The sequence below is a fragment of the Rhinoraja longicauda genome, chromosome 32 (genome assembly GCF_053455715.1).
Source record: "Rhinoraja longicauda isolate Sanriku21f chromosome 32, sRhiLon1.1, whole genome shotgun sequence".
In the NCBI taxonomy this organism is placed as follows: Eukaryota; Metazoa; Chordata; class Chondrichthyes; order Rajiformes; family Arhynchobatidae; genus Rhinoraja; species Rhinoraja longicauda.
The window spans coordinates 5,307,656-5,596,013 of NC_135984.1; the positions used below are offsets into that span (position 1 = coordinate 5,307,656).

The 288,358-nt window shown below is 40.6% G+C and overlaps 3 protein-coding genes across 9 annotated transcripts; all 3 read right to left on the reverse strand.

Moving 5' to 3' along the window:
* Positions 1-3,954: 3,954 nt before the first annotated feature.
* LOC144608707 (uncharacterized) lies at positions 3,955-9,207 on the reverse strand. 3 transcript variants are annotated; one of them, XM_078426724.1, is made up of 4 exons: positions 9,134-9,207; positions 7,518-7,592; positions 6,811-6,964; positions 3,955-4,456 (listed from the first exon to the last, which is right to left on the reverse strand). In XM_078426724.1, the coding sequence occupies exons 2-4, from the start codon at positions 7,558-7,560 to the stop codon at positions 4,156-4,158; spliced, it is 498 nt and encodes a 165-aa protein (XP_078282850.1). In that variant the 5' UTR covers positions 7,561-7,592; positions 9,134-9,207; the 3' UTR covers positions 3,955-4,155. The 3 variants fall into 3 exon arrangements, with proteins under 3 accessions (XP_078282850.1, XP_078282851.1, XP_078282852.1); XM_078426725.1 differs by having other exon boundaries at positions 9,127-9,156; XM_078426726.1 differs by lacking the exon at positions 9,134-9,207 and adding an exon at positions 8,137-8,160.
* Positions 9,208-21,202: 11,995 nt separating this feature from the next.
* LOC144608743 (uncharacterized) lies at positions 21,203-26,561 on the reverse strand. Of its 2 annotated transcripts, none has more exons than XM_078426783.1 (4): positions 26,492-26,561; positions 24,906-24,980; positions 24,235-24,373; positions 21,203-21,895 (listed from the first exon to the last, which is right to left on the reverse strand). In XM_078426783.1, the coding sequence occupies exons 2-4, from the start codon at positions 24,946-24,948 to the stop codon at positions 21,595-21,597; spliced, it is 483 nt and encodes a 160-aa protein (XP_078282909.1). In that variant the 5' UTR covers positions 24,949-24,980; positions 26,492-26,561; the 3' UTR covers positions 21,203-21,594. The 2 variants fall into 2 exon arrangements, with proteins under 2 accessions (XP_078282909.1, XP_078282910.1); XM_078426784.1 differs by having other exon boundaries at positions 26,485-26,517.
* A 13,895-nt stretch (positions 26,562-40,456) lies between these two features.
* On the reverse strand, positions 40,457-238,511 carry sik3 (SIK family kinase 3). Of its 4 annotated transcripts, none has more exons than XM_078426578.1 (25): positions 238,276-238,511; positions 144,880-144,996; positions 140,421-140,484; positions 122,493-122,654; positions 101,032-101,156; positions 100,127-100,250; positions 88,871-88,989; positions 86,563-86,673; positions 86,147-86,290; positions 82,075-82,152; positions 79,505-79,614; positions 78,239-78,395; positions 73,866-74,021; positions 72,064-72,137; positions 70,268-70,411; positions 63,428-63,590; positions 57,285-57,410; positions 56,790-56,890; positions 55,743-55,858; positions 55,047-55,410; positions 52,055-52,956; positions 46,360-46,505; positions 45,312-45,438; positions 43,468-43,666; positions 40,457-41,996 (listed from the first exon to the last, which is right to left on the reverse strand). In XM_078426578.1, exons 1-24 carry the CDS (start codon positions 238,504-238,506, stop codon positions 43,479-43,481), a joined length of 4,149 nt encoding a protein of 1,382 aa, XP_078282704.1. In that variant the 5' UTR covers positions 238,507-238,511; the 3' UTR covers positions 40,457-41,996; positions 43,468-43,478. The 4 variants fall into 4 exon arrangements, 3 of the variants coding, with proteins under 3 accessions (XP_078282704.1, XP_078282705.1, XP_078282706.1); XR_013549225.1 differs by lacking the exon at positions 40,457-41,996 and adding an exon at positions 44,479-44,617 and having other exon boundaries at positions 43,531-43,666; XM_078426579.1 differs by lacking the exon at positions 70,268-70,411.
* Positions 238,512-288,358: the final 49,847 nt, after the last annotated feature.

Consider the following 288,358-nt stretch of genomic DNA (forward strand, 5'->3'; position numbering starts at 1 on the left):
TACCCCCTGACTCCTCTATCCTTAAGAGCTCTATCTAGCTCTCTCTTGAATGCATTCAGAGAACTGGCCTCCACTGCCTTCTGAGGCAGAGAATTCCACAGATGTCCCAGGTAGGACCTGACTGCGGGCGCTGTCTGTACGGAGTTTGTACGTTCTCCCCGTGACCTGCTTGGGTATTCTCCAAGATCTTCGGATTTCTCCCACACTCCAAAGACGTACAGGTTTGGCGCTGTATCTCTAAACTAAAACACTAAACTAAACCAAGTGCTTGTTGAAGAATTAAAGGCAGATTTGGCGAATGCTCAAAGAGGCAAGTGCAAGTTTAAGTTTATTATCATGTTCACGTGTCAAATTGGCAAGACCCTCGATCCCCAGTGTTATTTAAATGGTGATGGATTGGTTTGCTGATGCAGGCAGGATTCTGGTTGCCCTTGAACACGAGTTACTAAAAGCAAACAGCAGTGACAACAAACAGCTGAGAAGACAAGTTGAATGTTGAGCTTTGTGGAGTGTAGTGAGTGTGAGTGAGGGCATTCACTACATTGATACAGCATCTTGATGCAGTCACACCTGTGTCTGTCACCTGCCCGGAGTTTCTTACCCAAGAGAAGTTTTAATTGTCATGAAGAGAATGCACACATTCCTTCTCTCTAGAGATGCTGCCTGACCCGCTGAGTTACTCCAGCACCCTGTGAAATGTCACCTATCCATGTTCTCCAGAGATGCTGCCTGACCCGCTGAGTTACTCCAGCACTCTGTGAAACGTCACCTATCCATGTTCTCCACAGATGCTGCCTGACCCGCTGAGTTACTCCAGCATTTTGTGTCTATCTTCGCAACAAAGGTTCACCAGACTGTTGGCAGGAGGGATGGGTCTGTTGTACAAAGAGAGGCTGGATAGTTTAGTGTAGTTTAGAGATACAGTGCGGAAACAGGCTCTTCGCCCCACCGAGTCCGCGCCGACCAGCGATCCCCGCACACTAACACTATCCTACACACTAGGGACAATTTACAATTTTTACTGATGCCAATTTAACATCTTTGGAGTGTGGGAAGAACCCAGATAAAATCCAGGCGGTCACGGGTGGGAACGTACAAACTCCGTACACACAGCACCGGTAGTCAGGATTGAACCCAGGTCTCTGGTGCTGTGAGACAGCAACTCTACCGCTGCATCATCGTGCCGCCCAAATCGACTGCATTCATTAGATATGGAGGAACGAGAGGGAATCTCACCGGGGTTGGCAGGTTAAGTGGGGGGAGATTGTTCCCCTAGGTGGGGATTCAGGTGTCACTGTGCCAGGGGAGCAGGCCAGCCATTTCACACTGACTGAGGTTTCATCATTCTGAGGCTCATGGATTCTCCACCACAGAAGGCAGTGGAAGCCAAGATACTGAGGCATAGAGTCACACAGTGTGGAAACAGCCAGGCCCTTCAGTCCAACGTTCTCACACCGACCAACATGCCCCGTCTACACTAGTCCCACCTGCCTGCATTTTCCCCATATCCCTCCAAACCTGTCCTATCCATGTACATAGACTAATGTTTCTTATATGTTGCGATAGTACCTGCTTCAACTACCTCCTCTGTTGGATATTTTCTTTGTTTTGTGACTGGTCCAAAGCTTCTTGAAAAAAGGCACAAAGTGCTGGAGTAACTCTGCGGGTCAGGCAGCTTCTCCGGAGAACATGGATGGGTGACATTTCGGGTCGGTTCAGATCAATCTGAAGAAGGGTCCCAAACCGAATCGTCACCTAGCCACTGCCTGACCCGCTGAGTTACTCCAGCACTTTGTGTCTTTCCTTGGTAAACCAGCATCTGCGGTTCTTAAATTCATAAGTGATAGGAACAGAATTAGGCCATTTGGCCCCTCCTGTCTACTCCGCCATTCAATCATAACTGATCTATCTTTCCAATTCTTAAACCCATTCTCCTGCCTTCTCCCCGTACCCCCTGGCAACTGTACAAACCACGAATCTATCTGCATTTCCTTGTTTCTACTAAGGTTTGTTTGGCTTGGTCTCTCAGGGTCCACACAACGTATTGGTATGGAATTTAAAAAATCATTAGAGTCACGGAGAGGGCAGAGACTCGTCGGGCCAGGCAGCATCTGTGGAGGGAAATTGACAGACAACGTTTCAGGTTGGGATATTTCTTCAGAATGAAAATCTTTTCCAGCTGCAGTCCCCACATCCTTGTTTATCCGCACAGGGCAGCAAAATGGAGATGTGCAGTAATGAACTGCAGTCTGAAGAAGGGTCTCGACCCGGAATGTTTTTAGTTTTTTCGTTTAGAGATACAGCGCTGAAATAGGCCCTGCAACCCAGAGACCACGCCGACCGGCGACCACCACACACACACACACACACACACACACACACACACACACACACATATACACACACACACACACACATACACACACACACACACACACACACACATACACACACTAACACTATCCCACACACACAAGGGACAATTTACAATTTCATCAAAGCCAATCAGCCTACAAACCTGAACTTTTTTGGAGTGTGGGATGAAACCAGAGCACCCGGAGAAAACCCTCGCGGTCACAGGGAAAATGTACAAACTCCGTACCGACAGTGCGCATGGTGGCACTGGGGCAGAGTTGCTGCCTTACAGCGCTTGCAGCGGCAGAGACCCGGGTTCGATCCTGACTAAGGGCGCTGTCTGTACAGAGTTTGTACGTTCTCCCTGGGACCTGCCTGGGTATTCTCCGAGATCTTCGGTTGCTTCCCAAAGTCCAAAGACGTGTAGATTTGTAGGTAAATTGTCCCTAGTGTGTGTAGCATAGTGTTCATGTGCGAGGATCGGTGGTCGGCACGTACCCGGTGGGCCGAAGGGCCTGTTTCCGCGCTGTATCTCTAAAACGACAACAAAAGCACCCGTAGTCAGGATCGAACCGGGTCTCGGCCAGCAACTCTAATGCTGTGCCACTGTGACATCACCTATTCCTTTTCTCCAGAGATGCTACCTGACCCGATGAGTTACTCCAGCTTTTTGTGTCGAGCTTGATCAATGGGAAAATATTTAATGTTTTTATTGAGCTTGAAGTCATTGGGTTAACACCAGCGACATTTTCTTTTGACGCCGTTCCCTGTTATTAGGCACGCTGCCTTGAGGATCCCAGCCACACAGCTCCAGCATACATGTACCTCTGTGGAGGCCTAGTGTCCAACTTCACCTCCATTACACAGCTCAGCAGCAGTCTGTATAGATTCGTTTAGTTTAGATTAGAGATACAGCGTGGAAACACACCGCTAAGACCAACGATCCCCGCACATTAACACCATCCTATACACACTAGAGCCAATTTACACTTCTTCCAAGCCAATTAACCTACAAATACCTGTACTTTGGAGTGGGGGAGGAAACCGAAGATCTCAGAGAAAACCCATGCGGTCACGGGGCGAACATGCAAACCCCGTACAGACAGCTCGGGATGGAACCCGGTCTCCGGTGCTGCCAATGCTGTAAGGCTGCAACTCTACCGCTACACCACCGTGCCGCCCAAACTAGCTAGGGAGGTCTGAAACCAAATCTGACCAACTAGGAAGCCTGAAACCAAATCCACCTTGAAAAACATTTTATCAGGCGCGAACTAAATTGGGAATTGCTCCTAGATCGCAGTAGAAGCTGAACCATCATTATTTAAAAAAATTATGAAAATTAATTTTAAATTGATGAAATATGGAAAAGACATTACCGACAGATTTAGATCGAAGACGCATTATACAGGATGAGTGAGATTGTTTAGTAGTAATTTTCAATTTTTAAAAGTTCTACAAGGAATAATGTCTGAAGAAGGGTCGCATCCATGCTCTCCAGAGCTGTTGCCTGACCCGCTGAGTTACTCCAGCTTTTTGTGTCTGTCTTCAGTGTAAACCTGCATCTGCAGTTCCTTCCAGCACATAAGAATTTCAATGCCCTTTATACCAAATATACACTTTATAAAAATTGAAATCCCATTAAATCAGCAATTCATTTTGCTACTTTAAACACAGCAGCAAACCCTGGGGAGAAACAGTTCCTCAATGACAGCAACTCGTGTATTTCTCATGGGGTCTCTGTAGAGAGCATCTCCCATCGGCCATTCTTCAATTTTCTCGGTGTTGTCCTCGTTTGTATGGTTAAAGAAGGTGGTGCTGGGTATCATTGCTCCTGTGGTGCTGGGACTCATTGATGCGGCGGAGCTGTTTAATACATTCGTGGGTTGACACCAGCGTCTCATGTATTTTGGTGAAGGCTTCACTGCCAAGTTCTTCATACAGTTCTTCACCAACAAAATTCAACATTACTTTGAGTGTATCAAGCCTGTCTCTAATGTATTGAGCATAGAAGAACTTTTGCGATGTCAGTTTATTTGCCCAAATACCTATACCAAATGCCGAGGTTATGGCCAAATCTTTCCAATAGTTGTCAATATTTGTTCTGAGGGTTAAAAGACAATCAGGTAAGCATTAGGAAATAACACACAAGCACGCCATAGTCTAGTTTAGTTATACAGCCTGGAAACAGGCCCTTCGGCCCACCGTGCCAACCAGCAATCCCCGTACACTAACACTATCCCACACGAATTGGGGCCGATTTACAATTAAACCTGTACATCTTTGGAGAAGTCCAAGTGCCCAAAGACCAGTACGTTTTTGGAATGTGGGATGAAGCCAGCGCACCCAGAGAAAACCCATGCAGGTCAAGGGGAGCACGTACAAAGTACATACAGGATCCATAGTCAGGATCGAACCTGGGTCTCTGGCGCTGCAAAGCAGCAACTCTACTGCTGCGCTCATTCAAACCAGTGTTTAGGCTCGAGACAGAGAAACCCTTCTTGATTCTCAACCAGTCCGAATTCCTCTCTAACAGTTTTATCCTGAAAGTTCACTTCTTATCCATTAAGAAATGTATATCATTATCATCTTGCACAATCGTAGGATATCCCAAGGAACTTGAAAATCAATAAACAGAATATTCTTGAAGTGCATTCTTTGTTTAAAAAGCGATCACATTTTGCAAGATGATAATGATATACATTTCTTAATAGTCGTGCCAGAGCCAGCGGTTCCCCAGTTCAGTACAGTTTAGTTTATTGTCACTTGCACTGAGGTACAGTGAAGAGCTTTTGTTGCGTGCTATCTAGTCGACGGAAAGACAATACATGATTACAATCGAGCCATTTAAAGTGCATAGATACATGATAAGAGAGTAAGGTAAAGCCAACAAGGATAGTCCGTGGGTCACCAAAGAGGTAGATAGTTCACCACTGCTCTCTGTTGTGGTGGAATGGTTCAGTTCATATGCCTTCATGTGGTGTGGAATATAGGAAATATTACTCCTCTATTCCAAAGGGAGGAAGCCAGAGAGAAGGAAACTACAGCCTAATTATCTTAGCACCAGTCAGTGGGAAACATTAGAAGGTGTAATCAAAGGACTAACCAGCGGCATGCTTTGTTGAACCCAAGGTAACCTGGAGAAACAACCTGGCTTTGTTATGAGCATCGCATTCGACCAATTTATTTATTTATTTAAAGTAACATATGCAATGGTTGAAGGGGAACATAGAACAATACCCTGCAGGAACAGGCCCTTCGGCCTAAAATGTGTGCTTTGAACAAGATGCCAAGTTCAACTAATCTCCTCTGGCTGCATGTGATCCATATCCCTGCAGTTCCTGCACGTTCATGTGCTCATCTAAAAGCCTCTTAAACATCGTTATCATATCAATAATAATAATAATATCTCCCACAATCACCCTCGTCAGTGCATTCCAGACACCCACCACGATGTAAAAACCTTGCCACGTGCATCTCCTTTAATCTTTGCCCCTCTTGCCTCAAGGCTACTGTCCGTCCTCTAGTCTTTGACATTTCCACCCTGGGAGAAACGTTTTGACTTATCCATGCCTCACATAATAATTTCACATAATTCTATCAGCTCCCCTCAACCTCCGTAGCTCCAGAGAAAACAATCCATGTTTGTCCAAGCTCTCCTCATTAGATGACTCTCTAATCCATACAGCCTTCTGGTAAACCTCTTCTGCACCTTCTCAATTGCCTTCACAGCCTCCTAGATAACTTTTCACAACTTTTGTGCAGGAATTGTTACCTTAAAAATACTCAATAACTCTAAATATCCATCATCCTTTGCACAAGTGTGATTCAGGACACTCAGAGAAGATATCGCTCCTCCTGGAGTGACACAGTGTGGAAACAGGCCCTTCAGCCCAATTTGCCCACACCGGCCAACAATGTCCCAGCTACAATAGTTCCACTTGCCTGCACTTGGTCCATATCCCTCCAAACCTGTCCTATCCATGTACCCATCTAACTATCTTTTAAACGATGGGATAGTCCCAGCCTCTACCAGCTCCTCTGGCAGCTTGTTCCATACACCCACCACCTTTTGTGTGAGAAAGTTACCCCTCGGATTCCTATTAAATCTTTTCCCCTTCACCTTGAACCTATGTCCTCTGGTCCTCGATTCCCCTACTCTGGGCAAGAGACTGAGTGCATCTACCCAATCTATTCCTCTCATCATTTTGTGCACTCACATTTCATTCCTCTCTCTGGCTTCTACGGCCAACCCCTTATTTTTGAACTGTCACCCTCGACCTTAGATTCTCCACATCCAACCTCACAAAAACCTTTAATAAAATTACTAGCTTATCACAATAAAATATATAACAATGCTATTAAACAACATTTTTGGTCAGGTCATATTGTGACATTAGACCAGATGGCAACAAGGTCGGTCAAAGCAACAGGTTCTGGATCACTTTGAATACTTACACAGCTATTTTGTACAAAGTGGGAAGGTACAGCTTTTTAATGGCAATGTCGTAAATTTCGAACACGATTTTGGACAAATCCCAAAAAGGTCTCCGCCATTCCGTGGAAAATTTTTTCAGACTGTTATCTTCAGGGATGGCTGCACCTTGCAATCCTAGGGAGAAACGTAGGAAAATGAGACAGGCACGAGAATCCAGGCTGATGCTAGTCTTTTGGAAGAGAAGAAAAACCTAGTGTCTTCAGGTGGATACGGAAGGTCCCTTGCTCCTGTTCTGAAGAAGAACAGGGAAGTTCTTAAGAAGACCAAGGAGGTTCTGAAGAAGAACAAGGCAGTTCTTCCTGCTGCTCAGCCAATACATGAGCTCTCTCTCTCTCTCTCTCAGCATCAGATGAGCCGTTACCAGCTCCCCCTCACCTTGATGTGCCACCAATTGTCAATTGGCTTGGTATGAATGTAAAATTGTCCCTGGGGTGTGTAGGATAGTATTAATGTGCGGGGATCGCTGGTCAGTGTGGACTCGGTGGGCCGAAGGCCCTGTTTCCGCGTTGTATCCCGAAACTAAGCTAAACTGCTCCCTTCATCAACAGATGCTACAAATTGAAAGTCAACTTGGGCAATCAGTAATGGTGATTTTGTACGTTCACATTTTTCCATGTGCTTTTTCATGGTTGTGTTTAGGTTAGTTTGAAGAGTTTGTCTCCTGTACCTGTAACCAGCAAGAGTACCAAAGCAACAGTGAATGTCTTCATGATGGTGTCAGCTCCTCAACTCTCTGTAAAGGCTGCAGAAATGAACAGATGGAAACATCACCGTTAATTGAGTTAATAATTCATCACCAGAAAGGTTGATATTTAAATCTTGAAGTTCATTTCTGGAGTCAAGCACGAGTAATTAGCGATGCTCTAAGACATGGACAACCAATAAACCATTTTTTCCTCTTTCCTTGGGTTCATTTCCTCATATTATAATTTTTAAACTTCTCTTTACCATTCACCTTTTACCTCATCCAATATTTATTTCTCAACACATTGCTTTGACAACCTTTCTCTTCAATCTTCCTACTGCCCGTCTTTAAAAACTCAGCCTTTGTCCTTCATCATGAGGGGAATAAATAGCGTAAATGCATAGTCTTTAATCCAGCGTTGGGGAATAAAGAACCAGGGGATATAGGTTTAAAGTAGATTTTAGATTTAGAGATACAGTGCAGAAACAGGCCCTTCGGCCCACCGGGTCCATGCCGCCCAGCGATCCCCACACATTAACATTATCCTACACCCACTAGGGACAATTTTTTTTACATTTGCCCAGCCAATTGACCTACATACCTGTACGTCTTTGGAGTGTGGGAGGAAACCAAAGATCTCGGAGAAAACCCACGCAGATCACTGGGAGAACGTACAAACTCCGTAGTCAGGATCAAACCTGAGTCTCCGGCGCTGCATTCCCTGTAAGGCAGCAACTCTACCGCTGCGCCACCGTGGTAAGAGGGGAGCATTTAGTAGAAAGCAGAAGGGCACCTTTTCTTACATTAAAAGATGGAGGTATATGGAATGAACTGCCAGAGGAGGTAGATGAGGCAGGTACTTTAACAACATTTAGACATGTACACGGAGAGGAAAGGTTTAGAGGAATATGGGTCAAAGGCAGGTAGGTGGGACTAGTGTAGCTGGACATCTTAGTTGGCTTGTGCAAAACCGACCCTTCTTCCCACCGAGTCTGTGCTGACCAACAATCACCCAAACACTAGTTCTATCCTCCACACTAGGGACAATTTAGCGAAGCCAATTAACCTGCAATCTCGTGCGTCTTTGGAACGTGGGAGGAAACCGGAGCACCTGGAAAAAACCCACATGGTCAAAGGGAGAACGTACAAACTCCGTACAGACAGCACCCATTGTCATCTGAACCAGGGTGACGGGCGCTGTAAGGGAGCAACACCAATGCTGTTCCACTGTGCCTCACCAGGATCTTCAACATTAGCTTCAGGGTCTGCATACTTATCACATTCAGACCTTGGGATCTTTACAACAGCCAGGAATGGAAAACCTCTGTGTGCTCTCTATCTTTCTCAGAGGTGTTGACGATATTAGAAGAGTCCTTATCATTGCACCCACTCGGACTATCTGACTCAACCTCATCAGGGACTGGTCCCAGTGTGTCCCAGTCAATGTGACATGGTGACACCCAGCACACTCAGTTTGATATATATTCTGGTAATCAAGACATTTGGGGTGCAGAATATCAGAAATATCACTGAACAAAAAGTTCCTACTTTACCAGTTTTCTTCTGGTGCAGCGTGAAGTACAAAACATACCTCTTACCTGCTTGCTGTTGACTCTCTGCAGGTCTGGTGTCCGGGGCTCAGATCCCAGCTGGTTAATAACTGGACGTTATCTCCCACATCTGATAAGAAATAGCCAACCAGTGCCAATTCCATCTTTCCTAACGTATGTCAGGCTAGAGTCAAGGATAAACATCTCTCAGTGTTTGTGCCCAGCAAATATTAGCAACAAATAGACACAAAAAGATGGAGTAACACAGCGGCTCAGGCAGTGTCTCTGGAAAAAAGGAATAGGTGACGTTTCGGGTCGAGACCCTTCTTCAATCAGAAGAAAGGTCTCGATCCGAAACGTCACCCATTCCTTCTCTCCAGAGATGCTGCCTTGTCCCGCTGAGTTACGCAAGCATTTTGTGTCAAAGTTCAAAGCATGTTTGTAACAGTGAGATGGATGGTCATTCTGGTTGCAATTGTATCTTGAACGTTCAATAACTCAGATACACGCAAGATCTATTCCGAGACTTGAGTACAACTGTTGCCACACCTCCAGTCTCCATACTCTAGTTCACAACTGATGGCATTATTCTCTCTCACGAGACATTCTTCTTGAAAGACCCCCAAAGAGTCCAAGGTCTCACCTGCATGGTGAGAAATGAGCGTTAGTGAGATGGGTGCTAGAGCACAACAGTGGATATCCCAATTTTATTTCTCCATCAATGAATCTGACTGGGTCACATCAGTGCTTGTGGATCTCACACTCATTTGCCAGCCAACACTTCCCAATGACTCAAAAATCAACCCAACCAGGGCTTGTTCCTCCACGACTGGCCTTTTCTAGACCCATCTATACTTACTCTTACTAGCGGCCATCAAGAGTTGCCAAGATGGGGATTCTCTCCCTCTCTCTCTCTCTGTTGCCTTCGGGCTGTGTTTTGCCAACTAATGAAAGAGACACAATTCCAGGGATCATTGGATATTGAATGGAGTCTGGCCCCAAACCAGGGTCCTGGATTCACTGGACGTGACAGAGGAGACATCATCTTGCTTCACTGAAGGGCTAGTGATTAAACTCTATCATCACCAATAAGTTAAATTAAAGATGCAGTATTGTGTGGAACTGAACTGACATAAAGACCCATCTTCCACATCACCCCAGGAGTCATCTTCAGGGAACCTGTGGGAAACCAATGGTTGGTCCCATTCGATAGAATCACCATTATTAGTGAAAGCAACACACTGAGTACTGCAGATTGCTGCTTAGGCAAATATCAATAGAAAACTATCCACCAAGAACTTTCATATGAAGAAAGACTGGATAGACTCGGCTTGCACTCGCTGGAATTTAGAAGATTAAGGGGGGATCTTATAGAAACTTACAAAATTCTTAAGGGGTTGGACAGGCTAGATGCAGGAAGATTGTTCCCGATGTTGGGGAAGTCCAGAACAAGGGGTCACAGTTTAAGGATAAGAGGGAAGTCTTTTAGGACCGAGATGAGAAAACATTTCTTCACACAGAGAGTGGTGAGTCTGTGGAATTCTCTGCCACAGAAGGTAGTTGAGGCCAGTTCATTGGCTATATTTAAGAGGGAGTTAGATGTGGCCCTTGTGGCTAAAGGGATCAGGGGGTATGGAGAGAAGGCAGGTACGGGATACTGAGTTGGATGATCAGCCATGATCATATTGAATGGCGGTGCAGGCTCGAAGGGCCGAATGGCCTACTCCTGCACCTAGTTTCTATGTTTCTATGTTTCTAAAGTCTCTTGTGTGCTTTGAAATAACACCTCCCAAATCCAGATTGGTCTGTGGTTCCGAATACATTGTAACAGAGACTTTCACAATCGTTGTAATGAGATCTTTGTTCAAAGATAGTTAGTACAGACTTTGGTATCATGCCTCATGAATAAGTAAAATGCACCACATTGTCAACATGTTTGTTTTGATGGAAACAATGAAACAGCGATGGATTAAACCTGGGCACACGCTGTTATTCTTTTTATGCCTTTAAGGAAGGATCTACTTTATATCAATAACAATTTAAATTTATGCCGAGCCAAATGTAGCTAAACAGACGCGTTATCAAACAAAGGTTTGACACTAAACCCCGAAAGGAAATATCAAGGCAAATGGCCAAAAGCTGGATCAACTACTGTAAGTTACTGCACGCTGATCTGCGAAGGAAGAAATAGAGGTGTAGAAGTTATCAGAGAGAAACAACAGAGAAACTGTCGCACCGAACACCACAGCCCCACCCGGCTCGGACACGCCCCGCAAAGAGTGGCTCGCCCTGGACCGGCTCCGCACAGGGGTCAGCCGGTTCAACGCCAACATGCATCGTTGGTGGTTGCATCCATCAGCAGCCTGCGTGTGTGGAGTAGACCAACAGCATGTCCGACTGCACTGTCATCTTGAAATCAAATTTCAATTCATTTTTCAAAGCACATTTCAAGTCAAATTTGAAAGCAAATTGCAATTCAAAATTTCAAATCAAATTTCACGTCTCTCTCAGTTCCGAGTACCGGACAGAATCAAAAGGGGGATTAAATCAAAAAAGTATTTCTGCCAAAGCTTACAAACTCTTAAAGAGTCCCGTTATCATCCACCCTTCTTTCAAGAAAAATGTTGTAGTCCGGGTGCCAGACCATTTGCTTTATTATAGACCATTCATTGGTTAAGATGCAAGATTCTATTAGGAAAACAGGGGTTAAAGGTATTACATTTTGTAGTTGGAATGTCAAGGGTGTTAATGAACCAATTAAAAGAGGTAAAGTACTTTCACATTTAAAATCTATTGATGCAGACATAATGTTCCTTCAGGAAACTCATCTAAAAAATGTAGCACATAATAGACTGAAAGGCAAATGGATTGATAAAGTATTTCACTCATCGTTTCCCTTTAAATCAAGAGGTGTTGCTATTTTAATTCGTAAGGGTATACCATTTATAAATACTTCCTCTATAGTCGACACTGAAGGTAGATATGTTATATTAGTGGGAGAACTATATTCTACAAAATTGATATTGGTGAATGTCTACGCACCAAATTTTGATAATCCGTTATTTTTTTAAAAAATATTTAATACCATTCCAGAATTTGGACAATATAATTTGATAATTGGAGGAGATTTAAATTGTACATTAGATCCTTATTTGGATAGATCTTCAACTCAAAGGAAAACAAAATCCAAGTCGTGTGAATTATTAAACTCTTATATAAATAATGCAAATATAAAAGATGTTTGGAGGATTGATAATCCTTCAGGCCGAGAGTATTCATTTTATTCACCAGTGCATAAAACTTATTCAAGAATTGATTATTTCTTGGTGGACTCCAAACTTATTCCTTATACGTATAATTCAAAATATCATAATATTATTATATCCGATCATGCCCCTTTAACATTTAGGGTAAAACTCCAAGGAGCAACGGGGAAACAGACTAATTGGAGATTTAACCCGCAAATCTTAAATGAAAAAGCATGTTATGACTATCTTAAATCGCAATTTGAGATTTTTTTTAACGCAAATGACCTTCCTGAAACACCTGCGTCCCTGCTTTGGGAAACATTTAAAGCGTTTGTGAGAGGATGTATTATTGCTTTTCAAGCGTCTCAAAACAAGAAGAACCGAGCTGAACAGAATGACCTGGAAAGTCAGATAAGACAGTTAGACATAACAAATGCCATCGCTCCCTCTATTGAAATACATAATAAAATTGCAGTTCTCAAATATAAGTTAAATTATATCCTTTCAGCTCATATTTTAAGGCTTTTTCAATATACTAAACAAAAACATTTTGAATTTGGAGATAAACCACAGAAATTGCTAGCACGTCAACTCCGTAAATTAGAAGATGATTCTACAATTCATAAAATTAGATCAGAAAACGGAGATTTGCTTAAACTACCTAAGGATATTAATCAGAGATTTTTGCAATTTTATCAGTCATTATATTCATCAAAAATAACAGATACTTCTGCGCAGATGCAAAAGTTTTTGCAGGAATGTAACCTTCCTGGTTTGAATGTGAGTGATAGAAATTTACTGGGCGCAGAAATAACTATGAAAGATGTTGAAGAGACTATTAAATCCATGAAAAATGGGAAGACTCCTGGCCCTGATGGCTTAAATAATGAGTTTTATAAAAAATTCAGTGGTTTGATCTCTCCATGTTTGCAAACTGTATATAGTCACGCCTTTAAACAACAGAGATTGCCACAAACTCTGACTGAATCAACAATAATCCTCATTCCTAAAAAAGATAAGGATTCTGAAGACCCTGGTTCGTATAGGGCGATAGCTCTTTTAAATACTGATCAGAAGATATTAGCGAAAATCTTAGCTCAGAGATTAAGTCTAGTTATAGACAAATTGATACACCCCGATCAATCAGGCTTTATAGCCAAACGATATTCATTTTTCAATTTGAGACGCTTGTTTAATATAATTTATTCAAATAGACTATTAAATGAAGATTTAGCAATCATCTCGCTAGATGCTGAAAAAGCATTTGATCAAGTAGAATGGCCTTATCTTTTCTCAGTGATGGAAAAATTTCAACTAGGTGAAAATTTTTGTGCATGGGTGAAACTTTTATATACATCCCCAACAGCTAGAATATTAACTAATCAAATGCTGTCATCTAAATTTCATTTAGCTAGGGGTTGTAGACAAGGATGTCCACTATCACCACTTTTATTTGCCCTAATTATAGAACCACTTGCTGAGAGTATTAGATCAAATTCACATATTTATGGCTACAACACTAAACATACAACCAATAAAATTTCTTTATATGCGGATGATGTATTAATATATATTACAAAGCCAGAAATTAGCATTCCGAATTTATTAAATCTCATAACTCAATTTGGTTCATTTTCAGGTTATAGAATTAACTGGTATAAAAGTGAAATTATGCCAATAATGGAGCATAATCCGGCCATACTTCAACAATTTCCTTTCAAAATTGCCTATGAAAAGTTTAAATATCTTGGAATTTACGTGACTAGGAAATATACTTCTTTATTTAAATCAAATTTTCCTCCTTTACTTGTTAAATTACACAGAAATATCCAATTTTGGAAAACACTTCCTATATCATTAGTTGGTCGTAGTAATGCTATAAAGATGATCTTTCTGCCACAGCTACTATACTTATTTCAAGCAATTCCGATCTACCTTCCAAAAAAGTTTTTTTTAAAAATTGATTCAATTGTTACTAATTTTATTTGGGACTACAAGACTCATAGAATAAATAAAAGACACTTATGTAAGTCTAAAATTAATGGAGGAATTGCTTTACCTAACTTTTTATTTTATTATTGGGCGGTTAATATTAAAAATATAACCTGCTGGTTGGATGATTCTGATCAACAACCGGATTGGTTAAAGATGGAGAAAGAGGATTGTTTACCATTCGATATTGGTGCGATCCTCTTAGCTCCAATAAATTTAAATAAAAAAACATATGGAGGTAATTCCATTATACATAGTGTTATCCGTACCTGGAAACAATTAAAGCTTACGTTAAAATTGAGTAAATTATCTGTTTTCCTTCCTATTGCGAATAATCCTTCTTTTAAACCGTCTGTCTTAGATAGAGGCTTTGCTCAATGGAAAAGTTATGGAATCAAAAGGGTGGGAGATCTTTATCATAAGGGAACTTTTCTTTCGTTTCAGGAGTTACAGCAGAAGTACGGATTACATGTTAATAATTATTTTAGATATTTACAACTTAGAGATTATGTAAAATCACACATGCAAGAATATAAGTTTAGAGGTCCAGAAATACTTGATGTATGCCTGAATCGACATTATAACTCAAATAAATTAATATCTTTTATTTACAATATTCTCCTTGACATTGACATTCCGTCATCAGAATCTTATAGACGAGCATGGGAGGACGAATTGAATCAAGTTATAATGCAAGATATATGGGATGAAAGTTTACAACATATACATCAATGTTCATTGAATACTAGACATTCCCTAATACAATTTAAAATAATACATAGATTACATTATTCGAAGACGAAATTAAATAGGATTTTTCCTAGTATCTCTCCTATGTGTGATAAATGTCAATTTCAAGAAGCTAATTTAACTCATATTTTCGTAACTTGTATAAAAATGCAAAACTTCTGGTTGGAGATTTTTAAAATAGTTTCTAAAGTTATTAATAAAAAATTAGATATGGACCCAAAATTAATTATATTAGGATTATCAGAACATACTACAAATTTTACAGTAAGTCAGGTACATTTTCTTGATTACAGTCTAATAACGGCGAAAAAACTAATACTTAAATTTTGGAAAAAACCAATAACCCCCACAATTAAAATGTGGACTATGGAAATGACAGAGACCCTGCATTTGGAAAAAATAAGGTTTGCCTTAATCGACAAACCTGAGTTATTTTTAAAAATATGGTCTCCATTTATTGAATTTTTAGAAAAGTAAATGGGCTTGGCACAGGACTAAAATAAAAAAAAAAAATTTAAATAAAAAGTTGAAACTTGAGTTGGGGGTTGGATGTACAGCTGTGGTTTTTGTCTCCCGGATCTACTCCCGTTAATTTTTATTGTTAGATCCTTTTTTCTTTTTTTTTTTAACCCTCTTACTCTCTTTCTCCCCAAGTTTATAGTTTTATATTTTTATTTTTACTTTCTCTCTTCAAAAATTTAAAAATTGAAGCTATGTAAGAACTTTGTAACAAATGTGTTTTTTCTTATTTCGATTTGTACATATGCTTTTCAAAAAAAAAAAAAAAAAAAAAAAAAAAAAAAAAAAAAGAGTCCCGTTATACAAAATATGCCCCAAAATGTCTTCTGGTGGAGGGGTAGAACTTGACAACAGCACATTGCACTGGCTACAGCGCCTGGAGGGCATTACAAAACCTCTGCTGCCTCAAACGCAAGAAGAAGAAGATTGGGGAAACAGGCCCTTCGGCCCAACTTGCCCACACTGGCCCACACTCCAAAGACGTACAGGTTTGTAGTTTAATTGGCTTGGTATAAGTGCAAGTTGTCCCTCGTGTGTGTGTGTGTGTGTGTGTGTGTGTGTGTGTGTGTGTGTGTGTGTGTGTGTGTGTGTGTGTGTGTGTGTGTCTGTGTGTGTGTGTGTGTGTGTGTGTGTGTGTGTGTGTGTGTGTGTGTGCGCAGGATAGCGTTTGTGTGCGGGGATCACTAATCGGTGCAGACTCAGTGGGCTGAAGGGACACTTTCCGCGCTGTATCTCTAAAATAAAAAACTAAACTAAACTAAACCAAGTGCTTGTTGAAGAGTTAAAGGCAGATTTGGCGAATGCTGATGCAGGCAGGATTCTGGTTGCCCTTGAACACGAGTTACTAAAAGCAAACAGCAGTGACAACAAACAGCTGAGAAGACAAGTTGAATGTTGAGCTTTGTGGAGTGTAGTGAGTGTGAGTGAGGGCATTCACTACATTGATACAGCATCTTGATGCAGTCACACCTGTGTCTGTCACCTGCCCGGAGTTTCTTACCCAAGAGAAGATTTATTTGTCATGAAGAGAATGCACACATTCCTTCTCTCTAGAGATGCTGCCTGACCCGCTGAGTTACTCCAGCACCCTGTGAAACGTCACCTATCCATGTTCTCCAGAGATGCTGCCTGACCCGCTGAGTTACTCCAGCACTCTGTGAAACGTCACCTATCCATGTTCTCCACAGATGCTGCCTGACCCGCTGAGTTACTCCAGCATTTTGTGTCTATCTTCGCAACAAAGGTTCACCAGACTGTTGGCAGGAGGGATGGGTCTGTTGTACAAAGAGAGGCTGGATAGTTTAGTGTAGTTTAGAGATACAGTGCGGAAACAGGCTCTTCGCCCCACCGAGTCCGCGCCGACCAGCGATCCCCGCACACTAACACTATCCTACACACTAGGGACAATTTACAATTTTTACTGATGCCAATTTAACATCTTTGGAGTGCGGGAAGAACCCGGATAAAACCCAGGCGGTCACGGGTGGGAACGTACAAACTCCGTACAGACAACAACGGTAGTCAGGATTGAACCCGAGTCTCTGGTGCTGTGAGACAGCAACTCTACCGCTGCATCATCGTGCCGCCCAAATCGACTGCATTCATTGGATATGGAGGAACGAGAGGGAATCTCACCGGGGTTGGCAGGTTAAGTGGGGGGAGATTGTTCCCCTAGGTGGGGGTTCAGGTGTCACTGTGCCAGGGGAGCAGGCCAGCCATTTCACACTGACTGAGGTTTCATCATTCTGAGGCTCGTGGATTCTCCACCACAGAAGGCAGTGGAAGCCAAGATACTGAGGCATAGAGTCACACAGTGTGGAAACAGCCAGGCCCTTCAGTCCAACGTTCTCACACCGACCAACATGCCCCGTCTACACTAGTCCCACCTGCCTGCATTTTCCCCATATCCCTCCAAACCTATCCTATCCATGTACATAGACTAATGTTTCTTATATGTTGCGATAGTACCTGCTTCAACTACCTCCTCTGTTGGATATTTTCTTTATTTTGTGACTGGTCTAAAGCTTCTTGAAAAAAGGCACAAAGTGCTGGAGTAACTCTGCGGGTCAGGCAGCTTCTCCGGAGAACATGGATGGGTGACATTTCGGGTCGGTTCTGATCATTCAGAAGAAGGGTCCCAACCGAAATCATCACCTGTCCACTGCCTGACCCGCTGAGTTACTCCAGCACTTTGTGTCTTTCCTTGGTAAACCAGCATCTGCGGTTCTTAAATTCATAAGTGATAGGAACAGAATTAGGCCATTTGGCCCCTCCTGTCTACTCCGCCATTCAATCATAACTGATCTATCTTTCCAATTCTTAAACCCATTCTCCTGCCTTCTCCCCGTACCCCCTGGCAACTGTACAAACCACGAATTTATCTGCATTTCCTTGTTTCTACTAAGGTTTGTTTGACTTGGTCTCTCAGGGTCCACACAACGTATTGGTATGGAATAAAAAAATCATTAGGCACGGAGAGGGCAGAGACTCGTCGGGCCAGGCAGCATCTGTGGAGGGAAATTGACAGACAACGTTTCAGGTTGGGATATTTCTTCAGAATGAAAATCTTTTCCAGCTGCAGTCCCCACCTCCTTGTTTATCCGCACAGGGCAGCAAAATGGAGATGTGCAGTAATGAACTGCAGATGCTGGTTTAAACCGAAGATAGACACAAATAGCTGGAGTAACTCAGTGGGACAGGCAGCATCTCTGGAGAGAAAGAACGGACGATGTTTCGGGTCGAGATCATTCTTCAGTCTGAAGAAGGGTCTCAAATGAAACGTCACCCATTCCTTTGAAAAGTGGGGTTACATTAGCTACCCTCTAATCCTCAGGAACTACTCCAGAATCTAAAGAGTTTTGAAAAATTATCACTAATGCATCCACTATTTCTGGGGCTACCTCCTTAAGCACTCTGGGATGCAGCCTATCTGGCCCTGGGGATTTATCGGCCTTTAATCCATTCAATTTACCTAACACCACTTCCCGACTAACCTGGATTTCACTCAGTTCCTCAATCTCATTTGACCCCCGGTCCCCTGCTATTTCCGGCAGATTATTTATGTCTTCCTTAGTGAAGACAGAACCAAAGTAGTTATTCAATTGGTCTGCCATGTCCTTGTTCCCCATGATCAATTCACCTGTTTCTGACTGCAAGGGACCTACATTTGTTTTAACTAATCTTTGTCTCTTCACATATCTATAAAAGCTTTTGCAGTCAGTTTTTATGTTCCCTGCCAGTTTTCTTTCATAATCTATTTTCCTTTTCCTAATTAAGCCCTTTGTCCTCCTCTGCTGGACTCTGAATTTCTCCCAGTCCTCTGGTAGGCTGCTTTTTCTTGCTAATTTGTATGCTTCATCTTTTGCTTCTGCTTATCCTCTCATAACCCCCTAATTTTTATCATCAACATAGCAAGAGAATTAAAGAGTTGCTTGTACATGACATTTTGTACATAAAAAGCTTTTCACTGTAACCTTACCTTAGTACACGTGACAATAAGAAACTAAAATAACATTTCAATTTTGAGAGCAGGAAAGGTTGCCTTTCGTATTTTTCATCAACATGGCGGGTTTTTTCAGTCTGAAGAAGGGCCTCGACCCGAAATGTTTTTAGTTTTTTCGTTTCGAGATACAGCGCTGAAATAGGCCCTGCAGCCGAGACCACACCAACCAGCGACCACCACACACACACACACACACACACACACACACACACACACACACACACACACACACACACACTAACACTATCCCACACACACAAGGGACAATTTACAATTTCATCAAAGCCAATCAGCCTACAAACCTGAACTTTTTTGGAGTGTGGGATGAAACCAGAGCACCCGGAGAAAACCCTCGCGGTCACAGGGAAAATGTACAAACTCCGTACCGACAGTGCGCACGGTGGTACTGGGGCAGAGATGCTGCCTCACAACGCTTGCAGCGGCAGAGACCCGGGTTCGATCCTGACTACGGGCGCTGTCTGTACAGAGTTTGTACATTCTCCATGTGACCTGCCTGGGTTTTCTCCGAGATCTTCGGTTGCTTCCCACACTCCAAAGACGTGTAGATTTGTAGGTAAATTGTCCCTAGTGTGTGTAGCATAGTGTTCATGTGCGGGGATCGGTGGTCAGCACGTACCAGGTGGGCCGAAGGGCCTGTTTCCAAGCTATATCTCTAAAACGACAACAAAAGCACCCGTAGTCAGGATCGAACCGGGTCTCGGTCAGCAACTCTAATGCTGTGCCACTGTGACATCACCTTTTCCTTTTCTCCAGAGATGCTACCTGACCCGATGAGTTACTCCAGCTTTTTGTGTCGAGCTTGATCAATGGGAAAATATTTAATGTTTTTATTGAGCTTGAAGTCATTGGGTTAACACCAGCGACATTTTCTTTTGACGCCGTTCCCTGTTATTAGGCACGCTGCCTTGAGGATCCCAGCCACACAGCTCCAGCATACATGTACCTCTGTGGAGGCCTAGTGTCCAACATCACCTCCATTACACAGCTCAGCAGCAGTCTGAATAGATTCGTTTAGTTTAGATTAGAGATACAGCGTGGAAACACACCGCTAAGACCAGCGATCTCCGCACATTAACACCTTCCTATACACACTAGAGCCAATTTACACTTCTTCCAAGCCAATTAACCTACAAATACCTGTACTTTGGAGTGGGGGAGGAAACCGAAGATCTCAGAGAAAACCCATGCGGTCACGGTGCGAACATGCAAACCCTGTACAGACAGCTCGGGATGGAACCCGGTCTCCGGTGCTGCCAATGCTGTAAGGCTGCAACTCTACCGCTACACCACCGTGCCACCCAAACTAGCTAGGGAGGTCTGGAAACCAAATCTGACCAACTAGGAAGCCTGAAACCAAATACACCTTGAAAAACATTTTATCAGGCGCAAACTAAATTGGGAATTGCTCCTAGATTGCAGTTGAAGCTGAACCATCATTATTTAAAAAAATTATGAAAATTAATTTTAAATTGATGAAATATGGAAAAGACATTACCGACAGATTTAGATCAAAGACGCATTATACAGAGGAATACAGAATACAGGAATACAGAGCTTTATTTGTCATTCGGTACCGAGGTACACACAAAAAAAAAAGAACACAAGACACATGACCCCAACACAAACATCCATCACAGTGACTCCAAACACCCCCTCACTGTGATGGAGGCAACAAAACTTCCACTCTCTTCCCCACGCCCACGGACAGACAGCTCGTCCCCGACCGACCCGCACAGTCCCCGCGGCCGAGCCGCACCGGGTGCTGAAAGGTCCCGCGGCCGAGCCGGGCGATGGAAGGCCCTGCGGCCGTACCGTGCGCTGCTAAGTCCCGCGGCCCAGCCGCACCGGGCGATGTAAAGCCCTGCGGCCGAGCCGCACCTGGCGCTGAACCGTCCCGCGGCCGCACCAGTGATGTAAAGTCCCGCGGCCGAGCCGCACCGTGAGGAAGAGACCTAAAAAGGAAAGGTTTCCCCCACCACCCCCCACCCCACCCCCCCACACATACACAGCCAAAAAACAAAAACAAAAACCATCCCAACACCGACACACAACAAAAAAAAGGAAAAAAGACGAATAGACTGCAAGGATGAGTGAGATTGTTTAATAGTAATTTTCAATTTTTAAAAGTTCTACAAGGCATAATGTCTGAAGAAGGGTCGCATCCATGCTCTCCAGAGCTGTTGCCTGACCCACTGAGTTACTCCAGCTTTTTGTGTCTGTCTTCAGTGTAAACCAGCATCTGCAGTTCCTTCCAGCACATAAGAATTTCAATGCCCTTTATACCAAATATACACTTTATAAAAATTGAAATCCAATTAAATTAGCAATTCATTTTGCTACTTTAAACACAGCAGCAAACCCTGGGGAGAAACAGTTCCTCAATGACAGCAACTCGTGTATTTCTCGTGGAGTCTCTGTAGAGAGCATCTCCCATCGGCCATTCTTCAATTTTCTCGGTGTTGTCCTCGTTTGTATGGTTAAAGAAGGTGGTGCTGGGTATCATTGCTCCTGTGGTGCTGGGACTCATTGATGCGGCGGAGCTGTTTAATACATTGGTGGGTTGACACCAGCGTCTCATGTATTTTGGTGAAGGCTTCACTGCCAAGTTCTTCATACACTTCTTCACCAACAGAATCCAACATTACTTCGAGTGTATCAACCCTGTCACTAATGTATTGAGTAAAGAAGAACTCTTGCGATATCAGATTTTCTGCCGAAATATATATACCATCTACCGACATCATGGCCACATCTGTCCAATAGTTGCCAATATTTGTTCTGAGGGTTAAAAGACAATCAGGTAAGCATTAGGAAATAACACACAAGCACGCCATAGTCTAGTTTAGTTATACAGCCCACCGAGCCAACCAGCAATCCCCGTACACTAACACTATCCCACACGAATTGGGGCCGATTTACAATTAATCCTGTACATCTTTGGAGAAGTCCAAGTGCCCAAAGACCAGTACGTTTTTGGAATGTGGGATGAAGCCAGCGCACCCAGAGAAAACCCATGCAGGTCAAGGGGAGCACGTACAAAGTACATACAGGATCCATAGTCAGGATCGAACCTGGGTCTCTGGCGCTGCAAAGCAGCAACTCTACTGCTGCGCTCATTCAAACCAGTGTTTAGGCTCGAGACAGAGAAACCCTTCTTGATTCTCAACCAGTCCGAATTCCTCTCTAACAGTTTTATCCTGAAAGTTCACTTCTTATCCATTAAGAAATGTATATCATTATCAACTTGCACAATCGTAGGATATCCCAAGGAACTTGAAAATCAATAAAAAGAATATTTCTGAAGTGCATTCTTTGTTTAAAAAGCGATCACATTTTGCAAGTTGATAATGATATACATTTCTTAATAGTCGTGCCAGAGCCAGCGGTTCCCCAGTTCAGTACAGTTTAGTTTATTGTCACTTGCACTGAGGTACAGTGAAGAGCTTTTGTTGCGTGCTATCTAGTCGACGGAAAGACAATACATGATTACAATCGAGCCATTTAAAGTGCATAGATACATGATAAGAGAGTAAGGTAAAGCCAACAAGGATAGTCCGTGGGTCACCAAAGAGGTAGATAGTTCACCACTGCTCTCTGTTGTGGTGGAATGGTTCAGTTCATATGCCTTCACGTGGTGTGGAATATAGGAAATATTACTCCTCTATTCCAAAGGGAGGAAGCCAGAGAGAAGGAAACTACAGCCTAATTATCTTAGCACCAGTCAGTGGGAAACATTAGAAGGTGTAATCAAAGGACTAACCAGCGGCATGCTTTGTTGAACCCACGGTAACCTGGAGAAACAACCTGGCTTTGTTATGAGCATCGCATTCGACCAATTTATTTATTTATTTAAAGTAACATATGCAATGGTTGAAGGGGAACATAGAACAATACCCTGCAGGAACAGGCCCTTCGGCCTAAAATGTGTGCTTTGAACAAGATGCCAAGTTCAACTAATCTCCTCTGGCTGCATGTGATCCATATCCCTGCAGTTCCTGCACGTTCATGTGCTCATCTAAAAGCCTCTTAAACATCGTTATCATATCAATAATAATAATACTATCTCCCACAATCACCCTCGTCAGTGCATTCCAGACACCCACCACGATGTAAAAACCTTGCCACGTGCATCTCCTTTAATCTTTGCCCCTCTTGCCTCAAGGCTACTGTCCGTCCTCTAGTCTTTGACATTTCCACCCTGGGAGAAACGTTTTGACTTATCCATGCCTCACATAATAATTTTATATAATTCTATCAGCTCCCCTCAACCTCCGTAGCTCCAGAGAAAACAATCCATGTTTGTCCAAGCTCTCCTCATTAGATGACTCTCTAATCCAGACAGCTTCTGGTAAACCTCTTCTGCACCTTCTCCAATGCCTTCACAGCCTCCTAGATAACTTTTCACAACTTTTGTGCAGGAATTGTTACCTTAAAAATACTCAATAACTAAATATCCATCATCCTTTGCACAAGTGTGATTCAGGACACTCAGAGAAGATATCGCTCCTCCTGGATTCATAGAGTGACACAGTGTGGAAACAGGCCCCTCAGCCCAACTTGCCCACACCGGCCAACAATGTCCCAGCTACACTAGTTCCACTTGCCTGCACTTTGTCCATATCCCTCCAAACCTGTCCTATCCATGTACCCGTCTAACTATCTTTTAAACGATGGGATAGTCCCAGCCTCTACCAGCTCCTCTGGCAGCTTGTTCCATACACCCACCACCCTTCGTGTGAGAAAGTTACCCCTCAGATTCCTATTAAATCTTTCCCCTTCACCTTCAACCTATGTCCTCTGGTCCTCGATTCCCCTACTCTGGGCAAGAGACTGAGTGCATCTACCCAATCTATTCCTCTCATCATTTTGTACACTCACATTTCATTCCTCTCTCTGGCTTCTACGGCCAACCCCTTATTTTTGAACTGGCCACCCTCGGCCTTAGATTCTCCACATCCAACCTCACAAAAACCTTTAATAAAATTACTAGCTTATCACAATAAAATATATAACAATGCCATTAAACAACATTTTGGGTCAGGTCATATTGTGACATTAGACCAGATGGCAACAAGGTCGGTCAAAGCAACAGGTTCTGGATCACTTTGAATACTTACACAGCTATTTCGTACACCTTTTCACGGGCAATTTCGTAAATTTCGATCCCGATATCGCCCAAATCCCAAAAAGGTCTCCGCCACTCCCTGGAATTTTCCTCCAGACTGTTATCTTCAGGGATGGCTGCACCTTGCAATCCTAGGGAGAAACGTAGGAAAACGAGACAGGCACGAGAATCCAGGCTGATGCTAGTCTTTTGGAAGAGAAGAAAAACCTAGTGTCTTCAGGTGGATACAGAAGGTCACTTGCTCCTGTTCTGAAGAAGAACAAGGAGGTTCTGAAGAAGAAGAAGGCAGTTCTTCCTGCTGCTCAGCCAATACATGAGCTCTCTCTCTCTCTCTCTCAACATCAGATGAGCCGTTACCTGCTCCCCCTCACCTTGATGTGCCACCAATTGTCAATTGGCTTGGTATGAATGTAAAATTGTCCCTGGGGTGTGTAGGATAGTATTAATGTGCGGGGATCGCTGGTCAGTGTGGACTCGGTGGGCCGAAGGCCCTGTTTCCGCGTTGTATCCCGAAACTAAGCTAAACTGCTCCCTTCATCAACAGATGCTACAAATTGAAAGTCAACGAGGGCAATCAGTAATGGTAATTTTGTACGTTCACATTTTTCCATGTGCTTTTTCATGGTTGTGTTTAGGTTAGTTTGAAGAGTTTGTCTCCTGTACCTGTAACCAGCAAGAGTACCAAAGCAACAGTGAATGTCTTCATGATGGTGTCAGCTCCTCAACTCTCTGTAAAGGCTGCAGAAATGAACAGATGGAAACATCACCATTAATTGAGTCAATAATTCATCACCAGAAAGGTTGATATTTAAATCTTGAAGTTCATTTCTGGAGTCAAGCACGAGTAATTAGCAATGCTCTAAGACATGGACAACCAATAAACCATTTTTTCCTCTTTCCTTGGGTTCATTTCCTCATATTATAATTTTTAAACTTCTCTTTACCATTTACTTTTACCTCATCCAATATTTATTTCTCAACACATTGCTTTGACAACCTTTCTCTTCAAACTTCCTACTGCCCGTCTTTAAAAACTCAGCCTTTGTCCTTCATCATGAGGGGAATAAATAGCGTAAATGCATAGTCTTTAATCCAGCGTTGGGGAATAAAGAACCAGGGGATATAGGTTTAAAGTAGATTTTAGATTTAGAGATACAGCGCAGAAACAGGCCCTTCGGCCCACCGGGTCCGTGCCGCCCAGCGATCCCCACACATTAACACTATCCTACACCCACTAGGGACAATTTTTTTAACATTTGCCCAGCCAATTGACCTACATACCTGTACGTCTTTGGAGTGTGGGAGGAAACCAAAGATCTCGGAGAAAACCCACGCAGATCACTGGGAGAACGTACAAACTCCGTAGTCAGGATCAAACCTGAGTCTCCGGCGCTGCATTCCCTGTAAGGCAGCAACTCTACCGCTGCGCCACAGTGGTAAGAGGGGAGCATTTAGTAGAAAGCAGAAGGGCACCTTTTCTTACATTAAAAGAATGAACTGCCAGAGGAGGTAGATGAGGCAGGTACTTTAACAACATTTAGACATGTACACGGAGAGGAAAGGTTTAGAGGAATATGGGTCAAAGGCAGGTAGGTGGGACTAGTGTAGATGGGACATCTTAGTCGGCTTGTGCAAAACCGAGTCTGTGCTGACCAACAATCACCCAAACACTAGTTCTATCCTCCACACTAGGGACAATTTAGCGAAGCCAATTAACCTACAATCTCGTGCGTCTTTGGAATGTGGGAGGAAACCGGAGCACCTGGAAAAAACCCACATGGTCAAAGGGAGAACGTACAAACTCCGTACAGACAGCACCCATTGTCATCTGAACCAGGGTGACGGGCGCTGTAAGGGAGCAACACCAATGCTGTTCCACTGTGCCTCACCAGGATCTTCAACATTAGCTTCAGGGTCTGCATACTTATCACATTCAGACCTTGGGATCTTTACAACAGCCAGGAATGGAAAACCTCTGTGTGCTCTCTATCTTTCTCAGAGGTGTTGACGATATTAGAAGAGTCCTTATCATTGCACCCACTCGGACTATCTGACTCAACCTCATCAGGGACTGGTCCCAGTGTGTCCCAGTCAATGTGACTTGGTGACACCCAGCACACTCAGTTTGATATATATTCTGGTAATCAGGACATTTGGGGTGCAGAATATCAGAAATATCACTGAACAAAAAGTTCCTACTTTACCAGTTTTCTTCTGGTGCAGCGTGAAGTACAAAACATACCTCTTACCTGCTTGCTGTTGACTCTCTGCAGGTCTGGTGTCCGGGGCTCAGATCCCAGCTGGTTAATAACTGGACGTTATCTCCCACATCTGATAAGAAATAGCCAACCAGTGCCAATTCCATCTTTCCTAACGTATGTCAGGCTAGAGTCAAGGATAAACATCTCTCAGTGTTTGTGCCCAGCAAATATTAGCAACAAATAGACACAAAAAGATGGAGTAACACAGCGGCTCAGGCAGTGTCTCTGGAAAAAAGGAATAGGTGACGTTTCGGGTCGAGACCCTTTTCAATCTGAAGAACGGTCTCGACCCGAAACGTCACCCATTCCTTCTCTCCAGAGATGCTGCCTTGTCCCGCTGAGTTACGCCAGCATTTTGTGTCAAAGTTCAAAGCATGTTTGTGACAGTGAGATGGATGGTCATTCTGGTTGCAATTGTATCTTGAACGTTCAATAACTCAGATACACACAAGATCCATTCCGAGACTTGAGTACAACTGTTGCCACACCTCCAGTCTCCATACTCTAGTTCACAACTGATGGCATTATTCTCTCTCACGAGACATTCCCCTTGAAAGACCCCCAAAGAGTCTAAGGTCTCACCTGCATGGTGAGAAATGAGCGTTAGTGAGATGGGTGCTAGAGTACAACAGTGGATATCCCAATTTTATTTCTCCATCAATGAATCTGACTGGGTCACATCAGTGCTTGTGGATCTCACACTCATTTGCCAGCCAACACTTCCCAATGACTCAAAAATCAACCCAACCAGGGATTGTTCCTCCACGACTGGCCTTTTCTAGACCCATCTATACTTACTCTTACTGGCGGCCATCAAGAGTTGCCAAGATGGGGATTCTCCCTCTCTCTCTCTCTGTTGCCTTCGGGCTGTGTTTGGCCCACTAATGAAAGAGACACAATTCCAGGGATGATTGGATATTGAATGGAGTCTGGCCCCAAACCAAGGTCCTGGATTCACTGGACGTGACAGAGGAGACATCATCTTGCTTCACTGAAGGGCTAGTGATTAAACTCTATCATCACCAATAAGCTAAATTAAAGATGCAGTATTGTGTGGAACTGAACTGACATAAAGACCCATCTTCCACATCACCCCAGAAGTCATCTTCAGGGAACATGTGGGAAACCAATGGTTGGTCCCATTCGATAGAATCACCATTATTAGTGAAAGCAACACACCGAGGGCTGCAGATTGCTGCTTAGGCAAATATCAATAGAAACCTGTCCACCAAGAATCATTTGTTGTTTCTAAATACTGGACTATAACATAAACCCGTCCCCTTTCTCTCTGCCTCCTGCTCAAATGCTAACTTTCATTCACCAACATCCTTTTTCCCTGTGCCTGTGACTGACAAAGAGGTTTGACAGGGTTTTCAGCCAAACCCTGGTACCTCCTTGATTCTGAGGTTTCTGGGTTTTGCATTGTTTTCCTGCCTCCAATTGCGTTGCAATTGATTTGTCCCCACCTTACACCTTTCACCTTACACTCACCAAAATGCCTCCAGCCACGTGTCCCTGATCATCAACCCTTCAAACCCCATGATCGAGGGAATGCATCCAATACAAACTCTTACAACATTGGCAAAATAAAATGCAATTACACTAAAATAAATATTGACAACCATTTTGCAAATGATTAAAAAAAATCCATGCCCTTGTGTTCAGGAAGAAGGAATACGAAGAAAAACAGATTTCTGTCCATGTTTAGAATTCACATTCATTTGTAAAAATAAAGCCAAGGTTATGAAGATACCTCTTTTAAACCATTTAGCTACATTTTAAAATCAATGAATAGAAACAAAGCGTACCAAATGGCGGCACAGCGGTAGATTGCTGCCTTACAGTGCCAGAGACCCGGGTTTGATCCTGACTACGGGTGCAGTCTGTGCGGAGTTTGTATGTTGTCCCTGTGACCATGCAGGTTTTCTCTGGGTGCTCCAGTTTCCTCGCACATTCCAAAGACGTGCAGGTTGTAGGTTAGGTCACAAGTCTGGTAGGATCTCATTGAACAGTAGAATAACCTCTGTGTAGAAAGGAACTGCAGATGTTGGATTATACAGAAGATAGCCACAAAGTGCTGGAGTAACACAGCGGGTCAGGCAGCATCTGATGGGTGACATTTTGGGTTGGGACTCTTCTTCTGGTCCCGACCTGAAACATCACCCATTCCTTTTTTCTCCAGCGATGCTGCCTGACCCGCTGAGTTACTACAGCTCTTTGCGTCTATCTTCAGTAGAATAACCTCTACTTTTTATCTTCCTTAATGCTGTTACAAAGTAACCAAATGTTTTGATGGAATTAGTACTTACTTAAGCTACTTGCAGATCTTAGAGTTATTTATCTGTTCAATGGTACCTCTAGCTGCGTCACTTATTTGGTTGAGGTAGTTATGCAGAGAACCTCTATCTTTACCCCAATTAATTTGCAGGTTATCTTTCCTTTAGACTGCACTACGAGCTTCTGTACAAAAGCAAATGACACAAAAGGGTGCACTGGTAAATCCTAAACAAGGTCACAGTAACATTTTATTTTTATTTATATTTAATGCATATTTATATATTTAAATTAGATTTTGATTTAATATTTTTATTTTTTCAAATATATTCTTTTACACTTCTATTTTAGTTTCACCAGACGTCTGATGTTTTGTGCATTTATAAAATATATTTGGGAGAACATCCAAAAATTGGCACCATCCATGTGTTCCAAAGAGCTTTACAGATCATAATGTTTCAAGTGAGCAGCCGTTGTAACGCAGGGAACAAGGGAATCGATTTACACATTCCACAAACTGCAAGGGCAATGCGGTTGATGGAATGGTAAATATTATATAGGATAGGATCTTTTCCCTTCCCTTTCATCATAGATTTTCAATTGGATTTTTTAATTGAATTGATTGAAAGACACAGCATGGAAACAGGCCCTTCGGCCCACTGAGTCCAAGCCGACCATTAATCACCTGTTCACCTAGTTCTCAGTCTGTTGGTGAACGCTTTCAAGATTCTGCAATTTGAATTGAATTATTTTTTAATCAAATTAATCGCTCGATGTCAAAACATATTTTTAATAACAAAGTGAAAGCCACATAAAAGGTGAATAAAACAATAACCCTCCCCTCCCCCCACTCACCATCAAAACCACCACAGTCACATTTGTGGAGTCATCTAAGTTCCTTGGAACCATCATCTCCAGGGACCTTAAATGGGGGGCCACCATCGACTCCACAGTCAAAAAGGCCCAACAGAGGATATACTTCCTGCAGCAACTATGAAAACACAATCTGCCGCAGGCAATGATGGTCCAATTCTACACTGCTATCATTGAATCCGTCCTCACCTTCTCCATCATGGTCTGGTTTGGCTCAGCCACCAAGCACGACATCCGGAGGCTACAACGGATCGTTCGATCAGCTGAGAAAGTTGTTGGCTGCAACCTTCCCCCCCGTTGACGAACCGTACACTGCAAGGGCCAGGAAGCGAGCGGGCAAGATCATCTCTGACCCCTCTCACCCTGTCCACAGAATCTTTGAAGCACTTCCCTCTGGAAGGCGACTCGGACTGTCAAAGCAGCCACAGCCAGACATAAAAACAGCTTTTCTCCACGGGTTGTAGTTCTACTCAATAACCAAAGTCTGCAGTCTCTTTTTTGCTCTGTTTTATTTTCACCCGCATGTTTAGACCATAATGTTGTATCCTTATTGTTTTGATGTGTTTATGCTTTATTCTTAATTGTTAACTGTATGTTTGTGTTGTCATTTGTGAGCGGAGCACCAAGGCACATTCCTTGTATATGTACATCCTTGGCCAATAAACATTCATTCATTCAATATGAACTATTACCTTATTCTGGCATTGGCCACCAAATAATTTTATGGTATTAGATGAGGTTTGAGCATTATTACTTGAATATGTTATTTTAGTTGTGCAGATACGTGCAAGTTGTGCAGATACGTGCGGTAGATATTTCTGATGTCTGCACAATTCTTCAATTTTCTTCAATTATGTTATTTGTTATAGATTTCTCAAGCACAGCATTATGGATATCCAAATTATACGATATATAGCTTAACTTGTTAGTCATTACTTAGTAAGTCATTAAATAAAATAATATAATGTAATGTAATGAAGCCATTAAACTTTTCAGCATCAAATGTTTATTTTTAAATCAAAATCTGTAATCTGGATATCTTTATTTGTCATCCAAAAAACAAGTCTTTTGGACGAGATTTCGTCACCCACAGTCCAACAATAAGAGCAATAAAATAAGCAAATTACACAACCCCAACCAACACAAAACACACAAAAAAAGAAACATCCATCACAGTGAGTCTCCTCCAGCCCCCTCCTCACTGTGATGGAAGGCCATAATGTCTTTTCTCTTCCCCTGTACACAGTTCTGCATTATTTCAATCATTTAAGTCACATACCTGTGGTTATAAAGAGTAACAAGGTCAGAACAACTGCCTTCATGATGGCTGCTGGCTTAGACACTGTAAAGAAATAAAATCATTTAGAATTTCTGAATGGAACATTTTTGTCATATCAACAAGATTACACACTCAGTCTCTGCAGGCTTATGAAGGACAAAAGGATTGAATTACTTGGTCTTTAACTCCATGCTAGCTCAGTTATCAAATGTGTTGCCTGGTGTTCGAAAGAAGTTTCAGGTTTCATTGTGGTGAGTCCAATACAATTTCATTCAGCATCTCTTGCTAGGCTGGGGGAAAATTAAGATTTGTCACTACCCATCTTAACTGTTCACTATTATTTATTTATTCAAAATGATAATGCTGGAAATATCCCCAGCGAGCCTTGAAGTATTTGCAGAGAAATAGAGCTAACATTTCAAGTGACCGTCCATCACCTGTGTTGAGAGGCCACTGACCTAAAACATTATTTCTTTCTATATATTCTTCCATGACTCATTGTGCATTTCCAGCATTTAAAAAAAAAATAGATTTACAACATCTGCAGAATTTTGCTTTTGTAGGTATTGGTTTGGGATAGGGAAATTCAGACCGAAGTAAAGCAGCCAAATTGCAGCATAGTGATGCAGTGGTGAAGTCACTGCCTCACAGCGCCAGAGACCTGGGATCCCAATTACGGGTGCTGTCTGTATGGAGTTCGTATGTTCTCTCTGTGACCGCGTGGATTTTCTATGGGTGCTCCGGTTTCCTCCCACACTTCAAAGACGTACAGGTTTGTAGGTTAATTGGCTTTTGTAAATTGTGAATTATCCCCAGTGTTAGGATAATGCGAGTTTTATAGGGTGATCACTGGTCGGCACAAACTCAATGGGCTTAATGGCTTGTTTCCACACTGTATCTCTGAAGTTTACAGTAAAGTCTAAATATCCTTCCAACAAACAACATCCAGACTCTGAGATAACATTCCATGAGATATGAGAGATTATTAATGTTAATACGTCAAAGAAAGGCGGGCAAGAGGAGGAAGATAAAATAAATAGTCGATTTTTCATTGATAGTAAACTGAACCTTGATCGTATCATTAAGTGAAAAACAACTTTAAACTTGGTCAGGATTTTAATAGCTAGTTTCCAGCGTGTTTAATTCAACACATTTCACTAAAAAACGACCTCACCTAGAAGTTGGATTTTTTTTTAATCATCTTTTGGGGTCTCACATATTATATGAAAGTGAATCTTGATCATAACTAGGATTTTTCTCTGAATTAATTTTATTCAATAATTAGCCTAAAACACGTTTTCCCAGTATCTTGCACTGCTCGTTCGCAAAAAAAAATCCTTTTAAAAAGCAAGACTAAGTCTCAACATTGAGGTGGAGTATTATCAAAACTCGGAGGAATGTCTAAAAATGTTTTTTGTAAAGTTAATCACTTTGAACATGTTGTACATGCAAACACGACTGCAAGCTCTCTTAAACTGTATGGACATGAATGATCAAAGCAGTCTATGCTTGAGTTAATTCTAAAGGTGCCACAAGATCATATGCCTCACTTGAGTCGTAGAGCATGGAAACAGGCCCTTCAACCCAACTTGCCCACACTGACCAACATGCCCCATCTACATGTTCCATCTGCCTGTGTTTGGCCCACATACGATACGATAGAACTTTATTCATCCCAGGAGGGAAATTGATCTGCCAACAGTCATAAAAACCTCAAATACATGGAACATGGAATTAAAGTGACAAGTGGAAAGGATTGGGGATGTGCAAAGATGGGGGGGGGGGGGGGGAATCAGTCTCAATCTCAGAAGGAGTTGTTGTACAGTTTGATAGCCACAGGGAAGAAGGATCTCCTGTGGCGTTCTGTCCTGCATCCCTCCAAGCCTATCCTATCCATGTACCTCTCCGAATGTTTCTTAAACATTCCGATAGTACCTGCAAGCTAGAATACCAGATTACTAATTTACTACTATTACTAACAACTACTCGGACAAGAAGACTTTGGTTTAATAATTGAAGGCCAACACCTCTGAATGAAATTGCAGCATTTCCTCAAGAAAAAGCCCTGGAGTGTTAACTTGGATTACAGGTTTACCTTCTAAGAGTGCATCAAATGAATCAAGTGAAATATAAAATCCTTAAACCAAGCAAAATGTACTGTATGAGTTCACTAGTCCAATCTCCTTATTGCTGAAAAAAACAGGAGATTCATAAAATAATTAGACCAGTAGGACATGGCCATTAATCTTATGCCACATAATCTGAAAATATTAGACAAAAATAACCTCCCTCCCCAAAGTCCTTTAGATTAACGAAATTCAAATCATAAAAATAGTTTTAAAACGAAGATTTTCACATCTCGCGGTGCAGGTCATGAACAATTGTAGCTGAAATTTAATTTTCAGTAGACATTTTTTCAAATTAAAGTACTTTAACAACATACCTAAAGAATAGTTAAAATATAAACAACATTTCTATAATAGGACACTTAACTACATTGTAAATATTATTCTCAAGCATACTATCTTAAAATTTCTGACATTTAAAATGTCAAAGTATTGTGACTCGTGAAATCAACTATCTCTCGCCTATATCCATTGAAGTTGCTGTACTTTTCCTCTGCCTAGATTCCAAGAATCCTGTGTATATCATTCAGTAGTTATCTCATCTGATAAAGAAAGGAACTATAAACCTTTACTTATGTGGAAGTACAGGAATCAATGGCCAACGTTCCCAACGTCCAACAAACACGAGTAGGGCAATGATCAACTGACCACATGAAGGGTCATTTCAAGAGATGGTGCATAATGATCTTCCTCCTATCAAAATAACATTGGGTTCATTTAACTGTATTTTTCTGCATTATCTGCTATTTCACTCGTTCCAGCCATGCTAACATTTCCAGCAATTATTTCTTCCCACAATTACATCAGAATGGATTGTGTGAATCCTTGTGCTTCTTCATTAGAGCCCCTGTATACAAAGGTATATTTAACCTGCAAGCCATCACAGCTAATCTTTCAGCAAATTCACCAATAGTTATCAATAGTAATTAGAGAGAGGAACCCAGAAAATTTTGTTTTCCTTGTTGCTCTCATCAAAATCTATTAATTTGCCCGTGTCCTATTTGGAAAGATAATGTTTAATCCATAATGTCAATGCAAAATGTGGTTGTACATTGACCAGCTCCCTCAAATTCATGAAGACAAATGACCCTGGAAAAAGAGACCCGACGAGGAAAGCAAGCTCATCCACTCATGCCTTACAGCACTGAGCCTACTAGAATGCAAGATCAATTGGAAGATAACCTATTAGCATGAAAAAGGGAGGAACGAGTTATTGTAAGTACATCACTGCTGCAAAAAAATGACACCTGGTGTTCTCCAAATCTTCCTTTCTTTGCTGACTCAGAATGAGTGCCAATCCCCCAAAACTCTCATATTTGTACTTGAAGGGTTCAGTGAAGGCCACTCATGGAATGGATCCTAAAGGTCCACCTTCGGTCATAGACCACAACTCATTTAGCACACTGGATTCGCTGATTCTGACTCCAAGGAGATCCACTCCATATTCCTGCTATTAACTCCAACACCTTGTGGTAATTTACCTTCCAAGTACCACGCAACAAAATTATATTTCAAGCCTAACAGAACACTCCTGCAAGGAGTCCTCATCCATTCAGTAAGGTTTCGACTGGCCTCCTGTTGATTTGCAGCATCATTGCAGTAGAAGACCCAAGGAAATTCAGGGACTGAATCATTAACCTTAAATAAAGGCAAACAAATGATCACATTCTTAAGCTCGAAGGTATTTATTCACAAAATGCTGGAGTAACTCAGCAGGTCAGGCAGCATCTCAGGAGAGAAGGAATGGGCGACGTTTCGGGTCGAGACCCTTCTTCGGACTGACGTCAGGGGGGCGGGACAAAGGAAGGATATAGGTGGAGACAGGAAGATAGAGGGAGATCTGGGAAGGGGGAGGAGAGGGACAGAGGAACTATCTAAAGTTTATTTAAACTTCAGGAAACGGGGCTTCCCCTCTTCCATTATAGATGAGGCTCTCACTAGGGTCTCTTCTACACCCCGCAGCTCCGCTCTTGCTCCCCCTCCCCCCACTCGTAACAAGGACAGAATCCCCCTCGTTCTCACCTTCCACCCCACCAGCCAGCGTATCCAACAAATCATCCGCCAACATTTCCGTCACCTACAACGGGACCCCACCACTGGCCATATCTTCCCATCCCCTCCCCTTTCTACGTTCCGCAGAGACCGTTCCCTCCGTAACTCCCTGGTCCACTCGTCCCTTCCTACCCAAACCACCCCATCCCCGGGCACTTTCCCCTGCAACCGCACGAGATGCAACACCTGTCCCTTTACCTCCCCCCTCAACTCCATCCAAGGACCCAAACAGTCTTTCCAGGTGAGACAGAGGTTCACCTGTACCTCCTCCAACCTCGTCTATTGTATCCGATGCTCCAGGTGTCAACTTATTTACATCGGCGAAACCAAACGCAGGCTCGGCGATCGCTTCGCTCAACACCTGCGCTCGGTCTGCGTTAACCAATCTGATCTTCCAGTGGCTGAGCACTTCAACTCCCCCTCCCATTCCCAGTCTGACCTTTCTGTCATGGGCCTCCTCCAGTGCCATAGTGAGGCCCACCGGAAATTGGAGGAACAGCACCTCATATTTCGCCTGGGCAGCTTGCAGCCCAGTGGTATGAACATCGACTTCTCCAACTTTAGATAGTTCCTCTGTACCTTTCCTCCCCTCCCCCTTCCCAGATCTCCCTCTATCTTCCTGTCTCCACCTATATCCTTCCTTTGTCCCTCCCCCCTGACATCAGTCTGAAGAAGGGCCTCGACCCGAAATGTCGCCCATTCCTTCTCTCCTGAGATGCTGCCTGACCCGCTGAGTTACACCAGCATTTTGTGAATAAATACCTTTGATTTGTACCAGCATCTGCAGTTATTTTCTTATACATTCTTAAGCTCCAACACCCTTCCATGAATGATCAAATAATTATTCCAAGGCAATTGCCAATGATAGACATTTAAACAAATGCAAAAAATCTCCGGACATTAAGATTGGACTGTATACAGTCTACAGCAGCGGATACAGCCACCCATTTCTGAAACACTGATAGCAGTGTATTGTGTTACTGCTGGCCTTATGCATCACCTTGTTTCACTCTACCTTATTATCCACTTTGCATGAGCATCAGGTTTTATGTTGCAAAATCAGTATCGAAATTTGCTGCAGAGCGCAATTAGCTTCCGGAGCTGAGGAATGAGAACAGTGCACCAAGTTCACTGGGTTCTTATTACTGACTTTTATTTTACTGGCACATAGTTAGCATTATTATAACAATGCAATCAGTCTGCTACTTGTCTCAGTTGTTAACCAACATGTCAAATCAGCAGTTTAAGAACAATTATCAATCTGTACAGGACAAGATTAGATGCCGCAGTAATTTTCAACCTTGTCAATTGTATAGAACTACTTTTAAAAGATCTAATAAAGTCTGGACATCTTTGAACATTTGAAACACAGTTTTCTATAAATTACCTTCAGTCTTTTTGTTCCAGTTTATTTAAATAAATCAGCATTTTTGTTATTGAAAGCCAGCTTTTATTTTCAAATACCTAGGATTCGGACATACAGCCAGCTGATATCTACCAAGCATGACTTGACATTGGGCATTTTGTTTTCGGTGCGCCTTCTCCACATTCAAGTCTTTAGCCACAAACTTTCATCAACAGCATACTTTGTGGGGAGCAACCATTTTCTATCCTTAACAGCCCTGCCTCATTCAAAGTTTTCCTATTTGAAGAAATCCTAAAACTACAACATGCACAGCATATATCTATAGTACAAGTAGCTGCAGAGAGGATTATGAACATGATTCTTGCAAGCCCTGACAATTGACATATCAAATTAAAAATCACTTACACACCATTATCTAATCCATATCAAAATGCATGAAAAACATTCAAGATTGTGTACAAAGACTTTTACATAATCTGTTACAAGACCACAAATACACTGCAGTGCAGTCCTATTTTAGCTTTAGGAAACATCTATGTTGAGTGGCAATACCTATAGTGTCATTTTCCAAATAGATCTGACCACACTTCCATTTCAGGAATGTTCTCAGTCAAAAAGACACAAGAGATGGCAGATGCTGGAATCTTGTCGCAAAAAATACAAAGTGCTGGAGGAACTAATCTGGTTAGGCAGCATCCATGGAGGGAATGGGCAGACCATGTTAAAAGTCTAAAAACTTAGGTTCATAGAGTCATATTTCCCTCAGAGTACACAGTTGTAGACTAATTGGAGTAGGGAGAGAAAGCTGGAGAAAGAGGGGAGAAAGTAGACAATAGACAATAGACAATAGATGCTGGAGGAGGCCATTCGGCCCTTCGAGCCAGCACCGCCATTCAATGTGATCATGGCTGATCATTCTCAATCAGTACCCCGTTCCTGCCTTCTCCCCATACCCCCTGACACCGCTATCCTTCAGAGCTCTATCTAGCTCTCTCTTGAATGCATTCAGAGAATTGGCCTCCACTGCCTTCTGAGGCAGAGAATTCCACAGATTTACAACTCTTTGACTGAAAACGTTTTTCCTTATCTCCGTTCCAAATGGCCGACCCCTTATTCTTAAACTGTGGCCCCTTGTTCTGGACTCCCCCAACATTGGGAATATGTTTCCTGCCTCTAACGTGTCCAACCCCTTAATAATCTTACAAGTTTCGATAAGATCCCCTCTCATCCTTCTAAATTCCAGTTTAGTTAGAGATACAGCGCGGAAACACTGGGTCCGTGCCGACCAGCGATCCCCGCACACGAACACTATCCTACACACACTAGGGACAATTTACACTTATACCAAACCAATTAACCTACAATCCTGCACATCTTTGGAGTGTGGGAGGAAACCGGAGCACCCGGAGAAAACCCACGCAGGTCACGGGGAGAACATACAAACTCCGTACAGACAGCACCCGTAGTCGGGATGGAACCCGGGTCTCTGTGGCGCTGTGAGGCAGCAGCTCTACCCGCTGCACCAGCGTGCCGACCCATGGCGACAGTGGAAGAGAGTATACAATATTCCAGTAGGGGAGAGAAGTTCCAGTATTCTGATCACCTGAAACTCTGCTTGTCCACTCCTTCCTGCCTGTTCCTCCAGCACTTTGTTGTTTTCATAATCTCAGTCGTTAATAATGAGTAAAAAATTGATCAGAGAGGTCAAATTTTATATGGGTAAACAAGAATAATAATCTCATGGGAATGAGACCAGTAGAACCCAGAGCAAAGATTCTGCAGCTGGGTTTGCAACAGAAAGGCAGTTGGGTGGAGGGAATATCAGAAGGCATGAGATATAAAAATACACAGGACTATTTGAACTATAGCCAAGTATTAACAAGGGTATGCCTCCAATATGGAACTCACAACCCAAACATTTTTGCAAGATCAATTTCACCATTACACATTTTATGAATGGATCCAATATGTCTCTGAGCTGGAACCTTATAAGCTGACTAACTCACCAGCATCTTGAAGTAATGTGATCACTACTTGTTCAGACCTTTGTCATTTGCTCATTCTAAAACTTTCAATTTCTTAAGTGATTTAGGAACTATAGTGAGCACTCATTCAGGATAGCAAATCACCTGAACTTTTCAAGAGTAAAGAAAGGTCATTAAATGTGGTTTCGCAGATTATTCAAAACCCAATTTTAAAAGTAGGCAGCTTGTTGTTACGCTTTCTACTTTCATTTCTATCGCCATTAAAATAATTATAATTTATTCCAAAGAAAAATGAGAAAGATTTGCCTTCACACAATACCTCCATATGTTTCTTAAAATTTAAATATACTTTATGCATTTTTAATTTTATGGCACACGTCAAAGTATTTTTCAAGAATTCAAATCAATGCTAACTTTACCAAAGATATCAATGGAATTTGGTGGATGAATTTGGAAGAGAGTACTATAAGTGAAAAATGTTTCTCTGATCAAAGCATTTATGGACATTATGAAGCAAGTACAATGCAAGACTGGACTCACCCATAACTATATTTCTGTTTCTCCATAATAGACCATAAAATATAGGGCAGATGAGAAGAGGCTGCCAGAAATGCATCAGAATAGTCAAGGTTACAGTGCAATGGTGGAAGGTTTCAACTGCAGATGACCTAAGGTAATGTTAGAGCTAAGGGATTTCACAGAGTCCAACATGGGTCATCTCAGTAACTGACACTTTGGTTGAAGCTTAAGGCTAGAAATAAAAGTAAGGGAGCAGTGTTTCTGGAAAGATCGTAAACAATGGTTTTGGTCTTCTCACCATTTCTGTCCATACAGTGCTAAATGCTGGACAAATAATCTAATAATATGGAAGTGGGCACTGCTAAACATGACCAATTATATTTAAGCCTTAAACATGGAAAACAATTGCATGTCTCACAATTGATATAATTCATTCTAATAACTGTACAAATTCAATTCAACATTATTATACATCCACACAAAATTCGGGTTCATGGTTGAAGTTTTTAAAAAAAGTCTTGGAAGTTTACTGCATGGAAACAAGCCATTCTGCCACAAAGTCTTTGCTGACCATCAAGAACCCATTTATACTTACTCCAATTGTTCTCCCCACATTCTCATCAACGTTCCTCCTAAATTCACCCATGATTTGTAGTGACCAATTAACCCACAAATCTACATGAGATGTGGGAGGAAACTGGAACACCTGAAGGAAACCATGCAGTCACACAGAGAATACAGAAACCCCAACATAGACACAAAAAAAAATAGCAGGGTTAATAACTTGAAACTCATAACAGAGTTCTGGATATTTAAAGCAATATGGATGACTATATTTGTTACATTTACTGGACACTTCTTTGTGTGCAGATACTTGCACCTAATAATTGTATTTTAAACCTGCACAGTCTAATCTGACAATGGCATAATAAATTAGACCATCTTGAAACTTCACAGAATAATGAAGGAGCTAAAATGGAGGAGAAAGGAAACAAGTTACAAGAGATTATGTAAGTGTTCAGTGTTCTAAGGTATTCTATGATTCAAGTTGTTCCTTGGTCCAGGAACTTTTAAATACATCCTGATTTAAAAAAATGTCACGGCAACAAAACACTCAAACTATCACAAGCATTTGTGGTTTGGATACGTTTCAAATTCTTAATCTAATATTGTGGATTAATATAAATGGACATTAACATATTACAAATTAGACCACTAGCATCTCAGACACAGCGTCAAATGCTTTAATGTGTGGACAGACTTTTATCATTAACTATCAAATGTGTATCCCATTGCCAAAACACAATTAAACAGGCTAAGAACAAGTAACGTATTTTGGCCCAGTGTACTTGTACTAGAAATATCATAAATGTATTATGATGTGTAATGTGATTATAAACTCAAAAAACAATGTTGATGATAATCTAACGAAATAATAACAATTGTCAAGTCAAATTACATATGTTTTATTTGTCATGATCCCACTTTCCAACTAAATTACTAGTTGCAAGTGACCCACACAATGTACTAGATCACTGAACCTTTTGTCCAACATAAACAAGAAAAAAGTACTTTCAACATTTCCGAAACAGAAATAGCAAAGTATATTAATATACATTCAACATATACTGCGTATTGATTACTACAATACAAAGCAACATTAAAAATGTGTTACAGATGAGAGATGGCACTGCATTTCTGTTCTTAGTTTTTTCCTTGAATTGGCAGTTCACTCTCCCATAAGTACAGTGTCATGTAAACAAAGAAAAGATACATACATTAAAAGCTTTCAGTGTTTTCTTGGTACCTTCCCGTTAAACAGCTGAATATCAAGTTTTTGACATTTTTTCATCAAATAAATGTAACAAAAAAATTTACAAATGACAAAAGTTGGACAGATATGTAGTTTAGAAGCAGATAAATGGTTGATATTTTAATTTTCAATTAGGTCTAAAAATTTTCTGTCCCAAGCTACATTTTTTGTTTTAAAAAAAAACCATGATTACTAAAATCACAGTTCAACACTGCTTGACTGGGTTAGCTGTAGTCTCTATATCCATTCGTGCAAATTCCTTTCAAAGTCCTGCTTCTTATGCTTTTGGAAGCAGATAGATCTTTCAATCTAAATTTATTTTTTCTGATAAATTTTTAGAGTTCAGAAAGTGGCCCAAAACCTGGTCTTTTTTTTGGCAGGCTCTAGGTGTCTTATATATATAAAAAAGACATAGAAACATAATACGCACTGTGAGATTTCAAAGGGTTAACATTAACAAGTTTCACCTGGCACAAGGAAACAAGTCACAATTACAATGCCATAAAAAGGGAAAAATACTTTAACAAAGGTGCAAGTTACAATTCAAATATAACAAAATCATCTATTTTGACAATTTCCTTTTAACACAGTTCATTTAATTCATATCTTAAAGTAACATAACAGGTTCTACATGACTGGGAAATAAAAACCATAAAATCTAACTTGCTTTAAAAGAAATGGCCGTACACTTTTTTTTGGTAAATGACGCAGATATTAACAAGAGAAAGAAAGCACAGTGATCAACACAGGTAAAGAAACATGAAAACAAAGCATATTGCACCACTGTTAGGCAAAAATAATTGAAAATGGAGGAGTACCAGAGGGACAGCAAGCAGTCTTATTGCTCAACAGAGTAAGTTAGGTGTCAGGGCGCATACTGAACTACTCAGTTACTCTCCCTGCATAAAGTGACATCACAGGGCTTGGGTTCTTTGTTTCGCAGGCTAAGGTCAGGAGAGGGCTTGACATATCAGACTGCCTGGGAGCCACGGCTGTTTGCACTTTCGCTTCTGTAATCTTGAAAACTTCAGTCTTCTCTTCTCCACATGACTGGTACTGACAGGTGTGGCAAGTAGCGCAACCACTCAACTGACAGCGGACGAGTCACGATATTGTGCTGGAAAGAAATACAATGAAGTTTGGGCGCGATGCTGATAGATACTGTTGGCAAAATGGATCTTTCACCTCAAAGTTGAACATATTTGTCTGCAGAAGAACAAAAGTACATATGATTAGCTTGATGTGATGAATGAATGAAAACGTGTTTTAACTTTATAACTAGTTTGTATTCTAACTAGTTTGTGAGCTGAACCCAATACAGCTGCAAAGAACTAATTTTAATTCCCATCAGTGTAAAGTTGCCAATAGTCTTAATTTAAGCAGCACTGGGTTAGTATTAGGAAAATAATAAACAGAAAAGAACTTCAGTGGAGCAGTGCCTAGCAGTGGACATGGCAAGATTAAAATTGACTTTGACTGAAGATTGTCTACAAACATATGCAGATAAACACTACACGTATATATCTTCAACACAGGTGCCCCACGAGGGTGTGTTCTCAGCCCCCTTCTATAGGGCTACTCATGATTGTGCAGCCAATTACCAATCCAACTCAACAGTACAGGATGGAGATTGAGATCTGTAATGATGCCAAAACAACATCTCCCTCAATGTCAGCAAGACAAAGGAGATTGTGATTGACTTCAAAAAGTGAAGCAGTACACATACCCCAGTATCCAGTCTAACTTCAAATAGCCTTTGCTTTCCTTCTCTCTCCATCCCCTCCCCTTCCCAGTTCTCCCACTGTCTCCAACTACATTCTATCTTTGTCCCGCCCACTCCCCCAACATCAGTCTGAAGGAGGGTCTCGACCCGAAACGTCGCCCATTCCTTCTCTCCAGAGATGCTGCCTGTCCCACTGTGTTACTCCAGCACTTTGTGTCTATTGATTTAAACCAGCATCTGCAGTTCTTTCCTACACCCCAGTATCCATTGATATACCAAAGCAGAGATGGCCGAAAGCTTCAAGTTCTTATGAGTATATATCACCAGCAATTTGCCCTGGACCAGCCACATCAAAGCAATGGCAAAGAAAGAACTCCAATGCCTCTACTTTCTTAAAAGGCTTAGGATGTTTGACATGTTTCTAACAACCCTCACTAACTTCTACAGATGTGCTTATGGCTTGGGAACAGCTGCATCCAAGTCTGCAAGAAATTGCAGAGGGCCGCGGATGTAGCCCAGACCATGATGCAGTCCAACCTCTCTTCCATGGACTCCATCTACACTTCATGCTGCCTTGGCAAGGCCACCAGCATAATCAGGGGCCAATCTCACCCCCAGTCACTCGTGCTACTCCCCACTCCAATCAGGCAAGAGGTACAGAAAGTTGCAAATGCATACCTCTAGATTCAGGGACAGTTTCTTCCCAGCTGTTATCAGGCAACTAAGATGCCAATATTTAAAAAAACACTTTTTATTACTTCAACAAAGATAAAATTTCAAAATATGGCACTGTTGATGAAAGGTCTTGAAGTATTAACTCTTCTCTGGTGAGGCCTGGCTTGCTGAGTATTTCTACCATTTCTGCTTTTTAAAAATTAATGACATAATGCCCCCCCCCACCCCACCCCCCACTCCTCACACACACAAAATCCTCAGAACAACATTGCAGCTCACCACTCTATCCGCTACACTCCTGCTTGCTCCATTCCAAAGCCCAAATCAGGATGTTTGTAGGGACGCAGTTTGTTGTCAAATGGTGGATTCAGTTCTTTGAGGATGTCAGTGATGCATTTGGCAGGGTAGCAGGAACTGCTTGAATGAGAGCCCTCCCCTGGATTTAGATCAGCAGAACTCTGCGAACTCCCATCGTGCGCTACCAAAAGCAAATAAGCATCAAAGAGATTGTTATTTTAATTCAAACCTTCATGGGTGTACAAAGTTCATAGTACATAGCTGGCTGCCCTGCTGTAGGAAGGATGACTTTAAACTGGAAAGAGTGCAAAAACGTTTACACGGATGTTACTGGGTCTTGAGTTATAATGAAAGGTTGGATAGAGTGGGTCTTTTTCCCTGATGCATAGGAGGCTGAGGGATGACGTTATGAAGGTTTATAAAATCATAAAGGGCATAAATAAGGCAAAGAGCTGAAGTCTCGTCCCCAGGGTAGGAGAATCTAAACTACATAACATGAGTTTAAGATGAGAGGGGAATGACCTGCTTCTTTTGACTTTCAACTGCCATTTTGGGATAGAGGGAGGCTTATTACTTTGTTTCATGTCAGTGTTTAGTTTAGTTTAGTTTAGAGATACAGCATGGAAACAAGCCCCTTGGACCAATGAGTCCACACTGACCATGGTTCAGCTGTTCACCCTAGTTCTATGTTACCCCACTTTCCCATCCACTCCCTGCATTTTACAGCCACCAATTAACCTACAAACCTGCACGTCTTTAGGATGTGGGAGGAAACAGGAGTATCCAATGGAAACCCATGCGGTCACGGGGGGGGGGGATGCAAACTCCACACAGACAGCACCCGAAGTCCGGATCTGACCCAGGTCTCTAGGGCTGTGAAGCAGCAACTGTACAGCTGTGCCACTGTTGCAGACAGCTATCAAGCAGAGAATGTCGATCACCAGCCAATAACAGTGATGAAGTAACTGCCACAAGGCAAGTAGTATGGCTCACCCACACCTTGCCTTCTGGTTATATCTCTTTTCGTACAGAGAGGCATCTCCTCGCAATATTTCGGACAAGATCTAAAATTCTTGGCCATTGCACTCACTTTGTCTTCATTCTAGATAGGACTCTTCACATGTGAACACCACTAAAGGGGAAGAAATATTCTATTCATAAAAGTCCCACACAACTGCTTTGATAACTGAGCATGGTACTAATGTGATTTAATTTCAGGATACTCTGCATTTCAAAAATCACTTTAAAAAATAGAATTGAAAATTCACTGTGATTATATCCAGTTTTAAGCTAAATTATTTTATTAATATAAATCATAATCACCCTGCTAATAAATTAAATAACACCATGGACTGAATTGCCACCAAATCCTTTTTGTAGTTGGAGCAAAGGATTAATTGTAAGAATGGAGTTTGTCACCGAAAATCAGTCTCTCAAACACACTGATGAACAGTGAATATAGATTAACACAAAATGCTGGGGTAACTCAGTGGGTCAGGCAGCTGAGTTACTCCAGCATTTTGCGTCTATCTTCAGTATAAACCAGCATCTGTAGTTCCTTTCCATGCAGTGAATATAGATTGTACACTACATGGTATACAACTCAAGCCACTGCAACAAAAACTTCTGTCTTTAGTAAAATCAGAGTGCAGAGAACTGCATCTTCCTTATTCCATTAGATTAAAAATATTTCAAGTAATTATTAACACACATATACAATTTCAAAGTTAAAAAAAACAGGTTGATCCGGCTTAAATGCAGATGTGCATTTTAAAACATAACTTGTATTTAAAAATCACTGTTTAGCACATTGCAGCAGTTCTCACCTTCGCTCTCTCTGTTCTGCAGCTGTTGACTCCCTGTGAGTGATGACTGGCTAAGAACATCTGACATACGAGCAGAGCTAAGCACCTTTCCAGCTAATAAACTCATCCCCGACAGTTCTGCCTGGTCCTTCAAGATGAATGATAAGCAAAATTAACTCTGGCAATAGATATAGAATGGAACTGTAAAATTAATGAATAAATAGTATAATCAGTAATTTAGTTTAGTTTAGAGATACAGCATGGAAACATGCCCTTCGACCCACTGAGTCCATGCTGACCATCAATCACCTGTTCACAATAGCTTTGTGTTATCCCACTTTCTCATCCACTCCCTACACACTAGGAGCAATTTAAAGAGGCCAATTAACCCACTAACCCGCACATCTTTAGGATGCGGGGGGGGGGGGGGGGGGGGGAAGGAACCCAAGTTACCAGAGAAATCCCACGCATTCATAGCGAGAACATAGACAGTACCTGAGGCCCGGATCAAACCCGGCACACTGGCACTGTGATCCAGCAGCTCTATCAGCTGCACCACTGTGCTGCCCACTATACTTTACAAATTATAAATTTCACATTTTTTTAAAACTGCGAATGTTGGTGACGCCACATGAATTACCCGGCCTGGAAATCTTCAATGTTTCAAATGAAAGTAGTTACTTCTCTAGCAGTTTTGAACCACTGCTATTTAAACAACATCCCAATGGAACGCATGCCAGAGTGCACAGGTTTAAGGGTTTTAGATGAAGATTTTGTTAATGTTTTGAGGACCACAGTGAAAACTTAAGTATATTTAATTCTTTGGTGATTCCTTTTCATATAAGTCAATAAGTCATATAAGTTGTTTGCTGGGTCAAAATTTAAAAAGCACCATTGTTTCTGATTAATATGTTTAAAAATATTTTATGTGAAATGCATTAAACTAAAGAATTTAATATTGAAGCACGTACATCATTTTGTTCAGAACTTCTCTGTTACATTATAAATCTGGTGAATAATTGTCCATTTAATAGTTAACAATGGAAGAGAATTAAATATCTACACATACATAAGCATCTTCACTGTTCTGAATGGTGTGATGCCTTTGGAGGGTTCTTGTTGACTGTCTTGTCGTGTAACCAACTCCATTGTGATCATTTACTTCCATCGGCTGCATAGGAGCCCTTCCATCCATTCGATCCCCTGTCATGGACTCTGGAATAAGCAAGAGTTTTTTTAGTTTCAGTGCTAGCACATCATCCGTTATACTTTACAGGGTCTCCTCGAGTTACAATTAGGTTCCCTTCCTGAGCACTGTTTTGTAACTGAACAGTTCTAAGTTGGAAATACAGGCACAAACTGCGTTCCCACACAGCAGAAGATGCCTGCAGAGGTAGTTTGTCCCATAGGAATAGATAATATGGAGAAGGATTTTAAATCGCATTTTGCCATTCTTAATACTAAAACTAATACAAACAAGCCTATCTTGGGCAAATAATGTTCTTTTGAAGATTTTACTGCAGACTAAGTTTTAAATGCTGTCAAATGCTGGTTTTTAAAGGCATTGTGGCTGGCCAGGATAGCGAGTCTCCAGATAGAATTCACAAAATGGACATCAGGGCATTAACTAGAATGTATACCTCCTGAGTTCAATGTGGCAAAGTTGCAGTTGGTATCAAGAATAGATGTCCGCAATCGCACAGCAGCAAGCAAATACATCCTCTCAAACTCTCGATCGTAGGTACAGGCCGCACTTAAGTTGGGTGTTTATAAACTGTAGACGACTTGAATCAAACTGCAATTATTTTTATTTATCATGGTACTGTTCAGGATTTTGTAGCACTTTCTCGATCCACCATCTCTTCTCCATTAGTGTCTTTTGTCACATAACAACATCCAATGGCTGACCACGCATTGTTTCCTGGTACTCCTCATAGCTGATTTGATCGCACTTTGAATAATATAAACCAAAACGAGAACAAAAGAAAGACCTCAAGGAACAAAAGCCAGTCTTGCCATTTAATGAGACCATGGCTGACCCACCCAGGGCTCAACTCCTCCTTGGCACCCGACAGCCCCATAATCCTCATTCACAGAGAATTCCAGAGATTCACCACCCTCTGCGATAAGAAACTTCTGCATCAATTTTAAATGACCAGCCCCTTATCTTGAAACAGCCTCTAGTTCGAGATTCCCCACGAATGAGAACATCCAAACATCTAACCTGTTATACCTCCAGAAGAGTCTGAAGGGTCTCGACCCGAAACGTCATCTATCCCTTTTCTCCAGAGATGCTGCCTGACCCGCTGAGTTACTCCAGCACTGTGTGTCTATCTTCTCATGCCTTCTTAAAATCTTATTTGTTTCATTAAGATCATCCCTATTTTAAAAAAATTTAAGAATTCAAACCCAACCTCTTTAACCTCTCTTAATAGGACAATACTCTCATTCCAGAAATTAGCCTGGTAAATCTCCTTTAGATTAATTTCAATGCGACTGCATCCTTTCTTAGGTAAGGGGGACCAAAACTGTGTGCTGTACTTTAGGTGTGGCATCACCAATGCCCTATAAAATTGTAACAAAGCTTTTCTGTTTCTAAACTCCAACACCTTTGAAATGATGGCCAATATACTATTTAACTTTTTAACTTTCATAGAAACATAGAAACATAGAAAATAGGTGCAGGAGTAGGCCATTCGGCCCTTCGAGCCTGCACCGCCATTCAATATGATCATGGCTGATCATCCAGCTCAGTAGCCTGTACCTGCCTTCTCTCCATACCCCCTGATCCCTTTAGCAAACTCCCTCTTAAATATAGCCAATGAACTGGCCTCAACTACCTTCTGTGGCAGAGAATTCCACAGACTCACCACTCTCTGTGTGAAGAAATGTTTTCTCATCTCGGTCCTAAAAGACTTCCCCCTTATCCTTAAGCTGTGACCCCTGGTTCTGGACTCCCCCAACATCGGGAACAATCTTCCCGCATCTAGCCTCTCCAACCCCTTAAGAATTTTATATGTTTCTATAAGATCCCCTCTCAGTCTTCTAAATTCCAGCGAGTACAAGCCCAATCTATCCAGTCTTTCCTCATATGCAAGTCCCGCCATCCCAGGGATTAATCTGATGAACCTTCTCTGTACTCCCTCTAAGGCAAGAACGTCTTTCCTCAGGTTAGGAGACCAAAACTGCACACAATACTCCAGGTGCGGTCTCACCAAGGCCCTATACAACTGCAGCAGAACCTCCCTGCTCCTAAACTCAAATCCTCTTGCTATGAATGCCAACATACCATTCGCTTTCTTCACTGCCTGCTGCACCTGCATGCTTGCTTTCAATGACTGGTGCACCATGACACCCAGATCACGTTGCATCTCCCCTTCTCCCAATCGGTCACCATTCAGGTAATACTCTGCTTTCCTGTTCTTGCCGCCAAAGTGGATAACCTCACATTTATCCACATTATATTGCATCTGCCATGCATTTGCCCACTCGCCTAATCTATCCAAGTCACTCTGCAGCCTCCTAGCATCCTCCTCGCAGCTAACACTGCCACCCAGCTTCGTGTCATCCGCAAACTTAGAGATGTTGCATTCAATTCCCTCGTCCAAATCATTAATATACACTGTAAATAACTGGGGTCCCAGCACTGAGCCTTGCGGTACCCCACTAGTCACTGCCTGCCATTCCGAAAAGGACCCGTTTATTCCTACTCTTTGCTTCCTGTCCGCCAACCAATTTTCTATCCACCTCAAAACTGAACCCTCAATACCGTGTGCTTTAAGTTTGTACACCAATCTCCTATGTGGGACCTTGTCGAAGGCCTTCTGAAAGTCCAGATATAACACATCGACTGGTTCTCCGTTATCCACTCTACTAGTTACATCCTCGAAAACTACTAGTTACATCCTCGAAAAGTTTCATGATAACTTTCTGTGATTCATGCAGAAGTACTAGTCTCTCTGAAATAATTTTCCATTTAGATAATAATCTGCCTTTTGATTCCACTTACTGAAGAACATGACCTCACACTTTCCCACATTAACCTCCATTTGCCAGATTATCACCCAGTCAATCTATCTATTTCCCACTGCCAAGTCACAATATCTTCATCACAACTTGCCCTTCCACCCATTTTCATGTTGTCAGCAAATATACTGATTTTAATACTGTAATTAGCAGCAATGCCTTCATTTTTGTGGAATTTACGTTTTTATGGGAGAGGCCCACACTTAATATCAGTGACTAAATAGGACAAATTTTAAAGAGCAATCACTTGTCACAACTTATTGAATCAAAACCATGTAATAGCAATTATCAGCTGTTTAAATGCTAGACCGTTTTCACCGTGGCAAAGTTAGACCTAAAGGTTGGGATATTCACCAATTGTCAATGCATAGAATGCAAAATAAGTGAGAAACTACGTTCAGATTGGAAAGGGAATGAAATTCTTCATTAAGGAGCAAACAGAAAAAAAATCATCCTATATCTATAACATGTTTGTTAAAGATGAAAAAAGGCACACCAGTCTCTCTGACACACCTGTGGTTGACATTATCGGGATAGTATTTTTAGAATCAATGGCAATCGTTGCTTCAACAGTGGTTTTGAATAAAATAAAATTGAATTGCTTTCTGTAAAATAATTTCTGTACAATTAGGATGACTTTAATACCTGAATGCCATTTGTAGTGCATAGATCACTAACAATTCTAAGATGATCGTCATCTGAGATTCTTATTGATCCAATGGTGCAGTTTTGATCTTTAACGCTTCATTGGAAAGAAGTTATTTGATTTTTCACACGTCATAAGGATACTGCAAGATTGGGGGTGGGTGAAGAAGAAGATTGTGAAGCTGCCAAAGTTGAAATGGGAGAGGAAAATTGAGTAGTTGGGAGTGCGAGAATCACGGTGAGCATGACAGATAAAGGGACTAGGATTAGTCCAGATTAAAGGGTCTAGACTAAGCCCAGGATTAGCAGGGTAGGGAAGAGATTGGAAGTGGATCACTGTCTTAGATTTAGACAGTCATGGGATGAGTGGAAGAATGCGAAGGGTTAAGGGTTGTGACTTGGGCATCCATGGAGTTAGACAGGTGGAGTTGAGATTGAGGAATGTGGAGTTGCCCGCAAGGACAAGGACCACTAAAGAGTGAGGCAGGTGACCTAGTATAGCACCTTGTTCTTCGAAGACCAGAGTATCCCAGCAGAGCCCAATCCAAAAACAGCTTGGTCCACGTTTCGCTGTAATGGTCCAGAAGGAACAATGAATAAGCTGGAGATTTTGCGCACATCCTCAACCTCCCGTGGTTCCTACCCACCTTAAAATGGTATTGATAATGCCGGTGTGCAAGAAAGTGTAAGGTGACATGCTTTGATGGCTAAACCGGTGGTACGAATGTCCATGGTGATTAAGTGATTTAAGAGATTGGTTATGGCGCATATCAACTTCTACCTCAGAAGGAACCTGGACTCACTAGAATTTGCCTATTGGCACAATAGATCAACAGGAGATGCAACCGCACAGGGATCCCAAATTAGGCAAAGAGCTGTTTATCTATTTCAGCTCTACTCTGATACAGTTCTTGACAAAATATTCTACTAACTTCCCTATTTATTTCAGCTTTCTTAAATTTTGAAGCTTTTGCTCTCACCACCCTACCCTCTCAGTCTTTGTCAACAGGGACGTCTACATCACACATCCACAACACTGGTGTGGCTGCCCCAAACACACCCACACACCACTACATCACACATCCACAACACTGGTGTGGCTGCCCCACATACCACTACTTCACACATCCACAACACTGGTGTGGCTGCCCCACACACCCACACACCACTACATCACACATCCACAACACTGGTGTGGCTGCCCCAAACACACCCACACACCACTACATCACACATCCACAACACTGGTGTGGCTGCCCCAAACACACCCACACACCACTACATCACACATCTACAACACTGGTGTGGCTGCCCCACATACCCCTACATCACACATCCACAACACCGGTGTGGCTGCCCCTTTAACGTGGCTTTTCAGGCCACAACCTGGCTTTGGAATTCAGGGAATTCTGAAACATCTCCCATTCCTTCGCTCCAGAGATGTTGCATGTCCCGCATGTGGAGTTACTCCAGCTTTTTGTGCCTATCTTCAGGGATTTTGAAGTTTTTTTAATATTACAAATTTGCTATCATTCCACATCTCATTTAATCTGTTCTATGATCCTTTGGAACTTTACACCAAACGTCTCCACACCATTTAGTATAACTGTAAACTTAATGTATTGTCATATCTTATCCAAACAACTGCTGCTTGTTAATGTAATATTCAGTACAAACAGCATGCAACATGTCAAGCACCAGTCAGTCCCACTCCCCAATGAAATCATTCCAGTATTGGATTTTGGAATTCAGAAATAAAAAATAATTTGCTTAATGTAAAATCACAAAGTCTCATGGGACTGTAGATGTTAGAATTTTAAGTTAAAAAGTCAAACTTTTTTCACTAATGTAAAATCATGTCAGGCTTCATCAATAAATCACAAAACTAGTAAATGCCATGCAAATGTTACAGTTTTAAATAGTTAAATGAGTGATTGTTATTCTGGACCACAATTGTTTATGCCAGACCAGTATGTACAACATCATTTAAGATGCTGAACCATGAAAGTTTTCCTTCGGTAAAAATCAAGTTTTAAGGCTGTTCTGTGGAAATTCACCCCAACTAGTGATAAATGTTATTTCTCAAAGCTTACCTCTACTTGGCACTTTGCTTCCCGCAAAGCCAGGGACTGCCTGATGACTGTAAGGCTGTGAAACACCCATTTTGTGCACATGATTCACGTTTGCTCGTAGTGTCTCTGCAGCGCCACACCTAATGGCATTGAGCAGCACTGTATTCTCTTGGCAGCATTTGGTGGACGTGTCAGTTGAGTCTGTATTGTCCTGATACCCCTCCCTGTTCCCCTCACTCACACAATCCTCCTCCATGCTCTCTGAATGCATCAGTGGGGGATGATGTACAAAACTGTGGCCTTGGGATGGGGGTTGCGGAAGATGCTCTTGGCCTCTGACCTGTAGTAGGCAATGCTGATGATACGTTTCTGTATTCTGATAAGGCATATTTAATGTTTGTCGCTCTGATAAAGTCTGCTGCTGCCCACATAAGTTGGCAGTCATATTTCCAGCATCCCCCACCGCTTGGTTCATGTGCCTCAGCAAATCATCATATTCTTGCTGTTGATGCTGCCGCTGGTGACGTTTTAAAAAATGTGCCATTTCAGCAGGAGGTAAGCGCGGGTCCTGTTGGCCTGTCAAAGAGTGCCTGGGTGATAGCAGTCCCTGAATCATATGGCCATACTGCTGTGAAACGTGCTGGTGTCTTGTGTAGTCAGATGGCGTTGGAGAAAGCAATGCCTGATGTAGTGATGAAGCTGTGAAATCCTGTTGCTGATGTTCATGCTGCATGATGGCCTTGCCAGCTATGTTTTGGTTATAGTTTGAAAGCAAGTCCATCTGTGCAATTTTCATGCCTTGGGAAAACATTGCTGTTGCAGGGTTGAAGTTGTTAGTTAAAAATTGGAACTGCTCCGGGAAATGATGAGGGTGCAAATGCGTCTGATCGTAGCTCAAAGGAGAAAATCGACTAATAGGTCGACTGTAAACAAACAGAAATCAGTGTTAAAAATGTTGACCATAATGAATCAAATAAACAGTCACATTTTAAGCCAATCCAGGGAGGACATTTATTGAGCATTGGGTTTTTAATCTCAATCTGGACCCAAAACATATCATACTTATAGAATTCAACTCCAGATCTGGCCAGGTGGAATTTGAAACCATGTGCTGTGTTCTCGCTCTGAATATAATCAGTGAACTTTCATACTTGTCAGAGATTTGAAAAGACTCAAAGACAGATGAATAACGTACATTAATGATGTGATCACACCTGTTAATCCCAACAGTGTCATGCTGTTTGGTAAGTAGGGGAAACAAGATTGTTTTGCTTGGGAAATTCAGAAGTCCAGTTTCCCTGAATTTCATGCAATTTTAACCTTAAATGGACAAATTTGACCTTTGACAGGATCATTTCTATGGAAGTCAACCTGATTAGTAGGCTTGGTGACCAATTTGTTGGGCAGCACTCCAGGAAAAGAACTGGCAGCTGTTACAATAAAAGTTGCATGTTGGTGGTAGGGTATATTTGGGGAGCAGTTATCAAAGGAGGGAGGGAAGCAGTTCATCGCCAACACGATAGGAGCGAGGGAATCCGTTCGCCAATTAAGATTCTGACCCAATATTAGGAGATAGCTTGGGAGGATATGAGGAAGTACTGACACTTTTCCAGGTGTAGTGGTATAGTAAAGCAAGTTACATTATTTCCAAAGTTCCTCCCTTTAGCTGCTAGGAAGCCATGGAAATGAAAGGCGTGACACTCAATTTCACCAAAACATTTAAAAGGCCATGCCACCTCTTGGGATAAAATAATTGTGTGCTTTTTCCTGTTGTATCAGAAAGTAGAGTTTTAAACAGTTTGGGGTTGGGTTTAAGAATTTTAGCAACCTACTAAACTAAACCAACCTTCCAAAGCCTTACCTCTCACTATCTTTTTATAGCAATTCCCGCTACATTTCTGGCCCCTTAATATTAATCACTCTGGCTCTCATGTCCATTCCTTCAGCTATCAAGGCCCAAAATAGCTGAAATAGCCCAACCCAACACTACCTTTCTCCTGTTAAGTAATTCTTAAAACCGATCTCTATGATTACCCGTCTTGAAATTTATTTTATGAGTCGGTTAAATTTATATGAAGCTTGTACAAGCTTGTTCAGACACTTGTATGAAGCACCTTGGGATGTTACACCATTTTACTGGTAATGTATGAATATGTTGCTTTTCAAGCAGTTTCTTCTCTGAAGTTTTTAAGGTTAAAAGTTTATTTTGTTATCATTTACAAATCATAAGCAAGTTAAACCACAGGGCACAAAATTGTTGACAGATTTTCTTCTGCCGTGCCCTTGTTTTCAAATACCCAGAAGCATTATGTCATCCATTATTTATCTTAATTTCACGCTCAATATAATTTGATTTATAAATCTCAGTGGGGAATTAATAATTAAAACAATTTTTAAATATCAAGCTTCACATGTCATATGGTGATTTCCATTCGAGGACAATTATTAACCATATTAAAATGTGAATTAAGAATGAAATCAAAAAGTGAAAATAAAAGGTTAATTAAAAATATTAAACTGATCATATTCAATTTGTGATACAGAGATAGTTCTAACTGATACTGATCGTGCGCAGCGGTAGAGTTGCTGCCTTACAGCGAATGCAGCGCCGGAGACTCAGGTTCGATCCTGACTACGGGCGCCGTCTGTACCGAGTTTGTACGTTCTCCCCGTGACCTGCGTGGGTTTTCTCCGAGATCTTCGGTTTCCTCCCACACTCCAAAGACGTACAGGTTTGTAGGTTAATTGGCTGGGCAAATGTAAAAAAACGGTCCCTAGCGTGTGTAGTGTAGTGTTGGTGTGCGGGGATCGCTGGGCGGCGCGGACCCGGTGGGCCGAAGGGCCTGTTTCCGCGCTGTATCTCTAAATCTAAAAAAAATCTAAATCTGACAGGACACCGCTGCCAGCAGAATCTGCCTGTAAAACTATGGAGGTTCATACATTCCTTACTAATTTTAAATTCAAACCAGCTAGAGGATTTAAACTTGGCAAACAGATTCAAATGTATTCTTACCTGTTTACCTCTGCACTGTCCGCACTCAATTGCTTTGCCAAGGCCCTGTGTTGTCCAAGCCCAAGAGATGGCATGTGCATCCCTCTCTGCTGAAGGGGCATCTGATTTCCTGAACTGATAATTCCGCGGGGATGCGTGGTGTGCATATTCTGCCCAGCGCCTTGTAGCAAGTTGTTACTGTGTATTTCAGATGGTTCCTGGACTTGAATTGTAACTGGCTGTGGCTGCGGCTGTTGTGGCAATCCAGGCTGTAAATTCATTCGAGGAAGATTAAGGTTTGGGGGAGGGGGGCTATTACTGGGCTGTTGATACAGAGCATGTTGGGATGATATGCCTTGAAACTGGGATGGAGAGGCAGCACAACCTAAGAAATTGAAAGTGTAAAAACAAACATTTCAGACAGTGAACTCTTACACTGTACAAGCGATGGTCTAATCAGTACCTCATCCAGGGTATGATCTTGGTTCGCCAATGACAGATTTATCTCCCATTAATCAATTAATGGTGTCCCGAAGTATAGAGGTCTGAGTATACTATTAAGAATGAACAGTTCCAAAAATCATTCATCTTGGAGTCTCCTTTATTTCACTGAAATAGTTGAGGGCAAAAAATCTATCAATTAAAATAAAAATACAGTGCAGAAGGATATTTATTCTGACAACCCAGTGTCTAAAATTGACATTGGCTCATACTTACTGCTGGACTGCATGATGGCTGTGGTGCCCGGTGGAGGACTGTTATTAGACTTGCTAAAGAGATGGTTGTTGGGGTGGTTCGGAGGGGGGCTTGACTGTTCATGCTGAATTCGTAACCTGCAAAGAGTAATTAAAAAATATATAGCTCGGAGACAGACACAGGTAATTTCAGTTCATGAACCTTTCTCATATAATTCTTAAATGCTGCTTTACCTGAACTGTCGAGATGCCCAATTAACCTAATTAATAAAAACATATAGCATCCAATCTAAACAGGATTTAATGAACCCAAGCAATATGTTTAGCATGGCTCATTCATGCTTCATATAATAGATTTTAGATCTGGTTTTGTCAAATAGTGTTAGGTGTTGTTGGAAGTAAGCTTATAAACATACTTTCACAAACCCTTCAGATGTTACATTTCTGAGAGCATTGGCTATATTCCAATTAATAGAGTTTAAAATGTACTTAAAAAGTATATTTATTAAGAGGACAATTAATTCAACTTGGCACATCTTTAAAATCTGTTTTAGAATGTTAAAGCATATTCTAAATTTGGTACTTTCAACTAATTCCATGATTAATAATAGAGGTGCCATTTTTTCTTGAGTAAAATAACAAAACCCATAGTGCTTTATTGATGCTTGTTCCGTAAGTCAGTTTATTCTTCATCAAAATATTTGAAATCATTCACACACCAAAATATTATGAAAAATCATTATCCCTCTGTGAAAAATGATTTGTTAACTTATTATTTCCAAAGAAATGTCCTGGATACTGGGAGAACTGCATGACCTTCTTTGCACATTGAACCTTTAATGTTCACTTGAACAAACTGAGGACCATAGCCTAATATATAGTCTATCAACAACATGCTGAGAACTCAGAAGCTGTTATAAGAGTTAAATTAATCAAAAGAATCACAGGTGACAGTCAATTAGATACACAATATTAATAAAGTTATTAACATACAGTAGATACAAGATTAAAAAAGAGGACAGTATTATTTATGTGATCGAACCACACTATAAATGCTTGGAGTGCTCACCTTTGGAGCTGGTGAGTGATTAATGCTGGCTGGTTTTCCACATGTTGTACCAACGATGCTGTTGACAATGGAGGTGAAGGCTGAGCGGGCCGAATACATTCCTGTCGGGGAAAATAAATTAACAGTAATAGAAAATTAAACAGGAGTCCAATGTAGCAATGGAACTACAATGGTTACAATTTAATTTTCATTTAAATATTTTCGTTGAAATATAATTATGGTCTATAATTTTCCATAACCCAAATATCCTGCCTTTGACATGCCTGGAAGACTAAAAAACAGGCTTTCGAAGAGGCTGGTACATATTTTCCTACACTGAATCCTACAAAAAATCCATGCAGCACAAATCTTCCTATTCTTACAAACTGTTGCTCTTGTTCAACAGGTCGTTAAACGTTTCCAGGTGTAGTCTCTTTAACGCCTGATATTCTGAATTGAAAATCATCCTGTTCAATAGTACTCACAGTACAAGGAACATTTTAAATCACCATCTACCTGAATCTGTTGGTGTCGGATTTGTTGTTGCTGTTCTTGTTGGTAAAGTATGTGCTGTTGTTGTGTCTTCTCAAATATATTTTCATCCATTGCATTCCCATAGATCTTTCGCAAGTGTTCACATTCCTAAACATGAAAAGAGCTTAGTATTGGTCACTTGGAGACAAGATTTTGAACTCTGCAGTAATCAAATCAAGATCAATTAAAATAATTATCCTATCGATCAAAATACAGAAATCATTAGATTTGTATGGCAAGGCTAACCTGTTCAGTGCCACCACTGAGTATACTTGGGTCGTGGCCAATAGTGAAAACAAAAACTTGGCAGTGAACAGGTTAATGTTGTACATTCTGATTTTCAGTCATCATCATCTAACACCTGCATCACATAACATTTATGGCAAATGTTTACTTCTAATGCAATGTACACATTTTTTGCTTAGTGACCAAGGGTAAACTATACTAAAGACCTTCAGTATTCAGAATTTTTTGTAATTTCCTAATTGTAGTTTGGGTCTTGCTTATAATTTTGCTATTAGTGGATAGTCATGTCGTGGTTCAGGAAGCCAGCTGTGCATCAATTTCTCAAAGGTAAATAAATGATGGGCAATAAATGCTGCTCTCACCTGTAATGCCCAGATCATGGATTATGAAAGCAAAATTAGCCACGATTGCTGGTTTAAATAGTATATTTTCAGTTTTAAATTCATCACATAACATTTCACAATTGTTAAGAGACAATAGATTGGGTCTGTACTTGATATCCATCATATCCACAGGATATTTAAATCATGTTTCCTTACAAAGATTCAATTACAGTAATGATGAAGAATCAAGCTAACAGCAACATTCTTCACCTTTAAACCTAAGGAATCATTCCCACCATAGCTAGAAAGGCCGAGGTGGTGGGATTGCCGTAATTCACCGACAGGACTTCAAGATCAGCCTCATCTCCATCTCATCTGCTCCGTCATTTGAACACCTGGCTTTCAAACTCTCTGGCCACACACAATTAGTCATGGCAGTTGTCTACCGCCCTCCCAAACCACACCCATCATTCCTTTCTGACTTCTCTGACTTTCTGACCCAGTTCTGTTCTCTCTCCCCCTCAATCCTCCTCCTCGGTGATTTCAACATCCATATGGACTCCACTGACTCCACAATAACCGCTGACTTCACTGAAATACTCAACTGCTTTAACCTCACTCAACATGTCAATTTTCCCACCCATAACCGTGGGCACATTCTGGACCTTGTCTGCTCCACTGGACTAAATCTACATCACCTCTCTGGCTCCGACCCCACCCTCTCTGATCACTTAGCCATCACCATGTCTGTCAACATTCCCACCCCAGCTCCAAGGCAAAAACGCAAAATCAGCTTCCGTAAGCTGAACTCTGTTTCACCTACCTCGCTCTCATCCTCCCTCTCTGAAATAATGTCCGCCTCTCCCTTCGTTGACCTCCACAGCCCCTCTGACCTCACTGACTACTACAACCACACTCTTTCCTCCTGCCTCGACCAGCTTGCACCTATAAAAACCAAAAGAGTTTCCTTCACCCACTCTGCTCCCTGGTTTACCCCTGAACTCCGCATGATGAAAACTCATGCCCGCCAACTTGAAAGACTCCGCAACAAAACAGGTCTCACAATTCACTCCCAAGCCTACAAAGACCACCTGCAGCACTACAAAGATGCCCTCTCCCGTGCCCACTCCACCTACTACTCTCAAATAATTCACTCTGGCTCCGGAAACCCCAAAACACTCTTCTCTACAATAAACAAACTCCTCAGCCCCCTGGACACCATCTCCCAATCATTCACAGTTGACAAATGCACCACTTTCCTTTCATTCTTCCAAAGCAAAATAGACAACATCTACAGCACCTTAACCACCAATGCACCTGCTCCCCCTGAAACCACCTGCCCCCCCTTATCCTGTCAACCCCTGCCTCAGTTCTCCCCAGTCTCCACCACCGACCTCTCTGACCTCTTCACAGGAATAAAAACTGCCACCTGCTCTCTGGACCCCATCCCCTCCAGCTTTGTCAAGGCCTGCCTTCCTGCTCTCTCTCCACTTATCACTGCAACAATAATAGGTAGCGCAGCGGTAGAGTTGCTGCTTTACAGCGAATGCAGCGCCGGAGACTCAGGTTCGATCCTGACTACGGGTGCTGCACTGTAAGGAGTTTGTACGTTCTCCCCGTGACCTGCGTGGGTTTTCTCCGAGATCTTCGGTTTCCTCCCACACTCCAAAGACGTACAGGGTATGTAGGTTAATTGGCTGGGTAAATGTAAAAAAAAAAAATTGTCCCTAGTAGGTGTAGGATAGTGTTAATGCACGGGGATCGCTGGGCGGCACGGACTTGGAGGGCCGAAAAGGCCTGTTTCCGGCTGTATATATATGATATGATATGATAAACTCCTCCCTGTCCACTGGCATCGTCCCGCCATCCCTCAAAATCGCTGCTGTCACCCCCATTCTGAAAAAACCTGGTCTCAACCCTGACACCCCAAACAACTTCAGACCAATCTCCAACCTACCCTTTCTGTCCAAAGTTTTGGAACGTGCTGTAGCTTCCCAACTCAAATACCACCTCTCTACCAATAACCTGTATGAAACTTTCCAATCCGGATTCCGCTCCAACCACTGTACTGAAACTGCGCTCCTCAAAATCACAAACGACCTTTTCCTCTCCTCCGACGCTGGCAACCTCAACATCCTCATCCTACTTGACCTCAGCGCCGCCTTTGACACCATAAATCACTCCATTCTCCTCACCGGACTTGAAACCTCCTTTAACATCACCGGCACAGCCCTATCCTGGTTCAAATCTTACCTCTCTGACAGGCAACAGTTCATCTCCATTAACAACTGTAAATCCCCCACCGCTCCCCTCCCCCAAGGTGTCCCCCAAGGCTCAGTCCTTGGCCCCCTCCTCTTCATCCTCTACCTGTTCCCCCTTGGTCAATTAATCCGCCGTCATGGTCTCAACTTCCACTGCTTCGCCGATGATATCCAGCTCCTCATCTCCACCAAGTCAATCTCCACCACCACACACTCTACACAATCTTGGCTTCAATCAAATTTCCTCAAACTCAACTGCAACAAATCTGAAATCATCATCATTGGTCCAAAAACGCTTACCAAATCCACCCAAAACTTCATCCTCAATATTGATGGTCTCCCAGTATCCACCTCCCCTCACATCCGGAATCTTGGAATCATCTTTGATCAAACCCTCTCCTTCGACAAACACATCAAACACATCACAAAGACAGCCTTCTTCCACCTCAAAAACATTGCCCGTCTCCGTCCATGCCTCTCCTCCACAGCTGCAGAAACCCTCATCCACGCCTTCATCACCTCCCGTCTGGACTACTGCAACAGCCTCCTCTATGGCGCACCCTCAAAAATCATCAGTAAACTTCAATACATTCAAAACTCCGCTGCCCGTCTACTCACCCACACCCCGATCCGTGACCATATCACCCCCGTCCTTTACAAACTCCACTGGTTCCCCATCCCCCAGAGAATCCAGTACAAAATCCTCCTCATGACCTACAAAGCCCTCCATAACCTGGCCCCATCCTACCTGACCGACCTCCTCCAGAGGCACACTCCCACCTGCACCCTCCGCTCTGCTGCTGCCAATCTCCTATCCCCCCACATCCGGACCAAACTCAGATCCTGGGGGGACAGGGCTTTCTCCATCGCTGCTCCCACCCTATGGAACTCACTACCCCAAACCGTCAGAGACTCCTCCACACTCACCACATTCAAAACATCACTGAAGTCTCACCTGTTCAGTACTGCCTTCAACCACTGAAGGTCACTTCACCTTCTGTCTCCTTTCTCTGTTCGTTTACTTATTTATCTATTTATTCACTTCCCTATGTTCTCTAAATCCCTGTAAAGCGTCTTTGAGTATATGAAAAGCGCTATATAACTGTAATGCATTATTATTATTATTATTATAGCTACCCCAAGAAGATTAATCCCATTTTGAGTATTTTCTTTGTGAAACTGATAGAGGGTTTATTAGATGATGAAATTCTTCTCCTTTATTGAGTTTATCTATGAGTAATAAATTCCTCAGTCTGGATAGCATGGTGGATAAAACAGTTGGGTGCCCATCTGTTAGGTGGACAATATTCATCATAAATACTTGACAGCGCCCCTCTGAGGACGTTCCTTCTCTGGGGCATTCATGTGCATCATGAGGAAGGTGAGTAACTGCTGGAGTAACATTTTAATTGGGATTTCATTGGGATTTTGGATTGCAGATGGCATGAAAATTGGTGGTGTTGTGGATTGTGAGCAAGGTTATCTAAGGCTACACTGCAAGATATAGATCAGGTGGAAAGTCAGATGAAATGTTGGCAGATGGAACTTAATCCCGACAAGTGCATGGTGCAGTGGGAAGTCAAACAGGGGTAGGATAAATACTGTAAATGGTAGGGAAGTAAGGGACCTTGAGGTTCAAGCCCACAGTTCTCTGAAAGTAGCAACAATGCTGGATGGCGAAATGGTGAAGAAAGCATCTGGCATGCTTGTATTCGTAGGCCGGGACACAGAATACAAGACTGAGGATATAATGTTGTAACTTTTTAAAAATCCAGTTTGACTGCAATTGCAGTATTATGTGCAGAGAAAATTTATCAGGTGCAAAAATCAAAATCAAACTGTTGGAGGAACTCTGTTTGTCAATCATTGTTTTCTGATTTTCACGGTATCATTCTCCTTGCGATTCCCTTGTTCCCCAATCCCTCCGCACCCACTCCTCTTCATCTCTTGGCACTTTCCCCTGCAACCACAGGAGGAGCAACACTTATCCTTGCACCTCCTCCATGACCACCAACCAACCACAGCACTTCCAGGTGAGGCAGAGAATCACATGCACCTCTTCCAACCTTTTCCAGTTTGTGCTTGCAATGTGTCCTTCAGCGAGCCCAAACACAGACGAGTTGATTGCCTTGCTGAGCATCTGCATGCCATTTCAACTCTCCATTCTAACACCAACAGTCTGACCTCGGTTTTCTCCAAGACAAACTAGACGAACAGTACCTCATCTTCATACTGGCTAGTCTACAACTTGATGGAATGAACATTGAACTTTTCAATTGTTGCTAACCCGCACAATCCATGTTGATTTCTTTCTCTTTCTGACCAACCCAAGTTTTCTTCTTTCCGAACAACACACCCCAGCCTCCATTATTCAATGTCTTTCCCCTCCCTCACTGGTTCCATGCCCATCATCACTCCCTTATCTGGTTCTATTTATTAGCTTCCTTTCTTATCAGATTCCAGAATCTGTGGGCTGTTTTGTCTCCATCCATCACCTTCCATCCTCCCCTTCCCGGCCTCATCATCTCCCTCCACATCTAGTTCCAACTATCACCTCACATTTCCATTCTAGCCATCTCCCTTTACACTCCCAGTACTGATCCAGGATCTTGCCCCAAAACACCAACTGTTTCTTCTCCACAGATGCTGCCTGGCCTGCTGAGTTCCTCCAGCAGTTATTTTTTGCTCCAGATTCTAGCATCTACAGTCTCTTTATCTCAAGATTCTGTAGGATGCTGCTTGAATTGGAGAACTTTAGGTATGGGGAAAGATTGGATAGGCTGGCCCTGTTTTCCTTCGAGCAAAGGAGGCTGAGGGGTGACCTGAGACAACTACATACAATTATGAGAGGAATAAATAGGGTAGGTTTTCAAAACCATTTCCCATTCTCGGGGTTTCAAAAACAAAATGGATAGGTTTAATGTGAGAGGAAGGAATTTTAAAGGGGATATGAGGGGAAAGTTGATTTACACATATTAGGAATGTGTTGCTAGAAGAGTTGGTTAAATCAGATACAATTACTATGTTTAAGAGGCATTTAGACAGGCATTTAAATAAGCAAGGCAAACAAGGACCGAATCCAGGCAAATGAGATTAGTGTTGAAGACAAAAAGGACGGCGTGGATGTGTTGGACCAAAGGGCCCGTTTCTGTGCTATACGACTCTATGATACTCGGTGATTCCATGCCATCACTGGTAATAAGGAGATCAATCAAATTACTTCCCAGCCTTGAGTAAGCTTTAAGCTACCCATGCCTCCTTGTCTTTTTCTAATCAGTGCTGTTGAATTGCCTACCTGCTGCAGCTGCTTTATACTACTATTTGTATTTGTGCTTTTCTCCATTTTCTCCAGATGAGCCTTGAATGCCTGTATGGTAGCAGCGCCATCTGAGAAACGGCGAACTGGAGAGAATCTTTCTGTTGGAAGGTGCAGGGTGTTGGGGTCTTTGTAACAAATACTGCAAAACAGACAAAATATAGAAAATATATCAATGTAGGTAAATTTACCAATCCATACCCTTATGGTCCTATAATAAATATTTCTACTTCCCAGCATCACTGCAAGAGCAAATTGGTGAATTTACCCACAACGCACTAAAAATGTTCTATTGATTTTCTACTGCAAGAAATTTCTCTGATTGCTTGTTTTATGTAAATATCAATTTAGTCATCATACCCCCATTAGATCTGCCAAAAGAGCAATTTCGGTAAAAATTGAACTCCAGCTGCATCTGTACCAACAGCACCTTAGTATTTGATGTTAGGCATGGCACCACCCCAAAGAGCAATTATTTCATAATTCTATACTTGCATCAGCTGCCATCAGAATTAAAAATAATACAAATTCTAGTTTACACACTCAATAATTGAAGATAATGTCCATAGCCTAAACATTCTCTCACTCTACTTTTAAGAAGGGAAATAGGCATAATCCAATAAATTATAGGACAGTGAATTTCACATCATTGCAGGGGAAGCTATTAGAAAAGACTGAGGGACAAGATTTCCTAGTGTATGGAAGAGAATGGACTAATTAGGGACAGTGGGTATAGTTAGGTACAGGTTAGGTCACTTGATTTTTCAGAAGTGACAAAGGTGATTGATGAGGGTAGGGCAATCAATGTGGTCTGCATGGACCTTATTAAGGTATTTTACTAGGTCCCTCATGGTATGTTGATGCAGAAGATTAAGATGTATGGAATTCCCGTGACTTGGTGGTTTAGATTCCGAACTGGCTTACACCATAGAAGACATAGTGTAGTGTTGGAAGTGTCTGTCTGGATGTCCTTGACCAGTAGTGCTCTGCAGGGGTTAGTGCTGTGGTGTATATAAGGGACTTGGACAAAAATGTTGGTAAGTTGGTTAAAACTTTGTAAAATGACAAGAGGCACAGATAGGGTTGACAGTCAGAATCTTTTTCCCAGGATGGAAATGTCAAATGCCAGAGGGCGCAGGTTTAAGGTTAGAAAGGAGATGTTTAAAAAAATGTGCAGGGCAAGTTTTTTTTTACACAGAGATTGACAGGTGCCTGGAACCCACTACTGTGGGTGGTGCTGGAAACAGAAATGATAGTGGCATTCAAGAGTCTTTTAGAAAGGCACATGAATATGAAGGGAACGGAGGGATGTGGAGCAAGTGCAGACAAAAGGGATTAGTTTAATTTGGCATCATGTTCAACACAAAGTACCCTTGCTATACTATTCAATGTCTTCCTCTCTCAGATGGCTGCAAAATATTTCATTATTATAGGAGTTGCCTTGATGTGACACTACTTTTGAAATTAAGGGATTCAGGGCTCTGACTTAATTGTACAAAATAAACAGTAGATTATTAAGTATTCTTCTATGCTCTGTGCTCCATTGTAATATTTTTAATAAGTTGGGAGAGTATTTAACAAAAATTGCTAATGAGTTAGTGTTATGAAAAATGCTGATATTAAATAATAATTTAATAAGTTTTAGTTCCTGTACATTTGTTTTAGATATATTGCTCTCAAATCACATCTAAAAGTAACATTAGCAAATTTGCAGATGACACAAAGCTGGGTGGCAGTGTGATCTGTGAGGAGGATGCCATGAGGATGAAGGGTGACTTGGACAGGTTGTGTGAGTGGGCAGATGCATGGCAGATGCAGTTTAATATGGATAAATGTGAGGTTATCCACTTTGGTGGTAAGAACAGGAAGGCAGATTATTATCTGAATGGTGTCAAGTTAGGAAAAGGGGAAGTACAAAGAGATCTGGGTGTCCTTGTTCATCAGTCACTGAAAGTAAGCATGCAGGTACAGCAGGCAGTGAAGAAAGCTAATGGCATGTTGGCCTTCATGACAAGAGGAGTTGAGTATAGAAGCAAAGAGGTCCTTCTGCAGTTGTACAGGGCCCTAGTGAGACCACACCTGGAGTACTGTGTGCAGTTTTGGTCTCCAAATTTGAGGAAGGACATTCTTGCTATTGAGGGAGTGCAGAGTAGGTTCACTAGGTTAATTCCCAGAATGGCGGGACTGCCATGTGTTGAAAGACTGGAGCGACTGGGCTTGTATACACTGGAATTTAGAAGGATGAGAGGGAATCTTATTGAAACATATAAGATTATTAAGGGATTGGACACGCTAGAGGCAGAAAACATGTTCCCGATGTTGGGGGAGTCCAGAACCAGGGGCCACAGTTTAAGGATAAGGGGGAAGGCCATTTAGAACGGAGATGAGGAAAAACGTTTTCAATCAGAGAGTTGAAAATCTGTTGAAGTTTCTGCCTCAAAAGGCAGTGGAGACCAATTCTCTGGATGCTTTCAAGAGAGAGTTAGATAGAGCTCTTAATGATAGCAGAGTCAGGGGGTATGGGGAGAGGGCAGGAACGGAGTACTGATTGTGAATGATCAGCCATGATCACATTGAATGGCGGTGCTGGCTCGCAGGGCCGAATAGCCTACTCCTGCACCTATTGTCTATTAAATTAGGTCTTTAGCATTATTTAAAGGGAAACTGAACAAAACTACTTGGTAATTAAATATTATGATGTTATCATGAATAATGAAACATGACAATAGTACAGGTTATAAATAAACAACTAAAAAGTGACAAATTCTAGCCTTATTAAAAAACAAACAAACTCATGTAATCTACATTACAAGTTCAAGACTTTCGAACAAATGAAGATTACTGAGCTTTAATATCATGGTTCAAAAGTTAAGTACTTGATTGCTCTGACATTTCTGTTAAATCAATGAGAAGAACCGCAGGGCCTTGGCATAGCCACTGAATTCCAAAGTAATAGCAATTTGCTGCTATTAGCAACTTCCATACCCTCATCAATTATCGCCATTACAGAGAATTGCAACGTAGCAGCAAACATGCAGTACATGTGAATATCAATTGTAAAATACATGAAATGCATGTTTTCAGATTTTAGTTCTGTTATTCTGTTGGATTATATCTGATGGAATAACAAATTAAGTTATGAGGACTCACACCAAATACAAAATAACATTCCAAGATTTAGATTAAAATATTTCACGCCCAATTTAGTTTGCTACATTTGTATTAAAAAAATTGTGCATGATATTGTATAAACATGTAGAGGCATTTATGTAAAGTCTTTTGCATATTATTCTCCTCAGATAGAGGTACAACACTAGGACTTCTTGTGAACATGGGGTTTAGACACCTGTGCACCACTTAGCCTGTAGAAAACATCATTATCAATGTTAATGATTATTATGTGTAAGAAGGAACTGCATATGCTGGTTTACAGCAAAGATCTGACTGAAGAAGGGTCTCGACCTGAAACGTCACCTATTCCTCTTCTCCAGAGTTGCTGCCTGACCCGCTGAGTTACTCCAGCATTTTGTGTCTATCTTCTTTAATGATTATTATCTTTGTGCACAATTTCTGTAATAGACGAACAACCAAGATCATTCCAGGTATCCAATTCCAGTATCTTGTGGATTTCTCACTTTGGTCGCTCCGTGTCCGACAGACAAACTTTTCACTGCCAAAGCCCTTAAAGTCTGGAAGTTTTCTCTTTGAATCATTCCACCTTTGCATGCCTCTCCTCCTTTAGAAACCTACTATTTTGACCAATGTTCATGTCATTTTAAGCAATATCTGTACTTGTCAAATTTGATATTTCCCCTTGACCTTTTAATAATGTCAACAGTACTAAATGACTGCAAATTTTTGTTGTATTGGAATATTAATAACCAATATTAGGTTAAAAGATTAAGAAAACATTGATTATTCTCTGATAAAAATTGTCAAAACCATATACATTAAAATATTAGGATATTGGAAAACTAAATTAAAAGCTAAGTGTTGAAAAGAGTCAGCGGATCAGTCCACAACTATTAAAAGGGAAACAATTAATACATCAGATTGATGAACTTTCATCGCAAACTCAAAAATGTTTGTGATGAAGCAAGATGGAGAGAAATTAAGAAATGAAAGCGAAAGTCTGACAGAGTGAAAAGTACAAATAACAAAAGCGGTGCATGTGAAAGACCGACAGGGGAGGTTAGAGAATAAGTAAAAACACAAAGATGAATCCAGAGATGTATTACATGGAAGTAGCAGAATCATTAGAAGCAGCTGTCTGACAGCATCGATTCAGGTAAGCTCTAACACAGTAATCAAAAGATGAGGTGGTTTGCCTCACACTTATGTTAAATATTATTGGATCAGCCTAAAAGCCAAGGATAGAGAGGTCAGTGTGAGTGAGGTGGAGGAAGTAAAGAGAACTAAATAAGGTCAGTATATAAATATAGCAGCTGTGATTTTCAGGTGTTTCAAAACAGCCCCACACAGAATGGCATTGGCGCAGGTGGTCGAGCTGTTGTCTCACAGCGCTGGAGACCCGGGTTCAATCCTGACCTCGGGTGCTGTCCGTGTGGAATTTGCATGTTCTCCCTGTGACTGCGTGGGTTTTTCCAGTTGCTCCAGTTTCCTCAGCAAGGCCAGCAGCATAATCAAGGACGAGTTGCACCCTGGCCACTCCCTCTTCTCCCCTCTCCCATCAGGCAAAGGAGAGAGAAGTATGAAAACGCATACCTCCAGATTCAGGGACAGTTTCCTCCCAGCTATTATCAGGCAACCGAATCATCCGAACATAACCAGAGCTGCGCTGAACTAATATCTACCTCTTTGGTGACCCTCGGATATCCTTGATGGGACTTTGCAGGCTTTATCTTGCACTAAACGTTATTCCTTTATCATGTATTAAAACACTGTAAATGGCTCGATTGTAATCATGTATTGTCTTTCTGCTGACTGGATAGCACTCAACAAAAGCTTTTTACTATACGTTTCATGGTACACTTGACAATAAACTAAACTAAACTCTCGCATTCCAAAGACTTGTGGGTTTGTAACTTAATTGGCCTCTGTAAGTTTTACCTGATGTGTAGGGAGTGGATTCGAAAGTGAGATAACATGGAACTAGTGTGAATATGTGACTGATGATCGGTGTGAACTCTAAACACTGCATGTCACTAAACTCTCCGAGTTGGGCAACGAAAAATATCAGAGAGAAGAATTTAATAACTTACACTGGAAGTAATAGTTTATTGCCCCATTTCCCTTTATAACACTTTTTGGAAGCACTATCCATTGCTCATCATTGTTGGGATGGGATGGGGAAATAGGTGGACAACCGGTAAAAAAAATCACTATCCTATTCCCCTCCTAATATTCTCTCCTATCCTTCCCCCCACCAAACTGGGCATTGATGTGTGCATCCGTAGATCTGTGTACAGCATTGCCAGTGTTCAAGACTAATTCAAGTGCCCTGGCTCTCTGTGTACAAAGACAAGGAAGATCAATTAGTGCCGTCATGTACAAAGAGAAATTCCGAATAACATAAGTAACTGAGGCTATAAATACAGTAACATTTACCCATTATATAATGGGTTAAAATCATAGATCTGGTACTGGGATCTGAGTTATTATATAAACAAATTGTTTCATAAATGTCCTCCAGGGAAGTAAATTATTTCCCTTACCAAGCCTGATTGTTACATACCCAAACTCCCAACAAATTAGTTGATTCTTAAACCTCTGAGATAACAGTTCAGGAGCAAGAAAGAATGGATATTAAAAGCTGTTCGTGTTAGCGGAGCTCACATCTTGTGAATAAATAAAAAACACAAAAATAAAATACAAAATTGCCATTCATCTAATCAGGTTTTTACAGAATGTGGAAATTAACACCAATGATGCTCTTAGGTATGATCCTTATCATTATCATATGGTGAATTATGTTTTCAAATGTAATTAATTGCCATGTAGATTTGGAAATATTTCCTCTATCCTTCAATCCCACCCTGCTCTTAAAGATGGATTTTTTTCACTAACATTTCATTTAGTGATTTTCATTAGAATCTCAGCACAAAACGAGGCCATTTGAAGCAATGTGTCAATGCTTTCTCAACAATTAAGTGATCTTACCTCATTCATTTTCTGTACTCTTCTTATACCGCTTAATTTTCTTTTTAATATTTCCTCTTAAATGTTTGGACATAATCATCTACCAACTGTCTTTCAAGATTATATACATTATAAATATTTGTAAGATAACAAATATGTATATTGTATAATCTTACAAACCCTTTGTTTTTTTCTGATCTCCCCTTTCTGCTACCAGTCTGAACAATGTGTAAGAAACAAGAAATAAATGTACACATTGTTCACTGCATAAATTATGCAACTGGTAATGATACAATAACCAGTTTCTTAAATCTGCTAACTACTTGTATTCTCCTACATTTTCCCAGCTTTTACACTATTCTCTGCCGCAAAGGACAAGCAATTGAGAGATTCTCAATGATTGCTGCTCCATAACTGATTGCTTGGTGATGGTCGAGGATATTCTAGCTCCTTTGCTAATTGATGTACTACCTCTGCCTCTCCAAAGGATTCAGTTGGATTGGAAACATGTATTGTTCATAAACTACTCTCTAGTAGTTTCAGACTACTCTCTAAACTAAGATAGGCATATGGACAATTATATATATTTTTCAAGTTTGAATGGGGCACATGCGATCTCTCAAATAATCTAATCTGCTTCGTCTGGAATGCTGAAACCAGCAGTAGTTCCATGTTAATATCTGAGGGAGAGACTGAGATTTCTGTGCAAAAGCCACTCACCGGCTGTGCTGCTCAGGGTGAGGAACCCAAGCCCGTGAACGGATTGCCTGCTGCTGTCCCAGCTGCCTCTGCAAATCTAGGGGAACCTCAGCTGTAGGATTGGTCATTGCGAGAGTGTGACGTTTAGATCTGTTAGCCAGATACCTGCAACACAAGTGTATATTGATGTTGAAAAATATCTACATAAGGTAGATACTGTAATACTACAGTCCAGTAGATAGAACGTTATAGATAAATTTAGTTTTAAAAATGTCACCAACTACAATTAGTTTAACTTTATTTTTAGAAGTGACATTTACTCTTTAAGATAGAGTTTTGTGTCTATTAAGGTTCATATGGATTATTTCTTTGCATTTAGTGGCAGCATCTAGCATGCCCAGGGAAGTGTTAGTTAATGGTGAGAATAATATATTTTATCATTGTTATCTGTCAATTTAATTTATTTTTATGGTTTAGCTTGATTTATGATTATATATTATCAAATAGCCTTTGTTTCTCTGTGGACTGATTTGCCCTTAAGAGCCGCATTTGCAAGGCAGTATTTCTGGAGCAAGCAAAGACTAAACTATTTTTAGTTATCAAAACGTGGAAATGATTATTTAAATAAAAGGCATTTATTGGAAGAACAGAGCCCAAAAGCCACCTAACAGGATATAGCCCGCAGCAATCCTCAAAGTGGAATGATGCTATCAATAAAACTGATCTCTTCTTCATACTATTACCTAACATTATCTGATCTCCTTTGACATTGCTCAGGGTCATAAGCTATAATAGATATGCTGTTTCATTTCAACAGCGATGTTTCATTATGTAACGTGCAATATATTATTGTAGAACACAAAACATAATTTGATTTTATATGCTCAGCACAGGTTCTAGATTGGAAATAATAAATATTTGACAATGTGATTGTTGTGCAAAGGTTGCTGGTTCATCTGGTGGTGATAACTTTCTACCTGTGCATAACGATCTGAACAATTGAAAACGTTTACCTGAGCAGAGACTATTAGAGCAGATCATAATTAGGTTGCTATTTTAATTTTAAATGCAAGACTTAGCTATGTACAGATTTAAGTATGAGCACTTCTCCCTTGGAGGTAGGATATTCTCTAATTAACCTATTCCATTTAATCTTGTTTTAATATTTGAACGAGGGTTCCTTTCAGCACTTAAATATATTCATCCATCAAGATTAATGATTCTGCTCCTTTCCAAACAGCTGTGTCTGAAATATCAACGGCAACTTGTACAGCATCCAAACCATAGAGGGACATTGCAAGATGCTTTAGAGAGGCATAAACGGGATTCCAAGCTAAAGAAGAGTTTGAGAACATGACCAAAAGATTACTTAGAAAGGTGGATTTTAAGGAAGGACGAGGAAATAAAAATGGTGTCGAGTCTGAGGGTTTTAAAGTGAAGCAGAGTCAAAATTTAGACTATCAGCTGTAAGTAAATTGAGGAAGAATTGGTAAAAGTCAGAGACACAGAGTGTGTAAAGTAGTAAAGAGATTTACAACACATGGTGAGATGGATTTTGTACATCCAATTGTAGCAATGAACATAGGATGAATTGAAGCTGATGGAAGATTGAGGTCAACCTCGAGAACTTTTGCAGTCGTTTCCAAGGAATAATGAAGCCATGTTTGATATTTTTTTAGCAGATGACAGACTGGGACAAAGCTACGGCATGACTGCGAAGTCGAAGTAAATCCTGAGAATGTCCAACGCACATCTCCTTCTGAGGGAAACTTGAAAGTTGAAAGTGAGTAAATGAACTCACCAGTCCTGTTACATACCTTTGCACAGCTTCCTGATCTGGCTCACCATCTGAGCCCTCCTCATCCACTGGTGTAACGACTGGCACAGCATGCTGCGAGAAAAAGTACACACTGATGTATAAGGCATAGAGGAGCTACAAGGAAAATGAATTAACAGCTCCATAATGATATTCTAGACTACATTCACAGAAACATACAATTGTACAGCACAGAAGCAAGTACTTTAGGGTCCATTACATCCATGCCAACTGTGATGCCTAACCACACTAATCCTATTTGCCCACATTAGGACCATATCCGCTACTCCCTTCCGATCCTTGTCCAAATGCCTTTTAAACGTTATAATTACATCTGCTTCCATCACTTCCTCTAGCAGCTTGTTTCAAATATTCATCACCTTGTGCGGAAAACATACCACTCAGATCTTCTTTAAATTTCTCCCCTCTCACCTTAAACGTGTGCCCTCCTCTGTCCCGCGAAAAAGATTGTAATTATTTATCCTATGTCTCTCATATTTTGTAAACCTCTGTACGGCCACCACTCAGCCTCCTACATTCCAAATGAGATTAAACTTAGCCCATCCAATCTCTCTTTATAACTTGAATCCTCCAGTCCAGGCAACAACCTAGTGAATCTCTTCAGCACTCCCACAATTTCTACCACATCTCTCCTGAAGTGCGACCACAAAAACATTCCAAATGTAGTCAAACCAATGTTTTGTACAACTGCAATATGACATCCCAACTCTTACTTTGGTTTATTGACACGTGCACCGAAGTACAGTGAAAAAGTTTTCTTGTGTAGATAGACAATACATGATTACAATAGAGCTATCCACAGTGTACAGATACATGATAAAGGGAATAACGTTTAGTGCAGGGAGAAGTCCAGTAAAGTCCAATAACGATAGTCCGAGGGACTGCAATGAGGTAGACCCTTGGACTATCTTTAATTAAGACTTCACCTTGCACTAAAAGTTATTCTCTTTATCATGTATTGGATAGCTCAATCGTAATCATGTATTGTCTTTCTGCTGACTGGTTGGCACGCATCAAAAGCTTTTCACTGTACATGTGACAATAAACTAAACTAAACTCATATTCTCAATTAAAGGAAAACAAATGTTTAACACTGCAAGACATTTTTAAAGACTAACATTATCCTAAAAGAAAGTGCACTGTAATCTTAGCCAGTGCAGAATTGTGGCTAACAGTTCTAGGAAGCACGTTGAAGAAAAGGAAAGATCTTGAATAAATTACTGCAATAATAGACTCTAACTTACAAGATGTTAAATGTCAATGAAGTAACTTCTTCAGATTTGTGAATCAATAACAACTGCCCTGTATATTGCCTACTGGCAAGGGAAGAAGATCTCTTGAAGAATCTTGAGTGCCTCTAAGCTATTTAGATAATACAGTAAAGGTTGAAGCTATTATATTTTCTAGATCAATATATTGAAAAGCACATTAATGATTCTAAATATGGTGATACATGGCGGTAATAAAACATGTTATATTCTCTTGCACTATTTGATCGTGGCAAATATACATCATCAGTGAAATATTGGAAATTAAGCTTTTAGAAGCAAATGAAAAGTGCCACCACCCGGCTTACTAATTCATCCAATTGCCAGCTCAGTGCTAGTACTCCCTTGGCAAGTACTGCATGGTTCAGAGGTACAAAAATAATAAGATGTTTTAAGTTCAACCACTCTCCTGTCTATGAAGATTGAATGTTTCATACCAAATGATAATACCAATTCTTAATTTCCTCTTGTTGATGTTAGTTCGCTAACTGGATGCAATTGGTTTACCACTTACCGGGTTCATGGTGACCAAAGGAGAAGGGCCTCTTGGACGCTTTAGTAACTGTTGGGCGTGCAGCTGTATGTTGGCCCCACCATCGGAAGCACGTCGGCCAAGGGGTCCCATACCATTTAGCAACTGTAGCGTTGGAGGTTGAAGTAAGGATTGTTCCTAAGGAATTAAAAAAAGAGATGCAGGATCATATGTACATAAAATTAAAATTCTGTTTACTGAATGATGGTAACTACCTGACTCCAAACCACGAGGGACAGCCAATAAACAATAGCACCTTTCCCTTAGTTATCTTATATTCTTAAAATTATTTTATCATTATTTGATCTGAATGAGTGAATTGTACAATGGGAAGTCAATTTATGATCAGAATGGAAGGTACAAAAAGGAAAACACTGTGGGAAGCAAAAGAAACAAAGAAATTCAAGGTTAAAAAAGTAACACAGAACTTAAGAATTAAATGTATTAAGAATTAAATGTATAAAATTCATGAAAATCATTGTGCTTAGTTACATAGAGGGAATTTTTGCTACTTACTCTAAACATTTGCAAACAGTTACAGTGCCATTTCTGGGAGAAACAAAACGAGCAGGTTTGCTCGTACTATATCACAGATGCCTCTGTCCAGGCAGAATATTCGGCAAATAAGAATCAATCATGTTGGTGGTTCAAGATCTATATTTAGGATGGGAGATTTCCTTCCTGAAGGCCCTTAATGAATGTATGTATTTTACAACAGTAAATCATTGTCATTCAATACTGATACCAGCATTTTATTACAAATGCAGGAAGATGTTGCCAGGACTCAATGCCTGCGCTTTAGGGAGAGGTTAAGGAAGCTAGGATTTTATTCCTCAGAGCCTAGAAGGCTGAGGGGTGATCTTATAGAGGTGTATAAAATCATGAGTGGAATAGATAGGGTGAATGCACAGAGTCTTTTACCCAGAATAGGGAAATCAAAAACCAGAGGATATAGGTTTAAGGTGAGAGGGGAAAGATTTAATAGGAACCTGAAGGGCAACCTTTTCCACATACAGGGTAGTGGGTACGTGGAACGAGTTGCCAGAGGAATTAGTTGAGGCAGGTACTATCGCAACATTTAAGAAACATTTAGACAGGTGCATGGACAAGTTTAGAGGGATACGGCCAAACGCAGGCAGGTGTAGATGGGACATGTCGGTTGGAGTGGGCAAGTTGGACTGAAGGTCTGTTTCCGCACAGTACGAGTCTATACTCCATCTTAACATTGTTGATGTTCCAGCAGGCAACAATGTTCAGTGAAGTTAAAGAAGTTGAAGAAAATGTTATGACCAATTTTAACCCACTGAGGTCTATCGGTCATTAAGTCCAGAAAATGGTGGCCCCACGGCCAAGGACCAGAAGTTTAGGTCTAAACTTATTCTGTATTATGGTGATGAAGGCTGAGCAATGAATAGTCAATAAATAGCATCCTGGCATATTTGTTCTTATTGTCAAGGTGATCCAAAGCTGAACGTAGTGCAAGAGAGATGATGTCCTCCGTACATTTATTACAGTGAAAGCTTTTCACTATATCTCATTACATGTGACATCAACCAATACAAACTATACCTGTACATAAATTGCAAGGGGTCAAGATTATCTGGAAGACTGGTATATGTGTGAGCCATTACCAATCTTTCAAAACATTTTGTTATGGTCGATAGGGCGGCACAGTGAACAGCGGTAGTTGATGCCTTACAGCGCTGGGGACTCGGTTCGATCCTGACTACCGGTACCAGTACAGAGTTTGCAAGTTCTCCCTGTGACCACGTGCTCCAGTTTCCTCCCACACGCCAGAGCCATATAGGTTTGTAAGTAAATTGGCTTTGGTAAAATTGTAGTGTAGTAATTCTTCAGATCCATTTCCAATCCCTCAGGTAATAAAGCAGAAGATGTTCACATGCAGTGAGGCATAGAGTGCATTCAGCTTGAGTTGGGAAACGACAAGTAATGCTCGTGCACAAATATGTCAAGCAACGGCATGTCCAATAAGAAAGTCTAACCGTTTCCTCATGATGGTTATTAACACTGCTATCACTAAATTACACCAACAGCCTGAGGTCACCTAAACAAACCTAAATAAACCAGTTGCATAAGTAGCTAGAAGAATAATGTTGGAGAACTCTCTCAATTTTCATGAACAGGTAAATGATTTTCTTCTGCACTGTTTAGTTCTCTGATTCAGTCATAATATTCCTTCACTGTGTCAAAACTGTAGAACCACCTTCCTACCTACTTCTTAACATTGTAGTTGTGGCAGTCAGAGAAAATGCCTCATTTCATCTCACTAGAGATGGATAAAGAATGTTGGACTTGTACCAACACCAACATCTCTTTTATAAATGATAAACGGTATAAGTAATTCAAAAAGATTGAGGCCAGGTTTTACAATTGCACATTCCTGCAATGTGGCTTCACCTTCTGAAAGAATACCGCAGAATATTACCCAAGGAAGCCACAAACATCTTGTCTATTTATTTTAATATCTAAATAATCATCAGCTACACCAGCTGGCATTCTACCTAGAAACATTTGGCAGGCAAGCTCCATAAGATACTGCAGGCTCATTACATAATGGGATCAGCATTGTTAGGTGTGCAGCTGGAGACCCGGAATTAGGTTTAAAGTAGGTTTAAAAGATTTAGGCAGTAACTGAAGACGATCTTTTCTCATCCAGAGGCTGGCTGGAATCTGGAATGTACTGCCTGAGTAAGTTATTAGGCAAATACTCTCAACATTTAAGAAGTATCTAACCGAGCATATTAATTGCCCAGACATAGACTGCTAGCAGATGAAATGGTGTTAAATGCGATGAGTAGTTGATAGTCAGCATGGACATAGTGGGCTGAAAGGCCTGTTTCTGTGCTGTATGACTCTACAATGCAGTTGAGTATACAAACAGAGCCAGGTATCGACAGCCGGGTTTGAGAGTTTGAAATTGCACTAGGAAAGGAGTGAGAAGGCAGAGATGGCACCTGGAGTATTGAGACCGCACCTAGAGTATTGTGTGCAATTTTGGTCTCCTAATTTGAGGAAGGACATTATTGCTATTGAGGGAGTGCAGCGAAGGTTCACCAGGTTAATTCCTGGGATGGCGGGACTGACATATGATGAAAGAATGGAACGACTGGGCTAGTATTTGCTGGAATTTAGAAGGATGAGAGGGGATTTATAGAAACATATAAAATTCTTAGAGGATTGGACTGGGTAGATGCAGGAAAAATGTTCCCAATGTTGTGGAAGTCCAGAACCAGGACAGTTTAAGAATAAGGGGTAGGCCACTTAGGACTGAGATGAGGAAAAACTTTTTCACCCAGAGAGTTGTGAATCTGTGGAATTCTCTGCCACAGAAGGCAGTGGAGGCCAATTCACTGGATGTTTTCAAGAAAGAGTTGGATTTAGCTCTCAGGGCCAAGGGAATCAAGGAATATGGGGACAAAGCCGGAACGGGGTATTGATTTTGGATGATCAGCCATGATCATATTGAATGGCAGTGCTGGCTCCAAGGGCCGAATGGCCTACACCTGCATCTATTTTCTATGCTTCCATGCAAGAGGAGGGAATGGACAAGGATTTATGTGCCTGAGTTGGCAAGTGTGTGGGTAAAGATTATCACGTGGTCAGAGGAAAAGATTCAAGGATGTGCTTAAAGCTTCCTTCAAGAAATGCAACATAACCATTGACTCTGGGAATTGCTGGCTCATGACCACTCAAAGGGAAGAAGGAACAGTCAAGGCAATGAAAACAAACATCTCAAGTCAAATAAAACAAACCCCCTCACAGCAAAGAAAGCAGAACTTCCACACAAAAAATCAGATTCCCTCACAAGACCCATCAGTCGCCACTTGCTCCTCCTAAGGAAGAGGCTATGATTCCCATTCTGAGTTATCTCAGAACCCACAAAACAGAGGTGGAAGTAAGTCACAGTCAATCCCAAGAAACTGTCAAAGAGGAAGTCATGTTTATTTCTCTAATGTACACATACTTAGATACAATTTCCACAATTCAACTACTTTCATCTTATAATAATTTGAGAAATGGAGATTTTAAATTGCACTATTTATATTTTGCAGTACGACTGAAATCCTCGTAATGTTCACGTAATCCTCGAAAAAGCGATGTTGACGTATGGATCTGTGCAGAAGGACCGTGACAGATTTGCATTAATTAAATTTATAATTTAATGGAAATCTTATGACTGAGAATTCTGGTTACAGATGTCCACACCAACAGTGACAATTGGTTTGCATGTTCAATTCCGGTATAGTAGTGATATTTAGCTTGGGAACTACAGGGTGTTTCAGTTACATCTTATTCATTATCTATTAATAAACTTTAAGCAAAGGCATCCATACCTTATACTCCAGCTGTGTGGCTGGCTGTAAATTCTGCATGGGAAGCATGTTCTGCATTAAATTAACATTTGGAACAACTTGCAGGAAAGGAGCCTGAGGCACAGTGCGTGGAAAACCAGGCAGGTGGCATTTCTGCAGATCTTCTGGAACTTCAGTTCTACATTAGGAAAAAAATCAGAACTTTAGTTTTATTATTCTTTATATGCTTCACCACTTTTTTCCCAAAGCAGGGAATTTAGTATTTTAATTTTGTTCATACACAATGGTGGTAGTTTCATCGGATATTCTAGATGCTAGAGTCAAAGGGTGAGTATCTGCAACTTGTCTGTCCACTGTTTTGAGGAGAGGGTGAGCGTACATGGAATCATAGCTGTGCTTGATCATGTTCTTATAATGCTCTCATGTAGAAATTTGCTTGAAAGGATCACTTAATTGCAATTAAAGACAGGAAGCATTCACACTCTTCCTTCTGCATAGCACCAGATCACTGACCTCAGGTACAAACTCCCCATCATTCTGGCAGAGCATATGGATCTGATCCTGTAACTGGAACCTTCTTGCATAAGTACTCCATGCTACACCATGTCATGCTTTCTGCACTAGACCACGGGGGGGCACTGTAACGCTATTTTTTAAAAGATGAAGGCTGTATGTTTTCTAGCAAAACTACATTTAGCTTTGATTTATAAAATTGCAGTTCAAAAAGTAGTTCTTTCTCCTCTGTTCAAACTTCACAAATCCTAAGAATTTTCAAGGATAACCAACTCCTTCCACTGTTCTTACCCCACTTCTGCATGGCTCTGTTAATTCAATGAAGCTTTTTCATATCTGTGTTTGGACAAATCCAGTTTGCCTAAATGTCCTGTAAAGTACATTTCCCAACTTATTTTCCCTTTCTTCTTCTTACCTCTCCCAGTCTTGGCTGCAGTATGATTTTCACATCTGCATGGGAATTACACGTTTTTTATTGAAAATGCACCTCCTAAAATATCATATAAATCTAAAACTAAATTAAAGTCTAGTGCGGATTGCATTAAACCTCCTCGTATTAGCTACATCTGATCCAAAAACAATGAGGAATGAAATCACCTTTCCTGTCTCATTCAATTATTGAATATGTTTGGGTCTTAACACATTTCACAAAAGCAAAAGCCACCAACCCTATATGTAGGGATGAGTACATTCGGTTTGGATTAAATTCAAATGTATCCGTTTTTTGTTTAGTATTGGTTGCATGCGAGAAGTTTCTGAAATGCTAGTACCAACCTGGGATCAGCAACACCAACAGTATGTCTCCTCATTGATAGATATCGTGCCAACGCTTCTGGCGACGGTTCTTCACCTTCATCGCTGTCTAGATTCATGTTGCCATCAGTCTGAGAAAGAACGCACACACATAAATGGTGAAAGTAGCAGAAATAACCCAATCCCTCAGTTTGATCTCATTCATCACAATACAATCTAAACTGGTATTTAAATTCCAAACTATATCTTAACTTGGAAAAAAATCTCAATCTTAGTGATTCCCCAAATCTATATTTTTTATAAACAAGAGAATTTAAGACTAATATTTTGGAGACACTTTCGAAAGTCTGTTCAAATTAAAAATTATACATTTAGCACTGGTAATTTACGATTGAAAGGAAAAGGCTCTGGAAATGAAAACAAAATTATAAAATATGACTCATGCCAATGACTAGCCTGGAAAATACCACAGCGATAGTAGTCTAATCTGAATTAGAATTGTAGGAAATAATAATAATCAAGAAGATTATGATCCCCCAAGGTTTGCTGGATCTCCCGGTTGCTAACCATTTTCCCTTCCCATTCCCATACTGGTCTTTCTGTCCTGGGCTTCCTTCATTGCCAGAGTGAGGCTACTTGCAAACTGGAGGAATAGCACCTCATATTTCATTTGAGTAGCTAACAACCAACAGTGTGAACATTGACTTTTTCCAATTCCAGGTATCCAAGCACTCCCTTCTCCCCCCCCCCCTTTTTTTTCCTTGTGCCCAAGCAGGATGCACATGCATTTCTTCCTTTCCATTTCCCCTTGTCCCTTTCCACCAGAGAATTCCTTTCTCTGGCTTCATATTTCCCACATTTTCAATCCTTATCTCTTTCTCATACATTTTGTTTTTTTCATCTCTGGCGTTAGTTCAAGCATCTACCAATCAAAAATTTCCCTCACCCATGTTCCTCTATCACTTGCCAAGCTTTGTCCCGCCACCATCTCACTTCCAGCTTTCTCCTCCCCTCCTACAATCAGTCTGAAGAAGGGTCCCGAACCAAAGTGTCGCCTATCCATGTTCTCTGGAGATGCTACCTGACCTATAGAGTTATTCCAGCACTTTGGGTCTTTTTAAGATTATGGTTAACTTGTTTTTTTAAATGCAAAATGTAAACACAACCTGCGACTGTATGTAATAGAGTCTTTGGTTAATAGAAATATAATTTACAATGTGCCTTATTAATTGCACTGAGATAATAAGTAGTGATTATCCATTTTCATATACAGGCAAATATCTCTGCTCCATTTCTTAAATAGTAAGTACCCAATGTAAAAACTTTGTATTATAGAACACCCTTTACATTTTGCAATACCATTTAGTTAACACATATTCACATTACATTATCAAAAGCATCTTCTCATCAGAAAAGGAGATTCTTTTTATTTCAAAGCTTGATGGCATTAATGCCAAGACCAGCAATTTTGGCATATCTAATAGCCCTCGAGAGAGAGTGGTGGTCATCACCAGGCCAGTCCATGTGGCAATGTCACTCCCACATTGCTGTTAGGTACTAGATTCCTGGATTATGAACCAGAGACGATAAAATAAAGGCAATATATTTCCAAATCGGATTATGTTAAACACAGAGGGATCCGCTGCTGGAGGCTACCTTGCTATGTCATTGTTGCTCTTGACTCTTGGGGGGGATGTTGTCATAGAAGCCATGTCAAACTGATAAGGGAATCTTGGAAAAGGTAAATGCAGAGGCAACAATGCATTCTTGGTGGATGGTGTGAATATATAAGGTGGTTAGGAGATCAATCAAGCACATGCATTGTTCTGAGTGGTGTCAAGTTTCCTGAGAGTTATTAGAACAGCATTCTTTCTAAAAATTAAAGAGTATTCTATCATATTCCCTTTTTGTAGGTTATAAATGGAGAAACAGTTTTGGGGAGCCAGACAAATCACTCGCTACAGAGTACCCTGCCAGCTCTTGTAGCCGAGGCATTCATATGGGTGGTCTGGTTATGTTTTTGAGATGGCATTCGGCACTGGTAATGCTGGGGATGTTTTGTGAGAGGAATTCAATTCTCTCCTGGTGGAGATAATTATTGCCTGAGTTTTGAGAAACTAATCGAGTGAGCTTGTTGAATTGTTGAACTGGTCTTTTCTCTTCTGTCATTTTTACTTTTGTTTTGTTGCATGGAGGTCAGATGACAAAGTACAAATGTTTAGGCTCTGATGCTCTCTACAGGCCATCAATATGAAGCTAACTCATGTAGTCGGTTTTTGCCACAAATATAAAGATCTTTCAGAATGATAATCCATTGCATAAAACAATTTTAAATAAACTCCAAAAAGAAACAGTTTTATTATCAACTGTGAAGCTTTGTGACTTTAACATCATTTTATATACATGAAAGAAAGAAACGGAAGTATTTCATCAAGATAACAGCAAAATCAATTAGGTATTTTCAATTTTATGCACGCATGGTCAACATCACAACAAATGTACAATGACTCAATAGCATTTAAATGAATCATATTGGAATAGTAGGCATTTACCATAAAACCACAATGACGTAAAAGAGTTTCATAACCAACCTGTACTATCTGGTTGTCTGGATTAATGAGCTGCACCTGTGGCACATTTAGACTCAATGTATTACCCGTCTGCTCAGCCTGGTTTATTGATCATAGGGAAAAAAATAGAAAATAAGCCATCAGTTCCTCTGTGCTTCCAACCTCAACATGAAAATTAAACAACCTAACATCTAAAGATTTCCATTCAGATATCTGTGAAAATATTAACTTCAGTAATACTACAGACAAAATAACAGATATTTACTAATATATTTTCACCAGAATTCATTGGACAATTATTCCAATTTGCTGTTCACTTTGTTAATATCCCTAATGCTCCAGAAAATCGTCTGATCACCATATCCAAGACGGAGGCTTGCTACAATTTAAGGCCAATGAGATCTTCGGACAAATTATTGTAAAAAATTCCGAAGTACAGGGAGTCTGGGGAAGAAAATTATATGAGCAATTGATGGATGTGAGATTCTCATTTGGCTGGAAATGAGCTGACATTATTTACACGCTGCAGCAATATCCAACATCAATAGTGGAATAGTGAGGGAATCTATTCTACGGAATAAGCTAAAGAAGTACTTGTACAGCAGGAATCCCTAACTATATTCAATTCCACTTATCTAATTATTAATCTAAAATACCGTTAAACATTTTGAAGATAAAACCAATAAAAAGAATGTATGTCTGTCAAAGTTAACTTAATAATGCTCTTGCAAAACCACAGTTAGTATGGTGTAATTTATGATACTATGCCACGAAAAGCTATTCATAAATTAAAAAGGGCGTGAAGGTAGATCAAAGCCTCACATGCTAAAAAGAATCTCTAAGATATGCAGGAAAATGGGGTTGAGAGGGAAAGATAGATCAGCTGTGATTGAGTGACGAAGTTGACTCAATGGACTGAATGGCCTAATTCTCCTCCTATAATGTGAATTTATATTGATTATATAAGTGTGAAGTAAACCAATACTATTGTTTCAAAGTAACAGAGAAGAAAGGCAAGATTAATGGAACCAAGTAGAAATTAAAATTTAAGCTGAAATTTAAAACTAATAAAAATTTCTTATAGACTACTGTCAGTTTTAAAAAGTCTGCCAAGCATAAAAATGAGGCAAAAATACTGTTGGTGAACTACAGAAGATGTAGTTTGTTGCTGGATAAGATACTAATTGGCATAGCTTCAATTATTTAAATAGCCTTTTTTGCCTCTAAAGTTGTTATGTTCATGTAACAAAGCACCCCATACATAACCTAGCTCAGGCAATGACCATCTGCTATTTTGTAAAAAGTATGTTTCATGGACAAAAAATTTAATTGTTTTGTCAAGGTCCCTCACTACAAAGGGAAACGATGGCTGGCATTGAGCCACACCAATACTTAATAACTGGTGTATGAAATTCTAGGAAATCATGCAAGACTAACATGTGACAGTTCACTTACAAAGTTAAATATTACTTGAATTAAGAATGGAACAACATCTCAAATGTCATTGCTGAGAATTGTACCTCTCTATTAGAGAATTGTTACAAAAAGCAAAAAAAACCTGCAGATGCTGGAAATTTTGTATACAGACAACAAATACTGAACTTAGCAGGTCAGGTCAGGCAATGTCTGTGGAGAGGAAGAAAATGGGGTTAAAGTTTCAGGTTGATGATCTCTCATCAGTTCCGATTCTGATAAGAGGTCATTGATCTGAAATGTTAATTCTGTTTCTGCTTCAGCAGATGCTGCCTTACCTGCTGAGTATTTCCAGCATTTTCTGTTTTTATTATCAAACTATTTAATGTCTTCTTCACTGACATTTCGTACAATGATTGTTATACTGTTATTTTTCTTGTCATAAAAAGCCGGAACGGTATATGGTTTTGACATCTTGACATATTAAGACATACTAAGCTGATTAGTTAGATCCTAATTTGTTTTTTTTAATGCTATTTATGTGTGTTTATTTCTCACTGATATCACTACTTTTCATTAAGAATATGTACTATGTACCTAATGTTCTGATTTTAATGAGATATATACATATTTAATATGACATACAAATAGGGAAAAATCATCAGTGATCAAGTGCACTAACTGTGAAGACACAGCCAATTGTTATCCTCACCTCTCTACGTTTGGTTTCAATGAATCCAGTGAAACTGAATGTGTGGAGATGAATACAATTGGTGGTTGATAGTCTCATATAATTTTTGTTGAGGAAGAAAACATTTATGTGAAGGAAAGTAAATTCAAATAATTGAATAAAAATTTGAAAATACCGAAGAAACAGTCTCATTACCCCCTAACCGTGACTCTACTGGACTGCCATAAAATGCTATCATTACCCCTAACCGTGACTCTACTGGACTGCCATAAAATGCTATCATTACCCCTAACCGTGACTACTGGACTGCCATAAAATGCTATCATTACCCCTAACCGTGACTCTACTGGACTGCCATAAAATGCTATCATTACCCCTAACCGTGACTCTACTGGACTGCCATAAAATGCTATCATTACCCCTAACCGTGACTCTACTGGACTGCCATAAAATGCTATCATTACCCCTAACCGTGACTACTGGACTGCCATAAAATGCTATCATTACCCCTAACCGTGACTACTGGACTGCCATAAAATGCTATCATTACCCCTAACCGTGACTCTACTGGACTGCCATAAAATGCTATCATTACCCCTAACCGTGACTCTACTGGACTGCCATAAAATGCTATCATTACCCCTAACCGTGACTCTACTGGACTGCCATAAAATGCCATCATTACCCCTAACCATGACTCCAGTGGACTGCCATAAAATGCTATCTGGTTCACTGATGTCCTTCAGGAAAGCAAATCTGCTCTCCTTTGCTGATCTGGGTGCAGATACTTCTGCAGGATCCTTCAGTGCTTCTACTCTGGGGCTGTAGAAAGCATCTTGTCCGGAAACATCACAATCTGGTTTGGAAATAGCCTCTGCCCAGGACAGGAAGGCTCTGCGGAGAGCACTGTGTTTGGCTGAATGCACTATGGGAACTACACGCGCCACCCCCCTGCAGGACCTATACATCAGGAGGTGCAGATCCAGAGCCAGCAACATTATGGGGGACCCCTACCACCCCAGCAACAGACTGTTCCAGCTGCTACGGTCAGGCAAACGCCTCCGCTGTCACGCTGTGAAAACAGAGAGGATGAGACGGAGTTTCTTCCCACAGGCCATCAGGACTGTTAACTCTCATATCACCAGGGACTAATTTAATTTATGTATTAATTTATTTTTCGTGTCAAAAAAAAATTCTATTCTGTTTTGTAGTTTTAGCACAATCCGCAGGCGTTGCCACTTTCATTTCACTGCACATCTTGTATATGTATGTGACAAATAAAGTTGACTTGACTTGACTTGATATACGCTAGTGGCATTTACAGGATAGGCATAGGGATATGAGGGAATGGAGGGAAATGGGTTATGTGCAGGTAGATAAATGATAGTCTTCACATCATGTTCAGCAGAGTCTCCTCAGCATTGTGGACTGAGGACCTGTTCTTGTGCTGTACTGTTCTATGTTCTATGTAAGAGCCACAGTGGTGTTGACAGGGTGGATCTAGAGGGAATCTTTTGGGAGAATCTCAAACTAGGTGTCACTCTTTAAAAATAATGTTCCCATATATGATGGTATATTTTTTTCCTTAGAATGTTATGAATCTTTGATACTTCCTGCCACGAAGGGTTATGAAAATAGAATCGTTATATCTCTGTGGCAGAGTTTGATAGATTTCAGAGAGTAAACCAGCCATCCCTGGAACAATTCCATGTGAATCTTTGCTACCTTTTCTGAATGAAGCTTCCGGTTAATTTGAAGATAGACACAAAAAGCTGGAGTAACTCAGCGGGACAGGCAGCATCTCTTGAGAGAAGGGATGGGTGATGTTTCGGGCCAAGGCCCTTCTTCTGAATTACTCCAGCTTTTTGTGTCTATCTTCGGTTTAAACCAGCATCTGCAGTCCCATCTTACACGTTTCTTCAGGTTAATTTGTTTGAAGATAATTATGCAATAATAGCCAAGGATTCATGAAATTGGCGGGTATTTTACCTGGACGTTTGCAGGTGACTGGAAAGGCATAGAGCGAGGAACACTTGGAGGTGCAGATATGCGCAACGTCTTGTGCCGCTTTAACTTGTCGCACAGCAGACTGTAAATTGCACTGAAGTGATCATAGGCATCTGTCTTCAATGACTGGAAGTAAAATTAAAACCCATGTCAATCTGACCTGCATGGAAACTGATTGGAAATATATCGATTTATTCTTATTCAGAGCCAGATCAAATTGTTAATGCATACAGCATTTAACAAGACAATTCAACAACAAACAAAATCAATGCTGACATAGATTAAGGTATCAAAACATGTATCAAAAATAATTAAATGTAAGAGTTCAAATGTTAAAATGTGAATAACTGTACAGTTTGGGCAGTACATGAACACAAAATAAAAGGTTGCTCCAATACCTGTAGTGTGCGTTCTCTTTCCAAACCCAATTCTGTCATGTATATGAGTACTTGTTCATTCAGAGGCTCCGTCTTGATTTCCACTTTGACTTGCTTAGATTCTGTTATTAACTAAGAACACCGTTAACATAATTAAACATGTAACTTTGTCTTCAACTTCACAGCAATTTGCATTTTAACTGCATTAACTGGAAGTTTTATCGATGTACAGCATGCATAAAAATAAGAGTTGCTTAACACTTGTTATTTGTTCAGAAAATTTAAATTTGAATCATACTGATGTAAAACAGCAGAATCACTCAAATTCACTGCAGGTTTAATTAGAGGTTTTTATAGCATTTTATATCTCTTCGGAACTTCCCAAGGCCCACAACAGTCAATTAGTTACTTTGAAGTCAATTCATGTGATGATATGAGCAAATGTTCATAGCAAGTAAGTATATAGCATGTTCTATGGAAGCATTCTTAGTTCTGAATTAAAAGCCCATGTGTTTTAGGTTATAGTTCAATGAAGTGCTCCAAATCAGCATTGTCATCTTTCACACCAGGAGAACAAGACGTCTGATTGCTCCTTGAAAGGCAAGGAATTTCTCGCTGTTTTCAGATCAAAATATTTTCCTTCAATCACCACTAAAAACCTGGCATTAGTTTGTTTGTTGTACTTTACTATATGTAAAATGGTTGCCATTTAACAGCAATTTCATTCCAAGTACTTGGTTGGCTATGAAGCATATCTGAATCTCCTGAAGATGCAAAAGGTACACATGCGAACATTTTTCTACTTGATATGATTTTGGTGAGATTGGATGCAAGATGAATGTTGGGCGGGACACTGAGAGACCTCTCGTACTCTTCAGTCATCGACCTTAATGGCCAACATGACCTTGGTTTAAATTATTATGTGATGGCAGCACCTCTAACAACTTATGTACTACACTGAAATGTCAGCCTATTGTTCAAGTTCTTGGATTTGAATCAATAACATTCTCAGAAGCTAAGTAAAAGCATTGAGTGAAACTGACACAATAAGGATTTTACTTGTATCTAATTATTTTGCTCACAAATTTGGCACTCATTACTTAGCCATGATGCTTTAGATATGAAAACCATAATCCTCATCATTGTAACCCTTAATCTGTATTAAAGTGCATATAAATCATAACTGTCATCATCACCAGCAGTGGAAAAGCTTTTTCATTTACCTCCCAGGCAAGTAGTTCAGATTGAACTCCACGTTTCACAACCTTGACAGTCATTGATTTAGTGAAATATATCTGTTCGCAAATTATTCACCCATATCTCATTGCAGCTATATCTATTGTTTTCCTCACCTAACTTTTACAAGAATAGGGAGTTTTTTCCCTAAGGTTAGGGATTCTGAGGCAGGCTGTGGAGATGGTAATATTGTGTCTAATATCAATTAAATTAGCAATGCTTGCAGATAAAACCTGAAGCTACTTGGAGGGAAAAAAAACCGAGGCATTAGCAGCAGAGCAGGATCCATTGATGAAATACGTGGATCCATGCCACATCAATTGGTTGTGTCACATGACTTAGAACTTTCTTTTAATGAAATGGGCAAAGATAATTTTTTAAGAAATGGAAATGAGCTAAAGTAAGGTAGTCCACTATTGCAATTTCATCTTCGAATGTAAAGAATTAATTATATCTTGGCTGAGCCACTGACTATTTATACTTTCAGCCAAATAAATCAAATTAACTGTCAAACTTTCTTGCTATAATATCTCTTACCATACAATAATACTGACAGTACAGTCAAGCACCAATCTGAACATTCTTTCAACTGCAGTGTTTTTTTTTAAAGTGAACGTTTTTGGTGTGGGAGAGAGGGGATCCAGGGATGCAGTCAGTGTGGAGTTTACACATTCCTTCTGTGGTTGTTCGAGTTTCCATTGTGGTGCTCTGGTTGCCTCCCACACAGTCAAACTTATGCAGGCGCGTTAATTGACTACGGTAAATTTCCACTTTGGTGTGGTAAGTGGCAAAATAATCAAAAAGGGATACACAAGAACCTAGTGATACTGGGATCTTGAGTAAAACACAAGGTGCTAGAATAACTCATTGGGTGCCGCAGCATCTGTAGAATGAATGGAGAGGCAATATTTCAGGTTGGCACCCTTCTTCAGACTGAAATAGAATCAAAAAGGGAGTCATGGGGCATGTGAGATAACAAGTTACAGGAAAATAAGAGAGGATTGATGGATTGCTCTACTCGGAGCTAGCAAGAGCCTAACGGGCTAAAAGCATACTTTGAGATTATAGTAAGTAGGTATTGAATTATCCTCACCCGGTCAAACTCTGGATCAGGATCACCTATTTTCATCCATTTATGTTTGCAGATCTGTTCCACAGATAGGCGTTTACTTGGTTCTAACACAAGCATATGTCGGATCAAGTGTTCACATTCTGAAAGGAAACAAGTGCAATCAGCAAACAAACCCACATATTTAGCTTCAATTATTTTGTACGTTAAATTCAAAATGATCAAAATTGCACTGCGTCTTACATTGTAGTAAATGAATAATTAAAAGTAAATACAATGACTTCATGTATGGTGGATACAGGAGTGTTTTGAGGGATTTTAAGGCAGGAGGTTGACATTTCCACAAATACTCTTCCCATATTATAAAGTGTCTGCTGCTGCATGGGACAATATGATACAGGATTATTCTGAAAAAGATGCATATTCTTTCATCTATTATGGGACCTAATGATCACCCCACACTATTTTATTGCTATTAAAACAGCACCATGGGTCACCCGAATGATGTTTATAAAAATCACATATAATCACAAAATTTAAACTGCAAAATTTACACAATTGCATGTCAGGTTTTTCTAAAATCTGAAACTGGCATTATCAATTGCAGTGTTGCCTTCTGTAAGGGTGTACTGCAAGTTCTTGCAATCCTCAACATAATATAGTATGTTTGACCATTGCAGCCAGTTCTTCAGGGTCACACCATTACACAATCAACACTCTTTAAAATATAAGGGAGTCGTGCTACTGAATGAGTGGATGCTGCACAAAGGGAGGGAGATGGACAATTATTCTCAGGGCTCATGGGATTGGAGAGACCAGTGAAGGATACTGTACAAGAGATATGGTTTTTTTTTTTGCAATGGGTCCATTAAAACTCTCCAGTGCAGTTCTTTGTTAGGAGGACTGAACACATTTGCTCAATCTACCTTTTCATATGAGCAAAAGGGTAAGCAAATTTGGTTTCCTCTCCAAAAGTGAGAAGTCTGGTTGACACCCCCTCCTCAGTTCAGCAGTGAGGAACAAACTGCAGGTAAGTCTTCCACTTTCAAGGAACTAGGTAACTGCACACCTAGATCCCTCTGCTCTACAATACTCTGCAGGGCCCTGCCATTCACTGTGAAGGTCCTGCCCTGGTTTGACTTTCCAAAATACACCACCTCTCACTTATCTGCATTAAAATTCATTAATCATTCCTCAGTCCACTTGTACATATGTTCACGATCCTGCTGTAATTTTGGATAACCATCTTCACTATTTATGATACTATCCACTTTAGTGTCATCTGCAAACATACTAATCACGCCTTTTATATTCTCTTCATACGTTGAGCAGTTAATTATTGTCTTGTAACAGTATGAGTTGTGAATGACCATAGACCAGTGTGCATTGTACACTGAGTATGAGCTTCTCAATCACATGGACATTGCAATGAGAGGGTCAAAACATTTTGAATACAGCAAAGCTTCAATTTCTTTGTAAATGTTATGTGCTAATCAGTAATACCATAAGGTGGGGAGAGAGAAATTCAGTTGCAACCTATCAATTTTCATTAGCATTGGTATATTCATTCTTACCACAAAAATACATTGCCCATCCATTAAAATGGCTCAGAGATACAATATAACCAACAACATGATGGAAAAAGTTAATCAAATTATGCCACATTTTAAAATTATTTTTAGTTTAGTTTAGTTTAGAGATAGATTAGTATGGAAACAGGCCCTTCAGCCCACCGAGTCCGTGCCGACCAACGATCACTGTATACCGGTTCTAGTCCTATACACAAGGGACAATTTACAGAGGTCAATTAACCTATAAACCTGCACATCTTTAGAATGTGCTGAAACCGGAACATCCAGAGAAAACCCACATGCACACAGGGAGAACGCACAAACTCCGTACAGAGAGCAACCGTAGTCAGAATCAAACCCGGGTCTCTGGCGCTGTAAGGCAGCTGCGCCATTGTACCAGCCTAACTACACCTTACAGTATGTAATGACTATAACAACATATATTTTAGCTTACTATATATCACATGGGCATCAAGTAATTAATGGATTATTGGTACTTAGCAGAATCCCTGGTGTCAAACAGGATCAGTAAACAACAAATAACTGGTGTCAAACAGGATCAGTAAACACCAATAACTGTCTAATAATACGTTCTTTTAGATTTGACTTATTATGCATTTCTAACATAATATCTCGCTCTATTTATTCCTCCCTGGACTCTATTTGAAGTAAATACTTGAAGTTTGCATCAGAATTAATCAGTTTTGCAGCTTGCATTTGCTCTCACAGCAACAGAAATAACCATGAAAGCAGAAAAAATGTGATTTTTTTATATTTGGTAGAAATATTTTTAATATTCAGGTTTAGGTGGTATAGCAAGTTACCATAATGCTCTCTTCACTCTTTGAATTGAGTCTGAAGGCAGCTCACAATATGAAGAGTACCTCCTGTAAATGGTACCTAGATGAGCAGTTTCAATGAACAACTGGGGACAGTCACACCCTTCTAGAGACAAAAATACTATGCACACACACATATACATGCATACTTGCATGTGTACACATTTAATTTGTGTTCCTGTTCAAAAACAATTCATTTTATTGTACAGTAACAGATCAGGAACTACAACAGAAGTTAAATTTTCATGAGTGCATGTGGCATTCTATGTGTATTCATTCTTTGTTTACAAGTTGCTCATTATTAACTTATGTGCCAGTGTTCTGTTCACAGATCCAACTGCAATGATGGACAGCTGCTTAGACAACTGGGGTGCACAGGTCCTGATGAAGATACATCAAGTTCAGAAAGTTAGAAGCAGAATTAGTTATGCGCTTGATTCTTTTGGGGCTGAAGTATACCATTCCTTTCACAGGCCTTCTTCATAGCAATGAATACCATAATTGGCAACTGCTGCTCATGCTCCTTGTCATGGTGGACGTTAATATGCAAACATAGGAGAGTGGCATATTGTAGATATCTTAAATCCTCTCTCCTGGATAGCCATAATTCTTCTCCAACTAAGTTGTAATACCATGTGCATGTCGGCAGTTAAGTGATGAAGACAGCCCACGTGTGATAACATCATCCACTGGACAACAGGCCACTTAAGATCTGCATTCAAAAGCAATTCGCAAGGAGATATCAGCACATCGAACCTTCACCGTAAATCTGCTGACCATCAAATTCCAATTCAGGTCATTGTCACCATAGCTCGCGGTGTCATGTCACCAAATCTATGTCACCAAATGTTAATGCTGCTGTTTAATAAAAGTGCAAGGGGTGACAATTGGTATCCCAGTGGCTCGTGCTCCTTCTGTGATTATCTTCTCCTGCAAAGAGGAACATTGGGATATTATGAATATAAATAAACATTTCTAAATTTGAGATTGCAGCATTGCGTAAATAATTAAGGGAATTAATTCTCAAAGTGTTTACAATGAAAATACTGTTAAAAGTATAACAATTGGCTTACAAATAACGGTAATTCACTGATGCACTGAACATACATTTACTGAAATTAGTTTTGCATTTTTGATTAAAGTATGCTCTCCTATTATGGGTGATTTTATCTTTTGGCAGTGTTAATCGACACTTGGTGATTTGGAGATTTTTTTTTTTCTATACTACACTTTATATCATATCATATATCATATCATATCATATATATACAGCCGGAAACAGGCCTTTTCGGCCCTCCAAGTCCGTGCCGCCCAGCGATCCCCGTACATTAACACTATCCTACACCCACTAGGGACAATTTTTACATTTACCCAGCCAATTAACCTACATACCTGTACGTCTTTGGAGTGTGGGAGGAAACCGAAGATCTCGGAGAAAACCCACGCAGGTCACGGGGAGAACGTACAAACTCCTTACAGTGCAGCACCCGTAGTCAGGATCGAACCTGAGTCTCCGGCGCTGCATTCGCTGTAAAGCAGCAACTCTACCGCTGCGCTACCGTACTTTACCTATATATATTTTTTTATTAGCAAAGCTGACTGGTGAACATTTTAGAACGTGATCTCAGCTTTTTCCTCCATGTATATAAATAGTAAATTTTTTATCTATAATTTTTGTGTTACTAGAATATTATTTTCATACCTTGGTGCTTTTTCAAGCGGTGGAACTTCATCCTGGCTTCTTTCCAGGTCCTCGAAGTATGTGACCTCAAGCTCCGTTTTAACACCACAGAGTTTGTCACCAGAATATATTTGCAGGTCTACTTTTAGGCATTGAAAGGTCATTCTGTTTCTTCATAATGCAGACAATGATCTAAAAGGCCTGATCTTACGCTGCAAACAATTTCTCCAAACTTCACAGATGATATAAAAACATAAAGTACAAGAACTTTAAGTAACTGTTTACGGTACAGGTCCATTACCCATCCGGAAGATAAAAACTAAGATACGCAGTAAAGTTTTAAGTACACAAGTTTAATATATCTAGGAGGCCAAGCAAAGTGATAACATAGATGAGCAAATAAAACTTGAATAAGGAAGCTGTGAGATTAGGGATGCAAGTGAAAGGAAAATACATAATACTCTAAAAAAGAATAAAACTAGATATAATATGCATGAGTATAAATTGCAGAGGCAAAGTTAGTGCTTCATCTTGCAATAGAATTTTATGTTTGGATATTAATGTCAAAGCATTGATGTGTCACTAAAAGCATTGACTAATTCAAATTAACACTGAGGATGAGAGTGTTTAAACAAACCAATAGGTTTCTAATAGCACAGAGAAAGGTAGAGATAAACTGATTAAAAAGTTTGCAAGTATGAGTTTTTAACACAAGATAAATAGTACAGACTCAAAGCAATCTACTACAGTATATTCATTAAATATTCTCATCAAAAGAGCACAAGAACATAAGAAATAGATTCAGGAACGTTCACCCACATCCTTAAGCTGGCATGAACATTCAATATCAGTGCTGATATAGCTTATCCCTATATCTTAAATCCAGTTTTTCTAACCTTGAATTCCCTCTTATCCAAAAGCCTATTGATCACAGCACTGATTTTACTTCTATGATGATACATATCTGCAATAATGTGTATTGTATGATATTGAAACTCCAGGGATCCAATAAATTTAAATCCCCTTTGAGAGAAACTTATCCTTATCTTGTTCCCAGATGGCCAAACAATTATCCTGAGCTTCTGAATCCTATTTCTAAACCCTCCAGGGAGAGGAAACAACCTCTCAATATTTGTCTTGTCAATCCCACTCAGCATAATTTATTTACTTCTCATCTTTGTAAACGTCAATGAATGAAGAGACAAGCCAAACTTGTTCAATCTCTCCTCTTAGGACACCCACCCATTGCTGGCAGCACTGTATTGAATCTGGTGAGTTTCATTGTCTGTATAACTAGCCCACAGCCAACAATAGACTGTTTCCTTGATCATCGGAACTTTTTTGCATTTCTGTCATTTATTTGTTCTATATCTCTCTATATCACTGTCTATAACTCTCTCACTTCCCTTTCCCCTGACTCTCAGTCTGAAGAAGGGTCTCGACCCGAAACATCACCTGTTCCTTTTCTCCAGTAATGCTGCCTGACCCGCTGAGTTACTCCAGCTTTTTGTGTCTATCTTTGGTTTAAAACCAGCATCTATAGTTCCTTCCTACGCAATATTGCTTATTATTGAGAATACTACATGGCACTTTTAGCAATGAGATTTCTGATTGTTATAATGGCATAAAAACATACAAGATGTCACAGCGATTGTGACAAGGGCATCTAAATATTGATAGACTTTTTTTAAACCTAGTTTACTCTTTTTATTTTAATCAAACTTTTCTCCAATAACCACTTAGTACCCTTTTTAGTATTTCTGCCAATACTCTTAATTCCTTTACTAACATTATTTAGTTTGACGTATACAATCATTGTTAATTCATAATTTAAAAGTTATTCAAGAGAAAAACAAATAAAAATAAGAATGTTACTGTAATTCAAAAGGGATACAACAGATTAAATAGATGTCAAAATTACCTAAATCAGATACATCAAGATAAAACTCTTGGACTAGAAAGGCAAGTTAGAAACATAGAAAAACATTGAAAAATAGATGCAGGAGTAGGCCATTTGGCCCCTCGAGCCAGCACCACCATTCAACATGATCGTGGCTGATCTAAAATCAGTACCCTTTTCCTGCTTTTTCCCCATATCCCTTGATTCTTTTAGCCCCTCTAACTCTTTCTTGAAAATATCCAGTGAATTGGCCTCCACTGCCTTCTGTGACAGAGAATTCCACAGATCCACAACTCTCTGGGTGAAAAAACTCAGAGATTGCTTATAACTATAATTAAAAGCTACCCAACATTAAAACAACTAAGTCTCCAGTTGCTGTATTAATGTCAGTATTAATCAATGTCAAATATAGCCAGTGACTTGTGTACGCTATTGCTTTCAAACAAACATTACTGGCAGCTGGACTATTGAGAATGTGACATTATAAGGATGATAATCTCAACGAATGGAAACATTGCCTTGGGAGCTTAATAACAGTGGTCTATTATTTAGACTAATTTACTGAATGTTAGAGTAATCCTCTATAGACTTGAGTATTCAGCACAAGTACTTATTTACACTTTAAAACAGGTGATTGTGAGTGAAATGCAGTTCTTCCATTGGGCTCAGTAATCAGTCCTTTGCTTTGTGTGATATGTATCGATAATTTAGATTTGAACGCAAAGGACACGATAAACATACAAGAGGGATGACAGAAAATCTTGTTTTTGACACTGAAAAGGAATTTAATCTGCAGGAAGATTCAGTTTGATCAGCTGGACAGAGAAGAGGCAAAAGGAGGTTAATCTAGAGAGGTGTGAGGTAATGCATTTGGAGTGGTGCAACAAAGGTAGGAAATACACGTTGGGAGGATTTATTATGCATTTCCTAGCTTTGTTGTAGCTTAATGATGTGAAGGAACAAAGGAAATCGAGTTCATACCCAGTTTCTTAAAAACACCAAACACCTCCGGAATGCTCTCCTTTATTAGCCAAGGCATAAAACATAAAACCAGAGAAGCTATACTAAAAAAAATGTACAATGCAAGTTAGGCTATGCTCCAAGTATTGGGTACAGATCTATATTCAAATATATATATTTGGTGGGTTTGATTATTTGGAACACAGGATATTGAGGCAGACTTAATTCTCATGTATAACTATAGAGACAGAGAACATAGCAATTTCCATGAAGGGAGAGGCCGAAATCCTGAGACAAAGATTTAAAACAATGAACAGGAAGATTAGTAGAATGATGAAGAACATATTTTCACCAAGAAGCAGCTTGGGATTGAAACACTGAGGGAGAAACCCTCAACACATGCAAATAGATACTTGACTATAACCTGCAGGGCAGCAAACTGAATATTCATGGTGCAATTAGACAATGAAAATGTTTGTCGACTGGTGCGCAAGCAAAGGGTCAAATGAGTTCCTGAGTTATAAATTTTACACATTTCCATTGCATAAATTATTTCTCATTAAAAATATCCGATTGATTTTCAAACCGCACGGTTAATGAAGAAACTACCATTTTGAAAGAAAGCGTTATCTCATTTGTCCAGTAAATGCTGCATAAAGCTACTGATTTAGATAATATGTGTAAGAAGGAACCGAAGATAGACACAAAAAGCTGGAGTAACTCAGTGGGACAGGCAGCATCTCTGGAGAGAAGGAAAGGAGAGAGAAAGAACCCGATACGTCACCCATTCCTTCTCTCCAGAGATGCTGCCTGTCCCGCTGAGTTACTCTTGCTTTTTGTGATTTAGATAATGACATCTGTGGAACGTTCTGCAATTTTACCATCAACTTTGCAGCACTCTGAATTCAATTTATAGAAATTTTACAATTTACAATCATGCATAACATTCACTAAAACACAAAATAAATCATTATAAAATATTGCAGGTAACAATATTCATATCCCAGCTTTAAACACAAAATTGTGATATGCTAATATGATGAATGCTTCTGATATAACATGACTCCTTTCTTTCAAGCATTGACTACTGTGGATGGTAGCTCCATAGCTTCAACAATCTTTTGGTGGTTAAACTCTTAAATGCAGACAAATACAATGAAAGCCTACAGCCAAATTGGTCAAGAAAGCCAGGACCTCCAACACACTTAAATATCAATTTGATATCAAAAATCCTCTGACTCCCCCACTCGACATCCACCCAAATATCCAATGTGACACTGTCATTCCTCTACTATCCAATCCCAAAGACATATCTAACATCCTCCATTGATCTCTCATGTACAACTCTGCCCTCCCCAAACTCTACCCCGTAACTCTTTCCCCACCCTTTAACCGCCCAAAATGACCCTCCCCTATCCACATAAGAATCACCTCTGCACTGCTGGCTGCCTTCCCATCCATATAAAAATAACAATCAGCCTTTAAGTCTTGTTGGCTTTAGCCAGGAAGAGAATTTGATACAAAAATGGTGAAAGGAGTTCAAGGGTGGTCACCATACAATAGGAAGGATGTAATTAGCTAAAGTAGGTGCAGAAAAGATTAACAAAGATGTTGCTGGTACTGAGAACGTGTTTTAAGGATAGACTGCATAGGCTGCAATTGTTTTTATTAGAGTAAAGGTGATTGAGGGGTGACCTTATAGAGATCTATAAAATCATGAGATAAGATAAGAGTACAGATAAGATGAATCGTCATAGTCTTTTTCTCAGGGTAGGGACCTGAGAAAATTCTACAATTCAAGGGCAGAGTTTTAAGATGAGAGGGAAAAGTTTTAAAGGGGACCTGAGAGGAACAATTTCCACACAGAGGGTTGTAGGTACATAAAAAGGGCTGCCAGAGGCATTGGTAGAGGCTGGTACAATTACAAAGACTAAAACATATTGTCACAGGTACATCGAGGAATACTGGCTAAATACAGGTCAATGGGAGTAGCTCAGAAAGACAACTTGGTCGACGTGAACAAGTTGGGCAGACCATGCTGTAAAATCTATGGTTCTAACTTTCTAGGATGCTAAACCACTTCCAGATTTGCAGGATGCTAAACTTTCATCTCTATCAAGTCCAGCCTCTTCCCCAGCTGCTTTACCTGCTAACATGTAATACAGATTTTTCTGTGTCTGCAGCAATACATCCCCAGTAATATGAAAGCAAGAATACACTCAGAGTAGCCCTGCCCTAACTTACTTACCTAAGAAATGCTGAGATTAGACTTTTTGTGTTTTCACATTCCTCAAAGACAGAATACTTAAGAATGAGAATCCAAGTAACTTTTCTGAGACCCATATTGTGACTTTTTTAAAATAAATACGCATTCACAATTTACAATGGATTCAACATTCAGCATGTTATACATGTCAGTTTTGGCTGCATCGAAAACTCTGAAATAGAATACTGAACACAACTGTTGGCATTGAAAATGTGCTGTGCAAATCAAATTGGTATTCAAAATGGAATAAATCCTTCCTACATCTCAAAATAATGAACAAATATAATGTATCAGGACTTTGGTGAATGCCTAAAGTTCCAAAAGGAAGTGCAGGCATTTAGCCACTTAAATGTTGTAGGTTTGACTCCACGGCACATGCATTGTCAAAGACAGAAGTTCTAACTTATTTTTAGATTCAGAATGCTAAAGCTGTGAGCTTGCACTAACATCTTGCTGAGATTCCCCAACATTTGTGCTGGGGATAGACATGAAGTGCTGAAATAACTCAGCGAGTCTGGCAACATCCCTGGCAAAAAAGGATGGGTGACATTTTGAAGACAGAAATTGCCTTTCAATTTCCGGACCAATTAACAGAGCGACCCAATTGATTTCAACTAGAAGACATAGGGATGGGTTTTATTCCTTAATTTTGAAACGATAATGTTATGCTTAATTATTGCTCCAAAGACGTACAGGTATGTAGGTTAATTGGCTGGGTAAAATGTAAAAATTGTCCCTAGTGGGTGTAGGATAGTGTTAATGTACGGGGATCGCTGGGCGGCACGGACTTGGTGGGCCGAAAAGGCCTGTTTCCGGCTGTATATATATGATGATATGATATGATATGATATGATATGATATTGGTGTAATTCTTTCTCTTCTAATTTATAATAAACTGTTTACTTCAATTTTAGTAGTTTAAATGGCACTCAATGTTAAAACCTGCAAAATGATGCTGACAAGTCTCATTTGGAATAGTTGGAGATGAGGCTTTGCCACCTCATAAGATCATGTGATAGGAGCAGAATTAGGCCATTGGGCCCATCAAGTCTACTCCGCCATTCAATCATGGCTAATCTATCTTTCTCTTTTAACCCCATTCTCCTGCCTTATCCCCATAACCCCTGACACCCGCACTAATCAACACCCGCATTGTCAAAGCTTTAATTTTATTTTTAGTCTGTCTGTCTGTCTGTCTATTTATTTATTGGTTAATATGATACAACAAATTGACCACTTTGGTTATGAAAGTTAAATATTTAATTTAGGGTTGTTTTGGGGGACAGGGCTTCCTTCGTTCATAGCCGGAGGCCCAGCTGTGATTTAAACCAAGTAGCTGGAATCCAGGATGCTTCAGGCCAATAAAATCAGCCTCCACTGTAAGAAGTAGTCTACATGTGAAGACTAAAGGTGGCCATTCTGGTCAAATGTCTAGGCTAGCAAGATCTGCTACATTTCATGATTAGATTTCCTACCCTAAGAATTATAGTTAAGGTGGCCATTTAAACAATGATGCTTGCTTTTGAAATAGCATCATAATATGATTAAATTTTCAGAGATTTGCCCTCATCAAAATAATTCCCTTCATGTTAGGATTCTTAGAGGAATATTAAAAACAATGAAAATTATTCAGAAATTATAGCAACTTTCAAAATTCTTTATTGCATGCACGTGCCAATTTAGTTACTTAATAGTTAACATTCCCATCAAAAGTAAGGAAAGTACTGGAATAGTAATATTCCACATCTTTAAATTGTAAAAGGCAAATATCATGAATTTACAGTTATTCTTTGCGTCTGCAGAAACTACAAAGGAATTTAGTTTAAAACGACACTCAAAAATATACTGGGAACTGCTTCCTTGTTGTCTCCATATGGAATAAAGGTTTACATCAAAACCTAAATACCTTACATCACTTGTTGCATTAATAAAACCTCAGAATCAATAATTCATGAATAATATTCTCATGATTATGTTTACCCCTAAACAGTTACATTGCAGAATTCCATCAATATTTTAAAGCCCCTTTGTACTCATTGATTAATGTAAAACAATGCTCTTACCTGTAGACATAAAGAATGGAATTCGAAATTTGCCACTTAGTACCCTGGCCCGCAAGTTTTGAAGTGTGTTGCCATCAAATGGCAAGGCCCCACATACTAGCACGTATAACACCACGCCCAAGCTCTGATAGAAAAAAATGAGGTGACTCATATTACCATAAATCATACTCGGTATTTTACTATTTATTCTGTTCTTTCTTTCTCTACTGCTGCTAATATCTGGTGCAAACACGCAAAAAACAAAATCGCAAACTCCTCAGCAGCACTTCAATCTGTCCGCCACTTTCAACTCGATCTAAACAAATATTTCCATTGACAGTAAGGTGTGATTAGTTACATGCTTATACATCTTTCAGGGAATTGGAAGCATAACAATGCATTACTCAGTGTTGAGATTATTGTTTCAAGTATAAAACTGTTGATTTAACACAATTCCCTCAGATCAGACAAAACATTTATCCTACACTCAGAAAAAAATGTTTGTTACGTTTAGGTTGATATTCTTACTTTTGTGCATAAAATATAGAAGTTGTTTTATCTTATGCAAAGCTGACTGTGAAAAGGGCAGTACAAGGGACAGAGGGAGAGGGCGGAGAAAAGTTTCTGAATGCAACGTATGAGAACACGGAAATGAACTTCAAAATTGATATTAAACACCTCAGTTTGTCTACACTAGTGGAAATACATTTGTTTCTTGATTACTTAAACAAAATCATCTTTCAATCACTTAATACACACTGAAATGATACATAAATTCATCAAGGAGTTAACAATAAATCAAACAGGTTTCATGGATACTTTATAGATGTTATGTCAGTTTGGACAAAATTGTCGAATCAAAGAGCAAACTAAAATATATCAAAAGATAACCTGTTCTAAAAATAAAAATAGTCCTTAAGACTTACCCAAATATCCACTTTTGGGCCATCATATTCTTTTCCTTCAAACAGCTCAGGAGCTGCGTACGGTGGACTCCCACACCATGTTTTCAGCAACTGTCCTGGTGTAAAGATGTTACTGAATCCAAAGTCTGAAATATAAATGAATTTAGTTTAGTGTAAAGTAGTGCGGTTAGAGCTTGTGTTATCTTTAGATAATATTGTCACAAAAAGGGACATATTTATGCAACTTCCTGGTATTTCGCAATAATAAAGATTTTTCATTCATTTTATGGGATATTATTCTTGCTTGCAGCAAGATTTAGTTCACTATTCATCCCTAACTGCACTTGAGAATGTAGAGGTGAGTCCACTTGATCTGTTTAAGTCCTGCTGGTAAAAGTATTCACTGTGTTGTTGGGTAGAAAGGTACAGACTTAGACCCAGTAACGGTGCAGAAACAGCAATATATTTCTAAGTGATGAACAACTCTGCAGGGATATGCAGACAGTGCTGTTTCCTGTGCTATTATTTTCAAACCTTACACTGGTGAAAAGACAATATCAAGCAGATTTACCAAGTAGTAGATTTACTCCTCCCCTTATAGATTGCCACAAATCTGATCTGGTAGGTATGATTTACAGGATTAAGCCAACTGAGTCATTGGTGATTAAGGCCACCAAAATCCCTTATCCAGAGAATATTGTGCCCTGCTACTTTCAATGTTTCTTACAAGTGTTGTTCTACTGGGGCACTGATTCATCAGATGAGGGAGGACACTAGGTGGCAACCACCTGGAATCCCATCACTGATGACCACTATCCCGATTTCCGCAGCCATTCAGAAGACCAAAGAAAGCAAGTATAATCAATAACGGGCAGTTCTAAAAATGGCGTGACACACAGCAATCAAATACAATGTTGAAAAGCAGTGATATGTCTGGAATAGAACATATTACTGTTTTAGTTATTCTCAGTTATTACTCTGATCAAGTCAGAGGTAAAACAATTGCCAGGCAATAATCTGGAAGCTGAAATATGATGAGCAATGTCTATAAAGTGCTGCATTGTTCTTTCAGCTTGACAAACTAATTTTGGTTTGCATTTCAATTGCGATACAAATAGAATGCAACAAATACTGAAGTTCAAAAATTATTAGTAAAAATCAGCCGACAAAGAACATTGTCAGTAGGCGATATCGCGGCATAGAAACAGTATTACAACTGAAAGCGTACTTAAAATTGCACTACATATGGATCCCCAGATATTTTATCACGAGGCTCCCTCGGACAATGTGCATAGATAAAATGTCTTGTTTTGAGGAAATGGGCACAAAGACTGCTCCTCTGCAAACGCCCATCATAGTACATGGGGAGAGATCATGGAAGGAATTCATTGAGGCCGGGAAAACGAAAGTCAGCAGAATGGGGTGGCCAGGGGATTATGTGGAGAGGAATAATGGAATCACTGCATAGCGGAGGTAGAGACAGAGAACATCTTAGAAGGTACGGAAAGAATTGAGAAGGTCATAACACAATGGTCCTATTGTAGAGATAGACAAATTTAGGGAATGGAAAAAAGAATATATCCTGTAAGAGTTGATCAGAATGATATCAGAAGATTGATGGGAAGATAGCGTCAAAGGAGCTGAGAAGGTGATCAGATGGTTAGGGCCAAAAACATTGGCAACACAGGAAGAGGTGGAAATAATCATTGAGAAAATACAAGATAAACACCTACCTAGAGGAGATGGGCTCCCAACATTTCCAATCAGCAAGCCATATAATGTTTGGGCATTTAAATAAAAGTAAAAGCAAATGTCAAATCTTATTCAACACCTGTGATATGAGTGAAGTCACTGACTGCAAGCCTCATCTGCCCAGCACGATTGCTTGCAAATTATTCCAAAATGTGCACTATTTGACGTCAATGTGCATGCCCAGCAGCTTTGGTGCATTTGTATTGTTTGGATAAATGACATGAACCTAACCTCCAGAGCGTGCAATAAGTGCACAAAGCTCACATTCGCTTTCTAAAAAGATTTTTCATTCTAAAATACTTGCACTATATGACAGAATTTCCAGGCCTGTGTTTTGTATCTGTGTCCTCTTTCCTCAATATTATTAAGTGGTATGGATACGAAACAGATTTGGATTGTGTAGCTGAAAATAAAGAATGTTATTGTTGGTCAATGGTTATTAAAAGGACAGTGAAAGATGAGATAATTAGTGGGGAACCAAGCAGCTAAAACAGCAGGTGAGAAGTCCCTTCGTTCTGTGCTCTTTTGAACAAAGCAAGCCAACTCCGTGTGAATTCTTTGGTTTGGTATTATGCTAACATTTAAAGGATACTAGGTTTTCCTCTGCTACATCATATTGGCTGCAATAAACGGTTCAGAGGGCCTTTATTGAAAATGGGCAACCATTTGTCAGCTATTGTTTGGACTATGCTCACCCGCACACTGACAGTATCAACAGACTACTGTAAAGAACTGGTCAGAAAGACCTGACAAGCAGCAAAAATGTAAATTGTAAAAATTTACATTCCTTAATTGAACTTGATTCCATAACTGCACAATTATGTAATGCACTATATTGATGTATTCATATTCATAATAATATTCTAGAATTTACATGCAGATATTTGTACTCAGCTTTCTATTGCAACACTTGATTATCTATCACCAAAGAATGACACACGATTGGGAATAGAATCCATAAATCATTGCCGGAAAGCATACCTTCATCCATGCTCCAGTGGAAGGAACTTATACCATCTATCCACTCATAGTTACAGATCATTGCAGCATAAATATTCCTTCCTCCATGGAGGATTTTAAGCAACTGACTAGTTCTGTCATCGCCAAATGTTTTCTTTGTCACCACTCGAGCAAACCACCACTCAATCAACATAGTAGTATAAGAAAATAACTGCAGATGCTGGTACAAATCGATTTATTCACAAAATGCTGGAGTAACTCAGCAGGTCAGGCAGCATCTTGGGAGAGAAGGAATGGGTGACGTTTCGGGTCGAGACCCTTCTTCAGACTCAATCAACATATATTACTGCTCCAAATATCTTAAGATGGAGGTCACACATCAAAACAAGTTTTCTATTAAAACAATAAATGGCAAATTACATATGTAACTGTTCTACATAAATTCAAATTCACTATGAGGAAATTAGTCAATAAAAATCTCATGATACTTTAAAATGGAAAGAATATACCTAAATTAAAGATTGTAATTATTTTTCACTTGTTTTTTGTTTTTAATAAATCCAGCAATAAAAGGTATGCTCCAATTGAACTGAATTACAATTCAGAAAGATTAACAGAGACTGCTGATACTGGAAGCTGAAGCGAAAAAAAAACTGCTGCAAGAATTCGTCAAGCAAAGGGATTCGGGTCAAGATTGAAAATGACATCAGGACTGAGAGTGAAGAGGAAAGGCAGCCAGTATAATGAGATGAGAGGGTGGAGTGAAATAGAGATCGGTGTAGTTGATGGATGGGCAGATAGATTTAGGTTGTGGAAAGTAACAGACCTAGATAGTCAGGGAATTGAGAGATGGAAAAGGGGAAAAAAAGAAGAAAGAATCTCGGTGTACCAGTAGGAGTGGAAAAGAAACAGGTGATGTGGGTTTTCTGAAATTGGAAAATTGGAAAATTGAGTGTTGGGTTGTAGGCTTCAAAGTTGAAAATAAAAAAATGGAATAGCAATTTTACGGTAGGTACAACATTGTCAGAAGACATCAAAGTGATTGTGAATGTTACATGTTTGAGGTTTAAAATGGCAGTCTTCATCCCATTCATGCTGCCAAGTCCAAACCACTTAGTCATACAACAACTCCTCAATCAAATTCAGATAGAACAGTCAAAAGACTATGATAGAAATTGCTCTGACATATAAATATTTTTCAAAAATATTGTTAATGCCACAATAAAAATCACCAAAAATCAAAGATAAACACAACATGCTGGAGTAACTCGGCGGCTCAGGCAGCACCCCTTGGAGGAAATGGATAGGTGTCTTCGAGTCTGCAGAAGGGTCCGGTCCCAAAACATCCCCAATCCATTTTTTCCAGAGATGCTGCCTAACCTGCTGAGTTACTCCAGCATTTTATGTCTATCTTTGGTATAAACCAGCATCTGCAGTTCCTTTTTATCACCAGAAATCAAGCCTAAGATCATCAGAAAGAGTCCCACACAGAAAACTCCAAAAAAGACATCAACAGCAGTGGATTACAAAAGTGTTAAGCACTTGGTTACATTTCAACTAGATTGAGCTCGATAATTACAGTGCATGTATTGTTCTACCACCAATCCAAAATAAACCTAATTTCAAAGGACCATTGAGGCAGTGATTTGTTCTGTGATAATGAAAAGTCTGGAATTCAACTCTGTATTTCATTTTTTTCCTTATTTTCAGTTTGAAGTGGAGAAGATGGGTAGTTCTTACTGATATACCATCAGAAGAGTTGAGGACAAGAAATGGAAGTGTTTGGCAAAAATGACATGAAGAACATAATGGAACGTGGTTAGAATCTGAAATGTACACCAGGAGAGATAGTTGAGGCAGATTCAATGACGGCCTTTGAAAGAGAAATGGAAAAGTACTCAAAAGGAAAAAAAATGCTGAGTTATGGGGAGAAGGCACAGCACTGAGACTAGCTAGATTTTTCTTGCATAGAATTGGTGCAGTCCTGATGGACCAAATGGCTTTATGTGCTGTAACTATTCTGTGATTCTGTGATATTTACTTAATCTGAGGTCTCTTCCTTTATGATATGCTTATATGCTTTTACTGTAATTCACTTGTAAGCTTTATCTTGTTAAGTAACGTTAAGCAGTTGCAGATTCATGCTCTGGAACACTCAAATATAGTTTCAGGCACTGAAATCATGCACAGTTCTCCTGAAACAAAAGATGGTTTCATAATATATGACAAATCCAAAGGGTGGCCACAATACAACAGTGGATTCTTACTTTTTGTCCAGTCTATTGATTAAGCAACCTTAAACGATGATTCAAAACTCATATTTCAACTTAAAATTCTCTTTATTCATTTTAGTGAAAGGAAAATTAATCAGACATATTTTATTTTCCATGACAGTAATTACTAGGTCTGTCATTATAATTTAACGCACACAGCAGTCTGTGCTTTGAATACTTATAGCATTTCATAATGTTGTATTTAAATATTAACTGGCAGTAATACATCAACAAAGATGTCCAATCATTCGAAATTGGGAAAGATGGAGTGGTGGTAACTGAAAATGGTGAACTGTGGGAGAGAGGTGATAATCAAGCCTCTGTGTACTTTATAGAAATCAAATAAGTAGTGTGCACCATTAATAATCAACTAACTGCAATAAAGGAAATAGATTTACCTGCAAACTGAAAAAAACTATTGTATTCTAGTCATGCCAAATGCATTCAAACCTGCATATAAAACAACTTTGTTTTGTATGCTGAATTTCCCTTTTAAATGAAATTATGCAAATAAATAGTCACTGGAGGAAATGTGTTCATCTCTACAAGGAAAATTGTGATCAAAGGAGCAGGGGTATGCAACAGGCCCCTAAGTCTGTCCCACTCTTCAATATGATCGTGGTGATTGGCCCCAGATTGCAACTAGCTGCCAGTTACCCAGAGACCTCAATTCCCCCTTCTTTTACAAAAACATCTATCTCCTCTTTAAATATTGTCAATAATCTTGCCACCACATTTCACCGGGGTAGAACATTTCAGAAATTCACCATCCTCTGCGAGAAGCAATTCCCACACCTATTTTAAATGACCATCCTCTTATAACTTCTTAAAGGAAAAGAATGCTTGTGCATCAACCTACATTTACGTGCATTATTGTTGAATGGTAATTAAACATTTGTCTTTGTATTATACCTTACACAACTCGTCCCCTTCACTCCTGTAGGAAATTACAAAGACCAGGCCGGAGGCAATCACGTGCTGCCATTCAATGACTTTGTAGCTGAACTCTTTTATTAATGCAATTTCCCCCATATTTTGGGTGTACAGAGATTTATTAATCGCAATCTTAAATATAATTATCAACTCAGCATCCATAACCTTCTGGGGTAGAAAAATATGTGAAGAGGTGTCTTCACATTTCTTTTCTAACTGATCGGTTCCTTATCCTGAGACTATTTTAAAATTCTGCAACCAGGTTAAACTGCGCTGTCAATATCTGCCTGATAAAGCATTTGGGGAATTTTACATTTTTCATTTGGATCACTTCTCATTCATCTGAACTCCTGAGATAATCGATATTTTTATTCAATAGGAGCATTTTCTCATGAATAACCTTTGTTACAACCCCTCTAAGGGATCCTCTTTCTGGTGTTGTTTCACCAGGATCCCACATTTTTGCAGCAAGACTACTTCACTTCAAAGGTATTTCAATTTTCTTGTAATAAATTCAATGTGATGGGCAGATTACATTGACATAATGCCAGCAATGTCTTTAAGTTAAGGTCTGGGAAAATTGGTTTCAAGCTCCCAACTCACATTTATATACCTGAAATATTTTTACTAGGCCGTCAAAAAATATATCTTGTGCTACTGTTGATTTCTACCAGTAACTGCGGGCAACAACCCCCTCCCCTCCCCCTCCCCTCCCCTCCCCCATGTTACAGAGGAGTTGCATTCCTAGAAAATCTCTGTATCGTGACTTTCTATAATTTTCCCCTTGTACCCCATGTTATAAGCAGTATTCTTATGGAACATTTTTCTCTCATGTTAAGCCATTTTATTGGTGATGATGAAGTGTACCACAATCGGTATTTAACAGTTGAGGCCCACATTGTACTCAGGGGAAATGGTTCATTCAAAAGAAATAGAGTTTGGCATTTTTAAATTTTTAGACACTTAATATAGTGGGACAATAAGATTTGTATAATGGTCGCCTCGTTGATTGGGTTGGCAACAAAACAGTTACCTCATTTACAACAGTTACAGCCACCTACTTGCCAATCCAAGGACATGTGAACAGATATCTCAGTGCAGCAGTGTCGTGCTCTTCACATGCAAGGCATTTTCTCTGACATGCAAGGCACATGGGTGAACGGGTAAGGAGTTTGGAAATGAGGGAAAGGAATTGGATTCGAGGGTCAGGTTTCCTGGGTGTGAGATGGTGTAGAAGTTCAGGGAGGGGGAGTTATGGGTTAAAGTGCAGCAATTTAGTGGAAGTGAAGTAAATGCCGGGGAATTACTTTAAGGAGCTAGCCATGACTATTGTAACTCCGCACAATGCAGCACATCAGAGAAAATGCCTTATAGATGAAGAGTGTGGTAGTGCTGTACTCTGAGATTCCTGTTCTCAGTCTGGAGAGGGCAGGACAATGGTGGGACGTGGCTGAGACTGTTAACCCAATTGATGCAGTGAGGTGAAATCTTACTAGCATGCGGTACTGAGTGACTAAAAATAAAGTTGACAACATTTACTGTTTCTTTTCTCTTTTCTGTTTATTTTTTTCCCACATAAATTTCATATGCGTGAATTTTATTATCTATTTCACATTTTTGAGTAGTGATTTGAGAATTCCATAAGGGCAAATTTCCGTAACCCGAGAGCATTAACTGGGAGGTGGCCTGCAATGTTCCTCAAATCATTTTCACACTTGACTGATAATTAAAGTGACACAAACTGTTCCCCTTGCATTTTAGCAAGCTGACAAATCGGTCTCATCTGTGATCATTTAGCAGAATTTTCCAATTGAATTTGCACTATACACCAAACACATGTGTGACATGTGAGCTCTTACAGCTAACAGCCTGAATGTTTCAAGATCATTAAATGAACAGCCCACACAAATCCTTTGAGGGCTACAATGACTGCATAAAAATTAAATATTATCAGCAGCACACAGCATACTGGAATGCAAATGTGATAAAATCAAATGTGTTCCTTCAATTCCCAAGACAATCAGTTCTAACGCAAGTTGCCAAGGAGAACAAAATTAAAATGAAATTATGCCATTTTTGACCTCCATCTGGCTCACCAACACAGATAATGCACACTCGAGATGCAAGTGACTGCAGATGCTGGAATCCTGAACAAAAAACAAACTGCTGGAGGAACTCATAAGACCAGGCAGCATCTTTGGAGGAACCCTGTCCACATAATTAACTGTATTTATTTCGCTCATTCTCCTTGAATAATCATATTACAGATGTAAAGAAAATCACATCAACAGCAATTAATCGAAAACGGCACAAGAACATTTGGTTAATCTAAACTCCAAAGATAAAAAAATTGTCATCATAAAATGTTATAGTCTTTGTAGTAATACATTTAAATTAAATTCATATGATTTCATTGTACTGGTTTTGTGGAAACGTCCATTAATGCAAATCCCTGCAATTCATTGCACCAATTCAGGGGTACAAATGGCTAGTTCTGCAAGAACTGCTGCAGAAACAGGCTAGCATCGGGTCTGGGATTTTGTGGACAAATGGTGGCGAAGAGGAAGGTCAGAAAACCCAAGAGTAGATGAGTTGATGATCAGCAATTCTGAAAGCAGTTTATCGTCGCAGAAGAGATCTGATAATGTGGAGTTTGCAATTTCTGCAGAGCCATATTAATTGTCTATGTTTTCTGGTGCACCTTGGTATACCTCTGATAATGGAAATAGTTTCCTGCAGTCTACCCTATCAATACTCCTCATAATTTTACCACAATCATGCCCCCTCTTAATCTTCTCAGCACCAAGAAAAATCAGATCCAGCCTTTCGATTCTCTCCCACATTAAAACATCCTAACAAGGAGCAAGGGGAGTACAGCTCTAACATCACAACATCACTCAGGATTGTGTGTAATGACAGCCAATCCTTTCCAACATGGAAGCAGTAACCAGCACTATTAAAATGCATGCCAACCAATTATCGTTTTACATCACTTGACGCCTGATGTCTCCACTAACTTCATCACAAGTTAAAACCACCGAATACCTAAAGATAGCAGTGGAAGATCAGATTTCTGCCACAATATCTCAGGTCACTTCCGTTATGGCACCAATACGTGTGGAAACAGGGTTTGTGGGCATCATGGCACTTCACCAAGGTGTCTACCAATGCATTATAAAGAATGATATAGCACTGTCCTGGGGAGGTAGCAGTGGAGCACAAACTTTGTGTCCACTCTTAGTAAGATACCATTCATAATTTCATCACTCCTATTACATCAATACCTTTGCAAATGCAAAATCTGCAAATATTAATTAACATAAACTTTCCACCAATTTTCCTACAAGAATTTCAAAGCAATCCTAGATAATCACTATTACAATGTCCCATTGGATGCCTTCCCCCCCCCCCCTTATATAATAATGGAACGAGATTACAGTACAAAAATTTGCTTTCGTACATCAATTATTTATATATTTTCAGTTAATCTGCTAAATTCCTCCATATAGTGGACAGAAAATTTTCTGTCAACGAGACTATTTTTGCATTGTATTTATGCCAGTTCACTTAAGATGTATTGTTATTAACAAAATCGATGCAGAAATAGTTAAAAACTATTCTGCCAGTTACTCAATCTGTGGACTCTTCACACGATAACCAAACCAAACATCAATTTGGTCTCCAGAACTTACATGTTATCTTCCCCTCTTTCCCTTCCATTGATTTCCTGTGTTCCCCGCACTAATCATTTACATTAAACAATTGTCTTCTAACAAAGGTCAACATTACGTTAACATATAACATATATAACAACTACAGCATGGAAACAGGCCTGTCCGGCCCTACCAGTCCACGCCGACCATTCTCCCTGACCTAGTCTCATCTACCTGCACTCAGACCATAACCCTCCAATCCCCTCCTATCCATATACCTATCCAATTTACTCTTAAATAATAAAATCGAGCCAGCCTCCACCACTTCCACCGGAAGCCCATTCCATACAGCCACAACCCTCTGAGTAAAGAAGTTCCCCCTCATGTTACCCCTAAACCTTTGTCCCTCAATTCTGAAGCTATGTCCCCTTGTTGGAATCTTCCCCACTCTCAAAGGGAAAAGCCTACCCACGTCAACTCTGTCCGTCCCTCTCAAAATTTTAAAAACCTTTATCAAGTCCCCCCTCAACCTTCTACGCTCCAAAGAATAAAGACCCAACCTGTTCAACCTCTCTCTGTAGCCTAAGTGCTGAAACCCAGGCAACATTCTAGTAAATCTCCTCTGTACCCTCTCCATTTTGTCGACATCCTTCCTATAATTTGGCGACCAGAACTGCACACCATATTCCAGATTCGGCCTCACCAATGCCCTGTACAATTTCAACATTACATCCCAACTTCTATACTCGATGCTCTGATTTATAAAGGCAAGCATACCAAACGCCTTCTTCACCACCCTATCCACATGAGATTCCACCTTCAGGGAACAATGCACAGTTATTCCCAGATCCCTCTGTTCCACTGCATTCCTCAATTCCCTACCATTTACCCTGTACGTCCTATTTTGATTTGTCCTACCAAAATGCAGCACCTCACACTTATCAGCATTAAGTAAAGCATGTTGTGTGCATGTACACAATGGATGTGTGTGTGGTTGCATGTGTTTTTAGTTGAGTGTGTCTGTTTGGTTGCGCGCACGTGTGTGTGTGCGTGTGGGGTTGCGCGTGCGTATGTGTGTGTGTGGGGTTGCGTGTGTGTGGGGTTGCTTGCGTGTGTGTGTGTGTGTGTGTGTGTGTGTGCGTGCGGAACTGAATCAAACTATTCATCTATACAACAATCACACAATCTTTTAACCCCTTTAACTAGCCTATTGTCAAAAGCTAATCAATAAACATCTTTTAATGTTAGTTTTCCAACAGAAATGCTATAAATCTAATAATTTAATAATAAATTGTCAGGTAATAATAAATGAGGGAATGTTTTGGCGTTTTGTATAATTATTTTGTCCAATTTTACTATGGATATTCATTTACAGAAATATTTTTGCAAAAATATTAAAATAGATATTGGATATTTAATATAAATTAAAAATGCTGATTTTTATTATTTCACATGAATTGCAATCTCAAAGGATACATCTATTTATTATTTGCATTTCTAGCTTTAAAGTCTTACTCCCAGAAACTATAACATATAGGAAATAGTTGATAGCATCTGTGAAGAGAGACAATCATAGCTGATGAAAGGTCGGAAATTTGAAATATTAACTCTTATTCTCTCTTCACAGATGTGGTACTGACCTGCTGAGAATCGTCAGGAGTATAGTGCTTCCGTAATTGTGAAAGTAAAATTCATAACACAAAGTAGTTTAAGCAAATAAAATCTGTGTAATGTTCATCTGACATCTAGCAATAAATGTGGTACATTGTTTTGTAAAGGAAATTGACCCAAAAAAGCTTGCAATCAAGTTTCGCCCACAACAAAATGAGGAGAGACTTGTCAGAAGTACATAAAATGATGAAAGGCATAGATAGGACAGACAGTCAGAACCTTTTTCCGCAGGGTGGTTATGTCCAACACTAGAGGGCACAGCTATAATGTGTGACCGGGAAAGTTTAGTGGAGATATGCAGGGCAAGTGTTTTTACACAGAGTAGTGGGGGCCTGGAACACATTGCCAATGGTGCAGGCAGATACTACAGTGGGATTTAAGAGGCTCTTAGATAGGCACATGGAAATGCAGGGAATAGAGGGATATAGATCATGTACAGGAAGATGAGAACAGTCTAACTTGGCATCATGTTTGGCACAGGCATTGTGGGCAGTGCTGTACTGTTTGTCCTATGTTCTATGTAATTGTTTAAAAAAAAACATTTTCACTTTTGTTGTAGTTCACATTTTAAAACTACATGATTTAAGTCATAAAAAATGAAGTGATCAAAATGAATACATTGAATGGGTGTACTCAAGAAAGTCAGGAAGCACCAACAGTAAACACAAAGGTTGAGCAGTTGAGAACTGCAATTAATTATGTTTACATTCCTGAGTCCATTTCCCTAAATAAATGGTTTAATTTTTCGATTATGTAATACCAACTGGGCCAGTGTTTATTCATGCAGAGTAATGACTTGTTAATAGAAAAACTCTGCAGTCTTAATTGCAAATTTCATGATTACAAATAATGAGAACCAAACAACTTGGATTTAAATAAATAATACTTCCATTGATTTCAAAATTACAAAGATCTCAGACAGCTTTGGCGGTTCAGGAATGTCATCCTACAAATGTAACACATAAATATACACTCAGAGCTCCGCAAAAATGTTAATATTTTTTATGTCTCACACATGGACGAAGTGGAAATAAGTAAAGACAAAACAAATGGCAGATGCTGGTATCTGGAACAACAAACACAGTGCTGGAAGAACAGAGCAGCTCAAGCCAAATCTGTGGGGGCAAAAGGTGCATGTCAACATTTCAGAGCGAGACCCTGCTTCAGGCCCAAGAAAGATTGCTTGCACGAGAAGATGGTGGGTACAGACTGGTAGGTTATTGATGGATCCAGATGAGGTGGATATGCAACTGTGTAGAGAGGAGAATGGCAGAAGAAAACAAAGGGAGAAAAGAAACACTAGGTGAGTATGTGTGTGGAGGTTGAACACTGGGGTGTGTGCTACCTGGAACTGGAAAATTCGATGTTCATGCCATTGGTTGTAAGCTATCCAATGGAAAGATGTTGTGCTTCCAATTTTTGTTTGGACTCTCTGCAGCAACGGAGCAGGGTGAGGACAGGCAGGTTGGTGTAGGAGTGGGAAGAAGTGTTAAAATGCAAACCAACTGGAAGCTTCAGATGGATTTTGAAGACACAGCGCAGTACTCTACAAAATAGTCACCTTGGCTATGCTTGGTTTCACCAGCGCAGAGTCGGCCACATTGAGTGCAGTGTGAATGCATAGACCAGGTTGGAAGAGGTGCAGGAAAGACTGTTTAGGTCCTGAATGATGGCAAGGGAGGAGGTGAAGGTATAGCTGTTGCACTCCAATGGATTTCAAGGGAGATAGAGTTCCCTGCAGGAAGGGAAGGGGGAGAGAGTAACGGGTGGTGGGATCACATTGGAGCTGTCAGAAATGGCAGAGGATATCATGTTGATCATAGATAGACACAAAAAGTTCGAGTAATTCAGCGGGACAGGCAGCATCTCTGGAGAGAAGGAATGGGTGACGTTTCAGGTTGAGACGTTTCAGACTGGTTAGGGATAAGGGAAACGAGAGAGAGATAGAGACGGTGATGTGGGGAGATAAAGAACAATGAGTGAAAGATATGCAAGAAAGGGATGATGATAAAAGAAACAGGCCATTGTAAGCTGTTTGTAGGGTGAAAATGAGAAGCTAGTGCGACCTGGGTGGGGGAGGGATAAAGAGAGAGGGAATGCCAGGGCTACCCTGAAATGAGAGAATTCAAATTCATACCACTGGGTTGTAAGCTGCCCAAGCGAAATATAAGATGCTGTTCCTCCAATTTGCGTTTAGCCTCACTCTGACAATGGAGGAGACCGAGGACAGAGAGGTCTGTTTAGGAATGCGAAGGAGAATTAAAGTGTCCAGAAACTGGGAGATCGGGTTGCTTCACGCGGGCTGAGCAAAGGTGTTCTGCGAAACGATCGCCCAGTCTGTGTTTGGTCTCGCCATTGTATAAGAGTCCACACCTTGTTATCTCTCCACATCAGTGTCGATATCTCTCATTTCCCTTATCCCTAACTAGTCTGAAGAAGGAACTCGACCCAAAATGTCACCCATTCTTTCTCTCCAGAGATGCTGAAATCCTCCAACTTTTTGTGTCTATATTCGGTTTAAACCAGCATCTGCAGTCCCTGCTTACACATCATGTTGATCATGTTGTCTCTCTCCCTTCTTGAACAGGGGCATCACGTTCACTGTTTGCTAATCTACTGGCACCTTCCTGAAAATTTGAGTTTTGATCTTCAAACAACGGCTCTATTATTTCTGCATTTACTTCCTTTAACACCCTTGAATGCATGGCAATCTGTCTGCCTTTACATCCATTATTACCTCTAATATTTGGTTCCCCTGACAGATTGTTACAAGTTCTTGCTTCCTATTTGAAAATAGTCCATCTGTTTTCCTTGGGATATTTGTAGAGTCCTCCATTGTGAAGACTGATTTAATGTGCTGGTTTAAATTATTGATTAAATTGGTTTTAATGGCTTCCCATTATTAATTCCCCCGTCTCACTCCCCACGGGTCCCACACCTACCTTAGCTATCCAATTTCTTTTTATATATCTACAGTTTTCTTGCTGTTTTTGTACCTAAAATGTCCATTTACTCTTGAAATCAAATTTCGCTTTCATTAACTTTTTAATTTTTTGCTGCTGGTTCTCTGGTCTACTACTAGATTAGATTGTTCATTCGCTCGAGTTTTGATTTAATATTTTCCTTGACCTCCTTTGTTAACCACAGATGGTTCAACTTCCTCTTCTGATTGAGAAAATTTCTGCTGAGCATTATCCAAAAGCTGCTTAAATATCTGCCATTGCTCATCTACTGACCTTGTCTTTGGCCTATTTTCACAGTCCACTTTTGCACCTCAATTTATAGTGGCCAATTAACCTAGTAACCCATATGCCTTTGGGATGTGGGAGTAAACTAGAGCACCCAGAGGAAACCTACATCATTACAGGGAGAATGTGCAAACTGCATGCAAACAGTATCTGAGGTTAGGATTGAAGACGGGTCTCTGTAGCTGAGAGGCAGTGGTTCTATTAGCTGCAAAACTGTGCTGCTTTTAAATAGAATTCTCACATGCTCTGCTCACTACTCCCGAGAGGATCATTAACTACATAATCTCTTCCAAATTCTAAATGGAAATCACAAAACTATAGATGTTGGAAATCTATTAATACTAATATTTAACAGTTAACAGTTAATGTTTCAGGTCTAAAACCCTTCAATCAAAGTTTTGCACCTGAAACCTTAACTCTGATTTTCTTCTCATCCAGGAAATTCATTCTGATCTTTTCTGAGAATGAGTCAAGTTCAAGAATCAAAAGCTAAAAAAACAATTTCAAGAAAATTATTGTGTTAATTGGATAGTTTATCCAGGAACCTGGTTCAGGTTTAAAAACAAACTTACTTAAAATATTTATTTTTATTAAAACTAGTATATTCTTAGGCATGAGGATTCAACACAAATGCTGACAAATAGTTAGACAACCATTTTCTGTAAATCTGCGATGTTTTATTGTCTGAAATATATATATATATTGAAGGCATTTTGCTGATATCACCAAAGCATTAAAAAATTAACTTTCAGGAGAAAGAATGAATTTGAACAGAAAGAATTTACATTTTGTCACCAGACAGATCTAAGCATGAACAAAAGAGAAAGGGAAATACAAAATTCTGATTGAAAGGCACTACAGCAACAATGATGGAATCCTTCAGGGTTTGTGGAAAATAAAATTCTCTGTACACTGCAACTACTTTCAGAACAGGAGGGGTGTCAGCAAGTTTCCTTTTACTTGCTCCAATGAACATAATTACTCATAACTGGAGGCATATAGGTAGGAACATATCTTATAATCTCCTGAGGCTAATACACTAGTTTGAATTTTAAATGCATCTGGATTTATAGACAACATTTTCCATGAAAAATAAAACAGCTTGGGCTTTTAAGCGAAACATGCCAGGAAATAAACAGAAGATTTATAATTCAGGAAAGTTCCTTTATATCAAGTAAGATGGAAACAGAGTTAAAAACATACTCCAAGGCATCCAGTATACCACAATGGCAATTACCAAAGATTAAACGGATCCATATTACTGTAGATTCAGTTTGCTAAAGTTAACAAGTCAGTGGATGGATACCTGCCGTCAACATATAATATTCAATGTAATAGGCAGTGAAAGTATGAATTTTATCAGTCACGTTCAATAGAATTGTTAGTCTTAAAACTGCCAATACAGAATTCATAAAGATAATTTCTGAGACTTAAAATATTCCTTTGCCTTATTTTGCTAACTTTAATTTATCACGACAGAAGATGAATAGTGGTTTGGTTCTAAGTTAAAAACAAATCTTTCCAGTTATGCAACAGATTTTGAGAAAAACAAACACATTTGGGAGCATGTGACGGAAAACAATTGCCTAGAAACTTTTAGTCGCTTCAAAAACATGGCAAACTTATGCTGCACAAAGAACTCATGCCAGTTTCAGGGAATAATCTCCCTGCATGCAAAAATGCAAGACATGCAAAAAGCTCAAAGTCAAGTGTGAAACATAATTCCTCCATCTTATAGGCACTCTTAAAGTGGTGGTTCTCAATACTCTTACTAATGCTACTACAACTAATTTTGTTTGATTAAATGTTAATTGACATTTTTAAGTTGAAAAATCTGATTGTAATAAAATGCCCAGGAATTAGGATGTAAAAGGTCATGGCGGATTGGGTTACATTGTGCCAAACTGTCAGACATATTCACAGGCCTTATCTGCACACAATCTTGCACAATTTGGGGTTTACAGTGTATATGACTCCATTGAACATGGCAAGCAGTTTGCAGGCATGTCCATGACAAGTGCACAGCTAATTTACATCTAATTTAAGAAAGTATGCTACTGGCACATTTAGCATCCCATTAAATTTAATGATTATATTTTGGATTAATTCAATAGTGTTTTGCACAGGAACGGTATACACTATAAAATAATTTCTAGGCCACAATGCTGAAAGATTGTCAGATGAAAAGTGTGAATTGCACCCAGTTGGAACCTTGATATCACGGGCTAAAAAGTGTATTTCTTATTCTTTCCCATCCCTGTGGTTTGGTTCAGTTCTTCAATATACCATCTGTGTAAATGTTCTTTCCCCTTATAATCTTTGGTGAAAATTCATTCTTATCCTTACTTTGTTTGTTTTATGAATAAAGTGTGTCCTCTCTGCGTTGCCCAACCATGCTTGATGTGCATCACTGAATGCTACTTCCCATACAAAACTAATACTTTCCTAGAAGAGTAAATCCACAATTCTTGAACGTCACTACTGCATGAATGTGCCCACTTTGTATTTGTGTCATTTCTGTCATATCACGAGAGAGCACAATATCACTCAATTTGAACAGGTGATAAGATGGCATTTACTATTATTATTTGTTTTTTTTAATACACTGAACTTTAGTTGTTTTATGGTGTTTAACAGGGTACTATGTTTGCAACCGCAGGAATTACAAACCACCCCATCCCCGGGCACTTTCCCCAGCAACCGCAGGAATTACCGTCACCTACAACGGGACCCCACTACAGGCCACATCTTCCCATCCCCTCCCCTTTCTGTGTTCCGCAGAGACCGTTCCCTTCATAACTCCCTGGTCCACTCGTCCCTTCCTACCCAAACCACCCCATCCCTGGGCACTTTCCCCTGCAACCGCAGGAGATGCAACACCTGTCCCTTTACCTCCCCCCTCAACTCCATCCAAGGACCCAAACAGTCTTTCCAGGTGAGACAGAGGTTCACCTGCACCTCCTCCAAGCTCATCTATTGCATCCGCTGCTCTAGATGTCAACTTCTTTACATCGGCGAAACCAAACGCAGGCTCGGCGATCGTTTCGCTCAGTCCACCTTAACCAATCTGATCTCCCGGTGGCTGAGCACTTCAACTCCCCCTCCCACTCCCAGTCGGACCTTTCTGTCATGGGCCTCCTCTAGTGCCATAGTGAGGCCCACCGGAAATTGGAGGAACAGCACCTCATATTTCGCTTGGGCAGCTTGCAGCCCAGCGGTATGAACATTGACTTCTCCAACTTTAGATAGTTCCTCTGTCCCTCTCTTCCCCTCACCCTTCCCAGTTCTCCCTCTATCTTCCTGTCTCCACCTATAGCCTTCCTTTTTCCCGCCCCCTGACATCAGTCTGAAGAAGGGTCTCGACCGAAACGTCACCCATTCCTTCTCTCCTGAGATGCTGCCTGACCTGCTGAGTTACTCCAGCATTTTGTAAATAAGTACTATGTTTACATATATGTTGTGCTGCTGCAAGTAAGAATTTCATTGTTTCGCTTCGGGATATATGACACTCAAGATTCTTGACCTCATATTTTGGCTATATTTCTAGCACTCTACTGAGTCGTCTTTAATTCCTTTATCACAATATTGCTTTCTAAGCTTCCCTCCAATAATTCAATTCCATTCACAATTAATATAATGCATCAAACCTGTTATATATTTACATTTATTTGTTAGGCAATAGAAGTAGATAAGCTTATGGTCCACTGAGGCAAAAAGTGATGAAGGCATGTGGCAGCTGTATAAAATGTTGGCTGGACACATTTGTAATACTGTATGCAGTTCTGTTAACTGCATGATGGGAATGATGTGAAGGTTTTGTAGAGGGAGCAGTAGAGGATCACCAGAATGTTGCCTGGATGAGAGTTTTAGTTTAAAAACTAGACCAAGTGGACAACTGAATTCTTCTTGGGAATTAGGACAATAAAATATTGTTTTAATACCATTAAAATAAAGGACAGCAATTCCACAGGTGACATTATCATAAAAGTTATTTGCAATGAAAATTTGTTTCTCTAGTGTATAGTTGTAATGACCCTAAAATTATGTTTCATCAAACTAAAAACATGGAATACTGAATATTATTTTACAACAGCATTAAAACCCAAAGGAAAATAGGAGAGGGGATGGAAATGAGAGCATAAAACATTGTAAATCAAGATAATCTATTCAATTCAGACCTTATTTTAAACACTTTATCTCAAGCAAACATCCAAATGATTAATACTGGTCATAGCCACTACTTTTTGAGACTCAACAGAAATTCTTAGTTTCTATGGTCAAAAAATATTAAAGTTACTTTAACAGGAAATATTTATTTTGTGCCAAAATATGCTAATGCAACATTTTACTGTTACAGTATAAAGCAAAATGCATCTTTAAAATATAAAATAAAAAATCATTATTATAGTAAACAGTATTCTGTGACAATTGGTATACTGTGGCCATTGTACGGTGTCTTTCTGTTTTGTTCATTACATTGCAGTCATCATTATCTTAGCTCTTCCATGTTTGTTCATTTACAAATGTTACAAACACATTCCGATTTTTGCAAAGAAGAAATCGAGACAATTTGTAGGATTATTCTTTGAATCTACTTCTAGCAATAGTTCAAAACAATGCATTTCTTGGAGGAAATTACTTTTAACTAATTTTAAGGGACTCGAATGTATGTGAAATATTATCAACAGTGTTCTTTAACAGATCTGGCAAGAGCAGAATTTAGATTTGGCTACGCATTACGGCAAAACAGTTTATAATAATGAAGGTCTGTTTTCGAGAACTGTAGAAGCCACGCACCATCAAGGCTGTGGTGAGGGACTAGAGGGGGAGACAGGGAGAGACAGAGAGAGAGAGAGAGAGAGAGAGAGAGAGAGAGAGAGAGAGAGACAGCCAGAGAGAGAGAGAGACAGCGAGAGACAGAGACAGAGAGAGAGACAGCGAGAGAGAGACAGCGAGAGAGAGAGACAGCGAGAGAGAGACAGAGAGAACAGAGATATATGCCAACTTATGATGAATGAGGTCTTAAATGTTTAGATTGCTAATGATGTCTAATTATCCTTAAGATGCATGCTTGCACTAATTGCACCTGGTTTATTTCAAGTGGATATCTAACCTCTGGTACCCTCCCAACAAAACAGCTAGCTAAGCAATCTAATCAATTGATTCCATGTATAAATTATCATAAAACTTGATGCCACAATCAAATTAACCATTAAGTTGAGAGCAATACTTCTGTATCTGGAAGTAGGAATTAAAATGGATTAGGATAGCATTTGTGCCCATTGTTCTACAGCAGCAATCTGAAACCTTCAGTTTCCAAGGAGTCATACGTTTCTTACACCAGGCAGAAACAACCAAATAGGGGTTGAAGGTGGTTTAAAATCTTAAAATCTTTTGCTAGTTTAGATCACTTATTACCTTGATAGTCAGACAATACATTATAAAAACATATTGAAAGCCAAGCAGAATTGCAAAATACAAATACAAAATCAGTATGACAAAGGAGAGGAATAATTGATTCATCGTGATCTTTCAAGGAAGCTGCAATAAGAAGCGACTTAATGTTGGTGAAAATATTTTAAAATTCATTCTCAGGACATGATCATTGTTGGCACATTGAGTAAGGAAAGCAGATTTTCTCCCCTTGAGGAAATTAGTGAACCAGGTGGGTCTTTTTATGACAATTCAATTGTTTTGACATTGTCATAACTAATCACTAGTACTTTTTAGATAATTCCAAGCTGTTGTATCTGGTATCAAGTTGTACCTCTGCCATATGTAAGGTGACTCTAATATTGTCACTAATAAATTTAATAGGAAATTATAGAGAGGTTTCTTTATCCAACAACTGGTAGAATTTTCTATCACAAGATGTAGCAGCAATGCAATTAAGGGGAAGCTAAGCAAAGAAAAAACTGAATGAAACACAAGCTAATGTTGATATTTGGTGTGGAACGAAGCATCTATGGCATATAATCATCATTATACTGGCAGAGTTAAATAGACTGCATTGTTCATTTTATGTAATGATGTAATGAATTAGAGCAAATAGTAACGTGTTATTTGGAATTTAGAAGGATGAGAGGGGATCTTATTGAAACATATAAGATTATTAAGGGGTTGAACACGTTAGAGGCAGGAAACATGTTCCCAATGTTGGGGGAGTCCAGAACCAGGGGTCACAGTTTAAAAATAAGGGGTAGGCCATTTAGAACGGAGATGAGGAAAAAAAAATTCAGTCAGAGAGTTGTGAATCTGTGGAATTCTCTGCCTCAGAAGGCAGTGGAGGCCAATTCTCTGAATGCTTTCCAGAGAGAGCTAGATAGAGCTCTTAAGGATAGCGGAGTCAGGGGGTATGGGGAGAAGGCAGGAACGGGGTACTGATTGAGAATGATCAGCCATGATCACATTGAATGGTGGTGCTGGCTCGAAGGGCCGAATAGCCTACTCCTGCACCTATTGTCCATTGTCTATTTAATAAAACAAGATTTAGAGAGGCAAAAAATACCACATCATTGTGAAGTCAAGGAGATAAAGATGTACTTAAAGAACTACGGGTTGATGTTGGTAAAGGTATGATTTCTTAATGTGCTATTTACATCTACACCGGGTGCAAAAAGGATTATCCTTTGCTGTTCTATGATTAATAGTTCCTCTTTTAAATACATCCCACTTAATTCTGAGAGGATATATCTCCTCTCTCCTTTCTCCTCTCCTACGCAGAGATACCAGGTAAAGGTTAAGCATGTCAAATTTGCAAATCTGTTCTCATCAAAAAAGAAATAGCAAAATAGTGCATATCATACAATATTTATGAAAAAAACAAATGGCACAAAAAAATAATCAGCCATAGGTAACAGTGAAATATGACATTTGTATTCTACTTTCACCATAATTTATTTAGTGTCACATTTGCTCTGTCACAAAGCAAAAGTACTTAATATAGAAATCAGTAGTTTATAAACAGAGTAGTGTATAAAAAGTCTACATACCTGCAATCTTTATGTTAAGGTTGGCATCCAGGAGTAAGTTTTCAGCTTTCAGGTCTCTATGTACAATGTTTCGACAGTGGCAAAAATGGACAGCTGCAACAATTTGCTTGAATTTCTTTCGGGCTTCTTTCTCTGCCATTCGTCCGTGGGCCACAAGATGATCTATAGTTTTGAATGGGATGGAAAAAGGAAGCAAAATGAGAGATGCATTAATTAAATAGCAACTTCAACAAGTGATACCTCACACTTTTCTGGCTTACAGCCAATACATTGTTATGATACCAAACAAAAAGTAAAATGTACTTGTTGGTAAATTTATCAAGAGCAAAATCTATATACATGGAGTTCAGCTATAAAACAATGGTTGCATTCCGAAGAAACCCTGTGTTATGAAAAAATTGTGTTATGAAGCCAATTGTGTTGATTGGCGAAAAGGGATTGGGAGCAAGGAGCTTTCTTTTCCTGCCTGTCAATTTCCAAAGTAAGTTGTAATTCCTTGTTGAAATAGTGTTATAACTAATTTGACGGTATTTATTCACAAAATGCTGGAGTAACTCAGCAGGTCAGGCAGCATCTTAGGAGAGAAGGAATGGGTGACGTTTCGGGTCGAGACCCTTCTTCAGACTGAAGAAGGGTCTCAACCCAAAACGTCACCCATTCCTTCTCTCCTAAGATGCTGCCTGACCTGCTGAGTTACTCCAGCATTTTGTGAATACCTTCGATTTGTACTAGCATCTGCAGTTATTTTCTTACACTATAACTAATTTGACGCTCATAGTGCATATAATCTTTCCTCATTCATCATTCGTCTTGTAGACAATTCATATCATGGACACACGTTATAGCAGAACTACCTGTGCCTTTTCATTGTGCACCACTTTCACTACTGCACCTCCCTGAACAACTAACAAATCTTTTCATAGATATTTTATTTTAACCTACACAAAAAGAATTAATGTCAAGAAAAGGAAACCAATCCATTAGGCAAAAGTTTAGTTTGGAACCATATCCATCCAGTAACATATTTTAGAAAAGCCAACCATAACTAACATTCAAACTCAAGCCACCAAAAGCAAATACTGAAGAATGTTTTAGTAGTTAAAACCAGAATATTGAACCCTTAAGTATGTATAATTTGAAGAAGCATTCTGTCCCCTGTGACTACTACCAGAAAGACCATTACTTCCAAGTCTCAACCCAACTACAGTAAACACTGCAGAATCCCTGTTCTATGCAAGACAGCTAAGCTCAGGCACGGGGAGAAAAGTTAAATAGTAGCTCTTTGCCGGACTGAACTTTCATACTTCCTGGTACATTTTCAAAAGCAACATTTACAGCAACTGGGGAAACTGACCATGTACAATGAATGGTTGGCTTTCATTTAGGATATTTTGTACATTCAACCAAAGAGAAAAATCACAGTGATGCCAAATGCACAATTTAATGCTTTTTGACTTCAAAGTATATTCTTACCAATTTCAGACATATGGTAATTATCAGAAACTTCCTTTTTCCAAATCCACTGTTGACGTGTGTGTGTGTGTGTGTGTGTGTGTGTGTGTGTGTGTGTGTGTGTGTGGGTATACACACACACACACACACACACATACACATAGAGAAAACAGACAAATAAACAAACAATAATAGTGCTAAGTCAAAAATAATGGCCCCAAGCTTGTATAGTTCGGAGCTGATTTGCAGGTTATAGGGAAGAAGCTACTGAAACTGGACGTTAACGTTTTCAGGCTCCTACACCTTCGTCCCGATGGCAGGAGTGAAAAGAGCGAGTGGCCAAGGTGGTGGGTCTCTGATGATGCTGGTTGCATCATCAGCCAGCATTGAAGCAGCGACTCTGGTAGATCCCTTCAATGGTGGGATGTCAGTACCCGTGATGGACTGGGTAATGTTCACCACTACTTGCAATCTTCTTCTTTGGGCATTCAAGTGGCCGAACCTGGCCGTGATACAATGAGTCAATATGTTCTCTACTGTACACCTGTAGAATTTGAAGAGAGTATTCATTAACATACCAAATCTCCTTAATCTTCTGCGGAAGTAGAGATGTTATGATTGCTCCAATGTGCTGGGTACAAGACAAATCATCACAGATATGCAGGGCCAAGAATTGGAAGCTTTTGATTCCCACCACCAAAGTCCCATCAATGAAGACATGTTTATGGATCCTCGTCCTTCCTCTTCCAAAGTCCGCAATCAGTTCCTTGGTTTTACTGGCGTTGAGAGCAAGGCTGTTGTTCTGGCACCATTTGGTCAGTCGATCTATCTCCCTCCTATACTCTGACTCATCATTATCGGTAATGTGTTCAATAACGAAGGTGTCGTGGCGAACTTGAAGATGGAGTTTGAACTGTGTCCAGCTACACAGTCGTGAGTATAGAGTGTGTAGAGAATGCAGCCTTGAGGTGCTTCTGTGCTGATGGTTATCTAGGAGGAAGTGCTGTTGCCAAATCATACAGATTGAGGACTATTGATGAGGAAGTCCAAGATCCAGTTGCAGAGAGATGTACAGAGACCCAGTTTCTTGAGCTAGGTAACCAGCTTGGAGGGGATGATGATGTTAAACACAGAGTTGTAGTCTACAGCTTTCTAGGCTTTCTCTGTGATCTGTTGCATTCTTGAAGCTCTGACACTGGTATTAAATAAAAAGTGCAAGGATGCGTACCCAACAATAATAAAGGAACAATGACAGCATCTAACTCAGGACAGAATACAAGATGGAGAGACATGTGAGCTAATGATCTTCTTGTTGGGGGAAAGTCATAGGAAGAGAAGTGACACAAAATGCTAGAGTAACTCAGCGGGATAGGCAGGATCTCTGGAGAAACGAAATAGGTGATATTTCGGGTCGAGATCTTTCTTCAGACCCGAAACATCACCTATTCCTTTTCTCCAGAGATGTTGCCTGACCCGCTGAGATACTCCAGCTTTGTATATGTCTTCAGTTTAAACCAGCATCTGCAGTTCCTCCCTACACATAGTAAGAAGTGTCGAAGATTATAAATGCTGTAGGTCTTTAATATTTTGGTTTTAACTAATAAAAACATCCTCTCTCTGTGTAAAACCTGATCCCTCCACCCAAAGGGCCTTCTTGGAAGAATTTCTTTGCACCCAACTGCTAAGGTTCAATGCTGGCATTTAATGACAATCATGCAGAATATTTGATTTTCTCTCAGAATATGATGTATGGCTTTTACAATAAGCATATGGACTACTGAACAATCATTCATACCCATATCAGTGGAATGGTGATGGTGAAGAAAAAAACTAAAGAATACAATCATGGAGGAAATTGGGTATAAAATCAAAGGTCTGTATGATTGCATGGAATGAAAATAAAATTCAAAAATAATAAAGGAAAAGCCTAAAGAAGTCTGTATATACCATGGAGTTATTATTTTCTATGGTTATCAACGAAACTTCCTGATAATTTAGGGGACACATTATAAATTACACAAAATCAAAATGTCCTGTCTCAACTTCTGGTATAGCGCATAGTTCCCAGAAAGTGGTGTGGTGAAGAAGGCTTTTCATATGCTAGACTTTATCAGTCAGGGAATTGGTTATATAAGTTGAAACTTTATGTTACAATTGTACACGATGTTGATGTAGCCATACATGGAATATTATGTTCAGTTTTGGTCACTCTGCTATTTACATCAGATGTCATTAGGCTGGAAAGAGTAGAGAGATGATATATGAGGATGTTGTCAGGACTCGAAAGCCTAAGGTATAGGGAGAGGTTGGCAGGGCTAGGACATCATTCCTTAGAGTGCCGAAGGCTGAGAGGGGTGCACTTACAGAAGTTTATAAAATCATGAGGTGGATAGATAGGGTGAATGTACTGTTATTTTCCAAGAATTAGAGGGCACAGGTTTAAGTTGACAATAGACAATAGACAATAGACAATAGGTGCAGGAGTAGGCCATTCAGCCCTTCGAGCCAGCACCGCCATTCAATGCGATCATGGCTGATCACTCTCAATCAGTACCCCGTTCCTGCCTTCTCGCCATACCCCCTCACTCCGCTATGCTTAAGAGCTCTATCCAGCTCTCTCTTGAAAGCATCCAACGAACTGGCCTCCACTGCCTTCTGAGGCAGAGAATTCCACACCTTCACCACTCTCTGACTGAAAAAGTTCTTCCTCATCTCCGTTCTAAATGGCCTACCCCTTATTCTTAAACTGTGGCCCCTTGTTCTGGACTCCCCCAACATTGGGAACATGTTATCTGCCTCTAATGTGTCCAATCCCCTAATTATCTTATATGTTTCAATAAGATCCCCCCTCATCCTTCTAAATTCCAGTGTATACAAGCCCAATCGCTCCAGCCTTTCAACATACGACAGTCCCGCCATTCCGGGAATTAACCTAGTGAACCTACGCTGCACGCCCTCCATAGCAAGAATATCCTTCCTCAAATTTGGAGACCAAAACTGCACACAGTACTCCAGGTGCGGTCTCACCAGGGCCCGGTACAACTGTAGAAGGACCTCTTTGCTCCTATACTCAACTCCTCTTGTTACGAAGGCCAACATTCCATTGGCTTTCTTCACTGCCTGCTGTACCTGCATGCTTCCTTTCATTGACTGATGCACTAGGACACCCAGATCTCGTTGAACTCCCCCTCCTCCTAACTTGACACCATTCAGATAATAATCTGCCTTTCTATTCTTACTTCCAAAGTGAATAACCTCACACTTATCTACATTAAACTGCATCTGCCATGTATCCGCCCACTCACACAACCTGTCCAAGTCACCCTGCAGCCTTATTGCATCTTCCTCACAATTCACACTACCCCCCAACTTAGTATCATCTGCAAATTTGCTAATGGTACTTTTAATCCCTTCGTCTAAGTCATCAATGTATATCGTAAATAGCTGGGGTCCCAGCACCGAACCTTGCGGTACCCCACTGGTCACTGCCTGCCATTCCGAAAGGGACCCATTTATCCCCACTCTTTGCTTTCTGTCTGTCAACCAATTTTCTATCCATGTCAGTACCCTACCCCCAATACCATGTGCCCTAATTTTGCCCACTAATCTCCTATGTGGGACCTTGTCGAAGGCTTTCTGAAAGTCGAGGTACACCACATCCACTGACTCTCCCTTGTCAATTTTCCTAGTTACATCCTCAAAAAATTCCAGTAGATTTGTCAAGCATGATTTCCCCTTCGTAAATCCATGCTGACTCGGAATGATCCCGTTACTGCTATCCAAATGCTCAGCAATTTCGTCTTTTATAATTGACTCCAGCATCTTCCCCACCACTGATGTCAGACTAACTGGTCTATAATTACCCGTTTTCTCTCTCCCTCCTTTCTTAAAAAGTGGGATAACATTTGCTATCCTCCAATCCACAGGAACTGATCCTGAATCTATAGAACATTGAAAAATGATCTCCAATGCTTCCACTATTTCTAGAGCCACCTCCTTAAGTACTCTGGGATGCAGACCATCAGGCCCTGGGGATTTATCAGCCTTCAGTCCCATCAGTCTACCCAAAACCATTTCCTGCCTAATGTGGATTTCCTTCAGTTCCTCCATCACCCTAGGTTCTCCGGCCCCTAGAACATTTGGGAGATTGTGTGTATCTTCCTCAGTGAAGACAGATCCAAAGTAACGGTTTAACTCGTCTGCCATTTCTTTGTTCCCCATAATAAATTCCCCTGCTTCTGTCTTCAAGGGACCCACATTTGCCTTGACTATTTTTTTCCTCTTCACGTACCTAAAAAAACTTTTGCTATCCTCCTTTATATTATTGGCTAGTTTACCCTCGTACCTCATCTTTCCTCCCCTTATTGCCTTTTTAGTTAACTTTTGTTGCTCTTTAAAAGAGTCCCAATCCTCTGTCTTCCCACTCTTCTTTGCTATGTTATACTTCCTCTCCTTAATTTTTATGCTGTCCCTGACTTCCCTTGTCAGCCACAGGTGTCTCTTACTCCCCTAAGAGTCTTTCCACCTCTTTGGAATAAATTGATCCTGCAACCTCTGCATTATTCCCAGGAATACCTGCCATTGCTGTTCTACCGTCTTCCCTGCTAGGGCCTCCTTCCAGTCAATTTTGGCCAGCTCCTGCCTCATGCCTCTGTAATCCCCTTTGCTATACTGTAATACTGACACTTCCGATTTTCCCTTCTGCCGTTCCATTTGCAGAGTAAAACTTATCATGTTGTGATCACTGCCTCCTAATGGCTCTTTTACCTCTAGTCCCCTTATCAGATCAGGATCATTACACAACACTAAATCCAGAATTGCCTTCTCCCTGGTAGGCTCCAGTACAAGCTGTTCTAAGAATCCATCTCGAAGGCACTCTACAAACTCTCTTTCCTGGGATCCATTTCCAACCTGATTTTCCCAGTCTACCTGCATGTTGAAATCTCCCATAACAACCGTAGCATTACATTTTTGACACGCCAATTTTATCTCCTGATTCAACTTGCACCCTATGTCGAGGCTACTGTTTGGGGGCCTATAGATAACTCCCATTAGGGTCTTTTTACCCTTACTATTTCTCATTTCTATCCATACTGATTCAACATCTCCTGATTCTATGTCACCCCTTGCAAGGGAATGAATATCATTCCTTACCATCAGAGCAACCCCACCCCCTCTGCCCACCTGTCTGTCTTTTCTATACGTTGTGTACCCCTGAATATTCAGTTCCCAGCCCTGGTCCTCTTGTAGCCATGTCTCAGTGATCCCTACAACATCATACTTGCCCATGACTAACTGAGCCTCAAGCTCATCCACTTTATTTTTTATACTACGCGCATTTAAGTACAACACTTTAACTTCTGTATTTACCTCCCCTCTCACATCGGTCACAATTGGCCCTGCCCTTAATTTCTTTTCCCCTCTAGAACTTCTGTTCCCATTCTTCCGAGAGTCTTTTGCAATATCTCCTGTATTCCCTTTTACCTCACCTTCATATTCACAATTTGTTAACCCCTCCCCCCCACTACTTAGTTTAAAGCCACAGGAGAAAAGATTTAATTGGAACCTGAAGGGCAACCTTTTTCACAAAGAGGGTGATGGGATATGGAATGAACTGCCAAATGAAGTAGTAGAGACAGGTACAATCAAGGCAATTAAAAGACACTTGGATGGACAGGTACATTGATGGGAACCGTTTAGAGGATATGGTCCAAACACAATAGAAAGAAAGAAGATGTCAACACAAATGGCTTTATAAGGGCCATGGGGCAATTAAGGATCACATTGAATTAAACAGACAGACTTGTCAGTGATTTGCTTTGCAAAGAGCCATGAAATGAGAACTCCACAGTACCGACACTAGCTTTACAGTTTGAAAGGTCCCAAAACAAAACATCACTTATCCATATCTTCCAGAGATGCTGTCTGACCCGCTGAGTTCCTCCAGCAATTTGTGCTTTTGTTTTGTAAACCAGCATCTGCAGTTCGTTGTGGCTAGCATTACAGAAAATATTAGCCAGTGGCAATTGAAAATTATTTGTATTCCATTGCAAGAATGATGGGTAATAAAGATAGCCTTTTTGCATGAGGGATGTCTGTGATACCTGGCAATCCAGCTGTAAATGTACAGAATGCACATATTGCTATTTCAGTTTAGTTGCACATATAGATTGAAAGATTATGCATATTATTTATTGAAGTTTTTAATTGAATCAATCTATTTTCAAAATGAAAGATTTAAGCCCTCGAAAGTCCGACCCTGCACAACAATGAAGTCTGAAGAAAGGTCTCGACCCAAAACATCACCAATTCCTTTTCTCCTGAGAAGCTGTTACTCCAGCTCTTTGTATCTATCTTCAGTTTAAACCAGCATCTGCAGTTCTTTCCTACACAGTATTAATCTATTTTGACATTCCACAACAAGTATGACAATCATCTGCTTTTATAGCTGTTCAGCTTCTTTTAACAGGATTTATACAATTCTGATTTCACCCTCAGTAAGAACGTATTACATTTTTTTTTCAATAATGACATTATTTCATTAGTTAATGATTAAGAATTCCAAGTTAAATTCTGTCAAGAGTACAGATTTCACACTTGTGAGCTATCTGGCTGCCGCAGGGAACTCATGCTCCAAAGAGAACATAGGTTCTATGTAAACATCACAGAAACTGTTTATCTGCTCATTATCACTATTTTAGAACAGAGAACAGTACAGCACAGAAGCAAGGCCCTTCGGTCAACAATGTCTGTGCAAACATGAGGCCAAGACCAACTTTTATCTGCCTGCACATAATCCATATCCCTCCATTCCCTGCATATCCATGTGCCTATCCGGAAGTCGCTCAAATGTCATTGGAGCATTTGGATTGTAAATTGGCTTCCAGCATCTCCACTTCAAAATCAATTAATTGATTGTGAAGTGCTCGGAGTGTTGAGAAAGGAAAATCTACTAAATAAATGCAAGTCTTTCTTTCCTTTTCAAACACTCCTTTCAGAAATGCGTTGCTAAAATGAGGCATTAAGTCCACACTCGCAACCATACAGTTTTATAATGCGAGCTAGCACAATCAGGAAACACATTTCCAGTCCAAGGCTGGTAGTATTTCAAAATCAATGGATGCTAGGACAACTGGAGCTTTCAGGACTGAGAGAGAGACATTTCTGTTAGGTACAGTTATCAAGCAATTTGGACCAAAGCAGGAAATTGGATTTGTGGTCCAGATTTGTCACAATCTTACGAATAGCAAAATAGGCTCTTGACTGGAACAATGGTTTATTCTTGTTCCTATATTTCTATGTTGATCTGATCCAAATTCAAAAATTCCAGTTGTTATGGAAAAGGATCTCATGATATCAGCCTGATCAACAAAACAAAGGTTTAACCTTTACGTGGAATGCTAAATTGGCAAAATAAATCAAAGGATGCAAATGCCAACAGACTTAAGCTTCACTCGTGGACTGAAAAAGTGATAGATGTTATATTTTAATAAAAGTACAAATGAATCACAACTGCTGAAAAGTTGACGTTTTAGGAGCAGAATTCGGCCATTCGGCCCATCGAGTCTATTCCGCCATTCAATCATGGTTGATCCATCTTTCCCTCTCAAACCCATTCTCCTGCCTCCTCCCCATAATCATTGATAACCTTACTAATTAAAAATCTGTCAATCTCCGCTTTTCTGGCAATTTACGTAATGTTTTCACTTCAACTAATACGCATTCCCTTCCCAACAGCAGTATTATTTTTCTCTTTTGTTATTAATATGCCCCTGAAGATGTACAGAGCTAGGTCAATGCAATATGTATAATTCACCCGATAACTGCAATGATTGCAATTAAACTTGGGAAACTGTGTCTGAAGAAGGGTCTCGACCCGAAACGTCACCCATTCCTTTTCTCCAGAGATGCTGCCTGTCCTGCTGAGTTACTCCAGCATTTTGTGTCTATCTTCTGATCCCATCCAATATGACTTAGAAATGGAGATATAAATTAACTTTAGCTTAGTTGTGCTAAATGGGCACTATAGTAGTGGTTGCTTAGCCCAAAATTTAATCCCATTCAATCAAATGAACCAAATATTAGGCAAATTCTATTATAATGTCCATTTAGTACAGGTAACAAAAGATACATTTCCATCCCTGATAGGAATCGTTGAGATCTTCTAAATTTAAAGTATGGTGCTCTAAATACAGAAAACCCTGTGCATTCTCCTTCATGTGACTGTGGAATTTCTGCAGTATATGCCAAAGTGCTGTATGTGTGCCGTTATAGATGGGCCTTTGTACAGCATTCAATTAAGCAGAGCTAAAGGAATGTGACACGTGCTGCTCTGTAAACATGGCTATGCTAGTTTCCATCTTTCTTCTATGCCTTTATTATTTATTTTTTAACAAAACTTGAGACAAGGAATTACTTATTATAGAATATAGTTCCAGCTTAGAGCTAAATAAAAATACCGTGCCAGTAGCAAACAGGTCAAAATGTGCTTGAAGGATAGTATTTCAATATGTAAAATATGAATTTTGCTGTTTTAAACACTAGCACTCTTGTTTTCTAAATAATTAAAAAGTCAATGATTAAAAATAAAAAAAGCAAAACATATTCTCCAGAATCATTTAGCCTCATGCAAAGCCAAATGTACTTACTGGGTGGCATTTACGACCATGAAACAGTTATTCTGACGCACAAAACTACTGCTGGCATCATACCTATATGTGAGCATTAGAGAAATATAAAGGCAGGATTTGCAAGGGTGATACCAGAAAACCAAGGGAATACATATCAGTAAATAATAAACAGTCTACGTCGCTTTTCTCTTGGGAAAATAAGGCTGAAATCTTTAGAATTATTAAGATTTTCACAGAGTGTATACAGGAAAAATATCTCCATCTGTGGGGATGAGCGTAACTAAAAACCATCAATATTGGAAAGTTAATAAAAGTAATGAGAAATGCAGAAGAAGTCTCTACTTTAAGAAAGAATGGAGAACATGATTCATAGAGTGAGATTGAAGCAAATAGGATAGATGCATTTAGGGGAAACATGGACAGACATATAAAGGAGAAGGAAATAGGTTACATTGATAAATTTTGCTCAGGAAAGACAATGGCTTTGAATGGAGTACGAATTCTCACATGGACTGATTGCCCAAATGGCCTGTTTCTGTGAAGTTATTCCATATTATACAATGTAAAAGACAAAATATTCTGTCACAAGACCGAAGTGGTTTTACTTTGGCTGCTGCGGATAAACAAAGGGGTAATTATCAGGAACATGAGGGAATGTTGAGGTGGGAACTGTGAACGTTAGGCTTGCATTTAAAATGAGGATGGGCTGGTGAGATTGAACGAGAAGTGATGGATTTGTGGAGCCCAAGAGAAGAACTATTATGATGGACAAGCATGCTTAACGAGGCTCTATCTGAGGAGGTTCTTAGGCAGTGGATTCAGTGGCTTAGAATTTCCACCAAAAAATGTATTTGCGTTTGCGTGTAACCTTGCACTTTCACATTGAAGCACCACTGGATGCCATGGTACGTATCGAAGGGCCTCCATTCTTAAATGCATGAAGCACGGAGAAACTGGGAAGAAAATTGGAGACTTTGTGATCCAAATTTCCAGATTTTCTTTTGCAAGGCGTTATCATAGAAAGTCAATTAGCAGCCCACATCTATAATACTAAAACTCTCGTTTATTATCTTGTTTGTGACTGAACCTCAGCCAAAACGGTACACAATAGCATGACAATTTTAGGCCCACCTTACTCTCCGCCATCACTTTAATGGTAAAAATGGTCGTTTTATTGAAATTGGTGTTATATTTTTTGTTATTCACATTTTAAAGTTTAAATCTATCTCCTTGGGAGGGAGGGGGAGGAGGGAGAATAAGGGGGATGGAGTGGGGGGGGGGGGAAGGGGAGTGAAGGAGGGGTGGGGAGAGGGGAGGGGGGAGGGGAGGAGGGAGGGGGAAGGGGAGGGTGCTGCACCAATGCAGAAGAGGTTTGGGCCCAACGGGTCCACTTGGTCTAAGTGTGATAGTATTTCTCAGTCATGAACTCAGTTAATGAAAGGTCGAAAATAAAAATGCCGATTAATATGGATTGCAAAATTTAGCACTTTGGATTGAAATCAATATTATTCCACTTTGTCAGCAATTGAAAGAAATTTAGTTTAGAAATATTCCGTCACCAAATTGTTTACTGTTTTCAATAACTTTAATGCTCTAAATATAACACCCAAGTACCACTTTATGACAACAGAGAGAAAAGGAAATGGAAGGATTGGTTACTTGCCAATGAGTCAATTATTATCAACTGCATATGGTGAATTAGTTTAGTCTTGGTAAAAATTTGATTAAAAATGCTGTCACAGATATTGGAATTTGGTGAATTATTCAATATTTTGATAGTAACAAACATTTTATTAAATAATGGTAATTCAACTCAAAAGGAACCCACTTCCAAAATAACAAATTTTTAAAAAGTTGCCAGGCTCAATTTCTGTTGCAATAATAACATCTTCATTACACAAAGAACGTTTCTTAATAGCCCAGACTTTGCTGTTAAAATAGCTGTGAGCTATGGTGCTCTCCGTTATTTAGATTTTTTTTAGATTTAGATTTAGAGATACAGCTCGGAAACAGGCCCTTCGGCCCACCGAGTCCAGCGCCGCCCAGCGATCCCCGCACATTAACACTATCCTACACACACTAGGGACAATTTTTACATTTACCCAGTCAATTAACCTACATACCTGTACGTCTTTGGAGTGTGGGAGGAAACCGAAGATCTCGGAGAAAACCCACGCAGGTCACGGGGAGAACGTACAAACTCCGTACAGACGGCGCCCGTAGTCAGGATCGAACCTGAGTCTCCGGTGCTGCATTCACTGTAAGGCAGCAACTCTACCTCTGCGCTACCGTGATTTATGAGCGATGCCACAGCAACATCAGGAGAGGACCGGATGAGTGTTTAAAAGTTACTATGCAAATATTGCAATCCAAATTGTGTCATCTTTGCTGCTAATTTGCAAAACAAGGTATCCCCTTGAAATGTACTGAAATGCATGAAACCCATGTGCCTGTGTGGTAGACACCAACTAAAGTTGCCTCAAAAAAGTTTTCATAATTCATGTGTGTAAATATCCTCTTAACATTATGACAACAGGCAGGTTGCAGGAGAATGCTGTGCCTCCATTTAGTAATTTGATTGCTCATAAAATCTCATTGTGTAGCGGGACAAGAAGGAGTCCCGCCAAAAACGAATCGGACACGAGTTGCGTGCACTAGACGTGTTTATTCTCTCCAATACAGCTCCCTACTCCTAGTCACGGGCGTTGCCCGGCCTTAAATACCAATTCAGGTACCGACCCCGCGGCTAGCACCTCCCACACCGAGACGCCGCCCTCTCGCGCCGATGGTTCGTTCTGCCCTTGGGTTGCCACCAGGTGTCACCACAATTGCTCCATTTGCCAGTCCCTCAGTTCTGTCAACAATAGCTGTGATCCTTTTCAGCAATACAGACTCTGCTTAGATGTTTTTAGCATACCTGGATTGCTGAGCGACAAGAAGTGTCCGAATGAGTGAGAACTAGGAAAGAGACAGAGTAGCTCAGTCTCTAAGTCAGAGAAGGGTGGGGACAGAAGGGACAGTCGCAGAAGGAATTGAGCTTGGTCAAAAGGTGTATGTTTCCTCCCAGGTGACTGACATAGAAAATCTTAGTTAGACTCAGTGGATAAGGCAGCATCTCTCGAGAAAAGGTATAGGTGACTTTTCGGGTCAAGACCCTTCTTCAGACTGAAAGTCAGGGGAGACAGAAATTAGAAGTATAAAAGATATAGGCATGAAAATCTTAGTAACATTTCTCTGTTATGTCCTGATGTGAAGTGAAGATAAATGTGAGGCTTCAAGGATGCAACAAAGGAATGTCACCAATGTTCCCTGTTAATCATGAGGGGGAGCCCAGCGTTGTACATCAGTTTACAACAGGGCTAGGCACATGCCCTCTTCTGAGCACAAATGATCAATGAGCAGCATAGAGTTCACCCATTAGACCCAGCGTGTTTAATGCAATTGAACGTGATGTTTTCGACAGGTAGTCCATTTACAATTATTGAGTGCTACAAACTAGATTCAAGACGTAAGCAGACGTCCAAATCGACAGTCCATTCCCACCATGTACTTATTCAAAAGCCTCTCAAGTGCCATCATCATATCCACCTTTATCACCACCCCTGGCAGCATGTTCTAGATACCTACCACTCTCTGCTGCAACATGACTGCCTGATTCTTATGCTCAATACCCCGACTGATGAAGTCAAATATACCATGCACCTTCTTTACCACTCTATCTATCTGTGTTACCACTTTCAGGGAACTTTGGACTTGGACCCCAAGATCCCTCTGTACATCAAAGCTGTTAAAAGTCTTGCCATAAACTACCCCTCTCGAATTCAATGGAGCCAAATTAAAAAAGAAAAGTTTCTCATCCATAGGATAACGTTGTAATATACAATACTTGAGGCTAAGGGCGAACATCTTTCCCATTCCATTTTATTAAAATGTGAGGAGGCAATTTTTAATATAGCTAGCAATGTAGGAAAGCCAGGAACTTCAATGGATGAGTCAAGAATGTTTATTTGTCACATGCACATGAACCGGAACAAAGTAGTTCTCATTTGCTGCAGCTTTGCAAGCTCATTAAATGCCACAACAAAACAATAAATAAACAATACGCTATTAATTATTCCAAGTAAAGTAGACCACATCAGTGCAAAAATTAAAGTATGCAGAGCAACCATGGAAATGCAAAGTCCGTAGTTGTTCAGTAGACTAGTGGTGGTTGAGGTCGGGTTGTGGTTAGCGTTGCATAGGGTTTTTCAAAAACCTGACGGTTGATGAGAAGCTGCTATTTTTGAACCTGCAGTTAACAGTGCTCAGGCTCCTGCATCTTCTGGATGGTAGGTACAAGAAGAGAGCATGGGCAGGGTGGCGTATCTTTCATGACATTAGCTATCTACTTGAGGATGTAGATGCATTTGTGAGCTTTCTTGTCATTGCATCAATATCAGATCTTTGGAGGCATGTACTTTTACGAACTTCAAGCCTTTGACTCTCTCCATCACTGTCCCTGCAATGAAGACATCTTTCCCTTTCTGAAGTAAGCATTCATTCCATTGTCTTGCTAACATTGAGAGCAAGATTGTTGTTCTGGCACCAGTCAACCAGATTGTTGATTTTGATTCTGTACTCTGATTTCATCCAATGACAATGGTATCATTGCCAATTTTAAAGATGGTTTTGGAGCTGTATCTGGCTGTGGTTATGGGTATAGAGAGAGTAGAGCAATGAACTGAGCACACAGCCCTGAGGTGCCCCTGCATTGATGGCCAGCGAAAAGGTGTTGTTTCCAATGTGGACTAACGTGTACCCAGCTCCCGATTCCGATGATGACTTTAGAAGTGATGATGGTGTTGAATGCTGTACATGACCAACAGCCTGATGTGTAAATTGCAGTTGTCCAAGTGGTCCAGTGCAGAGTGAAAGCCAGCGAATCTTCAATCTGTTGTGGCGGTAGGCAAATTAACGTGGGTCCAGATAAATACTGAGGCAAGTGTTGATTTGTGTGATAACCAAACTCTTGAAGCACTTCATCACAATGGATGTGGGTACCATCAGTCAGTAGTCATTTAGGCAAAGATTCTTCTTGGGTACTGGCATAATGGATGACCTTTTACCCATGAGGTTAATAACAACTGAAAGATATAATTTTCGCTCCATTGTCATCTGATGTTAATCTCAAAAGAGAAAAATAATGAATTAAAAGGTTTTTTTTTTCAAGATAATGATGGAGAATTCATCAAGAGAAAACAACTCCAAAGGATCAAAAGATTCATACTCTGAAGAGATCACTTGTAGGATAGAATGCTAAAATGGCTACTGAAACTCCTTTAAGCCAACCAGAACGACGGATATTACCCTGTCAGAGGGCATAATGCCAAATGTGAGGGATAGCATGCATAGTATGTGAGATTTGGTAACATCCTATTCACAATAATAAAGACCTGCTTTGTTGCTTGCCCTAAATAGCAGGGTTTATTCATTATGCAAGCTTCCAGCTCAAAGGAAACAATTCACAACACAAAATAATTGCCACAGAATGTATGTTCATAATTCTTGTCTATGTGAGGCTTTTTCAAAAAACAATATAAAGGTAGCACTAAAGGAATGATGGAGTATTTACCATGCATCCATGTATCCAATAATATAATTTTATGAGAGTGGAATAATTAAAGGCATAGCCTTTATCAATCAAAGTTCAGAAAATCACTCCACAATGATACAAAGCTTATTTCTTCAGTCTTATCTTTAATGTAGATCAACAAAATAATTCCTAAATGAACAAGAAACAAGCCTTTACAGAAAGTCAAAACAGCTAAAGTGAGGATAGAAAACTGTTTGGGAAAAGTTCTGCTTGATCACTAATTCCATTAAGTGTGAAACCATTCATTCTGATGTGGGTTAGCACAAGCAGGAAAGTATTTTTTAAGTAGAATGATGATAAGCAAAAGAATAAGAACTTTGAACTAGATATTTGGTACCTCTCAGATGTATAAAATCACACAAAACATAATGTATCAATGTTATTTCATTAGCTGCTTCTGATCGAAAATGAGATTAAATGCAAATATCTTAGAACCAGAATATTCGCAGTAAAATCAACTGATTATGAAAGTTAAATAACAGCCCTGTCCATCGTTAAAACCGACAGATAAGAATTAATTTATTATGTATGTAAATGTTTTTGAAATTATTATATCACTGTCAATATGATTTGCAAAACTCACTTTTCTAAAATAATTTCTTCCTACTTAAGTCACGAAAATGTTTTAAATTTCACAAAGTACCTTTAAAATTGGAATAAATTTTCACAAAGAAATGTTATCCTATTGTCACAGTAGTTGAAGAACAAGTGAACTCTCCACAATGTATATTTTCTTCCTGATATCTAGTTTTAGGATGGATTGATATATTCCTCCTTCATGACACTGTGTTTTTTCAATCTATCTAACACTATCCTGGAGTTACAGTGTTGTCTAGATTGTTTTCACAGTTCCCAGAGGGAATCATCTGTATTCAATCCCACTAATTGTCATAAACAGACTCAAGCAAAGTCACTTCTTGTGTTAGAATACAAGAGCTTCATACATGCAAAAAAGTAATTAAACTCACCACTGCATCTGTACAATACAATACAATATATCTTTATTGTCATTGTACAGGGGTACAACGAGAATTGGGAATGCGCCTCCCATACGATGCATAGTTAAAACCTAAGAACTCAAGTACAAGTTTTCCTTAAATGTTTTTCATTAATGCATATTTTGTATCTCTAATCAACAATAATTATATTGGCATCTTCCCCTGATAAGGATAACTTGAACTAATTAAGCAACACAGTGGCATAGCGGTAGAATTGCTGCTTTGCAGCTCCAGACACCAAAGGGCGCTGACTCTACAGAGTTTGCATGTTCTCCTTGTGATCGCATGAGTTTTCTCTGGGTGCTCCAGTAAGTTAATTGGCTTCGGGAAAATTTGTAAATTATCCCTGGTTAGAGTTAGTGAACGCTGGTCAGCGCCGACTCCGAGGGCCAAAAGGCCTGTTTCTGCGTTGTATCTTTAAAGTCTAATATTCCAATCTCTGATATGCAAGTTTACTTCCCACATTAACTTTGGAAAGAAAACAACTTGTAATGCAACAATTACACTTCTGCTATCACAAATTTGACTAATTTTGTACAAGTCAGGTCATCCATGTAGTTTAAGAAATATTGTTACCACAAAATTAGACGTACTGGATAAAAAAAAATTAAAAGGGCTCTTCTTAGTTATATCATGCGGCATAGACCTAAAAATATGTAAATGATAATTTGATTAGGCAAAGATGTGCTAGCTTCAAAAGACTCTGACAAGGAACTTGATTACTCAGCAGTTTTCCAGTTGGGTCATAAGTAAAGAAATGCAAACTAAATATACAATAACATAGAGGAAAATTAACTCGTCACAACAGAGCAATATAACTAAAATTAACAGTGTAATTGTGGTTTGTACTCGTAGATTAACCAACTGCAAATTACTCGTTAGCATGGGTGAGTGGTAAAAGAATCAAAAGGGAATTGTTGGGCTGATGAAAGAGAATTAGTTGAAGTACTACAGGGAAATACTCAGAGAGATAAAATAAACTAATGGGATTATTCTGCAGGGTGCCAGCATAGACTCGATGGGCTTCTGTGTCATAATAAATAATTAATTAGAAAAGTTTGTTGATCTCATTTTATGCAAAATAAAGTTGAATATAATCAGCAGTTATTTAATTCAACATGTCTGATTTGATACAAATCTTTGGGAGCATAACGGACAGCTATTAAGCACAACCAGATTATAGCATCCATTACAAATCAAAGATAAATATGCTTACCAAATATCTCCCCACCACTTGCATACTCTGTCACCAAATAAATCATTCTATCCGTCTCCATAACCTGTGGTATAAGGATATAACAGAAGCCAAACTTAATACACCAAAATTAAATAAGACAAGCAGGTGATGGTGGTTAAATGGATAGCAATTAAATTAAAAACTAGTCCCCTCCAATTCATATTTATAGAATTAAATTATTGTTTTCCTATGTTGCTCACAATAAAAAAATACTCAAACCAAATAACTTAACATTCCAAAATGTTAACAGGCAAAGTGAGATTTAGAGAGGAAATTCCGGTTATACAGGCTCTGTCACTTAATACCTGAGGTTTGCATGCATGCTTAGAAAAAATTTGAGATTTGAGGTAGATGTAGCAAAGAGATTTAGTAAGTCAGAACTTTGGCGTCAGGAAAAGCTGAACAGATTTGGATTCAAGACAGCATAGAAGCACAACAATTCAATCCTAATTTGATTAAAAAGATACTTTGCTGATACCCACAGAAGCAGATACACCATAAAATAAACATTCAACACGACTAAATGTGGAAATAAGCCTGAAATCTTCAGTCAATATATATTTAATTATGCACTTTCGCTTGTTTTTGAAAAATTACTAAAAGAGCAAGAATAAATAGAACAGAGACACAGGACAACAGCTTACACATGAACAACAATGAATGGCAGAATGCAAAGTAAAACTGAATACCCAACTTTAATTCAAAACAATAATACACTCAGTAGCATTTTACATCTGCTGCAAAGACCATTGCCTGTGGTTTGGAAGATCAACATATGAGGGTCTTCACTGCAATCCCTGGCCCACAAGAAGAAGAAAATAGGAAAAACACATTTTAATACAAGTGACATGATTTCAGAATTGCAGAAACACATCCACTACTCGAGAATTTGTGAACACCAGACTACTTAAAATCTTGAAAGAAAAGTAGAAATGCATCATTACATGATATATTATTTTTGGGTCTCGTATTATTTGATGTAACAGATTAAAAAGCATTTCACAAAGATTTTTGTGATGCAAGCTAATGCCTTTCATTCCACATGCAACTCACTAGAAGGGAAAAACACCCGTGCAATAAAAAAATAAATGTTATGATAATACAATGCAAAATCTGCATCAGAGTCTGTACTGAAAAGCTGACAGTCATCACAGCCCTCATGTGTTGTCCTGTAGTGCACATTTCTTCCGTATTGAAGAATTGCTGACTTTAACCATCACACTCTTTTTATAAAAATGTGATTTTTATGTTCAATGAAAATGCCTGGAAAGAGATAGAGTGGTCTTTGTCAAGATTACTCCTGAGCAGATGTGTACCAGAAGAAACTCTGCTCTATGGGCTATTCCCAGAGATGCATATTATCTGCTCAGTGACAGGCCCACTTTAGTCTGCCTAAACTTTGCTCACCTTCCAGCGCAGGGAGATGTCCACAGGTGAATCATGCTGGCTGACAATATAGGTGTAGAAATACATGCTGGCTGCAGCCACTGCATAGACCGTATCAGTGGGCAAAGACCACAATCCAAGGTCCTGTCACCATTGGACAAACAAGGTCTGAGCCCTGTGGTAACAGCCTCTCAAGTATTTCACTGGTACATTGTTTAAGGATAAAACATTAGTGACATTAAAATACTGTAAGTGAATGAACTGAATTGTTTGGTGCATTGAGTGGGGATGATGACATGTCAGATGGTATTCTATATGGTATTATGCAGTACATTTGGAAAAAAAGTATGCTCTTGACATAACATAATCTTTTTGAAATAACTTGCTTTTATTCTAAATGTTAGGTTTGCACTTTACACAAATGTTTAGTATTTAATCTGACCAGAATAGGACAATGCAATGAAAACATAGCACAAGACAGTGGAAAAATTGGATACATTTAAGAAAATGTAGATTTCACTAGATTAATTTTATTCAACCCACACAAGAATTATAATCAAAATAACGTTTTGCTCCAAAAAGTATATATGAGCATTTTGAGGAAATTATACAGTATGGTTCTTTTACAAGAAGTAAACAGAATATATGGAAATAGCAAACCAGGCAGCATCTGCAGAGAGAGAAATAAAGTTAACATTTCAGGCCCTTTATCAAATTTTGATGAATGGCTACATACCTGAAAACCTAGGAGATTGTAGCTCTGACCATTATTAACACTAATTAATTCTACATCCCAACTCTTGTTCCATTGCTCTGTGACTCCTCTGGGTATTTTTGTAAATGTTGCTAGCGTTTCGGTCTCCATCGTTTCAGCCAGCGAGTTCCACAACCACACTCAGTTTGAGTCAAATGAAATTCTCAGATCCCCTTTAATTCTTCCACTAATTAACACAGCTATGTTCTTCAGTTACCGACCTCTCTGATATGGGAAACGGAGTCTCTCGTAATTTTAGGTACCTCGAATAAATCTCTCTCATTTCCCTTTGTTACAGTGGAATGAAATCCAACACAGACAGCTTTTCCTCTTAATCGTAATTTTAACCTTAATCGTCCTGGCAACAACATAAATTAGCTCTGCACCTTCCTAAAGCTATTGTGTTTCCCTCAGTTTGTTGACTGGAAGTGTGTACAGTCCTTCAGCTGTAGGATAACTGATGTTTTATACAGTTCTTGCGTGACCTCCATGTTATTTTGGGTTGGTTTGGGTCAGATTTCCAGAGCTATTTAGACCACGCATCCTTCCTTCGAGGACAATAATCTATTCTTCCAATTTCTCAGAATCCACATCTGTTCTGATAAGACTTTCCACACCAGTGCTTCTGAGAAGTTTTCCTTTTTCCTTAACCCTGGGTTTCCATCTCCCCTAGGTGACTGGGCTTTTACTCATGTCAGCTTTCATTTCAAGCACATCAGCTTTCACCTCCCACTAGTGACCATAATTCAATTAGTTTTAAACTAGTTATGCAAAAAATAATAATTCTAAATTGGGGTAAGGCTAATTTTGAAGCCATTAGACAGGAACTTGCAACGGTTGAATATCAAGAGGCTGTTATCTGGTAGAGACCTTGGGCAAGTGCGAGACTTTTAAAAGTGAGATAGGAAGAGTTCAGAGTCAGCATGTTCCTGTAGAATGAAGGGGAAGATTAGGGGACCCTGGTTAACAAGGGAAATTGACGTTCTGGTCATAAAAATGACAGAGGAACGTGTCAGGTTTAGGTAGCAGAGATCAAGCAATTCGCTTGATCAGGAAAAGGGATGTGGAAGTACACCTAGAACACAGAACATAAAACAGGCCCTTCGGTCCTAATGTCTGTGCCGAACATTACACCAAGTTAAACTCCAAAGATGTACAGGTTTGTAGGTTATTTAGCATTTGTTAAAAAGTGTAAACTGTCCTTAGTGTATAGGATAGCCTTAGTGTACGGGATGATCGCTGGTCGGCTTGGACACAGTGGGCCGAAGGGCCTGTTTCCACGCTGTCTACAGTCTAAAGTAAAGTCTAATCTCCTCTGCCTCCATATCCCTCCATTCCCTGTGCCTATCTAAAAGTTTTTTTAATGCCGCTATCATATCTCCACCAGCATCCCTGGCAGCATATTAGTGGACCCAGGCGTCCACTATTCTCTGTGTATAAAACCTGCCACCACATTTTTAAATGTTTCTCCTTTCACCTTAAAGCCATATCCTCTGGTCATCAACATTTCTACCCTGGTGAAAAGATTTTGCCTCTCTACCTATTTTATGCCTCTTGTCATTTTATATACTTCTACCAGGTCTCCCTTCAGCTTCAGACACTCCAAAGAAAACAATTCAAGTTTGTCCAACCTTCTCGCTGATATTCTCTAATCCAGGCAGCATTCTGCTAAACCTCTTCTGCACTCAATAAGAAATTAGATTGGCAAAATGGGGACATCAGATATTATTGGCAGATAAGGTAAAAGAGAGAATCCCAAAAGTTTCAACAAGTATATTAAAATCAAAAGGGTAAACTGGAGAGAGAGTAGGTCTCCTTAAGGATCAATGTGGGAATCTTTGTGTGGTGTGAGGCAAGGTCTTAAATGGGTTCATCTCTGTATTACTGTGGAACAGGACATGAAAGATATTGAGATCGTGGAAGAGAACAGTGATATCCTGAAACATTATGAATGAGGAGGTGTAGAAGAGTGGTCCTGAAGTGCATAAAAAGAGGATAAATCCCTCGGGCCCAACCAGGCGTATCCTGCCCAGTTATATTCAGAGATAAAAATCAAGTTTTTCTTCCTCATGGATATTGTCTGACTGGCTTACTATTTCCATCACTTCTTGTTCATGTTTCAGATTTCATAGTCTTTCAGCATTGTAAAATGACTTTTAATGATGAACGGTTTAGTCATAATATTAGTTACGTTATTAAGTTCCAGTAAAATCAGTACAACTAATATAACCAATTGTAATAATTTATTTGAAAATAATAGCTGGAAATTAATCCTTATAGAATGAGTAAGTGTCTCACCTGATATAACCTAATAATGTGAGGGTGCCTTAACATTTTCATGATTTGAACTTCTCTGAAGATCTTCTTCAAGTTTTCCTCCTCCAGCTGTGTCTTATCTACTATCTTTATAGCAACCTGCAAAATAGAAATTCTGAAGATTAGAAAACTCAAAGGATTGTGCTAAAATCATAGTATTTTAAATTGTATTTCCTGCATATCTTGCAAAAGCTGCAGCTGATTATGGCGCTTTCCCCATAAATCCTTTTATTCTCAGACAGCAGGAGTATCTGACTGCAGCTTTTTACTCTGGCAATGACTTTCCACATGTCACTAACATTTCTACAACAAAATCCCATGGCTATTCAATAAGGTGCAGGTATTTTAAGCCGACACCAATAGATATGTCATTTATTTCCACCATCACTGAAGAAAAATCATGCAAATTACAAAAGGATTCAGAGACTATTAAAGTTGATTAGGTGTTCACCATTGTTAAAGGCATCCTTCCAAGTTATCACCATGGGTGAGCTAAAAACTCTTGGGTGCAGCATCCCTTCCAGCAACAATATCCTTGAAGGTGGACATCATAATTTATACACCTTCCTTTTCCAAAGAGGATAATTAAATTCACAAAACCCTTCATGTCACAAAATAATATGACCTATTATTATTGATATTACACAAAGTTAATAGATTTCTTATAGTGCCATCTGAACAAGTTAGAGGATACAATTTTACTTTGTTAATGCAAGGTAAAAATACCAGTGGCTCTATATTGCATAATTTAATAAAGGATAATTGCACATGTTTCAATAGCAGCAATTCTCATCAATTTCAACGACTGCCCATGGTGAAACTGACAGACTATTCCGAAGAGAGAATGGCATCTGATTATTGTGTGAAGGTGACATGGAAACATTCTAGACTGATTTTTTCCAAGACAGCTTTTTTCTCTGCTTATCAATTTCCTAAGTAATTCTAGTTCCTGATAGAAGCAGTGAAATACTAATACAGCTTGCATGAGATAAATGGAGATCTCTAATTCATCAATCCTGTTATATCCAAATTGTGTTACGAAGATACGCTCTATGGCAGAACTACCTGCACCCACTGCTGAGAGTACAGAACAAACAGAAAATTCTGTTAGGGACATTATCCTACTCAAAATGGTATGTGCTCAATTTACTTGTATAACTTTCCAACAGACTTTATCTTAAATCATGTGACACAAGGTAGAAATAAACTAATCATAACTCCGATTTTATACAGAAACAACAAGATTAATACTCTCTTACAAAAAATAGATCTTTAATTAAACTCCCTGGTGTAGAAATTCAAAGGCGTATGTTTTTTCATACACTATGCAACTGAATTAGAGCATAAAACTGATCACTCTAGCACTGCCAAGTACATAAAATACATATTAAAAGCAAATTCAACATTCCAAAAAATCAATGCACAAGACCTTTTGCCATGCAACAACATCAACACGCATGCATTGCATATTTGACATCATCGCTAAAACGCTAAAATCCATATACATGACTGAGAAACAAAGTTGGCCTCAATCTTAAAAACAGATCTTAAAGAAGGCCTGCTGGGGTTCCAATTGAAGGGGCCCAATACCTAATCCTTTCCTGGGTCATTAATGGGAAATCCAGCGTGGAAGACAATAATGGATTAATCACCAGTGAACCGTGTGTGTGTGTGGATTTTGCGGGTAATGTCATACTTTCTTTGAAAGGAGGGGAACCCTAACTACTCTTTTTTTCGCATGTCCATGCCACAATGTCCACGCAATCATTGGAGAAATAGAGCTCACTCCTCAGTCCAAAATGTCAATTCTGGCAACAGTTCAGTCAATGCGTCCATTAAAAACTGCTCATTAAGAGTTCCCATCACAACAGTAGATCATGTAGACTAAGCTTATGCCACTTTCTGAAATTATGTATGATTGCTGTACTTGACTACAATAAAGGCCAGCCAATTTTTTACATTTATGTGATTAGAAAATCCTCCTGAACAACCTTGTTGAGGATAGTATATCATGCAAAATCATTTGTAGTGCCCAATTAACAATGATAAGAATATTGTGTCTTGAATGTTGAATGAATCTTGCACCTTTTTCTACGCTGAAATATGATTTTTTTTAAACTGAAACTGAAAATAAGCATGAATAACATTTTCAATCCTGTCCAGATGGACCCTGAATGGACTGAATTTCAATCCATGGAATGTTGGTGAAAAAAATATTTAACAAAAATATCCATTCAATGTATTAAAGATACCAGTGACCCGTTATTATTTGTGTCTGTGCACAAATCTAATTTAAAATAAATCTGTTTATTTTTGCCTGAAAGGGAAATGGTCTTCTTGCATGATATTTAAAATCTCTTGCAGTAGACAGATGAACGTGATCTTCATCGGGATACATTGCAATGAACAAAAACTCATCAGTCCCACATCAATATATTCTACTCGGGGCCATGTATGAATATATGTTGATCTCAGTTTAAAAGAGTTTGCGTGCTTATGAAAGTGGCCTTTGTGCTGTAAAACAAATCAATCATTTTCCAGAAAAACCAGAATGTAACACCTGGCTTGTTTTATTAGCAAATAAAAACCATTAACTCGCTTGGCGTCTTTATCTGGAAATATATAATGGTCATTGTCAGTAGATCGAAGTATATCAACAGTCTGAGTAACTAACAATTTTCAAACATTCAAGAATTTGACAGGACATCACAAAAGCATTCAACAAGCATTGTAGGATTGCGAGAAACACTGACTGATTCACACACTCCTTACAACAGAAATGCTTTTGTTTTCTCCCCCAATAATTGATGGAAGAACTGACTTCAACTTCTACTTTGTTTATGTGCACATAATTCCATTCAATCAAGCCAGTGATACAGTTCACTGCACTAAGGTATTACTATCTGTTCCCTTGCTCAAGGCAACACACGCTAAAATTGGCGAACACTTTACCACTGCAGGCAGAGTTTCAAGAACTTTTTCTAGTCAAATGGACTTTGAATCAATATTAAAGCTTCTCTCATGTTCATATGCTTTTGTTCAAGGTTCTGAAAAGTATGAAATTTCCTTAAAGTGCAAATGAGGGCGATACAGTGGTGCAGCTGGTAGAGCTGCTGCCTCACAGCACCGGAGACCCAGGCTTGATCCTGACCTTGGGTGCTGTCTGTGTAGTGTTTTTATATTCTCTTTGTGACCGCTTGGGTTTCCTCGTGGTGCTTCAGTTTCCGCCCACATCCCAAAGACGTATGACTTTGTAGGCTAATTGGTCTCTATAAAATTACCCCTAACATGGAAGGAGTGGATGAGAAAGTGGGATAACATTGATCTAGTGTGAACAGGTGAGCAATGGTCGGCATGGACTCATTGGGCCAAAGGCTTGTTTCCATATTGTATTTCTAATATCTAAACTAAACCAAACTCTAAACTCACTTAAATTTGATGATGGTAGAGAGCTTTAGCATACTTACAAGTTAAAAAATCATCATTAATTCATGCTATCATGTGTTGAAGAACATTTATCTCCTTCAAAAAGTGGGAGCTTAACTCCGGATTTTTATGTAGCTTCAAACCGAACTGAAAGTATATATGTTGATGCGTCATGGATCAGGAATCGTAAGCCACATGACAGCTGACTTAATAACTCTTGTAAGAGGCTCAATGACAAAATGCAAGAATAGATCAGAAAGAAAATACTAATCATTCATTTTGTTTATACTATACATGGATTCAATAAATGTAATTAGAGATTGGAAAAATTACATTTATTAGGTATTGCTGTTTAGACTGCACTGTCATTCTCGATGTACAAATGCTCAGAGCATGAAATGAACATGTTAGTAAGATGATTACAATACATTACTCATGGAACTGCCTACTGCAATGGAAAAATTTGAATGCAGCTTAAAGTCAGAATTTTCTTTTGTTTTTGACAGACCATGCAAGCTCATTAAAATAAAGTCCTGCCTAGGCAACAATATCTTACTCAACAAGTCACAAGAAAGGGGCATTTTGAAACACAATTATCAGAAATGAAAAAGGTTAGTCAGAAAAGTCAAACCACAACTGATGATGTGCAAGAAAAGTTCATGCTGCTAACTGAACTTCAGAAAATCAGATACTAAAATTTGTATCTGTATACTAACATCTAATGAAGCATACAATATGTACGTTGAACTGAATATTACATGGAAGCTCATTTACAATCCAAATACTCAACATTTTTGTGTAAAATAGTACTCAACAGATTCAGATTCAAATAAGGTTGTTGTCATAGGGGACTTTAACGTTCCCAACATAGACTGGGAAAATCATAGTGTGAAGGGTTTAGATGGGGTGCAATTCCTCAAAAGTGTTCAGGAGAGTTTTCTTAAGCAGTATGTGGAGGCCCCCACACTTGAGAGGGCAACGCTGGATCTAGTATTGGGAAATTGGGACGGGCAAGTTAATGAAGTGTGTGTGGAGGAGCCTTTTGGGACCAGTGACCACAGTTCGATTAGGTTTAAGTTAGTTATGGATCGGGACGGAGTGTTAAAATGCTCAATTGGAGTAAGGCCAACTTTGAGGGTATGAGAGAAGGTCTCGCTCAAGTTGACTGGAGCAGGTTATTTGAGGGGAAAGGAGCATCGGCCAAATGGGATGTTTTTAAAAGTGTACTGACGAAAGCTCAGGATGTGTACGCTCCCGTTAGAGTGAAGGGCAAAGCAGGCAAACGTAAGGAAGCTTGGCTGATGAGGGAAATTGGGCTCCCTATAACTTTAAAACAAGTTCAAAGTGTTACAACTAAGGTATGCCCTGCTCACATCCTGCAAGACTGCCACAAATGTCTGTCAAAATACTTAATTTGAACATTTATATATTTCTATAAAACCTAAGTTTTTGAACAACCAGTCTGTTTGTTTCATCACAAAAAGGATAATTATATTGAGGTGCGTATGATGATTCAAAATTGCAGCACAGCATCCTATAAAAATAGTAATAGCTGTCACCACTGTTCACCTTTATCTGCCTTTTAAAATAGGAATAAAGGTCAAAGGCTTGGAAGCTTCATTTTTATCAATTTTTGTTACTGATCAAATATTACTGCCATATATAATTATCTTTTAAGCCATGAAATCATCTCCTATAGAAGTTACAAATGTTAACATTTTCAATTTTTTAGTCTCAGCATCTTTTGATAATTCTTTAGTCACATTCTTATTCTGCAATAGAAATGTATAATAATCCACTCCAACACAATATAAAGCAATTATAAAACAAACTATAGTCCGTCTAATACAGTCCTGATATTAGATGCCTGTTATTAATTTTACTCTGAAGAATGTACTGCTGCTGCAGTACATTTATCATAACATTATTACATTGTGTCAATAAAATCTAGTTTCACTATGGCTGACAAGATTTTTAATATCTGTTTTGGTATCACGATTGTATAGTTTCACCTATTTAAGAGGCAAGATTATTTTCTTTTAGTTGCTCCAATATTTTCCACAGTGATATTAACTCTCAAGCTAAGTATTGCTGAATAAACGGAAAGGCAAAGCAAAAGAATGGACATTTGATGAAAATTAAAACTGATTTGCTCGACACACTCATTCAATTCCCCTATATTGCAAGACCACAGTAGCTAATCAAGGCTTTAAATCTAGTGAAATATTGAGCAGTGGCGAGTGATTACACACACATTTGGTCAATATACTGAAGCTCTTCCAACAAGTTCAGGTGCAGAGAGACTTGTGGACAATTTGAGAAACACCTGATGTCCTTGCCAATATTTCTCCATCACATATATCAAGTCGTTTACTGACCCAAAATATCACCTATCCATATTCTCCAGGGATGCTGCATGACCCTCTGGGTTACTCCAGCATTTTGTGTCTTTCAAGTCATTAATTCACTGTTTACAGTGTAAAAGTGCACTTTAATGTATATACCTTGGGGCATTCACAGATGCCATACCAAATCTTTTCCCTTTCACTGCCAGGGCCAGGAAGCGAGCAGGCAAGATCATCTCTGACCCCTCTCACCCTGGCCACAAACTCTTCGAAGCACTTCCCTCTGGAAGGCGACTCTGGACTGTCAAAGCAGCCACAGCCAGACAAAGAAACAGCTTTTTTCTACGAGTAGTAGTTCTACTCAATAACCAGACTGTAGTCTCTTTTTTGCTCTGGTTTATTTTCACCCACATGTTTAGACCGTAATGTTGTATCCTTATTGTTTTGATGTGTTTTTGCTTTATTCTTAATTGTTAACTGTATGTTTGTGTTGTTATTTGTGAGCGAAGCACCAAGGCACATTCCTTGTATATGCATACTTGGCCAATAAACTTATTCATTCATTCAAAGAGATGAACAAGTATCGAGGCCGCCATCAAACCTCCCATTGTGCCTCGGTGCCAATCTTTGGTCTTGGGTGGTAGAAGGCAGATGGGTGGGTGGATAGCTTAGCCAATGCGATAGTGAGGCCAATATAACATCTGTAGACTCGGTAGGATGGGGGTAGCTAGATAGTGAGGGAAGAGGTATATGCCTTTCCCCTTTCCCGCTCAGTTTCCGCAAGCTCTTAATAAAGATACTCATATTTTTCAGTAAAATCCTGGATATTTCTTCTCCAGTTTGAGCACTCCTGGGCCAGAGGTTCCCAAAGGTCAGTGAGAATGTTACATTTTGTCAGGGCTTTGAAAACATGCTTGACTTGTTTCCTCTGTCCTCCCAGTAATATCTAGCCATGACAAAGCTCAACAGTATGTGCCTGTTTCAAGAGTCAGGTGTTGGGCACGTAAACAAGATGGCCCATCCATCAGAGTCAGCTGTGTATAATTAGAGCCTTGTTGCTGGGGATCTTGGTCCAGAAGAGAATGGTGACACTGCTTCACTTGTCCTGCCAATGGCTTTAGAGGATTTGTGGAGACAGCATATGTTGTTCGTCTACAATACTTAGCGGTGCTCGATATAGGGAAGCTGCATCTTTGAATCATATAAGAGGCCAGGGATCAGCGCTGCCTGTTAGACTGAAACTTTTGTCGAGTTGGAGCTCCTAATCTTCAAGCTTTTTTTTCAGGTGGCTAAAGATGTTACTAGTGCTCTGGACGCAGTGTAGAACCTCATCAATGATACCTGTTCCAGGTGGCACCTGGGAAATGGAAAATGGTCCACTATAAACCATAAATACATAATCCTAGGAACTGATCTTCTTTGCTGTATCCTCTCATGAAAGCAAGATTAAATACATGGTTTCACAGTCCAATTCATACTTTACAACCTCTGATACAGTTATGAAACAAGCTTCTAAAACATAAATTTGTTAACGATTATTACTTTTGTTTAACTAGTTTGCGTTCTACTTTTTTATTGTTGATCATATTTATAAATGTTATATATCGTAGTACTTCACTTAATTATTTTGCTTTAGAATAGATGCCACATTTTTGTCGTCGAACTTTGCAATAATGATTACCTTTTGTTGTGTAAGTACAAAACTATTTAATAAAGAACTACAGATGTTGGTTAATACCTAAAACGATACAAAGCGCTGGAGTAACTCAGCAGGTCAGGCAGCATCTCTGGAGAACAGCGATAGGTGGGGTTCTAGGTTAGGACCCTTCTTCAGACTGTTTCAGTCTACAGAGTTACTAAAGCACTTTGTGTTGTTTCACCTTAGAATCAGGCACCAATGGTGCTGGTCTGCATCAACGGGCCCTTCTTCACCAGGTGCCGCACCGTCTGGTTGGCAAGGCTATTGTTGCGGCTTATGTTGTAGGCCCTGGCTGACAGAGCTTTCTTCAGCCCTCCGCCACCGACAGGACGTGCTCCGTCACCATGGGGCTCCCGCCCCTCTTACCAGCTGCCGCCTCTACCTGCCGACTGTCGCTTTGTCTGCTCTTCCCCCCCTCCACCTCCTCCTTCTCCGCTGCATTCACCGACATCTTCCACCTTGGAATATGTCGGCGACTCCAGGGGAGGAGGAGGCAATGGTGATGGGGGAAATCGGCAGATTGGACAAAGCAATGGGAGAAGGAGGAGGCAGCGGTGGAGGAGGGGGGGGGGTGATCAAAGCGTTGGAAGACAGGAAGAAGCAGAAGCTGGTGAGAGGGGAAGGAGCCCCACGGTGACCAAGCTCGTACTGTCAGTGGCGGCAGCCTGAAGAAAGCACTGGCGGTTGTAGGACACAATGTGAGCCGCAAGAACAGCAGTATCTACTGGATGGTGTGGCATCGAGTGAAGAAGGGCCCCCTGGTGCACTGTGTGGAACATGTCGACTCGGCAGGGACTTGCTCTCCACCACCTCCCTTATTCTCGCTTGCCTGCCCAGCAAGACCAGGCGACATTTTCATATCTATGAAATGGACGGGAAGCCTCGCCATTCTCCAGTTGCAACAACTCCGATCATTCAGGAAACGAGACCACCTATTGTGAATTGTTTACATAAGTGCGAGTTTACATAACTCGCCTAGTACCTAAGTCAGGGAGTGCCTGTATATGAACTTTCATATGAACTTTCAATACTCTATTTTAATGGTTGCTGCAGTACTTTATAGAAACCTAAAAAAAAATCAGAAAATAAACATGAAGCGAAATACAATAGATGATAGCCAAATTAACTAAAATAGAAAATGCCAGAAAAGGTCAGCATCATGCAGTATCGTTGGACAGTGAAACAGTTAATATTTCAGTTCAATGACCTTGCATCGGAACATACTCATCTTTGCAACCATTTTGATGGTCAGAGAAGTGAACTGTTAAGTCTCTCCACAGATCCTGCAAAACAAGCCAAGAATTTTCAACATGCTTTGTTTTTATTATGCTTGCATAAACTCCAAAGTCTACTTGTGATTATACCACTGAACGTAACTAACTCTATCTTTGTACAACGCACCTAAGTTAACTTGGAATGCATGCACACGAATATTTAGAAAGTAAGATCCAAACTTCAAAACAGATACATTTGAACTATGAATGTGTAAGTGCAATGAGTGCTAAATCTAGTGTTTGCAAAGATGCACTAAGAATATTTCATACTTGGATAAAATAAATCATACAACTGAATTGTTAATTTGAATGCTTAATGTGAAACACACTTAGTATGAAATAGGCCAAAGGAGAATATCAAGGGGAGCAACAGGACTGTGCCACAAGAAAAAGGTAATTAAAAATAAGCTGGCAACCAGCTAAGTTTAGTAATTTCATTTTTCACAAACTAGTATTAGTGCATGTTAACTGACTACTAAATACTGTTTCCATTGTCAAAAGAGTAATAATGCTTCAGGTTGAACAACAGGAACTTGCAGTGTACAGCAGTATTTCCTGTTGATTGTCTTTTGACTAGCATGGTTCCTTTGAATGAACAGTGATACACAATTTGTGAACAATGTGCAACAGTGCACTGCATTAACAATTATTTTTAAAAGGTGATGAAACTATTTCTGAAAATACTCAGCAAGATTAGTTTAAAATAGTAATGAACGTCACCAATCATTTAGCTGAAATCATGTCCAAACAAGGCCAAGTTAGATCTAACTTCAGCAAATCCACCATGGATATACAGTGGCTTATCTTTGATTTAAAATACCTGCTCAAAGCAAACAAGGACAAATATGCAGAACATATTTTTTCTGCTATGATGCCATTTCTCAGAAATTATATAGGGATTCTGCATGAGACAATTGTTCCAAAGATACCAATTAGGAATTCATACAATATTCCACTGCTACCACAAGCACTTTAATATCTTGAACTTAACTTTTACATAAGTGAGGGTAAATATGTACATTTAACATAAAACAATTTTTTTAATCTGCATTTAAATATATTATTTCCTCTTAGCAGAGCACTCTAATTTCTACATCAGACCTTTTTAAGATTATATGTATAGCGATAGCATTATTAAGGAAGCAATTGCAAAGACCCACGTTAATGTCGCCAGATAAATGTCACCGCTCTACAGCAATAATATGCTGACCTACAAATACGATGTTGACTGAATAGCTATCAGAAACCATGCAATATAATCACATGCTTTAGTGTCAGGCAATCTCTCGAGCCAACAATTCCCAGTACTCTCCCTGGCACAATTTAATACTGGCTACAAAATTTCCCAGCTATCTTAAGCATTCATTCCTCTCTTCCAAAGGTTGGATTTTATTTTAAATTTATGCAGTAAGCTAAATTAGGTTTTCATAAATGTTACTCATGACCCTAATCTAATGGATATAAAATATAATTGGCATCATCAAATAAATCAGCTGTAAATTTAAATAAAACATGCTTCTTACTTAAGAATGGTGAGACTATTTATTGTGAACCGGTAATTCAACAGCTCGTCTTGTGATCTAGGTGTATTATCATACTTCAGGAAAAACTGCATTTCAGTCAATGCAGTCCAGTCATGTTAATACTTTTCCCATATTCATTTCTTAATCCATCCATCCAATTTCTCATTGAGCAACTAACATCTGGGACTACTGTTGCAGAACAGAGGGGAAAAAAATCCAGACGCACCGTGAAGATTAAAAGGAAAAAAATCTGTCAAAATGTATTTCTTGACATAATTCGAGTCAGATTGCGCAAACTTTGCAAGCATAAACAACGTGTTAATGAATGCTAATGCTGAATTTTACAATTGTTTTATAAGACTTGAGAAAGATTGAACATAACCAGCCTGACCTTGAGCAAAGCAATGAATCAGATTCAGATTAGTTAATTGGAATATACGCTAGGGCGCAATAAAATTTCCGTTCACATGAAGCTCATAGTATACGGTATGCACACAGTAATGGTAAATACAACAATAAACAAAATGACCAGTGAATAATGGTATACCCAAATTAAATAGTTAAGAGTACATTGCAGCACTCTGGGAAGGTGGTATGAAAGAGGTGATTGGTTCAGGAGCGTGAGAGCAGTGGGGAAGAAGCTATCCTTAAGACTAGCTGTGCGGCTCCTGTATTTTCTCCAATAATTAATTGATATATCTTCAAACAATAACAGACTGTTGCCATTAATATTTTTGATCCAAGTCAAATTGATAACGTGGCCATTTTTTTGTGAATAGATGCTAGTAGTTCTACTTCATTGCCACAAACAGTGGCTCAATCAGCTATTTAGAAAGTTGTCAAAGTTCATTAAGAGGACAACTGCAATAGCGAGATAGGTGATTTCATTGCAATGCGAGCCAATGATTGAGATATTTATAAAGGAAGTGAATAAAGGAATTAAATACTCCAAAATTATGTTACTGAAGGAAGGTGAAAGTCAGCCATTTCCAGTCCAATGTAGAAAGAAATTTAAAAAACTACATTTCAATAGCATCTGGGATTTTCATAATCACTCTGTAAGCAATTCATTACTTTTTTTAAATGCGATCCCTACAGTTAACAAAGACAAATGACGTCCAATGGCACACCACAACTTGCTCCACAAATTACAGTTGCCAAGTACAGATCCAAATATTGTTTTAAGTATGATGAAGAATGTCTGACTCTCAAGTTCTGATGAAGGGTCATTAACCTGAAACATTAACTCTGTTTCTTTTCCCACAAATGTGGCCTAACTTGCTGAGTATTCAAACTTTTATGCTTTTTATTTTTATGCTTAATATCCCCTAATTCTGCTCTGACACAAAGAAAATAACTTACTTATCCAATCTTTCCTCGTTGCTAAGAGATGATTTAAAATTTTTAATTGAGAGGTAAATACTAACCAAGACATTTGCTGGTTCTATTCAGTACAGATACTCAGTGGATTCTTAACTTCTAATCAAAGTCCATTGCAGTGGATACAGATTCATACATGCAAACTGCAAGGAACAGAAACAAAGTGCATCTGGTTTATCAAATGACTCTTTGTAGGCTGGCGCTTTAACTTTCTATAAATATCACTGCAGGCCAATAAACAGTCTCATAAGACAATCCTTACGATTATAAAAGTCTTGAAAGTAACAAAAATTCATATTACATGATCCAATGGATCAAGATTGTTTCCAATAAAGGTGGACGTGGTAACTTTATTGTGTATTAATTTTTCCAACACACCAGAAAGAATATTACATTTTGAGAAAGATCAATAACTTCTTACATTCTCTGTACTATATCATAGACCGATTGAAGAATAAAAACATAAAAATACATAACTGGGTCACACAGAAAGAAAAGGGACAAGGTTCCAAGTTAAATTAAGTCATTTTAGCCAAAATTTGTGTTATCACGCAAACTGAAGGAACAGAACATCGTATTCCACTTGGGGAGCTTACAACCTAATGGTATGAACATTGAATTCTCCAATTTTAGCTACAAACCATCCAACAACACTTTTTTTCCTTCCTTCACCCGCTAATCCCTGTGCTATACCTGGACACGTCACACTCATTTCTCCCCTTCCCCCTCCCTTTCCACCGATTCCTCTGGCTTCAGAATTCACTTATTCTATCCTTATCTCACACATTTTGTCTTTTCATCGCTGGACTTTCAACCATCAAAAAAAATCCCTCACCTGTATCCACTACCACTCGCCTGGCTTTGTCCTGCCCCACCTCTGTTCCAGCTATCCCACCCCCCCACCACAATTAGTCTGAAGAACCTAACCATTTTCTCCGAGATGCTGCCTGATCCGCTGCGTTACTCCATCACTTTGCATCTTTTATTGTATAGCAGCATCTGCAGTTCCCTGAATTTCCTTCATATTGTAATAATTATCAAATCGTTATTCAGTGACTCAAAAATACATGGGACATGTTGGCCGGAGTGGGCAAGTTGGGCAGAAGGGCCTGTTTCCACGCTGTATCACTCCATGACTCTTTGTGCAGCCACATCTGCTCTTGACAGTCTTTTAAAACAGTTCACTCCCTCCCTCTCATTGACAAACTCACAGTGCTAAAAAAAAAATCAAGAGTTAAGCATTAGATGGCTTCTGGTACTAATGATGCTCAAATTGCTACGGGTGAAATTGAAAAATTAAAACTTTATCCAGCAAAAAGCAACTCTACAGCAAAATAATTCAAACACAAACAAAATTAGCCATTTACATTTAACTGTCAGATCATATAAGTTAATAATCATATTCAAAAAGATGTGACGTCAATAAAGAAAACTAATTTTAAAACCATCATTCTGCTTCTGTAAAAATAAAATCATATTTAGCAAATTGATCTGAACTTTTGCTCTACTGTTCAAGACAGAGAAAGGACCACAATTTGACAATGATCTGCATGCATTTAGGATCCTAATTATCACACAAAGTTCAATGTAATTAAATGAATGAAATATGATGCCCATCTACAAATCCTATTATTAGAAGTCTTAGAGTTAATCCAGAAGTGAATCCTCTTATGCAATTGCCATTGTGCATGAATTAGTTGCACAGCTTGTCCTTGGATGAAACTAGCCTTTACAAATTAGCAGTCTAGTTTCAACATTATTTTATTTTCTGGATTTCTTTCCAGAATCCAGTAGGTGGTGCTGTAAAAGTGACTATTTTAGTCAATTAAAAAATACGTCAGCTTTATTAGAGACTTTATCATCTGGGGCTTCATCAGGTATATCCAAGTACACAGTGGGAACCTACGGACGAAATTGCAGGAGGCCTGGTTGATATCAATGCATAAAAGAAAAATCTGGGGATTACACACCAGTAAGCCTAACATCTGTGGTAGGATATTACTGGAGAGGATTCTGACGGATAAGATATACATGTATTTGGAAAGATGGGGTTGATTAGGAATAGTCAGCATGGCTCTGTGCATGGGAGATCATCTCACAAATTTGATTTAGTTTTCTAACAAAGTAACCGAGGGTCAATGAGGATAGGGCCGTAGATGTAGTCCATGTAAATTTTAGCAGGAGCTTTGATAAAATTCCACATGGTAGACTGCTCTGAAAGATTAGATCGCATCCATTCCAGGGAAAGCTAGCTGATAGGATACATAATTGACTCAAGGAATTGCGTTATAGGGAGAGGTTGGGCAAGCTAGTACTTTATTCCTTAATGCGTAGGAGACTGAGGGGTGATCGTATAGAGGTATATAAAATCATGAGGGGCTTAGATAGGGTGAATGAACAGATTTTTATTTCCCAGTATTGGGGAATTAAGAACCAGAGGGGATTGTTTAGGAGAGAGGGAAAAATTTAATAGGAATCTGTGAACTTTTTCTACAGAAGGTGATAGGTATGTGGAACGAGCTGCCAGAGTATCTGCACAATAACAACATTTAGAAGACATTTGGACAGGTACATAGATAGGAAAGGTTCAGAGGAACATTTGTAAAACACGAGCAAATGTGATCTGCTTAGATGGACAACTGCAGGAGATGCAACACCTGTCCCTTTACCTCCCCCCTCAGCTCCATCCAAGGCCCAAACAGTCTTTCCAGGTGACCCTACCACTGGTCACATCTTCCCATCCCCTCCCCTTTCTGCGTTCCGCAGAGACCATTCCCTCCGTAACTCCCTGGTCCACTCGTCCCTTCCTGCCCAAACCACCCCATCCCTGGGCACTTTCCCCTGCAATCGCACGAGATGCAACACCTGTCCCTTTACCACCCCCCTCAACTCCATCCAAGGACCCAAACAGTCTTTCCAGGTGAGACAGAGGTTCACCTGCACCTCCTCCAACCTCATCTATTGCATCCGCTGCTCTAGATGTCAACTTCTTTACATCGGCGAAACCAAACGCAGGCTCGGCGATCGCTTCGCTCAACACCTTCGCTCAGTTCGCCTTAACCAACCTGATCTCCCGGTGGCTGAGCACTCCAACTCCCCCTCCCAGTCTGACCTTTCTGTCATGGGCCTCCTCCAGTGCCATAGTGAGGCCCACCGGAAATTGGAGGAACAGCACCTCATATTTCGCCTGGGCAGCTTGCAGCCCAGTGGTATGAACATTGACTTCTCCAACTTTAGATAGTTCCTCTGTCCCTGTCTTCCTGTCTCCACCTATATCCTTCCTTTGTCCCGCCCCCTGACATCAGTCTGAAGAAGGGTCTCGACCCGAAACGTCACCCATTCCTTCGCTCCTGAGATGCTGCCTGACCTGCTGAGTTACTCCAGCATTTTGTGAATAAATACCTTCGATTTGTACCAGCATCTGCAGTTATTTTCTTACACTACTGTATAGAGCAGCCTCGGCGATTTGGGCCAAAGGGCCCATTTCTGTGCTGTATGATTCTATGAAAGGTAACGTTAGAGAGTATAAGAAAGGAGCATAATCAATTTATTGTCCTTTTTTCAAAGAAGAAATGAAACCAAATTCCTGTTTACCCATTCATGTCATGATAAAAAAAATCTTAGGGAATGCAGAACAGTGTTCTGATGTCTGGCAAACATCAAAACAAATTATCTGCAAATTTGTAATTCCTTCACAAGAACATATAAACATAGGAAACAGGAGCAGAAGTTGGCCAGTTGGCCCTGCAAGCCTGCTCTACCATTCAATAAGATTACAGCTGGTCCAATCATGGCCTCAACACCACTTTCCCATTCTGTTTCCACCATGTTCTCTGGCAGCTTGCTCCAACCTACTCAACATTTCATTGCAAGAACCAACCTACTAAACCTATCTGCACTGCCTCCAATGCCAATCACATGGTCCTGTAAATATATAGGCCAAACTATATGTAGGTGTGGTCTCACCAATACCGTGAAAATAATTGCCATAATCATGTTGGAGAAGTGGTAGAATCTGATGGGGTTGATGAGAATGTGAGCAGAATAATAATGGGATTAATGTAGGTTTAATGACAAAGGGTGGTTTATGCTCCATATGAGACTTTTTTCCAGTGCTGTATATCATAAAGAACAGCACTGAAAAAAAGTTATTTAACCCAAGTCCACACAGAGCAGAAACTACCCTTTGACACTACATTAATCCTGTTTTTATCTGCTCACATTTTCATCAACCCCCACCAGATTCTACCACTTCTCTTACACACCAGGGATGATTTATAATTGCTAATTAACCTACCCAGGCCACACATTTTTAGAATGTGGGAAAAAAAATCATGCAGTTACAGGGAGAACATGCAAACTCCACACAGACAGCACTTGAGCTCAGGATTGAATCTGAATCTGTAGCACTGCAGTTCTGCTTGTTGTGTCACCATGGTACAGCATAACGTGCATCAAAACCTCTATTCTTTTGCATTCTTTACTAGTTGAGAAAAGGGTCAACATTCCATTAGACTCGAGGAAAGACAAACAGCTGGAAGATCTCAGCGGGTTAGGCAACATCTATGGAGAAAAATGTGCAAACTATGTTTTGAGTCAAGACCCTTCTTCAGGACTGGAGTAGGGGTGAAACAGCTGATAGAAAGAGGTGAGGGGGAAGGGGGCTGGAATAGTGCTGGCAAATGATATGTGGATCCAGGTAAGGGGGGGGTCAATTGGCAAATGAGACAGATGAGAAAAGAGTGGAGATAGTCATAAAGTCTAGAGGTGATAAGTGGAGAAAACGTCGGGCTGCAGATGAGGGGAATCTAATGAACAAATGGAGAGGAGTGAAAGTAAAATCATTTGGTAGGCTGTGTATATGTGCAGCCTGTGGGGGGGGTGGTGTAATGAGGAGAGGGAAAGAAGTTAGGTGACAGGGGTAGGGGGAATGGAAAGAAAGGTATGCGTGAGAGGACGTAGGAAGATCAGGAGAGAAGGGAGGAGGATGTTTTCCTAAAATTGGAGAATTCACTGTTCATTAGGTTGTTTGTTCCATTGGGCTGTAGGCTATCCAATGTAGTCCGCTTGGATAACGAAATATGAGGTGCTGTTCTTCAAGGCTGCATGTGGCTTCTGTCTGGCAATGGCTAGGGCAGATAGGTCAGTATGAGAATGGGAAGCGGAATTGAAGTGGCTTGCAACCGGGAATTCCAACTGGGCCTGGGATATAAAGTCCAAGTGTTTGTCGGAGGTCACCCAATGTACACCCGATCTCTCCCACGTAGATGAGGCCACATCAAGAGCACCAAATGCAACAGACGGTTGAAGATAGCCAATTTGCATGGAAGGGCCATTCTGGTCCCTAAATGGATGTGAGGGAGGAGGTGTAGAGATAAGTCTTGAACGTCCTGCAGTTGCAGGGGAACTGGAGAAGGTAAGGGGTAGGTGGGTAGCTTGTTATACCTGCATGGAAATATTTTACATTTCATACACTTACATTTTCAGGTCCCTTTCAACTACAACACTCTGTGGTTCTGAAGAAGGGTCTCAACCCGAAACGTCACCCATTCCTTCTCTCCTGAGATGCTGCCTGACCTGCTGAGTTACTCCAGCATTTTGTGAATAAATACCTTCGATTTGTACCAGCATCTGCAGTTATTGTCATATACAACACTCTGTGGTATCATTCCATGTACGTAATAATCTGTCTCTTCATTCGCATTTCCAAAATATATAACGTCATGATTTTCCAACAATAAATTCTATCCATCAATGTCTTACTCGCCTTTTATATCCCTCAGCAAGTTCTTTGTATCCTCCTTACAACTTACTAACTCACTTATTTTTCTTTCAGCAGTGAATCTGACTACAGCACACTTGATATCTTCATCTATGCCGTCAATGTGGATTATAAATAGTTATGGCCACAGGACTGATCTCTGTGGCACCCCCACTCGCTACTTCCCACCAATCCAAAAATAATCCATTCATATCGACTCTCTCGTTTCTTTTAGTTAGACACCCCCCCCCCCCCCCCCCCTATCCATTCTAGCTGGTAATAACTTGGTTTATCTCTTCCCCCCTTTTAAAGAAAATATATGTTAGTGGACCTCCAACTGAAGATTAAAGGAATGTAGACAACCCTTCCATAATTTCCATCCTTCCTTCCTTTAATAGCCTAGAATATATTAATTTTGTCTAGATATTTATCCATTTTCAAAATTGCCAAAGCAATTAATGCTTCCTCTTTCTAGGTTTATCCCATCCAATATTTCACACACTTTTACCTTAACTACGAGCAGCATTGCAACTCACTTCACAAAAGAGAAAGGCAAAGTATTCATGAAGAAACTAATCCACACATACCACATTTATATACAGATGACCTTACGTTTTTATTTCCGTGAAAAACACTAACAAATAACAATTAAAATTAAGATATAATTACATTCTTTACACATATATGAAAGTAGATTCTAGTATAAATCCACACTGGACCCAATGTCCAAGAGTCCAAGTGTTCAACACTAACGACTAGCAATAAAAATTAAGATATAATTACATTCTTTATACATACATAAAAGTAGATTATAGTACAAATCCAAGCTGGACCCAATATTCTGTACTGTCAAAATGGATTTAACACAACCTTTCCCTTTCTTGCTCTACCATATACAAAATTATGTCTTTTCACAGAGGCAGCGTAGCTATCATAAAAATGCAACCTTCATATAAAGTCAAGATATATTTGAGCGTTCTGATTAGCTTTGCTGATTCTGTCTGCACACATACTGAAATATAAATACATGTCATCATACACCCTTCATCAATCAACAGTATGTACATATGAGCAGGCATCAAATTAGCACTGAAGTGAGCACAATGTACATTACCGAGGCATTGCTAAATTCTGCTTTGGTAAAAAACGTAGCTGCTAAAATGCTTTGTGACACACCAGCAATCACACAACTTATAAACCAATTGTGGCAAAACCTGATTTCTTGGAGTAGTTTACTATTTCATTTTATTTTCTTTAAATATAATGCATATGTGAAAATGCAGTGTTGCAAATTTTTATAAATGTAATTTTTTAAAAACAAATTAACGCATTAATGACTGGCATTTTTTTTTAAATTAAAGCATAAATAATTGTTCTGCTGACTTCTCATTAACATACTTCCTCACCATCACCTTTCTTCACTGTAAATTTATTCTCCAATATACCGTACTGGATAAGCAGAATTTCTTCTGTGATATACAGTACTAGATAAGCAGATATTATTCTAATTAAATATTGGGAAGATTAAAGCATTCAAGTTAAGAGTAAAAAAACTCTGCTCGCTGGAGATTCCCCTCTGTTCCCAATTACTTGAAAATGAACAAGACTGTTTACAGCCTAGATCTCAGAGATAAACCACAGATGAGCTGACCTTCAGACTACATATTCACGGCATCACTGGCCGCCTGCTTCCATCTCATAGCATCACCTGCTTCAGTTTATTTAGTGCTTAAAGCTCCATCCATGTTTATGTCACCCAGAATCTAGCCTTGTTCAATGGATTCTTAGGAAGCTTCTCACAAACTTGCCAACCCAAAATTCTGTTCCCCATAATATTTGAACAGCTAGATAAGAAAAGTTTAGAGGGATATGGGCCAAACTCGGGCAAATGGGACTAGTTTAGATGGGGGATTTTGGTCGACATGGACGGGTTGTGCCAAAGGGCTTGTTTCGGTGCAATATGACTCGCTAAGTTTCAAACACTCATCACCCCTGCGCTGGCCTTCAGTTAGGAAATATAGTACTTTGATTTTTAAAAGACTCAATCCATATTTCTAATTTTCTCCAAGATCTCACTCCTCCATATTTCTGTTGGACTTCATATTGAAACTTACTTGATCAGAAATTCAGATTTTTTTTGTATGACATATCAAAGATACCAAATGCCAAATTGATCACAAAATGCAAATAGCATATCTGTTCACAGTGCTAAAGCTGTATCATAGTATTACCCTGACTCACTGCGGCCTCTAAGCATGCAGCAGTAGTTTAATGTTAACACAATGCAAAAATTTCGTTGATTTAAAATGTATTTATTTATATTCTCCAATGTGGGCTTTAACAATAATTTACTGTCCATGCTTAATTTCCCTTCAGTAATAAGGCATCACCTTGAATCGCTTCAGTCCTTCTGGTAAAGTTATGCACACACAGAGTTTCATTATTGAGCTCTAGGATTTAGATCCAACAATACAACAGTGGTGTTTAAGTAGCTTTTAGGTAAGCACTTGGATATGCAGAGAATGGTGAGATGGGAATCATTTGCAGACAAATGAGATTAGTTTATCTTGGCATGATGCACTGCACAGACATTGTAGGCTAAAGGGTCTGTTCCTGTGCTGTACTGTTCTATGTTCTAATAATGAAGGAACGGCAAAACATTTCCAAGTCAGGGTTTGGAAACAAAGTTACAGGAGATGATGTTCTCATGCACCTGCTGCCCTTGCCTTTCCTGACAGGAGAAGTTGCAAGTTTAGGATGTTCTGCTGCAATAACTAACTGCCGAGAGATTTATGGATACCAAAAACTGCAACCACAAGTATGCTGATTGTAGAGGGATGAATATTCACCAGCCATTAACACATCAATATGTTTGTGGGCTCAGTCCTTCGTTCCCCATACTCCTTGACTTTCCTATCAATTAAAAATCTGTCCATCTCTACTTTAAACATATTAATTGATTCCACCACAACTCTCCGAGGTAGTGAATTCCAGAGAATCACTGAGAGAAGAAATTCCTCCAAATTTCTACCTTATTTTTAAAATATAACCCATCTTCTCAGCAACCTTCCTAAGTCTTGTATGTTTCAATATGATTACCTCTCACTCTTCTAAACTCCAAGTACAGGCCCTACCTATTCAACCTTTGCTTGTTTGTCATCGACATCCCAGGAATCTAACTAGTTAATTTCCTTTAAACTACTTCCAGTCCAATTCTATCCTTCCTTAAATAAGGCCAAACTCCACGCAGTATTCCAGATATGATCTCATCCATGCCATGTACGTCTGCCGCAAGACTTCACAACTTTTGTATTCCATACCTTGTATAAAAACTTGCAGCATCTGCAGGCCACGTCAGGCTTCATGCACAAAAATACACAATTTTACTTGTTCAGCTTATTTTACTGTTTCTCACAAATTAAACAATATCCTCAAACATTATTTCCCTTCCATAACATCATGTTGACTATGCTTGATTGTTATGATTTCCAAAATGTCCTGTTATTACTTGTATTGCAGCATTATTCTAAAGATAGACTTCAGGCTAACTGGTCTATAAGTTTCTTGCTTTCTGCTCCTTCCTTTCTTGAATAGTGATGTTAAATTTATGGTATTCCAATCCACTGGGACTGAGAGTTTTGGAAGTTTGCAACCAATACACTCAATGACAACCTGACTTTAGTCCCATTTGTTTGTCTATTATCTTCCCCTGTAGATTATGATAGCTTTAAGTATCTCACTTTTCTCCCACTTGATTTTCTACCATTATTAGCATGCTTTTAGCCTCTAATTATTCAAAGTCTCTGCCATTTCATTATTTCTCATTATTAATTCCCTTGTCTATTCCTCTAATGAATCAACATACACCTTAACGTTTCCATATTTATTGCTTGCTTACTCTTATAATTATTTTCTCTTTACTTTCTTTAGTCGTCTTTCCTTAATTCTTAAGATTTAGCTATCCTTCTAGCGTTTTACTATATTTTGCCACATAATATGCCTTTTCTTTCAACTTAATGCCATTCTTAATTCCTTAGAGAGATCATTCTTCTAAAAGTCCTTATTTCTCACTGGAATATATCTTTGTTGTTAATAATGACATATCTTAAATGCCTGTCCCTTCTTATTTACATCCATTTTCCTACTCAACCTTAGACTACTCTGCTTTCAAAGCTTTCCAAACATGTTTATATTTGAAATACAATTTTTAGGCCCAAGCTTCTCACTCTCAAAGTGAATATGACATTCTATCAGGTTAAGACCATTCTTTCCCAGAGATCTTTTGCTATGAGATGTTCAATTAATCTGTCTCATTACACACAATCAGATCTAAAATAACCCATTCCTTGGTTGGTTCCATGATATTTGGTTTAAGAAACTATTCTGAATTCACTCTCAAGGCTATTTTGCAAATTTTGATTTCTTGCTGCTTTATGGAGATTAAGGCTGCATAAGATTTTTATGATTTTTAAAGCACCCTTCTTTCCTGCCACCATCATATTAACCATCCTGGTTAAGATACATCATTGGTGATTGCAGATTGTTGATAGTGTAGGACTTAGTAACATCAATACTACTGAATTGCAAGGATAGATGGTTAATTCCTCTTTTGTTAGAAATGGTTACTAACAGGAACTTCTGTGGTGCAAATGTTACCTATCATCTGTCAGCCTGATGTCTACTTTGCTGCAAATCTTGCTGCATGCAAGTATGGATTGCTTCATTTTCTGAGGAATTACTAATGGGCATGAACACTGTTCAATCACTGTCAAACATCCTCGCTATTGACATGATTCTAGGAAGCAGCTGTATATGACTGTGCCTACATCACTACCCCAAGAAAATCCTGCAGTTACATCCTGGGTTGACTATCCCCAACAACATAACCATTTTCCTTGCTGGAGGATAGGATTCTAATCAATACAGAGTATTTTATCCTTGATACACATTAACTTCATTTTTATCAGATTCCTAAATACCACATTCAATTAAATGCTGTCTTGATGTCATTCTCACTTCATGTTTAGAATTCATGTGTATGGTCCAAGTTTGGCCAAGGAGCTGAAGAGGTCTGGAGCTGAATATCATAAAGTAAACAAAATTGGACATCAGTTTGCAGGTCACTGATGAACGTGCCACTTGATAGTACTGCCCATCACTTTGTTAATAACCTAGACCAGAGTGATTGGGCAGACAATTGCTGGATTAGATGTGTCCTACATTTTACGAACAACGGATGTTTGCCAATTTTCCACAGATGCCAGTAAATGCCTTTGCTGCAATTATTATAAAACAGTTTAACTACCAGTGCAGCTAGTTCCAAATCACGTCTTCAGTGCGGCACAGTGGCACAGCGGTAGAGTTGCTGCCTTACAGTGCCAGGGATTCGGGTTCGATCCTGACTGCAGGTGCTATCTATATGAGGTTTGTACGTTCTCCCCATGACCTCCGTGGGTTTTCTCCAAGTGTTCCGGTTTCCTACCACTCCAAATATGTACAGGGTTTGTAGGTTAATTGGCTTGATAAACTTGTAAAATGTCCCGAATGTGTGTAGGATAGTGTTAGTGCACGGAGATTGCTGGTTGGCACGGACTCGGTGGCCGAATACAGCGTTTCCACGCTGTATCTCTAAACTAAACTAAGTACTCCAACCAGATGTTTTCTGCTCCTGTGGCCTTCAACCTATCAAGTGTTCTCAAATGTTTCTTAGCATTATATGGATAAAAAATGGGGAGAGACTATTTCGTGATGCTTGGGATTTCAGTAGGAAACATGATGGATAATTCACTCTTGCTGAAATATGGCAGAAAATGGTTCACACTTTTCAGTGACAGTAACATGCTGGGCACTGTTATTTCTGAGGACAGGGTGATCTTGCTTAGGAACCCTTGTTGGCTTCAATTTGAAAAGCAAAACATAACAGAAGAAAGAATGTCAACCAGTCCTTACTTCAGGTACTGGTGGATATTCTGCTATAAGACTGGAAAGCACGGTAGTGCAGCAATTAATTATTATTATTTTGTGTCATCACACAACTGTTTGCCAATAGCGAGCAAATTTTAGTGCCACGTCGACACGCCACACACTGTATCCATCGCAGCAATTAGTGTTACTGCCACACTGTTCCACTGACCCAGGTTCAATCCCGCTTTCAGGTTTCATTGGCATGCAGCTTACACATTCTCCCAGTGTCCATAGAGCTCAGAGGGCCATCGGAACACAGCTACCAGACTTGGAGGGCATCTACAACACACGATGCCTCAGAAAAGCCACCAGCATCCACAAAGACTCTTCACACCCCTGCAACAGTCTGTTCGAACTTCTTCCATCGGGCAGACGATACAAGGCCTTCTATGCCCGCACCTCCAGACTCAGGAATAGCTTCATCCCCAGGGCCATAGCTGCTATGAACCGGTCCTGCTGAGCCGGATGGCCACAACGCATAGATCAACTTGCACTTTACCCTGTCCAAAACTGTTACAACTGTTCGTTTCGTTGGGTTGCTGCTGTCTAAATTACCTAAATTATTGCATCGTATGGGAGGCGCATTCCCAATCTCGTTGTACCCCTGGGTACAATGACAATAAAGATATATTGTATTGTATTGTATTGTATATGGATTTTTGACAGATGCTCCAGTTTTCTCCTACGTCTCAAAGATGTGTTTGTAGCTCAATTTGTTACTGTAAATTACTCATTAATGTAGGTAAGCAACAAAAAGAGGAAATTGATGGGCACTTGTGAGAAAGAGTTGCATGGTTACAGGGAAATAGGAGGGGTAGAAGGGGGAGGGGGAATGGGACAGTTGGGATTGATCTTCTGGGCACCAGTATGGACCCAATGGGCCAAATGGCCTTATTCTATCTCGTAGGATGCAAAACAAAAGGTAACCATACATTTTTCAGTGATCAACCAGATGTTTCCAATGTTATAGACAAAGTCTGTCTTTTGTTTGGGGCTGGTCCCCACCATTACACTGACTCAGTGTCCATGCAGCTATTCCCAGCAAAATGTAGAATGTTGTAGTACTGCCACTTGAACAGGTCCCACAGCACCAAGGGATAGCACTTGTTAATTCACAGCTTGCATTATTGTTAAAATTGTATAGGTTCTCATTAAGTGAACACATAGAATGCCAAGTCCATTCCCATTACATGTATAGTACCTTGAATATCAAATGTGTAAGAAATCCCTTCCTCTCTGGACCTGTACAAACTGGCACTGCTTGGTGCATTTTAACCAATAATTGTCTCTGCCCTAAAATTACTAAGGCACAGAGTCTGCACTGTTACCTTCACCACTATACTTGGTACAAATGCAGCAGATGATTCAATTGCAGCATTTATAAGTGAACTTGTTCAGTATCACAATTTTTTTAAATTCAAAGAGGAGAAGGGTGATGAATTGAACTAAAGGGGTGAATAGTCTCCTTCCACACTGTGATCATTCTGCGATTTTATGACTATAAATTAATCCAGTTACTTTGTCTCAGTAGACAGATCCCTGTGTTTAGGAAAAATGCTGAATTTTTTTTAATTATTCAAATTTATATGAGCAATATGCTTTAGTTTTACTTTCTGGTAGTTTTTGAAATATTGCCTAAGTAAACTAAATACGGGCAACAATTTGCATACAACTTTGTAGTTATAAATTATATCAACTGCAAAATTACTGTTTTTCATCCTACAAAAGTCTACGTTGCCAAGCTGTAATTAACATCCCCATAACTTTGAACATACTATACATATATATGATTTACATTAATCTTAACACAAACATCTAATTTCTAATTAACATAGGCATTCTCCGTATTTCACGGGGGGATTGCATTCTTAGAAAACCGTCCCTATCACGATTATCCATATCATCTGCACATACACAAAGAAATACGAGTTGAAAACAAAATTGTATTTGTTTTTTTTTACATAAAATTAGTGAAAACTAATTTTTATTTTGTATCTCAGATTTCTTTGATATATGATTTGTGAATTACGCAAGGACAAATCTCTATTACCCAAACTGCTGCTAATGCAGGGTTTACCTGTATAATGGAAAACAGCAACTTAGGTTCGGCCCATTTGCAGAGCTTTTAGCAGTCTATAACACTGCTTCTATTAACTCAGACCAGCAATTACTACCATCATGCACTTGCTTATGTAACAGTCTGCTAAAACACATTAATTTCTGTTGCTTAACAGAAATAGGCCACCCACACAAAAAAATTGCAAGACAACGCTAACCAGCTTCATAGCTCGGTGAAAACAGTTCAGTTGATGATGGTTTATAATAAAGATATCCCTGTGATGTTAATATTTTTGTTTTACACGCATAGGTAAATATTAGCGAAAGTACAGATTTACAGATGAAGACTATTTAGGAAAATGTCCAAGTGGCAGTAAAAATTCTGACCAAGCAAAAGAGACATCTGCAGGATACTAACTTGCCAAGGAAGACCAGGTTGCCTGGAGACAGGAGAGAATGAAAAATTCTGCAATGTAACCTTTAGCTTGAGTCGTAGAATGTTTTGAGCAACCAACACCCTGTGTTAATACCATTCAGCCAATTGCCCAGTATGGATTGTTGTGGAACGATTCTCTATTTATATTGCATTGAAACATTTAAAACGGATGAAGTATAGCAAATAATATCAACTAAAACAGCAGGATAAGCTAAAGAAAAGGCCATTTGTTAATCCTGCCACATTCACATAGAATTCCTGTAAAATTACTCCATGAGTTCATGAACATATAACTGAGGGGATTGAAAGAAAGGGCCAGAAGAGTGGGGGGGGGGGAAGGAAGGAGGTGTGGCGTAAATGGCTAAGAAAGAGAATAGCTTTACAGTGATTTAAAATTAGATGAAACTGAAAGCCAACCATGTAACATGTAGTGCAGAATTGCAATGTAGATGGTGAATATAGATGTTATAACCACATCAGTATTTATTTCAGGCCCATGTATAACTGCACATGTATAAAATGAATTGTTCACATCAATGGTTTTTAAACTTCGTTTTTTTTGTAAAAGGTTAAGACTAACTGGATTCAAAGTTCCAAAACTGAGATCAGTGTGATGCAAATCAACAAACTAAACCAGCCATAAGCAAGGGCTTAATTAGCCTAAAACGCCTGGCTCAAAGTATAAAGTCATGAGTTTTAAACATCGCGTCTGAAGTGGAATAACATGCAGTTATAGCAGAAGTGCAGACTTTTATATACCCAATTAGCTGCCAAGTAACCACATTTTATTTTTTAAGTCACAACGTGCTGAGATAGCTCAACGGATCAGGCAGCATCTCTGGAGAACGTGGATAGACAACATTTTGGGTTGGGACCCTTTTTCAGATTTCATTATTGATATCATTATAAGTGAACTTTCATCGGCTCATCAATTCTAAAGGCATCTCTGTCTTTCCCATTAGAAAAACCATTATTAAAGTTATTGGTTTATTGGTTTATTATTCTCACGTACTAAGATACAGTGCAAAACTTGGTTTTGAGTGCTAGCTGGAAAATCATACCATGAGTACAACCATAGCATACATGAGTTGAATGAGATGTGCAAAAAGAGAACAGAAGCAGATTCCAGAATACAGTATTACGGCTACAGAGAAAGTACAGATAAAAAAGTGAGTGTTTGCTACAATGTAGATTGGAAGGTCAGGAATACATCCTTAGCATTTGAGAGTTCCATTCAAGAATCTGATAAGAGCAGGGAAGAGCCGGGAAGAGCACACCTCTCTGATTTATTGCAGTCTTGGGCAGAGCAATTGTCATACTAAGCTGTGATGCAGCCCAATAGAATGCTTTTTGCAGTGTATCTGTCGAAATTGGTAAGGGCCATTCTTAGTCACGTGTGTGGCCAAAATATGAAAAATTGTGGAATACCTCTTTTCTAATTCTGAAAGCATTACAGGTTAATTGTTTTTTACTGCATATATAACATATATATCGAAGTTTATCAAGTGAAATGTTTATATGTTATGCTGACAATGTTTGTTTAGTGTCAGAAGTCAAATATGACTGGTCACGTGTGTGTCCATGTGAGGTTACACATGTGACCACCCGAGGTGTTCGTGTTCAGAAATGAATCATTTCTTTATCATCCAAAGAAAATCTCAACTTCTGATCAATGTAAATGTACCACTTACATAACATACTTACATAATTACTCCATGACCAACAGCAAACCCTCCAAACAATGAACAAAGCCGCAAAGTTATATTAGTTTAATAAAACAATCAATATAATAAAAACTGAAGCTATTATTATGTTAACAATTTAACTAATAATCATCCTTGATTTAAAACCACTTCATGGACTAATTTCTTTATTTTTCCCATTGCCTCACAATCCTATTATGTTATCTTACTGTCTGATTGTCTCTGACTCACTGAGTTGCTGGAGTTTAGATTATTTATCTTTGAATAAAATTAGGTATATTAATCCCAAATTTCTTTGGCCTAATAAAAAGGTAAAAGGTGGTATATAAATTGATTACTTTAGTTTTTTTAGTTTTAGTTTTAGAGATACAGCGTGGAAACAGGCCCTTCAGGCCACTGGATCCGCGCCGACCAGCGATCCCCGCACATTAACACTATCCTACACACACTAGGGACAATTTTTACATTTACCAAGCCAATTAACCTACAAACCTGTACATCTTTGGAGTGTGGGAGGAAACCGAAGATCTCGGAGAAAACCCATGCAGGTCACGGGGAGAACATACAAAATCCGTACAGGCAGCACCTGTAGTTGTTATCGAACCTGGGTCTCCAGCGTTGCATTTGCTGTAAGGCTGTAACTCTACCGCGGTGCCAACATGCCGCCCATGTGTGACCTACAAACCTAAAACTGGAATTTGCACATCGATGTGACCAAAGATCTGACAGGCTTACACCTCATTAACAGAATCCTGTTATTAAAAGTGTTAATGGATTATTTCAGAAAATTCATTCCCAGTGTTGTAAAAACACTTGATACTTATGCTGCATTATTGCAGAATATTGTGCAGATACAATTTGTGCAGATATACTTTAATTGTTTTTTTCTTATCAGTCTTCCCAAACAAATGAGTCAAGCATAAAATTGTTCATGAATCATGATTTGATAACTATTCAGAAAATATCCATCAAGAAGCTGTCAGCAAAATGACTCTTAAATTGCTTCTCAACCACAGTAAGGTATTTTAAAATATTTTCCAAGATATCTCCATGTTGAAGTGAAAATCAGTGTTCATTATATTCTTTAAATATTACATTTAAAATTGCTGGTTATTTGTTGATACCAGAAACAGATTGCAAACAGCTATAATTATGTCACCGTTAAATCAGCAAGTCTAAAATTCATGACTGCAATAGATACCAACTACAAGATGCAGTTCAGCAACTCATCCAGTTTCTTCAACAATGCGTCTGACCTAGGTGTCCTTGGGCCAGGGAAATGGCAAATGCTGTGGACCTATTGCAATGGTAGGCAAACAAGGTTGTCTTGGAGGCTAGAGTTGATGTGCGGCATGATGCTGGATGTCAGTTTTAATTAAATGCCCTTTTCAGAAATAAATTGTACGTGCTTCAATCATTTTAATATTTAAGTGACATTTTGAGAAGAAAAAAAATTGCAAATGCTGTACATCTGAGTAAAAATGGGAAATGATGGATGCACTCAGCTGGTGAGGCAGAATCAGTGGAAAGATTGAGATAATAAAGACGCCATTCATCTGAAACATTCATTCTGTTGCTCTCTCCACAGATGCTGCTTGACCTGTCAGCATTTTTGATCTCATTATAATTAGGTTAAGCTAACTGTATTTCTTGTGTATGATCGAGTTGTTAGTCAATTGCACAATTTAACTACAGCAAGATGCTATAATTATAAGCTATAATTATAATTCAAACCAAGGTGAACTTTCATAATGCAAACAGAAACCCACAAAGTATGAATCCTGGATTATTCTATTCATTATAATCATAATAAAAAAAACATTTGTTATACTTCATACTCTCTCCTATGGCATCTCGGTCATGTTCACGACAAAAATAATTTGCCATTTTTTGCTCTATTAAGAATATTCCATAAAAGACTTCATGGGGCCATTAAAATATGTTGCAAAACAAATAGGAAAGGTTTCTCAAGATTTATATTTTAAATTAGTTTTTATTAACTCTTTCTGTTGGTTGAGCACCATTTTTGAACAGAGTTATTAAAAATCTATGATAAGTATGTAGATAACAGGAAAAATAACAGCATTAATACAGGTGCAAGTGTAATCTTGGAGAGACAAGAAAGTTAAACATCCACTACCAGCCCAGATCCTGTGCAACTATGGACTAAATATTTTGATTCAATTAATAGTCAAGATGATCAAACGGCATTATAAGCAGTAATATATGGTATGCCATACAGAGAGTGCATCATCAGTAATATTCAGGTGCAGTTTCCAGAAACAATTCTACCTAATTTCATTTAAGTTATAAAATTACAATGATCTGGTGAATATAATTTGCCTGAACTTTCAGAAAGCTTCTGTTATGATCCTCACAATAATCTGTTGCAATGGATAAAGAAATGTGTTAATGCCTATATAGCAAGAAAACGTTGCCTATATATCCAGTTTGTTTGGAAGCTGCTTACCAGATTCATCCTCCAGGAAACAATGTTAACATTCTTACTCCATTTGATATTTCATAACAGACTAGATATACATGTTTGATGATTGATCTCCAGGTTTACCTTCACCCATTGCTTCATATCATGTTTGCACTGTGTGTGGGCAGATTCAGAGCTATAAATAAATGCACATCAGAGGAAGTAGAAATGTACCCAACAAATAAAGAAAAACTGGGAGTTTTTCTGGATCACATTGTAAAAAGCTTTACATCCAGCGCATTAAAGATTTATAGAGTGCAAAAAGGGCCACAAGATTTCCAATTTAGCTGTAATGCTACTCAATAAGGCAAGACTGCAGTGATTTTTTATCCTTGCACCAAAGGAGATTTCACCATAGCATTTTAAGTTTTTTGTATCTACCTAATTCTCTATTTGAAAATTAACAATGATTTCGTTTCGATCACCTTTTTAGATAGTGCCTTTTAGACTAAATTCTGTGTGAAAAAAATATGCATTTCAACTTTAAGCTTTTTCCTCGTCTTAAAAGTTTGGCTGACATCCTTACGCCAGTGGAAGTAGTTTTTTTCAATCAATTTCAATCCTCTTCATAATTTTGTATACATTTATTAAAATACCTTTTAATCTACTCAACAATGACATTTTTCAAGTCTCCCCCATTCTTGTTCCTGTCATTGTGCTGGTAAATCTCCTCTGCATCCCCTCCAAAGCTTCAACCTCCTAAGGTGTGATGACTATGGACACAACATTCCATCTAACATACAAAAAACGTTGATTTATGATAAATTAATATAAATAACTTGCTCTGTATTTTATACTTCTATTTATAAAGCCACACATTGAAAAAATTTAGTGCCATTTGAATTTATAGAACAGAACCCCCAAAATGTCTAGTTTGTTCTATACTTTTCCAGGCTAATAGAAAGCCTTTTTGGAATGATTATGCTACTATTCTTCAGGAATGGCTGCAATAATCACAGACAATTGCGTTTTAGGTTATAAGGTCATGTGATAGGAGCAGAATTAGGCCATTCGGCCCATCGTCTACTCCGCCATTCAATCATGGCTGATCTATCTCTCCCTCCAAACCCCATTCTCCTGCCTTTGCCCCATAATCTCTGGTTTACTCCCAGAGTTAACAGATTTATACATAAAAGGTCAGTCTGAAGAAGGGTCTCGACCCGAAACATCATCAATTACTTCTTTCCAGAGATGATGCCTCTCCCGCTGAGTTACTCCAGCATTTTGTGTCTACCTTCGATTTAAACCAGCATCTGCAGTTCTTTCCTATACATAAAAAGATTACGGTTCAGAAAAAACAAACTTTATCAGATTACTTTTTGCTAAGACTGTTTCCCAAGATTATTACTTTTTTTTCAACATACTTCCATTTTTTAATTATTTAAGATTTTAAATTGTATCATGCAACTCCAAACATAAAATTGGCAAAAGGCTGAATAATCCAGACTTTATCTAACTGATGCAAGATGCCTTGTCTATCTTGTACAGAAAATGCCTTTTCATATTCCCACCTCGGACACAGCTATTCAAAAGACTTTACAGAAACAATAGATCATAGTTATTTCTCACTATTTGAACTATGCTGCACATTTCCAAAATTTCAAGTTCCAAGCATATCTGCATTCCCAACGAACAAGCAATGCACAATACATCACATCTCATGTAGCAAATAACAGTAACAGATGCAGAAACAAAAAATGAACAGCAGATTCGATCTTGCTAGCTTCTCACTGGATGACTTGGACAACAGGAACACTTAATCAGGATGCTGTTCAATGACTACAGCTTCAACTCAATCATCCCATCCAAATTCAAGGTATCACAAAATGCTGGTCAGGCAGCATCTAGGAGAGAGGGAATGGGTGACGTTTCGGGTCGAGACCCATCTTCAGACTGATGAGGATTCAGCATCAGTCTGAAGAAGGGTCTCGACCCATTCCCTCTCTCCTAGATGCTGCCTGACCTGCCGAGTTACTCCAGCATTTTGTGATACCTTCGATTTGTACCAGCATCTGCAGTTATTTTCCTACACCATCCAAATTCAATGTCAAACTCGGGGAACTCGATCTCAGTTCCGCTCAATGCAACCAGATCTTCGACTTCCTCATCGGCAGACCTCAATCAATATGAATTGTTAATAACTCCTTGCGAAGCATCAGTATAAAAACACGTCAGGGCTTCATGCTCAGACCATCTACTTTGTGTTTCTGCTCTCTCCATACCCTGGACTTTGTAACCAGAAACAGTTCCAACGTCATCTTTACATTTGTTGAAGATACAATAGACAATAGACAATAGGTGCAGGAGTAGGCCATTCAGCCCTTCGAGCCAGCACCGCCATTCAATGCGATCATGGCTGATCATTCTCAATCAGTACCCCGTTCCTGCCTTCTCCCCATACCCCCTCACTCCGCTATCCTTAAGAGCTCTATCCAGCTCTCTCTTGAAAGCATCCAACGAACTGGCCTCCACTGCCCTCTGAGGCAGAGAATTCCACACCTTCACCACTCTCTGACTGAAAAAGTTCTTCCTCATCTCCGTTCTAAATGGCCTACCCCTTATTCTCAAACTGTGGCCCCTTGTTCTGGACTCCCCCAACATTGGGAACATGTTATCTGCCTCTAATGTGTCCAATCCCCTAATTATCTTATATGTTTCAATAAGATCCCCCCTCATCCTTCTAAATTCCAGTGTATACAAGCCCAATCGCTCCAGCCTTTCAACATACGACAGTCCCGCCATTCCGGGAATTAACCTAGTGAACCTACGCTGCACGCCCTCCATAGCAAGAACATCCTTCCTCAAATTTGGAGACCAAAACTGCACACAGTACTCCAGGTGCGGTCTCACCAGGGCCCGGTACAACTGTAGAAGGACCTCTTTGCTCCTATACTCAACTCCTCTTGTTACGAAGGCCAACATTCCATTGGCTTTCTTCACTGCCTGCTGAACCTGCATGCTTCCTTTCATTGACTGATGCACTAGGACACCCAGATCTCGTTGAACTCCCCCTCCTCCTAACTTGACACCATTCAGATAATAATCTGCCTTTCTATTCTTACTTCCAAAGTGAATAACCTCACACTTATCTACATTAAACTGCATCTGCCATGTATCCGCCCACTCACACAACCTGTCCAAGTCACCCTGCAGCCTTATTGCATCTTCCTCACAATTCACACTACCCCCCAACTTAGTATCATCTGCAAATTTGCTAATGGTACTTTTAATCCCTTCGTCTAAGTCATTAATGTATATCGTAAATAGCTGGGGTCCCAGCACCGAACCTTGCGGTACCCCACTGGTCACTGCCTGCCATTCCGAAAGGGACCCATTTATCCCCACTCTTTGCTTTCTGTCTGTCAACCAATTTTCTATCCATGTCAGTACCCTACCCCCAATACCATGTGCCCTAATTTTGCCCACTAATCTCCTATGTGGGACCTTGTCGAAGGCTTTCTGAAAGTCGAGGTACACCACATCCACTGACTCTCCCTTGTCAATTTTCCTAGTTACATCCTCAAAAAATTCCAGTAGATTTGTCAAGCATGATTTCCCCTTCGTAAATCCATGCTGACTCGGAATGATCCCGTTACTGCTATCCAAATGCTCAGCAATTTCGTCTTTTATAATTGACTCCAGCATCTTCCCCACCACTGATGTCAGACTAACTGGTCTATAATTACCCGTTTTCTCTCTCCCTCCTTTCTTAAAAAGTGGGATAACATTTGCTATCCTCCAATCCACAGGAACTGATCCTGAATCTATAGAACATTGAAAAATGATCTCCAATGCTTCCACTATTTCTAGAGCCACCTCCTTAAGTACTCTGGGATGCAGACCATCAGGCCCTGGGGATTTATCAGCCTTCAGTCCCATCAGTCTACCCAAAACCATTTCCTGCCTAATGTGGATTTCCTTCAGTTCCTCCATCACCCTAGGTTCTCCGGCCCCTAGAACATTTGGGAGATTGTGTGTATCTTCCTCAGTGAAGACAGATCCAAAGTAACGGTTTAACTCGTCTGCCATTTCTTTGTTCCCCATAATAAATTCCCCTGCTTCTGTCTTCAAGGGACCCACATTTGCCTTGACTATTTTTTTCCTCTTCACGTACCTAAAAAAACTTTTGCTATCCTCCTTTATATTATTGGCTATACGACCATCATTGGGCAAATGATGTAATCATTGTAACAATGAGTTAGAGTACAACAGGAGATTGTCAATCAGGTTGAGTGGTGCTAGAACAACAACCTTATTCTCAATGTTTAGCAAGACCAAAGAGATGATTATTGACTTCTGGAAGGGAAAGCTGAAGGACCATAAATCTGTTTTTTCATCAGCGGGACAGCAGTGGAGAGGGTCAACATCTTCATGTTCCTGAGCGTACACATCTCTGATGAACTGTCCTGGGTCCAGTACAATGATATAACTGCAAAGAAACCTCACCAGCACATCTACTTCCACAGAGGTTTGAGAAGATTCGGCATGTCACTGAACAATTTATTGAACCTGCAAGCATATGGTGAAGAACATACTGACTGGTTGTATCACAGCCTGCTTCAGTAATTCAAACTCTCAAGTAAGAAGGAGGCTGCAGAAAGTGGAGGATATTGCCTGGTTCATCATAGGTTCTGACCTCCTCACTATTGAAGGGATTTACAGGAAGCAGCTAGTATCATCAAAGACCCCCTTATCATCCTGTCCACACTCTCATCTCGCTGCTACTGTCACAAAGAAAGTACAGGGGCCTGAGAACCTCGACCTCCAGGTCCAAGAACAGCTTCTTCCCATCAACCATCAGCCCAGGCTCTTGAACTACCCTGAACAACCCTAACCACAACCCGAACTACCATAGACTTTGTACTACATAGGTTACATGACGTATTTTGGCTTGCACTGTCATGGTCTCATTTACCTATAATAACTGATAATTTATCGTATACTTATTTGTCATGTTGTTGCATTTGATGTGCCTGTAATGCAGCGTCCAATAAGAATTTCATTGTGCCCGTCCAAGTACATAAGACAATTGAACACTCTTGACAAAGCTACCTTAATTTCACAATTTATTAAGTAATGAAATATGTAGATATAAAAATGACTATATCTCGGATACAGTACTGTCATGGTAACTGTACAGGTCTAAAAGCCCAGAGGTTAAGATTTTGCATATCAGCACAGCCTTCATAAAATCTGGTAATACGTTAGATAATACTGAATAGTTGCCATAAAAACTATCAGGTTAACATCTCGCACAATTGTCCAGTGATGCAAGGGTGGGGAATTTGCCATCCATAATTCAGTTATTCTAGTTCATGAGGCCTCAACATTTTACATACAAATGATTTGGATGAAAGTATGTAAAGCATGATTGCTAAATTTGCTGATAACATAAAAATGGAGAAGAAATCCAAGTTATGAAGAGGAAAAAAGGAGACGATAAAATAATGCAAATAGGTTACATAAATGGGCAGATCTAATAAAAAGATTATACTGTGGGGGGAAAGTGAAAAATAAAAAGAGCATGTTACTAAAATGGTGAGAAAATGCAGAGCTCTGGGTGTCTGAATGCATGCTTAACTAAACGCTAATAGGCAGGTGCAGCCAGTAATTAAATAAGCCGCTAGGAGAATAATATTAGTTATTACTAGGGGAATGGAAGATAAAATTAGGGAGTTATATTTGAGTTACATCAGATACTGGAGACACTGCATCTTCTTAATACAAGGATGAATATCAATGTATTGACAGCAGTTTGTTAGAGAAGGTCTACTAGATTAATATCTGGAATGGGCAAAATATAAACAGAAAATGCTGGAAATACTCAGCAGATCAGACAGGATCTGTGGAAAGAGTAATAGTAAACTTTTGAAGACAGTCTTTTCAGAATGGTTTTTTTATGATGAAAGGTTGCACAAGCCTTGCATCAACAGGAGCGGGAGGCACATAATTGAAGCATATAAGATCTAAAGGATCCTGACAAGATGGAGAAGATGTTTCTTCATGTGGGAGAATCTAGAACATAGGGTCACTGCCCATCGGTCCAACTCGAACAGGCCTTTCGGACCAATTTTTTTACAAGGATTAAATTTAAGATTAGTTTTAGAGATACAGCATGGAAACAGGCCCTTCGGCCCACCGGGTCTGCGCCAACCAACTACCACCCGCACTAGGTATCCCACTTTCGCATCCTATGCGTATCCCACTGTGGGGAATTTACAGAAGCCAATTAACCTACAATCCTGCATGTCTTTGGAATGAGGGAGGAAACAGGGAAGTCTTTGGAATTAGGGATGTGATCACAGGGAGAACCTACAAACGCCATACAGACAGCACCCGTGGTCAGGATTGAACTTGAGTGTCTGGCACTGTAAGGCAGCAACCTCACCACAATGCCACTGTGGAGCCCTATTATTTTCTTCTCAGAAGGTCTCATGAGTCTTTGGCAATTTCTTCTTCAAAGCCAGTATATTTGAATTTTTGTACGACAGAGATAGACAAAACCTTGATGGGCAAAAGGGCTAAAAGGTTACCACGGGTATATGGAAATGCAATAACAATCACACTAGATATAATCTTATTAAATGGAGACCAATGATCTATTCGTGCTCCAAATTCATGTGTTTGCTTGCTCGTATTATGAGCTTGATTCTCTGAATTGCTTATCCAAGAAAAAAAAATGCTGATAACAAAAGTGGTCATATCCCTGATGGTCACAGGTAACTACCTTAACCTAAACCTATTTATTCACAAAATGCTGGAATAACTCAGCAGGTCAGGCAGCATCTCGGGAGAGAAGGAATGGGTGACGTTTCGGGTCGAGACCCTTCATCAGTCTGAAGAAGGGTCTCGACCCGAAACGTCACCCATTCCTTCTCTCCCGAGATGCTGCCTGACCTGCTGAGTTACTCCAGCATTTTGTGAATAAATCGATTTGTACCAGCATCTGCAGTAATTTTCTTATACTTCTTAACCTAAACCTAGTTCATCTTCCTTCATTGTGGACCTGGAGGAAAGAGTTTCAAATAAAGGTTGAAAGCTAGAAATAATTTGTTCAAGACTGATTATATGCTTCAATCGAGGTCCAGTCGAAGAGAGACAAACATAAGTGTTAGAATGTCACTGCCAGTAAGAAAATGTGATTACATTGTGACATATATAGACATAAATATGGAGAGGCTATGATAGAAAAATGTACAGAAAAAATGCTATAATGAATTTTAATGTATTACAAATGTCTTCTTGCAGGTGAGTAAATTAATTCAATATTGAAATTCTGATACTCATGAAACATTCAAAGATTATCTTGTGGTTCAACTTAATTGTAGTCTCATAACTTACTCACATTCATTATCTATTCCCCAAGCATAAATAAATCAAAAACCAAGTACCACAATGCATTATTAATACACAGTTCATTCACCACTTTGCCCAGACTAACAGGGCAAAGGTCTCTGAACTCAACCCACGACAAATAGATTTGAACAAAATGGACCCGAGCTGTCTCTACCTGCTTGGTTTACATAAGCCTATACACAAAACTACCTTTAACATGACTTAATTGAGAATGTCCAGTGTAAGAAATTAAACTGTCACAAGTGCGATGCAACAGTTCAAGAAACCTAGAGAGCAACTAATCTATTGCAGGGCTCGTTGGTCTAGTGGTATGATTCTCGCTTTGGGATTTAAATAGCAAAAAATGCAAGAGGTCCTGGGTTCAAATCCTGAACGAACCTCATTTTGAACTTATCCAAGGCACATTCCTTGTATGTGTACATACTTGGCCAATAAACTTATTAATTCATTACATTGCTCGTTTTCAGAACAGAGATAAAATGCGCCAACTACCCATCAGAAACTCTACGCCTCGGTGCAAAATCACAGCGCCAGGAACATACAAGGCGAAAATATACAATTATCACCCAGATAGTTGTGAATCTGTGGAATACTCTGCCACAGAAGTCAGTCGAGGCCAATTCATTGGATGTTTTCAAGAGAGTTAGATTTAGCTCGTAGGGCTAAAGGAATCAAGGGATATGGGGAAAAAGCAGGAACAGGGTACTGATTTTAGATGATCAGCCATGATCATATTGAATGGTGGTGGTGGCTCGAAGGGCCGAATGGCCTACTCCTGCACCTATTTTTCTATGAACAGAAAGAGAAGATCAGGATACCATGCACAAGTTTTCATTGCTGGGTCAGTGGTAGAGTTAGCAGCTTCAAATTCTTGGAAGATAATATGATCAGTCCTAGGCTCAGCACGTAGATGTCACAACAGAGGCCTGCCAGCACCTCTTCTTTCTTAGAAGCTTAAAAAGATTTGGCATGTCTCTAATAATGTTCTCCAACATACTGTGGAAAGTATCCTGGCTGATTGCATTGTGTCCTAGTATGGCAACGGTCATGTACAGGAAACACAAGACTACAGAGATTGGCGGACTCTGCCCAGTACATCATCGGCACAGCCCTCCCCACCATCAAAAGCATCTGCATGAGGCAACGCCTCAAAGTGGTTATATCTATCTTCAAGGATCCCTACCATCTGATGTATGCCCTCTTCTCGTGGCTACAATCAGGCAGGAGGTACAGAAGCCTGAATTCCCACACAACCAGGTTCACACTACCGGTGATGGACCAGGGCAGAGTCCACTAATCTCTGCACTTTAGAACAACCTTTCTGAACCTCTATCTCTAAGTCACTGCTTAAAATCTCTTGCTTGACTAAGCTTATGGGATAATGTGGCTCACACATTTGTGACTTTACTTTATTACTGATGCCATACAAATAAGAAACACAAAAGTCTGCATATGCTGGTATCTCTCCACATGATACAGAATCTCAATCCGAAACTTCGATTTGTTGAGATCCTTCGACAATTTGTCTTTTAATATAAATGTTGGTGTTGAAATGACAAACATATCTTTTCCATGCACGTAAGAGAGGAATAAACCTCAGTTGAATAGCCAGCCCTTTGAAAAGACATCAAGAACAAGTTCAAATGTTAACCTGAATTATGGTGTTCAAGTTTCTAAAGTGAAACTTAAAGCTGTAACCTTTTAATTCAAAAGACAAGGCAGACTCAAATGGAAAAACAAGGCTAAGCAGATATAAGATTGATAAATTTTTTGATGGGTGTAACTACACAATCAAACTATATTCAATGACAAATATGTGACACTTTGTGTATCTTTATGAAAACAGTTGTTGACTCACTTTAACATTAATACTCTTTTTTTCCAAACAACAATCCATTGTTATTGGTTAAGAAGTGAAAAAGATAACTCCAGTCTAATAATAATTGTTCAATTGATGCATCATGCATATTCATATATTCCGATAACAACACACAACAAGATCTGATCACAACACCAATGTAGCTGTAATCTAATTGAAAGATCATTCTTTCTCTTAAAAAAGAGATTAAAGCTGCTGGCAATTACCATGAGTGCTGCAGATAATCCCAGTTTCCACAATTACTGGTCAGTCCACTTAGTGGCATGCCTATTGTTTCCAAAGTCAATGGAAAAAATAGAATTTTACCTTTGTTTATGATAGACCTCGAGACCAAAAGATTGATACATTTCTGGGGGACTATATATTACTATTTTGCAGATTAGCATGTAAAGCACTGCATCGTCATCATACTCCATTTGCCATGTAAATGTTACAAATATGGGTATCACAAAATGCTGGAGTAACTCAGCAGGTCAGGCAGCATCTCTGGAGAGAAGGAATGGGCGATGTTTCAGGTCGAGACCCGAAACGTCACCCATTCCTTCTCTCTAGAGATGCTGCCTGACCTGCTGAGTTACTCCAGCATTTTGTGATACCTTCGATTTGTACCAGCATCTGCAGTTGTTTTCCTACACATTATAAATATGGGGCTTTTTAAAAAATAATCTTTGTTCAACAATACTCACAAATAATTTGAATATCTTATGGCTGTATATTTATGGCTGCCCAAGATCTAACCAATTTAGAATCAATGACATGAGTGGAAGAGAAGTAACTTCAACTGGGTATTTCCATTTTTCACACGGACACTCATGTGACTCTTTTCAGCCATATCAAAGGTTGGAAAAAACCATTCAGAGTCAAGAGTGTTTTATTGTCCTATGTCCTGAAACAGAACAATGAAATTCTTACAACAGCAGCAGAGCAGGTTTATAAACACATTTCTCAATAGATAATAGAGCAAACAAATAGGAAAAAAACCCAAATAACTTTAAAACTGATAATGATAAATTTGTTAAACATATAGAAAACAGAAGAAGAATTTTTAGGGTTCCCACATCACTATGCTGATCCAGCAAAAGCATTGTGAAACATATGAAGAGAGCAGCCTACAGAATTTTTATACTTTATATATAATTAATAAATTAAAGTATACCATAGTATAATACTTTTAAATAAAACTATTTATTTGTATGTCGATTATTTACCAGGTTTCTGCACCTGGACTTTCAGGCGGGACATTAATATGTCATTGTATACACTCATATTTCCTTACTCACAAATTGGTTATTCATGATTTCATCTCCCTGCCACCACCAGCGTGGAAACACAAAAAAACGATGATTTCCACAGCTTTAAAAAGTATCGCAGTTTTGCACATCGTGTCAAATTGTCAGCTGAACTCCTGAGTAATACGAGTTTCTCAGCTGTTAGGATGACATATGCCATTGTCAAATCAACCATCTGATTGAGACAAAAGGAGAAAAATTCTTGAAACGGTTTGTTACAGTGACGCTAAAATTGTCACTATGATCCATGATGGGGTTATGGTGAAAATGGAAAGGGCATTTAGCATTAGGCTGGAGATATAAATCATAAAAATATTCTCATGATTAGAATGTAATGAAGCAAATAAGAAATTGGGTTTTACAAATCTTTTTGCAAATTAAGCTGAAGGATGGAGAGCAAGGGCTAGCAGCCCACCTACACATACGCAGCTCCACACATCAAAAAGATAAGCATTAATCAACAGATATTTAACTGTTCAAGCCACCATATTTTGCCCAGTAAAGGACATCGCAGGCTGTAAATTCTATGATATGCTCACCTACTGCTTCCCGATCACCTACACAGTGCATCAGGAGTGCGATAGAATATGATATAAGCCTGAACAAGCGCAATATTAAAAAAGTTAAAGAATGAATGTACAACTTTAATATTAAACATTCTCTAGCACAGGCTTTCTAGAATTATTCTTCTAATTCTCTCAAAATTTGATCCTGATTACAATCAGTTTAGCTGTAGAAATCGTGCTCATTTACAAACTTTACAAAAATTTTGAAAACCACTGGAGACCCAATACAAAAACATCAAGCATGAGTAGACCTTGATCTCCAAGGTGCATTAACATTGCTTCTCAGTTCATAAGTTTATAAGATATAGGATCAGAACCAGGCCCTAAGTCCCATAGAGTCTACTCCACCATTCAATCATGGCTGATCTATCTTTCCCTCTCAACCCCATTCTCCTGCCTTCTCCCAGTAACCTTTGATACCCTTACTAATCTAGAACCTATCAATTTTCACTTTAAAAATACCCAAAGCCTTGGCCTTCACAGCCGTCTGTGGCAATGCATTCCACAGATTCACCACCCTCTCGCTAACAAAATTCCACCTCATCTTTCCAAAGGTACATCTTTTTATTCTGAGGTTGTGCCCTCTGGTCCGAGACCCTTCCACTAGTGGAAGCATCCTATGTGTTTTGGAGCATCCACACCCACTCTATCCAGGTCTTTCATTATTTGGTAAGTTTCAATGCAATCCCCCCTCATCCTTTTAAACTCCATCGAGTACAGGCCCAGAGCCATCAAAAGCTTATCACATGTTAGCTTTTGTTAACTTACGATCATAGTTTGACTTCGTGTGTGATCATAGCATCATAGTTTGTTCTTATAATCAAATAAAAAAGGATCACAAAAAAGAGAGCAAATCAGGGTAGTTACTGAATGTTACAACTACTTTAAAAGACTTCAAAATCAGGTCTGGTTTTAAAGAACAGCAAAATTAAAAACATTTATCAGTAAATTAATCCAGAATATAATCACACCATTCATTTTGATAGATTTACACATATTTAGTTCACTTTCTCCATGCTACTCGACAATGATTAAAAAACCAAAACGACGACACTAAAGTTAAATTTTAAATCTTAGTAGTGACCTAATTAACAAAATGGGGTTATCAGTCATTTTTTTTCAAATTATTGCTTAATAATATCTAAAACCAAAGAAAAGTAATTTCAGAATTTTGTTATTTCTCCAATTCTTAAATGACATGGTTAATTTTTGTAGCAATAGTGATTGGCTTTTCAAACACAAAATAGTATCTTTGGGTAAAAAGCAAACTGCTGGAGGAACCCAGATCTGTTCCTGCAACTCAGTATTTTGTTACCCTCAATTTCAATGGCCAGTAGTGAAACTAGCAGCCATGTTCATAAGACAAGTGTCTGAATATTGCGGGAAAGTTACTTGCAAAGAGTTTTTTCTTCCAACTTTGTTTTGTTTTGCAAGACAGCTTTTGTTTTCTGCTTGTCAATTTCAAAAGTAATTTCTTAATGGTTCTATAGTTCCTGATCAAAATTGTGTTATAACTAATTTGGCTTGCGTATAGCAAAAAAATCTTCCCAAATTCATCACTTGCATTGTATCTAATTTATGTTATGGAAACACACGTTACAGCGGAATTACCTGTACTCTATATTGTGGTTATATTCTCAAATGTTATTACAGCAAAATTTAAAAGTTAAATTGTTAGCATGCCTAAGTTGTTGTAAACTAAATATTGTAAAATGCTAGATTGAAATTACTAAGAAAATCGTAGCTGTTGTTTAAAGAAATAAAACGAGTAGAGGAAATGGGATATTAAATTTCTGCAGTCTGCATTGTCCCTGTTTGTTCTACATCAGTAAAGTTCCAAGAATACACTATTTTGCGTCATAGTTTCAGAGTTAGGAGCACTGATTAATGAGATGGTCAATCCTAGGTTTAGTTGAACTTCCAGATATTATTGAACTGTTTTATGTGATGTACAGTGCAGAGCCATATTTGTATATGAGATCTTGGCAGTTCCATTAACCCCACAAAGGCTACAACTTAATTTTTCAGTTGAAATATAGCATGAAAAATATTTGTCAACAAAACTAATTATACATGGATCACATGGATCATGTGATTACTGCAAATATTAGAATCTTAAACAAAATCAAACTGCTGGAAGAACTCAATGAGTCAGGCAGAATCTGCAGAGGAGAAATTATCAGACGACGTTTCAGGTCTGGACTCTTCTTTAAGACAGACCTAGTAAAAGGGTCCCAACCCTAACCACTGGCTGTCCATTTCCCACCAAAGATCATAGCTTCTATTTTCCCAAATTTAGATGGAGGAAACTGCAACTCATCAACTACAATAATAACCTGTTTATATAGTGTGTTTAACATAGCACAAACTGACTTAACATGATGTTTAATAGAAGCATTGTCAATTCAAATTTAATACAAGGAATTAGGGACTGACAGCAAAAAGATTGGTCACTTAGACGGGTTTCAGAATGGCTTAAAGGAGAAAAGACAAGTTTGGAGTCAGTAGTACTTTATGAAATATTGGAGTTTGGGGGCACAATCACCAAAGAAACATCTACAAATGATGAATGATTAAATTCAGGGATGATCAAAATTTTAGGAATGCATGAAGAGTTTGAAGTCACCCAAAAGTGAAGGAATTGCAATGTAAATATATTGAAATACACACCTTCTAGTTTTAGACTCCAGATGGCCTTCTACAGTATATAAAATACTTGAAAATGCAATCTTACTCAATCAATTATTTTTAATTATAACCAGATTCTTTAGTCTTCACATTATAAATAAAACTGGTTTGAAGAAATTGCATTAATCTCACATCAGGACTGCCATGCAAACAATGCAGTCTGCTGCCTGCGTTGCAAAGCACAGCCAAAACTGTTATGTATTGCTGTGCACAAGAAAGATCACGTTTATGATCCATTCTGTGTGAAGCAAACTTACATCAATAAGTGCAGGAAAGGAGGGAGGGGGGCATCAGTGCCGACAGCTAGCTCTGTTGGAGTAGAAAGGGTGAAAGGTAAAAATCTGTCAGAATTTGCATTTTAATTGTTATTCAATGATCTTAGCTGAAAAATGCCATGTGCAGAGTTGATTATAACAGTTTTGTGGATGAATAAATAAATAATATTCACTTCTCATGTTGCAACATATTTATTGAAGTAGGAAATAAATGCAAAATACTTAATACTTTGCCAGATCATGACAAATAAATGAAGGACAGTATTACAAAGCGAAAAGACTAGATTCACTGTAGGAATAAAAAATATGAATGGATTTGATTTGTGATGATCTTTGGAAAAGATTTGTTAGACACGCATTTTGTGAACAATGCATTTACATGGTTATCAGGTGTACTCTCAACAAAAATAGCCAAAAATTGAAAGATAAGGGTCTAAAGAAGCATCACACATGGAACATAAATTTACATGATGTCATGATTTTTATGTTGCAATTTGATAGAGAAAAATGTGATGTACAATCATTTTCAGCCTTTACAAAGTATTAGCATGATGTTCTTCAGATATAATAATTTTCCATTATTTTTAAGAAATCTGGAATTATTCATCACTGCACTGGAAAACATTCTGTCACCTGTGTAGCTTTACTCATCCCAGGGTTAAACATTTTATTAGCAGCTCTCAGCAAGTAGATAATCTTGTGCACACCTGCCTGCGCCAATCAAGAACTTAAATAGAGAAGTCAAGAGTGTTTTATTGTCAACTTGACTTAAATAGATAAACAATTAGAATAAGAATCTAAGTAGATTTCAAGAAAGTAGGAGCGATTCACCCAAATCCTGCCAGCTCCAGGTAAAAATCTACACAAAATAAATCTAGAGAAAAAGCAAATCTACCTACAAATAACATGCTAAAAGCTGTTATGTAGTCTATACACGTTTGAAGTCACATTCATTCCATAAACTGAATTACCACAAATACTATATACTAGACAAAGTGACCCGTTGGGCCCAAATCTCCTGCATTGGTGCAGCACCCTCTCCTCCCCCCTACCCCCCTCCCTCCTCCATTCCCCACTCCATCCACTCCCCCTCCCCTCCCCCCACTCCACCCCCCTCGACCCCCATCTTATCCTCCCTCCTTCCCCCCCTCCGACCACCCCCTCCCTCCCTCCCTCCCTAGCAGATAGATTTAAACTTTAAAATGTGAATAACTATAAAAATATAACACCAATTTCAATGAAATTTCTTCCATTAGCACCAAAGGGACGACGGTGAGTAAGGTCGGCCTAAAATTATCACGCTGTCGTGTACCGTTTTGGTTGTAGTTCAGGAACAAACAAACAAACGAGAGTTTTTAGTATATAGATGTAACATATTGGACAAACATAAATTATATTTTGATTTCACAGGGTTGGTTTAAAGTAATTTGCTTCTATGGTTCAAAAAATACATAGAAGCCCACTGTCCTGCTTACATCTTATTGCTGACAAGTCTCAACTTGTAAATTCCTTTTCTTCATCTACCTCTGAAAAAAGGTAAACAAAGCTGGTCTTATATTGTGAAAAACAGTCACCGTAATAGTAGCACTCAGATCCCTCAAATTGAAGATCTTTTTTTCTGTCGATCTATTATTTCTAACATGGGTTTAGCAAGTTCAGTGGGAAAGAAAGAGAACATTTTGGAGTGGGATGCCGAATATTCTCTCTTTTTGTTTCAGATTTGCAGCTTCTGTAGTGCTCTGACATTTTGATGGGATTTTTTTTGCAAAATAAGCAAAATCTGAAAAGGTTTCACTTTCTCTTTCCCTCAATGCTGATTTGCACGATTCAAAAAATACCAGTAAGAAGAAAAAGACCCAAAAAAACTCATATTCAATAAACATCTAAGAGCACAAGATGAAATCCAACATAATGTGTTATGTTCATATCTTTTTCAAAGCACTAATTAAACATCTGGACAAACAATTAACTACCAATTTCCTTAATTTTTTGTTTAAAATGTGTCTATTGCAACAATTTCTGCCATCTCAATGTACAACTCATAATTTTCAATATACCCCATGGAATTGGTTCAACATGTTATCATTTTAAAACAAAAGGCCACAGTGGCAGAGTTGCTGCCTTCTAGTGTCAGGGTCACGGTTCGATCCTGACTACAGGTGCTGTCTGTATGGAGATTGCACGTTCTCCCTGTGACCACGTGAGTTTTTTCTGGGTGCTCTGGTTTCCACCCACATTCTAAAGACGTGTAGATTCTGTAAACTGACCCAGTGAATCGGACAGAATTAGTGTAAGGGGTGATTGTTGGTCAGCGTCAGCATGGACTCGATGGTCTGTTTCTATGCTGTATCTCTAAACTAAACTAAACAAAATGCATCCCATTTCATTTCAGTCACACTATTAAATTAGTTTGCCAAATGAAAGGTTCCTTGGTAAAACTTCTGATATAACTATGTGACAGTTGAGCAAGAGCAGCACTTTAAGCAAAAAAAGAATCTAGCATTCATCTTAAACAAGGACAACATAGAAAACCATGTAACAAAGAATACTTTTTAAATCTGTCATATTTATAGGTAAATTCAAAAGATTATTCTCTGAGAACCAAAACACATGTCTTCAAAAATATGCCACCGTCATGAACGTTTTTGTCCATTAATTATGAAAATGGAGTATTTTGAATAGATGATTTTCCACAAAATGCTGGAGTAACTCAACAGGTCAGGCAGCATCTCGGGAGAGAAGGAATGGGTGACGTTTCCGGTCGAGACCCTTCTTCAGACTGATGTCAGGGGGGCGGGATAAAGGAAGGATATAGGTGGAGACAGGAAGATAGAGGGAGATCAGGGAAGGAGGAGGGGACGGGAGGGACAGAGGAACTATCTAAAGTTGGAGAAGTCGATGTTCATACCACTGGGCTGCAAACTGCCCAGGCAAAATATGAGGTGCTGTTCCTCCAATTTCCGGTGGGCTTCACTATGGCACTGGAGGAGGCCCATGACAGAAAGGTCAGACTGGGAATGGGAGGGGGAGTTGAACTGCTCGGCCACCAGGAGATCAGTTTGGTTAATGCGGACCGAGCGCAGGTGTTCAGCGAAACGATCGCCGAGCCTGCGCTTGGTTTCGCCGATGTAAATAAGTTGACATCTAGAGCAGCGGATGCAGTAGATGAGGTTGGAGGAGGTGCAGGTGAACCTTTGTCTCACCTGGAAAGACTGTTTGGGTCCTTGGATGAAGTTGAGGGGGGAGGTAAAGGGACAGGTGTTGCATCTCGTGCGGTTGCAGAGGAAAGTGCCCGGGGTTGGGGTGGTTTGGGTAGGAAGGGACGAGTGGACATGGGAGTTACGGAGGAAACGGTCTCTGCGGAACGCAGAGAGGGGAGGGGATGGGAAGATATGGCCAGTGGTGGGGTCCCGTTGTAGGTGACGGAAATGTTGGCGGATGATTTGTTGGATCTGCTGGCTGGTGGGGTGGAAGGTGAGAACGAGGGGGCTTCCATATTGAAAGCAACATGGTGACATCAAATACAGGTTGATAACTCAACAAAATGTAATTCAACTTCTGCTAGAAAACATTCCAGTACTACATTTGCACCAAATTAACAGGCTATTTCTTCATGTCATAATTCCAAAATAGTACTCAGTGATAACTTTCAGTGATGGAATTGGAATTAGAGTCTTAGCACACCTCAGTGTTCATGCTACAAATTGTCAAGAACACCAGCTAGTATGGGTTAGTATGGGTGTCAGGGGTTTTGGGGAGAAGGCAGGAGAATGGGGTTATGAGGGAGAGATCGATCAGCCATGATTGAATGGCGGAGTAGACTTGATGGACCGAATGACCTAATTCTGTTAGGCATTGTCAATTACAAATACATACTGCTGATCAAATTCAATACTGCAAAGAATCAACTTCCAAATGGGTTTATTTGTTCATAAACCAAAAAAGGAGCTTCAACAACATGACACATGATTTGCTGCTTGATTTATTATCACTGCAGTTTAGTCCGTGTCTATTTAAACACTGCAAGAAAGGAAAACTTTCCAATTTTTCCAAGACTGATGCCCACTACTTTATTTGTGTAGCAGTGTAAATCTTAGAAACAGTCATTTCTAAAATCTGACAATAATTTTAAAGACAGAGTATGCAAATGGTCAAAAATAATAGAAATTTCCCATTGGAATGTAATAATATGAGTAATATCCCTCAACTGTCCTTCGCACTCAACCAACGCGTTGAGGCATTTAACTGACTATGTGGTCAGTTAAAACTCAGAATTATCCCCCACTATTTTCAGTGTATCATTTAGAAATACGACACTTGACAAAAATGCATTATCCACAAAATAAATGTAACATTTTTAGTATGTGACTTTCTGTGGCAATCCCAATGGGGAAAGTGGCCTGTTGAGAAACTTGAAAGACTGACTCTGAAAAAGCCGGAAAGGTGCAAATGTTTTTTTTAATGACAAAGTTATTTTCTGCTTGCTAATTATATACCTTTGGCTTCCTATTTAGCATTACTACTTCCTTTGCATACAACTGCAAAAGCAATTGAAATCTTGCACATGCATCTACATGACCAACTCCTGGAAGCTATACCATTATCTATATACTAAAGCTCTTGTTTGTTTGTTCCTGAACTACAGCCAAAACGGTACACGATAGCACGACAATTTTAGGCCCACCTTACTCACCGTCGTCCCTTTGGTGCTAATGGAAGTTTCATTGAAATCGGTGTTATATTTTTAAAGTTATTCACATTTTAAAGTTTAAATCTATCTCCTAGGGAAGGGGGGGAGGGGGAGGGGGAAAGGGGGAGGGGAAGGGGGGAGAGGAAGGGGGGAGGAGGGCTGGGGGGTGGAGGGGAAGGTGGAGGGGGAGGGGAAGGGGGAGGGGGAGGGGAAGGGGAAGGGGGAGGGGAAGGGGAAGGGGAAGGGGAAGGGGAAGGGGAAGGGGAAGGGGAAGGGGAAGGGGAAGGGGAAGGGGAAGGGGAAGGGGAAGGGGAAGGGGAAGGGGAAGGGGAAGGGGGAGGGGGAGGGGGAGGGGAAGGAGAGGGTGCTGCACCAATGCAGGAGAATGCAGGGGTGGGGGAGAGGGGAGGCGGGGGAGGGGAGGAGAGGGTGCTGCACCAATGCAGGGGAGGTTTGGGCCCAACGAGTCCACTTGGTCTAATAGCATGCTAAAATAATGCAGTAACACAGAATATTAGAGATATTTTAAATGCAGTGTATTACCGTTCTTATTGAGATTTGATACTCTATTATAAGAAAGTAAGTTTAGTCACATTATCAAATGTCTTTCATTCATTTCACTGTAAAAAGAACTACAGAATCTCTCTGCAGAGGACAGTGATTTCAACAACAACAAAAATGCCTTTGTCGTTGAAATTTAATGACATTTTACCATAAAGTAACCTTAATCAAAATGCACTGGTCTACAGAGTCAAATCAGAGAATGGATGCATTATCCAAAGATCTATGAATTTAAATCTGCGCCACATACTTTTCTATTAAAAGCTCAATTTAAACAGTATATATATCCAATACACCCATATTTATCAAGAGGAAAAATCCTTAAAACTAAATACAACAAAAAAATAATAATATTTAAGAACTATGTGGAAATAAAGAACAAAGAATACCTAAGAAAGTCTCCATCTTACTTTAAAACAATTATTTGTCCTATATTTCTGATGAACGAGACATAAGGATAATTTTAATCAAAGGATTTGCTAGACAACATTAGCTTATAAAGGTGCACTGAAAAAGCTGTATTGAAATAAATTGAAATAATGTCACTAAGTATCCTAGATTAATAACCATGACCTTGACATTCCAGCAAGGAATAAATACATGTGACTGCTAATATAAAATAATGAGGGTTAATTCACATACCAGCTTCAGCCCTACATCAAAGCCTCTTTTAACTGCAGACCTGAAGTTAATGTGTACACTAAACTACAGGTTTTCACAGGTCATACTGGAACTACCTCACCCAAAGTTCAAACTAAAAACTGCAGCGTGAGCAGCATTTTGCTGTTCAATTTCAAAGTAAAGCAACAACACAAGTGAATGCTCCCAGAAAGCAAGGGATATAAGTAAAAAAATATTTTTAAATCTCTGTGGATAATGCAAGAAATGTTTCAATTAAAGATAAATTTAACCAAGAATTGTGTACATTTGTATCCTAATATTATCCTTCAATCATCACGAAACAAAAACAACACCGCACTAGTTATTTTAACCCACAAAATATAAGATTGGGTTTTGAGGATTTACTACAAGTCAATTCCCTAAATGTAACTATGGAAGTAGTTCCCTTTCTATGGTTTAAATGCACAATAAAAATCTTCTGACTCGTATTTTATGTTTAAATCTGTGTAACTTTATTGATAATTTTGGAGTTTTCCAGAGCCATAACGAAAATCGAATGACTAGCTAGAAAATGTAAAATAACTTCAGTTCACAAATTATCAGTGAAATCTATTTTGACTGGGTTGTGAAAATTATGCAAACTAATTGACACAATATACAGATGCATTCTTAAAACAAAGATCTACCATGGAGCATTCAGTCTGAAGAAGGGTCTCGACCCAAAACATCACCCATTCCTTCTCTCCTGAGATGCTGCCTGACCTGCTGAGTTACTCCAGCATTTTGTGAAATAAATACCTTCGATTTGTACCAGCACCTGCAATTATTTTCTTACACTATGGAGCATTATATGAACTGAGGGAAATGCTGCCTGCAACCTTGGGGAAGGATATCTGTCTGTTGGAAACAAATGCAAGATTTCAAAAATATATTATGGAAGTATTTGCAACTGCTGGGTTACATGGACTGAATGAAAACATATCTTTATTACCAAAGCAATTAGTAGTTCTAATCACACGTGAAACTATGCAATAGGGAATTTCTAAATCTATTAATAATGACCAACACATATTCCTCATAACCAAAGCTTGGGTTTTTCCAGAAAATTCTGGTTATTTTTAAAGAAAGACAAGAGAATGAGCAGGTATATGTAAAGATTAGAGAACATGTTTACGTTTTTTTAAAAAGATGTAGCATTTAATATGGCTTAGACTTGCTGAGGAATTTTGGTATTCAATAGAGTGACAAATGTCACTGCTTGTGAATGATTTTTTGTTGTTCAACCAGTCCACTAATCTCTCAAGTCAGGTACAGTAATGTCAGTACTTCAATGGTCTGTTCTGATTTTGTCCTCAAATCTCTGGACATTCAAAGAAATAATTATTTTCACTGAAACAGAAACAAAAATATTAAATTCTAAAAGGTTTTGCAATGATGAAAAGAAGGTTTATTGCTTTTGTTTTGGAATTAGTGACACACGGTCATCGATTCAAATTTGTCACATTGAAAGTATAAGAGGTTAAAGATTTCATCTCACTAAGACTTATACTGCAATTAAAAGCAATACATGGAATTGAATCTTTTAAAAGAAAGCTGGATACATTTCCGAGGGATAAAAGCTACAGGACTGTAGGAGAAATAGAGGTAGTAGGATTAATATAAAACTATCCTAACCAAACCAGCACCAACACAAAAAATCAACTGTCATTTTTCTTTGATCTAAAGTAGAAAACATATTTAAATTGCAACAAAACATTTCAAGGTGCTTTACAGGAGTACGATAAAACATAATCAGACACTGAATCAGACACTTCTAAAAAAGGGTCTCGACCTGAAACGTCACCCATTCCTTCTCTCCAGAGATGCTGCCTGTCCCGCTGAGTTACTCCAGCATTTTGTGTCATCTTCAGTTTAAACCAACACCAGCAGTTCCTTCCTACACAGTCAATCACATGCATTTCTGGCTTTACACCATAGGGCTCCTAAATCTAAAATTAATGTGCTTGCTGGAGTACTGACACTTCCATCAATTTATACCAATCAATCAACAGTAATTTCCATTCCACCAATTCCCAAACATTTGTAGCTATTCCCTGCAAAACATATCATATGATACAGTACCAAGATCTTATTTCCTTCATAAAACATTCTGAGGGAGAACTGCTTTTGTCAACACTATAATTGTAATGAAAAATGTAGGTTGATAGAAACAAAAAGCATTGAAGGCTATAAAACTTTCGATAACATAAAGCACTGAAGGCTATAAAGCTTTCAGTACCATTGAAATGTTGGTGAGAACATCCCTTTCCATTGATGCTATTACCTTAAAACTACCAGACTAATTTTAAAGATAGACACAAACTGCTGGAGTAACTCAGCGGGTCAGACAGCATCTCTGGAGAAAATGGTTGCGTGATGTTCCAGGTCGGGACCTTTCTTCAGTGATTATAGTAGGGATAGGGGGAAAAAAAACTGGAAAAAAGCTGGAAAGTAAGAAAAAACCCCGACAAATCAGGGCCAGCAGCAAATGAATTCAGGCGAGGCGGTTCCCTGGTAGGCTGGAGACAGGTGTGAGCCCAAGAGAGTTACACAGTTGTGAATTATGGAACTAGTTAACTGACTTTTAGCGGAGGAAGAGGAGAAAGGGGGGGCGGGGAGGGAGGTTTTTGTAGAAGTTACCTAAACACCTCCCTCCCCCCCCCCCCCCCCCCCCGCTGTGCCTAGCCAACTGACAACCTATCAGGGAACCTCCTTACCCAAGATCACCTGTTGCCAGCCCCGATTTGTCCTGTTTTTGCTTCGCTTCCAGTTTTTCCCCCACTCTCCCTACTGCAGTCTGAGGAAGGATCCCAAGCCGAAATGTCACCTATCAATATTCTCCGGAGATGGTGCCTGACCTGCTGAGTTATGTGCTTATCTTCGCTAAACCAGCATCTGTGGTTCTTTTTTATTGTAGACTAATTTCAATTACATTTCATTCATGTGTTTAGAAGAAGTTTCATAATAAGTGGGCTTCATATTTTACCCATAAAGAACTATAAATTTGTAGAGCATGGAAACAGATCGATCAGCTGGAGTCCATACTGACCAACAAGCATCCATTTACACGGTTCCTGCACAAATCCATTTTATTCTCCCCACATCCCATCACTGCCATCAGATTTTACCATTCATCCTCACTAGGGGATAATTTAAAGTGGCTAATTAACCTACCAAACTGCACATCTTCAGGACAAGAGAGGAAACTGGAACAGACAGAAGAATCCACTCAGTTCATTGGATGACCGTGCAAACAGCTCCAGAGGTCAGATCAAACCAAGGCCACATCTCTACCAGCTGCACCATTGTGTCACACAAATTTGTCACCATATAACTTTAAAAAACTGACAGGGACCAGTCTAAGCCATTTTCTCGAGAATCTCAAGAAAGCGACACAGTGGCACAGCTAATAGAGCCGCTGCCTCACAACACTAGAGACCAGGTTCAATCCTGACCTGCAGTGCAGTTTCTAATGAATTTGCACATTCTATCTGTGACCTCTGGGGTTTTGATTTTTTTACACACTGGTAGGTTGATAATAAACCAATGCCACAAATTGACCACTTTAATTTCCCTTAATGTGCAAGTGAATGTTAGTATCTGGGAGGAGTTGATGAGAATAAAATGGAACTGTCATTAGCTTATTGAAAATAGGTGGTTGATGGTCAGCGCAGATTTGGAGGGCCAAACGGCCTGTTTCCGTGCTTTACATATCTTTTTCTCAATATCTCTATGGTTTGAAGAGTACATCTTAAACCTTTCTTCAGGACAAAAAACTGCATTTGGACACGGTGTAAAAGTCAAAGCTTTTCTTGAAAATTGGTATTTTTCAATGATTAACAGTTTCCACATTGACATTGCTTTATAAAGTTTAACTGTCCTTTATTTTTGCAACTGGTGTATGATGTAGTTCAACAGTCACATTTAAACACTGCAAGCGCAGATTATTTTTAAACTAATATTTGCAATAATAAATTCTAATACAATTTTCAAATTCTCTCTTCATTCCAAGCTTTAATGTTCCTAATTGGAAAGTAATATTTTTCTACATCAGTAAATTCCTAGAAATTCCCATGTGCAATCCCCATATGCAAATGGACACTAAACAGCATTACCTGGTTTAAATAATTATTAAAAACTGTATTAAAATGCTGGTTTACACCTTTGTGGCTAAACCACACAAGATGCACCACAGAACAGTTGCTGGTTTCCAGTTCAATATTTATTTTTAAAGTCTGACTACGTCATCTTTCTCTGTCACTCTTCTATTTTCTATATATCCTTCCTTTGTCCCGCCCCCCTGACATCAGTCTGAAGAAGGGTCTCGACCCGAAACGTCACCCATTCCTTCTCTCCTGAGATGCTGCCTGACCTGCTGAGTTACTCCAGCATTTTGTGAATAAATACCTTCTATTTTCTTGGTCAGTTCAACTATCCTCACTCTCATCTGTTCAATTGTGACCATGTGCAGTAAGGATTTTTCAGATCTTATAACCATATAACCATATAACAATTACAGCACGGAAACAGGCCCGTTCGGCCCTACCAGTCCACGCCGACCACTTTCTCTGACCTAGTCTCATCTACCTGCTCTCAGACCATAACCCTCCAATCCCCTCCTATCCATATACCTATCCAATTTACTCTTAAATAATAAAATCGAGCCTGCCTCCACCACTTCCACCGGAAGCCCATTCCACACAGCCACCACCCTCTGAGTAAAGAAGTTACCCCTCATGTTACCCCTAAACTTTTCTCCCTTAATTCTGAAGTTATGTCCCCTTGTTGAAATCTTCCCCACTCTCAAAGGGAAAAGCCTACCCACGTCAACTCTGTCCGTCCCTCTTAAAATTAAAAAAACCTCTATCAAGTCCCCCCTCAACCTTCCACGCTCCAAAGAATAAAGACCCAACCTGTTCAATCTCTCTCTGTAGCTTAAGTGCTGAAACCCAGGCAACATTCTAGTAAATCTCCCCTGTACCCTCTCCATTTTGTCGACATCCTTCCTATAATTTGGCGACCAGAACTGCACACCATACTCCAGATTCGGCCTCACCAATGCCCTGTACAATTTCAACATTACATCCCAACTTCTATATTCGATGCTGATTTTTAAAGGCAAGCATACTAAACGCCTTCTTCACCACCCTATCCACATGAGATTCCACCTTCAGGGAACAATGCAGTTATTCCCAGATCCCTCTGTTCCACTGCATTCCTCAATTCCCTACCATTTACCCTGGTCTTCATTGGAGTCAAGGCAACAAGACATGAATTCTACAAACAAAATTAGATCAGAGAGTTTAGCAGGGGAGAAACTAAAGAAACCGATCAGTATTAGGCTTGTACTACGGAGAACTGATTAATTATTATATAAGAGTTGATTCTACAAATCTCCAACCTTCGAGGTAAGCCCTAAAATATAGCACCAAAGGTTTTCTTAAATTCAGCAAAAATTGAAAAATTCAAGGTCACTTTCTGTCATTTATTATGTCAGTTGAAGAATTACTCTTGTATTATGTAAAGGTTCACACATCATAAAATCCCTGCCTTTTTCTAAATATTACTCCCAAAAGAACCAGTCTGCATTCAGATTCAGAAGTCATTCCAACATTCCCACAAAATGTTACTTCACAGTCTTGAAAAAAAAACTAGGTTAGGATGTCAGATCCTCTTAAATGAATGTTCAAATGCTACACTTCACATCCACTGTAGCTCTTTTCCATATGCCTTGCTATCATGGGGGTCTGAAACATGCATTTTGATTTTTAACTCCACCACCTGTGAAATAAAACAGCAAACAGTGCAACAACTTCGGATGGATGGCAGATGTCTGACTATACAGTTAACGGCAGAACACTTAACAGCACTGATGTACAAAAGGATCTTGGAATCCTAGTCCATGGATCCCTGAAAGTATCAACACAAGCAGGTTGAAGGTAATGCAGACATATGGTATGCTTGCCTTCAACAGTCAGGGCATTCAGTATAAGTCAGGAAGTCACATTGGAACTTTATCAGTAAGGTTTCATTGGAGTGTTGTGTGCAGTTCTGGTCACCCCATTGTAGAAAGATTGTAGAGGCTTAGGAGAGGGTGCGATAGAGGTTTACCAGGATGCTGCCTGGATTAAAAAGTATTAGCTGTAAGGAGTGGGTGGACAAACTTGGATTGTTTCTCTGGCAGGAGACCAGATAGAAGGTTATAAAATTATGAGAAGCACACATCAGATAGAGTCAATCTTTTTTCCCTAAGATGTAAATCATCTATACCAGATGGCATAGCTTGAAAGTGAGAGGGGAAAATTGTAAAGATGATGTACGGGGCAAGTCGTGGGTGCACAGAAAGAGCGGCAGGTGTCTGGAACATGGCATATGCATCATGTACAAGCAAAAGGCATCAGTTTCAATTAGCATCATGTTCAGCATGTTGTGGGCTGAACGGTTCCTGTGCTGTACTGTTCTAAATACAATGATTGCTATCCAAATTGCAACACATTTCAATTAACTATCCAGAGAAAGCACAGCAACTGCCTTAAACATTGATAATAAGCTGATAATGTGTTATATTTGTACTATAGCCACATACTCAATTTGATGCCGAATTCCAAGTCTAAATGTCTGAGCTTCCAAAAGGTGCAGAGACAAATCTAACTAATGATAGAAGATAGATACAAAAAAGCTGGAGTAACTCAGCAGGACAGGCAGCAGCATCACTGGAGAAGGAACGGGTGACGTTTCGGGTCGAGACCCTAGATGTCTTTAGATGCCATGCTTCAGCAGAAATCTGCCCCAATGTTTTTAAAATGTACTCTTATAAATCAATTACAGGATTCGGCATACAAATTAAATAATGTAAATTTTATGAATCTTGTACAAGAAATGACTTCTTATATCAATAAAAACATGGGAACATTCATTTTTATATAAACTAATCTAATCCTTCTATCCTACAAATCTACTGTTAATTTTATTGAATTCACCAGAAGACAAATGTGTTCAATGCTATAAAGGACTTTAAGAATACAACGACCCATGTTTAAGTTCAAAGTCATTTTAATATGGTGCATGCTGATTACAATTTTGATTACAAAAATTGCCACTCTCAACAAACAGGGGTAGTAATGTGATCTCCCACATACTCTGAGTTACAAAATTCCAAACCTAATATAATAAATGTCATTAAAACTAGAATTCGCCTCATCAGAAAGGGTGAGTGTGCAATTAATAAAGATGGGGAATTTTTAAAAAACCAGTTGAAGCAAAGGGTTAAGGGTGGTATCTTGATAAATGTATAAAATTTAGAGACTTCAAGTCAGAAATTTCAACCAGCCGAGAATTATTCTGCTTGGCACTTTATGTGACACTTTTGCCAAGATTCACTGTAAAAACAAAGTGTATTATCTCACAATTTGAATTTCAGCAATCATATCCTCTGCATTTTGTTTTTTAATTGGGACTAAATTTTACCGTAATTATCCCTCATAATGATAAATCTGTCTCATTCAAGATGCGTAGAGATTCGCAACTGATGTTTTGGAACTGATTCAATTTAACTTGAAATGGCCATGTAACAGTGCTGAGATATATGCACATTTTAAAATCATGATTTGCTCAGTTGAACATTGATATACTCCCCCGCTTCACTTTACATACGAGTCATCCAATAGAAACCGAGAATGGTTTTCCTATTTCATTTTGCAGCAATCAGTTTTAATAACTAGCCATTATTATTAGGGATGGCAGATATCCCAAACAATAAAGATTATAACAATGTGCCTAAACTTCCAAAAAAAACACGAATACAAACTTCAAAGTTACCCTGTGACAGCAGCTGAACAGGAAGTTGTCAAGTTCTACTGCATAACTGTGATGAGATCACTGATCTTGGGCAGGATGATGGTAGCATGCCACAAATACATCAACAATCTTGGGACAAGTAGGTGAAAATGAGTCAGGGTTTCTACTCCTGATCTTTATCTTGTGACCTCAATTAGAATCATACATGCAATTTAGTGAAGGCAACCAGGCTGAGCTGTGATGCCTTCAGGCTGCCAACACTGCCTGCACTCAGGCTTGAATAATGGCCACTTGTGTAAGGCATACCTCAGCAAGAAGCCAATACCTGCAGGAAAGGATAAGAGACTGCACTGATAAAAGAGAAAAACAGTTCACATAACGCTGCATATTGGGTTTTTTCTAATGTGATAGATGAGGTCATTCTATTTCACTACACAATATGCATGAACAATATCGAATAATTTGCAATAAATTGTAATTTGCTAGCTTGATGATATTTGTAAGTTAAAATGGAAGTACTTAACCTGACCATAGAGTGTACTCCCCATGCTCTAAGATGGCAGGTCCTGAGTTCAAAAGAGATCCATTAAAAACAAATTCTATGTCAGGACAGAGAATACAAAGGCTGGCTGCAATGCCGAACATCTTCAATTCCAACTTTTAGCAACAATTCTTGTTTAGGCATCACTTGTAGGAAAGATACAAAAGTTGCAATGCACATTCATTTAAATCTTAACAGAAATTAGGGTTGCTTTGATAAGAAATGTCATATTTTCACCTCTTGAAAGGTCAAAGTGAATAATTAATGCTATCAATGCTCAGAAATTCTTCCCAATATTATCAGTCATTATCTGCATATATATCCACTCAAAAAATATATTTTAATACAATTCCTAGTCATACCATTTTTTTAAATGCCCAGTCGCCTCCATTGCATTATGTGCACGTTTCTGGGAACCATAACACCCATTGAGAAATTTGTCTCCCTGCTGTTCACTGGAATTTTTGTTTTTCCCAGCACGTTATTCCTTGCATAAACACATACCAAATTAACATCAACAACAGTGCAACACAGAAAATTAATCTCTGGTACAATTCACAACATCACTGATCTGAAAAAGAAGAATTCTTATTTAGTCACAAAACAACTAACTTTACTAATCTTGTTTCCCCTGAAAACATTCTACTTTGCGATCAACATTCAAAGTGCACTGTAATTACAGAAATCTCTGATCACTTATGACCTCAAAAACAATCCCACATGTTCCTGGACTGTTATTTCCATGGAGATCAGGGTCATTCCCAATTTCCGAGCCTTGGGGTCATTCTATACAGTTGTTGATCTCTGCCACATTTTTTTTTCAAACGCACTGCTACATTAGGGAGGTCACTCAACTCCTTAAAGGGAGTAGAGCAGTCTATCCTTTCCCTTCATATTACAGGACCAAGCCTGCGGGAAATCATGACTACACTTTCCTCCTTCCATGAATGCCTGGATGTAGCATTGGAAGGCTTCTGTGAAGTGCTCCACTAAAAAACATGCTTCTATTATTCTGACTCTTTGGAATCTTTCACCCACCATCTTCTATCCCACCTCCACTGCCCAATTAAGTAGACTGGAGCATGTCCAGAGCCAGTGTTTGGTTGGTGGCATGAACCAGGTGGAGCAGGGAGAACAGCACCTCATATTTCGCCTGGGCAGTTTGCAGCCCAGTGGTATGAACATCGACTTCTCCAACTTTATATAGTTCCTCTGTCCCTCCCTTCCCCTCCTCCTTCCCAGATCTCCCTCTATCTTCCTGTCTCCACCTATATCCTTCCTTTGTCCCGCCCCCCTGACATCAGTCTGAAGAAGGGTCTCGACCCGAAACGTCACCCATTCCTTCTCTCCCGAGATGCTGCCTGACCTGCTGAGTTACTCCAGCATTTTGTGAATAAATCCAGAATATGGGTCGTGTATATGACCTGACCTAGGAATCAAAAACATTGTCCAGCTGTGCAGCTCAAGCCAGTAGTCTGAGATGTGGATCAGGCATTCATTTATATGCTAAAGCATTGAGTATAAGAGTTGGAACACCATGTTACACCTGTACAATATATTGGCTAGACTACATTTAGAGTATTGTGTAGTTTCTTTGCCACACTGCAGGAAGTGTGTGTTTCTAAAAGAGTGAAGGGTGAAGATGAAATTCACCAGGATGTTGTTTGAAACAGAGCTTTTAGTTACAAGAGATTGGAAATGCTGGATATGTTCTCTCTGGAGCACAGGAGACTTGAGGAGTGATTATAAGATTATGATGGCATTGATATGGTAGATAATTAATCATTTTTCAAAAGTTGGGGAGTCTAAGACTAGAGTGCAACAGTTTTTATAACTATAGAAAGAATGCAATAGAGAATCACAAAAATATAGGCTGGCTGGAGAATTTCTGTTATTAGTAGAGACTAGATGTTTTATTTGAGGCACTGCAGAATGAAGGAAGATTTAATTCAGGTGTACAAAATTAGAGTAAGATCAGAAATCATGAACAGGATTTATTTCCCTTGGTAAGCTTCATAACTAAGGAACATGGGCCGATAAGGAGCCAGATCAGGAAAAATTTCATTTAAGATTTGGAATTTTGAAACTTGCCTTCTGAAGGATTAGTGGAAGTAGTAATGCTCATCATATTTAAGTAACTGAAAGCACATCTGAAGAGCCATGCTGTGTAAGGCTACAGAGCAACATCTGTGAAGTTTGTGATGTCCCAAAATGCACTGGGAAGTTAACTGAATCCTTTCATTTTTGTCCAATAACAATGCACAAACAAGCTCTTGTGTAAATTTCAGTAAGAATGTGTCATCTTGTGGCAACTTCAGCTGACAAAAAGATGACTAATTATTTTCAGACACATAGTCTGATGAGTCAGAAACTTAACAAATAGTTTGCTTCAACACAACTTAATAAGTAGTGTTCTAACATGCCCTGTAGTAAATACATCATAATTTTAATCTTTCAAGTTACCATAGCTATTATATCTCTGGATTAAGATCTGGTAATATTTGTCACATTTACAGGCTTTGATTCTTCTACTGTAACCAGCACCTAAAATGGGAACGTTCCATTTATTCCTCCATTCCTCCATCCTATTCCATTAACAAAATCAAGGCTAATTTCTGATCTAACTCTATATAACTGCATCCCAATTTCTTTAATCCATCTATTTTCTATTTGAGATTAATAATTTGACATTGTATCAATTGCTGTTCATGACAGCAGCTTTCTAAACCTTTATTTCCACTTCAATTGTGGAAACAGTTATGGTCAAGAATTAGATAGCAAGGAAATAGGGCCTTTGCCACACCGAGTCTGGACCAACCATCAAGCACCCATTGAAAATAATCCTATTTTATTCTCTTCACAATCCATCAACTCCCACCCCCAGGTTCCATCAGTCACCTGTGCCTTAGAGGCAATTTTGATTTGGATAGTGGCTAGTTAACACACCAACCCATACATCTTTGGGATATGGAAATAAACAAGGGCATTTGGTCATAGTGAAAACATGCAAAATCAACTCAGCTCCAGAGGCAAGGATTGAATCCAGTTTGTTGGAGGTATGAGGTAGTAATCTACAGCTATGCTACAGCTCTTTTGCTTTTAGACTTTTAATACAACTCCTTTCAGTCTCAAAAGGGTCTAATTTTGAGACTAATCTCTGGTGTTAGATTTCCCAACAAATGGAAACAATTTTGGATAGTTACTCCATCTTTAGATCCTTGCACGCATTTCAAAAGAACAGAATGTACACGCTGAACACCGCCTGCAGCTGATACCCTCGCCATAATTTAGCACTAAGTAGACAAATTTCTCTCTCGGTGCTAAATCGGAGAATTGAAAGCAGTTAGATCAATTATGCAAATGAGCAAAATCTTTTCCCAATATGATTACACAATTGAATGTAGAATCTCATAACAAAATGTGATTGTTGATACATTGTCAGTTATCATATAGAATTCAGTATGGGGATAACATTTTCACATTTAAAATACTAGAAGATTGTTACAGTAATGGAGTTAGCCAAGAAGACACAAAACAATCTTTGTCAAATGAGAGTTTCAAAACACTTTTGAAAGCATGCTCAGATAAAGGCAAAAGGCAGCTGACAATATGAAATGTCAATGGAACAAACTGTTAAATTAGGACACATGGTTGCATTGAAAAGACAAATTTAGGAAAGCTTCTCATCGAATGTTCTGGCATTGTGTGTATGAATTAAACTGTCGGAAGTTTTGTGGCTTAGGTAAAAAGCTTAAAGTACTTGTCAACTAGTGTTCTACCTGCCAAGACAGCTGAGCCAAAACAACAAAGATACCTTTAAAAAGTTTGAAAATGTCAATGAAACCTCAATTATTGTGAGAAAGGGGTTGACAATTTCTTAGTATTCATGGGTTATCATTAAAAAAATTTAAGTAGAACATTTCAGGTCTTGTATCACAAGAGTACAGTATTAAAGACTGCAAGATTACTTTTTACAAATCATTCTCAAACAATGGACCTCGATTTCATTCATTTCTATTTGATTGAACAATGTGGTATTAAACATACATATTTCATCATATCCTCTTGCATCCAACGGCGCAGTGGAGAAATCGGTGGAAGGCATCTGTAAGGGCTAACATTACGAATGCAGCTATGTGGGTTTTATTGCAGGAGTGTATGAGCTCTAGCTCGGATTATTCCTGGGGCATCCTGTTGTCAGCATGGAAGTGCGGTTTATGGCTGATCCATCTTCTGATATCAGCAGCTGGCCTCAAAGCTTTGAAGTGTTAAGAAGAACATCTTGCCATATGGACTGTCCTTTGTTCCCAAGAAAGAAGAGGTCACGATGGACACGGAGGTCCCGAAAGACACATAAAGATTTATAGGGCATTGTAAACTTGCCATATAAGGCAGCGATGGAAAAATACTGGCACATGTATTTAGGGTATAAAAGGTGTGTAAATGTAAGCTTTCGGAGAGAGAGATTACACTAGCTTCCTGAGTGTTTCTGAACGCTCTGGTATCTAGGCTCTCTCCCACCTGGGTGAGTAGAATAGAGAGGTTAAACGATTTTGGTTGTCTGACTATTCTGTTAATAGGTCACGAACTACAACACGTCAAAGAAATTCAAAAGAAACATATTGCAAGGGTGCTTACATTTAACAAATCATTGATTAGCAAACTTTCCACATAAAGTTACACTTTTGCTGAGTTACACATAGAAGAATCAGTACACAACTGAACTTCTTTTAGACAAATCTTCAGCAGAGTGGAAGAGAAACAATTACGGTAATTAAATTATGGCTTAAGCCTTGAGGAGAAACATTTTAAATAGGATGTTCTTCTAAGACAGTCCTTCAGGATCAAGCATAATTTGTTGCCACCACTTTTGTGCATATTGAGGTGGCTAATTAAGCCAATATTGTCCACAGATTCTGACATCTCTGGAGCTGGAACTGCTTGCTATGACAGGCAGGTAGATAATTTGTGAAGTGGTATGAACCTGCATGCTTAACATCTGCAATGTCACAGAAAGCAGTGACATTGAAAATGTCCAAATCTCAGAAACAGAAAAGAAGTGAGGTATCACCTCTGCTTGGTGGACCATATGTTTACGACAAAGTTTGATGCCTTGGGCTTCATGCATCTTTTTCCTCAAATAATGCCTGCACACAGAAAGCAATCATCAAATTCTAAATTTGCGGAGAGGTAGCTCTAAAAACATGGGAACCATGCCATTCCCATTCCTGGCACTATAAGAATCCACACACCTGCCCACGCTCACAGCTGCACACCAGTTCTCGTTCCTGGGGTATGCTGGAGCTTCCAAATGCACATCTGGCCACATTCCCTGCCATGTTCCCACTCTTGGCACACAAATGATGTACCCAGTAAATATATGATGAATGCATTTCAGTTAATCCAGTGAAGACCTGGAAAGAAATTATACAAAAAGCTAATTTAAATTGTTGAAATCTAAATGGCTGCATTTCTTCCAAGGTTTCTCTACAATGGAGATACCAAATGCAGATTGGATACCATTTAGTTTATTTTATTTTATTGTCATATGTACTGAGGTACAGTGAAAAGCTTTTGTTGCGTGCCAACCATTTTGCAGCATGATTCTGTTTGTCAGACCCCAAGCTCCCAGTTGCCAGTCACTTTATTTCTCTATCCTCAGGCCTCCCATACAGTTCCAACAAGACTCAATGTAAACTTGAGGAACAGCATCTATTTTCTGGGAATGCTGCAGCCTTGGGGTCTCAAAATCGAATGGAATAATTTCAAGTAAATAGCCTGTTCCATTTGTAAACATTGGCCAATTCAGTTATAAGGCTATCTAGCTCTAATCTGCACTTGGTATTTTAGTCTGCACAGATACGGTCTGTTGTGCTGGGTACCTGCAGCATTCTCCTTTTGGCTTCAGTCTCCATCTCTAACTGCCCTCATTAAGCTATCAACCAAATGTCTCGGTGAATATTGGAATAGCCTCAGCAACCCTGACCTCTCCTATACATCCCTCTCGCATCCTCTCAGCAACATAAAACTAAAATGTTTTCTCACTTTCACAATTCGAATGAAGGGTTTTCAACCTAAAATATTAATCATGGTTCTCTCTCCACAGACGATATATAAACTGCTGAGTTTCCACCATTTTCTATTTTTAATTGCAGTAATGAAAGCAATTCTATTGCCCCTAGTCCAAGTGGGACTTTGAGAAAAGGTCAAGTAAAAACATTCAACTGAGAAAATAGGAAAACAAGTTCAAAAATAACTTCATGGAAAATAACAATGAACAGGAATTTATATTTTTCCAATAGAAGAAAATCAAACAAACATCACAAGCAAAGTTATCATCGGTACCACACTAATGACATTATATCATACATTTATTTTTTATTATTCCTTTTAAGGACAAGCATTGATGATTAGAAAGCACCAACTTTTTTTTCTCTATCGCCACTGCCAATTTAGCTGAATCGTTTAAAAAAATTGGTAAGCAGAAGGATTAATGAATTAAATTCACATCATTAACAGTAATTATTGAATGTACACAGTTTATATACTAGGCTGCTAATCAATTGTTTATACAATAATAATCCCACAAAAAATTTAAACATTTTTGTGTCTGCTTTAAAGCCAGTAATAAATTTTGAGTTACCATATTTTCAAAACTGCCAGTTGTAAGCTGTAACCATGCTCCTTCAAACAATACTGCAGCTCCCAAAACAGAGCTATTTCAAAGATGGGAATTTATCATTAGACATAAAGTTAATAATATCTCTCCCTCTCTCTCTTTCTCCCTCTCTCTCTCTCTCTCTCTCTCCTTGTACATGCACACATGTGGATATGTTGAAAAAATGCTTCAAACATGATCATTTAGAATTTTCACAACTGATTATTTAGAAAATCACCAAACAGTTCAGCTTTTTATCAATAGCACATTCATGAAAGTGTAAGTTGCAACAATGCAAACATGCACTAAAACAATTATTAATCACTACTTATATTTCTGAAGTTTGAATTGTGAAATAACAGCTAACAGCTGCTACTGTCATTAGTTTGATTTCCAGTTTACCTTGTTACTGCGTTATTTTAACCTTGTGTATATCATTAGTGAGGCCACACTGGAATACTGTGCAAACTTTTGGCCAGTGCTTAGGAAAGGTTTCAGGCAATTTCAAACCCAAAGGATAACCGCAGACAGTTACATCCCAACATCAGAACATTTTCAATGGAAAAAAGTTTGAGAAAGTTGTGATCTTGGTTTTCAACACGGACAAGAATGAATAAAATCATTGCAAATAGACTATTATATCTGGGCTATAAGTTAAAAAAACACATATACAATTACAAACTTATTTTTTAAATGTTACGCTAGCAGTGGCATCGACATCTTATAGAACTAGATGGTTAACAATAAATTATTTAAAAACAAAGTTGGAAAAAGCAAACTAGGGAAAAAAACAAAAATTAGAGACAAATATTAGAGAAAATAACCCATTATCTACAATGAAAATATCAGTGCTCACTTTTACTCATACATTATTGCTGCAGCAACTTCAGACAATTACAGGCAGCAATCCAAAAATTGCTTTGTGAAAATGTACTCTCACTGCCTCACACATCATAAAAATCCATTGAAATGCGCAAGGAGTTTATTTTGGAGCTATTTGAGGACACTTATGTAATCCTGGATTAGCAGTCCTTTAAATGACATACTTCAATTAACCTCTCAAAGATTTAGCAACTATAATCTAATCAAGATTATATCAGATATCTTTGAGGTACTAAATGTTATTGAGGTTTTTTTTTAATGTAAAATTTATGGTATATCTTTTTCTCAATTTTTTTCTCCCACATATACTTGCTCCAACTATGATAATTCTCAAAATTAATACTTATTTTATATTTTTCAAATATAGTTGATTACAAGTGCTAAACACACAATAGTTCACTCGGGACCCTGATACCCTTTTCCTCTTTGGGTCTGACAAGCTCACAATATGAAAATATGGACCTAACCATTACTCAGATTTTACTGGAAAGATAACATCCATTGTTAATATATTTTCTCATAGTATGCTTGATAGTCTGTGATAGTACCCAAATTTATTGACAAATCTTCAAGAAATCAGTTATATAAACCTGCAATAAAGGAATTAGGGTTCCACTGTGCCTTTCCAATTTTATGTTTGCCTTCAGGCTCAGGAAGATATTTTTCAGAATCAGATGTGTGGGAGGATGTTTGGAGAGCTAAATTACCTTTTCTTCTTACTTTCTTAGTTTTTCTAATAATATAATACATTCATATACCTAAATTAATCAAGGTAAACTATTAATATCAGATTATTTTATGTCTGTTCAGAATTTCTTTAGTTTAAGGATCATCACACAATCCTGTGAATTTGTGCATTAATAAAGCACTACTTTCATAAGAAATGTTACCAAGCACATTTGCTTAATTTTGACCATTTATTAATAGGTAATGTATATTCTATTACTACAGATAAATCATACTCCATTGATGCTGTTATATCTAGTAAATTGAGCCAGGGCGCATTCTAGATTCAGTGCCCAGAACAGAAAGTGCCGCATTCAAACTCATTTTGCTGCCAGCCTCTCCATTATATGAATCTTAGACAGATAAGATCAACATTAAATCAGATTCGGACCCAATACTTTGCTAGTTTTTAAAAAACTAGAAAAGAAAATCAGTCAAATATTTTTTCACATTTGAAGTAAAATATCACTTAGCTCCACTACTAATTTGTAAAAAATAGATTATCTGTCCATAGAAACCAAAACAGTTTTAGTAGCCATGGTCATTATAAATAATTTTGAGATTGTTGAGCCAGCCATTTCATTTCCATATGAAAATAGCATAGCAATACTTTTCCAAACCACTTAAAGCATTAGTAGTTGAAAAATCATAAATGGCAGCCCACAACTCTCATGCATGGTCACAAAGATTGGACACCCCATATTCAGTTGATGTCATTACAGACCCTACAACCATTCAGGCAAAGAAATTTGCCATTACAGAATTCACAAATCACTAACCAAAATGTTGAGATATGGAAAAAAATCGTGGAATTTGTGGGGGAAAAAAGTAAATGAATAAAGACAAAATGTATTCAACACCCTTCTTGATGCATACTCAGCTAACACAGTTTTGCTTTAAGACTATTTTACACTATTTCCTCGGAATGCAAACTCCACCCCCTTAATACAATGAGGGGGAGGTAGCCTGTACCATTTATTCTCCCCTGCATCTCTATAGCCCTTTTGCGAAATTTGGGATGGGTATTATGCATCCGTTTAATTCCACTTTACATTTCTTTGCCCTAAACATTCTGAAGTTATGTAAAATTGTATTAATTGGCTCATCATCTCCCTTCCAATCCTACTACCATTCACTTTAGATTTATGCTCACTGGTTTTTGACCCTTCCATTAAGGGAACAAATCTTTCCTATTTGCTCCATCAAAGCCCCTCATTCTATGCATTCAATTTAAAGAGGTCATCACTGGAAGACTAGACATCTGGCTGCCAGATTCAGAAAAACTGTACTGCAAAGATTCTCTAATAATTCACATTTTACAATTCTTGCAAACCAGAGTCAGTACATGAAAACAATTATAAATGTGCCAATTGAAATAATCCATAAATAGGATGTAATTGTTAACTCATTCATGACAATTCTATAATAAATTATGGGTTATAAACATCCTCTTTGTTTATGTGACATCTGAGGTCTCAACAGGTAATATCTTAATTGTTCTAAATACTGTAAAATCCATAGAATTACCTGAACTGACAATCAATGAGTAAAAGTTGAAATACCAACTTGTTATAGCATCGTACTCTAGGAGATGTACCACCATCGTATTCTAGGAGATGTACCACACAGAAGAATGAAGCCATCATGTCTATGCTGGTCTATGTCTTTGCTCGACCCAAAACTTCACCCATTCCTTTACTCCAGAGATGCTGCCTGTCCTGCTGAGTTACTCCGGCATTTTGTGTTTACCTAAGTCTCTCTGTCACTTTTGTCCACACACATTCATACCACTTTGCCTGATTTCTTATAGGTCTAGAGTTGTTATTTCAACTTGCATAAACAAGTGAAACATGTCAGAACAAAGATTACCAAGTACTAGAGGTAAAATCACAACATTAGTTTCCAACTCCAAAAATACCGGAGATGAGAAATACAGACTGGGATTATGTTATCTTCCAACAAGTTTTTCACCCATCAAAAGCAAATGAAACAGCAGTACAATAGCCCAACATTATTGATAAGTAAGACAATTTTACTTTGATAAGTGTTAACTATGTGATTAACCCACACAGATATGATGGACTCCACAGTCCATCCATGGGCTTGACGGAGTTAACCTTACCTCAAAGGGAACAACATAGCAAATTTAGTTTAGAGATACAGCGCAGAACCAGGCCCTTCGCCCCACTGAGTCCACGCCAACCAGCAATCACCCCATACACTAACACTATCCTACACACTAGGGACAATTTACAATTTTACTGAAACTAATCAACCTTCACACCTGTACAGCTTTGTAATATGGAAGGAAACCGGAGCACCCGGAGAAAACCCACATGGTCACAGGGGGGACTTACAAACACAATACAGACAGCACCCGTAGTCAGAATCAAAGATGGGTTCCTGGTGCTGCAAGGCAGCAGCTCTACTGCTGCACCACTGTGCCACCCTTGGTATGGCTGGCATAATCAGTGTACATATAAATGGTATAGCTGTTGTGTCTCTGGACTAAAACTATGACAAAAAACAGCCAAAATGTCAAATGATTCCTACTGGAAGGACAGGGAAATAGACATGTGATAATTGGAATGGACTTCTACGAAACAATACTGTCAAATAAGCAAAGTATCACTACACTGGGAAAGAATAAATAAAGAACTACAGCCAAGAAAGCACACTAATTTTCTCAGCTACGGAAATTCGGCATGTTTCTAATGACTCTTACCAATTTCTACAGTTGCACTGCTGAAAGCATCATATTGGGAGGCATTACAAATTGGTTTGGCAGCTTCTCCGCCCAAGACCTCAAGAAATTGCAAATAGTAAAGGATGCAGCCCAGTCCAGCACACAAATTGGTCTACCGTTCTCCCCATCAACTCTATAAACCTTCTGGCTGCTTCGGGAAAACAGTCAACATAATCGAGGATGACCATTTACACTCCGGTCATTCATCCTTCCTCTCTCCTGTCAGGCAAAAGATACAAAAGCTTCAAAGCATGTACAACCAGCAGATTCAAGAACAGTTTCTTATCCACTGTTATCACACTCTTGAACAGACCTCTCATAAGCTAAGGATGCATTCCTGATCTTGAAATCTACATAATTGCAGCCCTTGCACTTTTACAAAAAACAATCGCTTTCTCTATGGCTGTATTACTATATTTTGCTCTGTTTATTTTCTCACTGTATCTTAGTAGGTGTGACAATAATAATAAAATAATATATTTTAAAGCAAAATCTAGAAAAAAATACACCGGATATTCATCCCTGTACTAAGTCTACAATAACAGACAATAGACAATAGAGGCAGGAGTAGGCCATTCGGCCCTTCGAGCCAGCACCCCCATTCAATGTGATCATGGCTGATCATTCACAATCAGTACCCCGTTCCTGCCTTCGCCCCATACCCCCTGACTCCGCTATCTTTAAGAGTTCTATCTAACTCTCTCTTGAAAGCATCCAGAGAATTGGCCTCCACTGCTTTCTGAGGCAGAGAATTCCACAGATTCACAACTCTCTGACGGAAAATGTTTTTCCTCATCTACGTTCTAAATGGCCTACCCCTTTTTCTTAAACTGTGGCCCCTGGTTCTGGACTCCCCCAACATTCGGAACATTTTTCCTGCCTCTAACGTGTCCAATCTCTTAATAATCTTGTATGTTTCAATAAGATCCCCTCTCATCCTTCTAAATTCCAGCCGTATACAAGCCTAGTCGCTCCAGTCTTTCAACATACGACAGTCCCGCCATTCTGGGAATTAACCTAGTGAACCTACGCCCTCAAAAGCAAGAATATCCTTCTTCAAAAATGGAGAACAAAACTGCACACATTACTTCAGGTGCAGTCTCACTAGGGCCCTGTACAACTGCAGAAGGACCTCTTTGCTCCTTTACTCAACTCCTCTTGTCATAAAAGCCAACGTGCCATTAGCTTTCTTCACTGCCTGCTGTACCTGCATGCTAACCTTAAGTGACTGATGAACAAGGACACCCAGATCTCTTTGTACTTCCCCATTTCCTAACTTGACACCATTCAGATAATAATCTGCCTTCCTGTACTTACCACCAAAGTGGATAACCTCACATTTATCCACATTAAACTGCATCTGCCATGCATCTGCCCACTCACCCAACCTGTCCAAGTCACCCTGCATCCTCATAGCATCCTCCTCACAGTTCACACTGCCACCCAGCTTTGTGTCATCCACAAATTTGGTAATGTTACTTTTAATCCCTTCATCTAAGTCGTTAATGTATATTGTATTGTATAATGTATAATGCAACATAAATAACTGAATTCTACTTCTGAACTTCAGTTCCAATGAAGTCAGCTTCTGAAATTTTGCGCAATTAGTACATTCAAGAGGATACATTTCTTCCTCAGCAAGATGTATATATATTCCTGTAGATGGGAGCTATCAAGAGGATGCACAGCAGTTGTTTTCTATTATTCTGATAAGGCATATTGATACAAGGAAAAGTAAAGTTCCAAAAAACATTGGTTTGACTACAGTTAACAATATCACATGTAGCTTTGAAGTACCTTTTTAAAAAAGGACATCAATGTTGCAGAAAGCAGAATAGATAAATCAGGTTGCTTGCATATGTTGGAAACTATAGTTACAAGCATAAATTTGGTATTGAGTCTGTTATCTAAAACAGCGATATCTGAAAGGAAGTTAGATCACATTTTTAAAATACTAAATAGCTTTGATCATGTAACCAAAGAAAGGCAAAATTCTATACTACTGCCATGGTAGCATCAACAAAAAAATGTCACCAAGGCAGCAAGGACATTAGGAAATCAGTCCTTGTACAATGGAGGGTGGGAAGTTCTACCACAGGTAGAAAAAGTGGAAATTACAAACTCAAAATCACAAACGACCTTTTCCTCTCCTCCGACGCTGGCAACCTCAACATCCTCATCCTACTTGACCTCAGCGCCGCCTTTGACACCATAAATCATTCCATTCTCCTCACCCGACTTGAAACCTCCTTTAACATCACCGGCACAGCCCTATCCTGGTTCAAATCTTAACTCTCTGACAGGCACCAGTTCATCTCCATTAACAACTGTAAATCCCCCACCGCTCCCCTCCCCCAAGGTGTCCCCCAAGGCTCAGTCCTTGGCCCCCTCCTCTTCATCCTCTACCTGTTCCCCCTTGGTCAATTAATCCGCCGTCATGGTCTCAACTTCCACTGCTTCGCCGATGATATCCCGCTCCTCATCTCCACCAAGTCAATCTCCACCACCACACACTCTACACTGACAAACTGCATCTCTGAAATAAAATCTTGGCTTCAATCAAACTTCCTCAAACTCAACTGCAACAAATCTGAAATCATCATCATTGGTCCAAAAACGCTCACCAAATCCACCCAAAACTTCATCCTCAATATTGATGGTCTCCCAGTATCCACCTCCCCTCACATCCGGAATCTTGGAATCATTTTTGATCAAACCCTCTCCTTCGACAAACACATCAAACACATCACAAAGACAGCCTTCTTCCACCTCAAAAACATTGCCCGTCTCCATCCATCCCTCTCCTTCACAGCTGCAGAAACCCTCATCCACGCCTTCATCACCTCCCGTCTGGACTACTGCAACAGCCTCCTCTATGGCTCACCCTCAAAAATCATCAGTAAACTTCAATACATTCAAAACTCCGCTGCCCGTCTACTCACCCACTCCCCGATCCGTGACCATATCACCCCCGTCCTTTACAAACTCCACTGGCTCCCCATCCCCCAGAGAATCCAATACAAAATCCTCCTCATGACCTACAAAGCCCTCCATAACCTGGCCCCATCCTACCTAACTGACCTCCTCCACAGGCACACTCCCACCTGCACCCTCCGCTCTGCTGCTGCCAATCTCCTGTCCCCCCCCCCATCCGGACCAAACTCAGATCCTGGGGGGACAGGGCTTTCTCCATCGCTGCTCCCACCCTATGGAACTCACTATCCTAAACCGTCAGAGACTCCTCCTCACTCACCACATTTAAAACATCACTGAAGTCTCACCTCTTCAGCACTGCCTTCAGCCACTGAAGGTCACCTCATCTTCTGTCTCCTTTCTCTGTTCGTTTACTTATTTATCTATTTATTCACTTCTCTATGTTCTAGAAATCCCTGTAAAGCGTCTTTGAGTGTTTGAAAAGCGCTATATAAATGTAATGCATTATTATTATTATATATATTTGAAGCAGAGTATATAGGACTTTGAGGAGGGAGCAGGTAGTGGGGTTAATTTTAGATATCCTTAGCGTACAACTGGAATTGCCACACATGACAGAGCAGTCTCGTTCTATCCTTATGTTTCTTTTTGTAGAATCCTTCATGGCTTTGTGCTCCAACGTAGGTTTGAGACATAAATTGCTCCAGTACCATGAGGCAAAGACTTTGCACTGTTAATGATACCATTTCTCAGCATGTTCTGCCAGATTTACAACAAGACCATCCTTTACTTTCGTATCAATAAAGACTGAAATGCAACTAAAGATTACCATTACATTTAGAAATCATACAAACCTTTTAAATTTGTTGTTTCGCTTTATTAGAAGTACAATTTTAAAAATAGCAGTGCAAATTAGAAATGTTTGTACCAGTATTGGCCTCATTTAGGGGCATTACTCAATCAAGTAAACTCAAGAAAAATAATTGTAAATGACTTATTGAATTTGTTCATTGGACATGGACATAGTATTTATTGTTCATCTCTTATTTCCCATGGTCTTTATCCTTAAACTTCTTAAATCTTAGGATACTGACCCAGCAACAATGAAGAAAATGACAAAATCTGTCCAAGGAGGTATTCCAACCATAATAATAGCCATCTACCCTCACTAGACCTTTTCATTTCCAACTGCCGGCGTGACATCAACCGCCTCAAATTTTCCACTCCCCTGACTCACTCTAACTTCTCCCTTCCTGAACGTACAGCCCTCCACTCACTCTGCAACAACCCCGACTTAGTTATCAAACCCGCTGACAAAGGAGGTGCCGTGGTAGTCTGGCGCACTGACCTCTACCAGACTGAGGCCAGACGATAACTCTCAGACACCTCCTCCTACTTATCCTTGGACCATGACCCCGCTGACGAGCACCAGACCTTAATCACTAACACTATCACAGATCTCACCAATTCCAGCGCTCTGCCCTCTAATGCCTCCAACCTTATCGTTCCCCAGCCCCGCACGGCCCGATTTTACCTTCTCCCTAAAATCCACAAACAGCACTGTCCTGGCAGACCCGTTGTTTCTGCCTGTTCATGTCCTACCAAATTAATTTCCACCTACCTCGACTCCATCCTATCCCCCCTGGTCAAATCCTTCCCCACCTATGTCCAGGACACCTCACATGATCTCCGTCTCCTCAATAACTTCCGGTTTCCAGGCCCCCACTCCCTCATCTTTACCATGGATGTCTAGTCACTCTACACCTCCATCCCCCACAAGGATGGCCTTGAAGCCTTCCGTTTCTTCTTCGACCGTAGAACCAGCCAATCTCCATCTACCAACATTCTCCTCCACCTAGCAGAGCTGGTTCTTACCCTCAACAACGTCTGCTTTGACTCCTCCCACTTCCTATGGGCACTCGCATGGGCCCTAGCTATGCCTGCCCCTTTGGAGGGTACGTCGAACAATCCCTGTTCCAGGCATACACTGGCCCCATCCCCGAACTCTACCTCCGCTACATTGACGACTGCATTGGTGCTACCTCTTGTACCCATGCAGAACTCACTGACTTCATAAATTTCACCACTAATATCCATCCTGCTCTTAAATATACTTGGACCATCTCCAACATCTCCCTACCGTTTCCTCTCTCACCATCTCCATCACAGGAGACAGACTAGTGACCGACTGTTATGTAGTCTGCTATGTAGCCTGGCGGGCGTTACATAATTTCTGCTGCCTCAAACGCAAGAAGAAGTGACCGACATCTACTACAAACCTATTGATTCCCACAGCTATCTTGACTACACTTCTTCCCACTATGTGTCCTGTAAAAAGTCTATCCCCTACTCCCAATTCCTCCGTCTATGCCGCATCTGCGCCAAGGATGAGGTGTTTCATACTAGGGCATCAGAGATGTCCTCATTCTTTAGGAAACGGGGCTTCCCCTCTTCCATTATAGATGAGGCTCTCACTAGGGCCTCTTCTATATCCCGCAGCTCCGCTTTTGCTTCCCCTCTCCCCATTCGTAACAAGGATAGAGTCTCCCTTGTCTTCACCTTCCACCCCATCAGCCAGCATATACAACAAATTATCCTCCAACGTCACCTCAAATGGGATCCCTCTACTGGCCACATCTACCCATCTCCTCCCCTTTCTGCTTTCCGCAGAGACCGTTCCCTCCATAACTCCCTGGTCCACTCTTCCCTTCCCACCCAAACCACCCCCTCCCCAGGTACTTTCCCCAGCAACCGCAGAAGATGCAACACCTGTCCCTTTACCTCCCCCCTCGACTCCATCCAAGGACCCACACAGTCTTTCCAGGTGAGGCAGAGGTTCACCTGCACCTCCTCCAACCTCATCTATCGTATCCGCTGTTCCAGATGTCAACTTCTCTTCATCGGTGAGACCAAACGCAGGCTTGGCGATCGTTTCGCTCAGTCTGCCTTAACCAACCTAATCTCCCGGTGGCTAAGCATTTCAACTCCCCCTCCCACTCCCAGTCTGACCTTTCTGTCATGGGCCTCCTCCATTGTCATAGTGAGGCCCAACGCAAATTGGAAGAACAGCATCTCATATTTTGCTTGGGTAGCTTACACCCCGGTGGTATGAACATTGATTTCTCTAACTTCAGATAGTTCCTGTCCCTCTCTTTCCCCTCACCCTTCCCAGTTCTCCCAGTCTTCAAATACATCCTATCTTTGTCCCACCCCCTCCCTTGACATCAGTCTGAAGAAGGGTCTCGACCTGAAAAGTCACCCATCCCTTCTCTCCAGAGATGCTGCCTGACCCGCTGAGTTACTCCAGCATTTTGTGATACCAACCATAATAACAGTGTCAAAGGGTTCAATTTCACTCTAATGATGCAGCCCAACTCCAGAGTTAAAGACCAGTTCGATACAAAAACAGTGAATTATAACAATACCTAGATTAGATCTCCCATTGCATAAGAGCTGATTTGGTTTACAAATATAATTTACATTTCCTAGATTGTTGTGTGAAACAATTTCTGTTTTAGTATGAAAGTTCTTAAGTATTCATAGACTGTAAAATCATTGCCTCGTACTTTATTTGTTGATTTGCTTTCCATTACTGTGATGCAAAATTGTTTGTAACTCAAAATGAAAACAGATATGTCAACAAAACAAAATGTTTTCTTCAACATAAACAGAACCATCATTAACAGTAACTAGCATCTGTACTAGTAACAGTAACCACAATAACTAGCATCTGACAAACAGATAATGCATACACATAGCTTCCATCCAACATTTACCCATTTTTGTGGCTTTTCAAAAGAAAAAAGCTTATTGTACAAATTCCACAATATTTAAAAGCAAAGCAATCTGACATACAGACAAGGTTTTATTCAGTGGTGCTAAACCTTAAGGGTTTTTTTCAAAGCACAAAAATGGAAATTGGGAACCAATGCTTTCTCAGGGCAAATAGAAATTGTGATCTCAAAATCCCATTCAGGATTTGAATGTAGGTTTTGACAGTCTACACACCATACCACAGCAATTTATAAAAATCCAAATCACACAATTATGAATATGAAAAATACATAGATTATTATGCTATCATATCTTATATTCCTGAGTGAATATGCTACTTGTGATCTAAATGTATCATGTGTGATGTGTCCTCAAATGTTACCTTAGTGTGCAACAAAATAATCAAATAGGATACTTACACAGAAACACGTTCATAAAATTAAATTTAGCACCTCTAAGCCTACTTGAGTATACTAATGGAGGTTTACCACTGACATAAGATAAACTTCCAAGACTATAATAAAGATACAGGCAATCTTACAACGGCCTGTGCATTTCATTAATGATCGAATTTCTCTCTTATAGAATGATTTTTTAATGTGATTCCTTTAAGAGTAATATTAAATGCTTGTCTAAATTATTGCCCCAATACCCTCTGGTAAGGATGAGTGAATGAAAGCTACTTATCCAGCATAGGTGCCAAGTAACCTATGGCCCACAAAATGCTTAATGGTTTGGACAACTCTCTATTGTCACACATCAGGAGAGACTGCAGTCTTTATATGGTTATCAAAGTGTAATACATTATATTACTGAAATTTCAAATAGAGCTCATAAGCTTCAAAACATTAAGTCCTGTTGTCTAACGTGGGTACATAAGAAAAAAGGAATAAAGACAGAAAGGAAAAGACTTACAGATTCATCCAAAGTATCCCAGACAAATGTGCTATGTTCAAGGCTGAAGAGTGTTTAATTATCATATGTACCGAAAACAGAACAATCAAATTCTTACTTGCAGCAGCATAACAGGGCTGTAAACACAGTACTCATAAAACACTTAATAAACAAACAAAAAAAATTTAAACTTCAATATTAGTGCAAAAGCCTGAAGTTCTGAGTGCAACCAAGACAGTTCGTAATTCACAGTTTGGTTGGTGTTTTCTTGGTGTTCATGAGCCTGGTGAGTTGGGAAGAAGCTGTTCTTGAACCTAGAGGTCAGTTTTCAGACTCCTACTTTCTTCCCAATGGCAAGGGTGAAATGAGAGCATGGCCAGGGTGGTGTGGATCTGTAATAAAGCTGGCTGCTTTTAGATTCCTTCGATGGTGGGGAGGTCAGTACCCATGATTGACTGTGCAGTGTCCACCACCTTCATTTCTGGCATTCGAATTGCCGAACTAGGCCATGATGGTACCAGTCAATATGCTCTCTCCTATACACCTGCAGTTCCATAGAGTATCCACTGACAATCCAAATCTCCTCAATCTTCTAAGAAAGTAGAGGCATTGATGGGCTTTCAATATGATTGCATTAATATAATGGGCCCAGGACAGATCTTCAGTGATGTGCACACCCGTCATCTTGAAGTTGTTGACTTTCTCCACCACCGACCCGTCAATAAAGACAGATTTGTGGATCCTTGACCTCCCTCTTCCAAAATTAACAATCAGCTCCTTGGTCTTACTGACGTTGAGAGCAAGGTTGTTTGTTCTGGCACCATTCAATCAAACGATCCATCTCCCTCCTATACTCTGACTTATCATTAACTGTAATTTATCCGACAACTGTGGTGTCGTTGGCAAATTTAATAATGGAGTTAGAACTATGACTGGCTACACAATCATGGGTATAGAATGAGGAGTGCAGGGCACTGAGCATACAGCCTTGAGGTGCCCCTGTTGTGATGGTTATCGAGGTGGTGGTGTTCTTCCCAATTTGTACCGATTGTGGTCTGTTGATGAGGAAGTCGAGGATCCAGCTGCATAAGGATGTGCAGAGACCCAGTTCCCTGAACTTGGTAACATGTTTAGAAGGGATGATGAAGTTGACCGCCGAGTTGTAGTCGATGAACACCAGCCTGACATGTGTTCTTACTATCCAAGTGGTCAAGTACAGAGTTGAGAGCCAGCGAGATTCCATCCCCCACCAGACTGGCTGGGAAGCTGCTGAAACTGGGGCTTAACACTCCCCTGTGTGCCTGGGTCCTGGACTTTCTCACCATCAGGCCCCAAGTGGTCATGATGGGGAGACATACTTCAACCCCCTCACCCTGAACATAGGATCCCCCCAGGGTTGTGTCCTTAGCCCCCTACTATACTCCCTGTACACACATGACTGTGTGGCCAGGTTCAGCTCTAACTCCATCATCAAGTTGACACTGTGGTGGTGGGCCTGATCTCTGATAACAATGAGAAGGCCTACCGGGAGGAGGTGTCTGATCTGGCACTTTGGTGCAGGACAACAGCCTCCTCTTGAATGTCACAAAAACTAAGGAGCTGATTGTAGACTTTAGAAGGGCTCAACATCCGAGGACGTACACGCCACTGGAGTTAAATGGGATTACTGTGGATAGGGTGAGCAGCTTTAAATACCTGGGAGTCCACATCACAGAGGATCTGACATGGACAACACACATTGCCGTACTGGTGAGTAAGGCAAGGCAGCGCCTTTACCACCTCAGACAGTTCAGGAAATTTAGAGTCTCTCTAAGGATCCTTCAGTGCTTCTACTCTGGGGCTGTAGAAAGCATCTTGTCCGGGAACATCACAATCTGGTTTGGGAACAGTTCTGCCCAGGACAGGAAGGCTCTGCGGAGAGTAGTGCGTTCGACTGAACGCACTATGGGAACTACACTCGCCCCCCCGGCAGGACCCATACATCAGGAGGTGCAGATCCAGACCCAGCAACATTATGGGGGACCCCTACCACCCCAGCAACGGACTGTTCCAGCTGCTACGGTCAGGCAAACGCCTCCACTGTCACGCTGTGAAAACAGAGAGGATGAGACGGAGTTTCTCCCCATTGGCCATCAGGACTGTTAACTCTCATCAGAATAGCCTTTATTGTCATCCAAAAAAATGTCTTTTGGGTGAAATTCCGTTACCCACAGTCCAACAATAAGAGCAATAAAAATAAGCAATAACACACACAATTACAAACCAACACAAAACAAAAACAAAAGAAACACATCTCAAGAAGGAATCTCAACATAGACTTAAAGCTAAGTGGATTGCTGAATCATATCACTCCTCCTTTTCCCACAAGTCTAGAGGAGTTGCAATACTAATTCGTAAAGGAATACCTTTTAAGAACTCCTCAACAATAGTGGATATTGATGGCAGATATATTATATTAGTTGGAGAATTAAATGGAGAAAAAGTGATTCTTCTTAATGTTTACGGGCCTAATTTTGATAACCCTATGTTCTTTAATAAAACATTTAATAAAATTCCTGAATTCACACAATATAAATTAATAATTGGAGGAGACTTCAATTGTACATTAGATCCATACTTAGATAGATCATCAATGCAAAAAAAAATAAAATCTCAATCAAGTGTATTTTTAAATTCATTTATTAATACCACTAATATTAAGGATGTCTGGAGAATAGAAAACCCAACTGGACGGGAATATTCATTTTACTCACCAGTACACAAAACATACTCAAGAATAGATTATTTTTTAGTTGACTCTACGTTTATTCCATTTATTTATAATTCAAAATACCATAACATTATAATTTCGGATCATGCACCTGTAACATTCATGATTAAATTAAATGGAATGTCCGAGAAACAAGCATATTGGAGATTTAACCCACAAATTTTGAACGAAAAGTCATCCCAGGAATATATTATTAAACAGATTCAAATATTTTTGGAGGTAAATGACAACCCTGACACACCTATTTCTCTTATGTGGGAAACGTTTAAAGCGTATGTTCGAGGTACATTAATTTCTGCTCAAGCATTTTATAATAAAGAGAACAGGATTAAGCAACATACATTGGAAAGTGAAATTAAACAACTAGATATAGAAAATGCGAGAATGCCATCTACTTTAAAACATAATAAAATTGCTGTATTGAAATATAAATTAAATAAAATGTATTCAGAACAAGTAATAAAACTTTATCAAAAAACAAAACAATTACATTTTGAATTTGGAGACAAACCACAAAAACTATTAGCACGTCAATTACGAAAAATGGAAGGGGAAAAAATAATTCATAAAATTAGAACAGAGACAGGAGAATTATTAAAAATGCCCAAGGACATAAATGATAGATTTCTTCAATATTATCAGAACCTTTATTCAACTAAAACCGTAGCACAATCAGAAGGAATAGCAGACTTTTTAAAAAAATGTAATTTAAAAGGTTTAGATTCAAACGATAGAGAATTATTAGAAAGGGAGATTACGATAAAGGATATTGAGGAGTCTATTGGTTCTTTAAAAAACGGTAAAGCAGTAGGACCAGATGGTTTAGGCTCCGAATTTTATAAAAAATTCTATGATTTGCTTAGCCCACGTTTACATAGACTGTATGAGTATATATATACTCAACAGAAACTTCCAGATACTTTAAATGAATCTATAATAATACTGATTCCTAAAGCTGATAAAGATCCGGAAGACCCGGGATCATACAGAGCAATTGCACTTTTAAATACAGATCAAAAAATTTTAACTAAAATACTAGCGAATAGATTAAGTACGGTGATGAATAAATTAATACACCCTGACCAAACAGGCTTCATTCAGAAACGATACTCATACTATAATCTAAGAAGATTATTTAATATTATATATTCCAAGAGAATTATTAATGAAGATCTAGCAATAATCTCACTAGATGCGGAAAAAGCATTTGATCAGGTTGAATGGTCTTATTTATTTTTGGTGATGGAAAATATGCAGCTAGGGGAGAAATTCTGTACATGGATAAAACTGTTATATACAAATCCCACGGCTAGAATATTTACAAACCAAAGGTTGTCATCGAAATTTAGCCTAGCTAGAGGTTGTAGACAAGGATGCCCGTTATCCCCATTATTATTTGCGCTTGCTATTGAGCCACTGGCAGAAAGAGTTAGGGGGCATCCGGAAATACATGGATATAACACAAAGGACACAGAGAACAAAATTTCTCTATATGCTGATGACGTATTAATTTACATCACAAAACCAGAAATTAGTATTCCAAACTTATTAAAGCTAATAACCCAATTTGGATCACTTTCAGGATACAGAATAAATTGGAATAAAAGCGAAATTATGCCAATAAGGGAACATAACAAACAGATAATACAACAATTTCCATTTAAAATAGTAAATGAAAAATTTAAATATCTAGGTATCTATGTAACTAAGATATATACATCATTATTTAAAGCAAACTTCCCCCCGTTACTGAACAAACTACATAAGAATATTCAATACTGGAAAACACTCCCCATCTCAATGGTAGGCAAAATTAATGCCATAAAAATGATTTTTTTACCGCAAATATTATACCTTTTTCAGACAATTCCGATATATTTGACAAAAAACTTTTTTAAAAAATTGGACTCTATTGTTAATGATTTCATCTGGGATTATAAGAATCATAGGATAAATAAAAGACACTTGTGTAAATCAAAAATAAATGGAGGCCTGGCTTTACCCAATTTTTTGTTTTATTTCTGGGCAGTTAATATTAAAAATATGAATTTCTGGTTGGAAGAAATAGATCTTCAACCAGACTGGTTAAAAATGGAAAAGGAAGATTGTTTGCCTTTTGATATTGGTTCGATATTATTTGCCACGTCTAAATTAAACAAAAAAATTTATAGGGAAAACCCTATAATATTTAGTGCTATACGAATTTGGAAACAATTAAAAAAGACATTAAAACTAGATAATTTATCGCTTTTTCTTCCAATTGTGAATAATCCTTTGTTTAAGCCTTCATGGTTAGACCGGGGTTTTACACAGTGGAAGAATTATGGAATTAAAAATATGGGACAACTTTATAAGGAAGGCACCTTTCTGACATTTCAGGAGTTGCAACAGATTTATGGTCTTCGTGGAAATGATTATTTCAGATATCTTCAACTTAGAGATTACGTAAAGTCGAACTCCCAAAATTTTCAAATTAGAAATTCAGAAATTCTTGACGAATGTTGGAACAAACATCCTAATACAGAAAAATTAATATCTTATATATATAATATTTTATTAGACAGTGACATGCCTTCTACGGATTTATATAGACAAAAATGGGAAAAAGAATTAAATCAAGTAATAACGAAAGATACTTGGGAAGAAAGTTTGCAACATATAGATCAGTGTTCACTAAACGCCAGACATTCTCTAATACAATTTAAAGTATTACATAGGTTACATTATTCCAAAACAAAACTACATAAAATTTTCCAACATATTTCACCTAAATGTGATAAATGTCAACATTTAGAAGCTACATTATCTCATATGTTTGCAAACTGTATAAAAATTAAAAAATTTTGGGTAAATATTTTTAGTATAATATCTAAAATAACCAGCACACAATTGGACCCAGATCCAAAATTAATTATACTCGGAATATTAGAATTAGAATTAAATAAAACATTCAGAACAACACAAAAAAACTTTATTGATTATAGTTTAATAACAGGAAAAAAATTAATTCTAAAATTTTGGAAAGGCCCTACGGCCCCCACAATTAAAATGTGGATTATAGAAATGACGGAGACCTTAAACGTGGAAAGAATCAGATTTTCCCTGTTGGACAAACAGGAAGTATTCATTGAAACATGGTCTCCTTTTATTGATTACTTAAAGGGTCAGAATAGTTCAGCACAGGAACCTGACTAGCACTCGGACTAAAGAATGAATGAAATGCTATAATTTGGAATGTACGAATATATCTCGAATGAAGTTTTTGTTATTTTAATAAATTTTTCCATTCTTCTTTAACTAATTTTTTCCTTATTTTTATTTTTTTATTTTTTTTTTTTGTTTTTAGTTATTTTTTCTTTTAAATTGGTTTTTGTTTTTAGTTTTCTTCTCTCTCTTTTCTTTCTTCACTTCATCTACTTCGTTAGCTTTATTTAGTTTATATAAAATAAATTTAAAAAAAGGGGTAAAAGGTATATAATAATAATTGACAATGTTATCAATTCAAAAATGTATGACTGTAAAGATGTAAACAGGTTATGTACCTATCCCCAATAAAATTTTATTAAAAAAAAAAAAGAAAAAAACAAAAACAAAAAAAATATCCATCACAGTGAGTCTCCTCCAGTCACCTCCTCACTGTGATGGAAGACCAGAATGTCTTTTCTCTTCCCCTGCCGTCTTCTCCCGCGGTCAGGCTGTTGAAGTTGCCACGTTCCAGGCCGCGCCGTACGGTGAAAGGTCCGCAGCGGGCGACCCAAGCCCCGCGATTCGGGACGGGTGAAGACGCCGCCGCTGCACATCGGGGCGGTCGTGACTCCCGACATTGAAGCCCCTGCCGGGCAGAGAAAAATCCCGCGGCGGTTCCAGGCCGCGCCGGACGGTGAAAGGTCCGCAGTGGGCCGACCCACGATTCACCATATCACCAGGGACTAATTTAATTTACTGTATTAATTTATTTTCTGTGTTAAAAAAAATAATTCTATTCTGTTTTGTAGTTTAGCACAATCCACAGGCGTTGCCACTTTCATTTCACTGCACATCTTGTATACGTATGTGACAAATAAACTTGACTTGACTTGATCTATCGTGGTGGTCTGCAAATTGTAGTGGGTCCAGGTTCTTGCTAAGGAAAGAGTTGATATGCACCCTAATCAACTTCTCAAACCACTTCATCACCACGGACATTAGTGCCGCCGATTAGTAATCATGGAGGCAAGTCATCATACTTTTCTAGGGCACTAGTATTATTGATGTCCTTTTAAAACAGGTGGGAACCTCAAACCTCTATAATGAGAGGTTGAAAATGTCCGTAAACACTCCAGCCAGTTGGTCTGCGCAGAATTTGCGAACGTGGCCAGATACACCATCAGGTCCAGATGATTTCCGAAGGTTCACCCTCATGGTGGATATCCTGATGTTGGCCTCGGTAAATGAGATTACAATGCCAACGGAGTCACGGGGAACTGACAAGGCACGTCAGTGTTCTCTCTTTCAAAGCGTGCATACAATTCATTGAGTTTGTCTGGGAGTGATGCTGCGGCATCACCTGAACTGCCAGTTAGTTTTGCCTTGTAGGAAGTGATGACACGCATCACAATACATTTATTCCAACATCATCAAGGTAGCCAAATTTCAATCATTATGCCCCACAGTCCAAGAAACTAACCAATGTGCTGTGAAAAGGTTAATATGATCAAGTAGAAAAAAGACAATATGACATGTTGTGAAATGAAGGGTGGAGAAAAATAATTCAAAACTGCTGGTAGTTTATGTACAAATCTTTATACTTACTGCTTCCCACTGTAAAATATATTCTATGTTTCTAGAGGGAGCAAATGTAATATTTTGCAGAAAGGGGAACTTTATTACAGTCAGAAAACTTTTTGAAATATAATTTTAAGAATAACTAGCAAAGCGGGCCCGTTGGGCCCGTCCCCACACCCCCCATTCTCTCCTCCCCCAGCCCCACTCTTACTCTCCAAGTGTGCCCGTTGGGCCTGTCCTCCTGATCTGTGTCTGTCAAGTGACCACTATAACTGTCTTTTTTTTTTTTTTCCTAATCAGATGTGCAGCACTTTGGTCAACGTGGGTTGTTTTTAAATGTGCTATACAAATAAAACTGACTTGACTTGACTTGCAATAACAAAAAAGACTACTTGGAAACTTTTCGAAACAATGTAGCCGTCACAAGCTGAAGACTGAATGTGCACCGCAGCGCCCCCCTGAAAAGGGGGGGGGGCAGCGCTTTAAAACCTCTGTAACTTAAAAAATACGCGACCAAAGTAAATGAAAATATCACGGCCGATCGTTCGGGAGGTTGGCGATTAAGGCGGTGCGAAAACCGTCGCGTTACGGTTGACCGTTTTGCCGCAATCGCTGTTACGAATAAATAAACATACGATATATTCAGGTCAAACCCAAAAAATATATATATATATATTCACAAGATCTGAGTTTTAATAGTATAACTAGAAAATATAGATAGATTCCACTCTGATTTACATACCATGATAATCCAATTTAGCACACAAATTGCCAAAAGTTGTTGGGATGTGACTTAAATGTAACCAATAATCATTACCGACTTGGTGGAACCCACAGCTGTTTTGCACAATATCAATTATTCGGTTCATATTATTTCACATAATCTCATACTGCGCCGTCCAGTATATTTCCTTAGAATAAGGATTTCTACCAAAATTAACTGACATTTCCAAAGCTCACTTCAAATGCCGCAACATTCTTCATAATGTGCAAAAGAAAATATTGAACAGAAATAAAGATAATAAGATGGTTGAAATCACAGGGAAAGAGTTTTAGATGACCCAAAAGCAAAATGGGGTTAAACAGGGAGATGTGTAGGAAGGAACTGCAGATGCTGGTTCACACGGAGGATAGAGACAAAAGGCTGGAGTAACTCAGCGGCATTTTGTGTCTATCTTCGGTGTGAACCGGACAGAGAGATTGGCAGGAAGAGTCAAAATAGCCAAAAGAAAAGCCCGCAACAATTGATGTGAATTGGTTTTGAAAAAAAGGAGAGGTTTCATGCAGAGATAGAGCGATATCACCAGGGAAAATGATATGGTTGTAGAGAGATTTAAAAGTATTGACAAAGTTAAGGGGAAACAGTATTGCGTATGGAGTAATGGAAACATGATTGAGGATGTAGGAGTGACAGTCAAATGAATCATAAGTTGCTGAGGCTGGCGATGAGAAACCAAGCCTTCGGTGATAAAGGCGCAGATTTTTGATTTAAGTAACAGAATATATCAGGAAGAGATGGAGCCAAATGTTACTGGGCAAATGCTAATAACAGAAAGGATGTGGGAAAAGTTGCACAGCGATCAGTTGAACAACATATCATGGTTCACATTATCTAACTTAGATTATACGGTAAGAAAGGTGATCAAGCCAAGACTTGAAACATGTACCGTGCCCTCCATAATGTTTGGGACAAAGCCCCATCATTTATTTATTTGCCTTTGTACTCCACAATTTGAGATTTGTAATAGAAAAAAAAATCACATGTGGATAGCGCACATTGTCAGATTTTATTAAAGGGTATTTTTATACATTTTGGTTTCACCATGTAGAAATTACAGCTGCGTTTATACATAGTCCCCCCCATTTCTGGGCACAATGTTTGGGACACATGACTTCACAGTTGTTTGTAATTGCTCAGGTGTGTTTAAATGCCTCCTTCATGCAGGTATAAGATAGCTCTCAGCACCTAGTCTTTCCTCCAGCCTTTCTATCACCTTTGGAAACTTTTATTGCTGTTTATCAACATAAGGACCAAAGTTGTGCCAATGAAAGTCAAAGAAGCCATTATGAGACTGAAAAACAATAATAAAACTGTTAGAGACATCAGCCAAGCCTTAGGCTTACCAAAATCAACTGTTTGGAACATCATTAAGAAGAAAGAGAGCACTGGTGAGCTTACTAATCGCAAAGGGACTGGCAGGCCAAGGAAGACCTCCACAGCTGATGACAGAAGAATTCTCTCTATAATAAAGAAAAATCCCCAAACACCTGTCTGACAGATCAGAAACACTCTTCAGGAGTCAGGTGTAGATTTGTCAATGACCACTGTCCACAGAAGACTTCATGAACAGAAATACAGAGGCTACACTGCAAGATGCAAACCACTGGTTAGCTGCCAGGTTACAGTTATGGCCAGGTTACAGTTCGCCAAGAAGTACTTAAAAGAGCAACCACAGTTCTTGAAAAAAGGTCTTGTGGACAGATGAGACGAAGATTAACATATCAGAGTGATGGCAGGAGCAAAGTGTGGAGGCGAGAAGGAACTGCCAAGATCCAAAGCATACCACCTCATCTGTGAAACACGGTGGTGGGGGTGTTACGGCCTGGGTAGGTATGGCTGCTGAAGGTAATGGCTCACTTATCTTCATTGATGATAAAACGGCTGATGGTAGTAGCATAATGAATTCTGAAGTGTATAGACACATCCTATCTGCTCAAGTTCAAATAAATGCCTCAAAACTCATTGGCCAGCAGTTCATTCTGCAGCAAGACAATGATCCCAAACATACTGCTAAAGCAACAAAGGAGTTTTTCAAAGCTAAAAAATGGTCAATTCTTGAGTGGCCAAGTCAATCACCCGATCTGAACCCAATTGATCATGCCTTTTATATGCTGATGAGAAAACTGAAGGGGACTAGCCCCCAAAACAAGCATAAGCTAAAGATGGCTGCAATACAGACCTGGCAGAGCATCACCTGAGAAGACACCCAGCAACTGGTGATGTCTATGAATCACAGACTTCAAGCAGTCATTGCATGCAAAGGATATGCAACAAAATACTAAACATGACTACTTTCACTTACATGACTTTGCTGAGTCCCAAACATTATGGTGCCTTGAAATGGGAGGACTATGTATAAACACTGCTCTAATTTCTATAAAACCAAAATGTATGAAAACAGCCTATATTAAAATCTAACAATGTGCACTTTAACCACATGTGATTTTTCTATTACAAATCTCAAATTGTAGAATACAGAGGCAAATAAATAAATGAGGGGTCTTTGTCCCAAACATTATGGAGGGCACTGTAGGTATTGGTAGAATGTATAGCTTCAGTTTTCCCAGCTCCTGTGCTGAAGGAAACTCAGCTCAAGTACGATTTCATCAAAGCTGTGTAATTGGAATGTGTCGCAACATATCAAGGAGAAGATAGGAGATATAGTGACCGAGTTAGCTTTTAACAGTAAACATAAAATAAGTATGCTTTTTCTATTAGCAATGAGACTGCTGAAATTGTTTGCAAAAAGTTCATTTACACATAGTTCTGTTTAAATGTTCACATTATGCGTAATTGAGAACCATAAAGATAAAATTTGCACAAATGAGAAAGATCACAAACTGCAACCATTGACATTTAGATGCAAAATTATAACAAGTTTCTCTGGAATTCAAACCAGAAATAAGTAATTTAATTTTTTTTAATACGATTATCTGAGATTGGGATTTAGTGTTTGCCGTTCTATGCCTCCCTCCTCTATTTTTCCCAAAGCTGTCACAAGCACATATTCTACCTATGTGCACAACTGCAGTGAGTGTGATGTCAGTCACATCAGTAATGATGGAGGAATGGCAATTGTTTCCCTGGAAAAACAGAGGTATGCAAACTGTTTCCAAATGATATGCATTTATGACAAAATGGCTAAGTTATAATAATGGCACAGATTATAATTATGGACCTAAGTACCAACAGCAGTGAATTTTAGATTTAAGAGCATAGTGTGGATTGTTGCTCAACTACACCTTGCAAAATTACTGCAAAGCCTTATTTTTCCAGCTGTGGCTCAGAATATTATCAATGAAATAGAATAGATAGCATATATTTAGTTTGCATACGGTAGAAGATAAAAGCTAGTTTATATAAAACAGAAAATTCTTGCAAACTAACTGCGAGTTGCTTACAGAGATGAGAAAATTTCATGATGGATAATAAGGAAATAGTTGAGCAATTAAGCAACTACTTTGTGTCCCTCTTCACAGAAAAAAACCAAATAGTCGTCTAGTAAGAAAAACAAATTCAAAGATATAAGTATTACTGAAAAACTGCACTAGAGAAATTAATGAGACTAAAAACTTATAACTCTCATGGATCTGATGATCTAAAACCCAGACTCTTCAAAGATGTTGCTTTTCAGATAATGTCTCTGGTTAATTCTCTGTAACCTTTTCTGTGGATTAGTGGGTGGCCAATGTGACCCCACTATTTAGGAAAAGGTGAGAGAAAATACGGAATACCAACCCATTAGCTCAACATCAGTAGGAAAATTGTTAAATTCTAAAATGAAGGATGAGAAAATGGATGAACTTGAAAACTATAATAGGAGCAAGCAGATAAAGCATGGGAGAAGAATCCATGAAAATCTATGAAAGAAAAATCATGTTTAAATAATCTAATGTAATTCTTTGTGGGTGTAATGAATAGAATAGATAAGTGGCAACCAGTGGATGTGTTGTATTTGGACTTCCAGGAGAATTTCGATGATCCCACACAAGAAATTAGTTAACTTGTGTTAAAGGTCAAAATAAGGAGTATGCCACATGAGACTGAGAAGTCCATAAGTTCATGTGATAGGAGCAGAATTAGACCATTCGGCCCATCAAGTCTGCACTACGATTCAATCATGGCTGATCTATCCTTCCCTCTTAACCTTATTCTCCTGCCTTCTCGCCATAATCCTTGACACTCGTACTAAGCAAAGAGAAGATGAATTACTTCAATCAGAGGGTGGTTAATCTAGGAATTCTGAAAACAAAGATTGATAGATTTATGAAAGTTAAGAGGAAGTTCGAATTGCATTGGTTTATCATTATACGTGTACCGAGATACATTGAAAAGCTTTGTTTGCATGCTATACAAGTCAAATTATACTATACACTATCACAATTAAGCCACACATTGTGCAACAAATAGTACAAAGAGAAAAATACCAGAGTGCAAATTATAGTATTACAGCATTGTAGCACGACAGTTACAGAGAAAAAGTCCAATGTCCGCAATAAGATAGGTTGGAAAATCAGGACTACATCCTAGCTTAAGGGAGAACCGTTTGGTCAAAGAATCATTTGGGAAGACGCTGTTCCTATGTTTGGTGGTCGTGCTTTCAAACTTTAAAATATAGAAAGCGCAGGAGGTAAGGTAGATCAGTTATGATCTTTATGAATGGCAGAGGGTTGAAAAGCCAAAATGGTCTACTGCTCCTGCGTTCTAATGCAACAGAGCATTCTGATAACCACTGGCAAAAAATGAAAGAAAATTACCCATTCAGGTCTCATATTTGCTGCCCTTTGTGCTTGCTAGAAAGTTGCCCAGGATTATGCCATTATTGGTACTCAGGTATTTGAAAGCAAGAAAGTAGGTTAAGATATTGCTGGATAATAAATTTGCCCAGACAACTGATTTTATCACATTTATGTCCTTTATAAACAGTGCTTGGCAGTGGCATGTCCCCCACGATGTGCAAAAATTAACTCAACATGAAGAAAATATAAGGCTGCAATTTTCAGGTGCAGTGAAGTCTGCTTTGAAGTTATTAATTCAAGTTATGGATAATTCAATTATGTAGCAAGAAAAATGTAAATTATTTGCAGTAGCATGAAGCATCATGAAAAACATGTTTAAGTATTAACAATAATAAAATGGTACTCCTATATATTTTTTTCTCTATCAAATAGAGAGAGTTGCAATATCTCCATACTTTACCACTACTCAAAACTCGCCATACCAATTAAATTATTGTCTTAAATTATTAAATGATTTGCCTGCTCAGTCTCAGATTTTCAGAAATCTAACTCACACATATTAAAAATAGACTGAGGTTGATTGAGAAGCACTGAAATAAAACCAGAGCTATTCAATTTTTTGGCATATGCTACCCTACCCGTTTTCAAGTGTTCCGTCTCATTAAGTGTGCCACTCAGACCTTTCTCGTCAGCTCTCTGCCAGCATAACTCAAAGTCAACAATGCATCAACATTCCCTCAAAGGAGTACCACATATTTCATTGGCTTTCATCCCATTTCCACAGAATCAAAATAAAATCCTTTCTTGGCACTGTCATAAAATGGAACGTTCCACCTCAGGGGTAGAAAAAGATTATTTTCCTGAACGAGGAAAGGGTATTTCAAGGAAGCCAGGCATAGAATCACCTTGACTGCAGCTGTGGGCAAGCTGTAAGTTAGACCACCCCCTCTCCCCACCCACAAAGGAAAATAAGGCTGAAACAATCTCAGTGAGATAAAAGGGAAAAATATGGCAAAAATAAAAGTTTCTTGACATTACATACACAGAAATATTTTCATCTCTCCTGAATACAATGACATTCCAGCAGCAAAATGAAAACCATTACAAGATTATGTAATGTTCGCAACATTGGAAACATTGATAAGATTCACCCACTGCCAAGGCAGATGATTCACTCTGGCTCACTCTTTTCACATCTTTACAGCAGCACAGACAGAAGTCTAGAGTAAGTCAGGTGTCTGTTCACTCAGTCCCAAACTGATGTACAACACATGAGAGAAAAGGACCAAATTACGGGGTCTAAAGGTGATGCCTCAGAATATCTATAGTCAAAATAAATCCCAAAACAATTCCAAATAAAAAAAACAAGTGCTGAAGGAAATAGCAAATGCTATAACCTTTTAACATATCACTGCACCACAACACATCACCGATTAAGCAAGTCAGTAAAAAAAAAAAAAACTACATCTGTAATATGATTTGGTATATCTGCTCTCAACTAATTATTGTGGTTTAATTGGATTGCCCAAATAAAATATTATAGCAGAAAGAAAAGAAATGCTCTTAAAGTAGTCATTCCCGTTCTTTTTTATTTTTGACTTTTTCCAGCTTCTGACAAGAAAGCACAAATTTCACCCCAAATTTGCAAAACAATGTTATGCATGAGTATCTCAGAAATGAATGAATCTACAGTTAATCAATTACGACACATTCACCAATTGATGAGAAAAATCCTAGCATAGAAATATAAATGTTGGTCTTAATATACGAGTGAACGTCAGTCATCATGGCACAGCAGATTTTTTTTAAAGGGCACTTCAAAAATTAACCAGTCCCCTGACCATATGCTGCATATGAAAGGATTTTCTAGTGCGGAATGAACTACAACTTCCAATATAGCAATTGTAATAAATGATATTAACATAATTAGCTTGCACTTTATCACTGGCTCATCCGTAAATAATGTGGACAATTATCTAGTGTAGGAAAATAACTGCAGATGCTGGTACAAATCGAAGGGATCACAAAATGCTGGAGTAACTCAGCAGGTCAGGCAGCATCTCTGGGGAGAAGGAATGGGTGGCGTTTCGGGTCGAGTCACTTTAAAAAGAATCTGTCTCAATGTGAAAAAGTACAGCACATAAAAATACTGATGATACTTGCACAGATAAGGATGCTGCCATATTTGTACCTTTTAAAACGCAAATGCATTCGCACCCTACTGAGAAAAGTTCACTATACCACAGAAACAACAGAAAGCCGATTCACGTAAAAATTACAAACAAGTTTCCGTGATACATTGTTAATCAACAAGACAAGAATAAACAATTGACTGAAACTGACCTTTTCCATTAGCTATTGGTAAATATATTAATGCACATCAATTGACAAATGTTTAGCCTCGTCTTCATTGACACCCTCTAACTATTTCAGCGAATCCAAAACTTCATTTTACTAAACATTTTATAATTAAATTACAAAAATGTATCTATGGCAATAATACTTTCACTCTATTCGAAATAACGTGATGCACCCATACTTTTTAATTAAATCGCGCACGTCCTCAGGTCACTGTTAAAAAGCATTGATTATCGCAGGTCACCAGAAGAACCATGATCGACGTACGTAAACAGTAAATGGATTATGAAAATGATTCTAATCGGATCAACCCCGGACTATGTTAGGGGTGCTTTCAGTTCATTTCAGGGACTGAAAAATAACTGAATGTTGAACTCTGTACATTGAGCGCAGAGTGCTCTCATGCAGTGCGTTGCAAGTTAGTTACTTTAAGAAGCGTGTAGGGTCCATTCTCGACAAACAGTCCCCGGAACTTCTGAAAAAAAACTTCTTATGGAAGGAAAAAACAAAGTTGTGGTGGACAGGCTATGGAGCCGAGACCAGGCCGAGTTGACAGCGCCAGCCCGGCCTGGCCTGGCCTGACCCCCTCCGGCCAAACGCCGAATAAAGGGGCTGCACTGACATCTCCAGCAACTGAACAGGAAACCTCCATTGGACAATGAATCCAAGTTGTGGATTGTGTGAGTGTTTTTAAAAGGAGAAGAGTGAGAGGGAAGGGGGCAAAGCAGGGAAAGGAGATACTACCACCCTGACTGGACCACACTGACAGCTGTCAAAGCCTTCACCCTGAAACGGGCCACCTCAGCCAGGGCAGGGGGCAAACCTTCCCCTGGTCGCCGCAGCGCAGTCAGAGAAGGTGACCGTGATCCGCCAGCCGGTGTGGAGAGGGGAATGTGAGGAGAGAACACGACGTTACACATTATACACCGACAGCAGTGGGCGGGCGAGAGTGAGTGAGAGAGAGAGAGAGAGAGAGGAAGGTAGGGGATACGTTACTTTAGCCTTGGTGACGATGTGAGTGGCCAGCTTGACCACGGCGAAGTTGCCCTTGCCGATGGTCCTCTCGATCTCGTAGTAGCCGATCCTGGCCGAGCCGGCTTTATGCTGCTGCTGCTGCTGCTGTTGCTGAGACGGCTGAGGAGGCAGCGGCGGCTGCTGCTGCTGCTGCTGCTGAGGCGGCGAGGGCTGAGGGAGGCTGCCGTTCCTCGCTGCACCGCCCGACGCCATCTTGTCGAAAACACCAGCGGGCGCGCGCGCGGGCGGGAGAGCGGGAGTAGGGGGGGGGAGGGGGGGCGTGCGCGCGTCCGCGTCCGCGCGGGGGGGAAGGAGGAGGAGCCGCGCGCCGCTGCTGCTGCTGCTGGTGGTGGAGGGGGAGGGGCTTCCCGGCCGCGCGGGCGTCCTCCCTTCTCCCCGCGCGCGCGCGCCCGCGTCCCGTTGCCCCCCCTCCTTCCGTCACGTGACACCCCCGAGCCTGGGAGCGTTGACGTCAATGCAAATGAGCCGAGAGTGTCCTGAAGGTTATTTCCGATAAGAGACTCTGCATTGCACTTTAAGGGGCGCGGAAGAGCTGCTGCCTTTTGCTTGCAGGGTGAACACGCAGAGGCTGCAAAAGGTGGTCAGAGGTTGAGGGAGCTGCTCACCCTGGCTTGTGCAAAAGGTGGTCAGAGCAGAGAGCTGCTAACCCTTGCTTAACTGCTTAATACAGGGTCATCACTCAGAGGATGCAAAGGGTGGTGAAAGGCACAGGGAGCCCCCTGCTTGTGCAAAAGGTGGTCAGAAGTACGGAGCTGCACCCTACTTGTGCAAAAGGTGGTGAGAGGCACGGAGAGCTGTCCCCGATGCCTGCATGGTGAACACTCGGACCCTGCAAACCAATTGCCGCTATCCTTCACAATCCTATGCATTAAAAAAAAAACATTAAACAAACTCCAGTTCTGAGGAACTAAAAATACAAAATGCAAAACAACACCCTTTTTCCGTAAGCCAGCATCTGCAGTTCCTTGGTTGTCTCAAAAGCAAACTACTGCAGTTGCTGGGAAATCTGGAAATACTTTGCAAGATAAACAGCGTCTGTGGAGATTGCCGAGTTAATGTTTCAAGTTACTGACCTTTCATCTGTTCCGATGTAACGTCATAGAACTGCAATGATAACCATGCTTCTCCAAAGACTGCGGTTGAGAATAACACTTGTTTTTTTTAAATCCAAATGTGTTTCAAAATGCTGAATATGCCAAGTGCATGTTTTAGGTGAAGTACGCCTCTTGGTTTGCAGCCTTAGTTTATTCAGCCTTTTTCATCCAGAGAGTTGTGAATCTGTGGAATTCTCTGCCACAGAAGGCAGTGGAGGCCAATTCACTGGATGTTTTCAAGAGCCAGTTAGATTTAGCACTTTGGGCTAACACTGGCATATTAAATGGCAGTGCTGGCTCGAAGGGCCGAATGGCCTACTCCTGCACCTATTTTTTATGTTTCTATGTTTATTTCAGCTGCTAATAAACCTTTTATGTTCTGTACATTTCCATTTTTGTTTCAAAATGCAAAAACTTGCAAACTTTTTTAAAGCAACGTTCTTCCCTTGCTCTTTTTCATAAAGGCTCAAGCTATTTAAAAAGCCAGTGTTACCATTCAATTCTGCTTGCCCTGGGGTCATGAGTTAAATCCCACTGTGACAGCTTGTATAACAGAATCCAATAAATCTGAATGATTGCAGGCGAGCACCAGAATATAACCATGCTTTTGAATTGTCATTAAATACCCAGCTGGTTCACTAACAACCTTGAGGCAAGAAACCTCCCCCCCCGCCATCATCCCTGTACATAACTTCAGATTACATGGTTGTCTCTTAATCCCCTGTGGACAAGTGGAAAGGAGCAATAAACACTGGCTTATTAGCATCGGACAAACACCATGAACAAACCCCGTGATTTCCCTAATTTCACAAAGCGTATTTACAGTGGCCTATTATTTGTCAGTTACCAGCAGCAGGGTAAAATGGAAACTTCTAACAATGTAGAAACAAAGAACTGCAGATGCTGGTTGATGCACAGAAGGACAAAGTGCTGGAGTAGCACAGAAGGTCAGGCAGCAACTCACCTTTTCCAGCTTTCTTCTCTCCCCCTACAATCTGTCTGAAGGCGGGTCTTGACCCAAAGTGTCGCCGTTCATAAGTTCATAAGTTTTTGGAGCAGAATTAGGCCTTTCAGCCCATCAAGTCTACCCCGTCATTTAATAATGGCTGATCTAACATTCCCTCTCAACCCCATTCTCCTGCCTTCTCCCCATACTGTACCAAAGTACAGTAAAAAGCTTTGTTTTGCACAGACTAGATATACCGAACATAAATACAATCATGTCAAACTCAAATACAATAGAAAGAGCAAAGGGGAAGATACAGTGTGCATCTTATAGTTCTCAGCATTGTAGCGCAATATAGCACATTAGTTCCATAGGAAACAACAAGCAATATAGCACATTAGTTCTCCCCCCCCCCTTTCTCTCCCACACCGCCAATCTCTCCCCCATCCCTTTCTGCTGTGCCCCACCTGGACTCTGGGCTCACACCTATGTCTCTCCTCCCCCTCCTCCTACCCACCTTCTTCTGGTTTCACAATTTGCAACTCTTCAATCAGCCTGTCTCTCATACCTCCTGCTTTCTTCCAAACATCTGCCTATTAAAAAAACCCTCACCTTTGTCCACCTATTAGCTGCCAAGCTTTGGCCTGCCTCTCCTCTCTTCCAGCTTTCTCCCCCCCCCCCCAACAATCAGTTTGAAGAAAGGTCTCAACCCAAAATGTCATCCATCTATGTACTTCAGAGATGCTGCTTGACCCACTGAGTTATTCCAGCATTTTTGTGTCCTTCCCTCATTATCCATGTTGTGGACAATATATTCAAAAGTGGATTGCACACAAGCATGCCAAATGAAGGTGAGATGTCAAGTGGCTGCATTAGTTTTCATTGATTAAGAGCCAGTGGAGGCGACACAAGATTGCGTTCATGCTGATACAGCAAAGCCCATACAACCCTGAGCAGCACAGACTAAATACACAAGGAAAGAAACCAAGACACACCACTGATCTCGAGATGGAGCAGGCGGTGTGTGCCAATGTGGATGCAATAGGAAGAAACAAAGCTAACAGAGGACTTCGAAATGTACTTGAACAGCAGCAGATGGAAATCACAAGTCATTATAAGACCAGTCTAAAGCAAGTAACGCCTCCAGGAGTGGAGGTACTAATGGACACAGCACCAGGACTCAAGACTGGAGCAAAGTCTTCACCCTGAAGTCAAGGTGTGAATAATGTTGGTGACAAAGATTAGTGTAAATATGGTCATCAGTTGGCATGCAGAGGGTTTAAGGGGAGTTCAGACCGTGACTCTGATCATGCATGTTATCAGTCACCTATGTTTGATCAATGTTGGTGAGGAAACATCAAGTGAGCCAGACACACAAAATAATCTGACCGAGAAAACAACCCAACAATATTATTCATAACTTGGGCAAAGGAATTTCAAGGTCCAGGCAAACAGTGGGTTTTGTGTGCTCAGCAGGAATATGGATGGGGGTGATCTAATGAAGGACAACCCCAAGATACAGCCCTCAAAATGGAAAGCAATTGATGGATTCATAGCAAAGGCTAAAAAAGGAAAAGAAGGAAAGGAGGGGAGCAGTTTAGTAACTGAAAGAAAGGAGAAAAGTCTGGAAACAAGACAACACAAAAAACAAATGTAGGTGAACAGAGAGAGCTAAAAGGTAACCAAAGTAGAGACTGTTGTCATTGCATTCAGATTCAATTTCAGATTCAGATTAGTTTATTGTCACATACACCAGGATGTAATGAAATTCCTTGCTCACACGAACCCCATGGAATAAACAGTGTACATACAGTAATGATAAAACAACAATAAACCCAACGATGAGTGCAAAACAGCAGAATGGTGCATGATTGTCGCACAATCTGATGTATTGCAAAAAAACATGTAAGTGCAATAATGGAATAACTTGAATGGAATATTGGCTTTCTGTTGACTGGATAGCACACAACAGAAGCTTTTCACTGTACATGTGACAATAAACTAAACTGAGCTGAACTGAACAAATACTTTTGGATAGGCATATGGATATGCAGGGAATGATGTAAGTTTCAGTCGGGAAATGTTAACTCTGCGTCTGTTTCCACAGATGCAGCCTGACTAACACTGTCTGTTTTCATTAGTTGATGTTAAGCAATGGTGTGGTACAACACTCCTGCAATTCTACCACAGCTTTAGCTTTCTGATACTAAACTAAACTAAAGTTACATAAGAACTACATATTCGTACGGAAATGTTCACTCACTTTGTACTTTTGTTCACATGTTCCAATCAGATGATTCCAGTGATAAAGAAATAAATTAAACTGAAATTCCTGTAAAAATCCACAATTAACGTAAGTTATAAATTATCCATTGGCAAATTCATTCCCAACCAGGCACTCTGTGCCTTATACTGTAATCATTTTTACAGCACATTGTGGTCTAAATTTAATTTTACAGTAAAGAGAGGAGGTTTTGAGAATGTAGTTTCAGTATGTTATTTTAGGCAATAATGATCCTGTGTGAAAAGCAAATGACCCCTGCTTTGCAATGCTCTGTGAAGTAATATTCCTGAGTACAGGTCACATCATATTACTGTCTTTTCATCATTAATGCTCGTAATGGTTCCAGAAGAGTTTGGAGCTCGATCATATTTCTTTTTCATTGTGATAATAAATCCATTCTTAATTGGGAAAATAACATGACGCAAAAGATTGTCGATGCCGAAATCTGGAACAAAAACAATCTTTTGGAGGGACAAAAAAAGCTTGTTCCTCCAAAAATAAGGAACAATCCTGTAACTCAGCGGGCCAGGCAGCATCTCTGGAGAACATGGATAGGTGACGTTTCAAGTCGAGACCCTTCTTCACACGTCCCCTTCTGGAGGAACACATTAGGTCAGTCAGCGACAGTGGAGGGAAATGGAGAGTCGATGTTTCGGGTCGACACCCTTCCTGTGGACCACTGAGGAAGGACATGTGGCCGTAGTAGCAGGTCTGGCTGAGAACATGGTTGATGAAGAGCAGCAGGAATCGCAGAGGGCGAGTAGTGAACGAGGGTCTCACACAACTCCTGGCACAGAGCAAGAGTTTTCATCGTAAGAATATAACTGAAGCATTAAAACCAGCAAACTAGTTAATAAAAAATCAATAGCATTTAATGCATAAACTACTCGGAAGACCAAGAGTCCAAGTGCATCAACGGTTTTGTTAATAGAAGTCTGAAGAAGGGTTCTGACGCGACATGTCTCCTATCCAGTTTCTCCAGAGATGCTGCCTGACCTGCTGAATCACTCCAGCATTTCATGTCTATCTTTGGCATACATCAGCATTTACAGTTCCTTTTTATTGCGTTAACAGTTTTGCTTATTTCTTTTCTTCATTCCTCTGTTCCATTTTATTGGCAGCCGTGCAGATTTACAAATTAATTTGTTTGCCACTTTTCACTGAAAAATCCAGAATTTGGTTTAACTGATGATTTAATAGCTTGACTTACACTGTTGCAATGAAGATTGGGATATATCCACCCTCCACGGTGATCTTCTGGCTTCCTGCTCAAACCCCAACATGTGAAGGCAATGGAAAATTCCAGAATAATATAGGAGGGGTAATTCTCGGAGAGGAGAGTAGGAATCGTCGACTGGCAGAAAGGTTGAGAGGTCCAAGGATTCTATATTAATTCTGTTTTGCAATTGCTGGGGTCAGTTGATTATCATTCCTTCAGAAAATATGAATGCAATCGTGTTCTTCTATTCTTTGCATTGATGAAACAGGCATTCCAATGTGTGAAAATTCATTTTCTGTATCAGAATCGTCATTTTTTCAAATAAATTTTAATATTGAATGATCCAGTTAAAGATGGGATCTCGGGGCGCTGTGGGTAGAACACTGGCATGGATTAAGGATTGGTTAAAGAGAGTGGGAGTAGATGAGTCACTTTGGGTGAGAGCCTCTGACTTGTGGTTGCTTTAGAGAACAGGGCTATGCCTCAGCATTTCACAACAAAATCAATGAGGCAAAATGGATGGGATGCTGGTTTATACTGAAGAAAGACACCAAATGCTGGAGTAACTAAGTGGGTCAAGCAGCACCTCTGGAGAGAAGGAGCAGTCTGAAGAAGGGTTCTGACCTGAAACATCACCTGTTCCTTTTCTCCAGAGATGCTGCCTGAAGCACTGAGTTACTCCAGCATTTTGTGTCTACAACATCAATGAGGCAGCTGTGTTTAATGTATCTAGGTTAGCTTCTGTGGTTTTAGGAGATAACAGCAGATTATGGGGCCACGCAGATGTAATATTAAAAAAAGGCAGAGCATTTTTATAATATTGTGAGATTGAAAGGTGGTAGTCTTCAAAAGGCCCTATGTGTCCTCAGACATACATTACTGAAGTTTAAAAGTTTAGCATTGCAATTGGAAAGGCAAGCGACATTTTGGCCTTTAATGCAAAAGGATTTGAGTCAATGAGTGAGAAATCTTGCTTTAATTATATAGAGCCTTGGTGAGACTGCATCTGTTGTAAAGGTCTGATCTTCCCACCAAAGGAAAGCTATACTTGCAGAGAAGGAGTGCAGCAAAGATTAACCAATTGGATTATTATAGTGAAGATGGACACAAAATGCTGGAGTAACTCAGCAGGGCGGGAGAGAAGGAATGGGAGATGTTTTGGGACGAGATCCGTCTTCAGACTGAGAGTCAGGGGAGAGGGAAACTGGAGATATGGAAGAGCACAAAGAGAATGTAAGGTGTGAAGATGACAGATCAAAGTAGACGATGGTCAAGGAAATGTAGAATTTGTTAGCTGAGGAGTGGTAGTTTAATTGCAAATTGAGGAGATTGAGCCGATACTCTCTTGAATTTAATGATTGAGGGGTAATCTCACTGAAATAAACAAAGTTCTTACCAACGAGATGCAGATGCTTCCCACTGGCTAGGATTTCTGGGACGAGGGATTAAAGTCCTAAAGTAAGGGCGTGACTTTCAGGACGAAGGTGGGAAGAAATGTCTTCACTGGGTGAAGTTTTTTAATTTTCTGTCCATGAGGCCTGAGAGGGTCAGTAGCCAAGTGAATCCAGGACAGAGATCAATAGATTTTTAGATCTAAATAGAATCGCGGAATATGGGGTTTGTGCAAGAAAGAGGCACTAAAATAGTGCCATGATTTTATTGAATGGCAGAGCAGACACGAGGGGCTAAATGACTTACTTTTACTTCTATTTCTAAAGTTTGTATAGGATTGCATTATGACTTGCATTGTTCAGGTCTGGTTACCTAGAGTAAGGGCGTTACGGTGGTGCAGCGGTAGAGTTGCTGCCTTACAGCACCAGAGACCCTGGTTCGATCTGAACTGCATGGGTTTCCTCCCACACTCCAAAGACGTACAGGTTTGTCGGTTAATTGGCTCGGTATAATTGTAAATTTTCCTTAAGATAGTGTTAGTGTGCGGGAATCGTTGGTCGGTGTGGACTTGGTGGACCGAAGGGCCTGCTTCTGCACTGTATCTCTAAACTAAACTAAACACGATTTATTGTATTGCTGTCTATTGTATATTTGTTTGGTGTGTTGTGTTGAAGGGTCTGTAAATCTGCAGCAAGTAAGAATTACATTGTAGACACAAAATGCTGGAGTAACTCAGCGGGTCAGCCAGCATCTCAGGAGAGAAGGAATGGGAGACCCATTCCTTCTCTCCTGAGATGCTGCCTGACCCGCTGAGTTACTCCAACATTTTGTGTCGACCTTCGATTTAAACCAGCATCTGCAGTTTTTTTTCCTACACAGAATTACATTGTTCTGTTCGAAGTGCAGATGACAATTCAACTCTTTTGACTCTTAATCGTACTTGGTTGCAGGCTTATATCTTTAAAGAATTGCTGACTTTTATTAACATTCCGATCTAAATCCAATGCCCTGGTGCAGATCTCTTTTGATATCCTCATAGCTAGCAGCGGAATAATCTTGATGAATGGATGGCATTTCCTGTAACTGTTGAATAATTATAGAAGGCTTATATCAGGTTTTGAGTTAAATATCGTGGTTGCATTTTAATTTAGTCCGGTTCAGGCATGGATCCAGCAAGTGTAATGTGGGTCTGGAGGTTTGGTCTCTCTCTCTCTCTCTGTGTTAATTTTGGTGTGGTGTAGTTGCACATATTTTGCGAGCAAAGTTATCCACTCGTTTTGGTAAGGCTTGTTTGCCTTTGGTATTCCACAAACCATTCCCCAGACGAGAAAGCAGACATCGACCAACCAGCAATCTTCTGACAAGGCTCCTTCGCAACCAATGGTAGACTTCTGATTTATATGGCTGCCCTGCAGAGGATAAGAACGATTAGATTTCCAGCAGTAATGTTTGTGACTTCGGGATATCGTAAAGCCACTTTACAGCTAATTAAGTGTTTTTGACCTGCAGTCCCAGTAGCAACCTGTGGAAACAGAGCAAGAGTGCACTAAACGCAATGAAACTCCAATGAGATGCTGGGCTGGAAATTCCTACACACAGCTCTAGAAAGCAAAGTCATGCCCTTGAAAGTCAGCTTAATCCCGAGTACAGAAAAACAAAGTGCTGGAAAAACTCGACGGGTCAGGCAGCGTCACTGGAGAGTAGACACAAAAAGCTGGAGTAACTCAGCGGGTCAGACAGCGTCTCTGGAGAAATGGACTAGGTGACGTTTCGGGTTGAGACCCTTCTCCCCAGAGATGCTGAGTGACCCACTGAGTTACTCCAGCTTTTTGTGTCTATCTTCGGTTTAAACAATCGTCTGCGGTATCTTCCTATACACAGTGTAAGAAAATAACTGCAGATGCTGGTACAAATCGAAGGTATTTATTCACAAAATGCTGGAGTAACTCAGCAGGTCAGGCAGCATCTCAGGAGAGAAGGGATGGGCGACGTTTCGGGTCGAGACCCGATACACAGCATCAGTGGAGGGAATGAACAGACATTGTTTTGGATCAGGTCCCTTCTTCAGACTGATTGTGGGGGGGGGGGGGGGGGGGGGGGGGAGGCGCTGGACATGAGGTGGGGGCACGACAAAGCCTGCCAAGTGACAGGTGGATACAGGTGAGGAGGGTTTTTGTTTGACAGATGCGTTCATAAAGGCCAGAAATGAAAAGGAGAAAAAAGCATGTCAGATAAGGAGAGAAGAGGCAAGAAATGCGAAGACAAAAGGAGGTTTTCACCCAGATAGTTGTGAATTTGTGGAATTCTCTGCCACAGAAGGCAGTGGAGGCCAATTCACTGGATGGATTTAAAAGAGAGTTAGATAGAGCTCTCGGGGCTAGCGGAATCAAGGGATATGGGGAGAAGGCAGGCACGGCTTACTGATTGTGGATGATCAGCCATGATCACAATGAATGGCGGTGCTGGTTCGAAGGGCCAAATGGCCTCCTCCTGCACCTATCTTCTATGTTTGTATGTTTCGATGAGGTATAGGAGAGTTTGGGGCACAGGGAAGTGCAGGAAATAATGGGAAAAATGGGAGAGAGCTGTTTTGCTCCCGTTTCTGAGGAATTCTACCTCGATTTTTTGTTCGGTCAAGACAGGTTTATGGTAAAACAACACAAAGTACTGGAGTAACTCAACGAGTGACATCGCCTATCCATGTTCTCCAGAGATGCTGCCTGACCTACTGAGTTACTCCAGCACGGTGTATCCTTTTGTGAATTAATCAGCATCTGCAGTTCCTTATTTCTATAAGTTCCTGGTCATGTAAGAGATGGTACGTCGTGTTCCAAAGTCGAGGTAGGATGAGGGTCGGACGGGTTGGTTCAAGAACCTGATAGTTGCAGGAAAGCAGCATATCTTAGTTTCAAACATAATTGGTTTAAACATCTTAGTTTCATCTCCAATTGGCCAACTACCCTCACTAGAACTTTTCATCTCCAATTGGCCGACTACCCTCACTAGAACTTTTCATCTCCAACTACGACCACACTTTCAAACATAATGCTCGTCAATGACAACAATAGTGCACATGCTAAATTTGTCTTCGGTCAGTATTTTATAAACTACATGTCATATTCAGTCACAAGGCAACCCCGAGTTTTACGAAGCGTATTCTCTATGAAAAACATGTTTCTTTAAATGTCAGCACTCAAATAGTGTTCTTTGTCCTCACTGACTATTGGAATCTCTAATAGCCTCAAACAGAAGCTCAGTGTGCCACTGGATTGTTTTGCCTTGTGTGGCGCCGTGGTGGAGTTGCTGCCTTACAGCACTTTATCCCTGTGACCACGTGGGTTTTCTCCAGGTGCTCCAGTTTCCTCCCACACATAGAAACATAGAAAATAGGTGCAGTAGTAGGCCATTCGGCCCTTCGAGCCTGCACCGCCATTCAATATGATCATGGCTGATCATCCAACTCAGTATCCTGTACCTGCTTTCTCTCCATACCCCCTGATCCCTTTAGCCACACGGGCCACATCTAACTCCCTCTTAAATATAGCCAATGAACTGGCCTCAACTATCCTCTGTGGCAGAGAATTCCACAGATTCACCACTCTCTGTGTGAAAAAAACTTTCTCATCTCGGTCCTAAAAGACTTCCTCCTTATCCTTAAACTGTGACCCCTTGTTCTGGACTTCCCCAACATCGGGAACAATTTTCCTGCATCGAGCCTGTCCAACCCCTTAAGAATTTTGTACGTTTCTATAAGATCCCTCCTCAATCTTCTAAATTCCAGCGAGTACAAGCCGAGTCTATCCAGTCTTTCTTCATATGAAAGTCCTGCCAACCCAGGAATCAATCTGGTGATATAAGAAAATAACTGCAGATGCTGGTACAAATCGATTTATTCACAAAATGCTGGAGTAACTCAGCAGGTCAGGCAGCATCTCGGGAGAGAAGGAATGGGTGACGTTTCGGGTTGAGACCCTTCTTCAGACTGGTGAACCTTCTCTGTACTCCAAAGACGTGCAGGTTTGCAGGTTAATTGACTTCAGTAAAAATTCTTAATTGTCCCTAGTGTGTAGGATAGTGCTAGTAACCATATAACCATATAACAACTACAGCACGGAAACAGGCCCATTCGGCCCTTCCAGTCCACGCCGACCACTCTCCCTGACCTAGTCTCATCTACCTGCACTCAGACCATAACCCTCTAATCCCCTCTTATCCATATACCTATCCAATTTACTCTTAAATAATAAAATCGAGCCAGCCTCCACCACTTCCACCGGAAGCCCATTCCATACAGCCACCACCCTCTGAGTAAAGAAGTTACCCCTCATGTTACCCCTAAACTTTTGTCCCTAGTGTGCGGGAATCGCTGGTCAGAGCGGACTCAGTGGCCGAAGGGCCTGTTTGAAGAAGGGTCTCAACCCAAAACGTCACCCATTCCTTCTCTCCAGAGATGCTGTCTGTCCCATTGAGTTACTCCAGCATTTTGTGTCTGTCTTCGGTTTAAACCAGCATCTGCGGTTCTTCCTACACTGTTTCCATGCTGAACCTCTAAACTAAACTCCAGGGTGAGAGTCACTCTCCCCCTCCTCACCTCAGATTTATTCCAGGCTGTGGCAACTCTTCTCTGTTACATACGACACTTTGCTGATCTCTGCTACATTGGGGAAGTCCTTCTAACTCCATACTCCAGCACAGAATACTCCATCTGCTTCTCCTTCATCCCATCAGAGCAGGCAGAGCCCATGCATCAGTCTACATCACAGGCTTCCCTGAATTGCAGGCATTCGTAAACTGCGTTCATGTTCTTACTGTGACTTCCCTGGTAACCTCTGGCCCTGAGTGGTAGTTCACAGCTTTGCTGTATCTCCCTTGTCCCAAGCACTAAGAACGTAAACATTGTTCTTCTCCAGCCTGCCCAGGTCCATCTGACCCCACCAGGAGCACTCTCCCACCTTCCTCCCATCATTATGTGATCCATTCATTCAGTAACAAGGCCAGCATAGCTGTTGCTTACATTGTGGAAGGTCCCCTTAAAAACCAACTGCAAAGACTTTACCTGCAATGATACAAACTGAGAACTTCAAGACGTTGCACCGCATAGTTGCAACGGTAGAGACCCCTGTGCCGAAACCAACAACTGTGGCAGGGCATTTTAGACGCTAAACCCAACAAAGTGGTTCTGTGACCCACACTACCAAAGTTCTCACTCATTTTAGTGACTTAGACAAACGGCACTGGAGTGATTCACAATGCTGCTTTGATGATACAACAATATTAGACTGAGTGGGATTGTGAGTATGGGGGAGGATGAAAAGAGGCTTCAAGGAGATATGGACAAGCTGCGTGTGTGGGAGAGAACATGGCAGATGGAATACAACGTGAAGAAGTGTGACGTTGTCCACACAGCAAGAACGTGGAGTGTTGGTTAAATGGCGAGAGATTGGGAAATGTTGCTGCTTAAAGGGACTTAGATGTTCTTATCATCGCAAAACAAAATGAAACATATACTTAATACTCTGACTGATGAAGGCCAATGTGCCAAAAGCCTTCTTGACCACCCTATCTACCTCTGATGCCACTTTCAAGGAACTATGTACCTGCACTCCAAGATCTCTCTGCTCTACAACGTCCCCCAAAGCCCTACCATTCACTGTGTAGGTCCTGCCCATTTTAGACTTTCGAAAATATAACACCTCACATTTCTCTGTATTAAATTCCATCAACCATTCCTCAGCCCACCTACCCAAACGATCAAGACCCTGCTGCAATTTTTGCCAACCATCTTCGCTGTCTATCACACCACCCACTTTAGACCCATCTTTTTGTTTGCTTTGATGAAGGAATCTCGTCACTTGTCACTTAACGAGCTTCCACACATCATGCATGATAAGCCAAAAGCCCAGTGACCTTCCTCAGCCAGGAAGGTCATCCATGTTAGTGCAGGCACAGAGCCGTTACAAGGGTGGAGTGCCCAGCGTGGTTATCAGCTCCGCAAAGTCACAACCAGAGGAAATACTGCTGCAAACCCTTTCACCTTTCTGTTCTGTGACTGTGTGCGATGCTCTTTATCAGCTTTCAGTGTTGCAGCTTATCTGTTCAACGGGTACTGATGCATTTTAATGCAGGCTGCCTTCGACAGAATAATTCCACTGGGGGAAGGGAGATCACTGCGTGATGTGATGAGGTACTTATATGCAATTTACATCATGGTAGTTTTTTATCAAAAATGTTGCTTAGAACTTCAAACACCTAGCATTTTTTTTTCAGTTGCAATTGAAATCTGATTCCCCCCCCCCCACTGAAATAAACCACAATAATGATCATTTTTTGGGTCATTTGATGTTAGCTAAATGCAATCAAATACATCTAGGTATGTCATCCTTGCCCCTGATGTGGTGATGTTCCCTGTACAATGTTCCTTTTAAGCAGTACAGGGTGTCATATGTATATTATATGCCTCCTGATTCTAGAGCTCCCCATCGAAGAAGCATTTTGATACAATCAAGTTGCTACTTTAAGGCTGCTACTTCTATAATTGGAGGGGGGGCATGGTGGCACAGCTAGTAGATCTGCCACCTCACAGCTCCAAAGACCCAGGTTTGATCCTGACCTCGGGTGCTGTCTGTGTGAAGTTTGCATGTTTTTCCTGGGACCGTGTGGGTTTCCTCCGGGTGCTCCGGTTTCCTCCCACATCCCAGAGGTGTGCGGGTTTGTGGGTGACTTGGCATCTGTTAAAATCAATTATAGTATCAATGGGAAATTGATGGTCAGCATGGACATGGTGTGTCAAAGGGCCTGCATCTGCAATTACAGGGCACAGGCCTGATCCACACTGTGGTTGTCTCATTCCATGTTAAGGTCTGGAGACCGGTTGGGTTACAGATGTGCAACCCTCAATCAACACATCCTTTCAGCTGCACTCAAGTTTTGAGATAGATTAAAAACATGCTCGAGTAACTCAGCAGGTCAGGCAGCACCTCTGACGAAGGGTCTCAAGCTGAAATATCACCTATTCCTTTTCTCCAGTGATGTTGCCTGACCCGCTGAGTTACTCCAGCATTTTGTGTTTATATTCAGTGTAAACCAGCACCTGCAGTTACTTCCTACTCAGGTCTTCACTTTCCAAGCCAACAGCAGTAACTTCCATTTGTGAAGTATCTTTAAAGTAATAAATGACCCAATGTGTTTCACAGGACAGTTACCAAACAGGATTCAGAAGGATACGTTCGGGTTGATGTGCAAAGGTAAAACAAACAAATGATGGAGAGAGCAGATCAGAGAATTCATGTGGCGAGATTAACTGGATTAACTTTGATCAGACTGGTCAAAAAGATAGATATTAAAGAGGGGCAGAAAGGACTCCAGAGTGCAGGGACTCGGTGGCGGTATACTTGGTCATCAGGAGAGAGGTGAGAATGCAGAGGACAGACTTGGAGGAATGCAGAGATGTTATTTGGTTATCGGGTTGAAGGAGAATACAGAGAAAGAGAGGGGCGAGATCACGGAGGTCTTTGAAAATAAGAGTGAAAGAACCAGGAAAATGAAAACTTTAGATAGGCACAAAATGCTGGAGTATCTCAGCAGGACAGGCAGCATCTCTGGATAAGAATGAAGACTTTAGTTTAGTTTAGTTTAGTGTCACGTGTACAGTGAAAAGCTTTTGTTGCGTGCTCTCCAGTCAGCGAAAAGACAAAAACTTTCTTCCCTCCATTAAATGTCACTTTAATGACATTGCCCCAGAAATGTGCAAAGCAAGAGCTCAACACTGGCTGTCCCTCACGCAAACGCTGCCTGGGTAGGTCGCTGCCTGCCGCATAAGCAAAGTCTGCAGTGTAGGTAGGTGTATGTGAATCAGATGTGAAATTCTGTTGTAAGATACTGCAATAGCTCTGTTCTGAAGTACCAGCCGTGGCAGAACCATGCAAACCCCCCTTCCTCCCTTCTCCACCCTCTTACCCCACCCTCCGCTCTCTGCCGTGTGCCCCACCTGGACTCGCACCTATCTCTCCCCTCCCCCTTCCCCCTACATTCCTTCCTCTAGCTTCACAGTTGGCAACTCTTCAATACTCTTGTCTCACGCCTTCTGTCTTTTCATCTCTGGCCTTTGTTCAACCATCTGCCCTAAAAAACACCCACCTCTCCTGTATTCACCTATTACTTGCCCCTCCTCTCTTCCAGCTTTCTCCCCCCTCCCCCCTCAACTTCAACTCCACCCCCTCAATCTGTCTGAGGAAGGGTCCCACCCCAAAATGTCACCTGTCCACGATCTCCATAAGATGATGCCTGACCCGCTGAGTTACTCCTGCACATTGTGTCTTTTTTTAAATAAACCTGCTGATAAATCTGCAGTTCTTTGTCTCTACTATATCTGTCTATTGCGAGAACTCCATAACACTGGCACACAGTTCAAAAACCAGCCTGCTATCCATTTCATTTTCTATTGTTCATTTTTAATCCCTGAAGCTTTATCTGTGTTTAGGCTCTCACTGAATTCCATGCTCTTTAAATATCAAACAATCTTTCACACAAAGGGCGGTAGGTGCAGGAGGTAGAAGCTGCCAGAGGAGGTAGTTGAAGCAGGGACTATCCCAACATTTAAGAAGCAGTTAGACAGGTACATGGATAGGGACAGGTTTGGAGGGACATGGACCAAATGCTGGCAGGTTGGATCAGTGTAGCTGGAACATGTTGGGCTGAATGGCCTGTTTCCATTCTGTATCACTCTCTATGACTCTTTTACAAAAGCCACCTCTGACAGTGTGGATCAGTAGTACTCAAAACCAACTGTTCGCTCTCCTTGTGTCCTATGGTTGTTAATTTCTTCTCAGCTGCTTCCTAAATGAGTAAATCCTTGGATCCATGTTCCTGATTTTCTCAATGCCATTTTTCTTGTCCTCTGTCTTGTCATTCTCGAAACCGGCATAGATGCCATTTCTTTTGTGCCATTTTTTCAGGTGTATTTTCTACATCTGTCTCACAGGATGTGCTTTCGGTATCCATGGTAACCACTGTGGCGTTAGCCGTGTGTTTGCAATGATAATTTCTGCAGTCGGCTTCTCCCACTGATATTTCTTATTTATGTATGGAAGATGATGTCAGACCCAAACAACAACTGCATTCTATCTGCATTTTCAAAGTCCAAAATCATTCAAGGTGTTTCATGGGCAAGTTCTTAAAAGAAATCATTGAGGCAATTTCGGGAGGATGTTTAGTTTAGTTTAATTTATTTTAGAGATACAGAGCGGAAAAAGGCCCATCGGCCCACCGAGACCGCGCCGAACAGCAATCCCAACACACTTACATTATGCTATGCACACTAGTGACAATTTACAATTTTACAAAACCAAATTAACCTACAAACTTGTACGTCTTTGGAGTGTGGGAGCAAACCAGAGCACCCGGAGAAAACCCACGCAGGTCACAGGGAGAACATACAAACTCCGTACAGACAGCACCTGTAGTCAGGATTGAACCTGGGTCTCTGGCGGGGTAAGGCAGCAACTCTACTGCTGCGCCACTGTGCCGCCCGAAACATCCAAAAACTTGACAAAAGAGACAGATTTTGAGCCACATCTTAAAGGAGGGGAGTTTTATAAAATAAGTGAGACACAAGGAACTGGATGCTGGAATCTTGCATAGGATACAAAGTGCTGAAGTAACTCAGCGGATCAGGTAGTGTCATGGATATCTTCAACCCAAAATGTCACCCATTCCTTCTCTCCAGAGATGCTGCCTGTCCCGATGAGTTACTCCAGCATTGTGACTTTCTTCAGTGGAAACCAGCATCTGCAGTACATTCCTGCACACACAGTCACCAGCTTGGAGAAAATCCTCTTTGCCACATTCCTCGGCTTATATTTTCCACAAAATGTGTGGACAAATCAGAAAACAGAAATCTTTAATTGAGAATGAATATTAAACCCAACCGTGCAGATCTATCTGCCTTCTAAACAGAGCTAAAATGTCGTCAAAATATATCAACCAAAGATGGCATTATTAGATTTACTTACATAATTGTATTTAATTCATTAACACACGGTTTCAGATTGAAATCGGTGTCAGAGGTTATGGGGAGAAGGCAGGGGAATGGGGTTAGGAGGGAGAGATAGGTCAGCCATGATTGAATGGCGGCGTCGACTTGATGGGCCGAATGGCCTAATTCTGCTCCTATCACTTATGAACATATGAAAATCTTTCATTCTGTTTATTTACAGATTTTGTACAAAGAAAAAGCCAATTCTGCTTCTCTGAGGGATTATGAAAACACGAATCAGGGCCCTGGTTTGTTGTTCAAGAGCTTTCAAAGCCAACAGAACACATCATTCCTCTTCACAATTGTGGTTCATTGGCAAAATTTCAGATAAACTAAAATAACAGACCCCATGGATTATCACATCTCAACAATTAAACCAAATTAACAGGTAGTGTAAGAAAATAACTGCAGATGCTGGTACAAAATCGAAGGTATTTATTCACAAAATGCTAAAGTAACTCAGCAGGTCAGGCAGCTTCTCAGGAGAGAAGGAATGGGTGACGTTTCGGGTCGAGACCCTTCTTCAGACTGAAGATGGGTCTCGACCCGAAACGTCACCCATTCCTTTTCTCCTGAGATGCTGCCTGACCTGCTGAGTTACTCCAGCAGTTTGTGAACCAAATTAACAGCCTCACTTTAACTAGCCTTTGGTTATTTTGGGGTGGAATTGTAATTAAAGAACATTTTGGAACTGGGCCTTAAATTGAATGCATGATGGAGATTCCTTGCATGAATGGGGAACACCACTCCAACGGGATCGTGTGCGTGAGGTTTTCACGGGGCATGAATCTCTGAGAGGTCTTTAAGATCAGACTGGGCTGCAGCACTGCTCCATGTGACTGGAGCACACTTCCCAGGGCATCTTCCTCTCCAATAGTGCTCTTGCCTTTCCCAATGAAATCCTCATTGCTTACACCCTGTAAAACATGCACCACCCTCCACCAATAGTTTAAATTTTTTTTAGTTTAGCGCAGCGGTAGAGTTGCTGCTTTACAGCGAATGCAGCGCCGGAGACTCAGGTTCGATCCTGACTACGGGTGCTGTACTGTACGGAGTTTGTACGTTCTCCCCGTGACCTGCGTGGGTTTTCTCCGAGATCTTCGGTTTCCTCTCACACTCCAAAGACGTACAGGTATGTAGGTTAATTGGCTGGGTAAATGTAAAAAATTGTCCCTAGTGGGTGTAGGATAATGTTAATGTGCGGGGATCGCTGGGCGGCACGGACTTGGAGGGCCGAAAAGGCCTGTTTCCGGCTGTATATATATGATATGATGATATATAGTTTAGTTTAGTTTGGTTTAGAGATACACCGGGTCTGCACCGACCAGCGATTCCCACGCACGTACACTATCCTAAGCTCACGAGGGACAATTTAAAATCATAATAAGCCAATTAAGCTACAAACCTGTACGTCTTTGGAGTGTGGGAGGAAATTGGAGATCCCGGAGAAAACCCACGCAGGTCATGGGGAGAACGTACAAACTCCGTACAGACGGCGCCCGTAGTCAGGATCGAACCTGGGTCTCTGGCACTGTGAGGCAGCAACTCTACCCTTTGAACCACCCTAAGTAAGTAAGTCTATCCCGAAGTAATGAAAATTCAGAATTAAATAAAAAGATTTAATAAATTCCCATCCTGGGGTGCACATCCTCCTCTCATTGGGGGCAGTGGAATGAGGAAGTCACTCACTCCAATGCCTCCACTCCCTTACAAGGCTGAGGAAGTTCGGCCTCTCCCCAACAACTCTCATCAACTTCTACAGATGCGCCGTAGAAAGCATGCACCACAGCCTGCTCTGGGAACAGCTCCATCCAAGACCGCAAGAAATTTCAGAGTATTGTGGATGCAGCCCAGACCATCACACAAACCAACCTCCCTTCCATTGACTCCATTTATATCTCACGCTGCCTCGGCAAGGCCAGCAGGATAATCAAGGACGAGTCGCATACTGGTCACTCCCTCCTCTCCCCTCTCCCGTCAGGCAAGAGGTACAGAAGTGTGAAGATTCACACCTCCAGATTCAGGGACAGTTTCTTCCCTGTTGTTATCAGGCAACTGAACCATCCTAAACCCAATGAGAGAGCTGTCCTGAGCTATCATCTACCTCATTGGAGACCCTCACACTATCTTTAATGGGCCTTTACTGGAATTTACCTTGCACTAAACGTTATTCCCTTTATCATGTACAGTATCTGTACACTGTGGACAGCTCAATAAGGGCGGCACAGTGGCGCAGCGGTAGAGTTGCTGCCTTACAGCGAATGCAGCGCCGGAGACTCAGGTTCGATCCTGACTACGGGCGCCGTCTGTACGGAGTTTGTACGTTCTCCCCGTGACCTGCGTGGGTTTTCTCCGAGATCTTCGGATTCCTCCCACACTCCACAGGTATGTAGGTTAATTGACTGGGTAAATGTAAAAAAAATTGTCCCTAGTGTGTGTGTATAGGATAGTGTTAATGTGCGGGGATCGCTGGGCGGCGCGGACTTGGTGGGCCGAAGGGCCTGTTTCCGCGCTGTATCTCTAAACTAAATCAATTCTAAAAATGTATTGTCTTTCTGCTGATTGGTTAACATGCAACAAAAGCTTTCTCACAGTACCTCGGTACACGTGACAATAAACTAAACAAAACTAAATATTATGGAAGGGATGCTTCTAATTAAATTAAAGTATTTATTTGAAAGGATAAAAAATAAGTAAAATCACATTAAAATATACTTAGCGTGTAATAACACCACAGTCCGTTTCTATAAAGGAGTTAGAAATGTCCCAGTCATTCAAAGGACTTTTAGTTTAGAAATTAGTTTCGAGATACAGTGCAGTAAAAAGGCCTCTTCGGCCCACCGGGTCCGCGCCGACCAGCGATCCCCGAACATTAACACTATCCTATACCCACTTGGGACAATTTTTACATTTACCAAGCCAATTAACCTACAGACCTGTACGTCTTTGGAGCGTGGGTGGAAACCGAAGATCTCGGAGAAAACCCACGCAGGTCACGGGGAGAATGTACAAACTCCATACAGAGTCTGTACACGGGATCGAACCCAGGTCTCCGGTGCTGTATTCGCTGTAAGGCAGCAACTCTACCGCTGCGCCACCGCCTTTTGGCAGCCCCCAAGACTAGGGGTGTAAGCATGCTGAGTATATCTTTAAATGTTATTTTACTTTAAAAAAATCTTTTCAATGCAATGACTTTAATTTTATTAAAACCACCCTTCCATAACATTCAGTGACGCCCTCATTCCTGAGGTGGGCGTGCCCCCCAGGATGGGAATTTGTTTTTAATTTATTTCAAATTCTGAATTTTCAATGCGTAAGAAAATAAAATGATCATCTTTATCTGACTGGGACTCTTCTACCAGTGAGATTAAACTAAGCCCCTGCCTTGCAAGGCTGGCTCAAGAGGTTGAGATTCAGGAGCACGATTCAGAGATGATTCCTGGTGCTTTAACTGGTAATCATCCATCGACCAAAGGTAGCCGAAACTGAACACAAATACACTTTCACTGCAATGTGGCACGGTGGTGCAGCGGTAGAGTTGCTGCCTTACAGCGCCAGGGACCTGGGTTGGATCCTAACTACGGGTTCTCCCCTTGACCTGCGTGGGTTTTCTCCAGGTGCTTCGGTTTCCACCCACACTCCAAAGACGTACAGGTTTGTAGGATGGCGTTAGTGTGCGGTGATCGTTGGTCAGTGCGGACTCGGTGGGCTTGTTTCTGCACACTTATCTTTAAACTAAACTAACCTAAACTAAACTAAACTAAACCTAAACTATATGCTCTCTGCGCTGGGTATCTGCCACATTGCCCAGGGAAACAATTGGTGCTGTGGAAGATTATTTATCATCTGTGAAGCATTTGCAGCCATTACTGAGAGATGTGATAAGCATTTGCAGCCATTACTGAGAGATGTGATTAGGATTCTTTCTTCCATTATGTGGGAGTGTGCTTTGTTTTTCAAGCTTTCCTAGACTGACGGTACTGCGGTGTGGAGGGCAAACGACTGGATTGGTGATCCAAAGGCTAATTAGTTTAGAGATATGGCGCGGAAACAGGCCCTTCGGTCCATTGACCAGCGATCCTCGCACATTAACACTGCCCTACACACACTAAGGACATTTATACCAAGCCAATTAACCCACAAACCTGTACTTCTTCGGAGTGTGGGAGGAAACCCGAAGATCTCGGAGAAAACCCACGCAGGCCACGGGGAGAATGTACAAACTCCGTACAGACAACGCCCGTAGTCGGGATTGAACCCGGGTCTCAGGTGCTGTAAGGCAGCAACTCTACCGCTGCGCCACCGCGCCGCCCTAGATGATGATGATGATGATAATGATGTGTGCTTAAATCCTATTGGAGAATTAAACTTTGTTTAGTTTGGCTCAGCTTGTCACGTGTACCGAGGTACAGTGAGAACCTTTTGTGTTGCGTGCTACCCAGTCAGCGGAAGGAATAACGGCACTAGGCGGGGCGGCACGGTGGTGCAGTGGTAGAGTCGTCCTCATGTGGATGCACACATCTTTTGCTTCCCAAACAAGTAATGATTCACCATGTTGAAAACTATAATGCACTCAATCAAACTGTTATCAAATGTAGCTCTGCACAAAACCAAACATAAGTCAAAGAAAACACAAAGGCAGTGAGTAAATTTCCCCTCCTGCAGGAAATTGCACCTCTCTGAGTTATTTTGAGGTTCCCCAGAGAATTCCAGATGCTCCAGAAAAGGATCCTGGTTTTCCTGCTTTCCCTGACTTCCTCCTTGTCCAGCCCTCCTGCAACATGCAACAACGGCAACACAGAGAGAACAATGGAGACTATCTGACCGACCTTCACAATTGGAGTGGTTCTTCGTTCCTTCTGTCTCGCTTACTGCAGGGAACAAGTTTCTTAAAAGAGTAGTGTCTAGTTTAGTTATTAGAGTCTGAAGAAAGTCTCCCATTCCTTCTCTCCAGAGATACTGCCTGTCCCGCTGAGTTACACCAGCATTTTGTGTCTACTAGTTTAGTTTATAGTTTAGTTTAGTTTAGTTTAGTTTACAGATACAGTGCGGAAACAGGCCCTTCAGCCCACCGTCCGTGTTGACCAGTGATCCCCGTTACACTAGCCCCACCCGACATACACTAGTGACAATTTACAATTTTCTACCGGAGCCAATTAACCTACATACTACCTGCATGTCTTTGGAGTGTGGGAGGAAACCGGAGCACCCGGGGAAAACCGGGTAGGTCACGAGGAGAACGTACAAACTCTGTACAGACAGCACCCGTAGTCAGGATTGAACCCTGGTCTCTGGCGCCGTAAGGCAGCATCTCTACCGCTGCGCCACCGCGCCGCCCCATTAGTGGTGAGGCTAAACACTGGGGAAGTTCAACAAATCAGATTATACCCTCAGAAAGAGGGCAGCACAGAGGTGCAGCAGTAGAGTCGCTGCCTTACAGCGCCACAGACCCGGGATTGATCCTGAACATGGGTTCTTTCTGTCTGTGGCCGTGTGGGTTTTCTCCAGGTGCTCCGGTTTCCTCCCACATCTCAAAGACGTGCAGGTCTATACGTTAATTGGCTTCTGTAAATTGCCCGCAGTGTGTAGGACATGAAGCTCGGATAACAGAACCAATTTACGTGTGATCGTTAGTGAGCGCGGACCTGGTGGATGGAAGGGCCTGTTTCCACGTTGTATCTCTAAACTAAGCTTAACTAAAGTATTAGAAATATCCTAATCTGATTATATGTGGCGTGGAGAGATTCACTCTTGCATTTACATGCAGTGACGTTATGAATGTGTCCTTACACCAGACCATGTGATGTTATAATGATTACAACTTTTAAACTTCTACAGCATGCATAAAATGCCGTTCCTTCCTGTAGGAATACTCACCTATCCCTTAATTCTTCTGCATACCACTAAAAAAATTATTTGAATTTTAATTGAATTTTAAAAGCCTGAATCAAGAGATTCTATTGAATCTTGAATTCCAATTTGATTCTAAGGAGATCTTAGGTGTTCAATCTGTCTGAAGAAGGGTCTCGCCCCATAACATCACCTATCCATGTTCTCCAGAGATGCTGCCTGACCCGCTGAATTACTCCAGCACTTTGTGTCCTTTTGTGTATTAACCAGTATCTAGAGTTCTGTGTTTCTACCAAGACCTTAGGTGTGTTGTTGTGCAGAGAGACCTTGGGATGCAAGTTCATGGTTAGTTAAAAATGATGACATGGATAGAGAAGAAGGCATCTGGCATGCTTGCCAATGCTGAGGCATTGAGTATAAAAGTAGGGATATCCAGTTGCAGCTACACAAAGCTATACAAAGTTAGACTGCACTTGGAGTGTTGTGTACAGTTCTGGTCGCCACACTACAGGATGTGCAGAGGAGAACTAGGACCAGAGGGCACAGCCTTAGAATTAAAGGACGTTCCTTGTACGTTCTCCCTGTGACCTCGTGTGTCTTCTCCTGGTACTCTGGTTTCCTCCCATACTCCAAAGACGTGCAGGTTTGCTGGTTATTTGGCTTCGGTAAAAAGTGTGTAGGATAGCGCTAGTGTACGGGGTGATCACTGGTCGGCACGGACCCGTTGGGCTGAAGGGCCTGTTCTGTGCTGTATCGCCAAAGTGAACTAAAAACTTAAAGGGAGGGGAAAACAAGGTGAAAAGGCCCGGTCAATAGGGAAGGGGAACGAGACAGCCTGTGCAGATGTAAATCACTAGGCAAATCTAGCTTGACTTTATGCCAATAATTGTTTTGCAATCACGCCATCTCACTGCTAATTTTAGTGAGAGTTAACATCAGCCTCAAGTTGGACGCTCCTGCATTGAAACAACTCGAACAATAAGGGCTGACGATTCGAGCCACCTTGCCCTATCGACACACGGATATTGGAAGGAGATGCATTGTCAAGAGCTTCCTGTTTGCAAGAATCACAGTGGCAGCATTGTTGTGCTGAGAGGGAAAGCTCTCTCACACACTTGTCCTGCTTAATACACTTCAAATTGTAAAGTTTTCGTTTTTTTTGTGTTTTAGAGATACAGCGCGGAAACAAGCCCACCGGCCCACCGAGTCCACACCGACTCAGCGATCCCCGCACACTAACACTATCCCACACACACAGAGTTGTGAATCTGTGGAATTCTCTGCCTCAGAAGGCAGTGGAGGCCAATTCTCTGAATGCATTCAAGAGAGAGCTGGATAGAGCTCTTAAGGATAGCGGAGTCAGGGGGTATGGGGAGAAGGCAGGAACGGGGTACTGATTGAGAATGATCAGGCATGATCACATTGAATGGTGGTGCTGGCTCAAAGGGTCGAATGGCCTCCTCCTGCACCTATTGTCTATTGTCTATTGTCACACTAGGGACAATCCTTTACATTTATACCAAGCCAATTAACCTCCAAACCTGAACATCTTTGGAGTGTGGGAGGAAACTGGAACACCCGGAGAAAACCCACGCAGGTCACGGGGAGAACGTACAAACTCCGTGCAGACAGCACCCGTAGTCGGGATGGAACTCGGGTCTGTGATGCTGTGAGGCGGCAACTCTACCGCTGCACCACCGTGGCGCCCACTGCTGGATCAAATATTAATTTTAAGTCTGGGAAACATATGCATTTGTGAACCAAGGGTGGTAACAGATATGGGAGAACAGTGGATGTATCGAGTTAGACCACAGATCAACCATGGTCTTGTAGAATGCCCGAGGGTCTGAATTATTATCCCAATATTATTTTGTAGAGACTTCATTTAAGTTCAACCTTATTGAATGATTTGCACTGGAAACATATAGTATAAGAAAATAACTGCAGATGCTGGTACAAATCGAAGGTGTTTATTCACAAAATGCTGGAGTAAATCAGCAGGTCAGGCAGCATCTCAGGAGAGAAGGAATGGGTGATGTTTCGGGTCGAGACCCTTCTTCAGACTGATCTGGACTGGAAACTGGAATCAGTGCACTGGAAACATAAATCAGAAGCTTCCTCCCAGGTGCTTAGTTGGTACCAAGGTTACTGAACGCAGGTCGTGGTGGTGGCTGGGTTGTGATCATATCATATCATATCATATATATACAGCCGGAAACAGGCCTTTTCGGCCCACCAAGTCCGTGCCGCCCAGCGATCCCCGCACATTAACACTATCCTACACCCACTAGGGACAATTTTTACATTTACCCAGCCAATTAACCTACATACCTGTACGTCTTTGGAGTGTGGGAGGAAACCGAAGATCTCGGAGAAAACCCACGCAGGTGTTTGATTTGGAACATAGTACATAAGACAGTACAGCACAGGAAGAGGCTGTTCAGTTCACAATGTCTGTGCTGAACATGATGGCAATTTAAACTAATCTCCTCTGTCTCCACCAACACCCCTGGCAGCAGGTTCCAGACTCCCCCCAACATCCATGTGAAAAAACGACCCACACATCTCTTTTAAATGTTGTTACTCTCACTTTGAAACTGTGCCCTCTGATCTTTGACATTCCTACCCCTGGAAAAAGGCCTCCCCTCAGCCTCCATAGCACTGGATAAATTAACCCATGATTGTCCAACCTCTCCCTGTAGCTGACACCCAATAATCCAGGTAGCATTCTGGTAAACCGCTCCTGCACCCTCTCCAAAGCCTTCACATCCTTCACATAACAGCTGAACACAACTGCATGCAATACTCGGCACAGTGACGCAGCGGTAGAGTTGCTGCCTTACGGCAACTCCGGACCGACGCTGACCTCAGGCAGGGCCGTCTTAACGCATGGGCCTGATGGGCACTTGCCCGGGGCCCCACGAGCATAGGGGCCCCATGCTGATCTGTGTATGTTAAGTGACTTGCAATAAATAAATACTACTTTTAAAATGTAGGTTCAATAAGTGCTTTTTTCGCAACATTTTCGGTCCCTAAGTGCTTCTCACAGCGATCTGTAAGTGCTTTTCGCAACAATGTAGCACCCTAAGTCCATCGCTAAGTGCTTTTCGGTAAGTGCTTTTCGCCGGCACGACAGGGGGGGGCTGGTAGGGAAAGGGGGGTGGGGGAGAGTAACGGTAGGGGCCCCAGTACACTGCATTGCCCGGGGGCCCATAATGCTGTAAAAACGGCCCTGACCTCAGGTGCTTCTCTGCAGAGTTTGCACATTCTCCCCGTGGCCGCGTGCGTTTGGTCGGGTGCTCTGGTCCCCTCCCACATTCCAAAGAAGTCCAGGTTTGTAGGTTAATTGGCTTCTGCGATGTGTCCCTGGTGTGCAGGATAGCACTAGTGTACGGGTAATCACTGGTCGGCACAGACTCGGTGGGCCGAAGGGCCTGTGTCCATGCTGTATTTCTAAACTAAATTAAACTACTCCGAATGCGGGCGAGCCAACGTCCTGTAAAGCTGTAATATGACTCTTATATTCAATGCCTCAACTGATGAAGGCAGCCCTACTATGTACCTTCGTTACCACTCTATCTAATGCTTCAACACCTCCAAGCTAAATGTGGGAAGGCAGGGTATTCACTGCTGCCTCCCCCCAATTCACATGTGCTGCTGTTAAATGCTCACTCCTAGGTCCAAAAAAAGATCATATTTGTTCTCCCCAAATCTTAATATCTCAAATGGTGGAAAACTATTTATTTTTTGGAGCGAAGCTACATGTTTACAAGTTTTCAAAGAAAGTTGATTTATAGCAAAGTAACAAAGTATTAAAGATCTGAAGATTCCATTGGACACAGTTCAAGATCAGTGGTTTTGTCCCATTATAACCTCCATTAAACAGGGAAAGGCCGTTGTAATGATGTCACCCCAAGAGTTTCAAAGTGACAGAGAAATTCCTTTTATGGCTTAAGTGAGCAGAGCGTCCATGGCAGCATTCCTGAAACTGGGAAGTCAATTTGGGCCACAATATTTCATTTCCATGAGTCTATTATTGGATTGCAGAAGGCAAATTCAAGGCTTTCCTTCGGGTGCTCCGGTTTCCTCCTGCACCCCAAAGACGTGCAGGTTTGTAGGTTAATTGGCCTCCATAAATTGCCCCCTAGTGTGTGGGGAATGGATGCGAAAGTGGGATAACATGGAACTGGTGTGAGCAGGAGATCGGTGGTCGGCGTGGGCCTGGTGGGCAGAAGGGCATGTTTCCAAGGTGTATCTTTCCATTTAATTCTTTTTTTTTGTCAAAAGGGGATCCTAATAAACTTGTGATAGCCTTATAAATACTCCCCTCTTCCACATTACCTCACAACCCGACAAAGGGGAAGAAGTTCAGAAAGTTCAGTGTTTAAACTAGTTTCAACTAAACTAGTTTAAGAAGTTTGGAAAAGCCCAGGTGACAGGTTGGGGCCAATGACACAGGTGGAGGTAATGGCAGCTGAAAATACAGGCCTGGATAGAGTGGATGTAGAGAGGATGTTTCCACTAGTGGGAGTGGCTACAACAAGTGCCCACAGCCTCAGAATAAAAGGACGTACCTTTAGAAAGCAGATGAGGAGGAATTTCTTTAGACAGAGGGGAGTGAATCTGTATAATTCGTTGCCACAGAAGGCTGTGGAGGCCAGGTCACGGGATATTTCTCTGGAGCAGATTGACAAATTTCTGATTAGTACGGGCGCCAGGGGTTACGGGGAGAAGACAGGAGAATGGGGTTGAGAGGGAAAGATAGATCAGCCATGATTGAATGGCGGAATAAACTCGATGGGCTGCATGGCCCAATTCTGCTCCTCTCACATGAACTTATGAACGTATGAGGTCACCACTAAAGGCTGAACAGTTTCAGAGAGAAAGTTTGCTGAGTCAAGGATTAGGGAGTCAGATTCCACACATGGTTTGCTTCATAAAGCTTCGTCAGTTGTGGACGTCAGGTGTTGCTGAAGGGAAGATTGACAGAAGTCGGAGGTTTCACAGACTTTGAGTTTTTTAGCTTTGTATCTTTTTAATCTATTTCATTGTACGGGTGTGAGTGGCAACAACACCATTTATTGCCCAACCCTAACTACTGTGATAAAGGTAATAGCAAGACATCTTCTTCAACCACTACCCTGAAATAAAGGGACCAGGCTCATTCATCCTCATTCCAATTAATTACACTGTGCCCTTACTTGTAACTAAGGAAAGATTAATGCAGAGGCTGCTCGCGAAGTTCGGGGAAGTGAGAGGAAGTTTTGGAAGCAACATTCACAGAGTGGTTTAAGGTGAAGGGGAAAAGATTTAACAGGAATCCGAGGGGTCACTTTTTCACACAAAGGGTGGTGGGTGCATGGAATGACCTGCCAGAGGAGGTAGTTGAGGCTGGGACCATCCCAACGTTTAAGAAACAGTTAAACAGGTACATGGATGGGACAGGTTTGGAGGGATATGGACCAAGCACAGGCAGGTGGGACTGGTGTAGATGGGGCATGTCGGCCGGTGTGGGCAAGTTGGGCCGAAGGGCCTGTTTCCATGCTGTATCACTCAATGACTCTGTGACTATGAGTCACGAGAAAATTTTAATGGAAAGAGACAAAATCAGAGGCTGGAGTTGAGGGGTCTTTGCTTTTCCACACACGTTTACATGTCCTGTCCAAGCAGATTTGAAGGTACAGCCTCAAAACTCAGCATATATTACAAACCCTCATTAACCTAATTAGTTTAATTAACCGTGCTTAATGGACGGACGATGTGTTAGGTGGGGGGCCTGTTTCCACGCTGTATCTCTAAATGAAACTAAACAAAACTAAACTATGCTTTCCATTTTACAAACTGTACCTTCAGGTCACCCAGAACTGTTTGAACCCAAATACCTGATAACTCATTTCCCTGTGCTTAGTAAGCTGCTGGCTTATGCCCCAGCAATCCTTTGATTTTAATATCCTTTTGCTCACAATTCACTGGGATATATCTCACTGAGGGCACATATTCTCGAGTTTGATTGAGTTAGACATAGCTCTTAGGGCTAACAGAATCAAGGGATATGGGGAAAAAGCAGGAACGGGGTACTAATTTTGGATGAGCAGTCATGATCATATTGAATGGCGGTGCTGGCTTGATGGGCCGAATGGCCTACTCTTATTTTCTATGTTTCTAAATGTCACCTGGCCATTCCCTCCACAGATGCTGCCTGATGTTGTCAAGCTGGAAAAGGCGGAGAGAAGATTTACGAGGATGTTGCCAGGACTCAAGGGCCTGAGCTGTCGGGGGAGGTTGAGCAGGCTGGGACTCTGTTCTTTGGAGTGCAGGTGGATGAGGTGTGATCTTACAGAGGTGTATACAATCATGAGAGGAATAGGTCAGGAGACTCTTGCCCAGAGTAGGTGAATCGAGAACCAGAAGATATAGGTTTAAGGTGAGGGGGAAAGATTTGATGAGAACGTGAGGGGTAACTTTTTCACACAAAGGGTAGTGGTTGTATGGAACGAGCTGCTGGAGAAGGTAGTTGAGGCAGGGACTATTACAACGTTTAAGAAACATTTAGACAGGTACATGAATAGGACAGGTTTAGAGGGATATGGACCAAATGCAGGCAGGTGGGACCTGTACAATAGGGCATGTTGGCCGGTGTGGGCAAGTTGGGCCAAAGGGTCTGTTTCCACGCTGTCAGACTCTATGAATCAAAGACCAGCTGAGTGACTCCAGCATTTTAAGTTTTGTTTATATTATAAATATTCCCTTACTGTTTATAGGACACAGTTCTAGGAGTGCAGGTACACAGATCTAGGAGTGCAGGTACACAGATCTAGGAGTGCAGGTACACAGTTCTAGGAGTGCGAGTACACAGATCTAGGAGTGCAGGTACACAGATCTAGGAGTGCAGGTACACAGTTCTAGGAGTGCAGGTACACAGATCTAGGAGTGCAGGTACACAGTTCTAGGAGTGCAGGTACACAGTTCTAGGAGTGCAGGTACACAGATCTAGGAGTGCAGGTACACAGATCTAGGAGTGCAGGTACACAGATCTAGGAGTGCAGGTACACAGTTCTAGGAGTGCAGGTACACAGATCTAGGAGTGCAGGTACACAGATCTAGGAGTGCAGGTACACAGATCTAGGAGTGCAGGTACACAGATCTAGGAGTGCAGGTACACAGATCTAGGAGTGCAGGTACACAGTTCTAGGAGTGCAGGTACACAGTTCTAGGAGTGCAGGTACACAGATCTAGGAGTGCAGGTACACAGTTCTAGGAGTGCAGGTACACAGTTCTAGGAGTGCAGGTACACAGATCTAGGAGTGCAGGTACACAGATCTAGGAGTGCAGGTACACAGATCTAGGAGTGCAGGTACACAGTTCTAGGAGTGCAGGTACACAGATCTAGGAGTGCAGGTACACAGATCTAGGAGTGCAGGTACACAGATCTAGGAGTGCAGGTACACAGATCTAGGAGTGCAGGTACACAGATCTAGGAGTGCAGGTACACAGTTCTAGGAGTGCAGGTACACAGTTCTAGGAGTGCAGGTACACAGATCTAGGAGTGCAGGTACACAGTTCTAGGAGTGCAGGTACACAGTTCTAGGAGTGCGAATACACAGATCTAGGAGTGCAGGTACTCCTATTGATCCACTGGCCCTATCTCCATTCCAATTAATTGCATGAAGTGTGCATTCATTAAATTTACTCACTTAGTAATTTCCTTTAGTAAATATGATCATAACATTGGATGATGAAAGTTCAGTTAAATGCACTTGTACTCAGTGCCAATAATCCCTTCTTATGATGATCACATCAGTGAGAGGGAATGACATTCTCACTGGAAGAATAAGTTTAACCACATTAATTATGAGTCAATGTTCAGATGGCTTGTCATTTATAATGTGACCAATGCAACTTAACCGGGCTTTGGATGAATCTGAACAATTTCTGAAGATAGACACAAATTGCTGGAGTAACGCAGTGGACCAGGCAGCATCTCTGGAGCAATGGAACAGGTGACGTTTCGGGTCGGAACCCTTCTTCAGAATCAAGTCTGGGTCTGAGTTTGAAGAAGGGTCTCGAACCGAAACATCACCTACACCTTTTCTCCAGAAGTGAAGTGGCGGCGCCTAACGGCAGCGGCTCACTAGCAGTCTGTTCGTCTTTTTTCCTTTTTTTTTTGTTGTGTGTCGGTGTTGGGATGGTTTTTATATTTTTTTTTGGTTGTGTATGTGTGGGAGGGGGTGGTGGTGTGGGGGGGGGGGGAACTTTTCTCTTCCTCACGGCGTGGGGTGCGGCTCGGCTGCGGGGCCTAACATCGCCCGGTGCGGCTTGGCCGCTGGACTTTACATCGCCCGGTGTGGCTTGGCCGCTGGACTTAACAGTGCCCGGTGCGGCTCGGCTGCGGGGCCTAACATCGCCCGGTGCGGCTTGGCCGCTGGACTTTACATCGCCCGGTGCGGCTTGGCCGCTGGACTTAACAGTGCCCGGTGCAGCTCGGCCGCTGGACTTAACATCGCCCGGTGCGGCTCGGCTGCGGGACTTAACATCGCCCGGTGTGGCTCGGCTGCGGGTCTTTTCATCGCTGGTGCGGCTCGACTGCGGGACTTAACATCGCCCGGTGCGGCTCGACCACGGGACTTAACATCGCCCGGTGCGGCTCGGCCACGGGACTTAACATCGCTGGTGCGGCTCGACCACGGGACTTTACATCGCCCAGTGCGGCTCGGCCACTGGACTTAGCTGCGCAAGGCTTGGTCGCGGGCCTTTCATCGCCCGGTTCGGCCGCGGGACGTTTCAGCGCCCGGTGCGGGGACTGTGCGGGTCGGTCGGGGACGAGCTGTCTGTCCATGGGCGTGGGGAAGAGAGTGGAAGTTTTGTTGCCTCCATCACAGTGAGGGGGTGTTTGGAGTCACTGTGATGGACGTTTGTGTTGGGGCTATGTGTCTTGTGTTCTTTTTTTCTATGACTGCTATGTAGTTTTGTTCGGTACTTCGGTGCCGAACGACAAATAAAGCTCTGTTATACCTGTTATACCTGATATGATGCCTGACCCGCTGAGTTACTCCAGCATTTTGTGTCCATCTTTGGTATAAACCAGCACCTGCAGTTCCTTCCTACACACTTAACAAATTCTGACATATTTTGTCACAAAGGTTTTGACTTCCTCAAACAATGCAGCTTCCTCCTGTGAGCGATGATTTCTCAGAAGATAATTCATCTGTTCTAGTTAAAATATATATATATATATCTGGGAAAAGATTATCTCTTGTAATGCTGTGAATAAAATCCTGTTGCGTAGCTGTAAGTGCACGGTAACCAAGGGAACGGCCTCCACAATTGTCTTAAATCCCTAAAGCAGTAGCAGGCTCTAATTTTCCAAGTGGTGCAGCCCCCCCCTGTTTGCTGGGGTAGCTTGCACCCCAGCGGTATAAACGTTGACTTCTCTAACTTCAAGTAGCCCTTGCTTTCCCTCTCTCTCCATCCCCTCGCCCTTCCCAGTTCTCCCGCCAGTCTTACTGTCTCTAACTAGATTCTATCTCTGTCCCGCCCACTCCCCTGACATCAGTCTGAAGAAGGGTCTCGACCCGAAACGTCACCCATTCCTTCTCTCCAGAGAAGCTGCCTGTCCCGCTGAGTTCCTCCAGCATTTTGTGTCTCCCTGCCCTGTTAAAGCTCAGCTTTGAGTAAGATTCCAGCATCTGCAGTTCCTTGTATTTTCAGGGAGATTTTATTTGGGAGCTTTGCCTCAAATTGTAGTCATACTGAGCTGATCCTTACGTACAGATGTAGAAGCGACGGACCAGAGCTCCTTCAGAATCCAACAGGATCATCAGGGCTCGGCGGCACGGTGGCGCAGCGGTAGAGTTGCTGCCTCACAGCGCCAGAGACCCGGGTTCCATCCTGAACACGGGTGCTGTCTGTATGGAGTTTGTACGTTCTCCCCGTGACCTGCGTGGGTTTTCCTCCCGCTGCGTCACTGTGCCGCCCTTTACTGACCCATCAACATCCTTCAGCATCAGAGTTAAAGCACATGTTCCAATGGGCCACTTTATGTAGAATCCCACCCTTTATGATTGTCTGCAGAAAGGAAGGGTTGTGAGTGAATGGAGTCGTGTGGAGGAGCAGCAGTATATTCGGGGCAAGTCCACCGTGCTCCCTTGCAAGATTGGCTGTGGGCATGGGTAAACCATTCTTGCATTTAACATTCTATTGCCTATTAGTGAACTACACAGCAGATCTGGGGTCAGCTTCACTGAGTGACGCATCAGGCCCCCAGGGTACAATGGTGGACCCCAACATTGACTTGAATTGCCCGCTCCTATGACACAGTGTAGGTGATCCACATCTCCCCACCTCTCCCCCCACCCCCTTCACCCATCTCCCATAACACATACCCCTCTCCCCTCTCCCTCACCCCTCCACCCCTCCCTCTGCCTCACCCTCACCTCTCCACCCCTCTCCCTCTCCCTCTCCCCACCCCTCTCTCTCTCCCACCCCACTCCACCCCTTGCTCACCCCTCCACCCCTCCCTCACCCCTCTCTCACCCCTCCCTCTTCCTCACCCCTCCACCCCTCCTCCCCCAAACCCTCCCTCCACCCCCTTTCACCCCTCCATCTCACTTCCCTCCCTGCTCTACCCCTCCCTCCTCCCTCCTCCCCTCTCCCCAATCCCCCACTCTGAACAATGTCTCAGCCAGCCTATTTGACAGTGAGATATTTGTCACTTGCGTTGTGGTGACGTAGGTTGCCAGGGTAACTGTGAAATTAACCCGAATAATCTCCCCGTTCCTCATGGCAACAAACTGCCTCCATTTAAGTGGGGAAAGAATCCAAAGGAACAAAAAAAATCCAGCGACCAACGTATCGCAAACAATGCTTTAATGAACAAAGCAGAATCTGCAACCAAACAGTTTCATATTTAGCACTTGTTTACATGGTTAAAAATCAGCTTCCAAAATTAATATGTTATCTTCCGTGTCCTTTTGATCCTAAGTCACCAAACACCTATAGGTGTAAATAACTGGTGTGTGTTTATCCTAATGTCGCTGGCATGTCTCATATTTAATAATTTCAGGTTTCAAAATTTCATATAAGTAAAGCAATTGATTAAACGTTAAATGGATCAGTGAATGGATTCGACTGGTTAACTACTGGAGGTGTAGTTATAGAAGGAGCTTTGTGTTTGGGACAGAGAGGTTGGTGGAGCCATCTGCTGGTTAGCTCTTGATAGAACAACTAATATTGCTGGCGACACAAGTAGCGTGCAGATGCTGGAAATCTTGAGCAAAAAAGTGCTGGAAGAACTCAGTGGGTCAGGCAGCATCGGTCTGAAGAAAGGGCCCGACCGAAAACATTGTCTGTCCAGGGACTGTGCGGGTCGGTCGGGGACGAGCTGTCTGTCCGTGGGCGTGGGGAAGAGAGTGGAAGTTTTGTTGCCTCCATCACAGTGAGGGGGTGTTTGGAGTCACTGTGATGGATGTTTGTGTTGGGGTCATGTGTCTTGTGTTCTTTTTTTTTGTTGTGTGTGACTGCAATGTAATTTCGTTCGGTACCTCGGTACCGAATGACAAATAAAGCTCTGTATTCTGTATTCCCTCCACAGACACTGCCTGACCCGGTGAGTCTCTGCAGCCCATTGTGTTGTGCGAGCGATGTTGGGGGTTTCTGTGACTTAACACATTAGCGAAACTACCCTTTGATTCCAAAGATGCTGGAGTAACTCAGCGGGACAGGCAGCATCTCTGGAGAGAAGGAATGGGTGACGTTACGGGACGAGGCCCTTCTTCGAAACCTGATTCCAAAGTTTCACAGTTTCACTCTCACAATTAAATTAATTTAAAATAGTATTTATTAACAAAAACTGATAAAGCCAGGAATACCCAGTGAGCATCTGTGGACATAGAAACACTAAACTACCCACTCCATCTCAAAAAATCATAAAACATTGCAACTCTGATCCATTGGGTTACATTTGTATTGGTGTTATTAATGTATTGCATTTTTGTTTGTTATATATTATTCTTGTGTATTGTGTGTAAAGACCGGTTGTGCTACTGTAAGTTTGTACATTGTCGGTACATATGACAATTAAACACTCTTGACTCTAGTTAGTTAAACAGTCACCCATTTGGGAAGCACCTCTGGAGAACATGGATAGGTGATATTTCGCGTCTCAACCTCAAACGTCATCTATCCATGTTCTCCAGAGATGCTGCCTGGCCCGCTGAGTCACACCAGCACTCTGTGAAACGTCACCTATCCATGTTCTCCACAGATGCTGCCTGACCCGCTGAGTTACTCCAGCACCTGGTGTCCTTTTGTGTATGGAGCCCAAAGTCCAATTGAATTGTAGTCAATGTTGTCTTGTAGACAGACACAGAGTGCTGGAGTAACCCAGCAGGTCAAGCAACATCTCTGGAGAAAAAGGATGGGTGAGGTTTCGGGTTGGGACCTTTCTTCAGACTGAGACCCAGCAGCCAGTTTACACAGAGCAAGGTACATCGAATGTGATTTAGTGACTAGCTGAGATAAGCAGTGACCAGGATGCCCTGTTTTTCTTTACTGTATCGTGTACACCCATCTTATTCGGCAGACTTTATTTCACATCTCACCCAAAGGACAGCATCACCAAAAATACAACACAACCCCAGTTCTGCCCTGAAATGTCAGCCCAGAATTGAACCCTTTGTCTCAGAAAGGGCTTGAGCACTAAACCTGCTGACAAGGAGATGAAAGTGATACAGCCTGAGCCATGGATAACACTTTCACAGTAGACACGACATGCTGGAGTAACTCAGCGGGTCAGGCAGCATCTCTGGAGAGAAGGAATGGGTGACGTTTCGGGTCGAGACCCTTCTTCACACTGAGAGTCAGGGCGGGAGGGAGACCCCGAAACGCCACCCATTCCTTCTCTCCAAAGATGCTGCCTGACCCGCTCAGTTACTCCAGGATTTTGCGTCTGTCTTCAATGTAAAGCAGCATCTGCAGTCAATCCTGCACTTTCAAAGTAAGTACGGGTCAGTGTGAAGGGCAGTGAGTGGTGAATCAGACAGAGCCGTGGGTACACCAACAGCCGGACTCCAGGAAAACCACCCAGCCCGACAAAACTACTCCCCTTTGCCCCTTCAATCCCACTTGGTCATTTTAGAACTTACTGCCTTTTTTTGATCTTTACATTTTCAACACGAATATCCCAAATTTAAATTTGTCATTTGTCAATGGAGCAAGAGGACATGCACTTATGCAAGGAGACACAGCGAACTGCAGATGCTGGAATCTTTAGTAAAACATAAAGTGCTGGAGGAACTGATGCAAAAATTACTCTAAACGCTGCTGTGTGTTCAACAAAGATATCCATACGTGACATCAACTGGAAACTATACTTCATGTAGGCAAACCTCAACATTTTCTTCTAATTTACATAAACAACAAAACACACAAATGTATATATACAATGTATATATTTTATTCCTCCAATACCTGCGATAATGGTCAGATGTTATCGTTATTGATATATTATTGTCACGTCCACTGATTCATAGAGTCACACCGCATGGAAATAGGCCCTTCAGCCCGACTCATCCAGCCTGACCCAAATGCCCCATTGAGCTCGTCTGTATTTTGCCCATATCCCTCTAAATTTCTACTATCCATGTCCCTGTCAAATTGCCTTTTAAATGTTGTTATAGTATTGCCTCAACTACCTCCTCTCCAGCTTGTTCCATGTACCCACACACCCTCTGAGTGAAAAGTTATCCCTCAGGTCCCTATTAAACCTTTCCCCTCTCACCTTAAACCTATGTCCTCTGGTTCCTGACTCCCCTATCCTGGGTAAAAGAGTCTCTGCATTGACCCTATCTGTTCCCCTCAGGATTTTATACACATCTATAAGATCACCCCTCCTTCTCCTGCACTCCAAGGAATAAAGTTCTAGCCCTACCTCTCCCAATAGCTCAGGCCCTCAAGTCTTGGCAACATTCGCGTCAGCCTTATTCTGCACTCTTTCCACTTTGTTCAAATGCCACCCAGCCAAATCAATTGTACGTGAGTACGATCAAGCCATACCCAAGTATAGAGCTCTTAACGATAGCGGTGTCAAGGGATATGGGGAGAAGGCAGGAACGGGGTACTGGCTCGAAGGGCCGAATGGCCTATTCCTGCACCTATTGTCTATTGTCTATTGTCTACAACTAGTGCAAAGAGAAAAATAACAGTGCAGAAAATAGTGTTAAAGCTTTATAGCGTTACAGAGAAATAGTCAGTGGCCCACAATGAGGTTGTTTAGGAGATTGAGACTACATCCTAGTTTATGGGAGATGCACTCATTTTCACCTAGCCCTCAGCTGACAATAACTAGTTTCCTTTATCATCGTTACTTTTTTTGGATATCTTTCATTTTACATCTCTCTATATCACCGTCTATATCTCTCTTTTCCCTCTCCCCTGACTCTCAGTCTGAAGAAGGGTTTCGACTCGAACAGAGTTCTGTCTGGGACATATGACAATAAAACACACTTGCCTTTTACACAGGTGTACACCACCTTTAAGATCACAATTCATAAAAATTCCAATCAATTCTGATGGATGTTCATGCCTGTGGGAATAAATGTAAATTCTACCACTCTGCTTAGAAAGTAAAGTCCCCTTACTGGCCTTTATTTAGGTGGTAAAGCTGTGTGGTATTAGAGTGGGGTTTACCAGAGTGCCATTATCACAGTGTAGAGTTCCAGGCTCCACGCAGCTAGTGTTGGGTATAGCCAGGTTGCCTGGTTACCTTGCAGGTCTCATGCACACACTTGTTTCTATAAATCCTGTAGCATGCTTTCAAATCCCACGCAGGGACAAAGAAACTTCAGCCTCTCTCTTCACAGAGTACACCGATTATTTTATTTTCCTTCTTGGCAAATGTGTTCGGTATTTTCCCCTAAATGTCCTGGCAGCAGGTGTGAGGCTGATCAGTGGTGTGACTTACAGTAATAACGTCACCCATTCCTTCTCTCCAGAGATGCTGCTTGTCCCGCTGAGTTACTCCGGAATTTTGTGTCTATCTATAGAATGGATAAGTTGGTAGTTTTTAATTTGGTTTAGGGATGCAGCACGAAACAGGCCCTTCGGCCCACCAAGTCTGCGCCGACCAGCGATCCCCGCACACTAACACTATCCTACACACACTAGGGACAATTTACATTTATTTCAAGCCAATTAAGCTACAAACTTGTACGAATTTGGAGTGTGGGAGGAAACCGGAGCACCCGGAGAAAACCCACGCAAGTCTTGGGGGGAACGTACAAACTCCATACAGACAGCACCCGTAGTCAGGATTGAACCCGGGTCTCTGGCGCTGTAAGGCAGCAACTCTACCGATTCAGATTGAGATTCAGCCACTAACCCTTCTCTCACCCTTCCCCTCCGTTTGAAAGAATTAAATAAAGCAGATACTATCACAATGTTTAAAAACAATTTGGGCAAATACGTGGATAGGAAAGGTTTAGGGGGATGTGGGGCAAACGCAGGCTGGTGGGACCAGTGTAGATGGGGCATCAGTTATCAGTTACCCCTTTAGTTTATTGTCACGTGTACCGAGGTACAGTGAAAAGCTTTAATTGCGTGCTATTCAATCAGCGGAAAGACAATACATGATTACAATCGAGCCATTTACAGTGTGCATGAAAAGGGAATAACGCTTAGTGCCAGGTGAACCCAGCAAAGTCTGAGCAAGGTTAGTCCGAGGGTCACCGATGAGGTAGTGGGCACGTTGGTCAGCATGGAGAAGTTGGGCCGAAGGGCCTATTTCCACCTGTATGACACTACGACTCCTGCCGCCTCTAGATTCCAGTCTGTTCCTTCTTTAAGTCGAGAGACTGGGAATCCAGCAAAAGAGACGGAAGTCGCATCAATTGGTGAGGTGTTGGAGATGGTTCCAATGTGCCTTCAACATGGCTGTGGCCTTTGATTCTGCAGCCTCTGCCACTGTATGTGCAAGTCCAGCAACGTCCTCCCCCTGAACATCAGGCCCAGAGGTACTGATCTCATTTCCTACAGAGCTGTCTAAAAACAGAGCTTGCATTATTCCCGGCACGTAGATGAATCATGATCATTAATGAGGAGGGTGCGCGATGACTAAAGACTTCAGGACAAAACGAGATGTTGTGCCTTGGCTCAGAAATAGCTCGCCGTTGCACGTAAACAAAGGATGTGTGAAGTCTCCTGGTGTCTCGGTGTCGGGGAGGTGTGGGGGTGGAGGGGTAGAAAGGAGGCTGCTGAACATTGTCACCATTGATAAGAGATACACCTCCCTAATCCAGCATGATTCAGATGTCCTGTAACCTGTTCAGTGCCACCCCTGAGTATACTTGGGTCACAACGTTTCAGAAACGTGCAGGAAGGAACTGCAGATGCTGGTTTAAACCTGAAGTCTGAAGAAGGGTCTCGACCCGAAGCGTCATCTATTCCTTATCTCCAGAGGCGCTGAGTTACTCCAGCTTTTTGTGTCTATCTTCACAATACTTACAGTGAAGAGCCGTCCCTGTGTAAACTCATTTTGGCTTTTAGTTTTGCCTTAGTCAAGTCGTCCTTGACATAGAAACATAGAAAATAGGTGCTGGAGGAGGCCATTTGGCCCTTTGAGCCAGCACCGCCATTCATTGTGATCATGGCTGATCATCCACAATCAATAACCCGTGCCTGCCTTCTCCCCATACCCCTTGATTCTGCTAGCCCCTAGAGCTCGATCTAACTCTCTATTAAATTCATCCAGTGAATTGGCCTCCACTGCCCTCTGTGGCAGAGGATTCCACAAATTCACAACTCTCTGGGTGAAAATGTCTTTTCTCATCTCAGTTTTAAATGGCCTCCCCTTTATTCTTAGACTGTGTGGCCCCTGGTTCTGGACTCCCCCCAACATTGGGAACATCTTTCCTGCATCTAGCTTGTCCGGTCCTTTTATAATTTTATATGTTTCTATAAGACCTAGAAAAAACCAGCACAGGGTGGCCAATAATCACAAACAGAATCTTTGCAGTGAACAGGTTAAAGGCGCATCAGATGGCAATGATCTCCACAGCCTCGCCACTGGGAACAGAAGTAATGCCCCATACTGCTAAAGATTCCATAAATCTACATCTCTTGTTCTCCCCCATTACTGTTATACAGCAGGGGTTGCTCACTACATAAAGTGCTCCAAGCTAATGCTTTGCTGTAAAACTGATGTCTGTTTAACGGTCCGCCTGAACCAATCTGATCTCCCGGTGGCTGAGCATTTCAACTCCCCCTCCCATTCCCAGTCTGACCTTTCTGTCATGGGCCTCCTCCAGTGCCATAGTGAGTCCCACCGGAAATTGGAGGAACAGCACCTCATATTTCGCCTGGGCAGCTTGCAGCCCCAGTGGTATGAACATTGACTTCTCCAACTTTAGATAGTTCCTCTGTCCCTCTCTTCCCCTCCCCCTTCCCAGATCTCCCACTGCCTTCCTGTCTCCACCTATATCCTTCCTTTGTCCCGCCCCCCTGACATCAGTCTGAAGAAGGGTCTCGACCCGAAACGTCGCCCATTCCTTCTCTCCTGAGATGCTGCCTGACCTGCTGAGTTACTCCAGCATTTTGTGAATAAATGACATCATTACTGAAGTAACTTCAAGCCCCCGCTGCCATTTAGAAGGCGATAATGCCGCACCAAAATAATAACTACGATATGATGCAATACGATACGATAGAACTTTATTTATCCCAGGAGGGAAATTGATCTGCCAACAGTCATAAAAACACAAGATGCATGAAACATGAAAATTAAGTGACGAGTGGAAAAGCTTGGAGGATGTGCAAAGATTGGGGAGGGGGGGGGGCAGGGGGTCAGTCTACCCCACGACAGACGGGGGAGGAGTTGGACAGATTGATAGCCGCAGGGAAGAAGGATCTCCTGTGGCGTTCTGTGCTGCATCTTGGTGGAACCAGTCTGTTGCTGAAGGTGCTCCTCAGGTTGACCAGTGTGTCATGGAGGGGGTGAGCTGTATTGTCCAGGATGCTCCGCAGTTTGAGGAGCATCCTCCCCTCCAAGACCACCTCCCGTGAATCCAACTCCGCCCCCAGGACGGAGCCAGCCTTCCTGATGAGTTTGTTGATCCTGTTGGCATCCGCGGCCTTCGCCCTGCTGCCCCGGCGCACGACAGCGAGGAAGTTGGCACTGGCCACCACCGACTGGTAGAACATCTGCAGCATCTTACTGCAGATGTTGAAGGAGCGGAACCTTCTCAAACAGTACAGCCGGCTCTGCCCCTTCTTCTACAGGACCTCAGTGTTCCTGGACCAGTCCAGGTTACTGTCCAGGTGCACTCCAAGGTACTTGTACTCCCTGGTAAACTGCACATCCACACCATTGATGGAGACAGGGGGACGTGGGGTGTTCCTCTCCTCCTGAAGTCCACCACCAACTCCTTAGTCTTGTCGGTGTTGAGCTGCAGGTGATTCAGCCCACACCACTCAACAAAGTCGTTGACCACACCCCTGTGCTCAGCTTCCTTCTCCTCACTGATGCAGCCCACAAACGCAGAGTCGTCTGGAAACTTCTGCAGGTGGCAGGAGACGGAAAAATACTTTACATGGCACATTACTTGAATCAAAATGCTTGTGAATAGTCCCATTTTAAATGCCAGATTCAACATGCCTGTACTTGTAGCTGACATGATTATGGATAAGAAAGGTTTAGAGGGATCTAGGTCAAACTTGGGCAGATGCGGTTAGACTGGTATCTTCATTGGCGTGGACGAATTGGGCCAAAGGGCAAATTTCCTTGGTGGATGACTCCGTAACTACATTTTAGATTAAACATCTTTGAAAGATATTCTAAGTATTCTCCAGTATTTCATAACCTTGAGGGACTCGATGGGTCAGGCAGCATCTAGGAACATGGATAGGTAACGTTTTGGGTGGGGAATCCTTTTTCATTCTGATGATCAGTCTGAAGAAGGGTCTCGACCTGAAACGTCACCTATTCCTTCTCTCCAGAGATGCTGCCTGACCCGCTGAGTAGCTCCAGCTTTTTGCGTCTACCTCCCGACCCAAGACATCACCTGTCCAGTTCTCTTGCTGGATGCTGCCTGAGCCACTGAGTTCCTCCAGCAATTTGTTGTGTTGCTATTTGATAGCAGAGTTTGGCAACACAAAACTGCAGGTGCTGTAATCTGGAGCAATAAAACCCATTTAGTTCTTGTTGTCCAAGGATCCTGTTTCAGCGCCTTATCTCTAAACTGCCTGCCCTGCAATAACGTTGACTTGCAGTAGTGGCGACAGGTAGAATTCGGGGAGAATGAGGAACAGGTATAATCCTGGGTTTAGTTTAGTTTAGAGATACAGCACGGAAACAGGCCTTTGGCCCACCGAGTCCGCAGTGCCCATACATTAACACTATCCTACACGCACTAGGGACAATTTACACTTATACCGAGTATACAAACCCAAGCCAATTAACCTACAAACCTGTACGTCTTTGGAGTGTGGGAGGAAACCGAAGATCTCGGAGAAAACCCATGTGGTCATGGGGAGAACGTACAAACTCCGTACAGACAGCACCCATAGTCGGGATGGAACCCGGGTCTCTGGCGCTGCAAGCGCTGTAAGGCAGCAACTCTACCGCTGCGCCACCGTGCCGTCCTCTTCCTTTGGCAATGGTCACTGAAAGGTCTGAGTAATGGGAAAGATCATTAGCGTTACTTTCAACAATAAAAACTTGTGCCAGTTATTCCCTTTGCAAGATTCCCACTGCAAGAGTCGCCCATCAGTGGTATAGAATGGATGGGGTGTTATTAAACATCTGTCTGAGAAGTGTCCCAACTTGAAACATCGACTATGATCAACATCAACGGAAATATCTTCTCCAGAGATGCTGCCTGACCCGCTGAGTTGCTCCAGCACTTTGTGCCTTTTTTCTGTTGACCGGCGTCTGCAGTTCTTTGCATCCACCCGCTGTTAGACGAGCTCCTTCCTGGCCGGGCACCCGCTGTGGGAGAGGCATGTTTCTCTCTCTCTCGGTGCGGTGGGTTTTTCTTTCCCCAGCACTGGCCCTCGCTCATTGAAGCAGTGAGGCAAAGGGGAAGTGAGCTTCCGCAGTGGTTACCGCGCTGCCTGCCAGCCTCGAGTTCCTGGACGTGTCAGAGACCGCCCCCGCCCACCCACCTGTGCCAGTGGTTAGTGTTCTCCGTTTATGGGAAGCCTTGTGAATCATGGCCTGACTGGTAACCGAGCCTGGTGTCTGGACACTTTCAGCTCCCATCTCTCCGCCGTCTCAAATCGATGCATTAAATCCCCCACAATCTCGCTTACTCATAAAATGCAGTGTTCAGAACTTTCGTTTTCTCATGGCTGCAACTAGACTTGACTTGACTTGAACTCCACTGACCCCAGTGAGGGGAGAGGTGAGGAGGCTTTCACCGACTTTAGACTTTAGATATACAGCGTGGAAACAGGCCCTCCCACGCCGACCGACAATCACCCCGACCACTAGCGTTATTCCTCATACTAAGGACAATTTACAGAAGCCGATTAACCTGCACACTAGTACGTCTCTGGAGTGTGGGAGGAAACCGGAGCACCCAGAGAAAACCCTCGCAGTCAAAGGAAGAACGAACAAACTCCGTACAGACAGCACCCGTAGTCAGGATCGAACCCGGGTCTCTGACGCTGCAAGGCAGCAACTCTACCGCTGCGCCACCGTGCTACCGTGCGGCCCTCCGACACCTACCTTCTCTCACCCACACCCTCCATCCCATTTTCCTCTATCTCTCTGATGGATGGACTTTCCAACATGTTGGAGATGTCTTACTTGCCTTAAACATGGATTCTTCTCCGCCCCCATTGACACGTCTCTCAACGACGTCGCCTCGGCTTCCTGCACTGCCACTCCCACCTCTCTCCTCCCACACAGCACGTGGGTAGGGTTCCCCACTGTCCTCGCCTCCTGCCCCTTCGGACTTCACCTACAGTGGATCCTCCTCTGTAGCCACTGCCGCCCTCAGCACGGTGACGCAGCGGGTAGAGCTGCTGCCTCACAGCGGCAGAGACCCTGGTTCGATCCTGAGTTTGGGTGCTGTCTGTATGGAGTTTGCACGTTCTCCCCGTGACTACGTGGGTTTCCTGCAGGTCATAGAGTGCGGAAACAGGCCCTTCAGACCAACTTGCCCACATTGGCCAATATGTCCCACCTGCCCGCATGTGGTCCATATCCCTCCAAACCTGTCCTATCCCTGTATCTGTCTAACTGTTTCATAAAGTAGTATAAGAAGATAACTGCAGATGCTGGTACAAATCAAAGGTTTTTATTCACAAAATGCTGGAGTAACTCAGCAGGTCAGGCAGCATCTCGGGAGAGAAGGAATGGGTGATGTTTCGGGTCGAGACCCTTCTTCAGACTTCAAACTGTTTCATAAATGTTGGGATACTCAACCAGGTGCTCCGGTTTCCTCCCACATTCCAAAGTTGTGCAGGTTTGTAGATCAATTCACTTCTGTAAATTGCCTGCTATCTCATGTATCTTCCCCATCCATCCCATCTCTGCAATTTCAAACTCTTGTTTTCCCAATTTCCTGCTTCTGTTGAAACTTTAACTCTGTTTCTCTCTCCACAGATGCTGCCTGACCTTCTGAATATCTCCAGCATTTTCGTTTTGAATTCAGATTTCCGACATCTGTAAATTGTCTTGCTGATTATCCGTGGGCTTGATGTCTGGTGTTCTTCACTCTTGCCTGTGTGCTCTGTCAGGGGACCATCTTCCAGGAAAGTTCTCCTCTCCGGCTTCTCTTACGGACCAGGAATGTCCCAAATAACTACCTGAAGCAGTCTTCACTACAATCCAGCCAGGAGGAAAAAGTAGATGAGGAGGAATTTCTTTAGTCACAGGATGGTGAATCTGTGGAGTTCATTGCCAAGTCAATTAATATATTTAAGGTGGAGATTGAGAGATTCTTGATTAGTACGGAGTCAGGGGTTAGGGGGAGAAGGCAGGAGAATGGGGTTGAGAGGGAAAGATAGATCAGCCATGATTGAATGGCGGAGTACACTCAATGGTCCAAATGGCCAAATTCTGCTCCTAGACCTTATGAAAAATTATGAAATGCTGCAAAGTAATTGTAGTTGTCCTTGATGCCTGGGTGATAAACTGGCAGAGCAGTTGTAGAACCCAATACAATCTAATTTCAGAATCAATAGGTGGAAAACTAGCAATGAAACACAAAGTGCTGGAGGAACTCAGCGGGTCAGGCAGCATCTCTGGAGAACATGGATAGGTGACGTTTCACAAAGTGCTGGAGTAACTCAGCGGGTCAGGCAGCATCTCTGGAGAACATGGATAGGTGACGTTTCACAAAGTGCTGGAGTAACTCAGCGGGTCAGGCAGCATCTGACGAGGGAGTGGACAGGCGGCATTTTGGGTCTGGACCCTTCTTCAGGCTGATTCTACAACACACATGTTCACTCATGACAGAACAAATGCAAAGGTTTTGCTGCAGATGTTGAGCCACATGGAGACAATAATTCCTAACTGCACGCAAAACCGTGAAATAAGATGGAGTGCCCTTTAGCGGAAAAGCTAAGTTTACTGTTCAGCCACCACATCTAATGGTTTCTGATCTCTTCCCCCACCTACTGGAGGAACACAGAACTGCAAGGCCTGGTGGTTGACTTCGCATTGCCAACCATGTCCATTTACTGGAACAAGGAACTGCAAATGCTGGTTAACCTAATAGTGCTGGAGTAAATCAGCGGGCCAGGCAGCATCTCTGGAGAACATGGATAGGTGACATTTTCGGTCGGGACTCTTCTTCAGACTAAGAATCAGTGTGACGAAGGGTCCCGACCCAAAACGTCACCTATCCATGTTTTCCAGAGATGCTGCCTGACCCGCTGAGATACTTTAGCATTTTGTGTCCTCCTATTTGCTGGAAATTGGATTGAGTAACTTAGCTACATTATATTGTGGTGGTAGGCAAAGCTGGTGAAAGTTTAGAAATCTTGTTTCTATCTTTGGTCTGGATCAGCACCTGCATTTCCTTGTTCGGTTTCCTTGAGCAAATCTCTCATTTAGTTCATGAATAGCTGGGCCCTAGCCCTGATGCCTGTGTCTCCCACATCTAGGGTTGCCAACTTCCTCACTCCCAAATAAGGGACAAAGGGTGACGTCACCGCCCCACGTGACCTCACCCAGCCAGCGGCCACGTGCTCCCGCTCCACCAATGGCGGCTGCCCGAGCCGGGAGGCGGGTTGCTACGCAACATCCGTTAAGTGGCGCCCGGGCCTACACTGTCCGGGACGACAGCGGTCCCCGGGCTACAGTGTCCGGACCTTTAGTGTCCAGGCATACAGTGTCCGGGCCTACTGTGCCTGGGCCTACAGCGTCGTCCGGGCCAAATACGGGACAAGGGCGGTCCCCTACGGGACAAACCAATTTAGCCCAGAATACGGGATGTCCTGGCCAATACGGGACAGTTGGCAACCCTACGCACATGACTGTGTGGGTTTCCTCTCACATCCCAAAGACGTGCGAGTTTGTAGTCTAATTGGCCCTCTGTACATTGTGAAGGGAGTATATCAAACACTGATATACATAGAACTAGTGTGAATGGGTGATTGATGGTCAATTTGGACTCGATGGGCCAAAGGGCCAGTTTCCATGCTGGATCTCTAAATAAATCATTGTTTCTCCTTTCTACCAGTTGCATCTTCAAAAACAACAGGTTTGTCAAACATAATTTCCCCCTCATAAATCCATGTTGACTTTGTCTAATTCCATTGGTATTTTTTGATTGGCCGATTGCAAGGAAACAGACCCTTTGATCCACTGAGTTCATGGTGGCCATCGATCACCCATTCACACGTTATCGCATTCTCATCCACTCCCTACGTCCTAGGGGCAATCTAGTGGCCATTTAACCTACAAACTAGCATGCCTTTGGAATGCGGGAGGAAACCGGAGCACCCGGAGGAAACCCACGCAGTCACAGGGGTGACGTGCAAACTCCGTACAGACAGCACCTGAAATCGGGATTAAACCTGGGTCTCTGACGCTGTGAGGCAGCAACTCTACCAGCCGTGCCACCCTTTGCCCGGTGCTACACTAACCCATCTTTTACAATGGGCACGTGCGTTCTCTCTATTACTGACATTTGCAGAAAATGGCCTGAAATTCCCTATTTTCTCTCTCTCTCCCCCGACCTTTTTAACATTTTGAAGTTGTATAGAACCTGTGGGGCCTGGTCCATAATCTGCAGAATCTTGGCGAGTGACTAAATTTGCCTTTCCTGCTCCAATTTTTGAACAGCTGGCAGCTCAAACATTAGTTGAATTCCTGAGCATATGGATGATATTCCAGAGACGTCTGAGATGCTGATAACACATTTCTCCATTCCACATCAGGGCGGCGTGGTGGCGCAGCGGTAGAGTCGCTGTCTTACAGCGCTTGCGGCGCCGGAGACCCGGGTTCGATCCCGACCACGGGTGCTGCTGCCTGTACGGAGTTTGCACGTTCTCCCCGTGACCTGCGCGGGTTTTCTCCGAGATCTTCGGTTTCCTCCCACACTCCCAAAGACGTGCAGGTTTGTAGGTTAATTGGCTGGAAAAGTGCGCAAGTTGTCCCCAGTGTGTGTGAAGGATAGTGGTAATGTGGGGGGGGGGGGGGTGGAATCACGTGGACTCGGTGGGCTGAAGGGCCTGTTTCCGCGCTGTATCTCTAAACTAAACTAAGCAATGAGGCAACCATTAGTTTTCAGAAATAAACCACAAAAATCTAACTTGCTTCTTTACAAAAACAAAATGAGAAAACACGTTGGGGGGGGGGGGGGGGGGAAATCACTGGTTGGCATGGACTCGGTGGGCCGAAGGGCCTGTTTCTGCGCTGTATCTCTAAACTAAACTAAGCAATGAGGCAACCGTTAGTTTTCAGAAATAAACCACAAAAATCTAACTTGCTTCTTTACAAAAACACGTTGTGTTTTCTCATTTTGTTTTTGTAAAGGAGCAAGGGAGATTTTTGTGGTTTATTTCTGAAAACTAATGGTTGCCTCATTGCTGCTGTACACTCATGCTCAGCTGCTGAGGGTCCTGAAATAAGTGATTGAGTTTGCAGGATGTAACTACCCCTCACACCCACTCGGGAAGATTTAATAGATGGGACTGTCTGATTTACTGTTCTGATCGCCCTCTGCAGTGAGTCACAGAAGCAAGATTAATCATTAGGTCTGTGACTCAACAGTAACACAGAGAGATAGATGAGAGATTGCACATGTCATGAACCATTGTTGGAGAGTATAACTCATAGTTCCTGATCCCCTTCCACACCAGTGACTCCCAAACACAAAATAAAGATTGCTCAATAGATTTTATTAACACAGCGAGGGGGAAGAGCTGAAAGTGTATCTCTCTCTCTCTCTCTCTTCAATCTACTTGTATCCAAACTGTCCTTCAAGCAGAAGGTCATTCGGCCCATTCAATAGACAATAGACGATAGACAATAGGTGCAGGAGGAGGCCATTCGGCCCTTCGAGTCAGCACCGCCATTCAATGTGATCATGGCTGATCATTCTCAATCAGTACCCCGTTCCTGCCTTCTCCCCATACCCCCTGACTCCGCTATCCTTAAGAGCTCTATCTAGCTCTCTCTTGAATGCATTCAGAGAATTGGCCTCCACTGCTTTCTGAGGCAGAGAATTCCACAGATTCACCACTCTCTGACTGAAAAAGTTTTTCCTCATCTCAGTTCTAAATGGCCTACCCCTTATTCTTAAACTGTGGCCACTTGTTCTGGACTCCCCCAACATTAGGAACATGTTTCCTGCCTCTAACGTGTCCAACCCCTTAATAATCTTATACGTTTCGATAAGATCTCCTCTCATCCTTCTAAATTCCAGTATATACAAGCCTAGTTGCTCCAGTCTTTCAACATATGATAGTCCCGCCATTCCGGGAATTAACCTAGTAAACCTGCGCTGCACGCCCTCAATAGCAAGAATATCCTTCCTAAAATTGGAGACCAAAACTGCACACAGTACTCCAGGTGCGGTCTCACTAGGGCCCTGTACAACTGCAGAAGGACCTCTTTGCTCCTATACTCAACTCCTCTTGTTATGAAGGCCAACATTCCATTGGCTTTCTTCACTGCCTGCTGTACCTGCATGCTTCCTTTCAGTGACTGATGCACTAGGACACCCAAATCTCGTTGTACGTCCCCTGTTCCTAACTTGACACCATTCAGATAATACCCTGCCTTCCTATTCTTACCACCAAAGTGGATAACCTCACACTTATCCACATTAAACTGCATCTGCCATGCATCCGCCCACTCACACAACCTGTCCAAGTCACCTTGCAACCTCATAGCATCTTCCTCACAGTTCACACGACCACCCAGCTTTGTATCATCTGCAAATTTGCTAATGGTACTTTTAATCCCTTCATCCAAGTCATTAATGTATATTGTAAATAGCTGCGGTCCCAGCACCGAGCCTTGCGGTACCCCACTAGTTACTGCCTGCCATTCTGAAAAGGACCCATTTATCCCCACTATAACATATAACATATAACAACTACAGCATGGAAACAGGCCTGTCCGGCCCTACCAGTCCACGCCGACCATTCTCCCTGACCTAGTCTCATCTACCTGCACTCAGACCATAACCCTCCAATCCCCTCCTATCCATATACCTATCCAATTTACTCTTAAATAATAAAATCGAGCCAGCCTCCACCACTTCCACCGGAAGCCCATTCCATACAGCCACAACCCTCTGAGTAAAGAAGTTCCCCCTCATGTTACCCCTAAACCTTTGTCCCTCAATTCTGAAGCTATGTCCCCTTGTTGGAATCTTCCCCACTCTCAAAGGGAAAAGCCTACCCACGTCAACTCTGTCCGTCCCTCTCAAAATTTTAAAAACCTCTATCAAGTCCCCCCTCAACCTTCTACGCTCCAAAGAATAAAGACCCAACCTGTTCAACCTCTCTCTGTAGCCTAAGTGCTGAAACCCAGGCAACATTCTAGTAAATCTCCTCTGTACCCTCTCCATTTTGTCTTTGCTTTCTGTCTGTCAACCAATTTTCTATCCATGTCAGTACCCTACCTCCAATACCATGTGCTCTAATTTTGCCCACTAATCTCCTATGTGGAACCTTGTCAAAGGCTTTCTGAAAGTCAAGGTGCACCACATCCACCGGCTCTCCCCTGTCAATTTTCCTGGTTACATCCTCAAAGAATTCCAGAAGATTA

Bases quoted from the DNA above. Each gene is read 5' to 3' on its own strand.
- LOC144608707 (XM_078426724.1), bottom strand. From the start codon at position 7,560: ATGAAGACATTCACTGTTGCTTTGGTACTCTTGCTGGTTACAG. The intron at 6,965-7,517 runs GTACAGGAGACA...GTTTCTCCCTAG, and splicing joins GGTACTCTTGCTGGTTACAG to GATTGCAAGGTGCAGCCATC. The intron at 4,457-6,810 runs GTAAGTATTCAA...TTTAACCCTCAG, and splicing joins ACTTTGTACAAAATAGCTGT to AACAAATATTGACAACTATT.
- LOC144608743 (XM_078426783.1), bottom strand. From the start codon at position 24,948: ATGAAGACATTCACTGTTGCTTTGGTACTCTTGCTGGTTACAG. The intron at 24,374-24,905 runs GTACAGGAGACA...GTTTCTCCCTAG, and splicing joins GGTACTCTTGCTGGTTACAG to GATTGCAAGGTGCAGCCATC. The intron at 21,896-24,234 runs GTAAGTATTCAA...TTTAACCCTCAG, and splicing joins AAGGTGTACGAAATAGCTGT to AACAAATATTGGCAACTATT.
- sik3 (XM_078426578.1), bottom strand. From the start codon at position 238,506: ATGGCGTCGGGCGGTGCAGCGAGGAACGGCAGCCTCCCTCAGCCCTCG. The intron at 86,674-88,870 runs GTGAGGATAATT...CGGTGTTCTTAG, and splicing joins CTGATCCAGAGTTTGACCGG to TTAATAACAGAATCTAAGCA. The intron at 79,615-82,074 runs GTTGGTTATGAA...GTTCTTTCTCAG, and splicing joins CAGACAACCAGATAGTACAG to ACTGATGGCAACATGAATCT.